Source organism: Sphaeramia orbicularis, chromosome 1, assembly GCF_902148855.1.
Source record: "Sphaeramia orbicularis chromosome 1, fSphaOr1.1, whole genome shotgun sequence".
Lineage (NCBI taxonomy): Eukaryota > Metazoa > Chordata > Actinopteri > Kurtiformes > Apogonidae > Sphaeramia > Sphaeramia orbicularis.
Window position 1 is genome coordinate 15,840,566 of NC_043957.1, and position 288,358 is coordinate 16,128,923.

The 288,358-nt window shown below is 38.6% G+C and overlaps 16 protein-coding genes across 30 annotated transcripts in view; 10 read left to right on the forward strand and 6 right to left on the reverse strand.

Annotated features, from left to right (window-relative positions):
* Nucleotides 1–23,201: 23,201 nt before the first annotated feature.
* map1lc3c (microtubule-associated protein 1 light chain 3 gamma) lies at nucleotides 23,202–28,773 on the reverse strand. Its single transcript, XM_030144085.1, has 4 exons — nucleotides 28,542–28,773; nucleotides 28,392–28,447; nucleotides 28,211–28,317; nucleotides 23,202–23,395 (listed from the first exon to the last, which is right to left on the reverse strand). Exons 1-4 carry the CDS (start codon nucleotides 28,600–28,602, stop codon nucleotides 23,233–23,235), a joined length of 387 nt encoding a protein of 128 aa, XP_029999945.1. The 5' UTR covers nucleotides 28,603–28,773; the 3' UTR covers nucleotides 23,202–23,232.
* A 4,660-nt stretch (nucleotides 28,774–33,433) lies between these two features.
* On the forward strand, nucleotides 33,434–107,194 carry strn (striatin, calmodulin binding protein). 2 transcript variants are annotated; one of them, XM_030160159.1, is made up of 18 exons: nucleotides 33,434–33,795; nucleotides 65,964–66,067; nucleotides 70,059–70,132; nucleotides 74,289–74,373; nucleotides 86,929–87,099; nucleotides 87,189–87,324; nucleotides 89,462–89,621; nucleotides 93,917–94,030; nucleotides 94,668–94,811; nucleotides 94,901–95,037; nucleotides 95,903–96,078; nucleotides 97,547–97,594; nucleotides 98,159–98,280; nucleotides 98,370–98,537; nucleotides 99,481–99,621; nucleotides 99,799–99,900; nucleotides 102,757–102,843; nucleotides 103,528–107,194. In XM_030160159.1, exons 1-18 carry the CDS (start codon nucleotides 33,577–33,579, stop codon nucleotides 103,695–103,697), a joined length of 2,358 nt encoding a protein of 785 aa, XP_030016019.1. In that variant the 5' UTR covers nucleotides 33,434–33,576; the 3' UTR covers nucleotides 103,698–107,194. The 2 variants fall into 2 exon arrangements, with proteins under 2 accessions (XP_030016019.1, XP_030016102.1); XM_030160242.1 differs by lacking the exon at nucleotides 93,917–94,030.
* Nucleotides 107,195–110,225: 3,031 nt separating this feature from the next.
* Nucleotides 110,226–116,397, forward strand: btbd3a (BTB (POZ) domain containing 3a). Of its 2 annotated transcripts, XM_030160370.1 has the most exons (5): nucleotides 110,226–110,348; nucleotides 110,696–110,954; nucleotides 112,410–112,500; nucleotides 112,581–112,699; nucleotides 113,141–114,173. In XM_030160370.1, exons 2-5 carry the CDS (start codon nucleotides 110,800–110,802, stop codon nucleotides 114,171–114,173), a joined length of 1,398 nt encoding a protein of 465 aa, XP_030016230.1. In that variant the 5' UTR covers nucleotides 110,226–110,348; nucleotides 110,696–110,799. The 2 variants fall into 2 exon arrangements, with proteins under 2 accessions (XP_030016230.1, XP_030016315.1); XM_030160455.1 differs by lacking the exon at nucleotides 110,226–110,348 and having other exon boundaries at nucleotides 110,800–110,954; nucleotides 113,141–116,397.
* Nucleotides 116,398–117,282: 885 nt separating this feature from the next.
* On the forward strand, nucleotides 117,283–127,657 carry acaa1 (acetyl-CoA acyltransferase 1). The gene is made up of 12 exons (XM_030149198.1): nucleotides 117,283–117,545; nucleotides 118,830–118,923; nucleotides 122,421–122,478; nucleotides 122,559–122,638; nucleotides 123,259–123,301; nucleotides 123,453–123,551; nucleotides 123,656–123,736; nucleotides 123,830–124,020; nucleotides 124,341–124,520; nucleotides 124,768–124,823; nucleotides 126,116–126,261; nucleotides 127,008–127,657. The coding sequence occupies exons 1-12, from the start codon at nucleotides 117,369–117,371 to the stop codon at nucleotides 127,081–127,083; spliced, it is 1,281 nt and encodes a 426-aa protein (XP_030005058.1). The 5' UTR covers nucleotides 117,283–117,368; the 3' UTR covers nucleotides 127,084–127,657.
* A 1,065-nt stretch (nucleotides 127,658–128,722) lies between these two features.
* On the reverse strand, nucleotides 128,723–142,721 carry esf1 (ESF1 nucleolar pre-rRNA processing protein). Its single transcript, XM_030138766.1, has 14 exons — nucleotides 142,668–142,721; nucleotides 140,850–141,233; nucleotides 140,356–140,690; nucleotides 140,124–140,237; nucleotides 137,232–137,341; nucleotides 136,342–136,494; nucleotides 135,189–135,303; nucleotides 134,931–135,105; nucleotides 134,644–134,823; nucleotides 133,074–133,201; nucleotides 132,812–132,899; nucleotides 130,317–130,399; nucleotides 130,070–130,225; nucleotides 128,723–129,991 (listed from the first exon to the last, which is right to left on the reverse strand). The coding sequence occupies exons 2-14, from the start codon at nucleotides 141,211–141,213 to the stop codon at nucleotides 129,665–129,667; spliced, it is 2,328 nt and encodes a 775-aa protein (XP_029994626.1). The 5' UTR covers nucleotides 141,214–141,233; nucleotides 142,668–142,721; the 3' UTR covers nucleotides 128,723–129,664.
* An 865-nt stretch (nucleotides 142,722–143,586) lies between these two features.
* On the forward strand, nucleotides 143,587–159,778 carry ndufaf5 (NADH:ubiquinone oxidoreductase complex assembly factor 5). Its single transcript, XM_030138803.1, has 11 exons — nucleotides 143,587–143,895; nucleotides 151,482–151,522; nucleotides 151,590–151,653; nucleotides 153,146–153,193; nucleotides 153,289–153,392; nucleotides 153,488–153,527; nucleotides 154,053–154,250; nucleotides 154,752–154,812; nucleotides 154,936–155,019; nucleotides 157,689–157,771; nucleotides 159,593–159,778. The coding sequence occupies exons 1-11, from the start codon at nucleotides 143,665–143,667 to the stop codon at nucleotides 159,677–159,679; spliced, it is 1,041 nt and encodes a 346-aa protein (XP_029994663.1). The 5' UTR covers nucleotides 143,587–143,664; the 3' UTR covers nucleotides 159,680–159,778.
* LOC115422455 (arylamine N-acetyltransferase, pineal gland isozyme NAT-10-like) lies at nucleotides 146,120–147,773 on the reverse strand. The gene has a single exon (XM_030138813.1). It carries the CDS (start codon nucleotides 147,610–147,612, stop codon nucleotides 146,704–146,706), a length of 909 nt encoding a protein of 302 aa, XP_029994673.1. The 5' UTR covers nucleotides 147,613–147,773; the 3' UTR covers nucleotides 146,120–146,703.
* A 1,534-nt stretch (nucleotides 159,779–161,312) lies between the features above and the next one.
* On the forward strand, nucleotides 161,313–165,241 carry LOC115422465 (uncharacterized). The gene is made up of 2 exons (XM_030138822.1): nucleotides 161,313–161,450; nucleotides 163,999–165,241. Exons 1-2 carry the CDS (start codon nucleotides 161,396–161,398, stop codon nucleotides 164,691–164,693), a joined length of 750 nt encoding a protein of 249 aa, XP_029994682.1. The 5' UTR covers nucleotides 161,313–161,395; the 3' UTR covers nucleotides 164,694–165,241.
* Nucleotides 165,242–166,624: 1,383 nt separating this feature from the next.
* Nucleotides 166,625–174,466, forward strand: LOC115422429 (dynein regulatory complex subunit 4-like). 3 transcript variants are annotated; one of them, XR_003935843.1, is made up of 12 exons: nucleotides 166,625–166,756; nucleotides 166,913–167,005; nucleotides 168,358–168,555; nucleotides 170,123–170,329; nucleotides 170,413–170,467; nucleotides 170,543–170,748; nucleotides 171,165–171,332; nucleotides 172,409–172,495; nucleotides 172,572–172,781; nucleotides 172,996–173,061; nucleotides 173,880–174,085; nucleotides 174,268–174,466. XR_003935843.1 is itself a non-coding variant. In XM_030138792.1 (11 exons), the coding sequence occupies exons 2-11, from the start codon at nucleotides 166,971–166,973 to the stop codon at nucleotides 173,991–173,993; spliced, it is 1,398 nt and encodes a 465-aa protein (XP_029994652.1). In that variant the 5' UTR covers nucleotides 166,625–166,756; nucleotides 166,913–166,970; the 3' UTR covers nucleotides 173,994–174,466. The 3 variants fall into 3 exon arrangements, 2 of the variants coding, with proteins under 2 accessions (XP_029994652.1, XP_029994640.1); XM_030138792.1 differs by having other exon boundaries at nucleotides 168,306–168,555; nucleotides 173,880–174,466; XM_030138780.1 differs by having other exon boundaries at nucleotides 173,880–174,466.
* Nucleotides 174,467–176,420: 1,954 nt separating this feature from the next.
* Nucleotides 176,421–214,725, reverse strand: kif16ba (kinesin family member 16Ba). Of its 6 annotated transcripts, XM_030133815.1 has the most exons (29): nucleotides 214,303–214,712; nucleotides 211,630–211,699; nucleotides 211,370–211,483; nucleotides 209,509–209,625; nucleotides 207,195–207,292; nucleotides 206,170–206,279; nucleotides 205,591–205,733; nucleotides 202,767–202,935; nucleotides 202,539–202,670; nucleotides 202,024–202,199; nucleotides 200,975–201,040; nucleotides 199,753–199,812; nucleotides 197,297–197,416; nucleotides 197,156–197,207; nucleotides 196,623–196,760; nucleotides 196,432–196,514; nucleotides 195,591–195,679; nucleotides 194,244–194,276; nucleotides 193,851–193,904; nucleotides 192,544–193,564; nucleotides 191,952–192,274; nucleotides 191,430–191,585; nucleotides 190,342–190,456; nucleotides 188,892–188,939; nucleotides 188,602–188,649; nucleotides 183,601–183,723; nucleotides 183,408–183,497; nucleotides 180,395–180,478; nucleotides 176,421–178,199 (listed from the first exon to the last, which is right to left on the reverse strand). In XM_030133815.1, the coding sequence occupies exons 1-29, from the start codon at nucleotides 214,347–214,349 to the stop codon at nucleotides 178,029–178,031; spliced, it is 4,050 nt and encodes a 1,349-aa protein (XP_029989675.1). In that variant the 5' UTR covers nucleotides 214,350–214,712; the 3' UTR covers nucleotides 176,421–178,028. The 6 variants fall into 6 exon arrangements, with proteins under 6 accessions (XP_029989675.1, XP_029989683.1, XP_029989688.1 ...); XM_030133823.1 differs by lacking the exon at nucleotides 188,892–188,939 and having other exon boundaries at nucleotides 214,303–214,709; XM_030133828.1 differs by lacking the exons at nucleotides 188,892–188,939; nucleotides 194,244–194,276 and having other exon boundaries at nucleotides 214,303–214,709.
* A 1,171-nt stretch (nucleotides 214,726–215,896) lies between these two features.
* Nucleotides 215,897–219,413, forward strand: snrpb2 (small nuclear ribonucleoprotein polypeptide B2). Of its 2 annotated transcripts, none has more exons than XM_030133834.1 (7): nucleotides 215,897–215,937; nucleotides 216,349–216,420; nucleotides 217,030–217,202; nucleotides 217,477–217,617; nucleotides 217,951–217,986; nucleotides 218,818–218,906; nucleotides 218,998–219,413. In XM_030133834.1, the coding sequence occupies exons 2-7, from the start codon at nucleotides 216,357–216,359 to the stop codon at nucleotides 219,155–219,157; spliced, it is 663 nt and encodes a 220-aa protein (XP_029989694.1). In that variant the 5' UTR covers nucleotides 215,897–215,937; nucleotides 216,349–216,356; the 3' UTR covers nucleotides 219,158–219,413. The 2 variants fall into 2 exon arrangements, with proteins under 2 accessions (XP_029989694.1, XP_029989701.1); XM_030133841.1 differs by lacking the exon at nucleotides 215,897–215,937 and adding an exon at nucleotides 215,997–216,019.
* A 6,679-nt stretch (nucleotides 219,414–226,092) lies between these two features.
* prokr1a (prokineticin receptor 1a) lies at nucleotides 226,093–251,894 on the forward strand. The gene is made up of 3 exons (XM_030141940.1): nucleotides 226,093–226,123; nucleotides 232,891–233,349; nucleotides 249,569–251,894. The coding sequence occupies exons 2-3, from the start codon at nucleotides 232,925–232,927 to the stop codon at nucleotides 250,266–250,268; spliced, it is 1,125 nt and encodes a 374-aa protein (XP_029997800.1). The 5' UTR covers nucleotides 226,093–226,123; nucleotides 232,891–232,924; the 3' UTR covers nucleotides 250,269–251,894.
* LOC115424549 (E3 ubiquitin-protein ligase TRIM21-like) lies at nucleotides 239,035–242,126 on the reverse strand. Its single transcript, XM_030141892.1, has 2 exons — nucleotides 241,964–242,126; nucleotides 239,035–241,509 (listed from the first exon to the last, which is right to left on the reverse strand). The coding sequence occupies exons 1-2, from the start codon at nucleotides 242,004–242,006 to the stop codon at nucleotides 239,870–239,872; spliced, it is 1,683 nt and encodes a 560-aa protein (XP_029997752.1). The 5' UTR covers nucleotides 242,007–242,126; the 3' UTR covers nucleotides 239,035–239,869.
* A 2,060-nt stretch (nucleotides 251,895–253,954) lies between the features above and the next one.
* On the reverse strand, nucleotides 253,955–269,699 carry aplf (aprataxin and PNKP like factor). 4 transcript variants are annotated; one of them, XM_030141919.1, is made up of 11 exons: nucleotides 269,575–269,699; nucleotides 269,299–269,412; nucleotides 267,602–267,673; nucleotides 266,054–266,217; nucleotides 265,290–265,455; nucleotides 261,982–262,111; nucleotides 258,704–258,894; nucleotides 258,295–258,518; nucleotides 256,705–256,827; nucleotides 256,571–256,617; nucleotides 253,955–255,102 (listed from the first exon to the last, which is right to left on the reverse strand). In XM_030141919.1, exons 2-11 carry the CDS (start codon nucleotides 269,389–269,391, stop codon nucleotides 254,894–254,896), a joined length of 1,419 nt encoding a protein of 472 aa, XP_029997779.1. In that variant the 5' UTR covers nucleotides 269,392–269,412; nucleotides 269,575–269,699; the 3' UTR covers nucleotides 253,955–254,893. The 4 variants fall into 4 exon arrangements, with proteins under 4 accessions (XP_029997779.1, XP_029997772.1, XP_029997763.1 ...); XM_030141912.1 differs by having other exon boundaries at nucleotides 258,295–258,515; nucleotides 258,704–258,903; XM_030141903.1 differs by having other exon boundaries at nucleotides 258,704–258,903.
* A 6,186-nt stretch (nucleotides 269,700–275,885) lies between these two features.
* Nucleotides 275,886–280,812, forward strand: fbxo48 (F-box protein 48). 2 transcript variants are annotated; one of them, XM_030141949.1, is made up of 3 exons: nucleotides 275,886–275,986; nucleotides 278,142–278,475; nucleotides 280,405–280,812. In XM_030141949.1, exons 2-3 carry the CDS (start codon nucleotides 278,173–278,175, stop codon nucleotides 280,564–280,566), a joined length of 465 nt encoding a protein of 154 aa, XP_029997809.1. In that variant the 5' UTR covers nucleotides 275,886–275,986; nucleotides 278,142–278,172; the 3' UTR covers nucleotides 280,567–280,812. The 2 variants fall into 2 exon arrangements, with proteins under 2 accessions (XP_029997809.1, XP_029997818.1); XM_030141958.1 differs by having other exon boundaries at nucleotides 275,926–275,980.
* Nucleotides 280,813–284,290: 3,478 nt separating this feature from the next.
* Nucleotides 284,291–288,358, forward strand: part of cnrip1a (cannabinoid receptor interacting protein 1a) — a 5,614-nt gene continuing 1,546 nt past the window's right edge. The window contains exons 1-3 of the mRNA XM_030145003.1: nucleotides 284,291–284,613; nucleotides 286,074–286,218; nucleotides 287,633–288,358. The exon at nucleotides 287,633–288,358 is cut by the window's right edge and continues 1,546 nt beyond it. Coding sequence (XP_030000863.1) covers nucleotides 284,306–284,613; nucleotides 286,074–286,218; nucleotides 287,633–287,797 — 618 coding nt within the window. The 5' untranslated portion in view covers nucleotides 284,291–284,305 and the 3' untranslated portion in view covers nucleotides 287,798–288,358. The remainder of the gene's footprint in view (nucleotides 284,614–286,073; nucleotides 286,219–287,632) is intronic.

Consider the following 288,358-nt stretch of genomic DNA (forward strand, 5'->3'; position numbering starts at 1 on the left):
CATCACTTCCTGTTATGGCGGGTAGACATGTTAAGGGAACAGTTAATGTTCAGAAGATGATTGGATCAGTTCCAGCGTAGGAAGTGCTGTGAACACCAGATCAGATCTATAGATCAGCTGTGGCCTGGATTAGACTGGTTTGGCTGTGTTGCTTTTTTCTGGATATCTGCAAACCCATCAATGGAAGGAAACAGTGCTCTGGGACATGTTAAATGTGGAATATTTTCTTCCCAGGAATTTTTTTCACCATATTTGGAAGGAACCATAATGATAAATATTTTATTTGGAAATCTTTACATGTCAATAATCAGGGAGATTTGGTCATTGTAATTACCCCGTACCCTGAAGGAGGCAGGGGTATGTTTTTGCTTTGTTTTTTTTTTGTTTGTTTGTTTGATTGTTAACACTCCAGCAGCAAGACTATGTGTTGAATTCATATCAAATTGGGTTTATAGATTGCCAGTGACCCAGAATAAATGTGGTTGCATTTTGGGAAAAGCAGGTCAAAGTTCAAATTTATTATGAATTTAAAAAAAAAAATTTTTTCTCCCATTTACTTATAATGGGTGACATTTCACATGTCTATAACAACATCGATTTTGTTTCAATTTACTTCAAACTTGGCACATATATAGAGGCAATTGATATGCTGACATCAGAACACGCATAGACACGATGACATCAGCTGGATAAATGCCAAAATAAGCTACAATACATGCGAGGGGCAGGGTTTATAGTGCCTGGCACCACTTGTTCCTACTAGTATCAGAAGAAATTCTACAGCTAAAGTTAAAAGTGCCATTTGTGTTGTGATAGTGCTGTAAACAGTGTTCCGTACTCCTCAGTAATGAAAGGTATCTATTCATTCAAAAAGTGAGTATAAAAACACCCTAGATATGTTTAGAACTACAAATTTTTAACATCACAATTCCAACCCTCCTCTTGTATCCGGGTTAAAGTGATCCAAAAGAGACACTCTGGAGGAGTTACTTAGATTGTTTATTTATTTGGTTAGTTTTCAGCTTCCTTTTCTTAAGTTTGGTTTGGTTTTAAACCTCACCGTCCTATAAAAAGAGCTGTAAACACCAGAACATTTTCAGTCTACAATATGAATCTAAATGGACCAAAAAGAGACAATCGCAAAAACTGTCAATGGCAATGTGAATGATTTCTATTCAGTGCAATGATTTGTTTTAGACAAAGAATGATACATATTTTCACATCAGAGTTTCCAAAAGTCTCCAATAACACCAGAAAAAGACTTGTTGCTAGTCGTTTTTGATATAGAGTCAGTAGAGGGGTCTGAAAAATCACTAAATATACCATCAAAGTGGCTGAGTTGGCAACTATGGCTTTTGCAGCTCAGCAGACAGTTTTTCTGACTATGACAGAGAAAATGATTTCATGTCATTGAGAGGGAAGATGTGTGTGTTTTTGTGCTTGAGTCACTTTTCAAAAGTTGCTGAAAGTTCCCAAACAAATTTTTAAAGTAGCTAAATTTGTTGCTAAGTGGATTTAGACCCTGCGATGAACTGGCGACTTGTCCAGGGTGTACCCCGCCTTCGCCCCTATGTAGCTGGGATAGGCTCCAAGCAACCCCCGTGACCCTAGTGAGGATAAAGCGGGTTCAGAAAATGAAATGAATGAATGGATTTAGACCAAAAAAGTTGCTACAGCAGTCTGAAAAGTCGATAAATCTAGCAACTTAAATGCTAAGTTGGCATCAATGGCTGTATAATAATGGCGTTATGGATATTTAGACACATGACATGACTGGGTTTAAGGAAACGTCATGGTTGGGTGAGTTATAATATGGAAGTGGAACTCCTCGGCTTTCATATTAAAGACTGTTATTGATGTGTCTTAATTGGTTGCAAATCTACGGACATCAAGAGTAGCAGATAAGATTGAGCTATTCGATGAGGTTTAGGGAACATGTAGATATTACATATAATTTATATTCAAAGTCAAAGCCTCCATTGATGCCTTCTGGTCTTTTGTGTATTTTCTTTTTTCTATGTTTTTGTTTCTTAACATTTAGAGACACCATTGACTGTAGATCTGAGCCTGAATTTGGCGTCGGTGATCGTGGATGTGCTGAAGCACCGACTCTTTGACGTCGTCCCATTTCTCCGTCTGTGAACTTGTCAGAATCAGGGCATTCAGGAGTCAGTTTGAAGTCCCACGATGCCCAGTTTCTTTCAGTCTGAACTGATGTGAACAGCAGTTTGTTCCGAGGCATAAAGACGGCGCACGTTCCACAAAGCTTCCTGTCTCGTGTTACCGAGCGGCGGTTCAGACGGCAAACCTGAGCCCGTCGCATTAGCCCCGGTCACCGCTGATGGTCCTGGTCGTCTTCAATGCTCTGTCTGTGTCTGTGGGCGGAGCTGGCCTCTCGCCTGTCCCGCTGCCATTGTCCCACTGCTATTGAAGGGAAGAGCGTAAACCAACACTGGCGTTCCCATTCGGATTCAATATGGCCGAGACCCGACACCATGTGAAGCGAGGGCTCGGCTTCTCTCAGACGGATCCTGTTGCCGAGGCCAGAAAAGCCTCCAGCTCAGCATCACAGAGAGGGAACATTGTCAGCAGGGATAGAGGGAAACAATGTGAACCCACCTGGAGGACTGAAAGAAGAACAACACCACTGCAGTCAATACGACGGAAGTTAACAGCATTGAATTCACTCGACAAATGAACCATCCATCAGGCATTGGTTACATCACCAACATGAACGCAACGGCTCTAACGTCACCGATCGATTGATTTTGGAGAAGTTTGGCTGATTTTTGGAGCCAGAAGCATCCATAGTTTATGATTCGACTCTAGAACTTCATGAGCACTGTGGTCAGGGAGAATGAACCAATATGTACCTTACAAAGAAAAATATTACACACAAAAATAAAAACAATTAAAATAATCAAAAAATAAAACAAAAGGTAGGGAGAGAATGGGGAATTGAGTGCCTTGCTCAAGAGCACATCGGCTGACCATTTCTCTGCTTGTCTTTGGAATTGAACCATGAACCCTCAAGTCAGAAGCCACCTCTCCAACTTCCTTTATCCTTTCTAAGTTGTAGGGAAATTTAGTTTCTGCATTTCACACACACCATACCTTGTATTAGCATTAGTATTAGCATCAGCACGTCAGATTTAGGACTGGTTCCATGTTAGTGGAGGAGAATATTCATTTATTTACTCAAACATAACAATATCTCCAGTTTAATGTGAAAACTGACTCAAATATGGTTCAACTCTCACTGACACCACTGAGATGTGTATTCTGTGTTATCCCTGTAGGTAAATTTGGTCTCTCTACTTTACCCATCCTAATACACACACACACACACAGCACCTAGCATTTGCATTAGCATTACCATTGGCACATTAGGAGCAGTGAGTTGTTCCAGATCTTCATCAAGGAGAATTAACTCATATGATACAAAAATAGAAATAAGAAAAAAATAACTAAAGAGAAAATAAAACAAAAATCAGTGGGATCAACACCCAGTGAAAGGTGACAAAAGATAAAGAGACGAGATCACACTGAAAAACTACTGATAGTGTAGAAAAATCAATTAAATTGTTGTTCTTTCCAGTTTTATACATAACATAGACCTGTAGAAATGCAAACTGTCTTTTAGGGATGCATGGATTGTTCTAGATCCTAAATCAAACCAAAGATTTATAATGAAACTGAAATGTTTAACAGGTTGCAGCAGGTTGGGTTGATGTTTTTGAAGCCAGAAGTGTCCATTTTATTTAATCATAATGTGGAGCTGGAGAAGAGCAAGCTAATGCTAACCTAATGAAAATCATGATGGTGTTTGGTAGCAGCAAAAAACAGAATCCCAGTCTTGTGAAGTATGTTTTTCAATAAAAACTCATCTTTCAATGTGTTAGTCTCACAGACAGTGAGAAAAAAACACAGCTTTGTTAACATATAAAAACAACTGGGGTAAAGGGTAAAGTTTTAAAGACAAAGGGAAGGCACACAAATTTACAGCATGAAACAGGACATGAACCCTGTCATAATAAACCCCTCCCACATCCGCTAATGGTGTCCTAATAAACCCCACCCACATCCATTAACGGTATTATAATAAACTCCATCAAGTCCTTTCAGATCCTAGGTAAATGTTAATACAGACAGTTGTGTTGCTAAGAGTATAACTGTACAAACACAGCTACCTGAGCTAATTAGCAGGCTAGCTGACACGCCATAGAATTCAATATGTAGTAATGCCAACATCAGCTAATGCTACCGTTCCTCTGGTTACTGTAATGAATCTACAGTAAACTCGACAGAATCCTTTAACGGTCGTGTTGGTGTAAGTTTTATACAATAAACCGGAGTCTTAACATCTGATACCAATGCTAATGCTAGCTGTCAATTACAGAGACCATATATGATTTATGAGTAAGTTTTGGTCTCAATATGATCTAAACAGGTGCAGTAGATGAACTATAGACACTGAAGGGGGTTTGATGGAGACTCTTTTTTGCAGCCGGCCCCCCAGTGGAAATTAGAGGAACTGCAGATTTTGACATTTTATGCATCAGCCTCAGTTTCCACCTCCAGAGGATCATTTCTGTCAGGAACATGTACATGAACTACCTCATGTTTTATTCTTCATCAGACTCTGGAGATGTTTGATTAAAACCTTCTGTTCAGTTTCCAGAAACAGAAACATGTCTGATGATGAGGCTCAGTGATCAGGGATGTTTTCATGGTTTTCAGACCTTTATCTCAGACATTCACTGAATCCACTGCTGCTGTGTTGGATTTGTTGATGATAGTTTGCATTTTATTTTCTGCTCATGTCAGAATATTTTTGTCTTGTGAAACCTTCACTCTGTCAGAGTTAAAGCTTCATGTAAATGTTCACATTCAGCTTCTGCTCTGTATTTTAGGTCAGAGTCCAGCCGCGCCTGTGGTTTCTCTGCATTTCCCATCATGCCACGGTCCTGGCTTGTCCTGTGGTTGTTTTGGTCACCGCGCCCTGTGACCACGCCCTCCTGTTACGGCCTGTTTATTAAGTGTGTCAATGCACTTCACTGACACAAATACGTCAAAAGAACAGGACAACAACGCCTACATGTGTCAACTCTAAACACTTGGAGTTTACGTTCATTCACACAGAATATGGACGTAATCTTAAAAAAACAACAGAAAGTAATGACCTTAAAATACACTTTGACTCATGTTTCAACGCTGATAACATGAACCTGAAACACTTGTTGCAGATTTGATTCATTCTTATTTTCTACATCAAACTAATTTGGAGATTTGATTGGACAGAAGATTGAGTTCACAATGAGACCTTTAAAGGGGAACTACACAAGATTAATACCTTAATTAAACAGCTTTAAAGTAATTGTGATGGTTAAATGGTTTGTTACAGGAAGAATGGAAGCACTCTCCATGTCCCCTAGGGCCGAATGTGCCACTTGCAACTTCTCTGCCACCGTCCCTGTAAGAGTCAGTGTAACAGTGTAAGCATGGAAGAAATTTATGTTTTGTTTTAAGAGTTAAAATATTTGATGAAATATTATAATTATGTTATTATCTTCATTTCTGGAAAATATGTTTTGTTTCATGTATAGGAGGCATTATTTGTTATATTGAGGTTAATGTAAAGCATTTTATTTATTTTGGTCTATTTATTGCTGTTATCGCGAGACTTGGTGAGAGTTAGAGAAGATTCAAGTTCCGTTTTAGCCCAGACATGCTAAAGCCTTTGACGAAGCCACATCTGCCTCACCACTGTGGATGGGCCTCCTCGCCCCTGCCTGTCTCATCCAGTGGGATGGACCCCCCATGTGTCCACCCTACTGCATCCTTGTAGACTAGAACTACATCTGCAAATGGACGTCCATCAGTCCTGCTGCATCTATAGCCTGTCCGTCCATGGGAGTGGATCTCTCCTTCACTGTGGTTCTCCCCGAGGTTTCTCCCTTTTCCCACTGGGTTTTGAGTTTTTCCTTGCCGAGAAGGAGGGTCTAAGGACGGGGGATGCCCTGGACACTACTCATTTTCTTGCTGTTCATTTGACTGTTGTTTACTCTAACTGACTCTGTAAAGCCCTTTGAGATAACCTTGTTGTGATATTGGGCTATACAAATAAAGTTGAATTGAATTGAATTGAATCTGCAGTTGCTGCTAAGGGAAGCTAGCTGTATAAGGTATCTTGTAATACTGTGTACATTTGTATCACTGTATATTCGTAATCACGTTTGTTCTAATTAACACATGTTTATTTAGAATGCACAAAACGAAAAGACTGTTTACCTGAAATCTCCGAAGTGACAGGTGGTCACGAGGTAGGATAGCCTTTTGCCATTCACATTTCATGTTGTTTAGGCTTCAGTCAAGTGCCTAAATCCGTTGTATTTTATTCTTTTACTTTTCACGGCATTTGAGAAGCTAAATAAAAGTGCCCATCTTTAAGAAGTCTGTGCTGTGTTGTCATTTTGGAGCCACAGTCCCTGTGGCCTAAATCTTGTCTCTCATGAGAAGCGTCATGGTTTACAGCACTATGACATAAACACACCAACAGCCAGGTACCTCAGGCTAGATATAAACACAAGTCAGCCACGCCTTCATTTCACAGCCATAGCAGAGCTGGGAGAGAAAAGGACGAGGTGGTCGTGGTCAGAGGACGGAGGAAGAAGAAAAGAGTGAGTGACCAAACGAGGAAGAAAACAAGAGTCTGCCTTGGCCCAGCTTTTGCAGAATGACAAGAGCTGAAATAAAAAGAAGCATTTAAAACTGATGCATTTTAAACTGGTATATAAACAGATGGTCTGTTCCCAGTACAAAGATAGAGGGTCCTAATACTTTTGTTACATTAACATTCTGTCTTATTTTGCTTGTTCCTTGTTTTTTGTGTGTTTGTTGATTGTTTTTTTTGTTTGATTGCTGTTGTTGTTTACTTTGTCTTATTGTTTACTTTATTGTGTCTTAATTTGTGTTGCCTTCAAGGATTTATGTATGAATGTATGTTCTTATTTATTTATTTACTTTTCTGGTATGTCAATGTGTGTGTGTGTGTGTGTGTGTGTGTGTGTGTGTGAGGATGACAAGTGAGGTTAATTAGTTACAAAAGATCCAAGGAACTTGATTTTCCACATATTCTGCTGACAGGAAGCTAAAGGATAGACTGTTGTGTGGAGAAGGGGTGGGATTAAATAAGTTATACTTCCTCCCACTCCTTTTCGAATGTGCAAATGAAGTCATGTATATGTATAAGTTTTGTTTTTGTTTTTTTGTTTTCTTCCATGACATCTTACTACCTGTTTCATTTCTAAGAACTAAGTAAGATTACCGTGTCTTGTTGCATATTTGAAATAAACTAAAAAAAAAAAAAAAAAAAAAAAAGCAGACTCAGTGTTGTTGCTGCTGCACTTGTAAGTATCGCCGAGATAAATTCTCTATATTCTATGTATTTCAGTGGATTTGCTCGCTCTTGATGATGCTATTGGTTGTAACAGTGTTTACTTGTTAATGAACTCATTTTATGAGTGATGCCTGGATGGATGCTTGCTAGCTAGCGGAGATGTTAGCATACTCTCTAGCAATCGCGGTTGTTTGTGTCATGTAGGTCTATGTTTTGTTTTGTTTACTAGATTGGCCTTTGCCTGCATCAGGAGTGTGTTTTTATTACTAGCCACAGAATTCTGTCAGTTGAATCTAGTTTTTGTGAGATGTATGTAGTTCATTATATGACCCATGTCTAATTTGTTTCATCTGAATAGTGACTGGCGGAACAACTTTGATGTTCAAGTGCCTCACCTAACATTTGTAACTTTCTTGTATCTCAAAGTCTTGTAAAACATCCCAAAATCTGGTCATTCTGCGACCAGAGCATTTGGTAGTCTCATTTTTGTCAGACTTTTACCCACCTCAGTGGACATCGCTCCCAGGATTGCCTCCTCATTATCGGTTTCATTGAAAACAAATGCACATGGTCATAGGGGGATGGTTAGGTATGTGGGTTTTACAGCAGTAAATATGGACTTCAAAACTGTAGGGGCAGCTCTGAAGAGAAAAACGCTATAAAAACAGCGAAGAAGAACCAAAATGATAAAATCTTATGTAGTTCCTCTTTAACTTCATCTATGTATCTCTACAAGACGGGCTGCGTTCCTATTGGTTATGACAGAGCAAAGATTTCACTGTGATTTGTCTCCACTTTAACTATATTTATGATGTAATCTTGTCTCGCTTTCTTTTATGGTCTTTTATTAGGTGTTGATCATACACATTTTGGTTTATTGTTGTTGTTTTTTTTTTCAATTATTTCTATTATTTCTATTTTTGCCTCTAAATCTTTTATTTAGTTTTATCTTATCTTTTCTGTATGCTTTTCTTTTTTTTTTTTGGGCAGCTGTGGCTCCATACCTGGTGCTGATGAGGATCTGGAGTTGGTCCTCAAGGTGATTCTTTCCGTGTCACCTCACTGTAGCTAATGTGCTAATACTAATGCTATGTGTGCATTACAGGTAAAATGCAGAAACCAAATTTCCCTGCATGCATGACAAATGATACATAATTCAGTGACATTTGAACCATATTTATGTAAATTTTTGCATTAAACTGGAGATATTCTAATTATATAAGCTTGAGTAGGCCTAAATACATTTTCTTCACCACCAATATGGAACCAATGCTAAATACTATAGTGCTAACGCTAATGCTAATACTAGGTGGTGTGTGCATTATGAGTAAAATGTAGAAACCAAATTTCCCTACAGGGATGATGAAGCGAGTAACCTGATGGGACAGAAGGATTGCCAGTTCAATTCTCTGGACAAGCAGAGGAGTTGTTTGTTGATCTGCCCTTGAGCAAGGCACTTAACTACCCCATTTGCGGTGTGTGGTGTGTTCCTGCATGTTCAGCTAGTAATGGGTTAAATATCATCGTGTTGCATGTACAATATCTCTTTTCTTCCTTGTTCATTACTGTTTGTTTAGGTGATAACACACTTTTTCTTCTGATTCTGTCAAAGCACATTATAAACTGTTGATTTTAACCTGTTCCCTCCTCCTCGATAGTGTTAATTTTCTCATATTTACGAAGTTCTCAAGTTTTTTTAATTAATGTGGATAAAATACAATGTGAACTACATCAGGGTAAATTTGTCAGAAAAAGTATCTTTTCCTTCAATATTTTTATGCATGAATATAATGCTGCATTCCAGGCAGGTGTTTGAGCCCGTCAGTCGTGACTTCAAACCAAGACTCACAACTTTGTGGAGTTCCAGGCAAGTCACGCCAAACTGCCTAAGCGCAAGGAATTGTGGTAGATAGATGTAAACAAACCAGCATGGCAGACCATACAGGGCTTATGCTCATATGCTCATTTACAGTCATTTCTGTCCCAGAGGATCTTGCTCTTTGCTTATTTGAGGGAAACAAAAAAGAAAAAATGACACATAAGGCAATTGAAGCTGTTTTAGTTTTTGTGTTAAATTATTTGTACATTTGGAAACATATTTGGTATTAATTTATTCTTGCACTCAATGGACTGAAAACTAGCCAACGCTAGAGCAGCTGCTGATTATACCGAACATTTGTAGATAAAAAACGTTAGAGCAATACCTTGTTTCAAGAAACAATCTGCATAAACACTGCATCCATGGAGGCCACCATTGTTGTTTGACGTCAGAGCTCGGAACTGGGAGTGCGAGTTCACAGGTGGAAAGTCACAGGTTTGACTGCCATTCCAGTGCATTTTCACCTGTAGAAGGTTGGAAAAACATGAGTAACGGGTTGCCTGGAACGCAGCAGAATTACAGATGGAACATACCAGTCATGTGACCAGTCATGTGACCTCGTGACGCCAAACAGGTATGAAGTCCCATTAGCTTTTATCACTATCCAGGTGATTCTTTCACTAGTTATGTTGTGCTCTTCAGGAATACTGTCAAATAAACTTGGAGACTCAGTTGTGAAAAATCGACTCTTTCTAACAAGGCATAACATGAATATACTGACAAAAGTTTATTGTACAAACTTTAATGTATTTAATACAAAATGGTGATTGGATCAACAGTGATTCAGTGGGAGTGACGAGGATAAAAAAGTGTGACAGAAATTAAAGTTATTATTGTTATTATTATTATTATTATTATTATTATTATTATTATTATTATAATTTTGGATGATGTGATGATCAAACATGCATTTCATATGTACAAATATGCACGATCCCATGTGTAAAACATTGGAGGTTCACATGTTTTTGTCCTAATTCATCAGTAAACACAGTCACTAAATCAGACTGTACCAGGGATTCCCAGCCACTTTCAGCTCAGTTTGGCGTCTGTGATGTTTTTTCCGTCACTGCAGGCGAGTAAACATCAACCCAAACCACACACCGTTCTCTTAAAACACCACAGTCTGAACATGCCTGCTTCACTCAGAAACAGCAACAAACACGATCAAACAGTGAGGGATAATTACATTCGAGTCACATACGCGTCCACATATGCCGTGTTCATCCTGTTCACACTCGTCCTTGGCAATGGCGATCACAGCGTCTGAACCCCCCCCAAACTGAACCTGATATTATACTATATTATACTCATGTCAAAAATATCAATAAAAACATTTTAACAATAAATTAAGTTTTTAGTGTCATTGACAGAAGTCAAAATGATGCCTTTTCTTTAATCCAATTACGTGTCCAGTTTTATTCCAGTTATGTTGTTTTGTTCTTGTTATATTATTTTTGTCTTGTTAAATGTTATTGCATTGGTTCATGTTTTAAGCTGTTTTCATTTTGTTACATGCTGTTGCATCTTTTTAATCAATTTCATATTGTCATGTCACATTTTTTTGTTTTTGTAAACGTTTTTTTGTCTTTTTTCGTGTCCTTATTTCTTCTTGTTACAGTTTGATTGTGTTGCAGTGTTTTTGTCTTGTTACATTTTGTTTGTTACATCATTTGTCATGTGATGTTTGTGTTCAGTCATTCATTCATTTTCTGAACCCGCTTTATCCTCACTAGGGTCACGGGGGTCGCTTGGAGCCTATCCCAGCTACATAGGGGCGAAGGCGGGGTACACCCTGGACATTTCGCCAGTTCATCGCAGGGCGATGTTTGTGTTATTTTAAGATAATATAAAATAAGATAAGATAAGGTAAGTTAAAATAAGATAAGATAAAATAAGATTCGATAAGATAAAATGAGATAAATAAAAGATAAGATAAAACAAAATAAGATAAAATAAAATAGGATAAGATAAGATAAGATAAGATAAGATAAGATAAGATAAGATAAGATAAGATAAGATAAGATAAGACTTTATTGATCCCACCATGGGGAAATTACGTACACAGCTGACAGCAGCAAATAAAAAAATTAAGTGCAGGGACGACAGCAAACACAAAATATACACTTGTGAAACATAAAATATAAAGAGAAAAAAGAAATTGCTATCTATATATGTACTTCTAGATTTAAATTTAAATATATACATGTTTACAATGTATTTGCACACGCAGTTTTCATCTTGTTATGTATTGTTGCATCTTTTACATCAGTTTCATTTCATTATGTCATAGTTTTTGTCTTGGTGTGACTTTATTTGTCTTACAGTGTTTTTGTCAGTTTACATCTCATTGTATTGTGTTGTTATAGCTTGATACATTTTTTGTCTCGTTACATCATATTGTGTTGTTTTCATCTGACATTGTGTCATTTCCGTTTCATGTCTTGTGTTTTCATTTTGTTGCATGTTGCATCTTCTACATCAGTTTCATCCTGTTACATTCTTTTGTTTTTGTCTAGTTGTGTTATGATTTTTATGTTGTGTTACAGTGTCTTCATGTTATTACATTGTCTACTTCTTGTTACATCATTTGGCATATTATGCTGTTAATTTACTATTTGTTTCTTGTTACATCACTTTCAAATGCATTATTTCATTTGCATTTCATGTTTTGTTGTGTCTTTACATCTTGTCACGTATTGTGTATTTTACATCAGTTTTGTTTTCATCATGTTACATTGTTTTAGTAATATGTCTTAATCTGTCCTTATTCATCTTGTTGTGGCCAGGTACTTTAATTTTCTCATAATGTTATTTTTGTTTTATTATTGAGAAGCCCATCAGTGACATCTAGTGGTGAAGAGCTGAATTGTGCTAATAGTGTAATGAGCCCTTTATCCATATGACACATTGTTTTCCTGAGCATTTATGAAGTACTTAACTTCTTTATTTAAAATTATTTTAGTTTTTTGTTGCCATTTTTCTACTTATCTTTGTGTTTTCTGTTGAAATTACCTTTTCTGGCCACACTGTCTCATATGTTCTGTTTTTTGTTTTGTTTTTTTCAAAACTGAAAAACTTTTGGCAGTCTGTATTTAAATTTCTTTCTGATGTAACAGGGTCTCATATTGAACCTGAGGTAACAATTGTAATATTTGGCATTACATCACATTCTTTTCATTTTAACCAAAAATCTGAAAATCTGATTGTCTTCACCACTCTTTTAGCTCGTAGACTAATACAACTTAAATGGAAAGATAAACAACCTCCAACATTTAAATCTTGGTTTCTGGATCTTTTACATAATTTAACATTGGAAAAAATTAGATATTCTATAAGAGGATGTGCCGATAAGTTTTTCAGTACCTGGCAACCTGTTCTGAATCCCATACGTAAAAGAGGTAAATCCCTGACTTATCTAGAGTAGTCTTATTAATACGAGTCTGTGACCAATATCTGAGCTCTTTGTTTTTTAATTATTTATTATTATTGTAAATTATCTTTTTTATGGTGCAACAGGGTGGGAATGTTCATGGGCTTGGGTTTAAAAAAAAAAAAAAAAATGACTGTATTATGCTTTTCTGGATGTCTCAATGTGTAATAAAAACACTTTGAACAGAAAATTCCTTTTCAACATTGTGATAGGTCGTAGTTTGTCACTATTCAGGATTTCCTTCCATGGGTACAGCCACAGGAAACAGATAAACTTCCTATTACTGAAAGAAAAAAATGAATGATTATAGGATGGACAACCTCAGAGCCTGATTCTGTGACATAATTGGTCTCCACCTTCAGAAAACGCAGTCTGTAATACATTGTTTTCATCTTGTTGAGTGTTTTGATCAACTCTTCACCCTTCCAAGACGGCACCTCTTTGTGTGTGATGTTCTGAGTATTTCAGCTCTTATTTTTATCTAGTTCCACCCATAAATTTTCATGAGATTGATGTATCCCTGAGGGGTCAAAGTCCACAAAAACTGGCTTGTCTCAGCTTTGTGATGATGCATTTTCCACTAAATCCAAGAGTTCACTTAAGAGAGTTCATTTATTTTAAGAGAGAGGATGATCCTTCAGTTTGGGTTGGAGAATAAAATGAAAATCAACACTTGAAGAATCATAATCTGAAAAGGAAAAGCTGTCATGTAAATTCTTCTTCTTCCTCTTCTTCTCCACATTGCAAAAGATAAATAGCGAAGTTGAGGTGTCCTGGTACTCCAGGGTGAAGACGTTCATTCTTCTTGTTGGTAATTCATCATCAGGAGGTCACAGCCGCACTACTACTACTACTACTACTACTACCACCACCACTACTACTACTACTACTACTACTACTACTACTACTACTACTGCTACTACTACTACCACCACTACTACTACTACTACTACTACTACTACTACTACTACTACCACCACCACTACTACTACTACTACTACCACCACCACTACTACTACTACTACTACTACTACTACTACTGCTACTACTACTACCACCACTACTACTACTACTACTACTACTACTACTACTACTACTACTGCTACTACTACTACCACCACTACTACTACTACTACTACTACTACTACTACTACTACTACTGCTACTACTACTACCACCACTACTACTACTACTACTACTACCACTATACTACTACTACTACTTCTTCTTCTTCTTCTTCTTCTTCTTCTTCTTCTTCTTCTTCTTCTTCTTCTTCTTCTTCTTCTTCTTCTTCTTCTTCTTCTTCTTCTTCTTCTTCTTCTTCTTCTTCTCCTCCTCCTCCTCCTCCTCCTCCTCCTCCTCCTTGACATTGCAATTGATAAATAGTGAGGCCGAGGTGTCCTGTCACTCCAGGGTGAAGACATTCATTCTTCTTGTTGGTAAAACAAACATAGCTGCAGTCGGGGAACTTCAAAGCTCAGCGTGACTTCACCGATAACGACATCAAACAGAGAAAGTCTGTGACGTGCTGCCTCTCCTCTGCGTCCACCATACACCACCCCTGCAGAAATAAACCCCACCCACTGTTCAGCGTGTTGTGCCCGTTAACACATAGATGTGTGTTTCCTGTTTGGCAGGGTGTTTGATTGAATGTTGGCCACGTGTGTACAGACACAGACCATTTGTTTACAGCTCCCACAGAGGGATTAGTCAGGTTGTCACAATGCATGATGGGATTACAGCTGGCATGGCGCTGTTGTTTGCTGAGGAGGTAGCGTCAGAGATGAGGAGAAGCCAGAGAGGACCGGTGAAGAAGGAACATCAGCCCAATACATGGAATTAAAAATGAATGCAGAGTAACTGGAGCCCAGAGGTTTGGCTGAAATACCACTAGAACACCTCTAGAAAACATTTGTAGAACACTTCTATAAACACCTCTGGAATGCCTCCAGAGCACCTTATCAATGGCTCCAGGACACCTCTAGAATGCCTCTAGAGCACCTCCTGAATACCTCCTGAGTGCCTCAGGAACAGCACCTGAGCGTCTCGAGGAACACCTCCAGAACACCTTAGAAATGGTTCCAGAACATCTCTAGAAACATGTCTGGAACACCTCCAGAAGTCCTTATTAATGGCTTCAGAACATGTCTAGAACGCCTCTAGAGCACCTCCAGAATGCCTCCAGACCCTCCGTAGAGCACCTTGTCAGTGCCTCCAGAGCACCTCTAGAATGTGGAGGGTGGAGGTGGGGGCTTAAGTCCAGCTGCAAACACAAACATCAGTAAGACTCTGACCGAGTGACCAGAACTGTCCAGAGCTGAACCACAGGGTCATGGTTGGTCCACCATAGTCTACTTTAACTGCAGACTCAGTACAGAAGAGTCAGAGGTCAGAGGTCACACCATAAATTCCAGATTTGATGTAAAGGCTCCTCGATCCCTCAAATAAATGAACACACACATTTCCTTCTTCTACACTTTGGAGTCTGTTTATGGCTGCGCATGTTATGATGGCAAAGTGACATACATGATTGACAGATGGAATCACCAATCACTGAATTCATCATGTATTTCATGGTTTTAGTTTGTTAAAGTGTAGTGCCACTGGCAACCACTAGTCAATTATTATTTTCCAGGACTGGTTTCCTGTTTTTTGTAGCCTCTAATCCATATTCTGGTCATTCTGTAAATCAACACCATGTTCCTCAGGTTGGGAGGCATCTAAAGGCTGTGATTGACAGTTGTGATGGACTGGTGTGATTAGTGGCTGGCTGTTGCTGACTCAGATCCTCCTACAGGTTTTATTTGTGTCTGAGGAGTCGGTGAGATGGTGTAAAAACGAGTGTGTTTAGAGGTCACTTCTTCTCAGTGTAAACACAAAGGATGCTGGGATGGCAGAGTCCTGCCCTGGAGCCACAGTGTCCCCAGCAGGTCCAATGGAGAACTGCAGGAAGGATCCTTGAAAATCCATGACTCCGACCTTGATTCACATCCACCCTATTCTCCATCCAGCTGAGTCACAGTAGAAGCAAAGTTATGTTTTGAATCTGAAGAATCCACATCTCAGGGTCTCAGATGACAAGGAATCAGGATTTTATTTAAAACCAGTTCAATTTCAGATGTATTTAATGTTATCTGTGATTTTATGGAGAACGTCCTGCTTCAAATGCAGACGATAACATTTCATAAATGTTATAGATTAATGTTTAGTTCTGCTTCTGCTGGTGTTGGGAGTGAAGAGGTTCTGTTTTTGGATTATTTTGGTTCTGGTTTTGCTGGTGTTTTGGTTGAAGTGGTTCTGTTTTCAGTTGATTTTGTTTGCGGTTCTGTTGGCATTCCTCACTGACTTAGCATGGTGGTTTCAGGGTCGGTGTTAATGTGGTGCAGCATTTGCAGCCGGCCTTGGGCTTGTGCTCGGCCAATGGTGGCGGTTAATGACGCCTGATGTTATGCAGTGTAATGGGCCGTCTGCTGTCAGCATCCCTCATTTGGGAAATGGCTCCTGTCAAACTCATCAATTAACAGCACTCTGAAGTTTACACAGGAAGTACAGAGTCATCATCAGAGAGCTTATCTATCTCCAAACACCAAAATTATCAACCACTGAGGTCACCTACCACCAAGGTCACCGACCACTGAGGTAATCAACCACCGAGGTCACCTACCATCAAGGTCACCAACCATGAGGTCACCTACCACCGTCATCAACAACCAAGGTCACCTACCACTGAGGTAATCTACCACCAAGGTCGTCAACCACTGATGTCATCAAACATTAAGGTCACCTGCCGCCAAGGTCATCAACCATTGAGGTCCCTTACCAAAAAGATCACCAAACACCCAGGTCACCTACCACCGAGGTCACCTACAACCAAGGTCATCAACCACTGAGGTCACCTACCATCAATCACCACCAACAGCCAATCAGTCACCAACCACCCAGGTCACTTACCACCAACATCATCAATCACTGGTCACTAACCAGCGAGGTCATCAAAACACAGAAAAACGAAAACATTTTAACATCAAATTCAAATGTCAAAAGTGGTACACACAGAACTTAGCATTGTCTTTAGCAATTAGCATTAGTGCATAGCACAATGTCAGGAACAGAAGTTAGAATGATGCCTTTTTATTAATTACTCATTTAATCCTGTTACGTCTTCCATTTTTACATTGTTTTGTTCTTGATGCATCATTTTTGTCTCTGTACATTTTGTTGAATCGCTTTCATCTTACATTGACTTTGTTTATATTAGCATAAAAAATATGATAACTGGGAGGGTTTTTTTCCACAGATTTAAAGGAACAAAAAAATCTGATTGGCAGGTACACATGCATGAAGACATCAAAGTAATGGATGGTTCTTTCACTGGTTATGTTTAGTTGGTCAGGAATACTGTAAAATAAACTCAGTGAATGTAAAATAAGCAAGAACATATTGAGAGAAGTTTTATTATAGAAACTTGAATCTGTGTAACAGAAAATGATGACTGGATTGATCCAACAGGAATGAAGAGGTTTTAACCCTTGATGAGACTGAGTTTGATTATTTACTCATAATGTCACTGGGAAGATGTCATTAGAACATGTCAATAATGAGACCTTAGAAGTCCAATCAAACCTTCACCGACTTCAGAGATGATTCTACATCAGAGGAAAGGTCTCCTTTAAACATCATTTTATTTCCCTTTTCTATGTTGTCTATGTCTTTACTCTGTAGACAAGGTTTGATGCTGATCTCCACCTCTTGCAGGTTCAAATCCATAGTGGAGGCTGATGTTGGCTCAGTGTTTGGTTGAGTTCGTTCATTTCTGTTGGGTCTTCAGATATGATTTCTGCTCAACATTCGCTGGACGTTGTCACTTTAGTTCATTTCACTGCAGTTAATGGAGCAGAAACTCCCATCAGCCCTGTTAACGACATCTGTAATGAAATCTGGCGGAGGAGGTGTTCATTAGTGTAGGGGCTGATGGGTAAAGGACGCCGTGTGACAAGAAGACAGCGCCCCCTTCAGGAAACACACAACATTTATACTAATGCTAATGAAACCATGTTCATTTTACTGAAGAACGAAGGAATTAAAGAGTGTTATGAGAGTGAGAGGCAGATTAAGGGTCCTCATCACCACTGGAAATTCAACCCGAACACAAAAATAAAACCAGTCATTAACTGGATCTGAGGAGAAGAGTTAATGGTAATAAGATACTGGAACATCCTCAAACTGATGGATTTAACCTGTTTTAACAATTTAATAAACACTGAAGTGTATTTCACTGATGTAAATGACCTGCGTCAGAGATATAACATGTTTAATCTACTATACTTTGATAAAGTTGGGAAATGTTTATAAGATATTTGATAATCAGGGTTTCTGCAGACCTTGCATTCATATAAATAGCAGTCCAACAGGCACCAACATGCACAAAAAATAGACAAAAACTTACACTAAAATGCATTAAAATGCACTAAAATATACAAAAAAGGCATTAAAACACAAAAATATGCTAAAACATATTAAAATATTCTAGAATGCATTAAAATACAAAAAAAAATGCTAAAAGTCACTAAAATATGCCTGGGTACACAAAAACTACAAATAAATATGCAAAACATACTCTAAAAAATACACAAAAATAGACAAAAAATTTGTTAAAAGACACTTAAAGAAGCTAAAATATGCTAAAAGAAATACACTAAAATATACAATTAAGCTAAAATGCACTAAAATATTCTAGAATGCATTAAAATACACAAAAAATGCTAAAAGTCACTAGAATATGCTCAGGTACACAAAAAAGGCACAAAAATATACAAAACATACACAAAAAAATACACAAAAATAGAAAAAAAATATGCTAAAAGATGCTTAAAGATGCTAAAATATGCTAAAAGAAATACACTAAAATATATAAAATATGTTAAAATACACAATAAACACAAAAATTTACTAAATACATGTTTTATTTAAGTATGTGTGGGGGCTGTGGATGGGTGTGGGTACACATGTGAGTGTGTGTGTACAAGTAGGTGTGTGCATGTGGGCGTGCATGTGGGTAGGTGGGTGTATGGGCATGGGTGGAGGTGTTTGTGCGTGTGAGTGTGAGTGTGTGTGAATGGCTGAACATGTGGGATGGGTGGTGTGTGTGTCTGGGTGTCAGTGGGTGTGTGTGCATATGCATGTCTGGGTGAGTGGGGGACTGGAGGGCATGTGGGGTTTGGGCTTGGTGGGATGGTGGGCAGGGATGGGGGAGGTGGGCCTCCGGGCCTCCGGGCCCCTGGGCCCCCAGGCCGCTTGACCATGGCATCAGGGTGCGCACTGGCCCACGGCAGGTGGCTGTCTGGGCCAGCCTGGCCGCCCGGTGTGCTGGGTGGGACCCCTGCCCGGGGGGATGGGTGGCTCCTGGGCTCATGGGGCTTGGGGACCGGCGCCTTGCTTGCACCTAGGTGGCCTGCCCCCGGCGGGGATGTGGTGGCTGGCGTCCCTGGCCCCCTGGGGCCTGTGCTCGGCTGCTGTGGGGCCTCTGGCTAGGGCCTCCCTCGACCATCTTCGGGGCGGGCGCACTGTTGCCTCTCAGGGGGGTGGGCTGGATCCCTTCTCTCTGTGGTGTCTGCCGGTTGGCTGGACCTTGGGGCCCTCTTTGTTGGCCCCTGGTCCTTGGAGGGAGTGCGGTTGCATGTTTGTGTTCTTGTAGTTTTGTTTTTTCTCTCTCTCTTTTGCCCAGTTTACTCAGTTCTGGTTGTAGTTATTGTTACCATTATAATTATCACCATGGTTATGACTGTTTGTATTGTTGATACTTTCTTGTGAGGGTCTTCGCCACCTTCTTCTTTCTTGCTCTCTCCCCTTCACCCCCCCACCCCCCACGTCAGGTCCAGCATCGAAATGTGGTTCAACAAAACTCATAATAAACACAGAAGAATATCAAGGGGAGCTTCATATGCTTTATGAAGTTTCCCTTGGCAAAGCAAATTTTGTCAGCACCAAAAGGCAGCCAGACTACCATTCTGCTGTTAAGATGCTGGACAAGACAAGTTAAAATAAATAAATAAATAAATGTGTTTTTACTGCACCACCAATTTTTTATGTGATCGTTGTCTTGTGTCTCACTTTGTTTTGTCATTGTTGTTGATTTAACTGTGGCAGAAACAATTGCCCCCCAGGGAAAAATAAAGCTCTTGAATCTTGAAAAACACAAAAAATGCACAGGAATATACAAAAAGATATGCTAAAATACATAAAAGCACATTAAAATATGCTAAATACACTGCAAGTTTGATGAAGTTGAAGTCAAAACATTTTTCGCCTTGTGTTTGGTCAAATTTCAATTAATTCATTCAGTGAAGTGAATGTATTCTGTGTTTTGAAGTAAATCTACAACCAACAAATACCCTTTACCTCATTTTTCATTATTCCTGACCCAAACTTGATTTAACTAATATTTTGAGTATTTTTATTCCGTCTTAAAATGTGTTGGGTTTTTTTTTGTTTTTTTTTTTTCAAATAATAACCTTTTCTTTTTTTTCTCTCTCTTAATTAACATATGTAAATGAACATTCATAAAATATCTGTTATGGTATGAATAACACTGCTCTACAGTTTCTTAGAAAACATCTGCTTCAGACATTAAATGTGCTAAATCGTACATACTTTAATAAGATGAATCAGAAAACAAATGACTAAAGTGCTGGTTAGCTCATGTTTTCAATGTATATGATAGTGTGTAGAGTATGTGTTGGTTTATGTACATTTATACAATGGATTTAAAAATGTTCCACCAGAAAGAACCTGAAAAGTGAATGTATTGTCATGTGCAGACAGTGTTTTGAGGTAAATGTGGAAGCTCTGAAAAAAACATTCCTTTTAGAAAAAAACTCATTCTCTCATTTATTCTCAGAAATTGATATTTTGTCCCAAGACTGTATCTTAGAAACAACCAACTAGCACTTTTGACTTAATTCTTCTTTTTTAGTGACTTAAATTTGGTCAAGTTTAACCAGTCTTATTCTGGAAACATTTTACTTGCAGACCAGTGTATTCAGTATATTACTGAAGCTGAAACTAAAAATGTTGATATAAAAAAAAAACCACTTAGAAAAATATCTATGAATCGTCTGTAACTTCAGCTTCAATTCATATGAAACTCGTGTTAAAGAAACTCAAATTAAGAACATTTAGCTGATGTTAAAATCTATTGTTTGTTCTGTATAGATGCTCTTTTCACACACCCCAAAGCCTGTAAGTTTCACATCATTCCACATTTTGTACATTCCTGTGTATTTCAATATATTTATATTTCATTCATTGGGTGTTGCTTTTGATTTTCTAATTATATGTTTTGTATCCACTGTATTAAGACAAATTCCTCATATGTGAAAATGTACTTTTTTGATTCTGTGTTTTTCTGCGTAAAAACATTGACCTAGAACTGATGATCCTGGAGCAAAAATCTTAATTTTAACAGATGTTTGTTCTGTAAATGTAAATAAAAGCATCATGAAGACATTATTTCACTTGTCATTGCACATACTCACAATTTTTCATCATAAAAAGCAGCTCTTTCAGATTGAGTTGATATGAACTGAAAAATATTAACACTTTGAATAATGACTGGAGGAACTTTAACATCTTGACCCACCAATAAAATCCTCCAAAACGTGTGAAACGTTCCAACAAACAATATATGTTAATATCACAGGTAGAATTTACAGATTACTGAGATTCAGTCATTTAAAGCAGATGGAACCACTTCATGTGAATAAAGTTCTGTTGTGATTAAACTAGTTCTGATGGTGTCACTGGTCCAGTTTAGTGGATCTTTGCTTCCACCTGATGGACAGAAGGGGAACTGCACCAGAAGGAAACTTAGATCTGATCTTTAACTCTTCAAGAAATATTTCTGTGGCTACTTCCAAGTTAATTTTTCTCTACATTTATCCATTATCCTTCAGTGATTTATCACCATTTATTATAATATCATTCACTATTTTACATTTTTCAGTGTAAATCATGTATTTTCATGTATTTCATTCACTGATCATGTAGATGGAAAAGCTCAGAGTAAATTAAAAAGTTATAGAAAAGGTGACTTTTCCAGCAAAATATATCATTAACTGAACATAAAAACAAACATCTCCAACCTGATTTTGCTCATGGCACTTATATTTCCTTAATTTTTTTTTTTTAGTTTATTTTTACCTCCGGCAAAGAGGTTATGTTTTTGTTGGCGTTGGTTTGTCTGTCTGTCCGTGTGCAAGATAACTCAAAAAGTTATGGATGGATTTGGATGAAAATTTCAGGACATGTTGATACTAGCACAAGGAACAAATGATTAAATTTTGGTGGTGATCGGGGGGGGGGGGCATTGATCTGCCTTGGCGGAGGTCTGCGCTCTGAGTGCTTTTCTTGTTTTTGATTACTTTGGCTGTTTTGTTCATTTTGTGTTTATTTTCTGTTATTATGTAAATTCTGATCCATTTTTATTGGTTTAGTTTGTGGCTTATTACCTCCGCCAAGGAGGTTATGTTTTTGCCAGCGTTGGTTTGTTTGTCTGTCAGTGTGCAAAATAACTCAAGAAGTTATGGACGGATTTGAATGAAAATTTCAGGACATGTTGATAATGGCACAAGGAACAAATGATTACATTTTGGTGGTGATCGGGGGGGGGGGGGGCACTGATCTGCCTTGGCAGAGGTCTGCACTCTCCAAGTGCTTTTCTAGTTTTTATTTTATCATATTTGATTTGTTATTCATTTTATTGATTACTTACACCATTTTCATTCAGCTTGTTGCTTATTTTACTATTATCTTTTTTAGCAAAAAAAAAAAATTTCTAAACTTTTTATATTACTCTTTACTCATTTTAGATAAAACAAGTATTTCCAACTTGTCATTTCTTTAGGCATTTGTTGACTTATGCCATGTTTCAACATTTTTTGGTAAGTTTTTCCTTTCCAAGTGTTTTGTTCACTTTCATTTCAAGTATTTTGCTCATTTTTTCCAGGATTTCAATTTTATTTTCATTACATGTATAAATGCAACTTTGATATAATCCATTTTTTTGCGCTCCATTTTGAATGAAATGCATTTGATATAATGTAAATCATTGCATTTCACATTGGTGGATACTTTTGGTCACTGGTGGTGGATGTTTTTAGGGCTAAAATCTAAATGATCTGACGTAAACACTCATTTTAAGAGGCTTCTGGTTTCAAACCGTAAATGAAAAGGCATTCAGACAGTTTAGTCTGAAGTCATGTCTTTCCTCCAAAATGAAGCTGGTTTATGTAAATTAGACCAGAAACTCAACATCTCTATTCCATCATCTGATCATAACCCTAACCACACATTTCAACCATGGCCTGATCCAATGGTGATGAAGAAGACATCTGATCAGAGAGTTTTTAATATTAACATAAGATTTATTTGATCCACACAGATTAAAATACATCTTCACACAGTTCATTGTCACATTACAGTATATACAAAGGTGTATTTACAGAGTAAAAGGCGGTGTGTACGTCAGTGTCCGAACATCTCCTGTGAGGCGTAGGTCATGTAGAGGAAGCCGTCCTCGTCCTGGTGGTCTCTGTAGACCTGGTTCATGGTCAGGGACATGCTGGCCAGGCCGCTGTTGTTGATGAGCAGGTAGAAGGCCTGGGTCGGCAGTAACGCCATCCGGTTCCTGGACACAATTGAGAAACACCGGTTAAACCAACAGTTAAAACAAGGCCAGTGAACTCAGTTCAGGTTCAACATTCAGACCAATGTGATCTTGAATGGGCCAGACCAGTAAAATAAGAAGAACGTCTAGAAATCATTTCCCTGTATTTTAATGTGAAAAGAATAAAACTACATTATGAAAATGAGAATAACCTGAGCATCCATCAATGCGAAATTTCTCAAGAAAAGAGCAATTTCAACATTATGTCAACTTAAAACAGTCAGTTTCCACAACCATAGAAATTCAATAACTATTAATAATCAGATAACTAATAATCTGATCTGATGCATTTACATGCACTTCAGAAATACAGTAATTGAAAACCCTGGTTTAGATGTTTCAGTCAAGTTCCTACATATGTAGAGACAGTAGAATCAAACTTGTTTTTGTCTCCAGCCCACATTTAATTACATCACATCTATTTTCTACATTTTGTTTTTCCACATGTGCAGATGTAAAAGAATTACGTAATTAAATCAAATTAACCTGAATACATGCAGGAAAACAGCACTGGGAGAATTCCAAGTGCATTAATCTGATTTCTCTTAATCAGACTACTGCTGTTATCTGGTAAAACATATCAGATTATAGTACTTATATGACCAATAATAATAATAATAATAATAATAATAATAATAATCAGCAAAGGTGTAGTCCAGGGTATACAGTGATATACGGAGTATACCCACTTATTTTTCAGTCAGCATTGGGTAAGTCCACTTCTAAATCCCCCCTAATATGCACCATTCAGTAGTATCTGAGCTAAATTGCTCTTTTTTTCCCCCCTAGGATGGTGAAGCAATGACCCGCTCTACTCTGCCTCCAACTGGCTGGTACTCGCTGCCTTCACTGATTAGATTGGTTAACTTTAGGCATGAGGACTGATGAGCCAATCAGAGGCAGAGTAGGGCGAGTCATTCTGAGGAAAATATTCCCAACTAGCACTGGCCACCTCTGGAACCTGATTGGACACCTCAGGTGCCAGTGCCATCCCAGTTGATTGACAGGTCACTGCCCATTTCGTTGAAAGATGCGCGATTATTGGAAATGCGAATGAGAAAGGTAGAATAAATGTCTTTCAACTGAGTGACACCGAGAGAATCTACTTTCATGGAATACATAATTCTGAGGTAAGTTTTAGGGTAGTTTCAGAACAGTGGCGGCTGCTCGTCTTTCAGACGGGGAAGCTTATTGTTGGCTTACATCAAAAAAAAAAAAAAAAAGTTATTTAAACATACCCTTCGTTCCTTTTTAAGAAAATGGTCAGTGACCTTATCGTACCAAGTAGGCGTCTTTTCCAGGGACTGGACCAGTGTCCTCTCTGCTTAGATTACCTTGGCCCATTGTGTTCCATGTGTAAGACTTCAGCCTTTGTAACTAGAAATGCTCCTTTCACTCCAACCTAGCCGACAGTTTGATTGATTTAACCATATACAAAACGATATTAAACTCGAACAAGAAATGATTAAATTATGTAACTGAAACAAGAAAACACTGAAATTATCTTAAATTGAAACAAGGAAGTACAATGAGTGTGTTTTATTTACAGTGCAAGAAATGAATGAGTAATTTCGTAGTGGTTTCTCTGATTTCACACCAGAATGCGCGGCGGTATTAAACTGAACTGTGTCAGTGAAGGAGTAGATCTGAAAACAGCTGTCAATCAAATGGGATTCAGCCTTTCAACTGATCCTCCAATCAGCACATGGGATTCTGGCGTCCAGCCCAGCCGAGCTCCGCCCACAGCTCCATTCACCCCCAGAGACGCCCAGCGTCCAGGGGCGGGACAACATCGTGGCATTTATCCAATTACCGTCCAGTTTTGAGGCAATGAAAAAAAAGTGTTCCACTCAGTCCCATTGAAGCCCATAGACGCCCGGTGTCTACGGACAAATGCACTGAGCAGAGATGTGTGAGAAAACAGCGCAACGGGAATGTATGAGAAGTGAACAACATCGCGTCCATTGATTTGTGATAAAGCTGATTCTGAACGAACTCATCTGTGAGATGAATGTGTTCTAACACATTTGTAGTCAATAAAATGTCAACACAACCGAACATATTTAACCATTTAATTTTCGTAATTTTAGGGGAAGCTGGGCTTCCCTTGCAGTCTATGAGAAATCGCCACTGTTTCAGAAAGAGTCACAGAGGAGAAGACATTTTGTCCCCAATAGTTAAACTGTGCGAGTAGGCTAATTTTATGAAAAGCTATTGTTATGAAAGGCTAATGTTATCCTTTGTTTTCCTCATGCTGAATACATTTACATTTATGAAGCTGCTTGTGTGACCAGTAATACCTACAAACTGCTCCTGATCAAGTCGTGATAATTTTATAATAGTGAGCAAATACTACTGATGGATTTTTGGGTAAATTAGAGTACTCTTATGTGTCACTGTTTCTAAAACGGCGTTTTTCTGGACTTTAAAAAAAAAAAAAAAAAGCCAAAAATTTAGAGTATACCCACTTCTCCAGGGACCACTACACCACTGATAATCAGATAATGATCAGTGAATTAGTGTGAATGTAAACTGAGTTATTGGATCTACAAGTACACAAAACATTTAGTAACAGGCAGAGAATATTGTTAAAATTGCACTCATTTTTCCAGATTATCTACATTTTTTGTGATATTTGTAATTGTAAACATTTTCATGTAGTTTTATTTCTTCTCCATTTATTCAGCTCAAATCATTCAGATACTATCCCTCTCCGGTTACTACAGGTGTCCCCCAGGGCTCTGTCCTAGGGCTCCTTCTCTTCATCACTGACCTCCTCCCCCTTGGTAACATTTTCTGTAAATTCAACATCCATTTTCAGGTAACATCCAGCTCCATCTTTCCACCTAATTGAACTCATCCCTCACCTCAAACTTCCTCAAATTAAAAAGGACAAAACCAAAACTCGCCTCATTAGAACCAAATCCATGACCCAAAAATTGACAGGTTTTGATTCAACACCATCAGTAACAGAAAGGCACTTCATTAAAACTTATTACTATTGGTTTGACAAATGATAATGGATGGAGGCACTTGTTTTATGTTCACTTTGACAGATTTTACTACAAGGGTCACTTTTGATCTAATAACCTTGAATTTAATCTAAGCTTTTATGAACATCTACATGATCAGTCGATTAAATATAGGAAAATACATGATTTACACTGAATACAAAATGTAGAGGATAATATAGTAAATGGTTAAATGTAGGGAAGAATTCATTTGTAAGTCTTTGTCCAAAATACTTGTGTCTGAGGGTTAAGACAACAAATGTTAGATAATGAGCAGAGGTCAAGTCGTGAAGGTCAAATTTATGGGTCCCAATGCTCTCCTACGTCTTGCATTTGGGGGGGAGGGGGGTGTCTACTGTGCATGCACTATTTATGATGAGAGTCTATGTGGTAAAGGGAGTTAAATCTAAACAAGAATACTGTCTAATAATCATGAAGAGACAACTGTCCATTCAAGCAGCATTTGGGTGTGCATGAAAAAAACCTGGCAGCCACAGAAGGTATGGAGTGTATTATTACACAGTAGGAACTATAGACCTGCATGGACTGAACATTAGATATGTTTGAACACAGTCAGTGATTGAGTCACACAGTTGTCAAACATAGGCCTATACCTCTACTGTATCCTGTTGTTTCTAATTTTAAATTATTTGGAATGCAATGGACTTCAATGCCATAGCTGAGGACAACTTTATTAAAGCCAACTCCTTAACATTAGTGGGTTGAATTATATTCATTCTTCACCCCCCCCCCCCATTTCTTTCTACATCCACCACTGGGTCAGAAAACACGTCTCATGACAGATTTAAGGCCTGAGTAGTGACTCTGTTACACAACAGAATGTGACAAATGACAAACACACACTGTTCAGTGTCTGCAGTGTCATCATGACAAGAATCTGAGAAATGTGGAAGAAGAAACCAGATGTGCAAATCCAGAGAATAGACCGATCCGCAAACAGGAAATAGTCAGGATTCACAGTCAGTTGGACATTTTACTCCACAGTAAACCTCAGAGTAAAAAAATAAAAATAAAAAAATATTATCATAAATACAAGTTTGTCTGAGTTTAAGCCATAACTTTCTCTACTTATTCAAGGATTTTGCTGATTTAGAGACATGTTAAATATGGCATCAGTCAACATCCACCTAAAATATTTATGAACATCCATTTTTGCCATGTTACACCTTCTAAAGCCAAAAATATGGTAAATATTAAAGATATGACACAGAAACCTTTGTGCATCACCCGTTAGTGTCCTTTTTGGTGAAAACATGCCTTTCTACCATTTAAACATAAATAGTTAAATTAACAATTAACAGAAAACCACCACAGAGCAGAAGCTCATGTGAAATAGATGTAAAGTTTAGAATTAAGGTTGTATTCATCTGTTATAGTCAATATTTTATGATAATCTGAAAAAAAAAAAGCATTAGATACACTGTTTTATCTCACTATTTACAAAAATTGTGCAACTCATCTAGGATTTTACACTATAGCCAGGAAATATGAACAAATGATAAAATGACAGTTTCAGATCAGTTTAATTTACTCATTTTTCACTTACATCATTGCTTTCATTCTCTTCATTAGCATAAGTTTCATAAATATAATCAATAAAATATAGTAATGTGTTAAAGTTTAAGGATTTAATCCATTTCTTTCACGTTCAACTCAGGTTTATTATGATTTATTTTATTATTTTTATTTTTATTTTTTTTTTAATCCTTGTGTCCCCCATTAAACCCAGATCCCGGTTCTGTACCTGATGATGGTCACGAACTGGGTCATGGTGAGTTCATGCGGAACCAGGAACTTGGTTTTGTCCAGAGGAGGCAGGAACTTCTCTCTCTCGTACCTTTCGATGATGACCTGGAGAACCGGGTCAGGACGTCAGAACCAGAACCAGAACAAAGCGCACCGGTGCGTCATGACGCACAACCTACCGGGATCTTGTTAGGGAACTTGATCCGGATCCCCGCCACCTCTTGTTTCCTGGTCGCTGCAGAGACAGAGAGAGGGTCAGGGTTTAAAGACGACTTTCCAAGTGTTTTTTTTTTTTTTTCCTGTTTTTTGTGTCTTTTCTGAGTTTTTACCGAAGCTTTTCCTCTGTTTGAAGGGTTTGTTCTGGACCGGTGTTTTGTCGAACGGAGGCATGGTCTGGATCCTGGTCTGGATCCTGGTCTGGGTCTGGGTCTGGGTCTGGGTCTGGGTCTGGGTCTGGGTCTGGGTCTGATCGGGTCCTGGTCCGGTCCGGGTCTGATACAGAGCTGGATCTGGTCCGGTCTAGGTCTGATATGGCTCGGGTCTGGTCTGGAGGAGCCGGTTCACCATGTGGCTCCGGTCCGGGGCTTAAATAGCGGCGGCGGCTGTTGCGCATCAGCTGATTAGCACATGGCGCAGTCAGCCTGATCATCTGCCAGTGGCGGGTCCAGGAAAAAGTGGAAGGGGGGGTGGGGGGTTGCGAGAATGGTGGGGTCCAGGGTCTGAGTCCTAGTGGGAATTCAAGGGGGCAAAGCAAAATTAACATTATAAATATTTCAAATCACATAAAACTCTTTTTTTTTTTTTTAGTATCATACATTAATAAAAAAAGAATATAATTGAACCCACTAATGTGACCTTTTGGAACTAAAGCGAAGATTTGGCTTTAATGAGGTTGTCCTCAGTTATGGCATTGAATTCCATTGGATTCCAAATAATTTAAAATAAGAAACAACAGGATACAGTAGAGGTATAGGCCTATGTTTGACAACTGTGTGTGATTCATTCAGTCACTGGCTGTATTCAAACATAATATTCAGTCCATGCAGGTCTATAGCTCCTGCTGTATAATAATACACTACATACCTTCTGTGGCTGCACTTTGTTTTTCATGCAGACCCAAATCCTGCTTGAATAGATAGTTGTCTCTTCATGATCAGACTTTATTCTTGTTTAGATTTAACTCCCTTTACCGTATAGAGACTATCGTCATAGATGGCGTGTGAGCAGGAGATCCCCCCAACCCCACCCCACCCGCCAATTCAAGACATAGGAGAGCATTGGGACTCATAAATCTGACCTTCACAACTTGACCTCTGCTCATTATCTAACATTAGTAGGTACAGGGGTTGGACAAAATAATGGAAACACCTAACACTGTGGCATCATAGAAGGTGTTTCCATTATTTTGTCCAACCCCTGTAAATCTGCTATTGTCTATGGAATAATCAGGTTAGAGCTGATCTGGATCAGAGTTATCCAGACCACCAAGAAAAACCCAGAAACCTCCAACTTCAGGACCAGAAGATGAAGGATCCACATCTATAGTAAAAAGAAAAAACAACACTATCAAGTTTTATTTGAATGTTTTTTTATGAATCTGTCCTTACCTTTTCTTTTTCTGTTTTTTACTTAGTAAACAGAAACAGCTCTTGCAATGGCGTCCAACCAGGTCATGGACTGGTACCACGCAAATTATAGTAGATTTTGTAATGTATTATATTGGTTTATACTTAGCACATATGTAGTGGATTATATGATTATTATATTGATTGAAATAAACATATATACATATTGTATTTATATAAATTAATAAGTTTGTGTGGTTGTACTGAGTTGGATTTGGGGAAGTTATGAATAAACCTTTGCATCCATTTAAAACACATCCTGGAAAGTATATAAATTTATATATTTATTTATTTGTATATTTTGTGTATTCTACATTAAAAAAAAAAAAAAGGAAAAAAAAAAAGAATTAATTAATTAATTAATTAATTCTGTCATTCATTCATACTTTGCAAAGGGGAAAAGGCACAATGATGAGACAAGAAAAAGAAAAACAATTTTAATAGAAAATGTCAGCAGTCATTCTTAACCCTCGAGCAGGAAATGCTTGAGTTCAATGTATTTTAGTTCAAATTAATATACTATTAGTTCTTACTGATCTTATATAAATCATACATTTTCAAAAGTGTTGTTTATATTTATTTATTTATTTATTTTTTCTGGACCTAACTCATAGACTTGAATCTGATTCGCTTAAATCCTTTTCCACATTTTCCATTGGTTAATATCTCTGTCCTTCAGTCAATGAACCAATAGGATGAGAAAAATTACAGTAGTGGGTGGGGTTAAAAGCAACCTTCAAGGTGAGTGAAGTGAGCATAAAACAGAACAAAAAAGAAAGTTAACATGCATTATTTTCACATTAAAAGCCTCATCAGGTTATTGTTTGGGTTGAGTTTAATGTTATTGACTCTGAAATTCATCATCAGTACTTCTATTACTCCCACTACAACAACTATTACGACTACTAACTAATGCTACTACCACCACCACTACTATTACTACTAGTACTATTACTTTTACTACTACCACCACCACCTCCACTACACAGCTGCTGAACAGCAGCTCAGCTAGAAGGAGGTAGCTGGGGACCTGCAGCCTGACTTTGAGTTTTTAGAATTGTATTTATTTATTTAGTGTTTTTATTTTACAATAGGAGGGTTAGTGCTATTTATTGTTAATTTATTTATTTTTTATTGTTTCTGAGATTGTTATTGTTATTTGGTTATTTATTTATCAATATTGGGCGGAGAGAGAGCCAGGGCACACTGTGTTTCATTGCCATGGTACTTGAACCTGAACACACATGACAAAAACTTGAAACTTGAACTATTGTAACTACTGTAGTTACTAGTCCACTAATACGATTAATACTCCAATTACTTCTATTACTACTACTACTAGTAGTAGTATTTCTATTACTACTACTATTACTACTGGTACATAAAAAAAACAAACATTAGAATTTTATGGAAAAGTTCAGTACTTTTTGTCACTCATTTTGGAAAGTGAAACCCATATATTATATAGACTCATTACACAGAGTGAAATATTTCACACCTTTCTTACTTGAAATTGATGATTATGGCATACAGATAACAAAAAACAAAATTCGGTGTCTTGGAAAATTAGAATATTACATTAGATCAATAAAAAAAGGATGTTTTAAACAGAAATGTCAGTCTTCTGAAAAGTATGTTCATTTCTATGTACTCAATACTTGGTTGGGCCTCCTTTTGCATAAATTACTGCATCAATGCCTCGTGTCATGGAGGTGATCAGCCTGTGGCACTTCTCAGGTGGAATGGAAGCCCAGGTTGGTTTCAGGTCATCTGCATTGTTGGATCTGGTGTCTCATCTTCCTCTTGACAATACCCCATAGATTCTTTATGGGGTTCAAGTCAGGTGAGTTTGCTGGTCCATCAGTCACGGTAACACCATGGTCATTGAACCAGCTTTTGGTAGCTTTGGCAGTGTGGGTAGAGTCCTGCTGGAAAATGAAATCAGCATCTCCATAAAGCTTGTCAGCACAAAGAAGCATGAAGTGTTCTAAAATGTCTTGGTAGATGGCTGCGTTGACTGTGGAATTCAGAAAACACAGTGGACCAACACCAGCAGATGCCATGGCAGACCAAATCAGCACTGACTGTGGAAACTTCACACTGGACTTCAAGCAACATGGATTCTGTGCCTCTCCACTCTTCCTCCAGACTCTGGGACCTTGGTTTCCAAATGACATGTAAAATTTACTTTCATCTGAAAAGAGGACTTTGGACCACTGAGCAACAGTCCAGTTCTTTGTCTCCACAGCCCAGGTAAGAGGCTTCTGCCATTGTCTCTGGTTCATGAGTGACTTGACACGAGGAATGCAACATTTGTGTCTGTGCATAGTGGCTCTTGATGCACTGACTCCAGCCTCAGTCCACTACTTATGAAGCTCCCCCAAATTCTTGAATGGATTTTGTTTGACAGTCCTCTCAAGGCTGCAGTCATCCCTTTGGCTGGGGCACCTTTTCCTACACTTTTTCTTTCCACTGAACTTTCTCTGAATATACTTGGATACAGCACTCTGAACAACCAGCTTCTTTAGCAATGACCTTTTGTGGCTTACACTCCTTGTGATGGGTGTCAGTGACTGTCTTCTGGACATCTGTCCAGTCACCTGTCTTCCTCATGACTGTGTGGCCTACTGCTCCAAACTGAGACCGTTAAAGGCTCAGGAAACCTTCACAGGTGTTTAGAGTTAATTAGCTGATTAGGGTGTGACACCATGACTTTCCAATATTGGACTTTTTCACAATATTCTAATTTTCTTAGACACTAAATTTTGGTATTTCATTATCTCTAAGCCATAATCATCAACATTTCAAGAAATAAAGGTTTGAAATATTTCACTCTATGTGTAATGAGTCTATATAATATATGGGTTTCACTTTCTGAAGTGAGTGACAAAAAATATTGAACTTTTTCATGATATTCAAATTTTTTGAGATGTACCTGTACTACTGCTACTAATAATACTACCACTCCTATTAGTACTACTACTACTACTACTACTACTACTACTACTATTATCTCTACTACTATTACTATCACTATCACTACTACTACTACTACTACTATTACGACTCCTCCTCCTCCTCATACTACTAATACAACTAATACTACTATTGATGCTGCGACTATCACTACTACTAGTATTGTCTCTACTACAACTATTATCTCTACTACTATTACTGTCACTACTACTACTACTACTACTACTACTACTACTACTACTACTACTGATGCTGCTATCACTTCTACTACTATTATCTCTGCTACTATTACTGTCACTACTACTAATACTACTATGACTACTACTACTACTACCACTACTACTACTATTATTTCTACTACTATTACTGTCACTACTACTACTACTAGTACTACTCCTACAACTACTATTACTCCTGATGCTGCTACTATCACTATTACTACTATTATTTCTACTACTATTACTGTCACTACTACGACGACTACTACTACTACTACCACTCATACTAATACTACTACTGATGCTGCTACTACCACTACTACTACTCCAGGAATCTGTCTGTGTCTTTTAATTTGAAAGGCCGGTCCGGAAGCGTCCCCCGCCGTGTCCTCCATCCTCTTTCCGTCCCCGGTCCCTCCCGGTCTGACAGCCGCTCCAGACGGCGCTGAGCCCCGCTCATGGACTAGCTGCGCCCCTGGAGGACATCCTACTGACGCGGCTGAGAGCAGCGGGCCGAGCCAGAGCGACACCGCCGCGGTCCGGCCATGGACGAGCAGGCGGGCCCCGGGGTCTTCTTCAACAGCGGCGGCTCGGGTTTACCGCCGGGCGTCGGGAACGTCAAAGCCCCGCAGACTGGCGACGGGGGAGGAGAGGTGGCCAGGGCGCAGTACAGCATCCCGGGGATTTTACACTTTCTCCAGCATGAGTGGGCCCGGTTCGAGGTGGAGCGGGCCCATTGGGAGGTGGAGCGGGCCGAGCTGCAGGTGAGCCGCTCTCGCGTGTCGGACACGGTTTGGTTTGTTAGCTAACCTCGGTCCCGGACGGGCAGGACCGAACCTCTCATAGAAGTGTAACAGTTTAGTGTTTTATCGCTCAAAGAAAAAGAATTCTACAATTTAAAGTACATGTCACAACGTAACTTACAGCCTAAACATGTGTTGTATAATTCGGCATTAATTTGATTCAGTATTGTAAACATTTATTAACAATAATCGTGGTTTTTATGCGCGTGTCTCCGCTGTGAACTGGAGAACAGTACGGCGCTCCGCGGTGCGAATATGACGCACATTCCTTATGGAATTTTTAAAAATGTCGTAAAACTCGCTTATTCTTGGAAAGATTTGACGCCGAATTAAACATCAGATCAGTTTGATTTCAGAAAAGCTTTTCAGTTCCGTTTCTGTTTTCTAAATGAGCAAATCGAGCTAAAACATCGTAAATTTGGAAGTATTTAACCTATGTTTTGTGAAGTGTTTTGATTTGTGTGACAGGGCTAAGCTAACCAGGTTAGCCTCGGTGGGTTTAGTCTGGTTAGTTGGTTTAGTTGTGAGTCAGTGTTGTGTCAGGTTGTGTATGTGCAGATAAATGTATTAAAAACCAGGCAGATGACGTCGTTTCATTGTCGACGGTCGCATACCTGTGCAGCAGGATTCTAGTTCCATTATCGGACAGCAGGCGAACCGTCGAGACCTGGTGTCGGTTTCGAGTCCAGATCCGGACAGTGGACCATCCTGGAGGTTAAACCCGACTCAGAATTCTGCCCCTTAAAAAGCAGGTGGTACATTGACCCGAACCCCTTCTATTACCGGCGTCAACAGCCGGTCCTGTCCTGTCCGATAATGGACATAGGTCTGTAAATTCCATGTGCGTGATCGAGTGGAGTCACGAAATGTTGGTTTGCAGTGACTTTGGTCCAGTGTCTGTTGGTCAGGATGAAGACAAAGCATGTAGAGACAGTAAACAGAAGATTTGATAGGATGGTCGATATTGATTGTGTTGCAGATTTTCATTTGGAATCAGAAAATCAGAAGAAAGGCATGTTTTGTGCTGGATTAAAGATCACATCACAGTGTTTTCAGTCTCATTCATGATCCATTTATGTGAAATGTTTGTTCTTCTACTGATATTTACACAAACTGAATCAATCTGCAGCAAGACATAATATTACATCAGATCACACAGTTTACACCGCAAATACTTTAACCCCTAAACATCCACGTCTCCTAAAACCATCTATCGATCTAACATATTTAATACCTGTTGATCCACTAATCCTATCAATACATGTAAATAATTGGTGTAAAATACAGTTATTCATCTTTTCATGGTCATCAGGTTTGACCCATTTGGGCATTCAGAGGCTCTGTAGTGAACATGGAAACGGCGTCATCTTCTATATCTTCTATATTCCATTGATTCACCAGTAAAACCCCGGGATTTGATCAATGTCAGTAGATGGAGACACTTGGTTTATGTTCAGCTAATGATATATTTCACTGAAAAAGCAACTTTTTCTTCAGTTTTCTCTGTTCTAATATAATAACCTTTGAATTTATGCTTTGATGAAAATTAACATTATTAATGAATTAAATATAGTGAATATAAAATACATGATTTACTACATTTGACTACATCACTTCTGTTTTCTGCATTTTGTTTTTCTACATGTACAGATGTAAAAGAGTGAAATAAATCAGATTAACAGGTATACATGCACGAAGACATCAGAGTATTTGGGAGAAATCCAGGTGTGTTAACCTGATTTCTCATAATCAGATTAATGCTGTTTTCATGATAGCTAACAATCTCATAACTCCTCCAATCAGACAGTGATTGTATTTTTAGTATATTGTGTGAATAAACCAGTCTTTTCTTCCACTTTGAGAAAATCTGAACCTCCTGTATTCACAAAAGGATAGTATACATCAGGGGTGTCAAACATACGGCCCATGGGCCAAAGCTGGCCCCCTGAGGGTCAAATTCGGCCCATGGGATGAAGACATTAACAATCAAGGATGTTAAAATCATGAAAAAAATTATGATAGTAAAATGCAGTCATAATAACTTATAAATAATGTCAACTCCAAAATTTTCAAATGTGAAATGTCTGAAGAGAAGTGCAATTTTAACACTATTCTGTCTGTAAGTAAATGTTTTGTGTATTTGTAGATCCACTGTGATCTGTACGTTGCAATGCACATGTGTAAATGATAAAAATGTTAAAATTTACTTATTTTTCTGAAAACATTTCAGGTTGTTCAGGTTATTCACATTTTTTGCTGAAAGATAGTTGTAATGGAAACATTTCATACTATAATGTTACTTTTTGCAACACAGAATTAAACGGTACATACATGGACACAAATCCACTGTGGCTCCTAAAGGTTCTACAATATTCAGTTTGTCTTGTCTCTGTGGTGTAAACTGTGTAATATAATTTTATAAATCATCATTCATCATCATTTTCAGTCCCACTCCCTTAACCAAACCAGTCCCACAGTCAGCAGGGACAAATACTGTAAAACTAATACCTCTGAAGTGTGTTTTATCCATGAATCTTCAGCCTCTCAGGGTTCAGTTTTTTTCACTCTAAAACATATAGAAAAGTTTGGAGTTGTCATTATTTTTAGGCTATTATTTTACTGGTCCGATCTGCTGGAGAGCGTATCAGTCTGAATGTGGAACCTAAATTAAAATAGGTTTGACATCCATAGTCTACATGTTCGTTAACTTCATCCACATGTGTTTTTTAATGTTTTACAATAGATCATCAAAACAGATGTGGCGTTGCATCATGGTCCAGGTGTCAACATTTTCCTCCAGTCTTTCCGCTGCTGTGTGCTTTCAGCTCTAATTAAACCGCGGTTTCACACAGATGCATTCACTGCCAGACATTGTTCAGATTCCCTCTGTGTGTCGTCGCTTCGCTGCTGTACGAGCCTTGAACACCACGCCTCTGAAACCACCTGAAACCATCCACTGGAGGAGATCCACCCGAGGACTCCATGTACAAGGGGATAAACATTCAGATCCAGCTGGTTTATTTAATTCACATCTATGGTTTCATCTTATTTATAACCAATTCCAAAAAAGATGGGATGCTGCAGAAAACAAATAAAAACAAAATGCAATGATTTTTAAATCTCATAAACCCATGTTTTATTTACAGTAGAACCTAAAAAACATCAAATATATGAGAAAACTGACCATTTAAAAAAAAAAATCAGGGACTTTCAAATTGGATGGCAGTAAAATCTCTAAAAAAAATTATGTCGAAGGGAAAAAAAAGACTGTAAAAGTAAATGGAACTTAAAACAGAAAGAACAGTTTGAATTTTACAACTAATTAGTTGTAGTTTCTGATCAATATACTTCCTTCTGATTACTTGTGGATTTCAGTGTTGTATATCATCACCTTTCCAAAATAACTGCCTTAGACATTTTCTCAGATTATTCAGGAAACACAAAAAAACTTAAGGAATTTAATGATTTAGGCAAAAAAGTAATTGTTGTTGAGAATGACTTTTGTGTGTGTATATATATATATATATATATATATATATATATATATATATATATATATATATATATATATATATATATAATGGGAGTATTCTTGATGTTTTAATTGTTTTATAAGTTGTTTTTTAGTATAATTTGCATCATGCTGCTGCCTCTTGGCCAGATCATTTTTGGAAATGAGAACTGGTTCTCAATTGACTTACCAGGTTAAATAATGGTTAAATAAAATAAAATGAGGTTAATTATCAACAGGTCAGTGACAGAATTCGAAATAAAATCCTAATTTTAGATGTAAACATACAGAACATATTATCCAAAGATTCTGAGAATGTGGAGAGATTTATTTAATGTAGCATGAACTTCAGAAGCCTGTAGGTTTTCATTTATGAAGCTCAAGAATTAACGAAACAGCATCTGAAAAACTATTGTTTATCCTGTGGAGCTGCACCATGAATCCTGTCACCCTTTAAATTAAACATTAAAAGTCCTACTCAGAGGCTTTTATTGTGAAACATTTTGCAGTTTCCTGTGTGAATATCTCAGGTGAAGGCTGGTTTAGGCCCCATGTGTGCGACATTTCATACGAAAACACAAAAGTATTTCCTTTGCCTTGTTGGTTTAACACAAAAGTTGAGTGAAAATAATCCCTGTTTACACTTAAAATCTGAATAGATTGAAAACACTGTAGTATTCATACCAGACCAGTAGTTGGCCATTAAACGTTGTAGTGACAAATCCCATGTGACCGCTGCACGTTCCTCCACAGACCAGAGGAAGAACAACCAACTGTTATTGTTGTCGTCTGGTTCACACATGGCAACATGAATGAAAGTGTAATGTGACAGTCATTGTATTTGAGAACATTCCACTCTGGACGCTTCATTCAAAAGTGTCCATTTCAGATTGTCTAAAATTTCTGTGTAAATGGGGCCAAAACACAACAAAATCTTTGTGTTTCATCCTAAAACCGTTGTTGTGTAAACATGGTTGTAATGTCTGATACAGTTCACCTTCCTCCTGAACTCAGGTTGAGTCCTTCAGGTCTCATTAAACTTTTCCTCCCAGTCTGAGTCTGGATTTGGTTTGAGATGGATGACTGTTTGGAGAAGAGAATGCACTGTTTGTTGGTTATTGCAACATTTCAGCTGCAGTTTTGGTTGGAGTCAACTTGCTTGGTACCACAAAAAATGCCCAGATTGTTCACTTAAAGGTGCTGGAGACTTTCATGTCGAATTTTTCATCAAATCTGTAAAACCTCAGTCATAGCCTAAGTATCACAAATCTGTAAGTCTTTCAGTGATTACTCACCTGAATCTCTTGCATTACGGTGAACAATTTTGAAGTGCCATCCACCGTAAACAAATCCGTGTGTTTACATTCTGAGGTGGAAGGTAACTAAGAGCATCTTCGGAATTTTTTTGTCGCGACGTGCATTGTGGGAAATGGAGACTCCTACCTGCAGCGGCAGCGCGAGCCTCCATTTCCCACAATGCACATCGCGACAAAAAAATTCCAAAGACGCCCGAGTTACCTTCCGGCTCAGAATATAAACACATGGGTTTGTTTACGGTGGATGGCACTTCGAAATTGTTCACTGTAATGCAAGAGATTCAGGTGAGTAATCACTGAAAGACTTACAGATTCGTAATACTGAGGCCATGACTGAGGTTTTACAGATTTGATGAAAAATTCGTCACGAAAGTCTCCAGCACCTTTAAATATCAAGTCAAACATACAAACTCAAACTGGCGCAAAATATCAAACCTCCAGGACGTTGTCTTGTTGAGATTCTGAGCTGATCACACTCCTTCAGATCATTATGTCCTTCTGATGGAGACAAGTCTGTTCAGCTGATTGTTAATCTGATTGGTGCCATGTAAACACTTCTAATGAAGTTTGGGTAGAAATCACACTTCTGTTACATCAGACATACATCGATGTAACATATTTTTACCTGTAAAGCAGCTAATGACAAAGACAAAAGTCACAAACTAAAGAGGGACGAGAAATGGAAATCAATGTTACAGCAGCATGGAAATAAAAGCAGAAATAACTAGAAGCACTCGGAGAGCGCAGACCTCCGCCAAGGCTGATCAGTGGCCCCCCCCCCCCGTGGGCCCCCCCACGCCAAGGAGGTTATGTTTTTGCCAGGGTTTGTTTGTCTGTCTGTCTGTTTGTCTGTCCGTTAGTGTGCAACATAACTCAAAAAGTTATGGACAGATTTTGATGAAATTTTCTGGTCTGCGCCCCCCCTGGTGGGCCCCCCCACCCCCGATCACCACCAAAATTTAATAATTTCTTCCTTATCCCATTTCCAACAAACCCTGAAAATTTCATCAAAATCTGTCCATAACTTTTTGAGTTATGTTGCACATTAACGGACAGACAAACAAACAAACCCTGGCAAAAACATAACCTCCTTGGCGGAGGTAAACAGAGTTTTTTCACACCTGTCACTGCTTCTTCCTCTACTGTTTCTGGAATGTCAGACAATTATGTCAAAATGATTTACTTCATTAAAATGACAGAATCTGATCAATTTATTCAGGGTCCATTAGGGATGCACCGAGCCAACTTTTTCAGTTCCAATAGCAATGCTGGGGCCTTGTATATCAGTCGATACCCGATAACGATCCAATATCATTGAAATTTTTCCCATCTCTGTAGAGCATCTACCAACATTAGCTTTGTACTACCTCCAGCAGTGGAGGCTCCTTTTGATCTGTTGAGCTGCTGGAATTCCTCATGCTTCTTTGCGTGGTGCTTCTGCAGGTGCATAATTAAATTTGTCGTGTTGTATTTGGCAGTGCTACCACCACCCCTGGCAGCATTCACTTTACAAGCATTACAAACTGCCATCGAGCTAGTTGGTGTAGTAAGGCTGAAGTACCTCCAAATCTGAGAACTCTTAGTTCGCTCCGTGTTGCCTGTCTGTTCTTATGGCATTTGGTGTTCTATAAATATGCATTTTCATCCTTTCGCATGTTATTCTATGCCATTTGATCCCGTGTCAATGAACTCCAAGATCTCCAGTTTACATAACCGTAACCACTAAACCTAACCCTAACCCTAACTGCTAATTGCATGGTATTTGACGGGACATGAAAATACATGCAGAAAGCTTATAATGCGTACAGATAACATGCCAATTAAAAGTGGCGTGTATATTTACATGCTTCATGATATCACTTTGGTATTTGAACTCTACTCAACTCTCGGTATGCATGATGTAGCCCATGTTACAAAAAAATAAAGGGGAAGTATCGGTCTTATGGATCGGTTGCTTTTACAGATCCCCAATCCAGCTAAAATGTTGATATCGGGGCTGATATCGGATCCCATTATCGGATCGGTGCTACCTTAAAGTCCATGTAAACAGTAAAGTTCTGATCCGATTTGTCACCCGTAGGGATGTAAACAATTAATCGACTAACAATTAATTGTTGATAAGAATTTGCTCGATTAAATTATTGATTGTCGGTTAATTGCCCTTTTCCGCCGGTCCGCACCTGTCTGAAGGCTGCCGGTTTGTTGCGACGCTGCGGCTGGGATAGCCGGTCATTGAACTGGATCATGGCGTTGATGAGTTAGAGTGTCTGTATGGACATGGTGGACCAAACACAGACCAGCCTGTCTATTTGTGGGAGCAGTGCACCCCTGAATAAATACACGCACAAATACGAGGTCAGTATCGGAGCATTTTCCCTGGAGGTTGGTGTAGTCTACAGTCAGTGAAAAGTTTCACTTTCACTTCTGCGGGGGCACGGACTGCACCATACCCCCATAGTATTGGAAGTAGGGCGAAAAGTGACGCACACACGTGGTTACCAACCAACACGCACGCATCCCCCGGCCATACTGCGTGCATGCGAGTTCTACCCCCCGCCGATGAAACGCACGCGCGTGCACCCCCACATACACTGGCGAAATGCACGCGTGTGCCCCCCCCCCATTACACACCGCCACATCAACAGATGAATTCCACAGGAAACACTGACTGTATCCAATGGTTCAATAAATCAATCATTAAGGAATATGACACGCTTTTATCATGAAGTGTATAATCAGTATTTAGCTTTTATTCTTATAGACCGTCTTGAAAAAGAAATTCAGGTTCTCAGGAAGATCGCTGCTTATCAATTAATCGTTAATTGATCGATAAGGGCAACCAACTAACGATTAATGAATTAATAATTTGCATCCCTAGTCACCAGAGTGAAAAAAAATCAGCTATTGAAACAAAATATCACCATGAAACAAATGATATGTTTATTTTTTCTATTCCTGCATTAGATCACCATTAGTCCGTGTAATAATTCAGCCTTCTGCGATGATATAATTTTACAGAATGAGTGTGATTGGATTGATGGTGCATCCTGTCATTGATGCTCATTGAAGTTGCACCTTTAATCTTCTAATCGATGCTGTTCTTCTGTTTTTGCATGAGTCTGTTTATATGTGTGACTTTTGGAAGCAGAAGTGTTGTGTTTTAATGCAAACCCTCGGCATCTGCAGATGTCACTGTGTAAATAATGCATCTGGATGATGTTACATGAATCAGAGGGAAAGAAAACTCTGAGCTTCTTATGTAATGTCAGAACTGGACGATCACCAAGACTCCGCCCTCGTCTCTTTGTCCTTCGCCAGCAGATCCAAGTTTCTGTCTCCATTTGTCTGCTCTTTTGATGCTGCATCTTCAATCTTCTTGTCCTGTCCGTCTGTCTGCAGCCGCCGTATAAGGAATGGCATGTACACCTGCTTGTTTTTCAGACCAGTGCCTGTGGCAGCGGCGGCGAATGCCACCCCGGGCCACGCCTTTGTTGAACCAGGACTGCAGCCAACATGAACACACTGAAGCCTCGTTCTGACACGAGCTGAAAACAACCAGGACGAGTTCCAGCGAACTGACACCGGATCACAGGGATGGAGATCATGTTCACAAGTACAGAATGTGACAATGGGCCTGAACCGGATGCTGGGTTTGAACGGAGGTGTCATCAGTTTGTCTAATGGTTGGAGTGGTGTCCATTCAGCTCATACTTCATCACTGTCTCCATCAGGGGTGTAACGGTACAGAAAAAATTCGCTTCCATACGCTTCCGGGACAGTGAAGGAGACCAATTTCATTAAAAAAAACTTTAAATGTAACCGATCTTCACGAAACAATGCCAGCACACCGCTCCTGTTTTGTCAACTTGTCTCTCTCCATTGATATAACTGACAGAGTATTAGAAATGCTCTCAAATCAGAGACCTTAGAGAAGACGGAACTCTGGTTTTGTACCTGTGACGCTGCTCTGAGTTGCCATACTGGTTCACTTTCAGCATGTGGATGGAGCTTGGACCACTTAGATGTCTGTCTAGGTCTAGGATATAAAATATTGTACATGGGTTCTGGTTCAGGCCACCCTGCTCATACTTAAGGTTCATGTGGAAACTTAAGGCGAGTGTTTGCGTTCTTCACATAGGCTACATGTATTTGTTCGGTAAACCTCCATATTGTACTGAAGGTCCTGAACTGAAAAGGGTTGGTACAAACGAGTGTATTGTTTACACCCCTAGTCTCCATCAGTTTCCACGGTTTGACCTGGGCTCTATTAATGACATCATCTTGCTGTGTCTTGTTCCGGTTTAATGGAACCTGTATTTGTGTTGATCCTGTATGGAACTAGTTTTTTAACTTTGGGTGAAAGTGTTGCCACCCTGTGGTGCTTCTGTGTTACTACAGACCATGGTTTAGGTTGTTTGGCAGAGACAATGCCTGTCAGGGAACATCCCATTGAAATATGAGTTCACAAGTAAAGCACATCAAAAACAAAAAATAAGTTAGAAATAAGAATAAAGGAGGTTAAAAAGGAGGTATTAATAGATCATACCAGTGTTGTCCATAATGTACACATCTACAGGGATTTATGTAAAGCAGCGACATGTTTCTGTCATAACAGAATGTAAAATATCTTTAATGTTGTTTAATGGAGGGAGAGTTCATGTGAAATGATGTGGAATGTATTCAAAGCCCACAGTGTAAAAATAGAACAATCAGTTTCACCGAGCACTGAGATCAACCTGGGAATGTTCAGGCGCACTGAAGCTGTAGTTAATGTGATAATAGACTGGAGATGGAAGGAGGTGGTTCATCTAAAAAACCCTCAAACTAAACATCAACACAGTTTTTTTTCTCTGAATTAGAGACAACCATCAATTCATGACTATTGACTAACTGGTTTCATTTTGATGCCTGTGACTCAGATTCAGTGCTTTAGAGATTTATTACTTTGATTTATGTCCTGTCTGAAATAAAATGCATATTTTCTGTCCACACAATGTAAAACCAATTCCAAACGGGTCTGATGTCTGGTCCTGTCCATAATTGTTGTCCAATCTGTGGACACCGTGGATAATATTGGACGTAGCAGATGGACAGGCTTTAATCTGGTGTAAACCCATTCCTATGAGTTTATCTGAATTCTTGCAATTTCATGCAACTTTTTGAGGTGTTTTCCTAAGTTTCATTGACCAGAAAAGCGGCTGTACATCACTAAACTCCTAAGAATGACTTTGGATTCTTGGTTGGTATGTCTTGTCGTTGTTATCGACATCTATTAATGCTTTGTAAACATTAACCTTTGACCACTGTACATCTCGTCTCTTTGACTCTGTGTGTACAAGTATCTTATGGAGAGATTAAATCAGCCTTTGACGAGCTGAGGCTGAGCTGTGTGTTTTGTAGCTGATATTTGTTGTCGTCACTGAATGCCGCTCAAGCTTAATCTTTTCTGTTTCATGTATGATGTTGTTTCCAATGTGGTGAGGGGTCTCTGGGGTCCAGGATGGGGAACCTGGACGCCGTGGTGTCTCTTTAACTCTACACAACTCCATTAAAACCTGTCGGCGTGTGCGACCTCTGACCTCCATCAGTTTGACAGCATTGACAGCTGTGAGTCTGAGTGTGTTGACGGCATTACAAACACATGCAAAAATCCTCTGAACACAATACACAATACACCCACACACTGACACACAAACATGACGAGTATGAGGCAAGCGAGGATTGGCAGGATCTGAGTGTCAGAGAAGTGGAGTTCAGAAGTGTGGAGCGGAGGTGGACTCTGCCCAAACACAAACACACAGTGGATTCCTCTGTGTGGGTTCACGTTTGTTAAATCCAGAACAGGATTCCCGGACTCAGTGGGCAATGTTGGTCCTGTGGAATTAGATCCACTTAACAAGGTGCTTATCAGACACAAGATAATGATGGTAATGATCGTGGATAATAACAGTCGTTCACACCCAGACACTGCGAGTCGAGTAGAAGAGTTTAAAGGAGCCTCGTTATCATTTCTGTTAATTTGGAACAAGTAAAATCGAATGATGGCTCACACAGACAGAGGATTCACAGTGTTCTGAGTTTATCAGAAGCCATGCTGTGGTGATAATGTCTTTATTTTCACAGGTTAGTGGTTCACAAAGTGTTTATTGTCATATTTTATCTGCATGTGAATCTCTCAACAGTGTAAATGTGTATCGTTGAGCTGTAGTTGTCCAGGGTTTTCCTAAATTCTGCGGAACTTATGGACTGTGGTTCCTGTTTGTCATGGAGAGAAATGTAAACTGTCCATTTATTTTCACATAATCTTAGATTATTGTAGCATTTTTCTTGGATGTGTGGCAGAATTATGGGCATGCTTGGGGCTGCTGCATGAAAATCAAATGTTTTTAATTCAAGATGCATAATATAAAATAATTTTGGGCCATTTTTATTACCATATGTGTGCAAAACTAGAGTACAGAAGTCCAACACCAGGGTTCTTTGCGCCTCGTCTGTCTTCAGTGCTTTAAATATTTATGTGCGTACATTGTGTTATTTATTATGTTGTGATGTGTAACTGTGAACAGATCACATCATTAGCAGCGTTTACAGTTAGAGCAGATAAATAAAACATAAATACCCTGGGGGCAGATTAGGCCGATATGGTGGTGTACTCATCTTTTACTCGTTTATTCTTCATCCACAGCCTCAGTGTTTTCTCTGGGGATGACAGGAGGCCATATTCTTCTGTTCATCTCATAAATCACTATCTCTGGACCTCCACCAAATGGTCAATTTACTCCAATCCCTGGGGGGTCGAGGCCTTGCATGGTATCAGCCTCTGTAGGCGGCACTGTTTAAGGCTTAAGACTCCATCATAGTGGGACAGCTTTTCATTCTTTTGGGATGGTACGATGTTGAATGATTCCAAATTTCCAAAGAAATGGATTTGGTGAGCTATTGCACATCCAGTCTGCACATCAGGTCCTGACTTTTTGCAAATGTCAGTCATGTTTGCCAAAGGTCTGTTAACCCTTTCTGACCTGGGATGTTGGAGTTCCACTTTCATATTCCACTAGGGCTGCACGATATTGGAAAAAACTGACATTCTGATTTTTTTTTAACCCTGCAATTAGGGATGTAACAATTACCGGTACAGTGATAAACCGCTGTAAAATTTCTGACGGTTAGTATTACCGTTTAAATTCTAATTATCATGATAACCGTGTTCGATTACTGCACTTTGAAAATCACAGTGATACTGCTCATTTCCTGGAGAAGCAGATCACCCTAACATGTTTTAAAATCCTCATTCTTTCAGCATATTTACATTTGTTCATTAAGCAGTTCAGGAAGATACGATTGTGTTTCACTTTCTGTTTGTGTGTGTACAATAGTGTATATGTGTGACATTGTGAATGATTTGATATGGAAAATGGTCAAACAAACTCCACTATGACCTGTCCAACTACTTTTTTTCCCACTCAAAAAAACACTCAGGAATCGATAGGAGAATTGATAAGGAACTGGACTGGTAAGCAGAATGGACAATGGCATTGATACTGATAAAATCCTATTAATTCCCACCCCTAGTGCAGATATTGCTTTGGATCATAAGGTGCCATCTTTAATGCACATTTGTATGCTTGATATTTACATGTTAATATTTCAATGTTTCTGCAACAGAAAGTACATGGTGTGTGTTGTTTCATTTGTTGTTGTTGTTTTTTTTTTCAAAATATAGCTTGGTTACATTATTTCAGTGTGTGTATAGTACTTTTTGAACATTTTGAACACATTTCAACAATACAGTGATAATAATGATAACCGTGATAATTTTGGTCACAATAACCGTGATATGAAATTTTCATATCGTTACATCCCTACCTGCGATATATATTGCAATATGAAAAACTACTCAGGAGGATATAATAGCTGTGTGGTGCCGATGTAAATGGTCACACCAATTAGTTGTTTTGCCTCTTGTTGTGGCAACTGGTGCAAGGCCCTATCGATACAGAATGTGTTTCAATATCATCCTTGTAGCTAAAATAATTCCAGATAACTGACGTCGCTTTTCTTTTTGGCACCAAGTCTTCATTGATTTTCTCTTGTTCGTTGCTCATTTTTCAATATTGTTACCAGTAACTCACTCCAAACTGATTAAGAATGATTGTGATTGGTGGATTGCTGTGTGCAGTGTGCGTCAGGTACCCTTGAAATTAGATGAGATCACGTTGAATTCATTTGCCTCTTACATTAAAGGACCTGCGATATGACTATTGCGCACACGTACATCGCGATGTCGATGCTCAAACGGTATATTGTGCAGCTCTATACTTCACATTCAACATGTCCCAGGGTGCTGTTTCCTTCCACTGATGGGCTTGTAATAGAGGTGTAATGGTACAGAAAAATTTCGATTTGGTACGTTTTTTGGTTCGATACATTTTCGGCACAGTGAAGGAGATCAGTGAAGGTATGGGGGGGTATGGAGGGGTATGGGGGTGGGGGCACTCTTTGTAACTACCGAAAACTGAAAGTCAAACATAACACGCTGACCGTCTGTCCCACATTCTGTGCCTCTGTTGTCATGTTTACCCCCCCTTATTGGAACCCCAACCTCAGGATAAAGTGTTTTGGGTTTTTTGCAGCAGCGCTGAGAATTCTGCAGCGGCGCCACTGCAAAATAACCTTAAAATACAACACTACAGCTGAATTTTTGTTGTCACATCTTATGTCTTTTGTCGTTTCATTACATCTTTTATGAAAAATCTAAGACCATAAATAATCAACTGGTTTTATCACTTTTCATGTAGGATCAAAAAACAGCCTTTAAACATGGTTGGATATTTATTGTTTTTAGGACCAGACCGACTGAAAGGTAATTATGGAAATTTTCCCTAAAATCAACTGCAAAGCTGTAATTTTTGGCTATGTTTTTTTGTTCTGCACAAAAAAAGGCAACAAACATAACACATTTTTCCCACTAGCACATGGAAAATGACTGATGGTTAATTTCTGATGCTTCATCTGTTTGGTTTATTTTCTTAACGTGAAGTGTGATGAATCTCCAAACCATCGTATGATGCCCTTCAACCTGGTGGCATTATCGAATTATAAGTCATAACTATCAGTGCTGATTAATATAAGAAAACAGCAATCGTATTTTTATACCACATTGAGTCCCTTTTTTGAGAATAAATCTTTTGGTATGGTGTGGTTGTTTTCATTTCTGAGCCACAGGAGATAAAAGTAATTGCTTTTGAGAAAACTTTGGTTTTCTCAGAGATTTCTAAATGGCAGGAGCAAATTACTGTGAAATTAGTTGTGTCATGGTCCATAGTGGATTATCCAGAAGTGGGTCAGAGTGCAGAATGTAATTACAAAAAGCTGGTTTATCATCTGTCCCATCTTAAAAGGATGAAATGCAAAAAGTCTCCTCTCTCGTAGACGTCAGTGTCGGTCTTCACTGTTTGACGAGGGTTTTCCTCTGTCTTTGTTCTCCTCCTCCTCTTCCTCCTCTTCTCTTCCAGGCTTTATGTTGTTCTAATTAAACTTGTAGACTTCAGAGGAGCTCGCATGTCGTCGACGCTCCCCGAGGGGAGGGAAGCGAGTGGGCAAGAGGCTTCGTCACGGTGCTATTCCTGCTCATTCGAAGCCCTTCCCCCTTCGCCCTCTTTTCTCACTGCATCTTGCACTTGTCTTCCTCTGGGCATCGAATCAGAAGACGTTCCTCCTCTTGTCCCCAGTCTCATTTACACCTCCATCCATCTCTTCACCTCTGTTGTAAAACCTCCTCCGTGGGTTTGGGTTGTTCAGATGCCTGCAGAGTGGGAAGCTGACATGTGCCAAGAACAGAAATGAAGAGAAAGGGAGGGATTATGGGAAATGTGAGCTCGTTACTAGAACAAGCTGAGGGCGGTTGTGTTGAGGAGGCTTTGTTTTGTCCTCTTTCCAGTCCGGTGTCCCCCATAGCGGCATGAATTTACATCTCTGTGGTTGAGAGCGGAAGCAGAACCTCCAGAGAAACAAATCTGTCACCCAAACCATCCAAATGCATGCACATGTGGAGCTCATTGAACCAGATTCACATGGATGCACTTACTCTATAGTAGAAACACATTATAATACAGATAGTTGTCAAAACTGGCACAGATTTGACAGATCAGAGCTTCGAACAGTCAAACAAAAACCCTGTGAGTCAGATGCATCCTCTATGTATGCGTCATAATCTCTGAGGTCACACTGATTTTGAACTTTGACCTTTGGCCACCAAAATCTATTCAGTTCATCTGTGAACCATATGTGTCAATCAGGTGTGCAATTACTTTGAGCCTCTGAATATGGACAAACTATGTCTTAAATGGTTGTAATTCTTGCGCAGTTAATGCAGTATTTTTGTTTAAACCCCTTGAATTAAAGCTGAAAGTTCACACCTCATTATTGAGCATTGGCTGTGATGATGACCTTTGACCTCCAAAATCTATTCAATTCAATTTAAGTTTAAAGCAAATTCAGTTAATTTCTGTCCAGATGATGAAGGTGCACAGTGCAAAGCATAGTCAGGTCCATAAGTATATGGATAGTGATCCAGATGTAGTTATTAAGCCTCTTTATGCCACTGTGGATTAGAAATTAAACCTTTAATTTGCTTCATTTGTCGTAGAATACCCAGAAACAGGGCACATCTGGACATAAAGTTGATGGTCAATCAGGTGTCTATTTTTGAGCCTCCGCATAAGGACAAACCCTGTTTCAAATGGTTGTAATTCCTAAACAGTGCAATATTTCATTACTGAGCTGTGACTTATGAGGTCACAGTGATGACCTTTGACCACCAGATTCCACTCAGTTCGTCCTCGAGTCCAAGTGAACATTTGTGCCATTATTTAAAAATGGCAATGGCTACTGCCGCAGTACTGTGGCACAAAATATTCATTTGTCTGTTGCCACAGACCAATCAAATGTTAGCATCTGTACTAGAGCCAGTCAGGGGTACTGTTACATGAACTCATTCACCTCTTGTTTTTTTTTTACTCGTTAGCCCCTTGTTGCCACAGCACTGTGGTGATATGACGTATACTTCAGTGCATTCTTTTGTGCATTTTGCTACCACAGTACTGTGGCAATTGATGGAAGAAACTACAAATTGGTGATAGTATATATCAGGGGTATTCAATTAAAAATCACTGAGGTCCAGTTATTAAAATTTCCTCCAAGTAAAAGGTCCAAACTGAAGTCCAACTTGTGTTTTTGAGCCTTCCCCTATGTCCACATTTTCATATGGTTTCAACAATATTTATTGTCAATTCTCAATGCAGGAAATGTTTAACAGAGTACACAGCTAGCTCTGTTACCGTAAGTAAAAGTAGTCCCAAGCAAATACATTAAGGCCTTTACTTCAGATTAAAGAAAACAGAAACCTCAGAATAGAATAAATAAAAAAGTACAAATAGAGGTGAATAAACTCACTCTCTTCTCTTCTCTTTGTCTCAAACAGGCTAATAACAGATAGGTAAGTGTTTGTCTTCTTCTGACTTCCGCATTTTGTTGGATAGCGACAGAATTCCTTCCACACCTCCACCTACTGTTTCAGCCCTGTAACACCCACTCATACTGGGGTACAGGCTGCGGTACGTGCTTGTGAATGCAACATCTGCAGTAAAGGAGTGACCGTATCCTAGTACAGTATGGACTCAGGTACGCCGTGTGAAAGCGCCCTAAAAAACAACGGTTTTCCACATCAACTTTCCTTGTTTTGGAGTGAGACATGCTGCCATCACTGTCTCTTCCTCTCTGCTCTGGTGTGGATGCAGAGTAAACACAGGGGTTGATTGGCTCATCTAGGTGAAGCTATTGTGGTATTAACTGGAGTAGCAGCACCCGCTGTCTACAGCCGCCACCGTCGGAAAAAATACTCCACGAAAATGATCTATTCTTGTAAATTTATCAGAGATTGGTCACGGGTCTGGGCAGAACCATCACTGGGTCCGGGTTCGGACTGAGGTCCGCCATTTGGTGATGCCTGGTATATATAGTATGGAATAGGAATTACTGTTCGAAATACTCTGTATGTTGTTTGATGGATCTTTGCTCTGGAGGCTGGAGAAGGTGATCGGAGCTACATGTTCGATGTGGTAGTGTGCAGTCTGACTTCAGTTCTGTGTCACAGTTCAGTGCTGTGGTCCTGTGGAATTCTGCACTCTGAATGTCGTCCCAGTGGCTAATTTATATCTATGTCGGATTTACCTACTGTCAGTAGTCACTTCGTTAAAAAATACTGCCTCTTGTTGGACTAAAAAAGAATAAAAGTCCATCAATATTAGATCAAACTACACAAAGGTTCTATCTAAAATGACACATATTGAAATATGCCTTAATTATCTGTTATTTGTCAGGACTTTAACTCAACATGTGAGAAACAGGCCTCTCCATGTGGACATTTTATAGAAATATTTGTTACCTCCACCAGGAGGTATTGTGATCACTTTGCTTTGTGTGTTTGTTTGTTAGCAAGATAACTCAAAAAGTTATGGATGGATTCTCATGAAATTTTCAGGAAATGTTGATACTGGCACAAGGAAGAAATGATTACATTTTGGTGGCAGTAGGGGGTGGAGGGGCGAGGGGGGGGGCCATGGGGGCCCACTGATCTGCCTTGGCGGAGGTGTGTGCTCTCCAAGTGCTTTTCTTGTTTACAAATGAATTTGCTTTATCATGATAAGTATGTGAAATAAATGACCATAAAATAATAATGAATGTCTAAATACTTGCTGGAGTATTAAATGTAGATTAACCTCTCCATTCACACTAGATGACCATCGATCCAGTCACCATTTTGAATTTTGAAAGTGAAAGTTTCTACAATAAAATTTTGTCAACATAGACATGTTATACCTTGGGTGCTGTGGGTATATATGTGTGAAGATCTAATGCAAGGAATAAATTAACCTTTAGTCTTTGGAAACCCAACATGATACCGTGAAATTGTGTAAATGTACATGCCACTTTTAATTTGCGTTAATTGGCATGTTATCTGTACGCATTATAAGCTTTACATATGTATATTCATGCTGCATCAAATACCACACACTTAGGGTTAGGGCTGCTGTTGGGATTAAGGTTAGGGGTTATGGGTATGTGAACTGGAGAGCTTGGCGTAAAATGACCAAAATGGGGATGAATAACACTTGAAAGGACAAAAATGCATATGTATAGTACGCCAAATGCCATAAGAACTAGCGAGACATACAACGCGATTTCATGAGATCAGTCTCTGGTAACCAGGGCTTTTTGGAACAGCATCTAGTGGCTGTTAATGGTAGTGTACTTATATAAACTTTGGAGGGTTAGTTGTTGTTAATATGTTGATTGTTTTTCTTTGAAAAGTTCTACCATTTCTGCTAAATTATCTTTAAATCTCAACATTACCCTCCATAGTTCGCGGTGGTACTGAAGTATATTCTGCATTTGGTCTGTATCTATAAGTTTCCAGGAGACAGACAGAAATACAGACAAAATGAATGCAGAGGATGGATGGCAGTGTGGGTATATGTATGTGGATCTAATGTAGAGAATTAATGAGCAAGAAGTCCTCAAAAACCAGGGCTTTTTGGAGCAGGGACTAGTGGTCATCAGTGGTATTACACTTACATAAGTCCTGGATCCTTGAATTCAACCCATTCCTGTGAGTTGCTCTTAATTCTTGTAATTTTATGCAACTTTTTGATGTATTTTCCTGAGTTTTCATTGATCATAGAAGCTGCCGTACATCACCAAACTCCTTTTGTTCCTTTTTTGTTATTTTTTGTTCCTTTGGAAACTGACAGATTTGTCATTGTTATCAACATTAGCAATGCCTTGTGAACATTAACATTTGACCACTGTACATCTCGTCTCTTTGACTCTTTATCTCCGGTTTATGTCCTAATGTGTAACCTCTCGCTGCTGTCGTATGAACCAACTGGTGCAGTGTTTCTGGAAACAGGGCAACATTGTGGGAGAGGGATTTCCCACTGCTTAAATCTGGAGCAAAGAGAGGATTATTCCTCCTGAAGAGGCGAACGAGAAGGGAAGATAAGCTGCTGAGAGCAAGGAGATGCAGGAGAGGAGGAGGTGATGATAATGAGGATGTTGAGGAGGAGCTTCACAGTTATGGATCTTTGCCTTGAGTGAAGATCTGTCACATCCATGGTATGATGTGGTGGCTGGGGGTTGTGATCACCATGAAGTCTGAATTTAACATCCGTCAAATAGGAATTATATGTAGACCTCTGCAAAAACAGGCGTAAAATCTGCAGAGTGTGATAACGTGGTTTGAGATGGTATCTGTGTCTGGAGTCAGTGATAATATTTACACCGACGTCACTGCTTCCACTGATCAGAGTGAACATTTGGACCATGTCAAGCCCAAAGCCAGTTACATATTTATGTTAGAGTTTGACTGATAATGGGTTTTAAAGGCACAGTTTGGAGCAGGAAAAGAGCTGTGAAAAAACTTAGACCAGGGATGTCAAACATTTGACCCGCAGACCAAAACCGGCCCTCCAAAGAGTCCAATCCAGCCCAAGGGATGAATTTGCAAAATGTAAAAATCACACAGAAGACATTAACCGTTACAAATGTCACTGAGTCTTGACAAGTTGTTTTGATCACAGTTAAACAGATGAATGTTACTAAAGTATTTGTAGATCCACCATGATCTGTAAGTTGTAATGTACATGTATAAAAGATAAAATGAGACATGATGTTGTTAGAATTCACTTATTTTTCTTAAAACAGTTGTAATGGAGACATTTTCATTCATTTCATTCAACTTAAATTATTAAACAGTACATACATGGACACATAAATCCACACTGGCTCCGAAAGGTTCTACAATATTCAGTTTGTCCTGTCTCTTCGTGGTGTAAATTATGTAACATCACCTTAAATACATCATCATTCATTATCATTTTCAGTCCCACTCAGTCCTACGGGCAGCAGGGACAAATACCGTAAAACTAATACCTCTGAAGTGTGTTTTATCTGTGAATCTTCAGCCTCTCAGGGTTCAGACAGAGCTCCAGTTTCTGCTGTTATGTTGTGTTAATGATTAGCGTTGTTCAGCTGAGTCCTCCCTCCCACGCCGCCAATGTGTTACTTGTGTTTTACAGTCAGAGGTGAAGAAACCAACCGAATTTTTTGTGATCTGTAAAAACTGCAGACATTATATGTGTAGTTGTTGATATCTATTATGATACAGCCCTCTGACATGACATATTTACAGCTTTAATCATGGATATTTGGATCTGTAAAAACTGAATCTTCATTATATGGTGGTAGATTCCCTCCAGTAGAACTAAAGATAATGTGGTAAAAGTAGAAGTACTCTGAGTGACTCTTAATGATTAGGTTATATCAGGTTAATTCTGCTGTCAGTGTCATTGACAGAAGTACTGATGAAGGTCTGGAGTTGGTCCCTGAGTGCCTTCAATGGCAGCTCATGGCTCTAATGTGCCAATTCTAATGCTAATGTTAAGTGCTGTGTGTATTATGGGTAAAATGCAGAGATGGAATTTCCCTGCAAGGATAATAAAGACAACTTTGAGCCATAAATATTAGCCAAAACATGTGTCAGCAGAGCATCACTTTGGTCATCGAAGGTAGAAAGAGATTAACAAACATATTTGATAACATAACATGACAAAATGAAGAGTAAAGATGATAAAATACAGTGTAGGGCAATGTAATGTGTTGTGATGTTTCACTAATGTTCATAACATGGTTGTTCTCTGATGCCCAACATCATGACTTTAAAGCACATTTTATGCCAAAAAACAAACACTTTTAGAACAAGAAAAGCACTCGGTGAGTGCAGACCTCCGCCAAGACAGATCTGTCCCCCCCACGATCACCATCAAAATGTAATCATTTCTTCCTTGTGCCAGTATCAACATTTCCTGAAAATTTCATGAAAATCTGTCCATAATTTTTGAGTTATCCTGCTAACAAACAAACAAACATGCAAACAAACACACAAAACAAAGCGATCACAGCACCTCCTGGCAGAGGTAATAATCAGTCAGTGGGTTTACATGACACTTAAAAAGAATGAGTTATTCCATCATTTCAACTAAAACTGGACTTTCAAAGTACATGAAAACATGTTAGCTTGACTGAAATTGAAGTTTTCCTAGTGGGACTAACCCACCCAGATAATGTGATTAAAGTGGATCTATTCCTGCATGTAAACAGACCAGCCAGACTGGAACCGGACAGGGTGTTCTGACCCAAATACTGCATCCGAATTCCAGCATCATGCATCTCATTTGCACAAAAACTAGAGCAGACACAAGGTCTCATGTGTACAGATTTACACTGTTGTCCATTTTGGCTCCAGTTTACCTCTGGGATGATGATTGTAATCAAACTGTTGACTATTGTTGTGTCTGTGGGGCATTAAAAAGCTGAAAGAGTGAATATCGCCACCTATTATAGAAGAAGAGACATGATTTCAACAATAAATAGAGTCCACTCCTGTACATGTAGATTTGGACAACACTGATTAAACTTTTCATCCATTTAATTTGAGTTTATTTAACCAGGAAACGTTTCAGATTTCTTTTTTGTCCATATCTCCCAGCTCATAGGACCTGTGTCCAGGTTTTATGTCCAGTTTATGGCCTAAACCAAACCTTCACTGTGACATACATCCAACCGTTTTGATTAGGGATGTAAACAACTAATCGACTATCAATTAATTGTCAATCAGAATTTGCTCAATTAAATTATTAATTGTCAGTTAATTGCCCTTTTCCACATCCTGTCCGAAGGCTGCCGGTTTGTCTGCGCTGTGACGCTGCGGCTGGAATAGCTGGTCATCGAATCGGATCATGGTGTTGATGAGTTAGAATCGCTTTAGGGACATTAGGGACATGGTCAATCAAAACACAGACCGGCCCGCCTGTTTGTGGGAGTGGTACACCCCCACCTAAATACATGCACAAATGCGGGGTCGATATTGGATCGGAGCGTTTTCCCTGGAGGTTGGTGTAGTCCATGGTCATCTGGACTCTCTGGTCAGTGAGACAGAAGTGGAAAACATCCTCCAGGCTCCTGGTATGTCTGCAGTATGTCCCGCAGTCACCCCAGTGGACATGGGAAAATAGAGAGGGGGGGGGGGGGGGGGCATCTCCGCTGAAATCTCGCTCCATCATGTCAGGTAGTGATGCAAACTCAGAAATGTCCATTTCTTCTAAACTGCTCCTCCTCAGATCCATTTATTTCATTTTATTTCTCTGTTGAATTTCTTTAGTCCTACTCCATAAATGTCATTGCCTGTACTGTATCAAATGGCATAATAAACCAATCATGAAGGAATATGACATGCTTTTTTCATGAAGTGTATAAACAATATTTAGTTTTTATTCTTATAGACCCTATCAAGAGAAATTCAGGCTCTCAGGCAAATTCCAGCTTATCAATTATGCGTTAATCGAACGATAAGATCAACCAACTAATGATTAATGAATTAATCGATAATTTGCATCCCTAGTTATGATGCACTGTTCGACACTATATTAACAGTATGTGTCGTCTTGACAGTGAGTGCTTTCAACCTCCATGTTTCCATCTTGACCTTCCTTCATGAGTAGTCAGAGTTCAGAGGTGAATGTCTTCATCTGATGTTGTTTAATCCGTCTGTCATTTAATCCCTGTTTTCTTAAAGAAAACAGAGACAGACCCTCTAGTCTCATTCTGACTCCAGGAAGACGGCGGCTCAGGAGGAAGAGCTTAAAGCAACAACTATCAGGATTAAATGTTCACTTTCTACAGATTTACATCCCAGTCGTCCAGTTCTAATGAAACCCAGTGAACAGCAGAAAGCAAAGGGGTCGGGTTGAGGTCGACCACTGGGAAACGACTGGAGAAATACTTCAACTTTTCAAGTACAAACATGACATGAGTTCATTATAAAGCACAGGACAGGATCTGCACTGGACCTTTTCCTGGTGGACATTTTATGAATTGCCGTGGATCGTTGGCATTCATCGGTCGGATGTAGAGCAACAACCGCTTCCTAAAAAAGAAGAAGGGCCTTATTGGAGTTTGGAAAAAGTGGGTTACCCAGTTTCATCCTGTATTTAGAGTAAAGACACCTCTGAGCATTGGACAGGTGGCTCTGTTTTGGGGCAGGAGATTAGTCCATCCCAGTGTAAAACCACTCAATTCCAAGCTCAATATTAGTCATTTCTGTCCATTAAAGAAGGGTTTTATAAGGTTGGCTTTCAGTTCAAGTTCCACTCAAACACACTGTCCTTCTCATATATTGATTTTTTTTTTTTTATACTTCCTTTAATTATTCTTGACAGACTGTGAAATTATTGATATTTTTCATCTTCATTTGAGTCAAGATCTTTCTGTGTTTATAACTTTATTGTTAAATCTTAAAACTAAGTTGTGGTTCATTTCAGTCAGTTTTTATGGAGCTGCCTTTTATTGGCCATTGGACAAAGGAGCCTTTAACGCTGTGTTTCTCAAACGTGGGATCTGGACCCAAAATGTTACAGAGCCGGTCGGCAAGAATATTATAATCATGAATGATTGTGTTATTTTTGACATAAAAATCACAATACAACCACCAACAACCCCAAAACAACTTATCAACAGAAAACAACCAAAACAAAAAAGGAAGTTTATCCCATTATACAAGAGATCATCATTGTTTTCCTAATAAAGATTGAAGTTCAGTCAATAAATGTTAACCCTAATAAGGCATGCAGACACAAGATGAAAATGACATAAAAAAAATTCAATAAAACAACCAAAGAGATCACACTGTAAATATAAAGGATATATGGGTTTATTCACACCTGGAAAGTCCTTTGGTTCGCTTATTTGATTCAGATCAAATGCGAACTTTATTTTTTTCATTTGGGTCAGACTGAATTCTCATTTCACTTTCTGCTAGTGGATCAGAATTTGTAAACGGAAACATACATGTGACGAACTGCACTGGCATTGGACAGAAAAGTCATGGGCAGGGTGAATCAGAGATGGTCTGTGTTGATGAAAACAAACATGGTGGTCGTAGTTATCATTTTAAGAATATGTGTTCTATTTTTACAGACACAAATTTATGAAAATAACATTAACTGTCAAGAACAGCTCATTCGGAGCCAGTTTGGTAATATGGGCATCTGACCAGATGTCAGAGAGACATTCAATCTCCTCATTGCTCCACATCTGTCCACAGCTCATGGCTGCTGCTATTAGCTCCGACTACCTGTGGTTTGTTTTAGCTCAAGGCCGGTTATATTCACATAAGAAGTGAACCGGCCCAGAGTCCGTTTGGAAGTGGATCGAGACCACCTCTTTTAGGTGTCCTCGGTCCACTTGTTTGATTCGAATCAGAGTATGCATGTTTGTATTCACACCTAAAAAAAATGTCCAGACTTTCCAAGGGAAACAAACTCTGGTCTGTTTTAAATGGACCAAACGAAGTAGATGTGAATACACCCTAAAACACATTATACATCCTGTGTTTTTCTAATTATCTTTTAAATCTGGTTATGAAATTGTTTCAGGAACTACTGCTCCAGAGGAAACATCCCATATTTGTCAGATTAGATGCTAATGTTTTCATTACTGAGTTTATTTGCATAAAAAAACAAAACAAAAACAAATTGATGAACCAGTGCAAATAGGACTATCAGTACCACCAGAATGTGCCCTTGATAGTGTCCATTCAGTAAAATTAGGCTTTTCAAGTATAATTGCTGACTTTGAGTGATGATAATGGTCAGATAATGCAAATATAGCTCCTGGAATCACCTGGTTTTGATTAATGAGTCTGTGTCTGATGTTTGTTTGTGGATGAGCTGTGGTTTTATGGAGGAGCTGGAGGTTTATGTCTGCTTGTTTTGATGATAATTATGGAACCAATGAGTGCATTCACATAATGGTCAGAAAAACCAAAGTATTGACACAAAGCGCATTAATGTCAGGTTTAACCTCAACGTCTTCTCCACGTATCTGGAGTTCACCAAAAACCAAGAATCAGTAAAAAATTTTGAGTTATTATTTATTTGTTATTCTGATGTCATTTTACTTGAGATCACATTGGTCTGTATGTGGAACCTGAACTAAAAAGATTTTTTACACCATCGATTGTTTATGTCTTCAGCGTAATTTTTGCATTCATAAGTTCATCCCACGGACCAGTTCGGATCCTTTAGTGGCTTGTTTTGACCATTGGGTTGTATGTTTGACATTCTGAATAGTCCTGAACACCAAATGAGGTGACCTTAAGAAGCTTACTGTTGATTTGTTAGATGAAACAATCTGCTACTGATTTTCTACAAAACCTCAAATCTCTACTATCATTGACCCCATTGGAAAAAATGATGAATGGATGAAAAAAAATCAGTCTTGAGGGAAATTAAGTAAAAACTCAGGCATTTTGGAAGCAAATATAACAATAATTTTAAAAATCCAGTACAATGATATTTATCACAAAATAAAACTATATTATGACAGTTGTCATTGTTTTGGAGCCCAGACTCCTGTGAAAAAAAAACACCTGAATTCAGCGTGTCCCAATTAAGGATGCAAATGATCGATTAATTCATTAATCTTTAGTTGGTTGACCTTATCGATGGATTAATAATTAATTGATAAGCAGCGATTTTCCTGAGAACCTGAATTTCTTTTCCAATACAGTCTATAAGAATAAAAGCTAAATATTGTTTATACACTTAATGAAAAAAAGCATAATCATATTCTTTAATGATTGATTTATTGAACCATTGGATATAGTCAGTGTTTCCTGTGGAATTCATCTGTTGATATGGCGCTGTGTAATGGGGGGGTGCACTTGCGTGTGTTTTGTAGGTGTGTGTGTGTGTGTGGGGGGGTGTTTCTCAGCCGCACGCGCGCAGTATGGCCAGGGGATGCATACGTGTTGGTTGGTAACCGCGAGCGTGCGTGCGTCACTTTCTGTCCTACTTATAATACTATGGGGTACGGGGCAATGCAGTCCGTGCCCCCACAGAATTCAGCGTGTCCCAATTAAGGATGCAAATGATCGATTAATTCATTAATCTTTAGTTGGTTGACCTTATCGATGGATTAATAATTAATTGATAAGCAGCGATTTTCCTGAGAACCTGAATTTCTTTTCCAATACAGTCTATAAGAATAAAAGCTAAATATTGTTTATACACTTAATGAAAAAAAGCATAATCATATTCTTTAATGATTGATTTATTGAACCATTGGATATAGTCAGTGTTTCCTGTGGAATTCATCTGTTGATATGGCGCTGTGTAATGGGGGGGTGCACTTGCGTGTGTTTTGTAGGTGTGTGTGTGTGTGTGGGGGGGTGTTTCTCAGCCGCACGCGCGCAGTATGGCCAGGGGATGCATACGTGTTGGTTGGTAACCGCGAGCGTGCGTGCATCACTTTCTGTCCTACTTATAATACTATGGGGTACGGGGCAATGCAGTCCGTGCCCCCACAGAAGTGAAAGTAAAACTTGTCGCTCATTTATCTTTTCCCTACCTCCTGAAGCTTCACAAATGCTTTACATACCTGTGGCCCGAATGAGGAGCCTGGAGGATGTTTTCAACTTCTGTCTCACTGACCGTGGACTAGACCAACCTCCAGGGAAAATGCTCTGATACCGACCCCGCATTTGTGCATGTATTTATGCGGGGGTGCACTGCTCCCACAAACAGATGAGCCAGTCTGTTTTTCGCGCCACCATGTCCATAAAGACTTTCTAACTCATCAACGCCATTCTCCGGTTCCGATGACCAGCTATCCCAGCCACGGCGTCGCAGTGCGGACAAACCAGCAGCCTTCGGACAGGTGTGGACAGGTGGACAAGGGCAATTAACCAACAATTAATAATTTAATCGAGCAAATTCTTATTGACAATTAATCATTAGTCGATTAATGGTTTACATCCCTAGTCCCAATACTTTTGTCCTTATAGTGTACGTGCATTTGTGCAGAGTGTTGTTAGTGTTGTTTGTTGTTGTAGAAACCTGCTAAACATGACTGCATCACATGACTCAGCTCTGAAACCAACCTTTCGAAACCAAAGACAGTGTTGGTCCAGCCGTCTTCGCTGTAAACCATTTTACTGCCTGACATTCAGACATGTCAGTAAAATCTATCATTATGAAAATCGACGCCCCCAGAGCTCTGCAGAAACGCCGTCCCACACAGAATCCTCTGACGCCATGGCAACAGATAAAGGAGCATCACAGATGAAAACTTCACATCTTCAAGTCAGAGTCGGACGGAGGTTTGGAAGGATTGAATAAGAACTTTTTACAAAATACAAACGGATGTTAAAAAATGAATATTTGGTCAGAAAGAAAGATGAAGATCCTACAAGGAAAGGTTCATGCAAAAACACCCCCTGAATTTCACAAAAATTCCTCATTTGTGGCATTTTTTTTCTGTTTTCATTTTTCAGAAGAAATAGTTGATGTGAAATGAAACAGTAAGGGCTTTTCCAAATACATTCTGATGCTGTGAATGTTTAATGGACTGAATTTATTGGTTTCTTTAATAGGGACCATGCACATTTATGAACATCGCTGTATAAAAATACACCCATGTAAATATGCCAGAATTAGTAAAAAATAACTACTTTTCATCTGCGGTCCCATCTGCACGATGATGAAAACATCATGGTGCTCTACTTCTACTCTATTTTATGTCCCATTTAAGAAGGTAAAAAGCAGAGGGATGTGGCGTCTGGTCTAATCGTGTTCATTACATCACTTCATCAATGAGCTGGGGCTTTTCTTTCTACAAACATCTAAATGATGATGAAAACCTTCGTATCAGTCGACGTCGATAATTATGACTGTTATAAAAATGTCTCATCTTTACTTCTACTTCTTCACCGTCTAAAGGCTTCTGGTCCTGAGTGAACATTGTCACAGCGTTAAAAACGATTAGAAGGTAAAATATCTTATTAGCATTAAAATGTACCGGAAAGACAAAATAAATGTACAGTATTGATATTGTTTTTATTGTCTGATGATCTAATCATCATCGTGACGCGAGGCTGCTTTTCTTAAATTGTTTAATATTTGTTCCATGTGAATAAACGAACCCAACCAACCGAGGCACCGGATGTCAGATGGTCCTTGAACGCACCGTCAGCTCTGACCAGTATTACACTGATTTTCCAGATTCGTAAATGGGTTAAGAATGTGTTATTTCTTGTTGAAGTTCTGCATTGTACTGTCGTTTACGTCCAGTCCTCGTCGTCTTTCGGCCTCAGAGCTCGTCTCATCATTTAGAATGAGGTTTCCCATCATCATTTTCTCGGTTAAATGCAGATGCCGTCGCCTCGAGTGTGGATCGACCCAGATCCAACGGGTCGTGAATGAAGGCCTGTGTGTCCTACTTCCTACTCTGCAGCGCCGTGGTGGTTTGCAAACATGCGCTTCAGTCAGTTCATGTGTAAAACGGGCTGAAAGTGACGGTCGTGGACGCCTGCGGTGTCCGACGCCAACCGGGTTATTCCCATCCCAGACCCGGTCGGAGGATTGGTCTGTACATTATTGTCAGTAAATCCAATGCACTGAGCAACACCAGCACATGATCAGCTGCAGCTCAGTGTCAACTCTTCTAGGACAAAAAAAAAAAACTAAAGTGAATCCTGATTTGTGATGCTTCAGATTTCTGCAGATTTTGCCTCAGTCACTGAAGTTTAAAGCTCTGTATAAGTAGGAGGAAGGATTAGAGCAAGAAAACCTTCACTAAACTGTGTTAAGGCATTATAGAAATGTGTGAAATCAAAAAAGATGTGAGTATATTTAACCTCTCCATTCCTACCATTTTATCACCAGTTTCTACATTTAAACTTTTGTCGATATACATGTTACACCAAGGTACAAAGCTTTGATTCTCCACAATTGAGTCTCTAAGTTTATTTTTCAGTATTCCTGAACAACAAAACATAATTAGTGAAAGACTCACCTGGGTAGTGATGGAAGCTAATGGGACTTCCTACTTGTTTGGTGTCATGAGGTCACATGACTGGTCCACTCCATCATTAATTCTATTCAAAAAAACTGTTTCAATTAAATTTAACCCGATGTAGTTCTGGTTGTATTTTATCCACATACTTAAAATGGAACTGTTGTGAAAGTAGAGCTTATTACCTATAAGGTGTAAATCATTTTGGAACTTGGTAAATAGGTGAAAATAAACACAGATTAGGTGAAAGGAACAGGTTTAATGAAGAAAAATAAGTAAAAATGTAAACTCTCCCATTTTAAAGACCACAAGTGGTCATTTGAGTACAGATTTTTGAGTGAGGTGCACTTGAATGCACCATGAAGTCCCTATCAGTGTTGGTGAGATGATTGGATAAGCGTGAGAAAGAAATCGATGGTTTATGTGTTTAAATCGTTCTTCATGAAAACTTCCACTAAAAAGCAACGTGACCTTCAAAGACGATGGAAACCAGTTTGAGGGTGTTTTTAACTGTTTTCCTTGAGCATCATGATCTGCAGACTTTCCACTTTTCCTGTTTTCTGAAGCCTTTGTCAGACTGGAGGTGAATGTTCTCCTTTGAGGACTTCAAGGGTTGGACTGAGAAGGTCCAGACTCTGCTTCTTTTTGCTTTTTTGCATTTTATTTGCATGTTTTGTCATAATCCATCAGTGTAATTTCACGTTGTTGATACATTTCTGAATTAAATGCATTCAATGGTCAGTTGAATTAAAAGCTGTTGTCAGATAGACTCGTGCTGATTTCTGACATTAAATGCGTTTTCAGTGTTGTCGCATTGTGGTTTTACGGATCCACATTATAATGTAGTTACTGTGCATTTCCTGATCGCTGGGACTCAGCTGTTAACCAATCAGATCTGTGACGTCATCCTTGCACCCCCCCCCCAAGGTTCGACCCTCCACTCTGCTTATTCTGACGTCGGTTTGTGTTTGTGTGAAAACCAGGTCAGATGTTATATTTAATTTCAGCTCCAGGATTCGTCTGACTGTGATCGGAGATGCTGTAAACACACTGTAATCAGCATCAGGGCCAGGAAGAGGCATAGTGCATATTTATGCCAAAATCTCACAAAATCAATGAAGATAGAGGTAAAAACTAGTAAAATGTATAATAAACATGAGTCTGTGGAACCTAATGATCCACTTATAATCAGAATAACAGTTTATTCAGATTGAAAACACTTCATGTTCACGAATCAGGAGGTTTGATCTAAACCTATTCTGATATAATAACCTTTTATGTTTTGTTGTTCAGGAAAACTGTAAAATAAACTTAGTGACTCAATTGTGGAGAATCTAATTTTTTTAACAAGGTATCATTTATATTGACAATGATTTTATTGTATAGATTTTAATGTATTTAATACAAAATGGCGACTGGATCTGGTGGGAATGAAAGGGTTAAATCAGTGGTTCCCAACCTTTTTTGGCTCGTGACCCCATTTTGACGTCACAAATTTCTGGCGACCTCAGACACTCAAAACGGAGACATTTTTCTCTTGGAGATGTCTTAGCAGGGCCAGGTGGGCAAAAAAATCTTTCCATAGTCTGTTTGGTCCATTTTCTGACTGTGACTGTGTCCGAGCAGGTTGAAGCTAGTAACGCAGGCAGTCACATGATCAGGCCAAATCAAGATATGCCCTCTCAGATATTATATCCTACATTTTATTTGAACTTGATTTTTATTAGGAAAACTGTGTGGTATTTTAATTATAATGAAATATATATTGAATCATTAAAAAATATTTTTATTAGTACCATAATTTTTATTTTTTATTTTTATCAATTAGTAGAAATTTCAGGTGACCCCATTTGAATTCCAGGTGACCCCACGTGGGGTTACGAACCCAAGGTTGAAAAACTGGGTTAAACACTCAGGTTTCTTGTTGTTCCTATTCCTTAACTACAGTTTTTTTACTAATTCGATGCGATCATCATAACAAATCCCATTCATTCCTACATAAGCAGATTTTCAGATTCTTACAGCCAATTTATTACAGAGGTTTTTGTATAAAAATATTAAATCTCGTCAGTGTTTTGGGTGATTTTTCATTGTTAATTGTTCTCTGGCTCTAACATATCAAAACAAAACTCATCAAAAATCCTCTTCCTTCATGAAAACTAAATGCTATATCTGACTAGAGAAACAAATTCACAATTTATATTTAATGAGTCAAACAGGTTTCATTGTGAACAAAAAAAAATCTCCAAGGAGTAATCTCAATTTTTTTCTAATTTTCAGGAAGAAAAATCTTAATTGAATTCATTCTATAAATAATTCTCTACTTAATAAATCAAATAAGTCATAAATCTCTCCTTGTATGTATTTAAGGATAAACGTGTTAGTTTTTTAAGGTTTTGTGTCTGATTTCCCCTGTGAGCGTCTTCTACTCATCTGTCCATGTGTTTAAACCCATTGACGTTGGTCACATGGTGGCTGTTCCCACGTTCTTCACGTCCGTCCATCGTCTGATTGGACGAGGAGGGGCGGGGGGTTTAAGACGGATCACTCAGAGTCACAAGCCTAAAAGTCAGTCCAGTCTCTGTTTCCCAGGAGGCTTTGGAACCAGGGGTGGCGCCACAAAACCCCCTGACCTGTGGACGGATGGCAGCAATGAATAACCTGAACATTAACATCGGTTAAACACAAAATGAATCAACGGTTTTATTTATTGAACCAGGTTTTCGGTATAAGACAGTTTCACTAAGATTAAGTTTGAGTTTCACAAACAAAATGACTGGACCAAAACTAGGTTGTGAAGCTGTTTTTATTGGGAGTAAAATAATCAGATCTGATGCGTTTACATGCACTTCAGAAATACAGTAATCGATAAACCCAGATTTAGATGTTTTAGTCCATTATTGGATTTCTTTCAGAGTTTATACATAAGTAGTGACAGTAGAATGAAACTTCCTGTTATTGTCTTCAGCTCATGCTTGTCTAGGTCACTTCCATTTTCTACAATTTAATTCTTTTTTCCACATATGGAGATGTTTAAATAAATCAGATTAACAAGTATACATGCATGAAGACAGTAGAGTATTGGGGAGAGCTCCAGGTGTGTTAATCTGTTTTCTCATAATCAGATTACAGATGTTATCTGATAAAACAGATCAGATTATATTGTTTACATGATCACTAATAAACTCCAAAAATCGGATAATGATCAGAGTTTTAGTGTGAATGTAAACAGACTTAGTGTTTCCTGCTGACTGAGCCATAAACTACAGATAAAACACAAATACGTAGGTGTTAACCTGATGTGTGTCGTCCTGTTCTTGTTCTGCTTCCAGGCTCAGATCGCCTTCCTACAGGGGGAAAGACGAGGACAGGAGAACCTGAAGAAAGACCTGGTGAGACGGATCAAGATGCTGGAATATGCCCTCAAACAGGAGAGGTTCGTCCACAAACGCACGGTTTCCATCCAAATCCTCAGTCATTTATTTTCCTTCAACTTTTACGAACATACGTGCACTCTTCTGTCACTATGGAGGCAAAAATATGTTCATGATAATTAAAAAAATAATCAGTTACGTAGCACTGAGGTTAATCTAAAATTGCCCATAGGTGTGAATGAGAGAGTGATTGTTTGTCTCTATATGTCAGCCCTGTGATGAACTGGTGACATGTCCAGGGTGTACCCCGCCTTCACCCATGAGTAACTGGGATAAGCTCCAGCAACCCTAGTGAGGATAAATCAGGTTCAGATAATGAATGAATGAATGAGTTACGTTCTCAACTGTCAAAAATGATTCACATTTTCAGGAGAATAGTCCTCCAACACCACTCTTCTTCTGCAGCTGCCGAGGAAAGCATTGAAATATTGAACTACAACTAGATCATGAGGTGAACTTCATCTGTTTTCACATAAGCCAAGTACTGGACTGAACCAGTACCGAATTGGAGCACTAGTTATCGCACTTTGTTCAGCAGACACTCCCGAGTTGAACATATAAAAACTGAATGACTCCAGTCCACTTGGCGGTGCTATTGAACACAGAAGAAGAAGGAGAAGTGTAATCTTGGGGTTATGTTTGTTGGGGTACAACAAACGCAGTATCATGTCAATTATTACTAATGAATAATGACTTGGAATTAGCGCTGTTAGCTGGATTTATGTCTTTGATCAGTTTGGAGTCTGACATGGTTCCTTATTGTCCCTGCGGTTGTCTGGAAGTTCTCTGACTGAAGGGGGGATATTCCATCGCTCAGTGTCCAGATCATCATTCCTTTTCCATCCTCTATTTGTGTTTTATCACTAGGGCTGGGTAAAAAAAAATAGATTTGATTGATTTTAGATCAATTTCATTTTAATCTTGCACGATCGATTAGTAGTGGATGAGATTGATTTTTCAGAGCAGGACCGCGAGTACCTGACCCGGGTAGCGCTCAGGTGCCATAGGTGCCATCCATAGGTGATACTGTCACCTATGGAGGAGTGTGGAGTTAGAGGAATAGTAAAGCAGCAATGATGCACCGCTACCCCCCCGCCCACTCTTAACCAACAATCACAGAGTGCTGCCCCCCCCCTTATCCTCTCCCCTCCTCCAGTGGCTGTCTTGCACCAAGGGCCCAACATGATCATGTTTCAGGGGGGCAAAATTGGTAGCGGTGCCCCAGGGTGATAGTAATGCGCCTTAACACTAGAAGCACCAGCCAAAACAGAATGAAGATGACAAAGCAGTCCGTTCTGAGCCACTACAGAAGCATGGCAGTTATTTAAGTGTAGATTCTGCTATTTACTGCTGAAATGTAATTTTTATTTCCTTTCTAATATTAGTATTGATACCAGTATTGATGTGTTGCATGGCTGCTGCAGTCAAATAATCGGGTTACAGCTCAAAATTGTACTTTGGTATCACTAAATGAATCTGAATCAATCAATTTATACTGAATCGAATTGATATCAGATTGAATCGAATCATGATTAATTGATTCAGAAGCTTATGAACCAAGATTCAATCGATTATGGAAACTGGCCATGATACCCACCCCTATTTATTACAAAGTCGTCCTCACTACATGAAAGAACAACAACCTCTAAACCACAAGTGTGCCCTGAAAATTACCAGATTTTACAGAGATTTGATGAAGGCATGCATGTTTTTATGTGGCTTTTTCTCAGGGATTAAGTCATTTTAATACTTCTATTACATCTTTTGTCCAACTTTGTTTTGTAAATGCTCTGTTGTATCATCCTAGAACTAACAAAACAACCCAGACATGTGTCACCTGTATTCCAGTATGATGGTGGAGGGTGACCTGGGACAGATCTACATATGTGAGACCACCATATTAATGGAGTTTTAGTTTTATTTGAACTGTTTAAGTACATAAAAAATTCATCCAATATAACCATCACTGCCAACATGGGTCTGTATGTTTTTTTTGTTGTTTTTTTTTACAGTGGCCCCTTTTCCACCAACATTCCTAGGAACTTTTATTTCCTGGCATTTATTTACCTGGAATTCCTATTAATATGTGTGGTTTGTGTTTCCACCTCAAAGTTCAAGAAAATGTATTCAGATCAGTCTTGGTCATTTCCAGTCGTCGACTTGAAGTGCTGTTGAATTTCTTTTGATAGTATTCTGCAAATATGTTGGACTCATTATCCAGAGAGTATTCAGATGGACACAGATTATTACAATGCACCACTAGGGGGAGCGGACTCAAATTCTAGACATTAAACTTGTAGATTTACAAACAAAATATTCAGAATTAATGAGAATAAAGTCATTAAATTTATGAGAAAAACAAAACTCTTCAGTCTATGAGGAAAAATTTAGAAATACCAGAGAGAAGTTAAATTAAAAGACTAAAGTAACAATAAAAACCTGGATTTTGATGATAAAGAGGGAACTCTCTGTTTAAAAAGTATTGATATTCTCTGAAATTAAAGTGAAATATCTGCAGAAAAATGCAGATTCTCTCAAATTAAAGTCATTAAAGTTGAATTTACAACAAAATAAAGACTAAAGTTATCATTTACTCCATGAAAAACTAATTTTGTGAAACTAAATGCCATGTAATTCCAAAAAAAGAGGTAGAAATAGAATAAGAATTAAAGTGGTGTAAAGGATAAATTATAATAGAATATAAAATATATAAATGAAACTTATTTACAGTAAAGGTGATCAAAGGTGAGGAGGTTTGTTCAGATATTAAATCAGTTGTGAACTCTGATGTAGAAATGTGTTCAGGAGCAGAGCAGCTGAATATGACAAACTATCGGATGGGTCTTTCCATTGGTGGGCGGGGCCTAAACCTGAGGCGTGTTTTCCAAACCGAACCGTTAAGGTGTCAGAGTCAACGTGGTGGAAGTCATGGTATTGATTCTTCTTGGTAGTTCTCAGTTCAACTGGACTGGTTTAGCTCTTTTGAAAACATTTCATCTCTCATCCAAGAGACTTCTGCAGTTCAGAACTGAAAGAGAGACGAAACGTTTTCAAAAGAGACAAAATGTTTTCAAAAGAGCTAAACCAGTCCAGCTGGACCGAGAAGGACTACCAAGAAGAACAATGACCTGGGCAAATGAGACACAGACATCATGGTATTGATATGTTAATGGAGGCTCTAAAGTTCCCCCAGCCCACCTGCCTCCAAACGTACCCGTAACCTGCCTCCAGAGCTGCCAATCAAACCCTCACACTTCCGCCAGATTATGCGGCCTGTGACAAATAACTGGTTAAGAGGATGAGCCGCTGTCTGAGGTTGACGATCGGTTTCACAGCGAGTGGCTGATCGCGTTTATCAATCACTAGACGCTTCAATGGCAGCGGGTTTTAAAGGAATGTGTCCGTGAAGGCGGTGGCATGACCTCACAACTGCCACAGGCTCTGATTGGTCAACGGTTTAGGGGTTGAACATCTCTTTAAGCCGTGTTTTTATTTGTTAAAACAGGTTTTCATAAATTCAGCTCCGTCAATGTCTTCAGGACAATAAAATCAATCAGATGAACTCAACCTAAAATGCATACAGCAGTAAAAACATTATATATGATAATAAAACACTGATTTTTGTTCACAGTAACACTTTGAGTATGTTTTGCTGTAAAGGTTTAACTTTTCATACTGTGATTTTACTACTTTTACTAAAATAACTGATGTAAATACTTCTCCTACCACCTTTGTCTCATTCTTTTAATATCAGATGATGCATTTTCTGTTTGCGTTAACTGTTCTTCAGTGGCTGTTTTCGTGAAATTCATGTACATTATTAGTGTTTTAGTTTCTGAGATCAGACTTTTATTTTTATCTTATTACAGGAAGTAATGGAATATAAGTTCATAATATAAATGTTTTATATGCAGTGTGTGAGGTTTTACTGGTTAAATAATATGAATTATTCAGATTTTACAGTAATAGTTGTGTGTCTGTGTTCACTTTCAGAGCCAAATATCACAAACTGAAATATGGCACAGAACTGAACCAGGGAGAAATCAAACCTCCGAGTTATGACTCAGGTAAGACGCTGTTAGAGCCCATAAATCCCATGATTCGTTTCCCGTATATACATGCATCCTGTATACCTCCTTCTCCTGACTCTTTTTTCAGACAGGAAGGAGTTAACAGATCAATGACACACACTGGCATGTTTTCACCACAGTTTCACTATGTTTTTATTAATATTTCAGTTATTTTCTGCCGTAGGAAAGTGTGTTCAAATCTCATCTTTCTGTGACACACTCCATTAATGTCCCATGTGATTGACAGCCGACAGAGTTAGAGCCAATCACAGATCAATACACACATATCCTTTTCTCTTGCTGTATAGAATTGGACCAGTCCTTTGTCCATCAACTTGTGCAACATAATGGGCTGAATCCCTCAACTTTTACCAACCAACAGGCACTCTGGAATCACTAAGACCTGCCCTTTTCCAGTTTTATGCATAGAGGTAGAAACAGGATAGAAATAGACCTGTCCAAAATGAGACATCCCATCTGTGTGATGGACAACAACTGTTTTACTGCACGACATCAAGAAAAAAAAAATCAACATACAGAATGGAAATATTGGAAATATTATGTCCACACATCTGATGAATGTTGATCTTTAATATGAAGTCATTATTCAGCCTCATTTATCTCACATTAGAGACATTTGATGAAAATGGAATAGCAGACAACATTTATGATCAGAAAACAGTATTACAAAATGTCATTTTAGACATGTTTTCTACGCTTACCAATTATTTTATTCATTTATTCCAGTACTTTTGTGAAGCTAAGACTTTGGTAAATGTAAATCAAACATTAACAAATTATTATGAAAATGAGCAAAAAAAATGAGCACAATTATAATGAATGACAATGAACAAAAAATTTACCAAATTATTATGAAAACAAACAAAATAATCCAGAAAATGAATAAACATAAACAAAATAATAAAACAAACAAAATCATCGATAAAATGAACAAAAACATTTGGGAAATAAACAAAAATAAAGAAAATAATCAGGGAAAAATAGAAACTAATTCAGGACAAGGTGCAAATTAGTCTAGAAAATGAACAAAATTTTCAGGAAAATGCATTATTTTGTATTATGTATGATTAAACTTACTTCAACTCCAAAACTCTTTGTCCACATGAGTGAAGGTGTGTTTTCACAACAGATTTGAACATTTTTACAACGGTTGACTACGTTACTTTTGTTTTCTATAATTTCATTGTTTTTCCACATGTTCAGATGGAAAAGAATGAGATAAATCAGATTAACGGGTTTACATGCATAGAGATATCTACAGGGGTTGGACAAAATAATGGAAACACCTTCACCTCAAGATGATAATGCCCCAATCCATGCAGCTAGAATTGTTAAAGAATGGCATGAGGAACATTCTAATGAAGTTGAGCATCTCGTATGGCCGGCACAGTCCCCAGACCTCAACATTATTGAGCATTTATGGTCAGTTTTAGAGATTCAAGTAAGACGTCGATTTCCACCGCCATCGTCTCTAAAAGAGTTGGAGGGTATTCTAACTGAAGAATGGCTTAAAATTCCTTTGGAAACAATTCACAAGTTGTATGAATCAATACCTCAGAGAATTGAGGCTGTAATTGCCGCAAAAGGCGGATCTACACCATATTAAATTATATTTTGTTGATTTTTTAAGGTGTTTCCATTATTTTGTCCAACCCCTGTAAGTACTGAGGAGAAATCCAGGTGTGTTAATCTGATTTGTCATAATCAGATTACTGCTGTTATTTGATAAAACATCAGATTATACTTTTTACATGATCATTAATAATCTGATAACTCCACAAATCAGATAATGATCAGAGTTTTAGTGTGAGTGTAAACAGGCTCAGTAACAGGAAGTTTGATTCTATGGTCACTACATATGTACGTACTGTGAAAGAAATCCAATAACAGGCTGAACTGTCTAAACCAGGGTGTATTTTTATTTATTTATGTATTTATTTATTTATTTATTGGTTTATTTAATAGGACCATGCACATGTATGAACATTGCTGTATAAAAAATACACCCATGTAAATATGCCAGAATTAGTCAAAATAACTACTTTTCATCTGCAGCTGCAGGCAGGTGACAGAAACAAGACATAAAACAGCCAACATTAATACATCACTCATTCGCTATAAATTGAAAAATGTAAAAATACACATAATGATGACATAGACACCATCAAAACGAACAGACAAATAAACAAAAAACAAATAGACATAGGATGATCACGTGGGCATTAGCCTATACATTCACCTCTATACTTACATCCAACTAAACAGACAGTGTATGGGTGATGAAATGTATGTCAGTTAAAAATGAATACATCTGTGGTTTTCTAGGAGCCTCTGTTTTAAGTGAGTTTTAGTTGTATGTTGGACATTCTCTTATTGGGAGGGGCAGGCTATTCCAGAGTTTATCTCCTACTATTGACAGTACGTTTTTGTCCAAAAGTGATGCATCTGAATGGTATCACACAGTTCCCCTGTACAGAGGCCTGTGTACTACCTCAGCTATCAAGTCTTTGAAAGAAGACATGCAGTGGGGGAGGGGCAAGGTTTTGAAGCACTTTATATAAAAAACAAGCATACATAAATTTTTTTTCAATTCTCAAAACTTAGAAGTTTGTTTCTCTAGTATATCACAGTGATGAAATGACAAAGCCTTTTTATCAAAAGATTCTATAGCTTTCTTAAAGAAAGATTCAATGCTTTTAAGTGTAGTCATGCCATTTAGTGACCAGTTTATAAAACAGTACTCAATGTGTGAGAAGATCATAGTGTATAAGAACAGCTTAGCAGCTTTGGTGTCAAGAAATGGTCTAATGTTTCAAATTTTGCTAATTGAATTTAAAAAATTATCAATTTTCTTTTTTTTTTTTTTTTTAACTTATTTTCTATTAAAGTTTTCTTGAACTATTACAGTGGAAAGGTGAAACACATATACATTGCTGAGTATTCAACCTTGCGATGAATCATCATGTCCTTGATCTGTGGTAGTAGAATAAATGGTGGTGGCGTCCTCTTCCTGCCTTCTATAATTTGTCCATTTTTCCCACTTGTTATCAAATTGTGATTCTTGCAGTCTCAGTTTGTGTGTCAGTCCATAACGTAAATCTCTTCCACAGTGCACGCCCACTGGTCCATGGTCGGGGGTGTTAGTTTGTATCACAATCTTGTGATAGACTTTTTACTTGCAGATAACAATATTTTAATTAGGTACTGATTCGCTTTGGGTGCTACCTCACCCGTCAAAAGTCCCAAGTACAGTACCTTACAAGATTTGGGTATTCCATACACTATTAATTTTTTTAAGGTCTGCCATATTTTGTCCCAATACGGTTTTATCTTTTGGCAAGTCCAAAATATATGCATTTGGTCTACATCCATGAGTCCGCATGATCTCCAGCATGGTTACTGGATTGCTATCACTCCCCTCCTGATTTTAGGAGTAATAAAATATCATATCAAATTTTTTCCATTTGAACTCTCTTCACGTCCTGGAGTTAGTGGATGTGCACTGCGTTTCACACATGGTAGATCATTCCTCTTCAGTTATTTCTTCCCCAAGCTCCTTTTCCCATTTCTCTTCGATATAAAGACGAACTATTTCTACATGACATCAAACCTTTGTATAAAGCTGAGATTGTTCTGCATTTCTTCCCCTTGTATGCTTTCTGAAATATCCCTATTATTTCATTTGTTGTGTCAGTTTTTATCTCTTTTTCAAAAAAGAAAGAAAAAGAAATTATCGATTTTCATATTTCTGAGGTACATGTAAATGTATCAGATCTGATTATTACAATTATCTGATAATTAACAGTTATTGGATGTATATGGTCATGTAAACGTGCTCAGAGATTAGTTTTGTCCTTGTGGTTCTTCAGTTCTAAGCTTTGGAACTTGGTAAATCGGAGAACATTAACACTAATTAGGTGGAAGGAACAGGTTAAAAGAGTTGAAATGTGATGTTTGAATCAGATGTTTTAATAACTGCAGGAAATTTTAATACTCATTGACATGAATTACATTGTAGTACACATCCTTCTGTCCAGATGAGTCATGTGGTCACGGCGCCTCCATGTGGTCGATCGGACAGGGGCAATGGGATGTAAAGTATTCTGTAACATGTGTGTCTGTGTTTTATCAGACGAGGGGAACGACACAGAGCTGCCCAGTCCTCCAAACAGCAGCCATCAGCTCAGCTGGAAACAGGGACGCCAGCTGCTCAGACAGTGAGTGAACATGCATGGCAGAACGTACACACATCAGTCAGGACCCCATGTGGTCAGGTGGATGAATACAGATGGGGAAAAGACTAAACAAACACACACATCTATGTGTTCAGCAAAATGCATCAACAGAAACACGTTCATTTACGGTGAAGGTTGTTCAGCATCTTTATCATTATACTGTAATAAAATGAAATCAGTATAAACCCTGAGGACTGACTGTGCTATTCTGCAATATTTTACAACAGATCTGCTTTAGAGTTTAAACATGTTTGTATAATATCTTACATACTTTAATTAGATGAATTGAAACCAAACGACCTAAGTGCTGATTCCATGTGTAGGACAAAGCATGATTTCACATATATATTGTTTATTTGCTCATTTTGATGATTATTTCCTAAATTTTTGGAGTATTTTCATTTATTTTCTTCATTATTCTCTCCTTTTGTTCCTTATTTTATTCACTTTTGCTCATTTTGTTGGTCTCTTCATTTCGTTCATTTTTTGGTTTATTTTCTACTTTATTTTCTTCATTTTTGCTAATTTCAATCATTTTCCCCATTTCAAATTTTTTATTATTATTATTTTCGTAGTTATTCTTTAATTTCTTTTCTGCTTTCTCCTATCAGTCACTTCAGGTGTTTTGGTATAAATACTGTGTTTTACAGAGAATGTTGCAATATGGGTCATTGTTAGCATACCTGCTGCTAGTTTTTTGAGTTTGTCAGATAATTTGTAGTGATTCTGTTGAGTCACTTTAACCTGCAGGAGTTTATGTTGTGTTTTAGTCGAGTTCAGTGCATGTATCAGGTGATGGACACTGATGGGAACTGATGATCTTATTTTAAAGTGTGGTGGTTCATCTGGTCTGTCATTTTACTTTGGGTTTATTGTGATCATCATCAGTGAAGCTGTGACTCTGAGTCCATTTGGTCTTTGGGATGAAGATGAAACCACGTCCATGCAAATGGGTATAAATAATGTGATGCTTAGCTTATTTCAGCTCGACCTCACTTTCACTGAGCTAAACCGTTATTACATATGACATAAAATCACCCACATCATAGATCGGATGATACTTATGTGTGTCGTGGTGTTAGGACATGCAACAAAATAGGTAGCCCTTGAAAATGTCAAATTTAATCTTTAAGTCATGTTGTATTTTGATAAATCGACCACAGAGGTGGTGAGTCTGATCAATTATTTTCTCACCTGATGATTTATTTTAGAATTTAACACTCACAGTTTTAGGTTTTCTCTTCTATTGTTGTGTTGCTCGTGGCTGCAGTCGTTACAACAGTTTACATTGTGTTGCTGTGATGACGTATAATAATAATAATTACATTTATATAGCACTTTTCTTTCAATGGAATCTCAAAGTGCTACAAAGTAAAGAAAGTTCTACATTAAAAAAAAAAAATACTGCATTAAAATAAATTAGTACATTAAAAATAAAATCCTATATGTATGTAGGGCTGTGCCGTTAATTGATTTTAAATCAAAATCGGATTTTTTAATTAGGACGATTTTTAAAAAAGGGATATCGTCAAATCAATTTCATCTCTCTCATGCCTCCGGGCCACGCACCTGGGGCCTACCGTAGGCTCCTCCTCCTATCTGTGAGAGTGGTCTTTCACAGAAGTCCGTGTAGTGACCACAGACGTTAAATCTGTGATGGTCCCGCAGTAGTGATACCAATGTAAGCTGTGGTTTCACGCACGGATCCCCCAATTCAAATATAACTGCATGGGGATCACTCCTCTTACATTGTTTCGCATGGATCCATACCGTACCGTCTTCTTCCGATCCGGGTCCAGGTCACGGGGGCCGCAGCCTCAGCAGAGGAGCCCAGACAACCCTCTCCCCAGACACATCCACCAGCTCCGGGGATATAATCCCTCCAGGGTCCTGGGTTGGTCTGGCACGGATCCCCCAATTTAAATATGATCGCATGGGGATCACTCATATTACATGGTCTACGCACACGTGACTGATGCCTGTCACTGCCTTACATTGGTGTCACTTCTGTGGGCCCATCATGTGATACCATCACAGATTTGAGGGAGGGAGCAATGCCTTGCATTGCAGCCTGCTCACAAAAATGACATGCTGACTTATGTTGTCTTTTATAGTTTTACCCAAAGATCTACATCAAAATCAAAGATCGAGTTTTTTGAGGAAAACATCTAGATTTTATTTTTGGCCAAAATCCTGCAGCCCTACATGTATGTGTTGTCTTATGTTGTGTTGTTGTAGTGAACTGAGCCAAGTCAGTTTCAGCTGATTCCAACAGGATACATAACCTCATAGGCGGAGGTGGAAATGCTAAAATTACTCCCTAAAAATCTACTTGCCTACTTTGGCATGTGTTGAGTCATATTACCCATTGAAGTCCTGATTTAATCTACTTCAGAATCTGTCCTGATGATGACTGAAAATCAGTGATGACCAGTGTTGATGTGACAGATAAACGCAGGCTTTAATGTGGGCTGACGTTTCCATGGCTTTAACACACTGTGGGTTTTATTGTTGCTGCCTCTGTTTTGTCCCCAAAGATGGTGATTCATGCTGATGACTTTTAATAAAATACAGTGTGAGATCACATGGTTTTAGTTTGTGCAGTTGGAGAATGTCATTAAACACTTTTACTGCAGTACCTTAGTGCATATTTGAGGTACTTGTACTTTACTGGTGTGCATCATTACCTGCATTTTCATACTTTTCACTGCATGACATTTGTTCAACAGATTCAGTTGCTCTTCCAGTTCATGTATCTCAAATTGTGAAGTTTATGAAGAACTGAAGGATGAAGTCTTTCCTCTAAGGCTGGGGTTCCCAAAGTGAGGGGTCACAAGATACATTTTTCAGAAGATTCTTGATGTGACCCCTGAGGTGATTAATGACAGATTTATGGCAGTATTGTAACACTCAAAAACAGAGAATAGGAGGTTTACTCTGTGTCTTAAGGAGCACAGGAGGTGCTTTTACTTTCTAAGTGCAGAGTTCAGAACAACCACACAATCACTTCAGCTTGATATTGACATTTTTCAAACTACAGGTTTGAATAATGGTGTCACATTATCCCATAAAGACCCAGTGCTACTGTTATGGCAGTCCCCAAATGATTTTTTCTTTATTTTTAACCTTTCTTTAGGGATTTGTCACCATTTATTCAAGCCAATAAACACTATAAAACAGACACATTAACCTAAATAAATATTAACACAAACCCCCCCTTAAACCCCTGCACATAAAACAGAACACAATGAGTAAAATATCCAGTACCCACAATGCAATGCGGCAAATATGCCACACTATCATTTTCAAGTGACACATGACTTTACGGCACCACAGTGTGCACCAGTGGATTTCTTCTGAGCAGCTCATCAGTATGACAGCAGCAATGTTCAGTCAGACGTTACATGGAGATTACTTTGACCTGTTCTGCTTTTATCTTATAGTTAACTGTTACCTCCGCCAAGGAGGTTATGTTTTTGGCAGGGTTTGTTTGTTTGTTTGCTGGTTAGTTAGCAACATAACTGAAAAAGTTATGGATGGATTTTCAGGAAATTTTCAGAAAATGTTGATACTGGCACAAGGAACAAATGATTAAATTTTGGTGGGGGGTATGATCTGCCTTGGTGGAGGTCTGCACTCTCCAAGTGCTTTTCTAGTTATATATATAATCATATCACAGTTGTCAGGCTCTTTAGTTCTTTTGTGTTGTGCCCATGTTTGGATACGCCATTTAATGCGTACATTTTTTCATGTTTCAGTCACTTTGGGGATAGTGAGGGTCACCAGTCTCTGACACTGTTATTTTGGGGGTTGTGAGTTTAAAAGTTTGGGAACCCCTACTCTAAGGGTTAATTTTCTCATCGTCATCTCTCTTAATCTAGATCAGGGGTGTCAAACATACAGCCTGGGGACCTAAACCAGCCCCACAGGATGAATTTGTGAAATGCATAAATTGTGTCGAAGTGCAGTTGACATTTACAGCTACTTTTCAGTGAAAGTGATTGCTATTCCTAATTTCTAAACTGGGGTTGTATTGTTCTAGTAAGAGTCACAGATTTAATACAAGAAAAGCACTCGGAGAGCACAGACCTCCGCCAAGACAAATCTGCCCCCCCCCCCCCCCCCATCACCACCAAAATTTAATCATTTCTTCCTTGTGCCAGTATCAACATTTCATGAAAATTTCATGAAAATCCATCCATGACTTTTTGAGTTATCTTGCTAACAAACAAACAAACGCGCACAAAGCAAATTGATCACAATACCTCCTGGCGGAGGTAATAACACTGACCCAGAAATAAACAGCAGATGATGAAGACGACAATCCACGGTTTGAGAGGGGGTCCAGATGTAGCATCAAGTTTTCAGTGTAGTCACTCTAGGATCAAAGGGACTGAGGTCGAATGTTTCTTTTATTGAGTTTCACTGCAGCATGATGATGTTCAAGTGGCAACTTTAATCTGTACTCTTGTACAGTATTGAAAACATTTGAAAAACATTTCATAAAGTCATTTCCACTGCGTAAAGTTCATATAACATGAATAAATAACATGATATTGAATCATTTCCACAACGTTGAAATCATTCACACACGCGTTTCTGAAAATTCCAAGTCTTAATCGAATAAACCAACATTTTCATACCTTGCTGTGCTCTCCAAGGAACACTAACATGTACGAAATAATCCATTTGTCATCAAATGAGATTCAGACCAAACAAAGTGACTTGAGGTTTGTGTAAAAATCGAACAAACAAGACAATGTTACAGCAGTTTATGTTGTGTTGCTGTGATAATGTATGTTTTGTCATATCGACTCGCATCGATTTAAAATGATATCGATTACAATTTTTCTGAATCGAAGCTTTGTTTTCGTAATTTTGCTGCTGCTAAACATCGGTTCCACTGTTGTGTTTCACACAGACACTTATTGTGACACAAACAACACAAACATGTAATGTAGCTCAGAAGAGATGAGGATAAAAAGGCAGAAAACATCTATATGTTCACTTTTCTTCACTGGAACCATCACTTACTCCTTTAAACTTTTAAGCTTTTACACAAATATTTAAAATTTGGCTTTGTTTTATGTTAGTTCCATCCTATCCTTAGTTGGATACAGATGTGTTGAAGCCGGCAGTGCACATGTTTGTAGATGTCATTTGACTTGTTTGTTTATATCTATAGATATTTTTCTATATACTTTATACTTTTGTCATTGTTTTTGTTATTCCTATAGAGATATTATCATTATATAGATACTTTTTATACATCCTTTTTACTTACCATATTTTCCGGCCTATAAGCCACACCTGGCTATAAGCCGCACTCACCCCATCTCCAATATTTCACCATCGCTTCATTGATTGATTCATCCCTTCATTAGCCCAGAAAACATAAATTAGCCGCACCATTTTAGAGCTGCGGGTTCACGGTGTGGGGAAAAAAGTAGCAGCTTATAGACCGGAAATTACAGTATATACTTTTTGTTTCAGCTGGTTCTGGAATGAAGTTGTTTATCTTTTTCACATTTCACATTTTGCTATTTTTTTCGCCTGTTCAAATAAATGTGTAATCAAAGAAACAATCGATAGATTAATCCAGTGGTTTCCAACCTGTTTTAGCTCATGACCCCATTTTAACAATCACAAATTTCTGGCAACACCAGACATTTTTCTGCTAAAATTAATTTGTTTTTGATCGTGTAATAGTTTGCTGTACTATGTTGCAAATAAACGTTAATTTTAGATGACATTTAGTCTATATAATTTATATTATTATGGACGGAGGCAGAAAAGCCAGGTTGAGATTACTGCACAAAGTGAGAATTTGATTTTCCTTGGTCAGGATATGTACAGTCAGTCCAGCTTGTATTTACAAGGCTGACAATTAATACTGAACAAACAATAACTCAAACTATGAATTATGAAAGAGCTGCAGCATCTGAAACCGACCACAATGAACATTTGAAAGATAAACAGAACCACAGGGCTTCAGTTTCAGCTTCACAGTTTGTCTTTTATGCATTGTGATTCTCTCTCTCAACTCACCATGTATTTTTTATTAGTAAGTTGTTTTTTTTTTTTATCAATTACTAGAAATCTCAGGTGACCCCATTTGAATTCCACGTGACCCCACGTAGGGTCCCAACCCCAAGGTTGAAAAACACTGGGTTAATCGATTACAAGAATAACCAACAGCTGCAGCTCTTGATGTGTTTTTGTAATGTTCAGATGCTGGAACCCAAACCTAGTCGAGTTCATCTGATACCAACAGGGGACCAGAGGTTTAGAACAGGATACATAACCTTCATCACAGTTTTAAGTTCTTCTTCCATTGTTGTGTTGGGTTCTGTGTAACCCCTGAACTAAAGAAAGTCTTTAAAATCATCAGATCAACAGTAAAACTCTGATGCCTCCAGCCTCTAATCTCAGTATTAAACACGTCCGGTGTTTTCTTAACGTCCTCGTCCACACCGATGCGCGTGGGCGTGTGTCCGCGGCTGTGTGGCGGCGTCCGTTGGCGTCTTTGACAGTGTGCGTCTGTGTGGGACAGTGAATGGAGGATTGTGTGGCGGCGTGGAGGCCTCCTGCGATCGGAGAGGCTGGTACAGACGGAGGGAGGCCGGCGCTCTGTCCATGAACAAACACTGCGTCCTGTCGGGTTAAACTTCGTCGTCTGGTGGAGGTTGAGTCTGGACAAGCCCTGAACCCGCCGCCGCTCAGCTCTCGTAAGTTGCTGTAAGTTAAAGGACGTTTTATCTAATCACCATCTGAGAACAGATATCTGGGATTTTAACAGATGAGTTGCTGTCCTTCATTCCTCACATTCAGCAACTTTTAAGGAGACCTGGTTTTGACTCTAAATCTTGTTGAATCTTGTTGCTGCCACTTCCATGTCTGTGCTGGATTATGGGGACATTATTTCTGTGGTTTCCTGTATATCACAGTGCCTTAGGTTTGTTATAAACCCTGAAACATTCACTCATCACTGTGTTTTTTTACACTCAAGTTGGATGGACAAACTGAAACAATGGTATCTTTTTATTTCTGAATGTATTTTAGGTGTGTTTCCTTCATATTTACTGATCTACATCTGTTGGAATGACTTTAATAATTGTTGTCTCTGGTCCCAAGATCTGTTATCTCTGTGTCTATCTCTAAATCAGAACGGAACTGAGATTGAAATCTGTTCAATGTTCTGGTTCCACTGAAGGGAACAAGGAGATAAAAATGGATAAAAGGGAGCTGGTCTCTTTAAATAAATTTAAAGTCATTTTAACTGAATGGGATGTGGATGATTTACATCTGATTAAATTGGGTTCTGCTTTTAAGGAATATTGTTGATTATATGTTTAGTATCTTTGTAATTATTGGTCATGTTTTACATATATCTATATATCTATCTATATATATCTATATCTATATATATCTATATCTATATCTATATATATTTATATATATATATATATATATATATATATATATATATATATATATATATATATATATGGTTTTAGCACTGAGTTTGATTCTGTGTTTTATGTAAGTTTTTAGAGGATAATTTGAGGATAATTTGAGAGGATAATTTGCTAGAAGAGTTACGGGATTAAGAACCTCTCTGGCCAAGATGGGCAACAACAAATACAAAACACACCTACAAATTTGCACAGTTCACGCAAACATATAACAAATAAAAGAAAAAAAACTAAATTTACAGGCAGATTATGGAAAACAAGTACATCTTGTGAAGTCAACCTAAAGAACTTTCAATTTGTATTTAAAAGCAGTAAATGAAATGAACTCAGCGTTCAGTCTTTGTGCAACATATGCCATGCATAGGAGTAGAGTTGATGAAAGTGCTTTTACCCATTTCAGTAGAGACAAATAGAACAGAAACAGTAAAGATCACCACTTCTGTGTACAAACAACAGTAAATATTGTTATCGTTAAATATCGGTAAATATCATTAGTATAAAAATGCAAATTAGTTTCTGATACATTTAGACCCAGGTCATTGATATAAATAATGAACAAGAGAGGACCTAGTGCAGAACCAGATCAAGACCAGATAAGTAGTCAAGTATGGAAAGAACTCAATTGCAAACTAATAATGTCATATTTTAACACTCCTTTGATCATTTCTCTTTATGTTAAAGAACCCATGGCTGCATTTTGTTGGAGAAAAAGTAGAAAAACAAGTGATTACGCTCATGCTTTTTGGGTTTGAACACATTCTACATGTGACTTTTTCCTTTGATCCTCTGTTATTCTCATTGGGGTCGAAACCTAATGATGTATATAACATGTACCAGAAGTACATCCTACAAATACCTTTACTAATTACAGAAGATTATAACACTTGACTGGAAGGTTTGGTAAAAATGAAAATAAATGGGATTCAAACTAATCTACGAGGCGTCTAAAAAAACCCAAAATACATAACAATAGAGAAAAATGGACAATATTTGACAACTTTTGCCAGGGTATGTAGATTTATGAGCACAACTCTAATCCATTGAATACAATTCAACTTTTAGGGTTCCGTTGGCTTGGTTTTGTCACCAATAGATAAGTACAATCAAACACCTCATGTTGTTTTATAAATACAATCACAGCATTCTCATTTTTTTCACTGAATACTTCTCTAAATCTTCTCCAAACAGTGCTAATTCAGACTCTTCTTAAGACTTCTTCTTAAGCCGAAGGTCCATGTCCTTTGGATTGGTCAGCCATAACATTATCAGCTGTTACTGATGAATATTTACAGGGTTTCTGCAGGTCATTATAAAGCATTAAAAGTCATTAAAGAGATTTTTTTTAATTTTTAAATTAAGGCCTTAAATGGCATTAAAAAGTATTAAATTCGATGTTCAGAGGCATTGAATAATTAAATACACTTGATGGAAAAAGAGCATTGTTATTCACGATTTATTTCGATTATATAAACATTTAATAATTTTGATAGGCAGTATAGTGTGATGATTGACAGGCGGAACCCTTTAATTGGCTATTGTTTATTGCAAATGTCGGAAAAATGGGAAAATGCAAGTTTCAGCAGAAGTGATTGGAGGAAGAACTATTCAGAACCTGGCTGAAGCCTCTCAATGGTAAACCGTCAGACAACTATATATAAAACTGTATCTGCAGTTGGATGTGGGCATTACATTTTATTTAAAGTGGCATTAGAAAGCATTAAATTAGATTTGCCGATACCTGCAGAAACCCTGATTTTGTATTCTTATAATTCAATGGTTTTCTTACAATCATACAGAAATAATCCCGTTTTTAGGCTGAATTACATGACTGATGACACACAAATGCTGTTGGTAATGTGTGTAAACATCAGCAAATAAATAATAATTAGCTTGTGTCACAATCTCCAACCTCGATGCTGGTGTAGATCCATCTGTTTAGAATGACTCCTGTGTAAAAATGAGAAGGTTATTCAGCATCTTTGCTGAATATGAGATGTTCAGTCATATGTACCTCTGTATATATGTATATTCAAACGTCATTCAACCACTGGATTAGATTGAAAACACTCTCAGTTTTGCTTCTTTTGCTTGGTTTATTTTTTATTAGTTTGGATGTGAATTAAAACATGGTGACAGGGTCTAGGGACATAGCATCAGTCTGGTCGGTTTGTAGACTTTAGAGTTTCAGTTTATTCTGGGACTGTTTGACTATGAAGTTAAGGAGGGAAGGTTGTGAATTCAGAACAATCTGAGGTGGTAAAGTAAAGATTGTGTCTGAGTTTGTCCTGATGTCCATGGGTAAAAAAACATCAACTCTGGAGTCCGAAAAGGTCTTTAATCACATTTCTGTACAGTGTAAAATACTGGATGAAAAGTCTTCAGGAACTCAGTCATATGAAGTTTCACAGATTTGATGAAATAAAATTGAAATAGTAACAATGTTGATGACGTCTAAAACTTCAGTGTTCTGCTCTGCTCTCAAAAAGAATCTGCTTCATTAATGGAATCATGGTTTTGTGGATATTAGGAAGATATTGGAAACAGCCACGGGTTTCTGAACTTCATGGACTTTTCAGAACCTGATTTAGTTTTTGTTTAAGCCGATGGTTCAGAGGAATTTGCAGGAAAATCCAACAAATAATCTGATCCAGTCTGGAGGAAACATGACATACACACAAAAACAAGATCCAAGGATTTAAAGAGCTTGTTCATGTCTCTATTTTATCTATATTTAATAGAAAAACAGTCCTTGTATCTTATAATCAGTATTATCTATGTGAAAAAGTAGTGAAATTATTGGTTAATAAGGTAAAATATAGAAATGTTTTCAATAATCTAACATCTCAGGAAATGTGTTGGCAAAAACTAGGAATAAAACATAACAGATGATAGATCTGTAGGACTTTAAACTATTGAGGTTTTGCACAAATGTCACATGATCACGTGGTTTTCTGTTTACGATGCCATATTGGTAGGCAAGCTTTCCTTGGATCGTACAGCGTGTTAAACAATGGACCTGCTAAACTCCTGTGTGCCGTTTATAACTTAGCTTTCACCAATTATAAGTTAGGCATAAAGACCGCTCGGTTCCATTGGTGGCAGCGATGGTTCTGTTCTGCCGACAGCTGTTCATAGTTATTACCACGGTTAGTAGCTTCTCAGTATAGTTAGCCTGCATGCTTGTTGCGCTTGGTGGCGTGGAAAAAAAGAATTGCCATCATGTGGTACGGTGATGAAGACCCCTTTAAACCTACCAGGAGGGCTTCCCCTGGCCTATCACCCTATAGAGAGAGAGTGATTGTGGATCTACCTGCTCCCTTTGCCGGCGATGGCAGCCAGAGTTTCCTCAGCAGGGTGAAGCAGCTGGAAATGGCAGTTGGAGCTACGGCGGGTGACACCGGTGAGTTCAGCAGGGAGCTGGTGACAATACTCCCCACCCGTCTGAGCAAGTCTGCTTTTCTGCTATGGGACAGCCTTCCCCATGCGGTCAAGTCAAATTATGCGGCCGTGAAAGAGAAGATGGGATCGGCTTTTGAACAGAGATAGTTCATGGACCATTTTAGAACTAACATATCAGCTCGTTCATGTATACACTACATGTAGTGACAATAAAGTGAACCATGAACCGTTCACGAGTTCTGGGGGAGAGCCTGGAGGTGTACAGCTGATGTGAGCTAGCTGGTAGCTGGTACTGGTGTTTTTACCTCTGAGTTGCCCGCGCATCACTGTTGTTAGTAAACATTGAAACTCATCTATTGCCGCGTTTCCACTACGTGGAACCAGCTCGACTCGACTCGGTTACCATATACTATTCCTGGAGACCGTTTCCATTACAGGATACTACAGACTTTACAGTACCTGGACGTCATAGTGATGCAGTGCGTTACTTCTGTGTTGTCTGCTCAGAGTTGCTGATAAACTCACTCATTGCGTGTTGTCTCGTCAAGGTCATGCTGAATTTTTACATCGGCCATCAAAGACTGAATCTCCTGACTGAATGGTGTAGTTTTACAGGCTGTTGTCATGTAGATTAACCTACACTACATTTACTGTGAACTTCCGCATCTGTTTTTTGTAAAATGGCAGGTCACAGAGACAACTCTCTGACCAATCAGTGTTCTGCAGTGTTTACACGCTGCGTTTTAGTATCTGTTCCCCAGTCTTGGAACCTCGGCGGAGGTGATACCAAAAAAGTAGTACCGGGTACCAGATTCCAGGTCCTTTTTTGTAATGGAAACGCAAAAAGGCCGAGTTGAGTTGAACCGAGCCGGTACCACGTAGTGGAAACGCGGCATATGGTGCCTTAATCACAAGCAGACATATCCACAAATAACAAAACACGAAAACACGAGTCCAAAGAAATATACGATATAAAGCAACAGTTCTGACTTTCTGGATCCAGATAGCGTGCCTACCAATATGGTGGTGTGAACAACAGTCACATGACCAGTGACGTCAGCTGCAAGTCCTCAGTAGATGAGACACTGATAAATCAATGAATAAATCATTAAAAATTATTTGATTTCAGTCTGTTTGAAGACATTTGTGTGAAATAAAAATGAAGGACATTGATCACTGATGACTGTTGTATCAATATCTTTAATGAAATAAAAAAAGACTTGATTCAGGTAAAACATAAAAACCTAAAGGACAGATTTAATGGATCAGACTAGATGTAAAAAGGCACGGAAGTCCATTAATTATGTCTCGTCCTTCCTGTCTCCTTGTCTCCTCCTGTCTCCCTCCTGTCTCCTTGTCTCCTCCTTTCTCCCTTCTGTCTCCTCCTGTCTCCTTGTCTCCTTGTCTCCTCCTGTCTCCTCCTGTCTCCTTGTCTCCTTGTCTCCTCCTGTCTCCTTCCTGTCTTCCTTGTCTCCTCCTGTCTCCTTCCTTTCTCCTTGTCGCCTACTGTCTCCCTCCTGTCTCCCTCCTGTCTCCTCGTCTCCTTCCTGTCTCCTTCCTTTCTCCTTGTTACCTATTGTCTCCCTCCTGTCTCCTTGTCTCCTCCTGTCTCCTTCATGTCTCCTTGTCTCCTTCCTGTCTCCCGTCCCCCTGTCCGACCCAGGTACCTGCAGGAGGTGGGCTACACTGACACCATTCTGGATGTGAAGTCTCAGAGGGTGAGGGCACTTCTCGGTCTGACCGGAGAGTCTGCAGAGAAAAGTTCAGAGAAAAAGAGCGAACCCATGGTGAACGGCACTGAACCATCATCCCTGAAGGACAGCGGCATGGTCAGGTGAGACGCAGGACACGCCCACACCTGATGTTATTAAAACACACCCACTGTTCTGAAGAAAAGACCATGTGTGTCCTTGGTCTTCACAGTAAACCTGACATGTCCGACTCCGCCACTGTGTTGGAGGCCTTCAAGTTCATTGAGAGCGCCGCGGCGGAGTTCAGTGACGAGGATGAGGACGAGGACAGCGAGGGCCGGGACAAAACCATCCTGGACCTGGCAGCCGTACGGACACACCAGATAAAACACACAATGCCAAAACACACTCAGATTCCTGAAAATGAGGCCTTCAGTTTGGTTTCAGTCAAGGTCAGAAGTGGGTTTTGGAAAAGGTCCAATTAAAGGAATCAAATATTGTTTACAAAACCATTATCTTTAATCTGTGAAACCATGTAATTATACATTATCTGTGTCATAATACTGGAAGGTCTCAGAGCGTCTGTGTATATGTGTGTGTATCTGCACAGCTCTGAGAAACTGAGACATTTTTAACAGGTCAATTTGGTACTACACTTGAGGACTAGTCCCACCTCCACATTAAATATCTTGGCAACTTGATAAGACCAATACTTTTGGAGATATTAGTTATTTTGGAATACAATAGCCTTACAATCACGTTGCTCAGTTGACTAGAAGCGCAGTACCATGCGGCATGAATGAATGTATGAATGAAATGAAGTTAAAAACAGGAACGATGCATTTACTAACTTCAGTTCCTAGTTATCAGTATTAATATGACCTAACATCCTAGTATTCTATATTTTCTCAAATTGTTCATTTTATTTTATGCACCAGTCCAAACCAGAGTTACAAAGTTCTGGACAAAAAGGCTGTTGAATAAAAGATGAAACAGGAAAAAATGCTGCAAAGTAATAGTTCAAACAGGTGTATGTAGGTTATTTCTCCTGTCATTGACTGATTAAGATCTGGAGTTGGTCAATGGCAGCCCTTAATGTGCTAATGCTAATGCCAGGTGCTCTGTGTGTGTATTACGGGTAAAGTGCAGAGACTGAGTTTCCCTATGGGGATATTAAAGCAAGTTAACCTTTAATCTATAATGTGGTAATGCTAATAGCTAGGGACGTAAACAATTAATCGACTATCAATTAATTATCTATAAGAATTTGCTGGATTAAATTATTTATTATCAGTTAATTGCCCTTTTCCACATCCTGTCCGAAGGATGGCGGTTTGTCCGCACTGCGACCCCGCGGCTGGGATAGTTGGTCATCAAACCCGATCATGGCGTTGATGAGTTAGAATTGCTTTAGGGACATGGTGGAGCCAAACACAGACCGACCCGTCTGTTTGTGGGAGCAGTGCACCCCCGCCTAAATACATACAGTATTGGATCGGAGGTTGGTTTAGTTCATGGTCATCTGGACTATCTGGTCAGTGAGACAGAAGTTGAAAACATCCACCACGCTCCTGATCCGGGCCACAGGTATGTCCCGCGGTCACCCCGGAGACCACGGGAAAATAGCGGAGAGAGGAGGGGGTGGACGGCGGCATCTCCGGTGAAATCTTGCTTCATCATGTCAGTGATGTAAACTCAGAAATGCCCATTTCTTCTAAACTGCCCCTCTTCAGATCTATTTATATTATTGAATTTCTCTGCAGAATTTAGTTAGTTATACTCCATAAATGTCATTGTCTGTACTGTATCCAATGGTACAATAAATCAATCATGAAGGAATATGACATGATTTTTTTATGAAGTATATAAACAATATTTAGCTTTTATTCTTATTGACCTTATCAAAAGAGAAATTCAGGTTTTCAGGAAAATCGCCACTCATCAATTAATCGTCAATCGATCGATAAGGTCAACCAACTAATGATTAATGGATTAATCGAAAATTTGCATCCCTACTAATAGCTAATGCTATGTATTAGTTTTATGGGTAAAATGTAGAGACTGAATTTCCCTATGGGATAATAAAGTGAGTTAATATTAATTTAATTGTTAGAGCAGCCACAGAGGAAAACCAAGCTGATGTATCCTTGTGCTTCAGTTCATGTTTTTATTTTAGTTGAATGTGGTTTTTGATGTGGACGTGATGTTCCTATTAGAATTGAACCAGATCTAAGCTCTTTATGTGGAAAAACTACTATAGCACATCAGTCCTGTGGAGAGTTTTCAAGAACTGAAACAGACCAAAAAAATGAAAATAGAAATATACTATAAATAATAAATAGTTTCAGTCAATGAAAATGTTTTTCTGTGCTAGTTTTAGCTTTCATTTACCATAATAATCCTGGGGACATCATGCAAATTGCACCCAATCAGGATCAATTGTGCATCTTTTGGAGTTTGAAACCTTTTCTGTCCCGCCTGAACCCTTCTTTCTGTTTCCTTCAGATGGTGAGGAAGAAGCAGTCATCAACACCATCTTCTACGACCTCTGACCTCAGCGATGACCCTGACACAGAGGAGGCCCTGAAGGGGTTTGACTTCCTGGCCAGTCCAGATGAGCTGGATGGATCAGAGTCAAGAAGCGGTGAGGACGGTGGTGAGTGGGGTGAGTACGTTCAGAAATGTTGACCTCCGCTGGTTGAATCAGTCTGGATCTAAAGAATCAGATGGATTTTCTGTTGTTTATTCACTGAGTTCATCGACAAACAGTATATCAGTATTTGATGTAAAGGTCTACTGTATATCTGTACTGTTTGTAAAGAGTGGATGACACCTCCGTGACGTTACCCATCGGTTTGTGGTTTGACGTTTGACCATTGCTGTGCTTTTTAAGAGACAGAGCTGCTCATATATGGAACAAACTTAAAACTGCAGCTGAACCCCCTGAAAACACCCCTTTACCCTGTCATATCAGTGTCAGCTTAACTTTGGATGGATTTAACATCGCCATCCACAACTATCCTTTGTCCCTAAAGTGGCCCTTCACAGTACTGCAGCTTAAAACTCACCTCCCTGTCATCTGTAAACCTGCTGACAGGACCCATCCAACCACAAACCAGGATGGAAACTAATCTGATGATTATTAGTCTTGATGTTTTATATCATCTATGACACAAAAATAGACTTCAGAGTCTGTAATCCTAGTCCATATCGGCAAAACAAAGGAGAAACACAGAGACCAGAAATGTTTTGGCCAAAACTCAAAAGAACCGGACCCATTTTGGACTCAGATCTAATAAAACATCTATGGAATAAACACACTAAGTTGTGCAACGGAGTATAGTTAGCATGTTAGCAGCAGATATGTAATCCAATAATGCTAACATTAGCTAATGTAGCTAACTTTATAATGACAGATGATCTGACATTGATTTTCTTGGTGGATCATCTCAGTAACAATAGATCTGTTTGTCAGAGAGAAATATATTGTATCCAATAAACAGAAGCTCTGACAGTCTGTCTCAGCAGCTGTCAATTAAGGCCCACAGAGATGTAAATAGACTCATCTGTTAGTCACAACAGCCACGCCCTTCAACATGCAGAACTTTACATCTAAATATAATCTGAATGGGTGAGTTATGTTAAGATTCACCCTCATACAGCCATCACAGAGGAGGAAACCACCATACACTGTATTGCCAAAGGTATTGAGACACCTTACACACATGAACTTTAATACCATCCCGTTCTGAATCCGTAGGGGTAATATGGAGTTGCTCCGTCCTTTGCAGCTATAACAGCTTCATCTCTTTTGTGAAGGTTTTCCATCAAGTTTAGGAGTGTGTTTATGGGAGTTTTTGATCATTCCTTTAGAGGTGAGTTCAGGTACTGATCTTGGATGGTCTGGATCCCAGTGTCTGCTCTAATTCATCCAAAGGTCTTCTGTCAGGTTGAGGTCAGGACCCTGTGTAGGCCAGTCCAGTTCTTCCACAACAAACTCACTCATCCATGTCTTTATTTATGTTGCTTTGTTCACAGGTGTCAGTCGGTCCACAAAGTTGGACCATGAAATTGTCCTAAATGTTTTGTTCTGCTGAAGCATTAAGAATTCCTTTGACTGGAACTAAGGGGCCAAGCCCAACCCCTGAACCCACCACCACCACTACCAAACTGTACACTTGGTTCAATGCAGTCAGACAGGTACTGTTCTCCTGGAACCACCAAACCCAGATGGGATCAGCAGATAAAGGTGTGATTGGTCAGTCCAGAGGACACTGTCTACTGCTCTGGAGTCCAGTGGCGGCTGCTTTATACCGCTGCATCCCATGGTTTGCATTGACTTTGGTGATGAAAGGCTTGGATGCAGCGGCTCAGCCATGAAAACCCATTCCATGAAGCTCTCTGTGACTGTTCTGGAGCTAATCTGAAGGACACATGAAGCTTGGACGTCTGAAGATTTGACTGCCGAAGGTTGTGGACCTCTGCACACTGTAGCCATAGCATGCACTCCCCAGACTCTGGGATTTTACAGGGATGACCACTTTGTGGCTGAGCTGCTGTTGATCCAAATTGCTTCCACTTTCTTATAAAACCTCTAACAGTGGAATCTTTAGTAGTGAGAAAATGTCATGAATGGACTATTTTTCCAGGTGGTTCCTATCATGATACCATGCTGTATTTCACTGAGCTCCTGAGAATCGACCCATTCTTTCACTAATGTTTGTGGAATCCGTCTGCATGTCTAGGTGAATGATTCTATTCACCTGTGGACACCAAAGTGACCAGAACACCTTTATGCAATGATTTGGAGACGTGTCCCAGTAGTTTTGTAATGTAATATAGTTTTTGTACCAGGCTGTAACTGTGTCAGATGTTTTAACACTGGGGTCTGCGTGGGTGGACTGGAGCCTCAGGTGGACATCTGAGGAACTGCAGGTTGTGGCTTCTCCACATTGACTTTACTTTGAGTGTGTCTTCAGTCTGGGAAACTCTAAGTTTACGTTAGTAGATGGGTGATAACTCTGCTGAATTAGACTGAATCTAAGCAGATCACTTAAAGGACAGAGTTTGGTCATCGTCTGTGATGTGAAAAAGGCTTATGTAAAACCAGACTCACAGTCCTCTGTTAAAACTGCTCTTACACAATCTTAGTTCCAGATGGTGACCTGTCTGCCCCCGCACCATACACAAACATCTCTGTCACCGTTGCCTAGCAACAGATGCAGAGTCATCTGACTAAAAGCTTCCCCACGCAGCGTGACTCATCACTTCACAGTCCAGATCGTCGTAGAGGACGAATGAGGACGATCAATCCAAGTTGAATAAGTCGTCATTCCCAACTCGAAATCGGCCAAATCGAGCTCTGCCGTGGAACATATCGTGTCCTCTCCCGTTGAACCCACGCCGCCGCCTCCGCCGTGCAGCGCTTCGTTTTGCTCGGCGTGTTCGCCCCAGGCCTTGAGCTGGAAGAGGAGATGTGGTCTTTGTTGTTGCCAGCATTATCACTGCGTGTTCAGTCATCCCTGCACATTGACTCCCCCTCAATGATTCCTGCATGTTTCTGCTCCCTCAACCAGACCTTTATTTAGCAGCTTTTAGCGCTCCAACCATTTCAGGCATCAGAGCAGGAGGGAAGATGTTTCTAGAACAAACTGGCAGGGATGAGATGGTTTTACTTAGTGAATTCTCTGGAAAAGAGAGTGTAAACATAAACACAGGCCTGCACGTTGACTCGGGTTCATTGATTACTGGTTCATATTGAATCTTTGCTCTTATTCCAGTGTTTTTGAGGCAAAAATGAAGAAAATAACATGTAGATTATTTTCATTATCTATTCTCTTCTTTTTTTTTTTTTTTTTTAAATGTCAGAACATGGTGAAAGTCTTTTTTTTCCCCTTGTCTGAGATGTCACCACCACAACACAAAGACATTCAGTTTAATGACACACAGGATGAAGGAAACCATTAGATACTTTTTGTAGAAGCAGCTTTTTGCATGTTACTTATTTATCATCTCTAGCTTTTCCAAGTTTTTGCACACACATGTGGTACTAAAAATGATTGAAAATGATGTGAATCATCTGTTTCTTATTGAAAAACAAAATGGGGAAACTCAGGGAAAAGGCTGGAACTCCTGAGGCCTGTGGAAACCCTGTCATGTTCCACAAGGAAAGACTTCCAGATTCCATGAACATGCACCTAAATCTGCCACAAATTCAGGAAAAATACCAGAACACTAACATACTTGTGTAAAACCAGTTCGATATGAGTCCGACTCTGCAGTCTGCTGGTTCTGGTTCAGGAAATGAAATCACACATCTGTTAGCATGATCACACAAACAGTACTGCGCTGATTTTCACCAAATGTGGTAAAAGGGGAGGAGTTAAAGGAGTCAGACTCCTCCTACTTTGTAGCCAATCCTTTGCAGGGGCGGAGCATAGCAGTGTTTGTCAGCAGCCTCCAGTGGTTGACATCATCTTCAGCCATGTTTTAAAGCTACTGTGAACAGAACATCTCCAGAATAATGTAATTATTATTATAATTATAAAGTAATTAATTTGTGTAAAGGTTATTTTGTTTGGTAATTAAAGGAGTTTAAAGTTAAGAGCTGATGTCAAACCCTACTAGTAGTCAACCACTATTGTATCTCAGTGCTGGTGTTTGTGTATTTGTCCATGATTTATGGATGAAACTGAAGTCCAGGAAAACACCAGATTTGTCCAATAATAAAATAAACACTTCATTGTGTCAGATTTTCCAGTGGAACCAGCAGGTGGTAGGTTCTGGTTTTAGTTCAGGTAGAACAGGAGAATCCAACACTCACAGGTTTCTACTCCTCCCCCTCCTCCCCCTCCTCCCCCTCCTCCCCCTCCTCCACCTCCTCCTCCTGCCCCTCCCCCACCTCCTCCACCTCCACCACTTCCACCTCCCCTGCCTCCTCCTCCTCCTGTCGGCCTGTAGAGAAGGACGATCAGTCTCCTCTGGGTGAACTGGCCTGGGACGTGGACCAGGGACTCATAGCCCAGCTCAAGGAACAGTACAGGAAGGAACGCAAGGGCAAGAAGGGGGTGAAGAGTAAGTCCTGAACCGAACCGAGCTGATCCGGGCCTGTTCTTCATCTTCTCTTCCTCCATCTTCTTCTTTTGTGTTTGTCATTCTGACTGAGATGGGCTTTCTTCTTCGTCTTCTTCTTCTTCTCATCCTTCTGGTATTATTTGCCTTTTCCTGATCTGAATCCTTCTGTTTCATCCCAACTGCTGTCGTCCTCTGCTCTCATTTGATTTTTTTCTCATTTTTCATTAGTTTTTATTTGTATTGAGTGTTTTCAGTTTGCTCTTTGGGTCTAATTTAGTTTAATGGGTGCAGAAGCTGTTTTAGTCATTCTTTTCACAAATTGACTAGTTTTGTTTGAGATTCGATTTAGGTGTAGTGAAGGTTCAATTTTTTATCTCATTCTGACTCATGTCCGTTGTTGGATCAAGAACAACCTGAAGCTGGTTTCACCTCCACTTCATGTCACATTCACTGTAACTAGGTTTTTCAAAAACCTCTGTTTTACTTTTATTTCTGTTAAATAAATGTTTTCACCACTGCTTCTTTTTGTTTCCAGTGTGGACTCTTCACTTTGCTAATGTCTCTTTCCCGTCTCCGCCTCCTCCTGTCTCCATTATGCTGTCCTTTTACCCATCATCCTCCTCTTCCTCCCCACCAGGACCCAACCGTTCCAAGCTGCAGGACATGCTGGCAAACCTGCGGGACGCTGAGGAGCTTCCGTCCATGCAGCCACCGGTGACACCCCCGTCTCGTCCCGCAGTCCCCAGACTCAATGAGCACGAAGTGGGACGTCCAGACGAGGGTACGTAGCTCCTCCCACAGCGCCACAGACCATTAATGATTCTAAACTGGTAGGTGGTGATAAAACAACTGCGTGTGTCGTCGCTGTAGAGGCCATGACGTTCCTGCCGTCGTCGGGGAAGTCCTTCATTCTTGGACGAGTGGACGAGGCTGTATCCAATGAGCTGGGACTAGGAGAACTGGCCGGACTAACGGTGGCCAACGAGGCTGAGACCATGGCCTATGACGTAAGTCCACGGAAAGACCAGGCAGGAGGAGGAGAATGATGGTCAGGTTTACCATGAATTCTTTACCACTCATCACTGATATGGTCCGTCTGCCTCTTTATCATCTTCGTTTCTGTTTTATTCTTATTTTCTTTTTTGTTTGTCTTTTTTATGTTACTTTTATGTTTTAGTGTGTTTTATGTGTAAAGTTTATCTATGAACCTTCTACTAAAGATACAATAGTGAATTTTCTGCAAATTTTAATTATCTAACACCATAAATACCTTTACTCAGAAGTTATTTGAAGACATAAACCCACAGTCTGTAGCGTTTCCTGACTACAATTCTTTGTGTTTTAGATTTATTTAAGTCCTATATGTACATTATATCAAATATTTATAGAAATGTTGAGGTTAGGAATAATCTGTCTCTTAATGGTCTGTTTTGGTCTATTATCGGTTTTGGTCTGTTATCAATTATCATGTTATATTTACTTTAACATTAATAATCAATGTTCCTTTTGTCACAGAGTTTATATGTTTACGGCTTTTATTGTGAAAGGTAATGAGACTAAGAAGCAGAACTTGCAAATTCAAGTAATTTCTGAGTCAAGTAAAAACAATATTCACCAAAGATTTATGTCTTATTATTACTATTATATATTATTAGTTTTATTGTTCAGAATAAACAGCATATTCAGATAATGTATTTTATATTAAAAGCTCAATATTCCCCAAACAGCATATTAAAACAATCACATTCCTCCTTAAATCCTGGTTACATCATCATCTTCAGACAGAAACAGAATCCAAAGCAATGCCTGTCTTTTAATCTCATAAGTTAAATGCCAGATCAACAGAATTAACGGTCAACGTTTCCGCCTCAGATCACCAACAATAAAGACGCTCTTAGGAAAACCTGGAACCCAAAGTTCACCCTGCGGAGCCACTTCGACTCGGTCCGGAGCCTGGCATTCCACCCGGTAGAGCCTGTCCTGGTCACAGCGTCTGAAGACCACACCCTCAAACTGTGGAACCTGCAGAAGACAGCGCCCGCCAAAAAGTCAGTTTATACAGAAACTGAGCTCAAATGAAATGCCTGGAAACAGGTTTTATTTGACTTTAGGTCCCTTTACTGAAGATTTATTCATTTAATAAGAACAGCAGAAAAAGTGGAATGACAGAACACTTGAAGATCATTGCTTGTTTTCTGTATAAATTCATTGTCACTTCCGTTCGTGCATCATGTAGCGGCTTTGTTTGACTTACACTTACACAATTGTCTGAGTCCATTATCTGATTTGTGGAGTTTTCAAATTATTAGTGCTCATGTAAACAGTATAATCTGATATGTTTTATCAGATAACAGCAGTAATCTGATTATGTGAAATCAGATTAACACACCTGAATTTCTCCCCAGTACTCCGATATCTGCATTCATGTATACCTTTTAATCTGATTTATTTAATCGTTTTACATCTGCACATTTGGAAAAACAATTAAATTATAGAAAGTGGAAGTGACATAGTCAAACATGAGCTGAAGACAACAGGAAGTTTGATTCTACTGTCACTACGTGCATATGTGCACTGTCGTCACGCCCGTCACTACATATGTATGAACTGAGGAAATCCAATAGTGGACTTAAACGTCTAAACCAGGGTTTATAGATTATTGTATTTCTGAAGTGCATGTAAATGCATCAGATCTGATTATTACAATTATGTGAGTACTACCAGTTAATGGATTTTTATGGTCATATAAGCAGACTCAATGGTAAAGCTTGTTTTCAAGTAGCTAAGGGTCAGCTTTTTCAAGATAACGAGAGAATTTATTACGAAAAACAACTGATATGAAACACAAACAGGACAATTAAAGCTGTGATCTGGAGAAAACAGTGTTAACATGACACTGAAACAATGTCCTCATGTCTGCTGAGAAAACATTTAACTTTAACCCCTTCATTTCCACCTTTCCAGTCGCCATGTTGTGCTGCTTTAGATGTGGAGCCAATCTTAAATACATTAAAGCATCTACAGTAAAGCTTTTGTCAGTATATTCATTTAGAAAGATTAAATTGTGATGGAAGCTAATTGGACTTCCTACCTGTTTAATTGTATCCTGATGTTCAGCAGCAGTTCAGGTAGCATTTTATCCACAAACTAAAAAAGGAAATGTTCTGATGTAGTCCCTGTGGTTGTTCAGTTCTAAGCTCTGGAACTTGGAGAATAGGAGAAAATTAGCACTAATTAGGTGGAACAGGTTAACCACAAAGCTAAAGAACCAATAACTGAAAGATCTTAGTCCTGATTAGTGCTACTTAATATAGTGTCAAAAAGCAGTGACTTAAAGGTAATTATTGAATTAAAAAAAATAGATTTTTGTGAAAAATAACATTTCAGAAGTCAGAGAGAACAATGAAAAAAAACAAACCATTAATGCTCAGGATCTAAAGTCCAAATGCACAAGATGTTGCTTATTAAAGGTTGTGTGTGATATAATCCATGGTGGTCTGTGCTTGGTTCTTCCAGATGTGCTGCTTTAGATGTGGAGCCGATCTACACCTTCAGAGCCCACAGGTGAGACCAGTTTACAAACAATAATAATGTACTTTTTCATCTTGTAAATATATTCTCTGTATCTGGAGCCTGATCTAGTGACATTAAGATCTACAAAGCCTTGACATAGTGTTTCTAATGGTCTAAACAAAAAAACTTTTAAATAATAATTAATATTTCTGTGTTCAGGGAAAAAATAACAACCAAAACAAAATAAACAGAAAGTAACATCAATATCTGCCAATAATGTTGTGATCCCTAATGTTCAGTGAAGGAGCTTTTTGTCTTTTTTTGTGAAAGTATCTGAAAGATTTGTTTGATTTATTTGTTTGAATGACGCTGATTTGATTCTTCTTCTTTTGTCAACAACTTTTTCTTCCATGTGTAATGTATCCTAGAGCGCCCCCCTCTGATAACACCACACAGCCTCATTTATTCACTACAAACCAAAAACCTCATTAATTTTTTTATTATTATTTTTTTTTTATAGGATCAGATCTAATAGAACATAGTCTGAACTGATGAACATTCAAATTTATGCACCGCTCTTGAACATATTGTCATTTTCTTTTGCATCCTGTGTAGCGGTGCTGCCCTCTGCGTCACCATGAGCTCATCTGGCGAGCAGTGTTTCAGTGGGGGGGTGGATGGCACCATCCAGAGCTGGAACACCCCCAATCCCAACATCGACCCCTATGACTCCTACGGTACGCTGAACTTTGACCTCTCAGCCCCGCAGTGACATGGTCTGGGTTGTAGTCTTCTTCACCCTCCTGTTCTCTCCGTCCTCCTGCAGAGCCTTCAGTCCTGCGGGGGGCGCTCTGTGGTCACACGGACTCAGTGTGGGGGCTGGTCTACAGCTCTGCCCACCACCGCCTCCTGTCCTGTTCGGCTGATGGGACAGTCCGGCTGTGGAACGCCGCCGACACCTCACCGTCGCTCGCTGTTTTCAATGAGAGAGGAGGTGAGATAAAAAAAAAGAGCAGAGCACAAATGTAGACGTTATAAAGAGCAAATCAGTGTATCTTCAGCCTGTGGAAGACTTTAAGTTCTGATTTTAGCATGTTTTTACAGGCATGTATTTCCTGTTTTTTGTTGTATGTGAAGAAACTAGACTGAAAAATAAGAAAATTACGAAGTTAACGGTGGTCTAAGGCTTTTCTGTAAAAAAAAAAAAAACTACCATGAAGGCGGCAAATGAAATCATAAAAAGGCAGATGAATTGACTTAAATCCTCTATTCGTTAATCGTCAGTTTTTTTCCTTATTTCCTTTGAGGGTATGAATGTGAATAGGCAATTATGTTGTTTGTTGATGCTGTTGTTTACACAGTTTCTATTTTATCATTGTTTATCCTGAAAAAATATTTCTCTGTTGAAAAGTCCAATCAGGGATGGAAGTTCCAAATCAGTTCAATGTTAAATACTCTTTATGCAGAACATCAGAAAAAAATTATTAGACCACCCTTGTTTTCTTCTATCTCTTGCTCATTTTCATGCCTGGTACAACTAAAGGTACATTTGTTTGGACAATTATCATGATAACAACAAAAATAGCTCATAAGAGTTTAATTTAAGAGCTGATATCCATCCATTTTCCATGTTCTCTTGATAATAACCATAACTTCAGTTCTTACATCAATATCTATGGCATTGTGCTGCCAAAAACAGTGCTTTTAGGCATTCCATGTTTTCTTTTCTGTCTGTTTTAGTCACATGATACACACAGGAGTTAGTACATGATTGCATAACCATTGTTTTTGATGACTTTTGATGGTCTAATATTTTTTTCTACAACTGTATATGTCCACTATGTTTAAATGGACCATCCCTGATAAATAAATGAATAAATAAGTCATCCTTGTCCGTCCCAGTGTGGTGTTCTGATTGTTTCCCTGTTTCCTGTCAGAGCTCGGCATTCCGACCTCGGTGGACTTGGTCAGCAGTGAACCGGCCCACATGGTGACGTCTTTCACCACCGGACACATCGGACTCTTCAACATGGAGACACAGCAGCTCGTCCTGAAGCTGGAGTCAGCAGGTCCTCCAGGTCCGCCCCTCAGCCAATCACAGCCCATTTCACAAAGATGGTCTAATTTTAGTCTGAGCCTCAATGTTTAACTGTATTAACCCTCTATCAGAACCAGGTTCAGTGTCTTTCCCACACATTAGAGTCATTTCCCATCATGCCTCTGTCTGTTTCATCCTGTTGTCTCCGCCTCCGCAGATGCTCCCTGTAAGATCAATAAAGTGTTGAGTCACCCCACGCTGCCAATCACCATCACAGCCCAGGAGGACCGCCACATCCAGTTCTTCGACAACAACACAGGTACTGCGGGTCACACGGGTCACACGGGTCAGGTCCATATTTAAAGGAACAGTTTGTGGTTCTATACATGGCAGAAATCACTGTGACTACATTACACCTCCATTACAAACTGGACTACTGTGGGGCATCATGGGAAATGTAGAATTTATAAGAAGATGCATTAGTGGGTTAAGGTTAACTTCTTTTATTATTCTCATAGTTAAATTCCATCTCTAGAGGAAGGATGTCAAACATACATTCCATGGGACAAAGCCGGCCCGGGAAAGGGTCCAGTCCAGCCTGTGGGATGAATAAGGGTCAAAGTCATTTTAGTTCAGGGGCCACACACACACACCAATATCATCTCACCTAGGTCGGACCAGTAAAATACTATTAAAATATACTGTTTTCTCTTTGTCTTAGTGTAAAAAAGTAGAGTTACATGGCAATGTTTACATTTACAAACTATCCTTTAACAAAACATGTGAATTATCTGAACAAATTTGAACAACCTGAAATGTCCAAAGAGAAGTGAGTGCAATTCAACAGTATTCTGCCTCTTACAAAATGTTTTGTGTATTTGTAGATCCACTGTGATCTATAAATTATGTATATTATCTACATGTGTAAATGATAAACTGAGATATAATAGAGTTAAAATTGTTCATGGTATTCACATTTTTTAAGGATAGTTTGTAGATGTAAACATTTTCATAATATAATTTTACTTTTTTCGCTCTTAAACATAGAGAAAAGTTTGGAGTTGTCATCATTTATAGGTTATTATGTTATTTTACTGGTCCAACCCATTTGAGATCATATTGGGCTGAATGTGGAACTAAATTGGCTTTGACATCCTGGATCTAGACCTAATACATGCAGCAGCTAGCATTAGCATTATCATTAGCACATAGGACTCAGTACATTAGTAGCAGTAAGATTGAAGACGCTCTAGATCTCCAGATCTTCATCAACACTGTGGTCAGTAAGAATGAACCTACATGTAACTTTTTTAATCTATAACCAAGAGGAAATTAGTGCAGTAAATTTAACCCAGAACCTTCTATCCCTGAGGTGGAAGTGCTAACTGCTACACCACCTGCTTGGTAACTTTTGTTATGATTTGGTGCTATATAAATAAAATTTGATTTGATTTGGTTTGGATAAAATTTAAAGTGTGATATCTCCAGAACAGTTGGACAAAAAATCAGAAATGTGGCCCAAACATTCACTTCATGATCTGAGGAGAGTTTTATGGACACAGGTCAAAGGTCAGTGTGCCACCTCATTTCTCAAGTGAAGTATCATGAGTTATGTTTTTTGTTAAATTTGGCATAAACCGTCTCTTGGACCTAAAGATGAAATAAGATGCATTTGGTGGCCAAAGGTCAAGGATATTTTGCCCCATAAAACACAATTTTGGTCCTGATTTTCCAAAGGTCAAAGAGCCTCATGAACACATTATGATGCAACAGTTGCTGATGCCTCTGCTTTACTGACCTCTACTGGTTGAAGCTGCAACAACTTGTACTTTTTTTTCCATCAACTCTTATTTCTCTAGAAAGACAAAGCCCTGCCTCTTGAATTTGTTGTCAGTTACACATAAGATGTGTATCAATTGACAAAATAAAGTCATTGTTTGTCATGAAGATGATAAAGTAGCATTTGATGAGTATGAAAGAGCTGCATCTCTGATTTCACTACTACAAAAGACTGTTACATTTTGGCACATTTTGTACTTGTTCTTATAAGTATTAAACGAGGTGAGAAACACTAAGTCTGGATGTTGAAGCTACAGAAACATCTTCAGCGACTCTGAATTCATAATGATGTCACTAATGGATGTGTCATCTCTATAATAATGTGTTTTCACAATCTTATATTTACAGCAAACCACAGTTTTTCATTTGCAAATTTCTGTTTTAAGTTGACCAACACAGTCATTAGAATTGTGTACATTTATTTGACCACTGTGTTTCACCTCTGTAGATTTTCTTCACAATAAAAGCTCTAAAACCAGTACTCAGTCAGTATTACTGAACTGAAGTACAGCTTAGAGGTATTTGTACTTTACCTCCATTTCATCAACATAAATGGTTGTATAAACCGGACAGGATGTTTCCACATTCGTCTGTTGAATCTGCCAACAGCATCTGTGAAATCACACCTGTTTTGCAGTCAATTGGGATCCAGTTTTCAGCTTTTTAAGGTGTGATGCATAAACTGGGAGACTGGCTAGAACATTTTAGGAAAACAGGACACATCTGGCATCCAGTGTCTTGAGAAATGAACTACATCTACAGATTGGACATGTTTTTCATGGTTCATAAAATGATTATTGAATTTTATAGTTAGAAAAACCAAACCCAACAGGTCATTATGACACAGTCTAGATTTCTTAAAACTAAATAAAAGTGGAAAAACTCTCAGCCTGTCCTTGTATCTGTCAGGTAGCTTTAATTAAAACTCTAAAATCTCTGTTTATACCGATGATATTATCATTTATGTTACAACGCTTACTTCACCTCTTCATAATAATTAAAGATTGTGGAGTAGTAAGTGAATGTTCACAGGTGAAATAACAAGAAGACTTTGTTTCTGGGTCTTGTTTAATCATAATGAACTGAATGTAGAAATTGTGTTCCTACTGTTAAAATTATTAGGAGATGAATTGAAATAAATAACCTGTCAATTGTACAAACTAAATTGATTTTCAGTCATTCAAATAATTACATTTTTATGGGGTTAAAACCTTGTACTTAAAGCCGTTACACTATAGTGTCAAACTGTTAGAAGTTTCCTAAAAAAGTAAAAATGTCATTTTGGTTCATTTACCAAAAACAAATGAAAGGTTAATTTTGAGATGTTGTTTTGTAGGTAAACTGATCCACTCGATGGTTGCTCATCTGGACTCAGTTACAAGTCTTGCTGTGGATCCAAACGGACTTTACCTCATGTCCGGCAGTGAGTATTTACCTCCACGTGTCCGACCCCGGTCATCCTCAATTAAATCACTGTTATTGCTCTATTATAGCCCCTTTTCCACCCCAGGACATTTTATCATTTACCTGGATTCTGGAAAAACCTCAGTGCGTTTCCACCAAAACAACTTGGTGAAAAACTGTCCTTCAACCTAAAACTTTTCCTGAAATCAGGGTCTTCTAGAGGGTTGGGGCTGTGTACTGAAGAATGGTGATTGGCGGAACACATTTGCAGAGTTCCGTACTTCCGTTCACCCTCCATGTTTAATCGACTGGTGTCTGCGTGTCTTCAGAACAGATCACATGACTTTTTTTGCGGTGTAATAAAACACGAGGAACAGCAGAACAACGTGAGTGTCCTGTCGCCATTTATGGCCTCATTGTGCTTGTTTGGCCTTAAGTTTCTTTTTACCGCCACCTACTGGACTGGAGGTGTAGTGTCTTTTACCACTCCCCAATACGTCATCAGACTGATCTGAGGACATTTTCTGGAAATGTTTTGGTGGAAACGCAAAGCACACAGATTACCAGGAATTCTTTTATCCAGGTAAATTAAAGTTCCTGGGAATGTTGGTGGAAACTGAGCGTTTGCCAGTTGAATCATTGCTGCTGTTGTCAATAAGTTAATGTCTCGTCTGTTTCCGTCTTCTTCGCCGTTTCCTCTCAGGTCACGACTGCTCGATCCGTCTGTGGAACATGGAGAGTAAAACCTGCATCCAGGAGTTCACCGCCCACCGCAAGAAGTTTGAGGAGTCGATCCACGACGTGGCGTTCCATCCGACTAAGTGCTACATCGGCAGCGCTGGAGCCGACGCCCTCGCCAAAGTCTTTGTATGACCTGAGTCGACTCTGCAGCCGAGTGTCACGCACAGGGGAAACGCTCTGCGAGATGTGGGCAGGACTTAGGAGGAGTCGTACTTTAAGATTTGTCAAATATGAACCCCCTGCCCCCACCACCCCTGACTCCCTGCCCCCTCCCATCATGTGGACTCAGGCTGGCCTGGGTCTGCCGAACAAACACACCTCTGGAAGAGATGATGAACAAAACAAACACCACCTGACGTGAGCTGGAACTTTTTGTTTTTCTTCAGCAGGTAAACTCCTCCCCCCACAGCGTCTGTCTGTCCGTCGCTTCAAGATCCCATTTTAATAACGTGCCTTTTGTCAAATTCTGTAGGAGAATAGATCCAAACGAGCAGCCGTTGGACTCTCTGCTCTGAACTGTAAAATAACAACCTGTCACTCAGTTTTTCTGACTAAATGCTCATGTTTGTGGATGATGGGAGGGGCTTTAAGTGACTTTACGCCTGATGGACAGGACTTGGAGTCCGTACTGGACGTCTTCACCGGTTTGGACTCAGTGACGATGAGGAGGATGAGCCTGTTTGCTGTGTTTCTCTGAGTTTTATTTTCATTTTACTCGCGTAGATTTTTATTCTTAGACCCAGTTGTTCAACAAATCCACGACAATGTCAAACCTGCAGCTTCTCTTCACAGTCAACAATTTTAACGGATCAGACCTTCATCGAGGCAGAGATGGTTCAGAAAAGCATCTCATGTCCAAACTTTACCCTAAATGACTAAAGTGTCCTTTCATTTCTGTGTTTTAGCACCTTTTCCTTCAGTTTGGTTCAAGTGTTTTACAGGAAACATCACAGTTGGACCTCATGCAAATGAAGAGGTTTAATTAACTCTGTTGCATTACAAGACTTGATACAAAAAATTTGAAATCTGTGAAACCTGAAGCTTCATTTGCATATGGTTTTCATAGTGCTTTAGCTGATGCACAAATTGTGACCAGCAGGGGTCAAGCTGGTACCAAGACCACCAACGAACCAACCCTATGTATCCACAGACTGTATCAGTCACTGAATGAAGTATAAAGCTCATTGTTTACACACATCTGTATTATGGCATCAACAAGTTTTCTTTCAAACTAAAACTCATAGGCACTTATTTTAATATTTACTCAAAGTAACACTTTGTTTTATAATCTTCACGCTCTGCATCAGCTGATAATTTACATTATAGCTCTGTTAGCTTAGTTCTGTTTTTAGACTGAAAACAGCCACAGTAAAACCACTAATCACCTCTGTTTTCTGTTCGGTTTGTGTTGTCAGTAGCTGCACTACAGATCTGTTTGGAATTGTCCAAACAAGGCCAGAGCTGTCACATTTTAGTCTGAACTGTAGATCAACAAATGGCAACTTAGCAAAGATAAGAACATCACATAATAACTTTATACCTTCATAAGCCTCATAATCAAACTCACCTGTGTAGAAGAAATGCTGCCATTTCACCATCAAACTCCATTCTTTTCATTTAGAGCTGTATCCAGTGGAGAAAACAAAGGCTTCTATTTTTTCACTTTTTTTCTTTGACTCTGACAGTTGCTTCTTTCTGGTTCTCATCCTTAACTTGGTCTTGACCAGCAGTGACTCCCTCTAGTGGCCACATAAATTCCCCAGCCCGTCACTGGAAATAAATTCACTTCTTATCTGTACAACTCAACACATTGATGTCCATGACTTTATTGTCAGCACTCCGGTCATTTCTGAATATTTTTAAGCAGATTTTATAAAGTTTCATCACATACACATGTCTTTTCATCCCATTTTAATTTCCTCCTCATTCGCGTTGTAGTAAATCTGTCCTTATTAATGCAGTGAATAAACTCCTACATGTTTGTTTCTCTTTCTACTCCGCTCTGATTCTTTTCTTGTATCAAATGAGACGAACTGTGAGCGTTAGTTTCCTTCACCTGAACCAAACCTTCTCTCTTTCGAGTTTTATTTCCTGGTTTCTTCATTTTCCCCCCTTTGAGTTTGACATCTGCTGTCATGTGACACTGCTCATCCAATGAGAAGCCAGGTTTCAACCTGAAAAACAGACTAATGTGAAAAATCCAACATGATCTGAAAAGCTTTGATTCCATTTTTTCTGTCTGTCATTTTGTGGATTTGGGAAAAACCTGCTGCTTTTTCTTGTGTATTTATGATGAAATCCTGACGAGCTGCAGCAACAAAAACCTGCAGTGAAGCTTTTACCGTTAAACCTGTAAGTATTTATTAACAACCATGTTAAAAACAGTGTAACTGAAGCTTCGACTAAAACTGAGAACGGCCAAACATCGGGTTTAGGTTTTAACTGCTGTAATTTCAGTTGACTTTGTTTTTATTTGTTAAAGTAAAGTAGCTTTTTTCAAAGATAAGACGATAAATGAACCAATTATGAGGAGAAAATAAAAGAAAATTAATCATGTTCATTTATTATTGTGAGAAAACCAGTTGTGATCATAAGAAAAGGAGGCTTGGGTACTTGGAGAGAATAAGAGGATTATCATCTCGTTATTGTGACAAAATGAGATGAATCTAAAAAAAAAAAAAAAAAAATGATGGACCTATCATCATGATTCATTAAGTAGAGAAAATGACATAGTGATCCTGTTATTGTAAGAAAATAAGTTTTATTTTCTTGTTTTGGTGAAATAATTGGCATAGAAGAAAAAATCAAGTTTAAACAAGTTTATCATGAAAATGAAACACTGAACCTGTTCTTGAGAAAATAAAGTATGAACCAGGTTTTCTATGTGAATATGATGACATGATCAATGTAACTGTGAGAAAACTTTTTTTTTTTTAATTTTGTAAAGACTATATAATGAACCTGATTTGTAAGAAAATGACATTTTTTGACAAAAACAAAATAATTTATCAGTTGCACCAATGATGACGATCAATTCCATAAAAACCCAATAACTGAACCGGTTCGTTTGTGAACCGTCCCGATCGTCCGTTCTCTGTTTCCGTCTGAACCAGGTTCTGTTCGTCCTTCAGGAGTAGAATAAAACGGTGGATTCGGTTTCTCCTACTTCGTCAGACGTGTACAGGCTTTTCCCGCCAAGGACGTCGTGTTCGATGCGACTCCTGTTTTTTTTCTAACTGACTCTTTGTGTTTGGTGACGGATGTGTACGATACCTGTAGTTTTAGTTTTAATCTCGGTTTTACTTGAAAGGTGATGTTTTTTTCTGCTGGTGTTAGAAAATACCTTTTATTTCTCTGTATTTCTTTTGCTTTTTGCCAAACCTCATCTCTAAGACCGGTTTTATTTTTGCTTTTTGAGCAGAGAAACTGAAAAAGGATGTGTACAGTTTTTAAATATTAAAGCAGATGTATTTATTAACCTGGTGTATTAAGGGGAATTTAGCATCAGATGAACATATGAAACATTATTGGTGTGAAAACCATCATTAAAATAAATGGAGTTTGTGTTTCAATGTGGCTGAGGTGTAAATCAACAGAGTTTTGGGCTGAAATGAAACTTTAAAATCCTGTTCCATTGTGAGTTTGTGGTTTTTATTTCATCAAACCTTTGATTCTCGTCGATCAGGGTCAGATTTTATCACCTTCTCTTCAACTCAGCTGTAAAAGTCTGAAAACATGAATATTTCCTTTGTCCAGAACCTGATGAAAACCTCCAAGTGGATCCAGAAGATGATGAACATTGACCAGTCTTCAAAACTCTGTGTAAAGACATGATACAGACTTTGAGGTTAAAGGGAGATGATGGAATAAACTGTAAAAGTCCAAACAGGTGAATAAAACTGGTGGAAAAGTGGCGAAATGACCATAAATAAGTCAAGACTTGACAAAAAAGTCAAAATATTACAAGGAAAATGTTAGAGAGGAGAGAAAAAAAAATTACTAGCTGATGTTTCAATGAGTCAAAAAACTACAATGTTTAGTTAAGGAATACTGTGTAAAACAAACAGCCACAAAAAGAAATAAAACTCGATTTCGTCGTCAGGATGTCATCAGGTTTTTCTAAAACAAAAGGAAAATAGTAATAAATCAGGATTGAAATAAAATGACAAGGCTTTAGAAAAATAAAATCCACTGAAAATAAGACAAAGCTCAAACACTAAACAGAAAAAAACAAACTAAATATTCACACAAGAACAAAAGCATTATTAATAAACAGTAATAAATTACATAAAAGATTTAAAGGTAAATGTACGAAACAAATATGTAAATGTGAAAATATATCACAATATTTTGACAAAGTTCTAAAACCGCTTTTTTCTTGCAATCGACAGAAAAATCTCATAAAAAAAGATCTGATTTCATTCTTGGGAATTTTCTCAATGTAGATGTCTAATATTTAACAGTAAAGTCCTTATATAATAAAACACAATATTGTGACTTAAATTATTTAAATTGATTTTATTCTGGCGATTTAACTTTATTTCTTTTAACTTCATCCTCAATGTAAATGAGATTAAAGACAAAATATTTTGAGCCATAATATCTTCATTATCAGTCTTGTCTTAAAAACTTTATTCTTGTAATAAAACAACCAACAAACATAGAAATATAAGAATAACGTCATAATGACACAAGAAAAATAACATTTTGAGTCATAATTACTGAGAAAAAAGTTGCTATTAAATGAGAATATATTATTAACATATTATTTTGACCATTTTTCTGAAAATATTGTATATTTGGATTTTGATAATGGGACACCTTCTAATTGGTCTTGGAGTTGCCCTGGTTTATCGCAAAGCTGGAAAGACAGCAGCACACAAAGAGACCCTGCTGCTGTCGATCAAAATTAAGGAGCACTTTGGAGTGGTTAGTAACAACGTGAAGGTATTACAGCAGATGGTGGCACAGTCGGAGGATTGCGTGCGAGACCTGGCTGGAAGAGCTCCGGACTCACACAAAAGTTGGATTACATCGCTGGACAGACTGTGGATGCGCTCCGGCAAATCGTGGGACTGAAGGAAAAGTGGACGAACTGTGCAGGGATCTACCTGCTCTGAAGTGAGGAGTTAAATGCTGAGGCCCATTTATAAAAAACTGAGTTATAACGAAATTAAGTAGAAATCAAATAATTTCCCCCCGTTTAATTTTGTTTCTCCTGGGAGCCGGTAAAGCAGTTGGAGCCACTCTTGTCTAATCTGTTCCTTTGCAGTCAAAACTTCCTTCCAAGGCCAAGACACAGGACTGAAAGAACTGATAAGGACAGAAGTCTGTGTCTCTTATTTTTCATACACAAACAGACTTCTAAGGACTCACCACATACAAGCATTTAACACCCCCCCCCCCCCCCATCTCCATCTGCCTCACAACATTCTTCTTCTCTTCCTGTCCCCCTCCCACAACCGAATCCATTGAAAAAGTTCCATCACGTGACCACGTGTACCGTGTTTATAATGTCTTATGTCTATGTATGTGCTTGCATTATCTTCACTGTAATTCTTTCGAAGGATTTGTGTTGGGCGCATGCGCACGCAGCGACTGGCAATGCTTGCTGCAAAACAAATCTACCCACGGGTTAAATAAAGTCACCTTGAACCTTTTTTTGCCTTAAAAAACACATTTTGTTCTGGTAATATAAAAACTTTTCTCTCAATATACTGTATAATAGCATTTTTATTTTCAATATAGGGCTGTTTAATATTATGGAATTAATTGAAAATAATATTTTGAAGAAAAATAAAACAAATACACAAAAAAGTCTAAATATGATGAAAATAAATGAATATTTTTGGCAGAAAAAAGTTGTCGTGAAAAAAGTTTGGATTATGACAGAGTATTGAGTCTATTTTTACCTTTTTTCTCACAATATTCTGCTTTTTTTTTCTTGATAAAATCTGATTTTTATTCTAGTAATTTTACAACTTTACCCTCATAACATCCTAACATTTATAAGTTGGAATACTTAAAAACCAAATAAGACATTTAAAAACACAAAATAAACTTACATGATATGATGCAGTATGTGGGTAGAAATGGCTCCAAATTTACAAACTATAACATTAAAATTCTCTAACATGCATTAATCAGCTATAAAAACAGAATATTATAATCCATCGATATATCATCTAATATCACTATTATCATATCAGGCATCTTTTCCTTGATGTCAGTGTCTGATTATGTTGTGTTATATTAAAAGATTTTTTCATGAGTGTATTTGTTTTCATCTGTTTTCATTCAAATATAATGTGATAAAGGACTGAAATACTCTAAAATACTAAATGTTTTATAATAATAATAATGAAGATGTATTTGTTAAAAAGAGATAAACAACAAAACTAAATAAACAGGAAGGAACATCAGTATTGACCAACATGTCATTTTAAATATTGGCCTTCACCAGTTATTAGCCATATAACACTTTTATAGGAGACTTTCTGCACTATACACCACATTTATTTATATTTCTGATAATATTTCTCTACTTTTACTCCAGAACCCCTACTGGTGATGAGTTCATGTTACTGCAGTTCCCTGTCCTGCCGGTAGGGGACAGCGACGCAATTCAAACGCACGGATCCAGCTGCAAACACCCGTAGAAGAAGAATCCGCCGAGTTGTTGTAAACAAAGCTCAACCTCTGGATTGTTGTGGTGAAAAAACTGCAACGCGGTTTTTTTGCGGCGAGAAGACATGATTATATCCACATGTGTTTAAGTGTAACGTAAGTGTAAACCGTGTGATTTACTGGATATCTTGTTAGCACCGACACAAACAGAACTCTTAAGGGTTTGTTGCTGAGCTAACCGACTAGCATAAAGATGCTAAAGAGAAGAGAGTTGACACGAAGCGGCTTTAAACTCTTTAAAACATTTATTTCACATTTAACTTGTTTTAATGTTAATTGTGTGAAAATGCTGCGCTGTTTTACTTTTGTTGTGATCACTCTGAGTCTTGTTTGGCGGGATCCTGTGGTTAGCTTGGCCGCTAGCAGGGAGCTAACATCAGATTTGGACCGAACTGGGTCATGGATCCGGGTTTAATTCGTGTGTCCATGTGTTTTCCCGGCAGGTCTCGTCACACTCCACCGGTGGGACTCCCATGAGCCGCGTCCGCAGCTGTTCCGTCGGGCACCGGTGCTGCCATGAGCCGGTCTGCGGTCTGACCGGGCGATAATGGCTGCGGAGCTGTACCCCACCAAGAAGCTGGTTCCGTCCGCCTCCGCCGGCAGCACCGCCTCCATCCAGCAGCAGAACCTGACCAACAACAACACCACCGCCGCACAGCGCTGCTGCAACTGGCAGGGCCTGTTCCCGACCATCCGAGAGAGGTGGGTCCAGTCCGGAGACCTGGGGCGGGGGAGGGTGGTGTGACCGGATCCAGGTCCAGGGTTCTGTACCTTCACCTTGAACTGATGATCAAACCCAGAGGTTATTATTCCACCTGCCTTTACTTCAGAGATTATGGTGATGTCACTTTATCTCCAGGAAGAGCATCATCACCTCTGAGTCTGTCCTTGCCTTCTTCTTTTTCTTCTTCTTCTTGGTTTCAACTCAGTCATCTTTTAAAGAGTTAATTCAGGTCTTTTAGAGTGTGTTGATATGAGGTACTAGTAGGACTGGATATGCAACATAAATATTATCATGGCTCTGAATGCAGACATTGCTAAGTGCTGAGAAATACCTGGAGTTATTTGATATTGCATTTCAGTATCTATTTTCTCGATCCCATCAGTGTTGCCGCAGCAGAACACATATTTTTACATTTTTATAAGATTTTATTTACAGACTGCTACTAACTACTTTGATTGTATGTTTTTAATAACAATTTGTGTTGTAATTTTTTTTAGTAGGTATAACAAACTGTGTCTTTTAGGAGCTGGTACTAATGTCAAGATACTTGCAGAAGAAGTAAGTTCTGAATGGTTTTGATCAAGGCCCAGTCCTCATCCATCTTCACTTTATAACCTACAGAAGTTGGTGTTCAACAAAGAGCCCAAGTTTGGAGAGGCAGCAGAGTCAGGAGTACGACTCAGATGCCAGACAATGTACTGAAGCAAAACATGTTATACACTTAACAAATCTGTGTCAGTTTAACTGACTCACACCTACTAGTTTTATCCAGACTTTCAGACTTTGAAATATGGTTTCAACCAAACTGCTAAACCTCACTCCCCTAGACCACAATGTGGACCAAACACTACAGATGATCCTTAATGCAAACAGAGGAGTAGGTCTCGGTCCAGATCAAACTCAACCACAGCTCTGTTTATATAAAGTGTGAAAACTTGTTTTGGATTTTTGGATCACAAGAGTCCTTGGACTAAAACAGTCATTTATGTGAGAAAACAGGAGCTACTGGTTTACTCTGTGTGTGATGTGGTTCATCCAGCCTGATTCTTTCCATTTTCAGAGCTGAGTTTGATGCTTTATGTGAAATGAGTAATATGTAGATCGAATTTATCTTTGCCATTGTTATATTTGTAGAACTTTAACATCCTGTAGTCCTTGTGACATTACTCTACCTAGAAATGTTTATGTGACTTGAAGAAATCACTGCTGTTTGATATTGTTACAGCCAGTGGATCTTATTTATTCATTCTTTACATCTGTATCCTCAGACTTCTTTCACTTCCTAATAGATGACAAAGCAGGAACGGGGCGAGGATTTCACTGAAACTCTCAGGACATAAAGAACCTTAAGACCTTTGTGCAGGTGAACAGACTAGGACCTTTGAGTTTTGTCATTGTAAGATTAACTGTTTGTATTTTCTGTGTCTTCACAGAAATTCAGTCATGTTTAACAATGAAATGATGGCAGACGTTCACTTTGTCGTGGGACCGCCCGGTGGGACGCAGAGGGTCCCAGGACACAAGGTAGACCCTTGTCTTTACCGCAGTCATGAGTCTTTTCTGTGGATTTGTCAGATGTTTGACATTTGTCTGTTTTTCTTCAGTACGTCCTGGCTGTCGGCAGCTCCGTGTTTCATGCCATGTTCTACGGGGAACTGGCCGAGGACCAGGAGGAGATCCGGATCCCTGACGTGGAACCTCCATCATTCCTCGCCATGTTGAAGTACGTGAGATTTATTCAATATGAATATGAGGACAGCCACATCTGGCTCCTGATGTTCATACTGGATGGAAACTGAACAAATATGTGAATGTGTTTCTGAAATGAAACTCTTTTTCAGACTAAACATTTTATTCCTTTTTCCACCTCAGCTGAGGATGGAAACTTCTGTTTCAGTAATATGAACACATGAAGTTATTTAACACTAGTATGTTTACATTCTAATGTGGCCACTCTGACCAGGCAGCCTTTGTTTCACTTGTCTCTGTGTTAATTTTCTGAAAACACACATCAATGACTGATAAAGTTCATCTCAAAATGTCATAAATCAGCTCACCTCTACTGTCGACTGAGAACAGAAGGAATCGTTAACGCAGACTGACCACGTTCATGGTGAAATGAATAAAACTCTGTGGTTGTTAAAGTATCTCTTCCATATTTCAGGTACATCTACTGTGATGAGATCGATCTCTGTGCTGACACTGTGCTTGCCACCCTCTATGCCGCCAAAAAGTATATCGTGCCTCACTTAGCCCGAGCCTGTGTCAACTTCCTGGAAACAAGTCTGAGTGCGAAGAACGCCTGCGTGCTTCTGTCTCAGAGCTGCCTGTTCGAGGAGCCCGACCTCACGCAGCGCTGCTGGGAGGTGATTGATGCTCAGGCTGAACTGGCTCTGCGATCCGAGGGCTTCTGTGACATCGACACGCAGACTCTGGAGAGCATCCTGCGGAGGGAGACGCTCAACGCCAAGGAAATGGTGGTGTTTGAGGCAGCGCTGAACTGGGCCGAGGCAGAGTGTCAGAGGCAGGATCTGGCCCCGACCATTGAGAACAAGCGTCTGGTTCTGGGGAAGGCCATCTACCTGATCCGCATCCCCACCATGGCACTGGAGGACTTTGCTAACGGAGCGGCGCAGTCTGGCGTGCTGACGCTCAATGAAACCAATGACATATTCCTGTGGTACACCGCTGCCAAGAAGCCCGATCTGCTGTTCTGCACCAAACCACGCAAAGGCTTGTCGCCACAGCGCTGCCACCGCTTCCAGTCCTGTGCCTATCGCAGCAACCAGTGGCGGTACCGCGGCCGCTGCGACAGCATCCAATTCGCTGTGGATAAGCGTGTCTTCATCGCCGGCTTCGGCCTGTACGGCTCCAGCTGCGGATCGGCCGAGTACAGCGCTAAGATCGAACTGAAGCGCCAGGGCGTCCCGATGGCACAGAGGATCATCAAGTACTTCTCCGACGGCTCCAGCAGCACTTTCCCTGTCTTCTTCGACTACCCAGTCCAGATAGAGCCAGACACCTTCTACACGGCAAGTGTGGTCCTGGACGGTAATGAGCTCAGCTACTTTGGCCAGGAGGGCATGACAGAGGTGCAGTGTGGGAAAGTGACCTTCCAGTTCCAGTGCTCGTCAGACAGCACCAACGGGACAGGGGTCCAGGGGGGGCAGATCCCAGAACTCATCTTCTACGCCTGAGGGCAAACACCGCACACACTCCTGATCACTGCCATGAGGACACTTACTCTGAAACTCCACAGGAAGCAGTTGGCGTGGTGGGCGGGGCTCCAGGGTTAAAGCTAAGATTGAAACATGAAGAAGCTAAGTGTGACATTCCTTCATCACGTCGCTTGTTTTTTCTCCAAACCTTCATGGAACCAGTTGTGCTGGTTTCATGGAACCTTGTGTCGCACATGAACCAGACCTCAGTGGACCGGATCAATGACCGTCTGGATTCCGGAGACAAGAAGCCATGTGAATGTCTGTCAACGACACCTGTGCAATCTGTAGAAATGGCCAGAACTGACGTAGTTTACAACCTGTCACTGTTGAAAGGCAGGAAGTGATCAGTCGACTTGTCAATAAAGAGTTGCGCAAGTTAAAAAACAAAGAAAAAATCTCAAAAGACCGGAAAAGGTTCTGTTTAGTTGAGCTCAGATCAAAGATGAGTCCACTGCACATTAACAAATTAAATGTTAAATAAGATTAAAGTTAAAGTTTTAAAAGGCACAGTGAACACAATGTTATACGAGTCCAGAAACCAGAGATGAGTCTCAGTACATTTATAGCAACAGTTTTACACAAACCATCAGTAAAGTTAGACATTAACATCCATCTGTAAACACATTTATCCTCATTTTACATTTTAGTTTAATGAACATAAAACAATAAGCAGGTGATGTGGTTTATGTTTAATGATCAACATGAATTAACAAAAATACCAAGAAACTTCATTATGTTTGAAATTTTTCACTGAAATCAAAGTAGAAGAATGAAGTTATTCCTGATCAAACCAGAACCAGCGCCTTGGTTCTTGTCCCGTTACAGCGACAATGATGTTTCTGATAAATAGTCATTTTAACAAGAGTAAAACGTATTATATGCATAAGAACCGTGAGATGTGTTCATTGTCATCTTGACCTTAAGTCTTTCCCAGTTTGTCATCGAGTCCAGATGAACTTGTGCCAAATCTGAAGGAAACTCCTCGAGGGTTTTTTGATTGAAGTTAAGCCCAGGTTTCAGTGATGGAATTACAGAAGCACCGATGTGAAGTTCTGTTCTGATACTGATGATATTTTGTGTTTGTCATTTAGTTTTTGTTGTTGTTCATCATTGTTTTGAACCAGGTTCTTCTTAACTGTTTAAAGTATTCGAACTTTCTTCGCTTTATGTCTGAATGAGCACAAATTGAACCTCACAGATTAATGAAACAACCTTTAACGTTGGAGCCACTGCATTTATTTTTTATATGTTGTTCATTTCCTGTTCTTCATTGAATTCATGTGTTTCCCTCCTTTAACTCTTTGTTCACCGTCATAAGTCAATAATCAGGTGATCAGATGCTGGATGTTCCTTAGATGTGTCTGTTGGTTTCTGTCTGTTTCATGCCTGATGCAGATTTTTCCTGATGATTTATCAATTTGGTTTAATTAAATTGACAAGAAAACACTTAGAGAATTGATTGATAATGACTGATTTAAAAAAAAAAAAAAAAAAGGGCAGTTCTTACCAAGATCAGTTCATCCAATGCCCTTTAAACAGTCAAATAGTCCATTAATAACATCTCACAAACTGTTTTGATATGTAATGAACTAGTTTAGTTATTTTTCAAAGATAAAATTCAACACTTTCTGATTCTGCTTTTGTGAATTTGAAAAACATCAGTCCTCTTCTATGATGAAACATGTCAGGTCAAACAGGACATCTGAGGACATCCACAAGGTTTTTGCGATGTGATGTTTCACAGACCAAACAGTGAATCGATTGATTTATCACAGCCTATTAGTGTCTCACCTTCAAACCAGATGTTTAATGTTGATGTGAAATGGAGGCGTTGAAGGACTGGATGAAGTGTTCTTTTTCTGTATTTATGGTCTGATCACCTCATTTCAGTTTATCTCCGACATATGGAAGGATTTGAGGTTGAATCTGTTTGTGTTGTGTTGAAACTTGCTGGTGCTTTTATTTCCTTTATGTTTGTTTCGTTTCTTGCATCTGAAACCTGAACATTGTGCATTTTATTTGTCACTGCTTCATGTATGTGTGAAGTGGAGGAAAAGCCCTGTTTATATGATTCTATATTAAGAAAACCATATTTTTGGATGTTTGTTTCCTTGCAGCAGAATGTGAACTGAGTCGGTGACAGTGGCCTTATCAGTGTGATGTTGTGGCAAATTTAGAAATAAAATGTTTATTCAAATGAGTCAGTGTGAATGAATGAAAATGAAACGCACACTGAACAATCTGTTGGACATTAGGATGATTTACTAAACTTTGTGACTTTATCTGCAGTGATTCATCATATTCTATAAGATCATCATGTGTTCTGTGTGAACTTCAGCTTCAGGACGGCATATTTTACAGAGAATCTAAGGATTTAAAAGAGTTCATTTAGATGAAGAAGGAGAATGTGAAACTGAACTCTATTCAGTTTTCTGGGTTTTAGATTAGATTAAACTTCATTGATCCCTTGGGCATAGCCCTCAGGGAATAAAGGTGTTTGTATAAATAAGTACACAGTATGTAGAATGAGAGAAAAAAATAATTCAAAACCTCAAATTATGCCAAGCGTTCATCTATGTAATGAATGAAAGAAAAACAAAGACAAATTTGGACAAAATGATAAATGTAGTTAAACTGTTTAAAGTGTCCTTTATGTTTTAAAGACCTTCATGACTTTATCATGAATTCAACTCTTAAAAAAATCAATACAAATACATAAAGTGAACTAAAAGTCAACAAAATAATGAAATTAACCTCATAAGCAATAAAATTTGTAAATTACATTTTAAAAAACAGAATATAAAAGGACAAAATATTCAATTTAATTAACCACAAAACCAATAAAATTGAAAATAAAGAAAAAAAAAAAAAAAGACAAAAAGACAAAATGAAGAAAAATGAAATATACAAAAAGCAAACTAAAAGACAACGAAATATTCAATTAAATTAATCATTAATATCAATTAAATTAGTATGGTAAAGAAAAACAAATTGACAAAATAATCAACAAAATGAATATTAACTAATATTCCCTTCGCGTTTCTCCGCCTGTTGTTTGTCTTTGTGTATTTTGTCCCTCCGCTCTGCCGTCCTCGCTGTCAGAGTCCAGAGTCCAGACCGGATTCAGTACCAGGTCGTCCTCCGCAGAACCGGTCCTGTTTCTGTCCCGTAATGCACAGGCTACGGATCATTTCGGGCCACCTGTGTCCCCCTGGGTCCTCCACGGACCAGAACCCAGACCCGCGCCTGTCGGACTGCGGCTCGGCTGCGCGCGGAGACCCGGAAGATGTGGTGGTGGTTCACGGTCTGAGGACGGCTGTCGGAAAGGCCAAGAGGGGTTCGTTTAAGGTAGGAGGAGTCTGTGAGTGCCACAGTACCGGTCCGGTTCACGGGTAGGACGGATAAACCGGGTAGATCTGGGACAGAAGTTAAAAGGACCGATTTATGGGTCAGAGGTCACCGAGCCGTTTATGAGGCGTTCACGGACAAGTGTATCTGATTAAGAAACAGTTGAAACTCATTAGATGTTTCTGTTGCATTTAAATGTCCCACAAACAGAGTGATGGATCATGAAGTACTTCTACTGCCGTACTTCAGTACAGATATGTAGAACTTTATTCAATCCCGTCCAGCAAGGCCCTTACTGAGCACCAAGTGTGCCTTTTTCGCACAATTGAGGAATAATGTCAAAATTTTTTTCATACAATTTGTTTTTAATTCTTTTACACTTTTTTTTTTATATTTCATCAACTTGAACCATAAATAAAAATACCAAATACTCAGTGTTGTCACATTTTTTAACCCTTTAAATGCCGTGTTTGTAATGTAAACAAACCTTTTTTTTTGGGATGCAAAAAACACACCAAAAAATATATATTTTTTAATATACTACATAAAAAGTGGATCACATATTTTTGGATTTTTGCAGTCTGGCATATGTCAATGATGAACGCCAACAGTGGTTAATTTGTATGATTATTTTTCCTGTCTGCATGAGTGTTGAATAATGTTAAATGTAGGTCTAAATCAGGTCTAAAAAATGTGAAATGATCTGAAGTGAATCCAGTGGGGAAAAAATGAGCAAAACTGATTCTCAAACAGATGATTAAAAACAATGAAATGGGACAAACTCAGAACTGAAGGATCTGGAGTCAAGTGGATCCATGACATGATCTGGATGCATCGGCCTCACCGGTATTTTAATTATTTTCTGCAGTTCTGGGTAAATCTCTTCGTGTTTTGTCTTCTTCGTTTGTCTAAAAGCTTTAGTTCCTCTTCAGATGAAGATTTAATATAACTGATGATAGAAGCAGCTTTAAAGGTTAAGCCATAGTTTTCTGACCTGTTTCATGTCATATAAACTGCTCACATTTATAGTCTGAGTAAATATTAAAATCTGTCACAGAAAATCAAAGATGAAGAAAAACTCCAAAAGGTTGAAACAGATGAGTGAATCAGAGCAGCGCTTTTCTTTTTCTTCTTCTGCTTCCTATCTTTACTTTGACCTAAACATGGTCGACAGGAAGTGAAATGGATTTTATTTCAACAGTTATTTACTATGAGTGAAAGCTGGTTTCATGTCTCTCGTTTTTACACATTAGTTAGTTTTTTTTTTGTGTTTTTGGTTGTCAGGACACCACACCTGATGAGCTGCTGAGCGCTGTGATGACAGCGGTTCTCAAAGATGTCGGACTAACACCGGACAAACTGGGAGACGTGTGTGTAGGTGAGAAGATGACAATGTCAGGGCCTAAGTTCTGTACATCAGAGATGTAGAGATGGGTTTTACTGTGGATTCAGTTTTTTTAAAGGTCACAGGGTCAATCTGTGCTGCACATTGAACAGATAAAAACAAACAGAAAATGATTATTTAACAGGTTCAAACAGTGAAATGGAATCCAGATCACAGTCTTCAGCTCCAAACATACAGGAAAAACAAACCAGCACGAAACTGTAACAGTCTGAACAAGTGGTGCTAGGCACAACAAACCCCGCCCCTCACACATATTGTAGCTTATTTTGGCATCGATCCAGCTGATCCTGTCTATGCGTGTGCTGATGTCAGCCTATCAGTTGCCTCTATATATGTGCCAAGTTTGAAGTAAATTGAAACAAAATAGATGTTTTTATGGACATTTGAAAATTCAGCAATTATCTGTGAATATTAGAAGAAAAAAAGACTTTAAAAATTCATTAAAAAATTAAACTTTGACCTACTTTTGCCAAAATGTAACCACATCTATTTGGGGACACTGGCATTCTATAAACCCAATTTGGTATAAATTCATCTAATAGTTTTGCTGCTAGAGTGTTAACAAACAAAGAAACCGTACCAAAAACAATATCCCATTGGGGGGCGGGGTAATAAAAACCAACTCAGGAACAGAAGAAGAACAGGTCAGTTTCAATAATGTTACCTCATAAAGACTCAGACTGATCTGATCAGATTGGTGTGTTTTCTGAGGTTGATCATTCATTATAGATGAATTTTCACCGTTGGAGCAAAATCCTGAGTTTTGATGGAGTCGAGGATACGTTATCTGAATCATATAAACTGAACAAACTTAAATCAAAAGACTCAACTTCCGTCTTTTATTCCTTAAAGATGTGTGTAGATTTTCACTGAAGAAAAAGGACCTTCTTCTGCAAAATATATCATTAACTGAACATAAAAACAAATGTCTCCATCCACTGTCATTTTTTAAACTCCATGGGTTTTACTGGTGAATCAGTGTTGTAGAAGATGACTGTTTCCATGGTAACTATGGGGCCTCTGAACATCCAAATGGGTCATATCTGATGACAAGCTGCATTTACACTAATTATTTCCATGTATTGATAGGATTATTGGATCAACAGGTATTAGATATTTTAGATCAGTAGATGGTTTTGGTCTTTGGTTTTAATCAGCAGGTGTAAATACAGCGGTGATCCACTAATCTGAAAAATGTTAGAAAGATGTCTATTTTCAGCTTCATGATGATGCATTTTACAGAGAATGCAAGAGCATTTATAAGAGTTTATTTAGATTTAAGAAGGAAGATTTGAAATTGAATTCTGTTCAGTTTTCTGGCTTTTAGTTTATTCATAAAAAAGAAAAAAGTGGCTTTAAAAAAATCAATGTGTAAAGTTTCTGTAGTTTCACCTACATCTGATTTCACGCTTTTGACTAATTTTGTTTATTTCAATTTAATGTTTATGCAACAGTAGTAAAATGAGATATAACTACTAAAAAAAGAACAAATATTAACAAAATGAAGTTAACATGATCAATGTAATAAACAAAATAAAGACAAAATAAATGCAAATATGGAAAAAAATCAAAGATGTACTTAAAGTCATGAAGGTCCAACAGACTTTAAAGCAGTTAAGTTTAACACATATTCAACCACTATTCTTAACAAAATTAAGGAAAAAATGAACAAAATAATACAGAAGGTGGACTAAAATTGAACAAATAATAATGAAAGTAACCATAAAAAGCCAGAATAACCAACAAAATGAAGAAAAAATGAACAAAAAAATAAATGAAATAACCACATAATAAAATTGATAAAGTAAAGGGGAAAAATGCCACAAATTGCCAAAATAATTAACAAAATTAATGAAAATTAACAATACATAAAGTTAACAAAGGATCAATAAAATAAATTACTCAAAATAATTTAAATTTGAAGAAAATGAACAAAACAATACATATTGTGAACTAAGTCAATAATATAATCAATGAAATTAGCCACAAAATCAATATAATCAGTAAAATGGAGACAAAAAAATCAACAAAAGTAAGGAAAAAACCAAACAAAATAAATGAAATTAACCACATAATGAAATGAGTAAAATAAGGAAAAAAGTCCAAACCAGCCAAGTGAAGGAAAATCAAAAAGAAATAATCAGTCAAATTGACCTTAAAATCTATAAAGTTTGTAAAATATGGAAAAAAAATTTAAATAATCAGTAGTTGTATTTAAAGCATTTTTTTGGTGTGAAAAATTCACCACAAAATGTTTGAAGTTGCTTTTGCTGTTTTTCACTAAAGAGTAATTGGACATAAATGAAACGAAAAAAACTTCTACATATAAATAATGAATGTTTAACTGTTATTGATTGGTTTATATCATGATGAGGAAACAACAAATGCAGAATCTGCATCCATTTTAAAAGAACCTGAAATATCACGAAAAAAACATTTTAATGAAACAGATCTGATGACTCAAGGTTGGAGCCTGAGTGAATAGTTTTCTGGATCATCATTCATTGAGTATTTCACTCCAACAGGGTCGTGACCGTGAGTTCAGGAAACTCTGCCTTTATAGTCGATGAGCGAGAACACGACGACTGTTTCACATCAAACAAACAAAAAACAAAACACTGAATGAAATGGTTTAATATGTTTAACATTTAACCCCGTAAAGCCTGAACCATTAAATCATTGACAGAAAATTCTAGTTCTTTGAAACCAGAGCCTTTATTGGTCCCTCTGAACAACCAAAAACTTTTTTTTTTTTTCAAATATCAGTTTCCATGTATGTGTTTCACTTTTGTACCATATTTGATACATTGGGTCTCAATGTTCAAATATTATTTTTGAACAAACAAGAACATAATATGACACAAACATGTCTAACAAATTGGTGAAGTTCTGCCTCCTTCGTCATTAATGACAATCTTGTAGTGTCACTGGAAAGGCCTCTGGTGAGCGAATTCCTCCCCCCTGGTGGATTATCTGTGTATTGCATGTATCTAATTGTATACATCAGGGTGTTCAAGAAAAAAAAATATCACACTGATCATGTAGAGGGCTTCAAAACTCATGTATCAAATATGATACGTTTGGCGTAATAGGGTTAAGGAAACAAGCTTTTCTGTAAAGAGAAGATCAACGTGAAGATGAAAATGTTGATCAAGTTTCTTCCATTTAACTGATGTTTCACATGGAGATTCAAGTTTCACCTCTTCTTCAGAAACTTGTCAAAAAACACTTAACAAATGGACTTTTCTTGAATTTTTTTCCAGTTAGTTGATGTTCGGATGTAGATTGGTTTGTTTTAGTATTTCTTTATGACTTTATTTACACACATTAAATGAGGCCTTTTTTAAAATATATTTATGCTTGTTTTCTTTACTCGTTCTACTTTTTCTTGTGTTTTGTTGTTTGATCCTCTACTGATATGACAATGAACTGAATCCAGTCTGAGTCTCAGGTATTTGTACTGCATTCAGGGAACGTTCTGCAGCCGGGAGCCGGAGCGCTCATGGCCCGAGTCGCCCACTTCCTCAGGTCAGACTGGTCTTCATCGCCTCTCCTCCTCCTCCCCCTCCCCTCCCCCTTGTGGTCACATGACTCTGTCCTCTGTCCAGTGGGTTTCCAGAGTCCGTCCCCGTCTATACTGTCAACCGTCAGTGTTCGTCTGGTCTTCAGGCTCTGCTCAACATTGCAGGTAAAAAAAAAAAAAACCTAAAAAAAAACTAACATCTACATCTAAAGGGAAATGAGATATGTGACATTCCAGGTCATGTGACATTGGTTGTTGTAGTTTTTATCGCTTTATTGAGGGCATTTTTAACCCTTGAAAGCACAGAGCAGTGTTTCACATCAGGCCAAGTTTCATCTGATCCACATTTGGGGTTTTTCTGTCCTCATGTAATTTTAATAAGTTACAGCCCTTTATTCTAATATCATTTTCATTGTTTTTCAGGATAGTTTTTTTGTATTTCATTACCCAACCATGTAAATGTGTCTAAAAAGTGCAAAAATATCAGTTTAAAAAAACAACAGCAATGAATGAAATAATCTTGTCTCTGGTCATGTTGTATTTGGTTTTTTGTTTTTTAATTTTTGAAAAATTTTTGTTGAGCTGCAGTTGACGGTACTGACCGCCATAACCCACCGGGCCATGTGACCTCAGTGTGAAGAATCAGTGAGCCCTGACCTGATTGGTTATATGTGTTTTTGTCACTGGGGGAAACGTTGGAGGATGTTACCGATGTTTATACTCCAAATGAGGCAGGTTTTTAACAGGACCTTTACCCATAATGCCATGTGTTTGACCTTGTGCAGGTGCCGTCCGGAGTGGATCTATCAACCTTGGCCTCGCCTGTGGGTCAGTCAATGATTTATTGCAGTTTAAATGGTTTTAACTATTTTAATGTTAATTTTACTTTAATGTTTTAACATCTTCTGCTTTTAGCAGAAGTCAAAAGCATCCCTTTCCTCATGAATATTCTTCTTCCTTTTCTTCTTCTTGGTGTTAGTGTTGAGAGCATGTCTCTGCGATCCATCGGGAACCCTGGAGACCTGAGCTCCAGACTGACGGACAACGACAAGGCCAGAGACTGCATCATCCCCATGGGGTCGGTCCACATCTGCAGCATCCACAAACAGCACACAGCAACAGACGAGGACTTTTTCAGGTTCTGCTCTCATGTGAGTCAAATGATGGATGTTTTTCTTGCAGAATCACATCAGAAAATGTCGCAGAGAGATTTGGGATCTCCAGAGAGAAACAGGATGCCTTCGCCGTCAGCTCCCAACAAAAGTATGAAACTGCCTTTAGTTCTTCTGACTCAAACTGTGTTGAAGCCCTTTATGTTTGGACCTGGTCTATAAGGTTCTGGTCTTGATCTTTCAGAGCCGCCCGGGCCCAGGACCTGGGTCTGTTCCACCAAGAGATCGTTCCCGTCACCACAAAGATCACAGAGGATGACGGGAACGAGCGAGTGGTGACTGTCTCAAAGGATGATGGGATCAGAGCAGGAACGACGCTGGAAGGACTGAGCAGACTGAGGCCCGCCTTTAAACCGGATGGGAGCACCACCGCAGGTCAGTCTGGACCTGGACCTGCCCCTTGACATGGACTTGACCCTGAACCTGGATCTGACCCTGGACATGGACCATAGATCTTGACCTGACCCTGGACCTGGATCTGAACATAGAGTTCAACATGGACCAGGACCATGAAGTTAGAGCTCCATCCAAGACCAGTTCAGACCTTCACCTGGATCTAGTCTGGACTGGAGTTTGTTTACATTTGAAACCTTTTGTATTCTGAACATTTATAAACCTGGTCTATAAAACAAGGTCCCCGTCTACATATAAACCAGATCCGATCTATTTATAATCCTGGTCCTGGTGTGTTCCAGGTAACTCCAGCCAGGTGAGTGACGGTGCAGCAGCTGTGCTGATTGGTCGGCGGTCTGCAGTGGATGCCCTGGGTCTGCCGGTCCTGGGGGTTCTGAGGGCCAGTGCGGTGGTGGGGGTCCCTCCAGACGTCATGGGCATCGGCCCGGCTGTCGCTATCCCAGCCGCTCTGGACCAGGCAGGTGAGACCAGAACCAGATCTGGATCTCAGAACCACCACATTTCTACTTCTTCTATTTCTTCTTTTATTTCTGCTTTTCTTCTTTTATTGTTTCCCACTTGAAATGGATTTCATCATGTTTCAGTTGTTTTACTGCCCCCTAGTGGCCAAAATTAAACTAACCAGGTTAAATGTGACATGCCTGTTGAAAAACCATACAACCTTCTGATCAATGCAGTCGTTAAGCTGTAAATCATGTTGTTTTTCAGGACTGACTGTTGATGATGTTGATGTGTTTGAGATCAACGAGGCGTTTGCCAGTCAGGTGAGTTTACACAAACATAAACCTGAATATCCTGCACGAACGTCCATGTTTTGGTAAAAACTGAAATTAGTTACTAAATATCTAAACAATTGCTAAATTATTTTGGATTGATTTGCTGTTGTGTCTAAAAGTCGAACCCATGACAGTTGATTCACATTCACCTGTTAAATCCACCGATACTGTTGGAATATTTCTCTTTTGAGAGAGTTGTTAAATTTCCCAGCTGAAGTGAATGCATCAGTTTGTCTTTCTTGTGTTGCGCAAACCTGCTGCTTCCTTTAATCCTTAACTGTTTAACTCTGCATGATGTCCTAGTTTCTGTTGAAGAGAAAATTTTAATTTTTCTGATAATTTTGTGACTTCTTCAAATATTCCATTATTTTTCTAAATATAAATAATTTATTTATTTTATTGAATTATTATGATCTTCTCTGTGGCTTTGATTTTTGTACAAATCAGTTTTAATTTCAGGAAAAAAAACCCACTGTGTAGCAACAAAGTAATAATGTTTCATGATGTAATAATTCTGCCCATTTTAAATGTAATGAAGCCAATAATGTAATAACTTGCCAATAATGTTTTAAAGTTTTTGAGCCAATAATGTAATAAGTTATTACATTATTGGCCTAGTGTTAAAAACAAAACAAAAAACATTGAAAATGTAGTAACTGCAGCCAATAATTGAATAATACATAATTTTATAGGACTGAGCTTCTTGGAAATAAAAGATGTTTTGGTTGTTTTTTGTGCTGTTTTCTCATCAAAAATGGGTGTAATGGATAGAATACACATCACATTCATTCATCAATACATCCCATCTACCTCACTCCTTAATTATGGCTTTAAGCCAATTGTATTTGTTGTACAAAATGTTTTAGAACATTATTTAATTGTGTTGACATGTAAATTCATAATTTCATGTCTAGATGAATTTTGTATAATTCTTTACTGTGGGACTATGTGATGTGAAAAGGCTTTTATATTGTTTCTTTATACTATTTATACTGTAAATATGTTTTTCTGTTAAAGTCCAACCAGGGATTAGATTTGCACACACACAGAACATCAGGTGTTTTATATGTCTGCTACATTTCATTGCGTTGGCTCTGATAAATAAAATAAAAAATGTGTGGAGGAAGACATTTAGTTATTTGTGTTTAGATAAATAAAAGGAGGACTTTGAATAAATACTGGAGTGACGCTCGGATCGTGAATGTCTGGGTTGTTTTCAGGCTCTGTGTTTCTGGACATGTTGGTGTTTTTCCTGATCTTGTCGTTTCTCCTCCGTCCAGGCCGTGTACTGCGTGGAGAAGCTGGGGATCCCGATGGAGAAGGTGAACCCGAACGGCGGCGCCATCGCCCTAGGTCACCCTCTGGGCTGCACCGGCGCCCGGCAGGTGGTGACGCTGCTCAACGAGCTGCGACGCCGTGGACGCAGGTTCGTCCAGATGCCGTGTTTCATCACACACATGCACAGAGCGCTTGCTCTTAATCCAAATAAAACTATTTTTTTCCCCCCAGACCTTGACTTTATGTACTTCTATACTTGTATGCTTATGTTTTTGGTTGAGATTGTACCTGTTGTGCATCGTAGAAAAGTTCATTTTAATGAATACATAATTTGCAGTAAATTATGCTTTACTGAAATGTTTTCAAAACATGAAAATCACAAAAGTGCTATGGAGAAAATGACTTCCTATCTGCGAGTCAAAGCAGGTGACTGAACAAAACTGGAGGAAATAGACACTATTCACAGACATGGACAGTGCTCACTCGACTGCTTGATTCTTTCTTTTTTTTCTTTCTTCCTTCATTTTGGATATTTTTTTTACATGTTAATAAATATAACTAAATAAAGAATTAAAAAAAAAAAAAATCACAAAAGCGCATGAAAATCACACAAACAAGTTTCACTAGAATCATTCCAGTACCGACTGGTTAGTGAAGTCATCCAATTTTTTAGATCCTTTCCTCATGTATTTCTTATCTTACAAGATTCTGTGCCTTTGAGCATACTCTAAAATTCAACTGAGAGAAACTTTTTTCCATGCCTTAAGACTTTCACACAAAATTCATTTTTTTAAAGTCTGGAAAATACTTTTTAATACTTTCAAGACCTGTGCAAGGGCGCTGATGTAGGTCAGAACCCGTTAACTGAAAATCTGTGTTCGGTTCTGTCTGCAGGGCGTACGGTGTCGTGTCCATGTGCATCGGGACTGGAATGGGCGCTGCTGCTGTGTTTGAGTACCCGGGACCATGAGAGGAACCCGGACCGGAGGGCTGACGCACAACGGAAAACAGAAAGTAACAGGACAAACAAAACCTAAAATCTAAACTCAACCTTTTACAGATAAAAAACCTATGCTGTCACTGAATCTGATTTATATCTTAATCCATTTCATCCCAGTTTTCCTGGAAAATAAGTCGATGAACCATGAGGTTTCACTCCACTGAGTAGATGAGTGTTCTGGTTCTGATCAGGTTGTTGGTAGCAGAAGCTCAATTCAATGTAGTCTAAGGATGTGAAATCTTCTGTAATGTGAGAGGAAGCAGATGCTAAGGTGTTGATGTAGTGGATACTGTGATACGGGTTACCATAGAAACATGATGTGTTCAGATTCCTGTAGGTCTGTAAATTCCAGATTCTTGCAGACTGTGGGTTCTGGTGTTCATTATAGACGGTGACCTTCAGACTATGTTCTGACTGGACCATTCGTCAGTGAAATCAGATTTATTTCCATCTAATTATTAGATGTCTAGAAAAGTGAACTATAGTTTTATTCATCTTTTGGTGTTTTCTTAAGCGTCTCATCTTTATTCTGATGCTGAACTGTTGTAACAGTAAAACAGAACCAGTTTTAACCCTCAAAGACCTAAAGAACAGCTGGTGACCAAAAGCATCGACTAATCTGAACTGTTCAATACCTGATCTACTAATCTTATCAATACATGTAAATAATAAGGCACAAACTCAACAAAATTGAAGAAAAAAAAAAAAATTGGCAATAAAATATAGAAAAATAAAATAAGCAACTAAATAAACAAATAAAATGAACCAAAACCCCTAATCACCACCAAAATGTAATCATTTGTTCCTTGTGCCAGTATCAACATTTCCTGAAATTTTCATCCAAATCCGTCCATAACTTTGAGTTATCTTGCACACAAACAGACAGACAGACAAACCAACACCGGCAAAAACATAACCTCCTTGGCGGAGGTAAAAATAGCGAAGAAAATGAAGAAAATAAGGTTGCATATGCTTGTTTTTATGTTCAGTCAATATTTTACTGCAAGTCACTTTTTCTTCAGTTTTCTCTGTTTTGATATAATAACCTCTGAATTTACTCTGAGCTTTAATGAACATCTACATGCTCAGTGAATTACTTATAGAAAAATACATTATTTACACTGAAAAATTCAAAAACAGGAAAATATAATAATATATGGCAATAACTTGGGGAAAGTCACCATAAAACTAGTTCTGGGTCGTAAAGGGTAAAGTTGGTTTGATCAGGTCTGATTTACTGAGGAAATACTTACAGATTAGTTTAGTTTTTTATGGCTTTACCATAAATGCATACTAATGTAAAGCCGCTGTTTTGAGGTAATAACCTATGTCGGTGTTAAACAGGTGATTCAGTGCCTTTTACTCTGAAATTAATCAGATGTGACTTTTTTAAAGATGAATTCCACTTTATTACAACTTCTCCAACTGCTCATTCATACCATTGTCTCTAAAATTGTAAAACCTTAAATATAATAATCTTTTTCATGGCACATCAGTGTTTCTTTAGTTCTCTCATGAGTATTTTCATCTAGATTAGAAATATCACAGCAGCATTTTCCAAATTCTCAGTTTTCACCTCAAAGACGAGCACATTGTCCTAACGTGGTGGTTTTTTTTGGTTGTTTGTCGTTTAATTCAGAAACTGAGCTGTGGTTGGATTATTAACTGAGGGAGGAGCTTAGTTTTATTCAACACAACAATGGCCATGTTTCCAAAACCCTGAAACAGGCATGTTTGGACTATAGTGTGACCAGAAGGTGGCGCTGATGACTGATAAATGGTAGAAGAATGTTGTTTGTTTTGATTGATTTAATGGATGGAACAGATGGATTATTGGTGATGTAATGATAATTACTGACTGATATGAAAATACTTATTGAAACATTTTTACCCAGATTCATTAAGTAAAGACTGAAAAGTTCACGTTTCTGGTTCCATTGTCTTTTTCTAAAAACATGTAAATTAAAAACTCAGGCGTCGACGCAGGTTTGACTGTAAACGTTTGACTTGTGTGTCATTTATTCATCTGTGTCGAACCTCATAATCTGGAATAATCCAAACTTTTCCTCCTGGATCACTGTTGAATTTTCTTGTGATGCCTTCAATGAACTGATGTAACCTCTACTCTGACCTTTAATTCAACAGCCGCAGTAGATATGGAATAATGTCATGACATGTTCATCTGTAAAAATCTGGAGTTTCATCTTTTAAATCTGATAAATGTGTCTTAATGAAGCTGATTTTTCTACTGAAATAAAACTGATCTGACTCAGCAGGATGTGTTTAATACAAACTTATTCACAAAGATAGAAAACCTCCAGGTGAGTCCGTCTGTCACCCCCTAGCGGCCGGTTTCAGTACAGCTAATAGGCACTGCCCCCTCTGTTCGCCAACAGGAGTTAATTTCATCATCTACTAACAGTTTCCCAAAGCTGGTCTCTGTCTCTTCGGGTAGTTTTCATCATCGTGTCATTGTCTGATCAATCTATTTCCATCAGTCATTGATGATGAGTAAATAATTGACAGCTGTGATGACCAATCGCCATCGAGTCTACACCAACTTCTGCTTCTTCCTCGCCTGAAACTGCTCTGTTTTGCTCTTGATGGACTTAACGAGCAGCGACAGACTTGGATCCATGGGTCTCTTCGCTGAAGTCTCATCCGTTTTGCCTCCGGTTGGTGGTTCCTGTGTGGGCGTGGCCTTCTGAGTGCTGGCGGCGGCAGTTGCTTCCTCCTCCCACTGCTGCTCCCGTCGCCGCTGCTTCTCGGCCAGGATGCTCTGCGTGGCCTTGGTCTGTTTGTAGCTGGGGTGGGAGGGGTCCAGGTTGAAGAGGTGGGATGTGAACATGGCCTGGAACCGTGGGTCGTTGACGTCCACCTGATGGAGGGCGGAGACAGTGCGTGAGTCTGGTACATCTCAGAGTTACATTTCTCTCTTGATTTCTTGTGTCCTTACCTGGAAGTGGTCGTCATCTGGCAGCTGCTCTCCTTTCTTCATCAGCTTCTTCTTCTTCTTCTTGCTCAGGTTCTGCTGCTCCACGATCTTGTCATAGTTGAAGTGTTTGTGTTTGGTGTCGCCAGCATCGTCCTCCATCAGCAGCGCCATCTCCGCCTGCACACGGGACAGTTTGGAGCGTTTTATTAAATCAATTCAGCTGAACCGACCCCAGATCTGAACACTGTGACCTGTTTTTATTACCGACCTTCTGTCTCTCCAGCTCCTCCTCCTCCTCCTCTGTTCGCTCTGCCTCATCCTGCTTCTTCTTCTTTGGTTTCTTCTTCAGATCTGCAGGACCGTCAATAAACACCTTAGAATTAAACTGAAACTATCAAACCATCAACAAATAGAGGCTTTTTCTGTTTTTTAGAAACTAATTTTCCATTTTAAATCTTTGTGGGATCAGTGAAAACCAGGTATGGAGGCTGGTGCACACCGAAAAAGTCTTCAGGGGACAGGTGCATAGGAGCATAAGTGAAGAAGAAGGTATCCTGCACACTGTCCATTCAACTTGTAAAAAACGTTAAAAGCTTTTCAAGTTCTTAACGTTTTTTGCAAGTTGAATGGACAGTGTGCAGGATACCTTCTTTCTTCTCGATGTTAAGTCTTAAAAGGTCTGTCAAATGTCTTTTTATTTCAAACATTTTCTCCTAAATTTTGAAATTCTGAATTCTGCTGATGATGAATCCAAGTTGACTTCAGTGTTCATTTTATCTGAGGTGGTGATGGTGTCCTTGGATGTGAATTGACTTACACAGACAAAATGACAACATAAAACATTAACCATGTGAAGAATGTACAAGATGAAATTTGTTCATCTGATCTGTTCCGATGTTTAAAAACAGATACTTCAGATTCTGCATCTTTGTTCATTTTACAATGACCGACCAAAAAAAAAAAGAAGTCGCACATGCAATATTTGACTGCACCACCTTTGGTTTTGATTCCTGGAGACATTCACTGGCACATCTTTTTTGCCACATAGTGCATATGTAGTGTCACAATAAGGTTCATAATATTTTTTTCCATCTATAGTTGCATTAATTTTTGATTATACATCAAGTCCTCATCACATCCCAAATTTTAGAGTCTGGACTTTATGGAGGCTAATCCATGTGTGAAATAGGGGTGCAACAGTACAGGTAGCCCACGGTTCGGTCCATACCCCGGTTTTTGGGCCACAGTTTTGGTATGTGTTTTGAATGTAAAGAACAGGTTTTTTTCTCCCAAAATTATATTTTTATTTTTTTTGTGAGCAAAAACTGCATTTCACAGTTGGAACAAATTATATCACTGTACTGAATAAAATAACCCTGAACAATAGAATCCTTTCTTATTCCTTGACTATTTGTGTACAGTCGTATAAAACAGACATGTGCACACATAAGACCCAAAGGTTTTTTTTTTGTTTTTGTTTTTTTTAAATAAATAAGCTCCTGCTCTGCATAGGGATGTAAAAGAAAACGGTGGTATAAAAACGCCACGGTTATCTACATACACATTTCCTTGTTATAGTGTGTCACGGCACTGGGCCAGGAACCCGCGGGAACTTAAAATTGAGTTACTGTGAAGACAATGTGTTTAATTGCTGGTCGGGTTGTGGGTCTAATGTATATGGGTACGGGCAGGTGCCGGTTTTGGAAAAGATGTGGATCTGTGCAAGATCCCTTTCCACTGTCTCTCACAGAGGGGCGGGGCTTCCCCACGCAACGTGCTCACATGCATGTCGAGTGAGTGAGAGAGAGAGAGAGAGAGAGAGAGAAATCTATCAAACCGAAATCCCACAGTCCATAAGGGTGGATTGTCTCGTGCAGGGCGGATCGAGTGGTACACCATTTTCCCAAGTACCGTTGCATCCCTAGTGTGTAAATGATGTCTCATTCTTCCTGAACCATTCTGTCACAAACCTGATGATCCTGATCAGTCCTGGCATTGTCCAATCCTTTTGACGTTAAAGACATGAGAGGACACTTACTGCATCAGTTAGAGTTAAATAAACAGCTGGACACAAAAAAAGGAACTGCCTGGATTTAAGTTAGTAAATAGTTCTGATCCTTCCATGGGTAAGTACTGCAGTGGTTAATAATGTTTCATCTGGAACGGGTTATTGAACTCTAACTGATGCGGGAAGTGTCCTCTTATGTGATGAAGACTTGATGCAGCGGTCTGATTCTCCATCATCACTAACCAAAAATGAATGCAACTATGGATGGAAAAAATATTATGAACCCTATTGTGACACCACATAAGCACAATGTGGCAAAAACGATGTGACAGTGAATGTCTCCTGGAATCAAAACCAAAGGTGGTGCAGTCAAATATTGCATGAGCGACTTTCTTTTTTTTTTTTTTTTTGGGCCGGGCAGTGTACCGTACTTTCCGGTCTATAAGCTGCTACTTTTTTCCACACACTGTGAACCCACGGCTCTAAAATGATGTGGCTAATTTATGTTTTCTGGGCTAACGATTGATCTGGCTGATGAAGTAGGAAACAGAGGTGCTGCACGTAAGCTTGGCATCAATGACTCGATAATGAGACGTTGGAGACAGGGTGGGTGCGGCTTATAGTCAGGTGTGGCTTATAGTCCAGAAAGTACGGTATATTATATATTTATTAGTCTTCACCTTTAAGAATCCAAAAGCCTCATGTTCGCACTGATCACGTGACTCATCGATCTGACCAACAGTGGTTTAGATTACCTGAGGCCACGAGCTCCTCAGCGAAGAACGGGTCGTTGAGGTCGACATCTGGAGGAAGTTCGTCGTCGCTGAGCTCTGTCTCGTCAGCCTGATGTGACACAATCAGATTTTGGTTTTTAGGTCACAATTTAACATTAGACAGAACAGAGAAACATTCAGATTTGTCATTATTTCCCTGTTATTTTACTGGTCTGAAGATGGGACCTGAACTAAAATGAGTCTGACGCCCCAGGTTCAAGTCTGTACTCGTTTGTGTCTTCACCTGTTTCCTTCTGTCTTTCTTCTGCTTCCTACGGTCCTTCTTCTTTTGCAGAAACTCCTCCCATGGCGTCATCTTCTCCCTCCCCTCCAGCTTCTTCTTCACCAGCGTCTCTGTCGTCTCCTTCAGTCCTGAACAAATAACATAATAATAATAATTTAAAAAAACCAAAAAAACATGACAAATCTCAACATCTGAAGCTTCATATGATGAGCGTGAGAAACTAAACTGAATCCTGTTGTTTCTGAACAGATTTCATCGCTTTAGACCCCGATTCTAACACAAGTTTCAGATAAAACTGGACGGAGACACAGAGGACCAGCAGAAACTGAACATTCAGTCCCTTCAAAGTGTTTCTTGTATTCATGATACTGTGTCGATGCCTCGTGTCTCCAAATGTGTCCATCCAATACAGGTAAAACTTTGACCCAGGAGCTGACAGCGCCCTCTGGTGGCCCACTGGTCATACTGTCTGTACTGTTATGAACAAACATGAACCTGTTTAATCCCAGATTTGGGGGAGAATTTTCAATTCATGTTGGTTGTTAGAGAAAATGTTGGTTTTATTCCCAACATGTAATTAAAACATGTTTCCCCTCCTCCTGCCACCACTACTACTACCACCACTCAACCTATTACTACTAGTACTCCTATTACTACTACTACCACTCAACCTATTACTACTAGTACTCCTATTACTACTACCAATCAACCTATTACTACTAGTGCTCTTATTACTACTACGACTCAACCTATTACTACTACCACTCCTATTACTACTAGTACTCCTATTACTACCACTCAATCTATTACTACTACCACTCAACCTATTACTACTAGTGTTCCTATTACTACTACCACTCGACCTATTACTACTACCACTCCTATTACTACTACCACTCCTATTACTACTAGTACTTCTATTACTACCACAACCTATTACTACTAGTACTCCTATTACTACTACCACTCAAGCTATTACTACTAGTACTCCGATTACTACTACCGCTCAACCTATTACTACTAGTGCTCCAATTACTACCGCTCAACTGATTACTACTACTACTCCTATTACTACTAGTTCTTCTATTACCACCACTCAACCTATTACTACTAGTACTCTTATTACTACTACCACTTAACCTATTACTACTAGTAGTCTTATTACTACTGCCACTAAATCCATTGTTACCAGCACTCCTATTACCACTAGTACTCCTATTACTACTAGTATTCCAATTACTCCTCCTCCCACTCTTTTCTCCTACTCTACTCTTCCTCCTTTGTGTGTCTCCATATCCTCCTTCCATCTCACTCCATTTCCTTCATCTTCTACGTTCATGTTCTTCTCCACATCCATAAATCTCCTCTTTGCTCTTCCTCTTTTCCTCCTGCCTGGTGCAGAACATCTTCATCATCCTTCTACCAATGTATTCACTATCCAACCTGCTCTGTCCATCCGTGTCCTTCATAAACATGGATGCTCTCACCACCGTCCTCTACATCCTTCCCATAAAAATAAAACTTCTCACCAGCTGTTACAGGGAGTCACAGTGGCATCATGTGGTCCTACCTGGAACCCAGGTGATCTCCATCTCCATGTCCTTGTCCTCCTTCAGCTTCTTCTCTTTGTCCTGAATGCCTTTGAGCAGCTCCCTGTACTTTGAGATTTGCTTCTCACTCTTCTTCTTCTTCGTCTTCTTCTCCTCTTCTTTGGTTTTCCTCTCGTCCACAGGTTCCTCTGCCTGATCAGCTGCAAAAACGACAGCAAAGTTCATGACATTAAAGATTATACTATGACATTAACTTAAAAATAAAGTTAAACTAACGAGATCTAAACCACAAAGAAAACAGTCTCACCTTCTGCTGCATCTTCAACTCCAAACTGAATCCCTTCGTCTTCCTTCTCCTCGTCTTCTTCACTGGACGATGCGAGGTAGGCGTTGAAGTCCATGTCCAGCAGCTCATTTTTGTTGAACTTCCTGTTGAGGGCGCTGACTCGCTCATGGTCCGTCTCATCCCACGTCAGCTGCACCTGATGGACGCAGACATTCAGAGTTTTTATTTAAGATGAAGAAGCAGAGAAACATCTAAATGTGGAGAATGTGCCATTGTTACCTTGGACGTGGACGAGGCGGAAGAGGTGAACAGTTTGGGTGTGTAGGATGTCAGATTGACGTCAGTCGCCACGTCTTTGGGTTCATCATCAAAGGTGACGTCATTGGGAATAAACCTGGGAATAAATCAAATCAATGAATAAAAATGGGATCAATGGCCCTGTAGCTCACTGGCATGTTCAATCAAGAATCAATAAGCCGAAAGTGCGAGGTTGTCAGGTTCTGCTGTTATGTTAGAGTCCTGTAGTCTGGATGCAGGAGATCAATCTCCCAATAGAAGTGGGTGGTACTTCCACTGGAGGAGAACTCAACTAATTCAATGAATCCTATCAGCGATCAATAGTCACTATTTCAATATCTCTAACTATTTCCAGCTTATAAACCATCAAAATATGGCTCATAAGTAAAGGCAAATTTTTTATATTTCAAAAATTCATCAAAAAACAAAATTTCTAAAACTGAACAAACTATATAGACATTGTCCTTAGGAAGCTACATATGAACTTTGAAACAAATCCGACCAGTAATTTCATCAGAGAAGATGTTTGAAGAATTTTATAACTCCTGGCCAATCGGCCGGTGAGATGAAAACTGGATGAAACTGATCAGAATCAACGAGCTGAAAAAATATTTAAGATACAGAAAATAAAACAAAAACCACCGCAACAGCTAAACGAGTTATTTCTTTGAAATGGAAAGACATTCAAGGACCCACAGTGAACCAGTGGATTAAAGAAATGTCTTCTAACCTGGCACTGGCACAGCTGACGTATCTGGCTAAAGGAAAGATTAAAGACACTTTTTTTTGCAATTTATAAAGGACTTGTCTGTATAGACAATTAAGTTGTGTCTGTCAAGTATATTTTGTTGCACTGGGAGTGGGTGGGAGGTGGGGGATGGTAGGGATTGTTTTGATGTGTGGGTGTTGTTGCCTGTTCTTATAAAACCATGAAAACAACAATAAATATATTTATGAAAAAAAAAAAAAAGAACCGCAAGGAAAACATGGATCTGGATCAGAAACTTAATAGTGTGTTTATGGGTTTCTATGTTTTTATGCCTTGACGACGTTCCTTTGGTCCTTTCGTCATCTTCTGTTGTGTTTTGTAGCGATCTGTTATGTTCTGTTACTGGGTTGTGTTCTGTTCTGGTACCGGAGGTCCAGGACGGAGCAGCTGCTCTCGTACTCGTAACCGTCACACTCGTTGTAGATCTTCGCCGCAGTGTCGGACGAGTCGCACTCTACCACGCCATAGAAGTACTTCAACCTCTTGAACTGGTAGTCACGCATCTTCTCTCTGTAGACCCTGTGAGACAATGTACATCCATCACATCATCAGATTCATCACATCAATCATGAGAAGACCATCTGATCCTTCTCTCACAAACATAAATAAATCCATCGTCCTGTTCTGCTGTGAAGAACTGACGAGGGGGAGAATTCTACGCTTCAGAAAGTGAATAATGTGGATCTGACCGAGCAGATCTACAACTAATGACTGTATAAGCAAACTAGACGACAACTGAGTGGATTTGTACAGGTAATAATGTGGAGTGAGTCTAGAGAAGAAAAAAGGTCTGAAATTAAACGCAAATCAAGAGTAAATATAAACAAACACTTCAATAACTATGTAAACAAATCAGGTCAGTGAACAGCAAAATAAAAGTAAAAATCTAACTCAAATTCTGTAATTCATCTACAAAACTCTCCAACTCTTGATGAAAAATACTGAACAGAAATTGAAAAATGAACAAGATTTTGGTGGTAAATCCCTAATGTGTTCAAATCACCTAATTCAATTCAACCGACGACAAAAACCAAAGAGGACCCAAAAAGAACCGAGAGGGAAGAAATTACTTCTTTTTTTGCAGGTGTTATGATGATTACTGAATTAATGCTTTGAGTATTTTAACTGAACCGTGGAAACCATTTGATGCCAGTGAATGAATAAAAAACCTGGACATTGGGTTCAGGATTAGGTTCAGGTTCAGGATTAGGTTTAGGTTCAGGATTAGGTTTAGGTTCATGTGATCTCAGACTCACTTCTCCTCCTCGGTGTCGTCTTCAGAGTCATCGGGCAGAGCTCTCAGTTCCATCGGACCCTGTGTCGCCTCCAACTTCAGCCTCTCCTTCCCGAAATCAGATGGGAAAATCTGCACAACAACACCCAGAATGCACTGCTGCTCATCTCTATCACAGATGTATGCATATATGTAGGAGTCACTGAGCACAAAGCAGAGAAAACTGAAAACAGCTTCAGTCTGTTCAGTCAAACCTTTTACACCAACAGTTACACTTCTTGACTCTATTTCAGGACATTTTTGACCAAAATTAAACTGGTTCAAAAGCTGAAATGGTTCACAAACAGGCTTTCACTGGAACTGAAGTGTGAAAAGGGAGATGCAGAAGAAGAGGTGGAGGTGTTTGGTGGATTTTTATGTCCATGTTCATACAAATATTTGTCTAAACAGATATTTTTTTCTTCAGTTCTAAAAAAATTCTGACCACCTGACCTTCATTTTACTAAACATCTGTCCACATGATAACGTAAAACCGACTCCAAACATGTCCAGTGTCCATAGTTGTTGTTGTCCAACTTGTGGACATGTTTATCTGCATTCGTGTGGACAACGTGGCATCAGCATCGTATGAAGGCCAAATGGTGGCGCTGTTACACTGCTTTATCGTATTACCTATAAACTACATAAACTACTACATTACCTATAATACAGCTGTTTGTTAAAGTGCGATATACGAAGTTATTATTATTAGAAACTGCACTAAAAAGGTCCGATTCAATATGAGTTTTGCTGATATAAAATAAACTGATCTGAGTCACATATGAGTTAAAGATCTGGAAGCTTTAACCTGCAGAACAAACACAGCATTAAGATGTAGCTTCTTAAGCCCGGTTTCCCCTGGTTACCAGGAGCAACCACAGTTCCATCTGTGTTACCACGGTAACGCTACATGGCACTTGCAGAAATGTACATAAATATACACCAACTCAAACAAACACTTAAAAGGTTAAATTTGTAAACCAGTCTAACAGTCTGAGACCAGCGTATGTCAGGAATAATTCAATAAAACAGACCAATGAGAGAAATGTTGCAGCGCTAAGCTAACACTAAGCAGATCCAACAAACTAGGATTATTTATCTAATTCACTGAACAAGACAAAGAAGAGCAAAAATTAAAGGTCACTTTGCTGTTTTCTGATCATAACTTGATTTTATATGAATGAAGGTTCTATTGGCTAATCCACTGTTTTGTTTTGCATTGAATGAAATAACAAATGATTCCGACTAAAACAAATGGACCAGGGTTTAACAGGTACTGAAGGCAGTTGAAACATGTTAAACTGTCGAAGAATAAAATCCTCCTGAATCCACATCACTTCATTTACAGTGGAACACATCTCTGACCTTTCAAAACAAAATCCTGACATCTGAGCACATTAATCTGATTATGAAAACTTTACCTGAAGAAAAACATTAGGGATGCCCCAATCCAACATTTGCATCAGCCCCGATACAGAATTAAAATTTAGATCAGGTAACAGTGACAATAAGCTGATCCGTAGTGGCGTAATATTCCATCCACAGCCGTACAATAACCATTTATTTCAACGGCTCTGATTCGAATAATTCTGTGCCAAGAGTGGTGCGTGTGACGTCATGCAGCAGCAACATGCTCAATACACAGAGCAGCGGTGGAACGAGGGAAAGGCTCACCTGTGTCAAAGTATTTCAGCCTAACTTCACCAACAACATCCACAGCTACTTGTAATATCTGCAAGGCCAACATTCCCAGGGGTGGTGAGTAAGCCTTGAGTTATAATACAACAAACTTAATCAAACACCTCGAGTGATTTCATAGTAAAGAGCCTGTGGAGTTCATCAAACTAAAAAAGCAAAAAGGAGACGGTATGAAACAGCTAATTTTGGCAGACAAAGGAAAAAAACAGTATGAACAGTATGAAAGCAACAAAAACCACCAAAAGGGTACTGGATTTTATCATTATGGATGGGCAACCGCTGTCTGTCATTGGGAACAAGGGCTTCAGGCTCCTAGTAAACCACCTGGAACCACGATACCACATGGTCAAATGAAAATGTTTATCCGAGACGGCTCTATCTGAACTCTACCAGTAAGTGTACAAACACATTAACATTATAAATGAGATAAAAGATGTCAAAATGAGCTTTAGAGTTTATTAGGTAATTCAGCACTGGTATAATTATTTTTTGTATCGGATCAGTATTGGCAGATACTGAAACCCCGGTATCGAAATTAGTATCAGAGGCCAAAAATGCAAATCAGAGCATCCCTAAAAAAACATCAGTCTTCCACTGTTTTTGCTAAATGTATTGAAATATTTTAACACATCCTATTTATTTTTACTGTTATTCAGAAATGAATGTGTGGTACAACTACTTTGTGACGATAATAAAACAGAATTTCATATAATTCAACACAGAATAGAAAATGAGTGTTTCCATGTGGTTATTTCATAAGAATTATTATTGATTTAATTCTATGGAAATGAGTTTAATTGCAATAGTTTCATCATGGCCAAAACTTTTGGTTCCGACACAAATCTTGTTTTTGCCAACTTCAATTATAGTTCTTTTAGATCATTTTTCCATATATTTCTGAGGTTTATTCAAGCACAATTGCAAATATTTTATGAGTTTAAGACTTTTACTGACAAACACATCACATTTATTTCCCACTGATCATAACATGGTTTTATATGAATGAAGCTTTTACTATCGGCTAATCCATAGTTGGACTGGAAACAAATGGGCCAGGGTTTAACAGGTCTTTAACGTCATCCCTGTCCATGTGTGTCATGACTGCATCTAGAAAAGTACTACTATAATGGACTTTGAGGACTGTTCTGGTGGATAAACTCTTTCAGAGCAGCTTTACCTTCACCGACAGCACGGCTCCGCCTTTAGGGACAAAGGAGTTGAACAGAGCCAGCAGGTCTTTGGCCTTCATCCGGTCCCAGTCCATGTTACAGACAGCCAGACGGGTAGACACCTGGGACACACACACAAAACATCAAACACTGTGTTCACCAAACAAAATGTTCACAAACACAGGGTAAACATGATGAATAAGTTGTGTTTCCAGGTCATGTGATGCGATCATCCCCCACCTCATCGCTTCGCGGGGCGTCTTTGCACAGCTCGCCCCAGTCATGTTCGATCTCCTCTTCCTCTCTCCGCAGGATCATGTCCACCTCATCCTCTTCATCGTCCTCATCGGAGCTGGTCTCGATGTTACCCTTCCCTCTGGCAAGATCTGGTCCGCTGTCGCTGTCGTCTGAGTCCAGACCAGACTCTTCTTCCTCGTCTGATCCACTGTCCATGTCACTGCCTTCCTCCTCCTCAGCACTACCTTCCTCTTCATCGTCATCATCACTAATGTCTGTGGCATCTTCTCCCAGGTCTGAGGCGTCATCCTCTTCACTTTGCTGCTCCTCATCTTTATCTGAAAATAAAAGTTACAGTTGAGTGAATTCACTGCTCTGGGTTTAAAGGTCAAAGGTCAAAGCAGGAGGAGACATTAGATTTTAACTGAAGTCTGTAAACGACTGAATAAAAGACCAGCAGATGACAGTGACCTCCAGCTTCAGAACCATCTCCTGACCTTCCTCAATGACTCGGACTCCTCGTTCAGGTTTCTCTCCTTTAGCTCCATCAGTTTTCAACTCCCCTTCCTTTATCTTCTTCTTTTTCTTCTTTGCGTCTGTCTTCTTACTCGTCGCGTCCTCCTCATCCTCTGAGTCAGACAGTTTGTAGAAGCGCTTCAGGTCCTCTGTGGACGTGTGGTTGATGGGACGGCCTCGCTTGTCCACCGTGTACTTGACCTTGAAACGCTCATCATGGAACATGGACTGGAAGCGCTTATCAATCTTGATCTTGCGTTCTCTCTCAGGCATCTCCCAGAACCTGGGGTCCTTCTGCACCCGGGCGAAGCGCTCGTCCACATCCTGCTTCTTTTTGGACGACATGACTGAAGTGAAACAGTCACCTGGTAAAAAAAAAAATAAAAATTGGACAACATGAGGAACAAGCCTGGCTCCTCTACTCTACAATGACAGAATTTAACTGGTCCTCTAACCCTTTTCCCTGAGAATGTGTTAATATTCCTTGCAGATGTAGTTTTAATTTGTTTTACTGCTCCTGAACCCTCTCTTAGCCTCATATTCTGAACAAATACATGATCTTATTCTTTGATCACAGTGACATGTTTCATTTTATAAACATATCTCAATTAAAGTCAGAGACTCATAAAATAATACTAACAAGAAGAGACAAACAGAAGAAAGAAACCATTCATGATCCACTGTGTTGAAATGTTTTCAAAGTTAATCCTCTTTCATCATTTTCTGATTCTCTGTTGCATCTCCAAGACATAGCTGAAATTTACTCTGAACATCCAAGAAACACTTTGGATCAGCTGTTCCTGAGTGTTTAATGTCTCCTTAATTTAACAGAGGTTTTCACTTGAATTATTTCCATGAAAACCCATGTCATGAGATGGGAAAAGTTCTGAGTTCCCAATTAGCATGTGAGGACCCATCAGAGGGTCAGCTGAAGCTTATTTCAATTCTTAAAAATGGGATGAAGAACAGTGTGATTACATTAAAACATTCCTACACATTATTTACAAAAGCCATTACCTCATCACTCGTCATGAAAGAAGGCTTTGGTTCATTTAAACATTTGATTAGATTCTGTTTAACAACATCTGTAAAAGAATTCAAGAATATTTATAGGTTTTCACATTAGATGGATTAGAGTTCTCATGGACATGAGTCATTATTCTTCTAGAAATAATGAACATTATCTGAATTCTTGCGTTAATTCTTATTGTTTTCTTATGATCCTTCACATCATTTAAATGTTTTAATCAGATATTCTACCTCACATCAATGAAATAAAAACTCACTGCTGAACCTATACAATCAAATTTAACAAAGTAAAAGCGGGTTTAATTCTCTGGAAATCTGTTGTTTTTCTTCTGACAAACATTAAACTGAATGACCTGCTGTTTTCACGTGGAATTATATGAATGGAACAAAAAACGCGTAACACTTAACTGTCTTAACTTTCAAGTTGAACCCTGAATCACAAAATCAGACTGACCAACACATATTACTGTAGTGTACGTTGTAACAGTGGAGTAAATTCTACGGTTTTCTTACATTTACAGGACAATCTACGACATGACTCTCGACTTGACTTAACAGATAGATTTGTCGCATAAAGTCATAGTTTGTGTGTTATTTGTTAGGGGTTCTCGCCTGTATTTTGTGCTTTTTCGGTTCACGTGTGATTTAAGACAAAACCCGGAACTAGATCCAATTACAAACCACACTGAGTATACGGACATGGGAAATACACGAACAAATTAACTAATAAATTCATCAAAACATCAATAATCACCGATATTTACACATACCTTTGGGATGTTCTGCTACACGTGTTTTCCCAGCATGCCTCTGTTCCGTGACCTCTTTAGTCCCGCCTCCTTTTTGTTACGGCAGGAGTTGAGGGACAAACGGACGAAAAGCGAAAGAGACCCGTCGTCAATCTGTTAAATATGTTTCAATAAATCAGAGATAATTTATAGATTCGGTTGAACACCAGTGCATCTGTCCTGGTTCACTGTAAATGACATATGAAAGAACAAATAAAAGACTAAACCTGTAAAACATGCTATATTAAACATTTTGTGTATAGAGGATTTCAAGTTATTGCTCATCAGTTAATAAATGTACATCATGATTTGATTTTGACACCTTATTAGCAATTTATAACAAGAAATAATTCCTTTTGGATGTGTATTTTAATATAAATCCCCATATTTTATTTTGGTTATATTTATAGTGTATCTTATGATACATAAAAGTGCTCTGTACAAGTTTTTGTGGGTTGTCAAGTGCTTTCATTAAAATTAAATACATTTTCTTATCTGAATTCCTGTGTTAACTCTTAGAGTCTTCTTATTACACTTCTCATCATTTTTGATTTATTGTGAAGTATTCAACCTCAGATCAATAAAATAAAGAGTCACTGCAGGACATAATCCAATTTACCCAATGTATTTTATTTTGGGAACATATATAGTCCATTTAATTGTAAATAATTTTATTTGTGTAAATTATCAAGTACTTTCAATAAAATAAATGGCCTAGTAATTGCTTATTTTATTTTATTTTATTTTACTTTATTTTATTTATATATTTTTTTTTATTTCAGCTGAAGTGACTTTATCTCTGTTGAACGTGAATCCGGTCCCAGACGTTGATCCAGTTCGGTGGTTTTCTCGTAATCCTGGTCCGGGTTTTCCTTCCTCCTCGACGTCACGCCTCTTCGGGTGTCCGGGACCGGAAGCATCCGGATCCGGGTCAATGTGAGTCTGTTTGTGTGCGTGAAGCAGGACCTGAACCGGCTCCATGATCCTCAGAGTCCTACAGAGGCTGAACCCGGACCCGGCCGCGGTCTGTGGGTCCAGCTGGTGCCGGATCCTGTCGACCTGCAGTAGAGTCCTGCAGCAACGGACCGGGCCGGGGTCCGGGTCGGGCAGGGTCGGTATGAATGTGTTCAACAGGGAGATGAAGAGGAGGCAGAAGGACTGGTCTTCATCTCTGACGGACTGGGGACAGTACGACTACCTGAGGGAGGAGGTGAGACCCGGACCCCGAGTCCAACCTGGGTCCAGGACTCGGAACAGTCCATGTCCTGGATCCAGAATATGTGACGTGAACATCTTTAGGTGACCTTTTAGATTCCCGAAAGCTGTTGGGTCCGAATCTAAAGGTTTTTATTTCATTGTCAGTAGTTAAAGGAAGTTTAGAGGACGGTGGTGAGACCAGGGCTGAAGGACAGAGGGACAGATCAGGGTGGACATTTGGAGAGAGAGAGAAAGAGTCTAGATGGAGATGGTGGGAGGACGCATGGTGAATATATAGAAGGATGATGAAGATGGTCTGTACCAGGGAGGAGGCAAAGAGGAGGTTTATGGATGAGGTGAAGGGGGACATGAAGGTAGAAGATAAAGATGTTTATTGTCATGTAAATAAACAGGGTTCACATTACCAGGAGTTTGCTTCAGAGGTTTGGTGCATACGTAGAACATGGAGTAGGTGAGAAACAAACAGTGAAAAATAAAATAGAATAGAACAAAATAAATAAGTAAGATGAAGGAGACAGAGTCAGATGGGAGGAGGTGATCTGATGTGAAGACATGCAGAGGAAGAGGAGTGGAAGTAGTAATAGTAGTAGTAATAGTAGTAGTAATAGTAGTAGTTGTAGTACTTTAGCCCTTAGATGCATAAAAGTGGGTCAAAAATGACATGGTGTGGTTGTTTTCTTGCAATATCGTTATAACGAAAAGCTATTATTTATCTTATTGAAATTATGCTATTTAAATTTTTGTAACTTATCTCTTATAGATTTTATGAAATTGGAGTTTTTGTATCACTAACCCATGCTTCCATAGGTTGGTGAAAAATGACCTGCATTCATTTACAGTGGAATTTGATCTGAACCTTTTGTTTTATCATACGTTATACACTCATTCATTCAGTCATTCAGTCATTGTACAGCAAGACCAAAGGACTGACTGACTGACTGACTGACTGACTCACTCACTCACTCACTCACAAAATGGATATTGACATTGTTCCAGTGGCGGCACCAGGATTTTAAAAGTGTGTGTGTGTGTGTGTGTGTGTGTGGGGGGGGGCAACTGGAGGACAAAGAAAATGTTGGGGGGGGGGCAGACAAAAAAATGTTGCGCATAGCGCGAAATTAACGCTTTGCGCTTTAGCGGCTGCAAAATACACACACACACACACACACACACACACACACACACACATATATATATGTATATATATATATATATATATATATATATATATATATATATATATATATATATATATATATAATGTATAGCCTATCCTTTACACTTTATATAGTGGGCAATTTTTGGTAAAATCAGGTAATACTTAATGTATTCAAGGTATTTGTTAAAGCAGAAATTTAAATTGAGTGATAAAACAGACCTGAACAGTTAACAAAACTATTTGTAATTAATAGGTGGGTTCAAAACATAAAAAACTAGTCCTTGTGCTACGCGTGCTAATTCTTTGGTTTACATTTCTTATGTAGAAGAAAGATGAATGCAATACAAGCAGAGGAATTAATCCATTCCAGAACTGAAGGCACACATAACATTATGAACCTATAACTATATTATTCATAAGAAACAACCTCTGCATGTTAGACCTACTCTTCAGTCTCTTCTTGAAGAGAATGCAGTTATGCAGTTAAAACGCATTGACAGATTTTTCATATTTCTTCGTTGCCCAAATTTTCCCAAAGATTTTCCCAAATCTGGGTGGGGGGGCAACTGGGGGGCAAAGGTTGTGACTGGGGGGGCATTTGCCCCCCATGCCCCCCCTTGGTGCCACCACTGCATTGTTCTATTGCCATCATATACAATATATTATATACTATGTATAATTTGCTTTTCAAATTTTCAAAATATATATTAAAAAACATTTTCAAATTGGTTAAAAAATGAAAAATAAAAAATATTTCAAAAATAGAATACAAATAATTATTTTTAACATAAGAAAATGAGAAAAATGGTATAAAAACACATAGATTTTTCAACAAGGGTCATTTTGACCCACTTATGGGAGAGTGCAAGGTCCAGACACTCATGTATCTAAGGGTTAATCCCGCATTTCTAGTAGTATTTTATAGTAGTATTAAAGTACTGTATTACAAGTAAATTAGATCATTACCAATGACCTATTATTGGAATCATTGGTTTCATGTATAAATTACATTATGATGTTCCTATATATATGAAATACATGTTGATTTGAAGTTTTTTAATAGTAAAGTATTAGAATTAAAGTGTCAGATCTTCATGTTAAATTACTCTGATGTAATTCTGTCAGGAAAAAAAGCACAATTCACAAAGTACAAAATGAATGTCCTTAATGTCCATGTTTTCACTGACTCTTTCATCGTTAAAACCATGTGTTAAGTTGTCCATGTCTTCATCATTTCTGTCTCGCTATGTTTTGTTTCATCTTTAATGTAGTTTTCATTTGGTCTTTTATGTGGTTTTCATCTCTCTGTGTCATTTAGATCCTGTTGTTTCTTTTAAGTTGTTTTCATCTTTTACATCACTCTTATTTTATTTCATCTTTTTATGTCTTTTTACATCATTTTCTTCTTGTTTGGCTTTTCCATTGTTGTTGTTCAGTCTTTTAGGTCATACTTGTCTTGTTGCGTCCTCCAGGTCTTGTTTCTTTTAAGTTGTCTTCATCTCATCACGTCTCTCACATCCTTCTGGTCTTGTTTTCATCTTCTTACATCTTTGTCGTGTCTCTTCCTTGTCCTCTGGTCTTTCTCGGTCTCTGGTCTCGGTGAGGTCTTCTACTCGTCTCGTTGAACCTGAACTCTGCGTCTCAGAGTTTGTATGTTACTTTATTGTTGACAGGTTTTAGTCTCGTCTCCAGTTTCATATTGAAGTTTTCTCTCAGGATCTCCTCTATGGCGTCATCAGCAATACATCTTATGTCCATCACGTCCACCCCGTCCTCGGGTTTGAAGGTGACGTCACTGTACGTCCAGCCTATCAGGGCTCTGAACCCCGTGGACGTCTGCAATGAGCAGATAGATTTATTGGTGAACAGAGAACTGGGATCCGTCTGGAGAAAGTGGCAAACATCGGAGAAATGATCTGCATTACGCGGCTGCATCGTGAAGCAGTAGATGGGCTTGGTTAGCTCCGTGGACACCAGACCAGATTTAGCAAATTCTGGATCTAGAACCTGTGGCTTCCTGCCGGTCTTCTCCAGGACCCAGACATCTCCTTTGTCCATGAGACGGAACACCCCCGCCGCCTGAGGCTGGTCCTTGTTTGAGACCAGCTCCAGAGGCTCCCGCAGCTGGTACGACACGCCAAAGCTCACATCAGTCACAAACGTCTCGCCGCTGATGACCACCTTGTTGATGAGGTGGGTGTCAAGTTTGCCGAAGTCCCCAAGGTGTCCATCATAGACCCTGCAGCCCAGCATCGTGGTATCGTAGCCCATTTCCCTGAGAACCCACCAGAACAGGAGGTTGTTCTCCATACACCAGCCCCCGCGACCGCACCTCACAATCTTATGGAAAATGACCTGGAGGTCCATGGTGATCTGCTCACCGCAGTGGATGCTGAGGTTCTCAAAGGGAATCGACATCACATGATGTTTGTGGATCTGCACCAGCGTCTCTAGATCTGGTTTTTCGTAGGAGCCGTGGAACCCGATTCTGTTGAAGTACTCGTTCAGATTCATCTCAGCTGCAGAACATGGGACATAAATTAGTTTCATTAGTGTAGTACTTTTACTTATTGATACTTCTCTGGTACTTTACTCGAGTATTTGCATTTTATACAACTTTACCCCCTGTCCTCTACATGTCAGAGACAGATACTGGACTTTTAACTTGACAGCTTTACTCACCACAGTAAAAACAACATTTGCAGTGACTGACTTAACTGGACTAATAAGGTCCAGTTTCTGCTGCATTCACACGAGGTGTCATCACTTTTCCCATGTTTTAACCTTTAACCCAGGAATCTCAAACTTAAATTGGCTTGGGCCACGTCTAGTCCTTAAACAATGACCAAGGGCTGGATCAACTTTAAAAAAGTAAAACAAAATTTCTCTGATTACTCCAACATGTCTCAGTTTTATTTCCAGTGTTCATATTTTTGTGATATTTAAACTACAAATGTAAACAGCAGCTGGCAAACATCACTTTACATTTGTTCTTAACTTTGTACATACACATCAAAAGAATTCAACTTCTATGTAAAGAAAAAAAAAAATGGTTTTAAACATTTTAATACTGAGCATAATTTCAGTTCCAAGTGCAAATCTTTTGTTTCTGTAAGTTAAAGAACAGTGCTTTGTAAACATTTAGATTTAATTTCTTTTTAACTGTAAACTGCAAATATCTCTCCCTGCTTAACTTAAACAGAATAGTTTTACACAACAGTTTATTTCATGTTTTACAAGATCAGAAATTACACAAGTCTGTAAATGCTTTTAATGGATCTGTCAGAGCAAATCTTTTTTTCAGTTTTTTTCAATATACGACATAAAAATTGGATTACTCTTTTTTTTTTTTTTGCCGCCTGACATATGTCAATTATTAACAGCAACACTGGTTACTATGCATTATTATTTTTTATGCCAGGTCAAATGTTCTTAAGTGTGCCAATGCACATTTTTACTCTCTTCGAAGAAGGGTGCTAGTGAAGTAATTTTCCATTGTTTAAAATGTGTTGATTTTAGTGACTGGCTCAAAATTTTAAAAATCATGCAAAAATAAACAACTTTAGAATTCTAACCTAATACAAAGCGTGAAAAATAGTAGGACCTCCTTTTATAACGTAAAGCACAAAGTATGCATAATATGCTCACCCAGATACCGTAAGGTTAATGCAAACAGCCACAGGAAAACCACCAAAAAAATGAGCCACTGCAGCGGTAGGACTGGACACAGCTCACCTACAGGATGAGATCTAAACCATCTGATGTGTCGACTTAGAGAAAGACACAACATTACACAACCCCCAGGTTCAGAGTCCACTGTAGAGTCTGGAAACACAGACCAGAAACACTGGGCAGAGGAAGTGATGTGGAACAAGTGTCCCAGATCAAAGGACCTGAGTCTAAGACCGGACTTTGTTCTGCTGGTCAGAAACTTCTAAATGGTTTTCAAAAAAATCACTAGGAGAAGTCAGCATTCAAGACAAACAAGATTCATTGTCGACAAAAAATCTGAAAGCAATTCGTTGTCAACAAGAGACACCAGAACTACTCTGACTGACTGGGTGCGTCTCCCTCCTTATATTGACCTCAGCCTGCTGTTTTCCACACCCAGTGATATTTTCATTGGATTTACAAAATGACATTTATAGAACATGTATAAAGCATGTCAGTCATGTATCAGATCCAAAGGACACCTAAATCTGTTTTGAATAACACTTGAAGGGTTCACAGAGCTCCTAACCAGGCTTGAACGCTTCTGAATAACTTCACAGGGTGTAATGCTCAATCATCTAACCCACAGGTGTCAAGCATGCAGCCCGGGGGCCAAAACCAGCCCGCAAAAGGTTCCAATCTGGCCCGCAGGATGAATTTGCAAAGTGCAAATTAGGGCATCAAACTCAAAAATAATATCATAATAATCAGTAAATAATGACAATACCAATTCTTTCTCTTTGACCTAGTGCAAAAAACATTAAATTATGAAAATGTTTACATTAACAAACTATCCTTTAAAAGTGCAATTTTAACAATATTCTGCCTGTTATTAAAAAAAATGTGCCTTTGTGGATCGGATCTGTAATGCATATGTATAAATGATAAGTTGAGGCACAATATTGATAAAATTGTATTTATTTTTCTTAACAAATTTCCTTTTTTTTCAGGTTATTCACATTTTTGTTTGGATAGTTTGTAAATGTAAATACTGGCATAATTGAATGTCATTTTTTTCACTAAATCAATTTGGAGTTATCATTATTTATTGGCTATCATGCTATTGTTTTACTGTCCGGCCCACTTCAGATTAAATAGGGCTGAATGTGGCCCCCCGGAAGAAAATGAGTTTGACACCCCTGATCTAACCCTTCAGCACGACTATGTTCAAGCCCCTCCCCAGACATGTCCTTACATAACCTTTTCTTTTTAACACAGTTCTGAACACAGTCAATGTCTGGATCCATTCAAACACAAGGATTAAGACATGAAGACAAACACTGTACTGACGAAAGTATTAGGACGTCTGTCTTTACACACACATTACCCGTAATACCATCCCATTCTAAATCCATAGGTTTAATATGGAGTCGTTCCAGCCTCTGCAGCTCTAAGCTTCAACTATTTTATCGAGGATTTCCACCAGGTCTAGGAGTGTCCTCATGAGATTTTTTAACCATTCTTGTAGAAGTGCATTTGTGAGGTCATGTACTGATATAGATGAAGGTCTGGATCACAGTCTCTACTCTAATTCATCCAAAGGTGTTCAGTCCAGTTCCTCCACAACAAGCCCACTCATCCATGTCTTAATGGACGTTTCTTTGTTCACTGGTGTCAGTCATGTTGGAACAGGAAGGGGTTGTCCCCAAACTGACCACAAAGATGGACCATGAAATTGTCCACTTTGTCTTGTTCTGCTGAAGCATTAAGAGTACCTTGGACTGGAACTAAGGGGCCAAGCCCAACCCCTGACAAATACCCCCACACCAGAACTCACCCTCCACCAAACTGTACACTTGGTTCAGTGTAGTCACTTTAGTGCTGTAGTCCTGGAATCACCAAACCCAGACTGGTCCATTAGATCGGCAGATAAAGGTGTGATTGGTCAGTCCAGAGGACAGTGTCCAATACTCTGGAGTCCAGTGGCGGCTGCTTTACGCCTCTGCATCCCATGGTTTGCATTGTCCTTGGTGATGGAAGGCTTAGATGCAGCTACTCAGCCATGAAATCCATTCCATGAAGCTCTCTGTTCTGTTCTGGAACTAATCTGAAGGACACATAAAATTTGGACGTCTGGAGGTATTGACTGCAGGAAGTTGTGAACTTCTGCAGAGGAAAAGTCAGGACTGGACTTATTTTTTGCTCTTATCATGGTACCACGCTGGAATTCACTGAGCTCCTGAGTCTGCATGTCCAGGGGATTGATTTTATTCACCTGTGATCAGAACATCTTTAGTCAATGATTCGTAGACGTGTCCCAATACTTTTGGCAATGTTGTGTATTTAGTCAGTTATAATGTAATAGAGGTTTATGTTTGTTAATTGAATTCCAGTTCACATAGATAAAAACAAAAGTGGCATGAGGTGACACTTCTTCACAGCAAATAATGGATGATTTAGAAGTTCTGAGTTGATGATGATATTGAAAAAATCATGATATGAAGTGGGAAAAGCTGTGAGTGCTGGTTAAACTGGTGCAGAAAGATACCCCAGGCTCTGATTGTTATTTGTGTTATCTGTACTACTGCATGTCAGATTAAATACTGTCCTTTGTTTCTTGTGTGAGTGACAGTGACCAGACTTTTCTAAAATGTCGTCACTCTCCAAAGAACTTAGTTGGTCTTCGACCTGTTGGTTTTACAATCATTAGACACTTATCCTTCAGAATAAACCCATCTAAAGTTTGTTTTTCTGTTTCCTGTTTGCAGGTTGGTAGTCATGTGGCAGATCGGGTTTATGATGTTGCACGGTGAGTTTTTTCTGAAGGTTATTTTAATTCGCCATCCTGCCAGTTACTAACGTCCTTGTCTTTTCAGGACGTTTCCTCTTGCTTTGGACATCAGCGGTGGTAGAAGTTACATAGCAGAGCATCTAAGTAAGGTACGTCCCTCTCTCCCCATTGGTTGAGTTACTTTAAATGCTAAACTCTGACATGATTTAGTCACGTGACCTCATAACAGAAAGTCTGCCATTTTGAATCGGATTTTTGAATCAGATTTTTGCCGTTTACTTGCCTACATGTTTGATCTAGTCGACTTCAGTTTCACCCAGCATCATCTACAGGCTCTCTATAAGGCATTAACGCTGTTGCCATGGCGATGCCGCTAATTAGCATCTTTACATAGTGAAAATTAATGATGTGCCATAAAAAAGGAAGTAGTTAAAAGGCAGAGGTACTTCACCTGATTTTCAGCAAATTTTACAGCCTTAATTAGAAACTTAAACTGAACAAATCTACATGCTGTTTCCATGGCAACAAAGCCAATTCCAATGCTTTGCTGTTGAACAGGAAGCCATCATTTTATTACTAACTGTTACATACCTGAACTGATCCCATTTACATGTCAATATTGAGTCTGTTACCATGACAACACAAAAAAATTTGGCATAAGGGTCCGATCAAGCAGTAACACACGGACACATTTCTTGTTCAACAGTGTCTGTCATGTAATCAGAGTAACTTATATGCATGTATTAGACATATTTGAGTAGGTATTTAGAAGCACTTTAACATTATGTATGATAAAATTTAGGGAGAAAAAATTTTTAGGTGAAAATGTCAAATTACTACTCGGTAATATGTGGACTTGAAACGGACATCAATTTTTTAAGCTTTATGCAAACATTCAAAACATGCGGTTCTCAACAGAAATTAATATCAAGTAGGACAAAACCATTTAGATATTATGTTCAACTATGCTGAAAATAAATTTTGGAGTAAAATATTGAAAGTCTCTGTTTTATTGACATGAGAATGTGATAACACGTGGACAACTGTTTACCATTGTATGCATCACCCAAAATGTATCAAAAGATCATTACTTTCTGAAAGTTTCACTCAAATATCTGAATTATAAGTAACTTGAAAATTAAAAATTGGTATTTTTATGGTAACACATGGACAGGGCCTTTTAAGCAACACACAAATGTTCAAACTCCTAAATATCAATAATATTCACAAAATAATGAAAATCTAATACTTGAAACTTAACAGTCATCTATATAATCAACAGGCTGAATACATTTTCACATTTTTTAGAAATGATTTTAGTGTCAAATTCGATCTATGGTTATGGTGTAAAAAGTACAATCGATAAAATCGGTTGTAACTTTTTTCTATAGGCGTTATTTTAAAAAGGATGAGAGTTTCATAAAATAGAGATCTTTAGCTAAAAAATGAGCCCACTTGATAAATGATGTGTGCAAATTTACTTTTTCATGTTGATGTTCACTTGTGCTTGAGCCGTGAAACAGGAAGTCGCTCTTCTTCAGATGTATTTTATCTGATCTTCTCTAAACTTTTCATAGCCAGTTAGACGCCTGGCAAACATTGATATCTAACATAGTGTTTGTTTTCCTGTTGGTGTTTCAGGACATCGTGGAGCGTTTGTTCCTCACAGACATTTCTGAGAAATCTCTGGTGAGCGCTAAAACACATCAGTAAAAATGTTCTTGTGGAGTTAAACATGCAGAAGGCTTCAACCTACTACTGTGTTTTCACGGCACTAATTTCAGAAACAGAGAAGACAGAGCGAGATCCCGACAAAATGCATTCTGGCTGACGAGGAGTTTCTGCCTTTTAAAGAAAACACTTTTGATTTGGTTGTGAGCAGCATGAGGTGGGTCACACAGTCCAGAACCATCAGATTAATTTAACACAGGCTGTAGACAAACACAAACGTCTTTACAAATGTCTGGATTTCACCTTTTTCAGTTTGCATTGGATCAACGACCTGCCTGGAGCTCTCAGACAGGTGAGAAGTAACTAGATTAGATTAGATTGAATTTTATTGATCCATCTGGGAAACTAAGATTTCAGTATCAGAACAACATTGAACATACAGAAGAAGAATTAGAAGATAAGAAAGGAAAAGAAAATAACAATAACAAAAACAAAAACTATAAAACAGTATTAAAAACAGGCAATTACACATTAGAAACACAAGTAGTAATAATAATAATTATAATAATAATTGTAGCAATAGATAATAATTATAATAACGGGAATAATAATCATAGTAATCGTATTCATAACAACAATACATAAGCAAGTTATTAACAATAATAATAATAATATAATCTAAACTGCTCCAGCTATTTCTCTTTGACTTTCTAAGGTTAAAAATTTACACATCTGTTTAAGGTGGACTGAATTAAAGGCGTTGTGTGTGAAAGTAGTGATAAAGTAAACTGATTTTATACTGATGTGAATGGGCTGATGGTGTTGAGGACCTGCTTCATCCTCCTCCTCCTCCTCCTCCTCTTCCTCTTCATCTCAGATCCACCAGGTGCTGAAGCCTGATGGGGTGTTCATCGGAGCGATGGCGGGCGGGGAAACGCTGTACGAGCTGCGATGTTCACTCCAGCTCGCCGAGACTGAGAGGGAAGGCGGGTTCTCGCCCCACGTGTCGCCCTACACGGCTGTCACCGACCTGGGCAACCTGCTGGGACAGGCTGGCTTCAGCATGCTGACAGTGGTGAGGAAACACAGGGGGCTTAAATGAGGGGGGGGCAACATCAGCTTCTGCACTGGGACAAAAAATAATGGATAAAAGTAGAAAATCAGATGCTGAACTAGGACAGAGATGCATCAAATGATAAAAATGATGAAAAAATCAGAACAATCAATAATAGTGATAATAATAATAATAATAATAATAATAATAATAATAATAATAGTATTTCATTTTACCAACATGTTGATATTCTTTATTTGATTTTATTTCATCATTCGCTGTGTCTCATTGTTTGTGCCCTTTACACTTTGTCAGTCACTTGTAAAGAAATGATTTTCCATCATTTCTTTCCATCTGAACTGTTTGAATTAGTTTATATCAGTTTTGCACTTACAATTATTCTTGTTTCAGCTGGAAAGTTTAAGTATTCTTTTATTTTAATGCAGACCTGAATATTTATTAATGTATTATACTTTGTCATCTGATAATCAGGACATAAAAACCAATATCCATCTGTTTCAGGACATCGATGAAGTTCAGGTTCATTATCCAGGAATCATGGAGGTCATGAGGGATTTGCAAGGTACAAAATGTCAACATCAAACTTTAAGTCTACCTTTAATCACATCTTTTTTGTGCAGGTCCTGTGGAAAATTCAGACGGTTGACTTCTCTCTTCGGGTTTCTGTCATGGTTTATTTCTGCAGGAATGGGTGAAAGTAACTGTGCCTGGAACCGGAGGTCAATGTTACACAGAGACACTATATTAGCAGCAGCCGCCATTTATAAAGGTAAGAAAAGTCTGATCTGTTCCCTGAAATGAGGCTCGATGTTTTATGCAGTTTAGAAGTGTTCTTTGTAGTACGTGTATGTCAAGTTCTGACCAGCAGGGGGCAGTCTGGTACCAAAACCACCAACAAACCAACTATGTATCCACAGACTGAATCACTCACTGAATAAAATATGAAGCTCATTCACACACATTTGTATTATGGTAGCAACAAGTTTTATTCTTCAAACTAAAACTCATAGGTGCTTAAAATAGTTGCTCAAATTAACACTGTCTTATAATCCTTATGTGCTGCATCAGCTGATAGTTTACATTATAGCTCTGTTTTTGGACACAAAACAGCCACAGTAAAACCACAAATCACCTGCATTTTCTGTTCAGTTTGTGTTGTCAGTAGCAAAACTCAGGGTGCGATTTGTCAAAAAACAGAGGAGGGGTGGGAGTTGTGTGTTTTGGGTTTTTTTTAATCATGAAAAAACAAGCAATCAACAGGCCTAATTCTTTAAGTTAACGGTAGGCCCTATTGCATGTCGAACAGTTGAACATTCATCTTTAATGCAAAATAAAAATACATGAAACATTTAATTTTCTGTGACGGCCACACCTGCGATGTGAGAGATGGTCTAATTCAGTTTCAGGACCATGGAGAAGGGCCAATCACACCAACATGGGAGAGGGTTTATGGCCAATGGTCAACTCAATCAGGCTGTAAAACCTAACATAAAACCGAAGTGATTAATATGCAGTTGAACATGTACATCAGCGCCTACAGACGTACGTCTGTACTAGTGATGAGTGGATCAGCAGGTTACCTGTGGGTCGGGGCAGATCAAAAAAATGCCACTTTTGGACACAGAGAGAGAGACACTGTTCTATAGTCTACAGAGTGAGATAGGTAAGGTATACAATGTATTTATGTGCATGGGGACATTCACGAATTCCGAGACTGCTGACAGTTCGGTTCAGGTGAAAGTTCAGGCTCCCACAGAGTCAGGGGCACTGTGTTCATAGGCTACTGTGAGTGGTACAGACTCTGCGTCTGCTTTGGGTCCGCCTTGAGTACAACTATATGTGTACGAAAAGTCATTCACAACCTGCCTGTTATTTCAATTGTTTTTTAATCATTGACAGGGTTGTCCCCCCCTCCCCCGAGAATGAAATTCATTCAGCAGAAGTAGGGATGTAAAAACCAGAGGGGGGGTTGTCCCCCCCAACATACCACACCCTAGCTAAACTGAAGATTTGTTTGGAGTCATCCAAACAAGATCAGAACTGTCACAGTTTATTCTGAACTGTGTATCAACAAACAGTAACTTAGCAACGATAGTAACATCACATAATAACTTTATACTTTCATAAGCCTCAGAATCAAACTCATCTGTGTAAAAGTAACGCTGACATTTCAGCATCAAACTCCATGCTTGTAATTTAAAGTTGTGTCCAGTGGAGAAAACAAGGGCTTTTGTTTTTACCTCCACCAAGGAGGTTATGTTTTTGTCGGAGTTGGTTTGTCTGTTTGTCTGTCTGTGTGCAAGATAACTCAAAAAGTTATTGACGGATTTGGATGAAAATTTCAGGAAATGTTAATACTGGCACAAGGAACAAATTATTAAATTTTGGTGGTGATCGGGAGTGGGGGGGCCACTGATCTGCCTTGGCGGAGGTCTGCGCTCTCCAAGTCCTTCTAGTTATCACTTCTTTTCTCTGACTCTGACAGTTGTTTCTTACTGGTTCTCATCCTCAGCTTGGCTTTGGTCAACAGAGTGACTCACTACTCCCTCTAGTGGTCACAAATCATCTGACCCATCGCTGGAAAAAAAAATCATTTCATATCTCTACAATCCAATACATTGGCATCCTTGGCAGAACTTCACAGATCCTTATTCTATACACTTTAAGGAATGAGGGTGGTCATTTTTAATATTTGAGAGTAGATATCCCACACATAGACTCTTTAACAGCTGACACTTGTGTTTTCTTGTCATTCCCTCAGCTCTGACTCATGTTAACCTCATTTAATCTGATCTGCTGCCTGTTGTTCATGATGCGTCTGTCCAAACATAGACAATGCCATCACTGTTTTACTTCCTGTTTTTAGTTTTTGTCTTTTACTTGTTCTGTTCCTCAAACACATTGGTGAAAAAACAAAACTTTATTCTGCAAATGTTGAACTGATCTGAATGAGAAACTTTCTTCAGGATCTGTTTTGTTCGAACTTATTTAGTCTAGTTTAAATCAACTAAGTACAAAGTTTTATTCTACAAAACATCATCCCTCCATTTGACTCGAGTTCTGATTGGATTTGGATTTCTTCCAAAATCTTTCCTTTAATCTTTTTTATTTCTGTTTATTCAGAGAAGAGATATAATAGATTTTTGTTGCCGTTAAATGAGTTTTTATGTAGTTTTCATCAGGGAAAATCAATAAAAAATGATAAAAACAAACTGATCAGAAAGATGAAAACTTGATTAAATCTACCATAAAAGACAGAACCACCCTGGGAAGCAGGTATTGGTGGGGTTTTATGTAATTTGTCTATTGGCTAACACAGAGGGGGCGGGGCTTATGAGCTCTACTGTCATCAGCCACCAGGGGGCAACGCACGCACTGAGGCTTCACTTTGTGCTTGTATTAGTCATTAAACTGTCTCTTTGTATGAAAACGTTTCAGAGATGTATGGCGCAGAGGATGGGTCCGTTCCCGCCACCTTCGACATCCTTTACATGATTGGCTGGAAGCCTCATGAGTCACAGGTAAACACGATCACAGCTCTGTGTTAGTGGGGGTTTGGCTAATGGTTACTGTTCACGCAACATTTTACAAGCAACACTTTTATTGTAGGGAAATCTACTTTAACTTGATTTACATCCCAAATATAAATTCCCTCTGAACAAATGACACCACAGGTCATTATCAAATATTTAGCTCTGATAACATGTGAAGAAAAAGGAATGATAAGAGTAGCTTTTGTTTATAATTTTATTTATGGATTTTCATCAGCATAACATGAATGCATCATACAGTATGTACATTTTTGCTGTCCTTCTTAACTTAAGTCCCCACCCCCAATTTAGACATAAACACAAACATGTAAAATAAATAAATAAACCAAAAAAATAAATTATATATATATATATATATATATATATATATAGATATATATATATAGATATATACAGTGTATATATATACAGTGTATATATATATATATATATATACACATATACACATACATATATATATATATATATATATATATATATATATATATATATATATATATATATATATATATATATGTATACACATACATATATATATATATATATATATATATATATATATATATATATATACCAAAAGACATCAGTAATATGAAAGAGTAGCTTCTTATTGGTTTTAATAAAAGTAATGAAGGGATGGAGAAGATTAATCGAAAAGATAGAAACTAACCTGGAAAAAAACAAGCAAGAAAAACTGTTTAAATATTTATTATCAGTATATTATCTATAGACTGTACAGATAAAGACTAAAATAACTTATTTTTGTCAAACTAGTTCCATAAAAATCTGTAAAAAGTGATTTGGTTTTACATTTTATATGTGAATATTTGAAGGCACGTGAACAAATTCAGCACAATGTTCGCTTCTAACACTTTCAATGATACAATCCGTCAGTTTCAACACTTAGATGTTGTGAATCATCATCTGATGCATCATCTGATGTTTTGGTCACTGCAGGTGTGTGTGTTTTTGTGCGACCCCGCCTCTCGCACATATTGTAGTTTATGTTGGCATTGATCCAGCTGATGTCATTTTGTCTATGCATGTGCTGACATCAACATAGACATAGACAGCATAGACAAATTTCACCCATTACAAGTAAATGGGGGGGGGGGACGACGAGATTTTAAAAATTCATAAAAAATTGTAACTTTGATCTCACTGGCAATCTGGATTCAATCAATAGTTTTGTTGCTAAAGTGTTAACAAACAAAGAAATAAACCAAACCAAAAACAAAACCCTTTGCCTCCCCTTCAGGGGGTAGGATAATAAATAGAAGCTGGTTTACCATTTCTGCTTATTAACTCCTCCCACCGTGATCCAGTCTCCATTTTGTATCAAATACATTAAAGTTTCTACAATACAGCTTTTGTTAATATAGACATATTATACCTTGTTAGAAAGCTTAGATTCTCCACAATCGTGTGTCTAAGTTTATTTTACAAGTTAAGATGATGTAGTTTAGGTTGTATTTTATCCACATATTAAATGTTGTGAAACTACACGTTCATACCTTTCCAGTCAGGTGTCATTAGTTAATTTTTTGTCCTGATGGTTCCTCAGTTATAAGCTTTGAAACTTGGAATAAATCAACACAGATTAGATAGAAGGAACAGGTTAATCAGAGAAAATAATAATAAAATCATAGGAATAAAGCCTATTGGTTTTTCACATTGTTAAAATAAAGGTAATTTAACAACACCTTATTTGTTATTTATATTACTGACTGTTGCATTTATCTCTACATATATTTACTGCCTTTTGTATTTTCTTTGTATTTTCTTCCTCAGGCCAAACCAGCGAAGCGAGGTTCAGCCACTGTGTCCTTCGGAGATTTATCAAAGATCAGTCAACCAACCAACACCGACAAAACATAGATGCGTCTGAACGGCTAGAAATAAAATATGTTTTGTAGAATGTGAACACTGTATTATAATATTATTCTTATCAAGTAAAGCTCAGAAATAAACCTGCACTGTGTCCATTGTAATAAATCTACATCCAATGATACCGTACCGTACCATACCGTTTTCATCTGCTTATCCGGGTCTGGGTCGGGGGGGCAGCAGCCTCAGCAAAGAAGCCCACACAGCCATATCTCCAGCCACTTCCACCAGCTCTTCTGGAGGACACCCGAGACGTTCCCAGCCCCACCGAGAGATATAATCCCTCCAGCGTATCCTGGGTTGGCCCCGGGGTCTCCTCCAAGATGGACATGCCCGAAACACCTCCCCAGAGAGGCGTACAGGAGGCATCCTCACTAGATGCCCAAACCACCTCAACTGGCTCCTCTCGACGTGGAGGAGCAGCGGCTCTACTCCACGTCCCTCCCGGATGTCTGAGCTCCTCACCCTGTCTCTAAGGCTGAGCCCGGCCACCCTGCGAAGGAAACTCATTTCAGCTGCTTGTACCCCTGACCTCATTCTTTGAGTCATTACCCAGAGCTTATGACTATAGGTGAGGGTCAGAACATAGATTGACCGTTAAATCAAGAGCTTTGCCTTTTGGCTTAGCTCCCTCTTCACTACAACGGACCGGTTTAGTGTCCGCATCACTGCAGACGCCAACCCGATCCGCCCGTCAACCTCCTGCTCCATCCTACCCTCACTTGTGAACAAGATCCCAAGATACTTAAACTCCTCCAGGAGGACTTCCTCCCTGACCTGGAATGGGCACTCCACCTCTTTCCACCTGAGGACCATGGCTTCAGAGTTGGAGGTACTCATCTTCATCCCAGCTGCTTCACACTCAGCTGCGAACGAACTGCCCCAGCAAGAGCTGGAGGTTGCTGCTCGATGAAGCTAAGAGGACCACATCATCCGCAAAAAACAGACACGAGATCATCCTGCCACCACACTCAACCCCCTCCCCCACCCGGCTGCACCTAGAAATTCTGTCCATAAAAGTTATGAAAAGAACCGATGACAAAGGGCAGCCCTGGCGGAGTCCAACCCTCACCAGGAGCAGGTCCAACTTATTACCTGCTATGCAGACCAGGCTCGCACTCCTTCGGTACAGGGACTGAAGGGCCGCTAACAAGGGGCCATCCACCCCGTATTCCTGGAGCACCCCCCACAGTGTGCCCCTGGGGACACGGTCGTAAGCGTTCTTCAGATTTACAAAACACATGCTGACTGGATGGGCAAACTCCCATGCCCCCTCCAGCACCCTAGCAATACACTAGGGGGATCACACTCCTCAGCCTCCCCGATAAGGTCTACACTAGGTACTGGAGGAGAGGGTATGGTCAGTAGTTGAACCTCAGATTGACGAGAAGCAATGCGGTTTTTGTCCCGGACGTGGAGCCATGGACCAGCTATACCCTTGCTAGGGTGCTGGAGGGGGCACAGAAGTAGGCCCATCCAGTCCAGACCCAAAGATATGATAAGTTAAATATCAACATTGGTTCACTCATTCGCCTACAAGCACAGCGAAGTCATAGCATTTTTCCAACATATTCAGCTGTTTCAGAGTTCTTTAAAGGATGTTTCACTTCCTCCCATGCTGTGGATTAGTCATTAGTTCTACTTGTGTTAAATCCTCACTTAGTTTTCCTGCCGTTTCAAATTAAATGATGTCAACAAACTGCAGAAATGCTGCTTTGGTTTTGGATTCTCATGTCTGGATCCCTCGGTGGCTGTTTATCTGGTAAGAAAATCTCACATGTTCAGAGTTTGGATTATTTTCATTCAGTCTGGTGGCAGATGGTTTCTATGTCAATTTTTTTTTCTCTACTTCCTGATGTTAGAAAAGTACATTAGATGTTTGAGATGAAGATATAATGCCATCTGAAACCTTTCAAATTCGTGAGAATGTAGAAGAAAACAGACATTTCACTGCTTTTTCACATCTAGACCACATTAGACCAGGACCAGAACAACCACCACTCTCCTTAGATGAGTAAAATCTGGACTAGATTACCCAAGAGAAGCAAGTTTCTAATTTTTTAAACATTTAATCTATTTCTACATATTATTATTTTCCTCCACATGTAAACCATGTTAGTCCAGGTTCAGCTGTAAAACCACTTTCCTTAGACTAATCTGGACTACATTAATCTAGAGAAACTGAAAACAAAATGTATAACCACTATAAATCTGGACTAGATTATCCGAAAGGGGCCAAAGATTCCATTAAAATCATATTGTCTGATGAGTAAAGTCTGTTATTCCAGTTTTTAATATATGAAAAAGGAACATTTCACTGTTTCTCCACAAAAACGCCACATAAGACCAGGTCTAGAAATAAAACCAATGTAACTGGTCCAGTCAGATCTGGACTAGATTATCCTAGAGAGACGAACGACTAAAAAAATACAGTGTCTAATTTGTGGAACTAATTCTATGTGCAAAAAAAAAAAAAAAATCCCAATCAGCATTAGCCCAGGTCTACAACTAAAATCTTGATACGTAGACTAGTTAAATCAGGATTAGATTCAGTTCAGACTCAGTTTCTGACTGGTAAAACCTTCAATCTATTGGTGAAAATGCAAAACTAGGAATGTTTTGCTGTTTTTTCCCAACATTTAGATGACAGATCCAGACCTGAAACTGCTGTTCTTAGATTAATAATTAGACAATCCCTAAAACAGTTTGTGATTTGTTGAATTTGTTTTTGACTCTTGTAAATAATCCAGTAAATTATGTCTCCAGAATCAGATTGGAATAACTCCCATCTGAAAATCACAAAACAAGCTTCAGAATCTTATATTGATGATCAGCTTTATTAATGATACTAAGTTTTATTTACCTTCAACTGACAGCTGGGGTTTTCTATTTATTTGATTATCTGTTATGTTTCCTCTTGCATTAGAAATTTCCATTTTATAGCTGGAATTATTAGTGAAAGCTTGATGTGAACAGTTTTTCCAAGTTTTTTTTTTGCTCATAATTAAATGAATTATGATATGAATACAAGGTTTAGCCTATTTGGTTAAAGAGTTCCTTTTCAGATTTCTGGAATTCTTGGCGCAGGGCAATGTGTTGAAGAACGTTGATTGGTGGAACACACTGTCAGTGTTTCATACTTCCATTCACCCTCCATGTTTAATCTAGAGGTGTCTGCAAATGTTTTATTCCATTTCTACCATTTCTGTTTTGACCATTTGGAAAATGGAGCAAAAGAAGAGAAGCTACGAGAAGTGGACCGCACTGCTTGCAATTGTGGGCCCCATGAAAGCTAAACGTTGTGGGCCCTTTATAAAATTCAGTATCTTTTCTATTTGTCGGGGGGGGGTTATGTATGTGGGGTAGGGGCAGCAGTTATGTACGTGGGGGTGCGGTCTATAACTAATGTAACTCATGCTGGCGTGAAGCAAAAGTGAAACTTAACATGCTTTCAACATCCGACTCCCAGCTTCTACGCCTCTACAATACCACAGACCTTACACGGAATTTTCACAACTAACCTGTATCCACTGGACCCCCTCCACTGCTCTATGGGCTCCCCACAAATGCTTGGCCTCATGAATTTGTCACATTTGCCCCCCCCCCCCCCCCCCCTTACAGCACCCCAGGTGACCAGAAACGACCAAGACTGATCTGAAATAAATTTCCCAGAACTTTAGGTGGAAACACAAACCACACACATTACCAGGTATAACTGCTGGTTATTAAATGTGTCCACACTTCATACTGATGTCCTCAGCAAGTTTATTCTTCACAGAAGATAGTGGTACACCATGAAAACTAAATACAAACAGAAAATTAAACAAGATTTTACTTAAACGTCATTCATACACAACACTGTTAACATAAATTAAAAGTCACCGTTACCATGTTCGCCTGGATAACCAACATAAGAGGGACGGGGATGTAATATTCTCTGTTCGGACCCGCCAGATCTGTCCTTTCGTCCCGCGTTGTCCTTCGCTTCCATGTTGAGGGTCACATGACAATATATGAACTTTGACCATGATGAACTTACAAATACGTACAAATATTTATTTGACTTAACAAAACAACTTATGTTACAACAAATCAGATATTTCAATAATGAAATGCAAAATACAATTAACCCCAAAATCTAAAACATAATAATCAGATTAATATGTTGCCATAGCAACTTGACAACTTGAAACTATATCCGTTACACCAAGAATTTATTTACCCAGGTAAATATGTTCCTGGTAATAAAAGTTCCTGGGAATGTTGGTGGAAAAGGGGCTATTGACTGATGCTTGTGTTTACCTTGACAGCGCAACCTGTGGTGGTTGTGAACCTGAATGCTATGGCGATGCTGCCTTGTCCTCACACTAACGGAAATGTGATGTGGACCCGCTACGACACCAATGGAAAATTAGTACCGGTTATTCCGATAAAGAATGAAGCGGAGACCAAAACTGGGCCAAGAGATGAACGCTACAGAGTCCTGTCCAATGGGTCACTGCTTATCCTGAACGTGAAGAGATCTGACTCCAGGATGTACCTGTGTAATTCAAAACGTGTGTATCTGAATGTGACCGAAGGAAACGGTCCAACCAACCCACCCAGAACCCACGATCTAGACCAGGACCCACTGGAGTCTGACAGAAACAGAGATGATGTACAGATCCCACAGAAGTCAGACTCTTGGAAAATACCAGTCGGGGTCATCGTAGGTGTGATGCTGGCGCTTTTGGGCATCGCAGCCTTTAGATTCTGCTCAAGAGGAAGGATGTCTCCACCTAATAAAACCACGGCCGAGGTGGTCTACGAGGAGATTAAAGATGGCGGGACGGGGACGATGATGGAGCCTGATGTGGAAAGTCCATACTCCTGGGTGAACATGGACTCCACTGCCCACGGAGAACATCTGTACAGCGTCGTTAGCAAAACCAAAGACCGTCACAACAACCAGTCTGTTTATTCACTCGCCCAAAATCCACTTCAGCCACTAAATATCAGCCCTTAATGAGACATGCACTAAAAACAGAATGGACATAATGAGGCACATGTTATTTTATGCATCATTATCACAATACTTTACTGTTGTTATTGTTATAATCACGGTGGTTTTTCACTTAATTTAAATCATGAATATTATGATAATAAACAAACATTTCATCAGGATAACCGCTCTGAAAGTTCTCTCCATAGATGTGATGAGAGTTTGCCATGTTTTTACCATAAATAAGTGTCTGGTGGTGGCTGTTTTTATTTGGTGGCTGTGTTTGTTGGTTTGTTGGTAAATAATCAGAACAATAATATGACATGATGTATGAATTCATTGTCCAAATTACAATGAAAAACATGCGAAAGTTGGTAATGATGTACAGACTCAAGAAGACAAAAAGAATGGAAAATAATGGATAAAGTGGAGGTTTTTTCATTTCAGGGCTTATAGTTATGTATTTTGGAAGTTGTTCGGACCATTGTGTTCATTTTACATGCTTTTCTTTCCTAATTTTTTAAAATATAGATAAGTTTTGGCTGTGTTCATACACATGACATGAGGTCTGGCCAAACTGTGTATTTGTATTTTATTATATTATTTCCAGATCCTGCAGTAAGTCTAAAACACACTGTACAAACAAGTGCTACACTCATACTGTTCAGCACAAATTGTGTTTTATTATTTCTGGGTGTCAGTCTCAGCTTTTGCATTGGAACTTAACAATTGGCTCCACTTAATGACATCATTTTGACCATGTTTAGCACATGGATGAAAAAACATGGTGTTACCACTAGATGGCGCTGATCTCCCTCTCCCTTAAGCTTTAATCCTGAGAAGTATGTCTTTGTATGAGGGTGCAGAAATTCAACACAAAAATGTACTTTTTATAATATATTGAAAATAATGAATGTTTTCTATTTTGTTGTTTTTTTTCCCTACATTTGAAAATATGGTGACACCATGAAAAAAAGGCATTTAATGCGTTAAAATCTTGATATCCATAATTAGGTAAGATGAAGGTAAAAAAAAAAAATTGCTCAAATTAAGCAGAATATAATATAAATGAAGTATATTTTCATAGCTACTTATGAAAAGCAATTTTTTTTGTGCTTAGTGGTGTGAGTGTGAGTATTTGAAACTGCACAATCTATATTATAAAAGCCAAGAGGCCTCTGTGTGTGTTTTTTTTGTGTGTGTGTGTGTTTGTATGTGTGTGTGTCCAGGGATTCACACAAAATTCAGAAAGAGCTGACTGCTGCAGTTTGGCATATTTATGTGTTTTTGGTCAAGGAAGACAGTAGCAAAAATGGCAAGTTGATAGGACCAATATTTTTAGTTATATTAGTGATTTTGCAATACAATAGTCTTAAATTCACACTGCTATGGCCAGAACGCTTTGGCGGTGACTGCTGGACAAATGCGGTACAGCATGCACGAATACACAACAGCATAAAAACTATCACATACTTGATGTGATAACTTGATATTTTTCACTGAAAATTCACAAAATACAGAGGATAATATTACATTAAACGGTGATAAATCACTTAAGAAACGTTAAATAGAGAGAAAAATTCTTTTGAGAGCTACCACATAAGTCACACATAAGTCTTTATGGGTTAAAAGTCTATTACCTTTGTTTAGGTGATAAATCATAATCAGAATGAACTGTAGCACTAAGTACGTTTTCACATACACAAAAAAAATTGTCTCGGTGCCTTCACAGGCAACAACAACAATAAACAATAAACATTTAGAATATAGAGAAATCAAAAGAGACACACAAATAAAATATAAATACATCCAAATAAAAATACATAGGAATTTACAAAATGTTCAATAATGTGGAATGTACAGATTTTAAAAAGGGAAATGAGTAATTAACAATGTAAATTAAGCCAATATGTAAATGATTCTCAAACGATATGATGTCAATAAAGTTTTTTAATAATTACAATCATGTGACGTCGTTGCCATGGTAGCGGTCATGTGTACAGTTAGCACTTTGCTGTTAGCATCAGTTAGCCTAAACAGTCAGTGAAGACATTTACCCTGGAGGGTCTGGATCATAAGTGAACATGGTGAGTTCAATTCCGTTTCCTGCCTTTTTCATGTCAATGCTCATGTGTTTAAATGTTAGCATTAGCTTCATTTGGAGCCCGTTAGTGTCCCGTGTCAGACACCGGAGACCACCGGTCCCTGTCTGCGACTAAAATGCCGGTTAACTTTCTCCCCAGCCTCCCAAAAGTAAAACCAAGAAGTCCGGGAAGAAGGCGAAGCAGACCGCCGTGGTAGATGCTCTGTCCACGGAGGAGATGTCCAAAGACCAGGTGAGACTGGGGGACAGGAAGCTAACACTGCTAACAGCCTTTAGCATCAATAACTAAAGCAGCTGCTGCTTCTGGAGTTTGGTCCAACTTTCTCCACATTTCTGTCCTTTCTGGTGTCCAGTATGGACAAATGTGTAGATTTAGGACATGTCCCCTTCTATAGTAAAACACGAAATCGTCCCCCAAGTAAAAACATAATAGAATACGAGGGATTTTACTTTTAATTTGATTATTTTGGACAAAATGTGCAGAACAGATTGAACATGAGCAGAGATCCTGTTGAATCACAGAGGAACCGATGAAGAGCAGAAATACAGATAACCCCGCCTAAAAATATGATACAAATGTTCATATCAGTTTATAGATAATGATCACTATCACTATCAAAGCAGTAGACTATTTCTGTCCTGAGTGACAATCCAGATGTAATTTGTGGTTTTAAGATGGAAAAATATCTCAAAATGAACAAACTAAACATATGAAATATTTTAACATTAGATATGCAAGTAAAATTCTGTAACATTTTCTTTGTGTTTTAACTGAGAATATAAAGTTTAAGCTCAAAAGTATTCCACTGTTACTCCAGTGTATTTCATTGTTCTTTTTTATGACTCAGCTTCATTTCCATCACAACGTGACTCATAAAAAAACACTAAAATTTAGGAAATAAAGTGTCTGGGGATCAGTGTTTCCTAGAGGGTTAAGTTAATGTTTTAATGCAGTGGTTTCCAGCCTTTTTTAGCTCGTGACCCCATTTTAACATCACAAATTTCTGGCGACCCCAGACATTCAAAACTGAGACTTTTTTTTTTTTTTTTTTGCTAAAATTAATCAATTTCAGCTTCAGAGTTTGTCATGTCTTTTATGGATTATGATAGTCTCTCTCAATTCACCATGTATTTTTTATTAGTAAGTTTTTAATTTTTATTTTTTATCAATTACTAGGAATTTCAGGTGGCCCCATTTGAATTCCAGATGACCCCATGTGGGGTCCCGACCCCAAGGTTGAAAAACACTGTTTTAATGTGTCCTACATGGGCTTCAGCAGGTCGATGTAAAACGAACACCTACTGCATCCGGAGTTATTCTACAAAAAAAAAAAAAAAGAAAGATTTCTATTTCCATTTAGTTTGTGATGCAAAGGGCATTTTAATAAAGTTAATCTTACTTTTGGTTCATGTGTTTTTATTTTAATTTTACTTCAATAAACTCTTTGGCATCTATTTTTTTTGTAGTGTTTGTACTGCTCAAAATAAGACTCTTTATTGGACCTGGTTTTGAAAACAGTTTTTCCTTCTAGTTTTCTGGTGTTTTCGGGACAAATAGAAATGATGCTGATGTTTGATCTGCAGCTGGAGGAGCACATCATCCGCCTCCGAGAGGAACTGGACAGGGAGCGCGAAGAGAGGAGCTACTTCCAGCTGGAGAGAGACAAAGTCCAGGCTTTCTGGGAAATCGCCAAGAGGAACCTGGAGGAGACCAAAGCTGAGCTGAGGCACACGAGCAGAGAGAGGGAGGAGGCAGAGGAGCGCCACCGTGTGGAGATCAATGTAAGGCACATGAACAGGCAGCACAGGTTCATGGAGCAATCTACATATAACAGCCTCTATTCAAAGCTCCTGAACCTCATGTCTTCGTTTGTTTTAGTTCTGGTCGCAGACTCAGTAAATTATATTCAGAACCTTTTTTCTGTTATTAGTGAGTGATCTGCACTGATTTGTTCACCGAGGGCTTATCTTTTCTGTTGTTCATTAATTTAGACTGATATTATTATTATGATGATGATGATAACCTTAATTTAATTGAAGATAAAATGACACACTTAATTCCGGAAACAATAAAAATGTAATAAATAGAATTATAAAGAGATTCCAATGAGAAGCAGTGGTGGTGATTTACAAAAAAAATCTTAATATATGTTAAATACCAATTAAAATAGACTCTAAATGAGCTAAAACAAGAACAATTATCTGTAAAATATGGTGGAATTAACCCATAAAGATCCAAACAACCACTGGCGACCAAAACCATCTACTCATCTAAAATGTTTAATAACTTCTGATCCATTAAACCTATTAATCCATGTCAATAATTGGTGTAAAATACAGTTATTTATCTTTTCATGGTCATCAGATATGACCTATTTAGACATTCAGAGGCTCTGTAGCAGGGCCAGATTAACACTTCATTGTACCCTGGGCAACAATATTCAAGGGCCCCATCATCACAACCCCAGGACGTCCCTCTCCTTTTTTAATTTTCGTTTGGCGCTCCCACTTAGCTGCTTCTCCATTTTTGCAATGTTTTGATTTGCGTAGTTCTTGACGTCTCACATCCTGCTCAGTGCACGCATGTTGATTTGCTTCACCGCTGATTCCCTTTTTGGACTGACCAATGAGGAGAGGGTCTCAGCTCATGGTCACAGGCAGCAGGAGCAGGGTTTCTGTGCAGTGCAATGGCTCCAGGCAGCGGACAGTTTCATTTATAAGCAAAAGATAACCAGATATTTTCGTTATGCCCGAGCTACCCAGGGCCCTTCAGAGGTCGCGGGCCCCTGGGCAATTGCCCAGTTGCCCATATGGTTAATCCGGGCTTGCGCCGTAGTTACCGTGGAAACACCGTCATCTTCTACAACATTGATTCGCCAGTAAAACCCATGGAGTTGGATCAATGGCAGTGGATGGAGACACTGGATTTGTGTTCAGTTAATGATAGATTTTGTTGAAAAAGTCACATTTTTCTTCATTTTTCTGTTTTTGATTTTATGACAATTAACTTTAATCTGAGCCTTAATGAACATTTACATGATCAGTGAATGAAATATAGGAAAATACCTAATTTTTATTGAATAAATGCAAAACACATATTATAATAAATGATGATAAATCACTTAAGAAAGGGTAACTACAGAAAAAATGTGCCGCAGAAGTCACACTGGGTCTTTATGAGTTAAAAACTGTGCTGTATCAGTTTCCGCCCAAACTGACACTGGAGACATCTTCCAGAGGCCGACTTTAGGACATTCTGGATTTGTGCAACACCTGGACATTAAAGTCCATGTAAAACTGTGGATCTGGACTTGCAGTCGGACACTGATGGTGTGATTTGTGTGTTCAGGTCTACAAGCAGAAGCTGAAGCATGTCCTGTCTGAGCAACACAACGCCATCACGGCACAGAAGACCGACGGTGTCCTGTCCACATCACTGGTCCAGAAGCAGAACGCCGACTCTGAGCTCCACCTCCTCAAACAGAAGCACGGCCTGCAGGCGGATCTAAAGGACAAGGAGTTTGCCAACGAGGAGGGCACCAAACGGCTCCAGGAGGTGGGTTCGGGTCTAGGTCCTAGTCCAGGTTCATCTGCTTCTGGTTTTATTCAACAGTCATGTCACCTTCTACTTCTCCACAGAAACACCAGCTGGAGTTGGTGAAGCTGATGAACAAGTACGACGCCAAGATCAGAGGTGGGAACCAGAGAGTCCACTTCACAGGTAAATCCGGACTAAAGTGTCCCTAAATCATGTCCTCTGTTGAAACAGAAATCGAGTTCAGACACAACAAGATGATGCTGTTGATGGTCCAAGAGGAGGAGAAGAAGAAGGAGGCTCACATCGCAGAAATCCAGGAGCGGATGACGAACCGCATCGAGACTCTGAAACAGGACCACGAGAGAACGCTGAGAGGCGCTGAGGAGCAGTACTCCAGGATCGAACGGGAGACCGAGAGAGACCACCGGCTGCTGATGGTAAGAGGAATCGGGGGGGGCATTTGTCCCCTTGTGTACGTGGGTTCTCTCTGACTTCCTTCCACCGTCCAAAGAAATGCAGCTTAATGATTAATTGTTTCATCTAAATTGTCCATAGGTGTCAGTGGTTGTTCATCTGTATATGTTGCCCTAAGATGAACTGGCAACATGTCCAGGTTGGACCCCACCTTCACCTGATGGTACCTTAGACTGGCCCCCATGACCCTCTCAAGTATTAAGTGGTTCAGAAAATGAATGAATGAATGAAGTTGTTCTTCTGCTTCCTTTTAGTTGTAAATGTCCTTGTTCACCAAATCCATGTGGACTGTGATCTCTGAAGTTTAGAGATTCTCCCAGTGGCTGAACAGACACATGATGTTCCTGATGTTCCTGACTATCGGCTTCTGGTTTTGCAGGATGAGGTTTCACAATTGAAGGTCCAGTTGGCCCGAATGGACAGAAAACTGACAGATGCTCAGCAAGAGAACAAACGCCTGACGGAGTCCCTGCAGGACGCTGAGCAGAAGCTGCCCGAGCTCCAGAAGAACCTGGACGACTACAAACAGTCAAAGGCCGAGGACGCGGTGCGTTCACTGCACACAGATCACACCAGACAACAGGGTGTTCACTCAGGTTCAGCTCTGTGACAAGGAGTGGAATTTGACTTGAGATGATTATGTTTCTTATACATGAGGAAATGGGGCAGAAAGTAACACTGGTCTACGAGTAAAAAGACCTCCAGAGTAAAAGTAATGAAACTTTACCCATTTTGAGTCACTAATAACAAAAACGTCAGTCCAAATGTTGGTTCGCTGTAGTTTCCAAGATACAGTCTTGGGTCAAAATGTGAAATAGTGAGAATTAATGGTAGAATGGGTTTTACTCCAAACTCCACATTACTATACATTGACTTTACAGGGTCTTTATACGGGAATGTTTAGAAATATATTGGATAAATGGACATAAATTAATACATATGTTTAATAACCCTTTATATATATACTGAAAACATAAGATAACCAGCAGTTCATCTAGAATTACGGAATTACAAAATCAGATGGATCAGATAGAGATGTTTTCTCCTCAGTGAAAACAACCAAACTAAGCAGATCATCACCTTCATAATAATACTCCATCTGAAATCTGATTTTTGTGGTTCGTCTAATGTAAATGTGTTGCCATCAGACTCTGTTCTCGGTTCTGAAGTGACATCACATGCATCACACTGTGTCTAAGGAGGTAAATATAGATCTGTCCGGGTCCCATCTGATCCAGTACAGTCTGATTAGACCTCTGACTTTAGTATTGTTATTTATTTTATTTTATATATATATATATATATATATATATATATATATATATATATATATATATATATATATATATATATATATATATATATATAGTGAATGGCAGAATGGTGACATCTGTTGCTTTTCAGTGACGTAAAAGTCAGATGAAATGCGACATGACCGGACTAGATATGAAAGTGGACTGGGTCTGACTGGTGCTGTTCAGACTATCATAAAAATAAATAAATAAATAAATTTTAAAAAATCACACAAGTCACATATGGTCAAAGTCACATTTAGCCACTTTTACGTGCAGTGTGAACATCAGAGCTGAATCTGACCAATCCGCTGTGACCTTGTGTTGACAGGCAAGCAGAGCGCGGGTGAAGAAGATGGAGCAGGAGATGAGGCATCTGACAGTGGAGCACAACATCCTACTGACAGCATTTGAAAAGGTCAGCCTGCCGCACTGATGTGTGACATCACAGGTCTGAACCCGCCCTGTTGTAACCTCTGCTCGGTGTCCAACAGGTGGAGCTGGAGCGTGACCAGCTGAAGAGGTCGCAGATGCAGGCCATTGTGGACGTCCAGCAGAAGAACAGCCTGAAGGAGATGCTGCTGCAGAGGAAGATGAAGACGCTGACAGAGCATCTGGAGACGAAGGAGGCGCAGCTCTGCGCTGCCATTGCCTCCTCCAACGTCGAGCCAGCGGCTGCCAACAGCGCCGCTAACAGGCTGGAGGTAGGAGTTCAAGTACTGCAGACTCCTCCTTTACAGTAAAAGTATTAGTACACAATAGTACTTTTAATACTGTTGCAGTACAATTACAATCACTCCAACTGAATAGATATAGATACCGTTATGAAAATACTCCATTGTTATGAATACTATGCCATTAAAAGTACTCTGTTACAGTAGAAGTACATGGTGTTTCAGGGTGTGTTTTTTATTGTAGGAAATCCTAGATTCTAAGAACACCCGTGTGATGACTCTGCAGGACGAGCTGATTCAGGACATGAAGGTGAGGTGTTCAGTTTCACCCTTTACATGACCATATAAGTCCAATACCTGTTAATAATCAGAAGATTGTACTAATGAGATCTGATGCGTTTTACATGCACTTCAGAAATACGATAATCAATAAACCCTGGTTTAGACATTTAAATCCATTATTGGATTTCTTTTGGAGTTCGTACATACGTAGTGACGGTAGATTCAAACTACAGTGGAGGAGTGGATTGGCATCATTTATGACATTTTTAAGATGGAAAGAATTACTTTTGCAATAAGACTATAACAAGGTCTGTTTTTGACAAGATGGTAAAGATGGATTAGGTATGTTCCACCAGTTCCACCATCGTTTATCTAAGGCCATGTCTTATGTCCATTTCACCTCTTTTTTCCTTCTTAACCCTTTTGTATTGATGTTTTTTTTTTCTTTTAATTTCTTAATATCACAAATGTGCATCCCAGCATTCCTGTTCTAGGGATTTTAGCTCTTAATTTTGTATTGTATAAACTACATCTTTTGTATTGCTGAGGGAGGACCAATCATCCTTATCTGTAGAGTCATGGGGGGTATCGCTGTGTGATTCTGTTGTAATTTTCAGATGAATGGATGAGAATGGTCAGTTGTTATGTGAATAAATATGTGAACCACAGAAAATCCTTATAAAAAGAGAATTACAAAAAAAACTTTAGATTATGTTGTTTACATGATCACTACTAATCTGAGAACTCCATAAATCAGATAATAATCAGAGTGTTAGTGTGAATGTAAACAGATTCATTGTTGAACCATTTAGAACTGACGTATTTTTGATGCTTTTTGATGTGCAGGCGTACGATGAGCAGCTGCAGACGTGTACAACGAGGCTCAAGGCTCTGGGCGTCCCATCATACGATATCCCCTTCAGACCAGCAGACCAAATCCTGAACAGACCTAAACCCTGACTTGAACCTCCTCCATGTCTCCGATGGTGCTTTAATCTGTAATATCTGAATTCCTGTTACTCTACCGACAGAAACATCCGGTTTAGAATCAGATACGACAGATGTGGAACATGCTCAACTTAAAGCATGTGAAAAATATTCAGATTATTCTGTGTATAAATTGTCCAACTACAGAGTTTTATTTGAGATGCAATAATTCTGTAGATGAATCAGGACATTTAGTCAATTTTTTTCTCACCTTTTCACACATGAATTCTGAAAAGAAAGTCCCGTATTTTTTATAGACTGTTTTCAGTATTTGTCCCATGGTACAAATAATGTCTGAACTCTGTGTAGGTGAACAATCACATGTTCCCATGGTCCTTTGTTGCAGCTCTACAGTGAACATGTGTTTTCTAAATGTATCGTTTGTTTACCAGGTCAACACTTGGAATTTACAGATGAATAAACAGTAATTTTCACCTTTTCAGCAGAATTTGCGTGTTTCTAGATCATCTTTGTGGATCAATGTGGACTCATGTGATTAATTCAGGTATTTTAATTCAGTTTTTCTCGACTCCAGATCTGTTTCACCTTAACACCCCTGTTATACTCTTAAAAAAACCAACCCTCTTACCAAAAACTGCTTTATCTTTTAAAGTAAATTATCCATGTGAAATGATTTATCTATGCCTCAAATCCAGGGCGTTTCTTGCTTTAGGCGAACTAGGCAAATGCTTAGGGCCCACAAGCCACCAGGGGGCCCCAAAGCTACATGCTCAGCCTCATCTGAGGAAAATTCAAATGTCCTGTCTTTATCTGTAGCCATCTCATGTGTTTATTAGATCCCTTATATACTTAAAAAATAAATGTAGGATATAAATAAAATAAACTGCAATGATGAGCTGTGGCAGGTGTTTTGTGACATTATTAGGTCATATTTGTTGAACTGCACTGCCACACGGTTAGTGATGTAGTGGGCTGCCAACGCATATCATGGAAATGATTGACAGCTACCCGCCTACCATTCCCATTAGTGAGAGTATTAAACAAAAACACCATGATATCAAAAAGAAGTTATCTCATCGGCTGTATTTTCTTATTTAAAGATTTTTTCTAAACTGAAAATCTGTTTTATTTATTGGCGTATAGAGGATTGTTGTTTTCCTTGTATTATAGTTTTTTATCAGTTAACTTGCCTGAGTGGCTCAACTGAAGATGTTTAATTTGAACTGTAGCCTGTTTTGCTCATGAGGTGTAATAGATTGTGGCATCTTAGTAGACCATCTAAAGGGTTTAGGTATCTCTTCATCATAGTTTGACAAACTTGGGGTCCCCAAACAGCATCTTGCTTAGGGCCCCCACGAAGCTAGAAATGGCCCTGCTCAGATCCAAAAAAGTATGTCTGAAAAATACATGTCAGTATACCACACTACATGACAAATAAGTATTAAAATGTGAAAGATCTGTTGTGTTTTGATGTGGAGATAAACCAGGACAAAACTTTTTTTCTAAACAGTCTTCATCAAACTGTAATTTGTCAAATATATGCAACTGGATGTTCTTTGCAGAAGTTAAAGACATGTTATGCATCAATCATGAACAGTTCAACAGTAATTACTTGTTTTTCACTAAAATCAGATTAAAAAACTAATGAAGACATAAGGCTGAGGTTTTGTCTGGTGTTCAACTAGGACTAATAACATTATTTTCTGAAAGTTTGAAGCTAATCTGAGGTAATGAGCTGAGAAAATTTTATGAAATCTGCAGATTTGAGGTGGGTTTAACCCAGGGGTATCAAACATACAGCCTGTGGGCCAAAACCGGCCATCAAAGCGTCCTATCTGACCCTGTGGGATAAATTCGTGTAGTGAAAAAATTACACTGAAGATGTTAAACAAGGATGTCAGAATCATTTTAGTTCAGCTTCGACAATATGATCTCAGGTGGGTCAGACCAGTAAAATACTATCATAATAACCTATAAATGACAACCAATTTTTCTTTAGTGTAAAAAAAAAAAAAAAAAGTAAAACTGCATGAAAATGTTTAAATTTACAAAAAATGTGAATAACCTGAACAACCTCAAATGTCTTAAGAAAATTAAATACAATATTAACATGTTGTGCCTGTCACTAAATGTTTTATGTAACATTTTCATCGTATAATTTTACTATTTTCACTCAAAATCATTCAGAAAATATTGGAGTTGACATAATTTACTGGTTATTTTACTGATCCAACTCAGTTGAAATCAAACTGGGTGTGGAACCTGAACTAAAATGAGTTTGACAAACCTGGAGGTAAAGCAGCAGTGACCGTCATCAAATATCTATGAAAATGTTTATTTTTAGGAGTTTTGTCCTGAGATTTTAATAGTGCAGGTAATGAAGCATGTGTTCAGACAGAGACGTGTTCAGACCAATCAGACGCCAGTTCATGATCCAGACAGAGTTGCCAGAGTTCCCTTTAATGACATTCAGCGTCACCGTTTACATCTGATACAACGTCACTGTGTAGAAAACTATGTACATCAACATTTACATCCTATGTACAAGGTTTGGCTTATAAAGCAAATTCAAGTCAAACTCTGCCTCCGTCAGATACAAAGTGTTTCCTGTCTGTAAATGTGGAAGACTTTGAGCTCAAATTAAAAACCATTTCATTTCTATTAATGTTTAAAGCTGCCAGTGTTCACAAAGTGTACGGATCAAATAATGCTTTACAGTCTCACCATTTTCAAGATTATTACACATTTTGGTGTCATTCTAAACAGTCTGGAGATGAACATCCGTGGTCAACAATTTACAGATACATGTGACTGAGTATTATACTTAAAAACAGACTCTTTGGATTGAATATTAGTATTATTATTACTGTTATTATTAGATGTGCAGTTAAAAGCTATGTGTGTTGTTGGCACTCATATGAAATGACAGTGAAAAGCTGCTTCTGGAGATAATTTCCTGCCAAAAACCAACAAAAACAGACTTGACTGGCTCTAAATATCTTCTGATCGTTCAGTAATGTCACCTCTTTAAGGTCAATTCTCAAATGAAACTGTTTTTGTTAAACTATGAGCTGTTTTATCACCAATCATCGCTGATGCATTATTGATCAACTTACTGAAACCAGTGCAGTTCCTCAGATGTCCACTAGAGGCACCAGAGGACAACCAGTCCCCATAGACCCACATGTTCAAATGTCTACCTTTAAAGCAGGATGAGCAGTTGTAATCTCTGTGGGGAATTCAACACTCATGGTGTGTTTATATTGAGTGATAGTTAAAACACTTCAGGGTGGGGCTACCGTGACTGACATTCAGAGCTTCTGTTCATGGAATAAAACATTTTTTGCATCAGCTCCACTGTTTGTCATGAAGTTTACCTCTACTTATGCTTATACTGTAGACGGTAGAAAGACGACACAGGTCACTTATTTCTCTAAAATCATTTTTGGCAAAATAACTTAAGTAAATGTTTCAATGTGGAAATATTACAAATAGCTTCTTTAAAATGAAATCTGCCAAAAAAAAAAAAAAAAGTAACATTTGCTCCTTATAATGTCTGAATAGAAACTAAAAGCGGGGGCCTTATTTGGCAAAAATCTGACTAACAGCTCCACCTGCTGTGGAGGCAAATTATTCTGGGCATTACAGAAAAATTAGCGTCAAGATTGTTTTCTTTTTGTTTTGTTGATGACATTTTTGTTCTTGTCAGACACGCTGTATTTGTTTCTGAAGTTGTAGAAACACTGTCTGTGTGTTGAACATTGTTAACAGGTTTTGTTTGTTTGACAGGAAATAAGCTCTGATCCTTTTCTGCTTTGTTCATTTTCTCAGGTGAAGTTTCTATACATGTAAATATTTCTAACCTACCTCTGTATTGCCTGAATGTGTGCATGCCTTCGTGCCATAAATTAACCCTCTAACAGGATACGTCTCTGGAGGACGGTGGACAAAGTGTGGGTTGTAGCGTTGGACCGAGGCGTCCCAAGGCCCAGAGGGCAAAAGGCACCGAGCAGGTCAAGTTTTGGTTTTATGGTGGTAGCCGCAGGGTCAGCCGGTGCCGTGGCTGCTGTACTCGAATACGCCCTTCTTGAAGAACGGCGAGAAGTCGCAGACTGCATGTTTGGATAGATGGAAACTGTCGCTGTCGTCACCGTTGTCGGTTCTGAGAGGAGAACTGGATAATGACAGCATCACCCGGAATAAGTTCCTCAAATAACGCTGCGAAAACAAGAAAACAGTTTTACAATCTCAGACTTATTTACACAAAGACAGATGACATTTAGATCACGTTCACACTGCAGGTCACTGATGACACACGTTTTTCTTAATGTGGTTGTTCACATTACACCATAAATGTGATGCCATCAGACTCATATGTGAACATGAATCACACCGTTTTTATGAAGTAAATATGGATGATTACAGGTCCCGCCTCCTCCATAGCAGAATGGTGACGCATGTCACATTTCAATGACTTAAAAGTCTGATGAAATGCAACAGGACCATTCACACTGAAGTCACATTGGAAAACATTAGATGTGAATCTGATTCAGGACCAGATATGAAAATGGAACAGGTCTGATTAGAAAAGAAATGGGATTGGCATTTAAAAAATCATCTGTAAACGGTGACAGTTATCAGACTTTTCGGCTGTTGATTCTGTTTCCTAAAGCTGTGACTGTCACCAGTTTTTCATGGTTTTCAGACAAGCATACATTTAAATCATCTCATTCTCAGTTATTGTATTAAAAAAACAAAATGCAAGAGTCTGAGATGTAAATATAAAACCACAGCATCAGAATGTGTTGGACTAATCCTCAGAAAATGGATGAATGTGTAAAACATTCCAAAGACAACGTAGATCATTACAGGTAGAGAAGTGAAGATCCATCTACGTCACTGTTAATTTGTGACTGGATGGTTTTAGAAAAATCGGAGGAAAAAAAGCCCTGTAGGAACTAACAGATATGTCTAAACACAGCTGATCAATGACTTGTTTAATGTCACATAAACACATACCCATGTATCTAGAAAAAGAGATATTTTGTCATGTGTTTTGTCTCTCATCCACATAAAAACTCTGGTTTCACTGATAACCATTATTTCTAAAACTCTGTCCAAAGTGTAGGTTTTGTTAAACTCATTTTTTTTCTTGCGTGTGTTCAGGGTTAAATATCCGAATAATACAGTTTGACAGAGAAAATGCATCACAGTCATGTGACCTTTGTTTATCATAACCCATAATCTAGTAGTACTTTAGTAGCACGTGTATTAATCCATCCATCCATCCATTTTCTTCCGCTTTATCCGGGGCCGGGTCGCGGTGGTAACAGTCTAAGCAGGGATGCCCAGACTTCCCTCTCCCCAGACACCTCCTCCAGCTTTTCTGGGGGGACCCCGAGGCGTTCCCAGGCCAGCCGAGAGACGTAGTCTCTCCAGCGTGTCCTGGGTCTTCCCCGAGGTCTCCTCCCGCCGGGACATGCCCGGAACACCTCCCCAGGGAGGCGTCCAGGAGGCATCCGAAACAGATGCCCGAGGCACCTCAGCTGGCCCCTCTCGACGCGGAGGAGCAGCGGCTCTACTCTGAGCTCCTCCCTGGTGACTGAGCTCCTCATCCTATCCCTAAGCCACCCTGTGGAGGAAACTCATTTCGACCGCTTGTATCCGGGATCTTGTCCTTTCGGTCATGACCCAAAGCTCATGACCATAGGTGAGGGTAGGAACGTAGATTGACCGGTAAATCGAGAGCTTCGCCTCTCGGCTCAGCTCCTTCTTTACCACAACCGACCGGTACAGCGACTGCATCACTGCAGACGCTGCACCGATCCGTCTGTCAATCTCACGCTCAATCTTTCTCTCACTCGTGAACAAGACCCCAAGATACTTGAACTCCTCCACTTGGGGCAAAGACTCCCCACCGACCCGGAGAGGACAGTGTATTAATATTTTATTCAAAGCTTTTGCACAGTCCTACTTTTTCTTAATACTCTGTGTGATATATATAGATTTTCTCTTATACAGTCCCTTTAGCACTAAATGTTTTGCTGCTAAATTGAACTGAGCTGCTAAACTGATTTTCATTGTTCCTGTGACAGTGACAATAAAGATTACTCTATTCTATGATGGCGCTCTATGGCATATTTATGTAGGTTCATGTAGATGGAAACTTTTCTGAAAACGATCTTTTGTGTAGGATATTATTATTAGAGAAATATCTGTTTGTATAAATATCCTGATATGTGGATATGTGGCCTTTGTCAATGAAATGGGAAAAAAAAATCTGAAAAAGCATCCTTCCTTCTACTGGAATAAAAAGAAAAAGGAGTTGATGTCAGTGATGTTTCCTGTGGCGCTGCTTTAACGCCCATGTGCTGTTTTTCTACAGTGAGTTTCTTGTGTGAAAAGTGTCCTGCCTCTAGCTGCGTCCGCCGTTCGGCCACCATCCGCTCATCTCGGTTTCCAAACAGTTTCTTTGGTGGGAATTCCAGAGCAGCAAGCTGGAACAGAAACGAAGATGTTACAAACAGCAGGACACACGAAAAAAACCCAAAAAACGGTGCTTCAACATGTTCAGAAACACAGAAGATTCATCGGCCAATAAGATGACCAACACTGACGGAAGCAGACAATGTTTATCCGTCGTGTTTGATGAGTTTGACTTGACTCAAAGATGCAGTGTTTTCCGTTTTAACCTTTATGTCGTCCTTTTTTTCATGATGTTAACAGCTGTGGTTAAATAAATAAATAAATTAATAAATAAAATACAGAAGCCTTTCTGCACTGCAGTAAATAATAACAATAAATCACTGATGGTTTTCCCTGAACATCCAGCTACAATAGCATCTGACTGTATTTGACTATAAAACTGTGTTCATTAACAGGGACATGAGGTTTTGCGTCAAAAGTTTACATTCATTTATACATTTAGATTACTAGCGGCACTGTACCCGTGGTGCCATTGTATGATAGCATGATAAGTAGAAGTTGTCTGCCACCACTATACATTTGTAAACTACCATTTAATCATGCATTTTGCAGGTAATAATTTGAGCCAACATGTGAGGCATGAAGGGAAGAGCATGTATTTGTTTGGCCTGTCAAGCATGATTAAATTCATACTGCAGTAGTGAACTGCAGCCTTCACATTATAGCATGGTCTGGTGGCAGTAGAAATTTCATGAACAGCAGCATAACCACCAGTGTTGGGCAAATCACTTTGAAAAAGTAATTAATTATAGTTACTAATTACTTTTCCAAAAAAAGTAATGGAATTAGTAATGGAATTAGTCCTTCATAAATGTAACTAGTTACCAGGGAAAGTAATTATTGTGTTACTTTTTTGAAAAATCTTCAAATGTGTAAAAGGAAACAGATTTTTGAGCGTGTTTCACGGCCTGTTTCATAGAGTAGAACAGCAGACAGGTACTTCATACCATAACTGTGGTGAGGCTGGGGTCCACCAGGGCCCGGCTTTTCTACCACATATCTGCATTTATAGGAAGAATATGATCCTCCAGTTAATCCCACATCTCCACTTTTTTCAGTCGCTCCTCCTGGATACAGCAGTAAATGTCTTCAGTCCATTCAGTTGGACTCTCACTGATAACTCCTCCCCTAAGTTAAACGAAGCTGCGTTCACGTGAATGGGGTAGTGCTGGGCAATATAACGATATATATCGTGGGGACGATAGAAAAGTGTCTATCGTGCCACATTTCTCTTCTATTGTTTCTAACCTAATTTTATCAATTATTACAGCAAATATATCATTAAATAGCCTGCGACGATTGTATTAGTGTTGTCTTGTCACCATGCATATTCTAAATTTATATAAGTGAAAATAAAGATGAATAAAAAAGAGATTTTTCGCAAAGAAACTCCGTCTTGTGGTTTTGCGACATGACGCTGCTTTACGTTCTTTGATTCTCACATGGGTTTGCGACATGCTTTACATTACCTAACTCATGAGTGCTGAACAATGGAAGCGCAACAGGTTGAAGTTTCATGCCCAGAGTTGCAACAGACAGAGACAGCTACGCAGGCAGCCCAAGAAGAAGCACTTTTACCGAAAAGAGGGGGTACGTCTGTGATTTGGTTACATTTTGGGTTCAAAAGGTCCGACACGGAGCAGAAGACGGCCATATGCAAACTATGCTACAAGACTATTCCTGTGCCCGATGCCAACACAACAAACCTCTTCTATCACCTAAAGACGGTCCACGAAAAAGAATACATAAGAATCCAAAAAATCTGAGCTAAACCAAGTTGTCAAACAGCAGGGGCAAGTTGCGAAAAGAAAAACTATAGCCAGCCGAAGATAAAGCAGTCTTTCGCACAAGGCACGCTGTATGAGAAAACGTCCCAGCGCCATAAACAAATCACATGTGCCATCTCACGTCACATTTGTAAAGGCATGGCTCCCGTGTATGTAGTTGAGAAGGACAGTGTTCAAGACCTCGTCAAAGGTACGTTATGCCCAGTCGTAAGCACAGCTGTTTTCATTTGATTCATTTATATTGCTGCACTAAAAATGTATGTTTCTCATTTGTGACAGTTCAGTTAAATGTCACTTCAAATTAAAGTTGGAGAAAAGTAAGCAATGAAATTTTTGTCAAACTTTTCAGAGAATAACTGAAAACATACTGTATTGTGGCATATCGTGATATATATCGTTATCGTGATATAAAATAATCCATATCGTGATATATGATTTTTTCTATATCGCCCAGCACTAGAATGGGGTGTGCTGGGACAACTCAAACTTCGAGATGTCATTAGTCGTTCAGGTGAAGGCAGCGTGGACAATTCAGACTCATGGACACACAAATGAAGCATGAAGGCAGTGTGGGTAATTTGAATGTAAGAACAGCTCATAAACAAACGGCTCACAATGAATTGGTTGTTGTTGTTCACTTAAAAGAGCCGTTCAAAAGACTCGACTTGTCCGTGAACGTCACATCTCTTGTGCCTGGCTGAGTGAGCCAAGACGGCTGGGCAAGCCAGGACGGATAAAATCGTCCAGCATACCTCACAACAGTAGAATATGGACATAAAATTGTGCCAGAGCTGGGTCCCGGTCTGTGGTTAGCTGCGACCTGGTCTGTGGTGAGCTGGGACCCAGGTAAAATCGCCCAGCATACCTCACAAGATTTGAATACGGACATAAAGTTGTGCGTAGTAGATAGTCAGGTAATGTTTCTGTTTATTTGGCAAGTTTGGCAGCGAACGCGCTGGACGGACAAAGGCGCGCAGAACGTCCACTATAGCAGGATTATCATTATTACTAATACATAATAAAAAAATTACTAATACATAAATAAAAACACCTGAATATATTGGAAGTATGTTCTGCACGGCTGTAAACACCTCAGACTGATGGAGTTCATGATAATAACTACTACTACAGTCTTATCGGATCTCCTTCTCACCTCTGGGTATTTCAACTTGAGGCTCTTGTGCATTTCCCGGAAGCGGCTGTAACGTCTGAACACCGTCCACGACTCGTCCATCACAGTGATCTGAAGGAGGCCAGAGGGACAAATGAGATGGAAACGGATTTAAAAAAGGAAAACATAAAAAAAAAAAACCCTCCAAAACAGAGGATAACAGACGCAGACTCACCTTCACCTCAAACTCAAAGTGCTCGTCCTTTCCTTGTCCACGGAGGACGTAACGAGGAATGCTAACTTTAACGGGATCCTGGACGCCGGTGGAGCTTGACACAAGAGGACGAGATACCAAGTGCTGCAAGATGAGTCATCAGGAAAAAAAAAAAAAATAGGAGGAGAAGAAGGAGGAGGAGGAATTGGCTCAGAAAATAGATGGCAATTAAAGTCATGAGTTACTTCAGAAGAACTGAAATGAAAACCAATATCAAGATTCATACAAAACTAATCTTTATTAATGTGTTCACAGAATTTTATTATTAAATTAACAACATCTTTTACATTCATAACTATTATTACAAATATTCCCATTTTCTTTTCCACTAAATGTTTAACTCGTGTTATAATTATTTCACTAAAGGGATAATACTATCAGGATCAGACATTCCATTAGCTTCAGTCAACTGTTTTTACATTATAACCCTAAAAATTACACAAGCAGGGGAAATTACAAGTAAACATGCTTTGTTTCATCGACTCATTCACATAATTACATTAAAAACATATTTAAAACGGATTTAAAAGTACATATACACGTCTTCATTTTTGGGGATTATTGTACTCGTTTAAGAGCAAAACCTGACACAATAACTCCTATGAAAACCATCTATGGAGCTAAATTTCATCCTAAACCAAATGCTCCTAATTTTTTAAGAAACACAGTCTGGTTTGTAGTCGAACAAATGCACAGCAAATTGCCGATGCAACAGTTCAGAGACATTTAGAGAATTCAAAAGTAGTTTATAGGATGCTCATTTGTGAACAAAACATCATGATGTTTAATGCATTTTATATTTTAGAAACATTTATTTCAAACCAAAGTTGTGTTTCTTTGTGCAGAACATTTGTAAAACATGTTTAGTTTTGTTTGGTTTTGGAGGAAATTCACTCCATAAATGTCAGGACATTTTTGAGCACAGATGAGTATGAAGACTCGTTAAATGTACGACTATTCTTTGTAACTCAGACACACAGGTGATTGATCACAGTCACTGCGTCTGAAGTACATCCGAAACATAACTTCCAGGAATCACATTGGCGTCTGTCCTCGGCCAGCAGTTCTGCCCCGGTGGAAAACCGCCGCTGCTGCTCCATGTTTTCATTGGTTTGTGGTTTTTGAGCTGTGAACATAACGTCGACCACCAGGCAGCCATCGACCTGCTTCACGAACAAACATTTGATGTCTGAGCGTCTGCGGAGTTTGAGTCCCTGAAACTGGGGGTGGGCAGGGACTAGGGTGGAGCCCCGAGGCACTGGATGGAACACCCCGTCCTCCTGGAGAAGAGCTATGTGAGTGTCTGTTAGCAGGAAGTGGAAGATGGCATCCTGACGCACACGAGTTGAGTTCTGGAGCTTCACACTGGTGTAGAGCAGAGGAACAATATCAGCCAAAGAAGGTTTGCCTGGACCTTCCATGTTCCCGTGGACGATGTACAACAGGTCTGCGAGGACCCGATTAAATCTGGAGGTGACGTGAACACCGCTGTCCAGCACAAGGTCAGCGACACTCAACCCCCAGTCCAACGAGAGGGTCATGAGGTCACCAGAGAGTAAAGGGTGACAATTTGAGAAGTTTCCAGGAGAACATGCTTTCAGTAAAGCCTTGCTGAACTCCTGGGTTAGCTCAGCGCTATGGGTGAACACCGCTAAGACCAAGTCTTCAGCGTGGCCCAATAGCCGGACATGCTGCCCTGCCAAACCAATCTGGACTGTCTTGACCTCCATGAGACCAAAATGGTGACAAATAACTAAAGTGTCATGTCTTTCACTTGACACCAATGCTATAATCTTTTCTGACAAAACCAAGCATTCAGGTTTGGGGATTGGCTGTTTGCTGTGGGCTGTTTTCAGCCAGAAGATGCCAAGAAGTTTGCCGAGTTGCATTTGAGGAGCCAGAGATTCGATCCTTTCTAGCATCTGCTGAGTTGAAAGTGACAGTAACTGGGACAAAGCCGCCGGCAGATGCACCAACTTCTGCTGAAACACTTGAGGACTTGTGCTTTTGACAGAGGACACTGAGCCCTCGGGCCATCCTGAGACACCAGGGATCTCAGATTTCCCACAAATCTGATGTGGAACAAGAGCGCACTTCCTTTGAAGATTCACCAAACTTACTTTGTTTTCTGGAAGGATGCAAGTCTCCGGTTTTGGCGTTAGCCGCAATTGAGAAATCAGAGGGAACTCTTTCGACATCATGGTTACATACTGAGAAAGAACAACCTTCATTTCACCTACTTGGACATTACGAATAATGTCCCGTGTACCCTGTAACCTTCTACCAGCATCTCTGTAAGCGTCGGACAGCTTCCCAGCAAAGTAGCCCAAAATGTAGCTTCGGTTGGACTCCACTTTCCCAGTTTCCACATCTGTCCCTTGTTTTTCTGGACTATTTTTAGAGATGTTTAACTTTGGGCTTTCATTTGAAGGTCCAGGCTCCACAATTACATTAGGGATGAATGTTTGCTGTTGGATACTGTCCTTCAACTCTTCCTCATTAACGTTCATCTTCTTATTATCATGATCAGGAGCAGAAATGCTTCTTCTTTCATCAGTTAGATTCTTATTGTCATCAAAACTGTTCAACAAGCCAGTCTTTTCATTTCTGGCCTCACAATGATCAACTTCACCATAGTTTTGGTCACAATGGTTGGCATTCACTTCTCTTTCCCATTTAGTTTCATCACTGTCTTTGTGAGGCGCTCCATCTTCTTTAGCACTGGATTTGTCAATAATCTTTACAAGACCAGTTTGGGATTCTGCTGACATGATTTCTTGGACATTAGGAGGAGATTTAGCCTCAACGTTCGGGGTTTCCAGGAAGCTCAGCCAGGACTCACAGGCTCTCTGTGTGCAACAAGGGGGGAGTCCATGACTACAACATCAAGAAGATGTGAAGGTTCTTTTAATCATCGTGAAGTCCTTAATCCACCCAAAGGACAATTACACTTCCTCCGTCACCAGGTGCACAGGTGATTTCAATTAAAAGTGTAAAGAAATCGGACATGCAAATTAAAAAGACAGGTGAACAAACAACACTCATCCTCCAATCAAAACAAATAATACGCGATTATAAATCTCACATTTTTCGGCTGTAAAAACTATCTGCAAATACTTCTCTACTCCTGTTTATTCCACATTGCTGTTTGCTTCCACCTTTAGTTAAGAATGAGCTGCTTTTTCTGGATTTTTCCCATAAAAAATGAAGAGATGAATCCACATAGAGCACTGCAGTGAATCTTGAAGCTTTTTTGTGACTCCAGAAATTATGTCTAAATGAAACTCTTTAGTTGTAGGTGTCAATCCAGTAAACTATTCCAGTTTGTAGAAGACATGAAATGGATGACTTTAAATCACACTCTGGGCCACATTAAGCCAAATTTGATCAGAAGTGGGCCCGACCAGTGAAATAATAACATAATAATATATAAATGATGTCACCTCCAAACTTTTCTCTATATTTTAGAGTGAACAAAGTAAAATTATGGGATGAAAATATTGAAATCTACCAACTATCCTTTAAAACAACGTAAATAACATGAACAAACTGAAATTTCTTCAGAAAACTAAGTGCAATTTTAACAATATTCTGTCTCAGTTTATCATTTATACATGTAAATTACAACTTACAAATCACAGTGGATCAACAAATACACAAAACATTTAATAACAGGCAGAATATTGGTAAACTTGCACTTCAGACATTTCAAAATGTTCATATTTGTTCAGGTAATTCGCATTTTTGTGAAATGATAGTTTGTTTTAGTGTAAATACAGTAAAATGACTTCCATGAATTTGGAGTTTTGAGTATTTATAGGTTATTCTGATAGTATTTTACTGATCTGACCCATTTGAGATTAAATTGGTCTGTATTTGGAACCTGAACTAAAATGATTAATATCTTCAGTGTAATTTTTGAGACCTCTGTTCTAATCATTATCTGATTCCTGCAGTTATCAGATTATTAGTGGTCTCATTATTCGTGAGCTAATGCTAAATGTTAGCTTATGGATGGAGCGTTTATTAGGCCTGCATGTATTCTGTGCTTTCTTTTCTTGCTATTTCTATCTTTTATGATTTTATTTTCCTCTGGATGTTATTTATTCATCTAGCTGCGTGCTGAAATGTTGAACTTGGCCTCCTAAAATCACCTTATTTTACAGTATTAGAAGTATTTTGTACTGATGAAGGGATTGGCTTTTTATTCTTCTTTGCTGAGGTTTTATTTGTGGTCATCACTGGCTCTTTGTTATTCAACAGCATTTTTGCTCACACAGACCCACTATTGTGGGTCGTTAAACATCACGGAGGATAATTTTGGTCGAAACATTTTGCAAAATTCTGGGCAAATGACAGAGGTTCCTGCGGTGGAAAAGGGGGCCGATATCAGAGCCTGGGCTCTTTAGAGCAGTATCTAGTGGCGGTCAGTGGTATTACACCATAAAAGACTACACTACTCTTTGCAACACCAGGGCTTTACTTTTGATGACTTTATTCATCTATTTTCACCAATCACAAAATGTTTTTTATTTGTAAAACTGATCTTGCTCAACAATACGTGTTTTAAATTGTTAATCACTACTAATCATCATTGCAGCTCTCTATAACATTCAGTGTTGTAAAAAAAAAAAAAAGAAAATGAAACACTGGAGACAAAACATCTCATCTTAGTGACTGAAATCATGGAACAAAATGCATCTGGGTTTTTTTTAAATTTGACAACTCTGAATATTAAAAAAGGGAAACTCATTCATCAGTTCTGTTAAAATTGTATTTAATCACTGAAGTTAATCCAGGGATCATATTCACATGCAATTCCATGATGTAATTGACCTTCATCGTGCATCTGAACAATATGAGTATTCCCACAACAACACAGAGACACGATCACGATAAAACTGCTTAATTATTACACATTTTTAATGATTTTTTCTAAAATGAATAAAATCCCAGTCTTACCTCATATTTAAGCCTCCGTGGGTTTAGGTTTTGCAGCTTTTCATCATCCTGAAAAAGAAAAATTCAATTAAAAAATCATCTGTTTAACACATTCATCCAAAATATATTGAAAAATTAAAGGGTAAAGAGACAAGTGGGAAAAGAATCAGGATGAATGATACAAACCAGATGCAGTGAAATTAAAAGAAGTACAAAACAAACTGATCTGGACTGCGATTGAGTGGATTCATAACTGGGGAGTCATGCACATCATCGAAGTAGGGACAGTTTGATTCTGATCCTGTTCTTACCTCTTCTGTTAATCTAACAGAGCTAGAGTCGCTAACCTCCTCGTCCTCCTGCAGATCGAAGAGCTAAATATCAGAAAAGTCACACAACCTGCTGCTTTTATTCATTTATTATTCATTAAAAAAGAGAAAGTCCATCAGAGATGGCTGGTACTGAAATCTGACACTTATACAAATAATTACAATGACTGATATTATCTTCTGGAACTTTATGCCCCCTCTGTATCAGTCTAATAATGGTTGAATTATGTACATGCACTTTATGAAGAGTTGAAATACTTAAAGTAGGGCTGTCAAAATTAACACATTAACACGGATTAATCCATCATCATAAATAATCTGATAAAAAATGTTAATGCAATTGACCCATCTGCAACGCAGAATGACTCTGAATGTCTCTGCCAACGCATTTGGGGCAGTTGGTCCAAGTAGAGTTAGCATCACGTAAATGGGCAGTTGATCCGGTAGAAACAGGCAACAGAACCAACCAATAAAGATGAAAGACGCTAAACAGCAGGTTGGCCCTCTGGATGGAAATATGAGGACAAAAAAACCCAAGATGGAACAGTTGGTTCAAGTTATTTTGTTGAAACTGTTGAAGGTGTTTAATAAACACATTAAGCGCATATATATTCCCTTCTTTCTTGAGTCTGTATCCTCATGCAAAATGAAATGGGATTAATGTAGATTAAAAATTAATGATATTTAATCGTGATTAATCAAAAATAATCCACAGCAACCCTGTGATTAATCTGATAAAAAAAATTTATTGTTTGACAGCACTAATTTAAAGTGAATCTATGGGTTAAAGTTACTTTCAAAGTTTTCGTGTGTGTACATAGAATTCAAAATGTGTGCATGTTAGTCTATAGTTGTGCAGAAATAAAAAGTCTGCAAACTCTTGTTTAAGTCAAATCATGCATAGATTATGTATATGTGTGTATATTTTCCCTTTGAGAATAACTCATGTGTGAATGACTCATGAAGTTACAACTTTACTAAAGTATTAATTAATCATTATGAATCTGACAACAGTGACATTATTGTCAAAACTACATCACAAGGTCACACACATTATTTATCGATTGGAAGAAAACAATGTTTCTACAAATTCCACATGAGTGAAAGTTGGTGGATATGAGGGATACGGAGCAAAATAAAGTATGTTAATTATACCAAAAAGTTTTGATATCATTTTCCTACTCCTGTACTTTATTCTAGTTCCCTCATTATTTCATCCATCAGCTCGTACTCCGTTACCGCTGAATATTTCATGTGGTTGGGGTCTAACCCAAACCAGAGTTTCAATAAACTAAAACAGCAAAAACCAGATGTACAAACAGTGATGGGGGTAACACAAGGTGCCGACTGATGTTTTAATGAAAACTGACAGTGTTAAGGTCGGTTTTGTGTGCGTTGGCGGTTCATTAATGCAGCTTGTGAACAGACTGACCTTGAGCGATTCAAAGGAAACAGACAGATCCATACTGCTGCTCCTGCTGCTGCCATTGAGGAGGTTGAGCTTCTGCAGGCGTCGCTGGACTTCCTCTTCGATGTACGCGTTTATCCTGTTAATACAAAGACCACGGAGATGTTTAGAAGTTAAAACACCATTCATTTTATCCAGTCTCTCAGTTTAATTTAATGTTTTATCCTCATTTTTATGAACTGAATGATTTTAGTTGAGTTTTTATTTGACTTTTTTCAGGTTTTGTGAGGAAAGTCTCCATTTAAAGAATATGAAATTGAAGCATAAATTCATCAACTATTACAAATTTACCCATTGTTTATTAAAGATCATATACTGAACAAAGACATTTTATCATTTTTCATCATGAACAATTGACGTTGGTGAATCAAAAGCATTTCACACATATTCTCACATGGAATCAGAGCAAATCGAAGGAAAAGATGAGTCCTTCTATGTTAAAGCTGCATAAATGTGTGTGATTTTTGTGGATAATGTTTCCATTTCAGTTGACTTAATTGGCATTGTGTGTATTTTTCTTCCAACAAACAAACTAAAACTAAATACAAAATACAGTCATGATACATTTAGAAGATGCTGAGTCCATCTCCACACTATCACCAGATACTGTTTTCATTTCTTCAACCTAAATCCCCTTAAACCCCATTTAACCTCATCTTCCCTGGCATCTGTGCTCTGAGTTGTGTATCTAATTTTAGATGTAGACAGAATTCCATCGAAGTAAGATAGATCACTAATAAGTTTTTCCTGTAAAAGCGGAGGAGTTCCACTTCCATATTCCACATTTGACCTGTCCCAGAGTGCCGTTTCCTTCCACTGATGGTTTGCAGATATCCAGCAAGAAGTCAAAATGTCACTACAGCATGTAAAAATAAAAAGATACACTGTGGGGGACTGGTTCTACAGTCGTAAGGGGTTAAAATCTGCAGCCTTTTACAGATTGATTCTGATAAATTTCCACATCTATTTCAGGTGAGCGTTGTGTTGCATTGACCATTAACAGTAGAATAAGTGTCAGTTTTCAGCTCCGATTTGTGGTTTTGGTGGGTTACCTGTCGTCGGATAGCGGCAGCAGTGTGTTCAGACTCTGGATGTGGCTGACAGGAGAGCTGCAGTGACCTGGCTTCTCATCACTGTTGACAGAGTGAGTCCAGTTGTCTTCGCCTTCGCTGATCCTCTGACGCAGCTTCTGGATCTCACGCTCCACTCTGGACAAAACGAGAGAATAAATCAACCACAGATTCACTCTACGATGAGCTTTGTCAGGTCACTGATATGAACAGTGAAGTATAACGACGAACTGAGAAAAGGCACCAATAATAGGTTTAAGCACATTTTTCTAGTCTGTAATTTTGATGTTATGTCATCATGGTCTAAGGAAATAGGATAACTTTATTTTCCACAGATAAACCCAGAAATCATATAATGATCAGAGTATTAGTGTGAATGTAAACAGATAAGACACTGAAATACAGGGATTGTATTGTTGTCATTGAGCCAAACAGTTAAACAACCATAGGGCAGATGTTGTCAATTGATTAACCACGTTAATTAACCCAATACCTCATGCCTACCTCTGCTGCTCCACCTCGGTCCCGGTCCTCTGGTTCCTGGAAGCTGAGCTCTTGGCCCTCTGCTCCTCGCCATCAGGCTCCATGGAGGCGCTGCGTCTCAGGGCTGAGTGCCTCCTCTCCAGCCGGGCCACCGCCTGCTCCATGGCCTCCCTCTGCTGCTTGTCCTTGGACTCCAGGATCTCCTTCTCCTTCCTCCGCACCTTCTCCTCCTGTCGGGCCACGTTGGCGGTGAACTCATAGGTCTCCTGCAGCTGCTGGAGCTGCTGAGCGCTGAGCCAGTGGAGGTTCAGCTTCTCCTCCTTGTCCTCCAGCTCCTTCTCCACCTGTTGACACATAGATCTGATTCAACCCACAAACATCACAGGGACCTGGTCCTGGTTTCACCTTCAGATCAGAGTCACCTGCATTTATCTGTCACTTTTGTGTCGTGGTACTATTTTGTGGTATTTTATTGTATGTTTTCCTAGTACTTTGTGATATTTTGTTGCATTTCCTTGTATTTTTTTGGTATTTTGTGGAATTATTTGGGAGTATTTTGGCAGTATTCCCTGCTGCCCTCCTCATTCTGCCTGTGCTGTGTACACATCCTGACCTGGTACAGGGTGTTGTCCAGTCCTGGTGGACCGTCACAGTTCCCGTTGCTCCTCTCCAGGACCTCCACCGCCCTCTGCTTCTCCTCGGCCAGCGCTGGGAGGAGTGTGTCGGACAGACTGTTAAGCTGGCGCTCCTTCACCTGCAGCCGGTGCTCAGCCTGTCGGAGCAGCTGCTCCTCCTGAATGACCGCTGTGGCGTCCTGCGCTCCCTTCTCCTGCGCCTCCTTTAGCTGCTGCTGGCGTTCTTTGAGGCTGTGGGTGAGAAGCAGCAGTGTCGCCTGCTCAGAGGCCACCTCCTTCTCCAGACGCTCCCTCTGTTGGTGGAGTCCCTCCTCCAACTGGTCCAGCTCTTTCACCTGGGCCTCCTTGAAGTCAGTGTAGCGGGCCTGGGCAGACCTGGCATCCTCGCCTGCTCCCTCACCGTCAGGCCTCTCTCCAGCTTCTTTGGCACGCAAGAGGTCTTCCCTGATTTCGGCCAGCACCCGGCGCTCCTCCTCCAGCCGACGGCTGTCCTCCCGGGTCAGCAAGGTGGTGGCGGTCTCGTGTTTCTCCCTCAGCTGCTCCTCCAGCCTCCCCACCAGGCTCAGCTGCTCCCGCTCCTGTTCCTCCAGCCGTCGCCGCTCCGTCTCCAGCCGAACTTTCTGCTCCTCCCGCTCCCTCTTCAGCCTCTCCAGTTCCCTGAAAATCTCTGTCTTCTCCATGGCCTCTTGCTTCCGTCGCTGCTCCTCCCCCTCCCCCCCTGCTCCTCCTTCCTGCTGCTGTCTCCAACTCTGCCGCTCCTGCAGGTCCAGCCCCTGGATCTCACAGCGCCGCTCCTCCTCGAAGCGCTCCTTCTCGGCCAGGAAGTCCCTCAGGCGGCTCTCGATGTCCTGGCTGCGGTGGCGGAGGCTCTCCTCCTGCCGTAAGATACGCTGCTGCACCTCCTCAGACTCTTTGCGCTGACTCTCCACCTCCTGCTGGAGGCGCTCCAGCTCTGCCTTCTCACTTTGCTGCTTCGCCTCCATTTCTTTAATGAGCCTCCTACAACGACAACATGCAGGGCACACCATGTATGATTGTAGATCCAACGACCAAATGGCCTTATGGGAGAATCATCTCTGCTGAGGTTCCACAGATGTTTAAAAACTCTAAACTCTTATCTTATATCTCATGAGCATTGGGTATAAAATCAGAAAAAACACAATAAAACCAGAGTAAAAAGCAGCTGCTTATAATCACATCCAGAGCATCACCAAAGCTTCCCCATCAACAACAGAGTCTTATTAGGTTCAAGTTTTTACATTTCTTTCCAAATGACTCCTTGTACCTTTTCAGCTCCAGTTTCTCTAGCTCCTCTCGCTGTTGTCTTTCGAATTCCAACCTGAAAACACAAAAACTCCATCAGCTTCTTTTATTCTGATCAGAAGTAGACACACACCACAAGGGATTCAACACCACGACCAGTAAACTAACAGCAACGACAATCAACAAAGAAACTGACACTAGATGGCAGGCAATGGAGAAAAAAAAGGAAAAAGCAACACGTCTTTTTCTAAGGTGAAAACGGAGACAGAAGCTGCAGGGTGAGATGCAAACAAAAGAAATGACTCAATCAATCAAAAGTAGACAATGAATGTTGAGTCTTAAACCGGACAAGTCAACACGTCTTTCTGGTGTGAGAAACGGGACAGTGAGACAGGAAGTGGTCGGCTGGTTCTACCTGAGGAAGACGGGGCCCTTCTCAGTGAAGAGACTGTCGACAGGACAGGGGGGGACACAGTTAATACCAGATCAAATTCACTGCTATCGACACGTTTACACTGCAATGCTTTAGACCGGTTATTGTTCAGATTTCCCCGAGGAAACACAAACTGATGACGTCAGAGATGCTTTCTCAAGTGGACATGTCAGTTTATTTGTGGTGGAGATGACTCTACATTTATGGTTTTAAGTAAAATGTTTAAAAAACCCTGGTTGTGCTTTGTGATTTTACTTTGACTTCTGCAGAGACACACTCAGGTCCACAAGTATTTGGACATATAGTGTAATTCTGCCTCTGTACACCACCACAGGTAAAGAAATGGGATGTTCTTCACCTGATCTCAACCCAAGTTCAGAGCAGTGTTTCAGTTCCTCAATATGAAACTGAGGGGCACAAAGACCCACAAAAACCAGCACCTAAAGGCATCTGTAGTAGAGACATGGAAAAGAATCTCCAGGAGGAAACCCTGTGTTTGGTGACATCCATGAGTTCTGGCTTCAGACAAAGGTTTAAAAACAATCCTTATATTTATAATGATCTAAAATTGTCCAATAACTTTTGAGCCTCTGAAAATGGAGGGATTATGGTTAAAACAGTTGTAAATCTGAAATGCTTAGTGCAATATTTTAGATTAACCCCTTGAATTAAAGATGAAAGTTCACACTCTAATCATATCTGGATTAATAGTGTCACTGTCCAAATACTTATGGGCCTGACTATGTTTAAGAACTTGGATCCCTTTGGACATATTTCTTTCTACCTAGCTTGTGACATATCCTATGTCAAAGGTGTCGCCATCTGGACTTTAATGTTTTGTTTCACTGAAAGGTCTCAGGTGACATCTACAGCCGCTCTCAACTCTTTTATTGCTGTGTTTTTCTGTTATTTACTTCATGTTTGGTATATTTCGCCATAATTAAGTGATAATGTACTACTAGTCTGTGGACCGTGAAGTGTGGGTAGGACCATATATACATAGACTTCTTCCTCCTGCCTTTCAGACATGACTGTTGTTACTGTCCATACTATGTTTGTTTTGTTGTTGCTGCATGTCTGAAATAAATAGTAAACAGTAACCTCTGAAGAGTTTTGGGACTATTTTCTGCAGCGGATTGATCCACATGTGTTTTCACTGGTGATCTTTGTCTATGTGATACTGTATGTGGAGCTAAAAGATGGTAAATACGCCGATCAGGTTTAATCACATGACGCTCTGATCTAATGGCGAAGAAGAGTCAGAGTCCTGATGGTTCGATGCAGAGCTGATCACATGCACATCCGGGTATTTAAGGATTTTCAACTCACCCTGGGTTGTAGAGCATGATGGTGGAGAGGTTTTCACACGATTTGGACAGATCGGTCATGGAGAGGCTGAAGGTGGAGAGGAGCCCACTCTGGAAGGAGGGTAAAAGGTCAAAGGTCAGATATCAGAATGCAGGGTCAGTTTAACCACGCGGTATTGCCATGATTTGCGTTTTTTAAGTCGTATTTATACTGTTCAGTCAAGTCAATTTCCAATCCAAACATATAAAACAACCAAAACAGCCTATAACAAAAAATAGAACATTCAGAAAAATAGACAATATTGTAATGTGACTCATCCCATTTTGTTCTGATTCGGTTTTAATGGATGGATTTTAAAAATAAAAAAACAACCACCTGTTTCTTGTTTTTTAAAACTGTAATGACCAAAATATGTATTCATCAAACTACATGTGTATTATTTTATTTATGCTGCATTTTTTACCTCAGACCTGTTTGTTTTAGTAGGTGGAGGAATATCTATTCTAGAGTAATTTTCAATATAATCCCACATATTCTTATAAAACACCCATAATACTATGCAATCAATATAATGTAATACAATGAAGTCATGATGCAACGTCATGAAGTGAAAAAGCAGAGTATAGTAGAATACAGAGTCTGTATGTTACTGTAAAAAAAAAAAAAAGACAGTGCTGTTCATGAACTGTACTCAGATTTTGTTGTTCATCAATGAAACGCTTGAGCGAGATAAAGTTCAGATTTAGACAATAGAAGCAGACACAACACTACGATGAAAAAACTGAACAAAAACCCAAGAGGAGGCATCTTGTTTTAACTGTACCGGATCACCGGTTCAGAGTCTGGCCTCTCCACAGCTCACCTTCCGTTTCTCCCTCAGCTTGGCTGCCTCCTTCGGATGGTTGAAACGGAACATGTTGGTCCGGCCAAGCAGAATCACAGCACCTGGAGGAGAAATGACAGACGTGAACAACACACCGCAGCCCTCCATTTCCTCTGCATGTTTATAGTAACCGAAGCATCAGCAGGATCCGGTCCAGTGTTGGGCCTCACCCTGGTTCAGCTGCGAAGGCTCCGTCACCTGGACCCCATTAACTGAACACTGGGCTCCACCGAGTGGCACCAGGGTCACAGTTCCGTTCTGGTTCTCAAACATACAGTGTTCGCTCTCTAGGTCCAAACCATGCAGAACTGCAGACGACAGGAAATGGGGAATGTGGGAAAAAAAAACAAAAAAACAGCACAATGAGAGTCATTTACAGAGTAAATTAAAAACAAGAGAAGAACAAACACAAGAGAGAAACTGAACATGATGAATGTTAAACAGTTTGATTGGTTGTTTTGACTGAATGAACAGTTCTTTTTTTTGCTTATGTTAAGACCTGCTGTGCGTTCCATTATCCAGAGGGCTGGTGTGGAACCATCACATCACAAAATAAATTAAACATGCATATGTTTTAATGTGGACCTGAAACTAAATGCATTCAGTTGGAAACAGTACAGAGGGACATATTTTTCGTTTTTAACACTCCTTGCTAATGCTGGTACAGAGCTGTGTTGTGTGCAGATGGATGTCAGAGACTCACTGATGTCCTGCTCCGTGGACGCGTCCTCTCGGCCCACGTATGTCCGTCCCTCCTGAGGTGATGGACCAAGAACACACACAAAGTTTACACATAATCAACACAACCCTCTCTATGACCTCAGCTGAGGAGGCTGAGTCTGACCTTCAGGTGGTAGAGGATGATGCCGGTGCTCAGGAGGTCGTCGTCAATGCCGATGAGGTGAGGCAGCTCCGAGTCCAGCACCACACCTATGCCCTCTTTCCTAAGAGCAAGAGTCTCCTCCTACATACACACGCACGCACGCACGCACGCACGCACGCACGCACGCACGCACGCACGCACGCACGCACGCACGCACGCACGCACGCACACACACACACACACACACACACACACACACACACACACACACACACAGAGATTTTAATCAGCTTGCTTTTATCACTGCAACAAGATAAATAATTCAACAAAATGATCAGAAAGGGACTCGCAGTAGTCTGGAGGATGTTTGGAGTCGATCATCTGTCTGGTTTTATCAGTGCTCTTTGTCTCAGGATTGGATATTTTAACTGTAATTTACAAAGCAGCAGCTCATGGAGATCCATTAAAGTACACGTTAAGCCTCAAATGTCCTAAATATAAACCAATAAATCACATTATCATTGTTAGTGCAATAAACACATTGAAAAAGATGCTATAAATGTGTTTAAACATCACATTCAATGGGCGAGTCGGCTTGAGGTGTTAGCTCTGGGTTTGTTTCCTCATCAAACATCATAAAGCAATTGTTTGCGTATAAACCAGTGGTTCCCAACCTTTTTTCGCTTGTGACCCCATTTTAACACCAAATTTCTGGCGACCCCAGACATTCAAACGAAAAATTTTTTCTCTTGGACATGTCTTAGTGGGGCCAGGCAGGTGAAGAAATCTTTCCATTCTCTGTTTGGTTCAGTTTTCTGAATGCGACTGTGTCTGGGCAGGCTGAAGCGTAGTAACACATGCAGTACATGATTTGTACTGATTAACTAATAACACTTTGTGGATGCAAATATGCATACATCTATCTATCTATATAGAACTGTTTATTTTATGTTACAGACATATATATTGCTCATTTTATTTCCTTTATAAATAACTTATGCTTTCTGGCATTTACACTGATTAGTCATGACATTCTCACACAGGTAAAGTGGTATCAATATTGGTTATCTCATTCCAATGGGACCTGTCAGTGGGTGGGATATAAACTATATTGCCAAACGTATTGGGACACTTCTCCTAATCAATGAATAAAGGTGTTCTGGTCACTTCCATGTCCACAGGTCAATGTAATCAATCACCAACACATGCAGACTGATTCTACAAACATTAGTGGAAGAATGGGTCGACTGTCTGGAGCTCAGTGAATTACATTGAGGTATTGTGATAAGACACCATATTGGGACATAAGTCCATTCATGACATTTCCTCGCTACTACATATTTCACTGTTAATGGTTTTATAAGAAAATGGAAGAAATTTGGAACAGCAGATGTAATTTTATGTGGACGAAGTGCTCATCCAAGTAAAATTACAGACTGGGGTTAGTACATGCTGAGGCCACAGTGTGTCAACTTATCCACATCTATAGATGTCCAAACTCCCTGTGTTCTTCACATTTGCTCCAGAACAGAACAGAGAGCTTCATGGAATGGGTTTTCATTTCATTTTTTGGTTGGTGAGGAACTAGACTGGTCTACACAGAGTCCTGACCTCAACCTGATGGAACACCTTTGGATGATTTAGAGTGGATAGTGGGATCCAGACCTTCATCCAACATCAGTACCTGAACTCACTGATGTACTTCTAGAGGAATGGTTAAAAATTCCCATAAACATATCCCTAAACCTGGTGGAAAGCCTTCCCAGAAGAGTTGAAGCTGTTGTAGCTGCAAAGGGTGGAACAACTCCATATTAAACCTATGGATTAACAGCATATGGATGGAATGGCATTAAAGTTTGTGTAAAGACAGATGTTTACTTTTGGCAATTCTCTATTTATGCATTCAATTATTTGTTTTACATGTAATTTAAGTTTTACCTTTTTTCTATTTATGTTAAAAACTAAATAAAAGCATTGTTGAAAAAACTACAATTAAATTAAACTGACTGTAAATTTAACACAGAACATGAGAAGCATACAGAGCTTTGGACATAATTCTTAGTTCAACCATACAGATTTAATATCATCTTCCAATATGATCTTCTGATTTACTGTCTGTTTTTGCTTCTAGATTGATTTTCAAAATTAGAGGATGTTAATTTATCCATTTCTCACTAAACAGAGCTCATTTCTTTCTTAAATCCACAAAATGAACAATGAAGTGTAATTTGTCATTTTCATCGTACTCAGTCTTTCTCTTCTGCTGCTGTTTTATTCTCTATAGTAATTTTTCCTCCACTGACTGAACATGGTGGTCTAATATTTCATAACCCGCTGCCATGGTGAATCCTCATCTCTTTGCTCCGAGGGAACGTATTCACATCTGACTGGACTAAATATCACCTACTCCGTCTTCTGTGACCTGTGACCTGAAACTCCAGGTCTGTTAAAGCTGCTTCCTGAAACACTGACGCTACCTTCAGGATGTTCTGAGTCTCATTCCATTTGTTGGTCCATTCTTTCGTCAGCTCCAGAACCTGCAGAAAAATAAATCAGCATCAAGAGAAAACAAAGCTGAAATAGTGCATGTCACAATTAGTTTACTTGGTGTATTTTTATTTAACATCAACATATAGAGTGTCCTGATAACACACTCTTTCTTCTGCAGATTCTCTTGTTATCAGACATCATCTCAGTCTGGTTCTTCATGTCACATTAACCCATAAAGACCTGGTGCTCCTTCTGTGGCAGTTCCAACAAGATTTCTTTTCTTTAAATGTAATCTATTTGAAGTAATCTACAACCCTTTATTATATATTATCCTCTGTGTTTTGCATTGCTTCAGTAAAAATCATGCATTTTTCTATATCTAATTCTCTGGTCATGTGGATGTTCATAAAAGCTCACATTAAAGTTGAGGGATATTATATCAGAAACAGAGAAAACTGAAGAAAAGGGTGACTTTTTCAGCAAAATATATCATTAACTGAAGATAAACCAAGTGCCCATCCACTGTCATTTATTAAACTCCATGGGTTTTACCGGTGAATCAATGTTGTAGATGACGGTATTTCCACAGTAACTACAGAGCCTCTGAACTTACAAATGGGTCATATTTGATGACCATGAAAAGATGACAAACTGTATTTTACACCAATTATTACCCACCCCCCAAAGGGGAGGCAAGGGGTATTGTTTTTGGTTCAGTTTGTTTGTTTGTTAACACTTTAGCAGTAAAACTATTAGTTGAATTCATACCAAATTTGATTTATAGATTGCCAGTGACCCAGAACAGATCTCATTACATTTTGGGAAAAGTAGGTCAAAGTTAAAATTTTTTATGAATTTTTAAAATCTTTTTTCCCCCCATTTACTTGTAATGGGCGAAATTTCACATCTGTAGCAGCGAAACTGTTGGTTGAATTCATACCAAATTTAATTTATAGATTGCCAGTGACTCAGAATGGATCTCATTACATTTTGGGAACATCATCCATTTACTTATAATGGGCGAAATAAGTGCAAAGGGCAGGGTTTGTTGTGCCTGGCACCACTTGTTTACATGTATTGATAGGATTAATGGATCAACAGGTATTAAACAGTTTAGATTAGAAGATACTTCTGGTTGTCAGTGGATGTTTGGGTCTTTATGGGTTAAGAACAGATTCTACAAACATCAGTGTGAAACATCACACTCACTCTGGCTTCGTTTTGGTGCAGTTTCTCCTCCATGCTGAGAGCAGTGGGTGAGTCCAGAAGAGCGATCTGACAACAAACCAACACAGTCATGAGGTCAGACAGTGATGTTCTTACAAAACACTGATATGAGATCTGCCCTAAAACTTGAGCTCTTCGATACTTTAATTATCATCATCAAATCCTCTGTAGAGACGAACAGCAGTGGGTTTCACGTTTTGTCTTATGGAACAAGTCTAGAAAGAATTGTCACATTTTACCATCACCTGAGGCTGCAGTCATTTTATTGTTAAAGTTGGAAAAACACTGATTTCATACTTAGATGTCCAGTGTCCTGTAATTAATAAATGTGACTCTTTCAATAATTTAGGTGTTCAATGAGATAAATCTCCTACAATAACACAGTGCTTGAGGGAGGGGTGTCATACTCCTTTTAGTTCAGGTTCTCATACAAGCCAATATGATCTAAAGTGGGTCAGACTATTAAAATAATAACATAATAATCTATAAAAAAAACCCTACAATTAATGTCAACTCCAAATGCTTCTCTCAGTTTTAGAGAGAAAAGTAAAATTATCAAAATGTTTACATCTACATACTATCCTTTAAAAATGTGAATATTAGCAACAACCTGAAATTATTTAAGAAAAATAAGTGCAATTTTAACACTGCTATGCTTCAGTTTATCACTTAGACATGTACATTACAACTTACAGATCACAGTGGATCTACAAATACACACAACACTTATTATCAGGAAGAATATTACTTGAAACTGCACTTATTTTTCTTAAGACATTTCAGGTTGTTCATGTTATTCCCTTTTTTGTTAAAGGATAGTTTCTAAATGTAAACATTTTCATGTATATTTACTTTTAGTTGTCATTTATTTATAGGTTATGGTAGTATTGTACTGGTCTGATCCACGTCAGATCCTTAATTGTTAATATCTTAAGGGTAATTTTTGCAATTCGCAAATTCATTCCAATTGGAGCCCTTTGGTGGCTGATTTTGGCCCGTGGACCGTATATTTGTTTAAGGTGTTGTGTTACCTGGTTTCCCTGAACCAGCAGAGCTTTGAGCCGAGCGATTTCAGCCCGTAGTTCTCTGATCAGCCTGACATTGGCGTCCTCGTTGATGGTGGGTTTGTTGATGATGTTCTTTGCTCGGTTGGCATATCTCAGAGTGCTGAGCGTCTCACCATAGTTAACATCGGCAGGTGAAATGGCTGCAACGAGACATGAGACAACAATAGTTCAGGTCATAAGCCATTTATGTAACGGTACATATACTGCTCTAGATGAAGTGCAGCTCAGAAGAACCAGTGATGGATGAGTTAAAACCTCCTACCATAACAGAAATGGACCCAATAAAACACTGTAGAGGAAGTCTAAACTAGATGCAACCCCCACCACCCTGACATGAACTACAGGCAGATTCATCACAGATGTGTGAGTCGACATCAGTTAGAGACCATAAGAGGAGATGGTGAAATGCACCCTGGGAGCTGTAGTTGACTTCTCCATCAGTGTCCACAGACACCCTCGACTCTGTTACTACTACTCACTGGCGATCATGATGGTCTTGGAGTTTCCGCCCAGACTGTCCTTCAGGAGCCACGTCAACACCGAGTCTCTGTAGGGGACGAACACCGACTTCTTCTTCAGGTTGGTGTTGACGCCGTCCTGGGTCATGTCGGCTGGAAACCAACACAAGGCAAATAAATGAGACGGTGAAACTCAGATTTAGGTTTCCTGAGCTCAAATAAAGCCATGAATCACTGTGTTTATCTCACCCAGAGCGGAGATGACATTGCCGAGGGTGACCAGCGACTTGTTAATGTTTCCTCCCTCTTTCAGTCGTACACCAGTGGCTCCGGTGGCATCGGCTCGCTCGCTGCCAGCCAGATCCACCAAGTGGATTTTACTGACCGTCTCACTGGGCATCTCTGCATCAAACTTAGCCTGAAGCCAAAACATTTACGCATCACAAGTTTAATGTAACTTCTGTTTTCATTACATCCTTTATTTAACCAGGTAACATCATCAATACAATACCTGGTTAAATAATAAAAGCTCAAAAGCGAGGCCAGTGAAATTGTTGATATGTATTTCTTTCTCAAGGTTTTGTAACAGACTTAAATTCCTCCAAAGTTATGACAGTTTCAGGTCCTTCTGGAAATTATTCAATGACAAAGAAGCAGTGATTGAAAAGCTGATCCATCAAACTCTGCTATAATTCTAGGAACAATTGGTTAAAGTTTTGAGTTTGCAGACCATGTTAATGAATAAATATAAAACCCACCCAACGTGAGAGTCTGTAGATGTAAAACAGAAATACATTATGGACAGTACCCATCTGCCCATACAGATGCTGATCATAAAGAGCAGAAAAGGTCCAAACATTGCAGTATTCAGGCGTTTCCTTCCCAGAAGATGAGGAGTTCTTAAATAACAAACCAAGTTTACGTTGCAGGTTGTAATTACATATACAATTTAAGCAGAAACAGGCAAAGGTTTTAGTTAAGGTGAGTGTGTAAATGATAAACTGAGGCACAGTACTGTTAAAATTGCATTCATTCATTCATTCATTCATTTATTTATTTATTTATAACACAGGATGATTTGTAGATGTAAACAGTTTCATAATGTAATATTACTTTTTTCACTCTAAAACACAGAGAAAAGTTTGGGGTTGTCATTATTTATAGGTCATTATGTTATTTATTTATTATACTGGTCCAAACCGGTTGAATTCATATTGGGCTGAATATGATTCTAAAATGAGTTCAAATTTCCCTCGGGATTAATAAAGTATCTATCTATCTATGGTTTAATGTTTCCTTTTAAAGATAGCTCTTTATGCTATAACAAAATCTGTGTTCACACTGTACTATGCTATTAATGTTCCAGTATTGATTTTTTTTTTTTGTTTTAACAATTATGTACTGTTCTTCCAGAGTTAAAAAGGCCTACATAACAATTCTACTCTCAAATATTAAAAAATTACCTGAATTTGGACAATTCCAAACAGATCTTTAGTGCAGCTATTGACAACACAAACCGTACAGAAAACAGAAGTGATTTGTGGTTTTACTGTGGCTGTTTTCTGTCTAAAAACAGAGCTGAGCAAACAGAGCTAAAACGTAAACAATCAGCTGATGCAGCACGAGAAGATTATAAGACACAGTGTTATTATGTTAAAATAAGCATCTATGATTTTTAGCTTGAAGAAAAAAATTCAGTGATACCATAATACAGATGTGTGTCAATGAGCTTTATACTTTATTCACTGACTGATACAGTCTGTGGATACATAGCATTGATTCATTGGTGGTTTTGGTGTTAAAGGAGTGATATTTTGCTTTTTTAAATGGAATTATGCATTTTAAAACATTTCCCTATGGTCTACATAAACTGTAAATGCTATACTTGGGTCTGAATTCTTCATTAATTCATGTCCATAGGTCCATCTTCAGTTCTATTTCTGAGTAATGACAGCAGAAAGGTCGTTTTGAGCACTGGCCCTTTAAATGCAAATGAGCCACTTCACACCCCACCCCCTCCAGGTTGTTGGCTGTGTGCTCTGTCCCGTTCAGCCACTTGTGTTCATCAATGCAACCAATTGAACATTTTAGGTTATCGGCTCGAAGTTTGGACATATTTTCAGTATGGACTACAAATGCTGCTTCTGACAAACAGTTATGTCGTACTCGGAGAAATGTTCATCAGAAGTCTTGACCTTATATGTGCAAATATCATGACATAACTAGTTATAAAACATAACAAATTAAGAAAGAATTGAAACAGGTTGTAGAAATCCACTCGATTTTTGCCGGAATGAATATAAAGATAGCTGTGCAGCACCTGGAGGGTTCAAATTCAAACTTTATGAACTATTAAGGTCCAAATACACAAATAAAAGTACCAAAGACTAATAAAAGTGGATTTAGCAAAATACGACCCCTTTAAGTGTGTTCTGGTACCAGACTGACCCCTGCTGGTCAGAATTAGATTATCAATACGACAGAATCACTTAAACTGTCAACCAAAGCATAAAGACAGGAACAGTGGTTCACTGAAATCAAGGTTTCTCAGCATTTCAGGATAGAACTAAACCTAAATTGATTCATATAGATGCTACATTTATGTTTATGGTACATTAGTGTTATGTTTTTTTAATTTGAGAATGGTTTCTTGTTGATTGGAGATGAATAGGGATACAGGCATTTTGCTGGAGATATGAATGACAAACTATGGACTCTGAACTGTGTTTTTTGTTTTTTTTTAAAGATTTTCTCACCATTGTTCACACCTTCTACAAGTAATTGGTATGATTACTTGTACTCACAGCACCTATAAATGCTAACAAGTAACAACAGTTTAGGTAAAAAAAAATACATCTACTCAAAATTTAACTAACTCCAGTAAAAGCTGGGTCTGATATAATGGAGTCAAAATGAACCAATAAAGGCCTGGTACCTCCTGCAGCTGAGAGAACTAAAACCCTGGACACTATTTGAGGAGATCTGGCATAAACAGTGGAGTGTCAGCAGATCAAACCACAACCACCACCTGACAAACGCTGTGTTTACAGCGTCAACATAACCTGACTCTGACCTGGGTGAAGTTGATGGTGAAGATGGCGTGTGAGCGGCTGCTGACGTCGTTCATGCCAGTGCTGGCCGTGGTGCGGTTGATGTTTCCGGCCTCCATCAGCTCTTCCACGTCACTGTAGTTCTGCACCAGGTGTTTGGACAGATCTGAAGACGGGACATACGAACATTATTTTCAAGATAAAGCTTTGTATTCTGTCAATTTATCCGTTTCATATTTTACAGTGAAAACGGTGATGGAAACCCATCCTTTCTTGCAAAAACTAAACAGAGAAAACCTTTGGAGAGTATCCTATCTGCTGTAGCTCTGGGCTTCACCTTGATCCAGACACGTGACAAATACTGTATCTACATGGGATCTACTGGTTCTAATTAAATCTGTAGGTTTTGACTGTTAATCGTTGCAAAATTGTTTATGAAGGAAAAGCATTGCTCTGTCATCAGTCCACATCTTTTTATAGCTCAGTTAAAACCTCCAAAATGGATGTTTGTGCATCACACATCCACATCTGAATTTGAAAGAGGTGATAAATCTATAGAACACCTTCATTTTACCCCACATAGGACACATAGGAGCAATTACCTTCGACGTAGGGCCCGTCTTTGGGATGCTCTCGGACTCTCAGGTTGTAGGTCTGAGTGGATTTCCTTCTCAGCAGGTCCCTCACTCTCTCGTTGTAGATTTCCAAATAACTGGAGGAAGAAAATAAAGGAAACATGAATTTCCTCTGAATTTTTGCATTTTTCGGTAAATCATATATTTTCCTATATTTAATTCACTGATCATGTAGAGTAATTTCAAAGGTTATTATATCAAAACAGAGAAAACCAAAATTTCTCCTTAAATGACGATAAAAACAAGCATCTACAACCACTGTCATTTATCAAACTACATGGGTTTTGCTGGTGAATCAATGATGACAAAGATTTCAATGTCAATTACAATATCATTCTCACTCTCCACATATAAGGACAATGTAAGTCAATATAAGAGACGTATTATTATAATTGTGTTAATAAGACTGTAAGTGTTAATAGGTGCATCATAACCACAGTTATTGTTACAGGTTTCTTATACCAGATTGACCCATTATACGACCTTAAAATATAAAAATTTTCTACACCTAACTTTTCATCACCAGCTATCACCATATAATCCTCTGAATTTAGCATTTTTCAGTGACAAACAAATATTTTCATTGGGTCATATCTGATGACCATGAAAAGATGACAAACTGCATTTTACAGCAATTATTTATATGTATTGTTAAGATTTGTCTAAAGGGTTAACACATGCTCCCTGCTCTGGTGACATGCCAAGTTTGTTGACATTTTTCATAAAAATATGGGTTTTCACATAGTTTTCTCCTGTTACTCTAACCATATCTGTGCACAAACATGTGGAAATTAGATAAGAAATCTCAAACAAAACTTATCCCTGGGACCAAATGCAACCATTGAATGTATCAGTTAGTTGTGATGCTCTCCACACTGACATTTATTTGACAAAGGTGTTGCCCAGGATAGTCTTGGCGCCTTATGAAATAACTGTGGATTATTGACAAAAGGTGTGTAAAGTGAGTATTAAAAGGCGGAGTCTAGATTCACCTGACTTCAGTCCGAAAGGAAGCTGCGTCCCATCGAGTCGTGTCACTGATTCGACTGAACAAACCTTCACAGATCCTCGGGATCAGACCGGCATCTCCCTGAAACAACAAAACCAGCACAGATCAAGACTCTTGGGTACCATACTAATATGGTAAACCAAATATATATGTAGAATAGCACTTTATCAGATACATCAAGAACATCACAACCATCACTTTGGTCATTTGTTTTCAATTCATCTTATTAAAGTATGTAAGATTTAGGGGTGCAACAGTACAGGTAGCCCACGGTTCAATCTGTACCTCAGTTCTTGGGCCACAGTTTCTCCAAAAATTTTATTTTTATTTTGTTTGTCAGAAAAAACTGAATTTTACAGTTGGAACAAATTATATCATTGTACTGAACAAAATAACCCTTTCTTATTCCTTGTTTACTTGTATACAGATGTATAAAACAGACACATGCACATATAAGGCCCAAAGGGAGCTTTTTTTTAAATAAATAAATTCTTGTTCTGCATAGGGATGTAAAAGAAAACAGTAGTAAAAAAAGAAAAGCCATGTTATCTACCGTATGCATTTCCTTATAATAGTGTGTCACGGTATTGTATGGGTGTCAGAGTCCTGCACCGGGTCGGTACTGTGGAGACAATGTGTTTAATCACAAGTCAGGTTGGGTTGCAGGTCTAATGTACGCGGGTAAGGGCGGGTAAGGGTTTGCTCTGATGTGTGTTGAGTGTAAAGCTGTCTGCTGTCTCTCACTGAGGGGCGAGGCTTCCCTGCACTGTGTGCTCACACACTCAGTGGCCTGTAAAGCAGTATATAAAGCGCCAATGCAAAATCAACTGCAAAACTGAAATCCCACAGTCCATAATGGTGGATTGTCCCGTGCAGGGTGGACCGAACAGTACATGGTTTTCCCGAGTACCGTTGCATCCCTAGTAAGATTTAACACCTTTAATCTGAGGCAGATCATTCATTAAAAAAAAAAAAAAAGAGACCGGTGTATAAGGACAAACTAAAGCAGATACAAACATGAGCAGAAATTCAGTTTGATTTGATGCTCCTCTACATAGTTTTTACCTCAGATTTCTTTAAATACAGCATCATGCTCGATAGGAAAACCAACACCTAATGGCTTTTAGGTTTTTAATTTTCTAAATCCTTACACCGCTGCTTCTGTCTTGACTTTTATTCATTTATTTTACTCTAAATGCACGTGAAGGATGCCACATTAACCATCACTTTAACTTAAAATAATTCATTAACAGTTTTAGTGGATTCACTGCTGTTACTTTCCACTGCAACATCAGTGATTTCTCATGAAAAACCCTGAATATTTGCTGTTGTTATTACCACTGAAACCCCAGAGCCTTAAAAACAGAAGTCGAGCCTGTTCAGACTTATTGACAGTTTAGCTGATAGTTGGCATTTAGGCAGATTAGACAGCACCTCATGTTGCTTCAGGTGTCTTCTGACGTTTGACCCTTCAGACTTGTGTATTATCTCAAGGTAGTGCAAAGAGTGGTGTCATAATGCAAATGAGACGGTTTTTATCTCTTGTCAAGTGTTCAATACATCTACAACCTAATTAACATTTTATTGTTCTGTTTTTATTTTATTTTCTAAAGTGCTTGGCTGTTAGGTTAAGGGTAAAGAAAATGAGAAATTAAATAAATTGTTTGATTTCTTTCTTTTTTTTTATATACTTTTTGCAAATGATGAATTGCAGCAGTAAGTGATGCAGATATTGTATTGAGGCTGATTTCACAGGTCTGTTCAGTTCTGTAAACGCAAAAGCATTTTGTTAAAGAGGCAGAAAATAAGAGATTGTTGCTCTTTATCCTCCTTTTCGTACTATTGTACTTTTTTTTTTGCACTTTTTAAGATATTTATTTAATATTGAGCAAGACTGAGTTGGGCCTTGTGATTTCGGTCCTGGTGTTCATGAAGCTTGCAGATCATCTCTGATTCATTTTCTTGAAAACCTGAACATGACAAACCAATACTTAATATTTTTTGCCCTTTCAATAAAAAGCAAAACATGTAGAAAATGTCCCTGTTGTCTAGAGTTAAAAGAGCTAAATTTTTGTTGAATCATGAGTAAACATTTTACACAACAGTCATGAGCATACGTTTGTCATAACCTACAGTGCTGACATGTTTTTCTGGACAGAACTCTGAACTCTAAGGTCATGTGAACGCCTGGAGTCTTCAGTAATGACTCGTCTGCAGGGAAATCTATGTCTTTCAGAGCTTATCACACTGATAAAACTCATCCTGGAACTGGACTGTGGATGTGAAATGTGTCTCACTGGATTTCCCATCATGGTGTAGGACTTCCCCGAGCCGGTCTGACCGTAGGCGAACACGCAGGCGTTGTAGCCCTCGAACGCTGCCTTCAGCACGTCGGAGCCCAGGTCTCTGAAAACCTGAAATAAAACCAGCTATTATTCCTCTGAACTGGTGCATGAGGTTACACAGCACATCAAGCAGTGCTCATTTTCTACAGTTGAATTGATGAATGTCGATTTGGGTGTTGTTTTTACACTCCTGCGGTATTAAATAGGTCTGTGGGTGGAGCTAATTCCACAGCCTCAGTCATAGGAATGATTTCAAGGTGATGCTCAGTAAACAGTATTTCATTCCAACCCACAGTAACTTAACTTTACCGTCATGCAGAGTTAATAAGCTTTGCTTTCTTGATAGAGTTAACTCTTTCAGTGCCATGGGCCGATTAAATCGGCTTTACGAATACGACCTTTGAAGTGCTGCGGGCCGATCAGATCGGCTTTGGAGAACACGCCGGATGTTACCGAGCGGTTTCCTGCAGGATTCTTCAAATATTATAAAAACGATGCGAAATACTGAAAAATTCTGTGGCACTTTTAAGGCTTTTAAGGCTTATTAGCCCCTTAACTGTCTGGCACCGAAAGAGTTAAATTCTCTGTATGAGCAGCACCACCTTTCATGATGTAGGAAAGTGTTAAAGTAGACAAGAAAATCCTCATGTTATCCTTAATGTCCTTTTGGGTCCCAGAGATGAACAGAAAGAGCAGTAAACAGTTAAATATTAACACCCACTGTGTTACTTTTAACACTTCAGGAGCGGTTCCCATATAAACACCAGGTTGATTTGAACTTTGAGGGTGTTAAAATTGTATGTGCAGTGTACAAAATGCTTTCAGTATGGGAGAGAAGGCATGGGGGGATCCTCCACCCCCTGAACCTACATCCAAAAAAGCACCATCTGCAGAAAACAAAACAAGCTGGAAAAGGGTCTGTAATTAGGAAAACACTTAAAAATACTAACACAAAAAAAGCCATGTTTAGGTCCCGTTTAAGATTTGTGTGAAACTCTGGGTTTAAAAGAAGGTTTATCTGGATTATCTGTCTCATAGCCTGTATGGACTGAATTATCTCAGTGAGGAGTGATGAAACGTGTCAGTCAACGTTGAGTTTATTTGGCCCCTGAATCCATAACTAAACATAGAAAACACAGTTGATCCACTGATGACACGATAACAAATCCACATGGAGCCTCTGAACACAAATAGTTGGAAATAAATCAAATATAGAATAAAATAAAGCTTTTCCCAATTTAATCTCTTTAAATATCATCACAAACATCACGTTTTTTCTGAGCCAAAAGAAAAGGTTGAGGTTTACTTTATTATAATGTTGATGCATTACATTAAAAACCATTTGAAAAAGTAAACATATCTTATTAATACCCCCACCTGGTCGCACAACACTTTGCCCCTCCTGCTCACTGATACCCTGCCTACTCAGGGATTAATTCTGAGTCTTAACTTTCAATCTTTTCAAAGATTTGTAAAAATAAAATGCAAAAACTGGTAGAAAGACATATGTAAAGATAATGTTTGTAAAATTATAAAAGAATGCATATTTGACTATTTAAGTGCTTATTGTTTGAATTGTGTTCCATTTTCTGACAAATGGTTTTATTGAGCTTTTAGCTGATGTTCTCCTGGTTAGGTGGATGTATAGAATGTGGATATTGGTACCAGCATTGTGTAACCATGGCAACACAGACAGAACTGTGGTGGACCACAGAGCCACAGGCTTAAGAGTTAATAAATATTCCTTAAAGTAAAAATACACAAGATTAACTTCAGAACATTAACTCTAAAATGAAGTGTGATGTTCACTGACCTTTTCCTGAGACACAAAGCTGGAACTCTTACAGTCTGTCGAGTCGTAGGAGAAGTCGTATGTGAACGTCTTTATCCGCTCTCTCACTGAATCACCAGAAACGCCATCAGGTATCTTTGGACAGAAAACACAGAATATCATTCAACGTTTAGATGAAGCTTCTAAGCATTTTGTGTTTCTTTAAGATAAGCCAAGGACAATTTAACAACAAATTATATTTATTTATTTATTTATTTATTTATTAATTTATTATATCTTACCTTCATGTTGGTGATGCTGGTTTTGGTCCCTTCCATCTTGATGATACATTTTGCGGTCAAATCTTTCTCCCTGAAAATTAATTTTAGGTATAAGAATTTAAAAATCCTGCGTCATTTGACAACTTGTTCAAAGTGAGCTAAGTCAAACATTTAGGTGTGTCTAGGATCCATTATTTATTTATTTATTTTAGATCCCACCAACACATATTTATCTCCAACATCCAAGCCTTTTTCAATATTAAAGTAACATGTTGTGCTTTACAGCTTTACCACAACTAAACTGATCTGATCGATTAAATGATAAAAAAAAAAAAAATTAGGTGCTCAGATCAAGTTAATGGTTTACTGATTTCAGTTGTTTTGGAGTAAAAATTACTTGATCTGCTTCTCAAATGTACAGATTTTCCTTTAAACAGTAAAACATGTTTATGATTAAGACTAATAAACTGAGACTTTTTCACCATTTTACCTTTCATACACCAAAAAATAATCAACAGACACAATCTTACTATAATTTCACTTTAACTGAATGTTTTTATGAGCAGTTTGAGGTTGTTAAATTTAAAGCCACACAAAAAATTCATAACATCCCAGTGTCTGGTAATTAATCATGTATTTTACCAAAACATACACTACCGGTCAAAAGTTGTAGAGCACCCCAATTTTTTCAGTTTTGTATTGAAATTCAAGCACTTCAAGTCCAATGAACAGCTTGAAATGGTACAAAGGTAAGCGGTGAACTGCCAAAGGTAAAAAAAAAAAAAGGTTAAACAAAAATGAAAAATAATGTACATTTCAGAATTATACAAAAAGGCCTTTTTCAGCGATCAAGAAATGGGTTAACAACTTAAAGCAGTTCTGCAGCAATGGAGGTTGATCAAGCCTCAAAAGTCGGTGCTACCAATTCCTACAGGTGTCCCAGCGTTTCTTAATTTCTAACAACCCCCTCTGTCTGCATAAAAGTAGTGTTGGAACACACTTTGGTAGCATACCGTTGTGAACATTATTTGAACAGTATTGTACTGCAGAAAGTAGTGTTACTATAAAAAGGGTGAGGAAAAGGCAATTAACGACAGAAGAGAGACAGACCATCATAACACTTAAAAATGTGGTCTTCCCTACAGAGAAATTGCCAAGAAAGTCAAGGTGTCAGTAAGTCCAGTTTCCTTCACCATCAAAAGGCACTCAGAAACTGGGGGAAATGCTGACAGGAAGAGGTCTGGCAGACCCAAAGCCACAACAGAATGAGAAGACAAGTTTCAGAGAGTCAACAGCTTGCGTGATAGGCGACTTACAGGACAACAGCTTCAAGCACAGCTCAGTAGTGGTCGTAGTAAGCAAGTCTCAATTTCAACTGAGAAGAGAAGACTTCCAGTTGCAGGTTTGATGGGTCAAGTTGCAGCAAGAAAGCCATTGCTGAGACTTCAGAATAAGAAAAAGAGGCTTGCCTGGGCCATGAAACACTGCCAGTGGACTACTGAAGACTGGAAGAAGGTGTTATGGACTAAACATACTCAGAGGGCGAAATGTATTTTCAAATACTTTTAAATGAAAAAAATCAAATACTACTGCATCATGGATGGACAAAAAATGTACATGTATTTTCTGCACGTATTACAAAGTTCTCAAAAGTGAAGTTCCTATGACATTTTCATCCTGAAATTTATTCAGTGTATACCATAAACCTTCTATTTTATGACCAAATAATTGATTAGAGGAAAAAAATATTTTTATCATACCTAAATAGCAAGAGTTTTGAAAAATGGCAGCGTCACAGATGAACAACAGAAGTAAATATCAAATAATCATTTTTTTTATTTCAGTGATCAATATCATACACTTTTTTTTTTTTTTGCAATATTTACAACATACAAATAATATTAACATTATATTCAACTGCATTTTGCATTGATATATGCATTTATTAATTTTAAACACTGTGTGTTTAGAATATGACATAAATAATATAAAAGTCAAATATCAATGTATTTGGAATAAATGTAGTTTATTTAAGAGAGTTTATAAAATGAACCCAGAATGACAGCAGAAAACTTTGTCACTTTCCAAGCATTCACTCATAAAACTCCTCGATTTTTTTTCACGTTTCAAAATACATTTTTTCTGAAAATATAAGTAATTACCTACACAAAAATATTAGTTTGGTGTAGATTATTGTAATTTAATTTTTTTGACCAGATGTTAACTATCCATTGACTTCGCCCTATATATAGTGACCAACTCAGAAATTGATGATGACTATCGAATTATCAGACAAATCTGGAGCTATTAGCCTTTCCATGGGATCTGTCAGTAATTTAACACTAAGCAAAGTCTGTATAGTTGCAGTGTCTGTGTTTAGTGGAAGTTCATCTGGTCTTACTCCATGGTATAAATATACTGTCACCTTCTTTTACTATAACCACCTGCTGTTGCTGGAAAAACCAACACTAGGACCAGAGGCTCTGATACTAAGATATATTTAGAAAACAGTCAGTCTGTTTTAGTCACTGTCTAAATCTCTGAAGTTGAGAGAAATGTGTTAACCCACGCAGACCAGCTAACCTCTGAGCTAGTTGTCTCAATTAGCATCACAACATAGTGACAGTCTTGCATCACACCTGCAGAAACACGACTGTGAAGAGTAATACTGAGGTTCTTAGCGCCACAACTTACCGTCTGTTCATGGGTCTGACCCGGACAGCCACCCGAACCGATGCCATGGTACATCCCGGTCCGGTTAGTTTCCCAGCTAGCTTCAGTACGAGCGCCGCCGCTTTAACACAGCTAATTAGCTAACCGGCTAACTAGCTAGCATGTGGACAACTTTGAACCACGGGCGGATAAAAGAGGACAAAAGTCACACAGATAACCGACCGACCTACTGATTCTGGGCAAAGTGTACTAACTAGGCAGATAGTTTGTCGGGGGAAGGGTCACCTCCGTGGGTATGCGTTATCGGTGTCCCGGTGTGGACCGGCTCAGATTCATGGTCAGTGTTAAAGAGCCGTTAGCATGTTAGCTCCATTTAACAAACTAACGGAGAGTCAGCTGATAACAACAAACATCTGTACAGAAGCCAGGAGGGAACAAAAGACTGGATGCGCATGTCAATATGAGTACTAACGCACACTATGAAAATACAACACCTAATAATAATGAAAATACGTACAAAGATACACTGAGAAAATACTTATGTACTAGAAAACATACAAACGTACACTGTGAAAATACCTATTTACAAAAAAAATGTACTGACATACAGTAGAAAATGTTTGCTGTCTGTGTTTTCTATGATAAATGTTGTTACTAGAGTCAAAAATATCAGTAGATACCAAGACTTATTGATAGTAGTGGTGATAATTTAATACTGCAATAAATATCATTATTGTCCCATACTTTCCTTGTGCTGTTTTGTCTAATTTTCCCTGTGCCTATTCTGAAATACTTTTGTATGCTTTATTATTTTTAATGAAAGGAACAGCTTAAAATAAATTACAACTACAACTAGAAGTATCATTCAGATTTATTTACCTCTCACATATTATTTAATAATTAAAAAAACAAAAACAAAACACAATCAGAAGGAAATCTGAAATGATTAATGAAATCAGTGACTTTAAAATTAGTTAAATATTTTACTGACATTTTAAAAAATCTGATTAAATTAAATTAAATAGTTTGACTTAAATTTTGTTCTTACTAAGTAAATAAATAGATGTAAACACTGTCTTATTTTTTGCACTATGTGGGAAATTAATCAATATCTATTCATGTTGTAAAACTACTTTGGGAAGAAAAATGCCAAAATACAAAATCATTAAGACAAGCTTTATTACAGACTCATGGTCCTCAGCAAACAGATAAATACAAACACAATAAAAAAAAATTACATTAAATGACTGAAAAAGAACTGGATGTTTAAGTTTTTAAAATGGTTTTAAAAGCGTTTCTTGATGTAGGAGGAAGACGTACTTTATCCTTTAGTTTTATAACCAGCAAAACTGTCAAACAACTATCGAGTAAAAAAATAAATAAATAAATAAAAACAATATTTATCTCCGGGACATAGTGAAGTAGATAAAACTTTTTTTGAAAATCAAATAGTATAATTACATAAAATAAAAGCATTGAGTACAAATAGCAGAAGAACTGGTTTCACAAAATGTCAGTTGAACTGATTTTACGAAATAAAACCTGCAATTCCCCTCCTGGCCAATAGAGGCGGTAGAACCATTAAAGCAGCAGCAGCCGGCGGCGGGTTAGTGAATGAACTTCCTGTGATACGTGAGAGACGTGTGTGGACAGGAGGTGAGCGTTGTTTTTAAAGATTTATTTCGTGTTAAACTCTAACATCGACACTTTATCCAGACTCAAGGGGCCCGTAATAGATGCCAGTTTATTTACGTTTACGTTAAAGATGTCTGAATCAGACCGATGTTGTAAAAACAGACAGCAGTGGCCGGTGTATTAGCTAACGGATGCTATGCTAACGTTATGAATGAAGACTCTTCGGATGGAAAGTTGATTTGAATCAGTTGTTTTGCTCTTGTTACCCACGTATGGGAGTATTTCTCTTGCATTTGTGTGATACTATAGTGTGTATTCAGTCTTTGTAAATATGTTTCAAGCTCTATGTATACAGATAGCGGCAGTTACAGTTGAATACTTGGCCTCAATATGCATGAAAAGATGTAAACCGGCTTGATTTTGTGATTTCAGACTCCACCATGGATATCCGACCAAACCACACCATTTATATCAACAACATTAATGACAAAATCAAAAAAGAAGGTAAGACTACTAGTATGGATATGACATCCGTTATGATATCAAAGTACGTCATTTTACATATCGTGATGTAAAAATTAACTATAAACCCACAGTTTAAAACTGACATTTGGAAATAATTGGTTCTTGCCAGATATTGACAAGGGTGTTGCAGAAAAAAATGCATAAACAGTCAAGGTACGCTTTGTTTATGTAGTTATTTGAGTTAAAACATTACATAAATTTGGATCTGTCTTATCGTAACACTGTCCTTGGAACACAGTTCACTAGTTTTAACTACAATTAGAATTAAATTTCGATATAAAAACGGAAATTAAATTCAGTTTGTTCTTGCATTTAAATGTTAAAAATGCTTAGAAAGGAAGTTCTTCAGTTCTTGTCCCAATATAACTGACTCAGACACATATGTCCAGGCGTATGTGGATACTCTGTTGTTGATCCTTTATTTTTATAATTTGTTTGGTGCTGGTTTTTCTAGTTTCATTAAGACACTCTGACTTCTCCAGTGTATAATGACAACAGTGTCTCAAGTGTATCAGACCGGTACTAGCATAACTGATGAGTGGGACTAAATGTATATAAAAGTGTTTTGTTTTTTTTTTTGTCCTGCAGAGCTGAAGCGCTCGCTGTATGCGCTCTTCTCTCAGTTTGGTCAGATTGTTGACATCGTGGCCATGAAAACCATGCCAATGAGGGGTCAGGCCTTCGTCGTCTTCAAAGAGCTCACTGCCGCCACCAATGCACTGAGACAACTGCAGGGATTCCCCTTCTACAACAAACCCATGGTTGGTTCAGTGTAAAGACACTGGGTTATTCATTATCTAAGGAGATTTACTTTGTTCCCCCTCTTTAACTTGACATCACAGCTTTCAAAAACTAAATAAGACATCCTATTTTTCTCTGAGACATAGTGGATTTAAATGATAAAACTGTAAAACAATATGTAATAGCATAAATGCATAAAATCAAAGTGTTATGTACTAATTAACAAAACCTAAATAAGAATTCATAGCTGAAGTAGTTATGTTGTCCTTCAGCTGATTAACTGTTGCTTTTTAGCGGATACAGTACGCTAAGACCGACTCAGAGGTCATTGCCAAGGTGAAGGGCACATATGGTGACAAGGAGAAGAAGAAGGAGAAGAAAAAGAAGGCCCAGGAGTCTGCAGCGGCAGCAAATCTAGCAAAGAAACCTGCAGTGGTGAGTGATGCTCCTATCATCATGTTGGAACTGATTCTAAAAGAACCAGGGATTTATTATTATATTTATTATTACATTTTATTTATTATTATATTTTATTATTATTATATTTACATTTATTTATTTATTTAATTTAACAAATCCCTGAATATATCAGGAATTTGGTTAGGCAGGGTACCAATGAGCAGGAGGGACAAAGTGTTATGTGACTGTGTGGGGGTATTAGTAAGCTCTGCTTACTTTTTCACTTGTTTTGAACTTTTATTATTGTCAAGTTAAAGTTTTGGTGTGAATTCTTGTCTTTAAAGTCATACTTGTGTTTGTTGTTTCCAGGGAGCAGCTGCTCCTGTTCACACACCTGCAGTACAGGTAAGACTGGAACTTTATCTGCACTTTTGAGTTGATCTTTGAGATAATTCCTGTTAAATAGAGCACCATGTACTAATACTACATATTACAGCATAAGTAATATGTGATGAACCAAGCCTGGACACTAAAACGATATGTACCAGTCACAGATGCGTCAGACATGTGGCAGTAAGAAAGGGATTTCAACAGTTTGACTTATTTGCACTAAATATGAACCACCATGAAGAACATAGTGTAGACACAAACTCCAAGTGTGTTCCAGGGCTAAAAGCCTTATAGCTCAATAGCCTAATTAGAAATGGCAACATACAACACGATGAAGACATTAAGTATCCTACTATGATGCACGTTCTGTGTCCGTCCGGTGTCCTGTCCGTGTCTGATGGATGTTGCAGCACGGGAGGGTGTTTGCGCACAATGCCGCTGTTGCTCCACAGGAGGGCGTTTTAGCCACAGGTACAATGCTGCTAGTAATATTAATGTAGATACTTTTATAATGTAATTCACTGTCAGTCTTTTTTTCAGATTAATGCAACCTGGTCAAAAAAAATTCCATACTCTAATATTTCATTGGACCGTCTCTGGCTTTGATTTCAGCACACATTCACTGTGGCATTGTTTCAATAAGGTTATGCAATATCATAACATTTATTAGCCATTTTATGGACTCATAGCGTTGCTGAACCCATACCTGACCAACTGAAGCAACCTCAGATTATTATACTTGTTTTACCACAGCTGCTTCAAAGTCTGATAATAACCACCTCTTTTCACTTCAGTCTTTGTTTCAGTTGATATTTATTGTTAATCAGGGTCTGTTGTCATTTCCAGGTGCCTGATAATCCACCAAACTACATCCTGTTCCTCAGTAACCTTCCTGAGGAGACCAATGAGATGATGCTATCGATGCTGTTCAACCAGTGAGTCCACGCCTGCCTTTTCTTTTAATGCTGAACACAACAGGAGGTCATGGTCTCTGTGTGACGGTGGTTTTGGTTTGGTTCTCTGCAGGTTTCCTGGGTTCAAAGAGGTGCGACTCGTCCCAGGGAAACACGACATCGCCTTTGTGGAGTTCGAGAGTGACACGCAGGCGGGTGTGGCTAAAGATGCCCTGCAGGGCTTCAGGATCACAGCGACCTGTGCCATGAAGATCACGTACGCCAAGAAGTAGAGCCAGGCCCCAGGCGGACACAGAGACTCTAATGGACCTGGGCTTCAGCTCCTGGGTTTCCATTGTCATTCACTGCTTCTTATTGTTTGTTTGTTTGGTTTTTTTTATCTTTTGTATTCTAGTTGAATTCTTGGCCCTGGTTCATGGGTCCACATCTTGTTTTGTAACATAATAAAATAAGAAATTGACAAGTGTCTCCTCAGGTACAAGTTTTCCTCCTCACACTTTAAATCTCAAACCCAGACTTCAATAATGCGAAAAACTACTCAGATCAGTCCTCCATTTAAAGCCTCATTAGGCTCAGTTGGTCCTCACTCCAGTGTCTCTTGAACTAAACAAAGATGGGCAACGCAATACATTTTCAAGCTGCTCAGGAAACATGAATTGGAGATCCACCAAAGACGAACTGATGAACACTGGCAATAAAAACCCTAAAAACAAAACCGCTCTATTTTATTTGAAATAAAGCAGTGTGGTTAGCAATGCTGCCTCACAACTGGAAGGTTTTATGTTTCCCAGTCATGGAGTACCTCCAGTTTCCCCCATAATTAAAGACGAGGTAAATTCTCTTCTTTGTGTCCTTGACCATGATACTGATAATCTAGTCAGTCCGTGACTGCCTTCAATGAACCCATTTACATGCACACTAATACTCTGATCATTATCTGATTCCTGAAGTTCTCAGATTATTAGTGATCATGCAAATGGCATAATCTGATATGATTTCTCAGATAACAGCAGTAATCTGATTACGAGAATTGAATTAACACACCTGGATTTCTCCTCAATACTCCAATGTCTTTCTGCATGTGCACAGGTTAATCAGATTTATTTCCTTCTTTTACATCTGAGCATGTGTAAACAGCTCAGTAAGCCTGTTTGCATGACCATAAAAATTTGATAACTGGGAGTAATCAGGTAATTGTAATAATCAGATCTGATGTGTTTACATGAAAAAAATGTGATAATTGAAAACCCTGGTTTAGACACTCCAGTCAATTATTGGATTTCTTTCAGAGTTTGTACATACATAGTGATGGTAGCCTCAAACTTCCTGTTATTGTCTTCTGCTCACATTTGACTGTTACTTCCATTTTCTATGATTTTAATTGTTTTACACGTGCAGATATAAAAGAATTAAATAAATGCGATTAATAGGTATACATGCAGGAAGGCATCAGAGTATTGGGGAGAAATTCAGGTGTGTAAATTCGATTTCTCATAATTAGATAATGCTGTTTATATGATCACTAGAATAATCTGACAACTCCATAAATTGGATAATGATTGAAGTTATTAGTATTAGTGTGCATGTAAACAGGCTCATTATGTATGTAGTCCGAAAGATAAAGAGTCTAATAATGAACTGGAGAGTGGAAACCAGGGTTTTAGATTATTGCATTTCTTAAGTACATGTAAACGTGTAAGATCTGATTATTACAACTGTCTGATTACGAACATCAGATTTTTATGGTGTTTGTAAACAGGCTTAATGGCAGCTCACCCTTCCTACTGCGCTAATACTAATGCTAGGTGTGGTGTGTGTGATGAATTACTCAGGACTGAATTTCCTTACAGGGATGAAAAAAGTGACTCAAAAATATTGATTGATTGATCATTGTTGTCTGACAAAACCACACTTAGGTTCAGGGGAAAACTGACTTTTTTTGCTGAAAAGGTTTGAGTGTTTTTTAATGTGACCATCATTAACTGGGAAAATGTGGTGTGTTTCTCCACAAAGTGAAACCAAAAGGAAAGAGAAACAAAAGAGGTGCAGCTCCTGTGTGGACCTGAAGCCTTCCATTGATCCATGAGGTTAAACGGTCTGATTCTAAACGATTGGTTTCGGTTGTTATTCTGGATAAAAGACCAGCACAGTCAAATTAAAGTCATAAATCATGTCTCTTGTCATCCACATCAACAGCTGTTCATCACCAATAATCAATACTTCAACATCATGTTGAGATAAACTGGTTCTTTCAATAGTGTGAGTCTTAGCAGTAAAGCTTCTCCTTTTTCACAATTACAACGTCCTGAAGCACAGATCGAGAAACTGCTCACAATGAGACCTGACCACCAGGGGAATTCACAACATTAATAATAGTTAACGGGAGGGAAAAGCCTATAGTTCCCATCCCCAGATTGAAATGTCACCAAAACACAACATGTTTCCACAGATGTAGATGTGTGGATGAGGGTTTAGAGTAAATTTTAGGGTTAAAATTAGTATTAGAGACATTGAGATGAAAGGAAAAGGCAAAAACTGAACGATTAAGATGAAAGAAAGACAGAAAAGAAACAAATTTCAAGACCAGATTTAATCTGATATATATATATATATATATATATATATATATATATATATATATGTATATATGTATATGTATATATGTATATATATATATATATATATATATATATATATATATATATATATATATATATATATATATATATATATATATATTCAGAAATAAAACTCACAGCTGAGACAGACATTAACAAAAAAGACATTGGACTGAGGATGTTTTTCTGTCACTACTGGAGTGCATGTGTACGTATCAAAGAAAACTTACTCAACAGTATGTTTTGATGTAACTGGCTCAGTGGTAAGGAAACTGGTGAGACCAAATGGCTCGTCTGGCCTTATCTTCCTGTATCAAGGAGTTCTGACAGGGCTTAACAGCTCAAGTGTCCCAGTGGTGCAAATGTTGTCAGAGCACATGATGATTACGCTATCACACAGTGACTGACAGAATGGATTTGTGCAGGTGCATCTGTTCCAAAAGAGGTTGTCAGTGATTTTTCTCTGGCCATTCTGAGAGCTCTGGTCAAGGCTTTTACCCCCCTTCCTGATTTGAAGACCTATATCAATGGGGTTCAAGCCAAGGGAACAACGCACATCTATGAGAAAAATCAAAGTTTCTCTTATCCTATTCTGTATTTGGGAAAAGGACAAATGTGGGAGCAGATGTTTTTCCAATTGATTGAATTGGGTTCAGCTTTGAGATGCTTTTAAGGAACATTGTTGTTATACTTTTAGTACCTTTTAAAGTAATGGTGATGTTTTATATGTGTGTTCTTGTCAGTTTTGAGTTTGTTTTTAGTACTGACTTTCATTGTGTTTATGTATATTAGTGTGGATCTATGGCTGTGATTTCCATTTTGTGTAACTTCTGCTGCTGTTGCTGCTGTCTTGGCCATGACACTCTTGAAAAAGAGATTTTTAATCTCAGTGAGCTTTATTTTCCTGGTTAAAAAGGTTATAATAATAATAATAATAATAATAATAATAATAATAATAATAATAATAATAATAATAATAATAATAATAATGCACTAATTTTTTGGCTTATTACTGCACTCAAAAAAGCAACATGGGTGTCTGTTTTAACAACACAAGTATGACATGTGGGTTCTATTATATTAATTCATGTTTAGTGGTTAAACATTATAAAAATCATGTAGTTTTAACATGACATAAAAAAATCCTTAAAACTACAAGATTGCTTTATGTCAACACGACCTAATGGGTTTAGGCAGGAATCCCATCTGCAATACCTCCTCTGAGTAGAAGGTGGCAATCATTTGATCTAGCCCTTACCCTACCCTTGCCCTAACCCTAAGTCTTGGGTTTATGTACATCATTTAGTCTAACTCGGATCTAACCATAACTTTAATCCTAAACCTAGGATTAAAGCACCAATGTGATCTAGATCTGTTAGAGAATAATCAAGCCAAATACTTAATCGGGATTCCCACACCAGAATGACCAAGGCCAGGATCGATTTTAAAGTGCTTTTATTGGTTTTTAAAACTCTTAATGGCCTTAGCCCTATTTATTTATCTGATTTGCTTTTAATGTATGAGCCCTCTCGGACCCTCAGGTCCTCAGGTAGTAATCTAACTGTTCCTAGAGTCCACACTAAAACTCATGGTGAGGCCTCATTCAGCTTTTATGGCCCCAAAGTATGGAACAGCCTACCTGAAGACCTGAGGTCCGCTGCAAGTGTTCATATTTTTAAAAGTAAACTCAAAACTTATCTTTTTAGTCTAGCTTTTAATTAAACTTTTACTGTAAACTTTTCTTTACTTTGTTGCTTTGATGCTTTGATGTGAAGCACTTTGTGCTACATGTACCATGTATGAAAAGTGCTATAGAAATAAAGTTTGATTGACTGATTGATTGATTGATTGATTGATTGATTGATTGATTGATTGATACTGTGGGACAGGGGGTCTGCCTGCCAGCCTTTTCTCCTGACACCATACACAGACCCCCAGGAAGCACAGCAGGCCTAAAGTCATGCCCATGCCAGGACAAGGGCCAGGATCCAAATAACCTTTGACCTCCTGAAGGAACACTTTCACTGTCTTCACCACTTAAGGGTCTGCCTTTGAGGTCATGTGACATCATTGTGGCCTGTGCTGTCCTCCTGAGGAAGGAGAGGGAATGTATTATGTTATGCATGGATTCGTCCTGCAACACATTCCTTTACTCACTCTTTAGCTTTTCAAACTTTGTATCTGCACAAATGTTTGAAATGTCTGAACAAACACAACTACACTGAACTGATGTGATGATTACAAAATCATCTAAAACCATAATTTATGTAAAAATATTGAAATTAATGATCACAAATGTTTATATACTGACAGTGGGTCTAGTTAATGTGATTCCATTGTGTAGTGGGCAGTGGAATAACTATTGGTTTTGAGATTCAATAAATGAGATTCAATAAATCCTGAACTTAGCCTGGTCTGGAGCAGGCTAGCTCCACAGAATAAATCTCCATGGTAACTTATATCACAACATATCCTGCTTTCCCCTATCCTGCTTTTGTGCAGCCAGATCATGGATAAATTGAGCCAGGATAACCAACATATCCCAGCTTAATCCCTTATCCTAGTTTTGTGCAATAGGCCCCTGATGGTCGTTATCAGACTTCTGCAGAGCTTGATGACAGGCTTATCATTTGAATCAGGTGTGTTGGAAGAGGGATACATCTAAAACATGGAGGATAGTGGCTCTCGAGGATGAGGGTTGAGAACCAGGGCTATAGATGGATACAGACATCATTTGTCTTACTTTCAATATATAGGACCACTTTAAAAGCATACTTTCAGTCTGTGCCTCTCTCTCCCAGAGCTGATCCTTGTCTTCTGGTCACTAGCCTGTTACCATATAGTTACTGTGTTAACAACCTTACATAGGCCTTTAATAGTATCCACACAACACATAGTAGCCTTTGTTCCTTTGTAATAATATATGCCACACTAGTTTCATAGAGTAACAGGCCAGATAACTTTGGTTTTGAGTTAGCTGGTCAGGTACAAATTCCCGGGCTGCTTTTTTGCCCCAGTCCGCCCCTGTGTCTGGGTGAATGATTTTATTCACCTGTGGAAGTGACCAGAAAGCCTTTATTCAATGATTTGGAGAGGTGTCCCAATACTTTTGGTAATATAGTATTTAACCCTTAAAGACCCAAACAATCACTGATGACCAAAACCATCTATTGATCTATAATGGTTAATCCCTGCTGATTCTCTAATCCTATCAACACATGTAAATAATTGGTGTAAAATACAGTTATTCATCTTTTCATGGTCATCAGATATGACTCATTTGGATGTTCACAGGCTCCGTGGTTACCGTGGAAACACTTGTTTTTTACAACATTGATTCACCAGTAAAACCCATTGAGTTGGATCAACGACAGTGGATGGACACTTGGTTTATGTTCAGTTAATGATATATTTTGCTGAAAAAAATCACTGTTTTCTTCAGTTTTCTCTGTTTTTGATATAATAACCCTTAAGTTTGGGGTGGTTCCCTGTAATAGCGCCTCCTCTCTGTTGTTTTATGGTCCCCCCGTGCTCAGCCTGTTTCTTTCCTTTATTCCTTTATCTATTTCTTTTTGTTTTATTATTTATGGGTAGTAACATTAGTCACATGGGTGGCGGTGTGTGTGTGGGTGCGTGCATGTGTGTGGTGGTGGGGTGCACTGATTTAAATGTAAAGCACTGTGCTACATTTCATTGTATGAAAAAGTGCTATATTAATATAGATAGATAGATAGATAGATAGATAGATAGATAGATAGATAGATAGATAGATAGATAGATAGATAGATAGATAGATGGGCGACACGGTGGTGCAGTGGTTAGCCTCACAGCAAGAAGGTCCTGGGTTCGATTCCAACACCAGTCGACGAAGGTGGGACCTTTCTGCGTGGAGTTTGCATGTTCTCCCCGTGTCTGCGTGGGTTCTCTCCGGGTACTCCAGCTTCATCCCTTCATCCCAAAGACATGCACTGATAGGTTAATTGGTTAATCTAAATTGCCCATTGGTGTGAATGTCAGAGTGACTGTTTGTCTCTATATGTCAGCCCTATGATGAACTGGCGACTTGTCCAGGGTGTACCCTGCCTTCGCCCTTAAGTAGCTGCGATAGGCTCCAAGCGACCCCCGTGACCCTAGTGAGGATAAAGCGGGTTCAGAAAATGAATTAATGAATGATTGATTGATTGATTGATTGATTGATTGAAATTTACTCTGAATTTTTATGAACATCTTCATGATCAGTGAATTAAATACAGAAAATCCCTGAATTTCTCTTAAAAATTGCAAAATACAGAAGATAATATTATAAGAAATGGTGATCAATCACTTTAGAAATTTTAAAAATAAAGAAAAAATAATTTGAGAACTGGCACAAAAGTAGCGCTGGGTCTTTATGGGTTAAATGACTTTACATTATGTTCCCGGTGAATAAACTGGGACTTGATGGTGGACGAACTCAGGTGGACGACTCTCTCTCTCTCTCTCTCTCTCTCTCTCTCTCTCTCTCTCTCTCTCTCTCTCTCTCTCTCTCTCTCTGTGCGTGCGCACGTCATGAACGCGCCTGGCACCGTTACATCCTATCATTCGGTGATCTGGATTCTCATGGACCAGCAGCAGCTTCAGGTACGTCTTCAGGTCTCTGTCTTTGATTCAGATGTGTCTGACTTCACAATTTTCTTCATTTTAGGACACGACAAACATCATAAAAACACACAATCAGTTCTACCAAACGGAGTGAACCGTCGGTTTTTATATTTTACGCACAAAATGTCTCATGGATATTTGTCTCTACAAACTTTGTGCAGCTTCAAAACCAGATTTACTGTTTCATTAACACCCTCTAATGTTTCATTTCACCTGCTGTTTTTCACTTCGGACACTGAACGTTTTCTATTCAGCTCAGATCCATCAGTTTATTCTCACTCTATTTCGTAAATTCTTTAGTCACACATTAGTCACATTAATTCTAACTTAACACACTTCACTCATACACAATAGTATTATGGCGAAAAATCTGATATTTCAATAAAGAATGAAGTAGTATAAATATATAGTAATGATTTGAAAAACAGGTGATTAAAAAACTGATGATGAGAAAAATGTTCCCAGAGAAGATACCATTATGACTTTAATCTCAGCATATAGCAAATAATTGTTGAAATAGTACAATAAACTTCTTTTAAATGTTTTTTTTCTCATTATAGGCTATTATGATTTAATATAATATTTTGACTTTTCCAGGAACGTCACATTGGTTGATTTCCACCCACTCCCAAAATAAAAGCTGCGCACAAAATGTACACATTTTAACAGAATGTTTCAGAAAATCAGTAACATTTGTCCGTGTTTCTATGCAGTATTCTAATGTGAATATTTGCCTTGTTGTCATGAGTTAAGTTTGTACCAGTTTGATGTCATTTTTCATCCAGTAATTTCTGACCTGAACTGATAAATGTAAAAACCTGAGTGTGGTTTTAGTCTCTGAATTGAACATGTGGTCTGGACCAGACTGCTTCAAGTTTCTGCTGATCTTCATATTTTTCCCTTTGAAGATGTCATTTATGTTTGATTCACCAATTAATTTTTATGTTACAAACTTCTTTTTGGACCATGCTTGACCTTTTATCAGAACATCGACTACACTGCAATCTTTTCAATCATTTAAAAACTTCTTGGATGTTTGGAAGTTTTTATAATGTTCTGCAACAACGTAATCAGAAACAGTTGGATGTAAAAAACAAACAAATAAACAAAAAAAACAACTATGACTATGGTTCAAGGACTAAAGAAAGGCAAAAAAGATTTATGTATGTATGTATGTACTTATTTATTTATTTACTTTTCTGGTATGTCAGTATGGGTGTGTATGTATGTGTATGTGAGGATGATAAGTGAGGTTAATTGCTCACAAAAGATCCAAGGGACTTGATTTTTCATATATTCTGCTGGTAGGAAGCTAAAGGATAGACTGTTGTGTGGAGAAGGGGTGGGATTAAATAAGTTATACTTCCTCCCACTCCTTTTCGATTGTGCAAATGAGGTCATGTATATGCATATGCTTTTTTTTTTCCATGACTTCTTTCTACGTTTTATTTCTAAGGACTAAGTAAGATGACTTTGTCTTGTTGCATATTTGAAATAAACTAAACAAAAACCAAAAAAGAAACAGAAACAAGCAGATAAAAACCCTTGCTGTTTAATGCCTCTCCATATCTGTCTCAGCCTGTTGACATACTTGACTGTTCTGGTTCAAAGACTTGCTGTGATGGACTGAATCCGCCTCCAGTGTTAAGTGACTCGTCCACATCGGAGTAAAAAGCAGGCCACTGAAATTGTCAAAGAAGCTGATATATGGTGCTTTATTGAGATATTTCCTTTTTAGGTTCATATCAAATCAACACGTACAAAGCATCTGATGCTGTGAAACCTTCACTCTCTGGTTTTTCAAACGTCGCCGCTGACATGTGACATTCCCCAACGCAAAGGCAAATCTCACAAGTAGACTACACTAAAGCTGGAGTCAGGCTTACCTTGACAACTGTGCACCTCATAACCATCAGATCCAGTTTCTGGAGTCATACTGGGCTGCTTATAGGTCAAACCCTGGACCTGGTGTAGACCAGTCCATTTTAGGGTCAGGATAGTCCTAAAGGATCAGCAGCTGGAGTCGGTGCGTCTGGAGAATCTGGACAAGGAGAAGAGTTATTGGATTTAGGGCTGATAAGATATTTTCTAGACGCTCAGTATCAGATGGAGTCCAGTCTAGTGGTTAATATCAGATTCTTCAACTGGAAATACAGTAAGGGACAACAATAACATGAATCTCACTGGATAAAAATTGCTGGAATTTTTACAGTTTGATGTTAATTCAGTTGAGCTAATAGGACTTGGTATTACAATCCCTGATTGATCAGCACTTGGTGACAAGCGGGGTAGGGGTAAAAGCTTCACTGGGGTCTTCAGGTGGGCACCCTGCTTCATTGATGTTTCGTTGATAGGCCCACAATGGCAGTTTGGATCGATGGTGACTACTTACCTGGCTTGATGGCAGTTTGGGTCGATGGCGCTGTAAAGAGAAAAAAAAAAAAAAAGAAGGTATGCCGGCGGTTTGACAGACAGGTTTGACAATGATGCATGCATAGATCTGTTGAGCAAATAGGACTTGGCATTACAATCCTTGATTGAATGGCACTTGATGATGAGTGGGGTAGGGGTAAAAGCTTCACTGGGGTCTTCAGGTGGGCACCCTGCTTCATTGATGTTTCGTTGATAGGCCCACAACATCTCCACAGGGCTCAATGGCGACACCAATCATCCCTGGTGTGCCCCCCTCGACTTTTACCCCCGGTGGTCACTTTGCAGCCCAGATGGGGTCCTTCCTCTTTATCCATAGCCAGCAGTTATATATAGGTATTTACTACTGTGATTAATTACTAGATTAATTGTCCTGAAGATGCCCCTGTCCTTTGTACTGATGAAGATCTGGAGTCGGTCCCTCAGCACCTTCAATGACAGCTCACTGCTACTAATGTGCAAAGTGACTGATTGATTGATATCTTTATTTCGATCATGTAAATGACAATTTAAAACAGAAGTGCACATAAATGATAACCAAGAGAATGAGAACAAAACAAGACAGTAACTTAAAACTGTAATGTCTTAAGCCTCAAAATTTACATGAGCGAAAAGGAGTAGGGAGAAGTATAAACTTATGTAGTCCTACTACAAAGCTTTCCATACTTACTGAAAACAACACTGTCCCAAATTTATCAGCAACTTTGAAACATGTACATTTAGTCACTCATCCACATTACAACACATTCACCATACCCTGCAAAATTGATATCCAAATAACAAGCAAACACCTTGTGGAGTTTATTACCTCCGCCAAGGAGGTTATGTTTTTGCCAGGGTTTGTTTGTTTGTCTGTTTGTTTGTTTGTTTGTCTGTCCGTTAGTGTGCAACATAACTCAAAAAGTTATGGACAGATTTGGATGAAATTTTCAGGGTTTGTTGGAAATGGGATAAGGAAGAAATGATTAAATTTTGGTGGTGATCGGGGGTGGGGGGGCCCACGGGGGGGGGGGGGGGGGCACTGATCGTTAGTGTGCAACATAACTCAAAAAGTTATGGACAGATTTGGATGAAATTTTCGGGGTTTGTTGGAAATGGGATAAGGAAGAAATGATTAAATTTTGGTGGTGATCGGGGGTGGGGGTGGGGGGGCACTGATCAGCCTTGGCGGAGGTCTGCGCTCTCCGAGTGCTTCTAGTTTATCTATGTGTTAATCAAGTGCTAATGCTAATGCTAAGTCATGTGTGTAGTATGGGTAAAATGCAGAGACTGTATTTATGTACTTTTCACCTTAAACTGGAGATATTCTGAAGTTTGAATAAATAAAAGTTTGAGTAAATAAACAAATATTCTTCTCCACTGATATGGAACCAGTGCTAACTCATAATGTGCTAATGCTAATTCTAGGTACTGTGTATGTATTAGGATGAGAAAAATGCAGAGAAACATTTTCCCTATGGGGTTCATAAATAATACACGATTCATGCTAAATCCAAATATGCTAATACTAATCGTAGGTAGTGTGTGTATTGTAGGTAAAATGCAGAGATGGAATTTCCCTACAGGGATTGTAAATTGAGTCAACCTTTAAGCTTAATCTTCCACACATGCAGTGTCAATAGGTAATAGACAGGATATATGAAATCTTCTTCTTTTTCTTGCTTCAAAACTATTATTATATTGGCCTTTAAAAAACCTTCTTGAAGTCATCCTCCAGTTCTTTTGCAACTCTTCATATGGAGTCTTTTGATCATCAATAGTGGAAAAAAACAATGTGTTTGAGTGCCACCAACTTGTGTATATATTAAAGTAATGTAGAAGTTCCTGAAATTTTTCATCTAAAATAGGGGTGTCCAATCCTGGTCCTCAAGGCCCGGTATCCTGCATGTTTTAGATGTATCCCTCTTCCAACACACTTGATTCAAATGATAAGCCTATCATCAAGCCCTGCAGAAGCCTGATAACGGCCGTCAGGGGTGCTGGAAGAGGGAAACATGTAAAACATGCAGGATACCAGCCCTCGAGGACGAGGATTGGACACCCCTGGTCTAAAAAAAATTGATGACAAACCTGTTGTCATCCCAGTTTCCACACAGATTTGCAGAGTGTAATGCATTGTTTATCACCATCACAGTTTGCATCGAACACTGAGGTCAAAGTCCAACATTTAGTTTATGACTGTATACTGTCCACAGTAAGATTTCTACTCATGTTCCAAACTCTCTGCTTATCCAAACATATCACATATATCCCTGAGTTGGCTTGATTGTAGGAATATTGGAGCCAACTGGTAAAGAATTTGGTGGTTTTAAAAGCTTGTAATTCATTTTAAAAATAAAAAAACAGTGTTAAAGAAAAAAAGTCCTTGTGGTCCTCCTGAATCCTCATCACCTGGTACAAATGTTTAATAGATTAAATGTATTCCAACCTCAGAGAAACGACTGGGAAAAGTGTTTCCATGTCTGTGTTAGTATTGTAGGATTTGAGCTCAGTCTTGGCTTCCAGACCACTTCTTAAAAGTTCACTCTTATGGAAGGTGAAGATAAGTTACCTACAGAAATATGACACACTTTATCCTTCCTGCTCAGGTGGAGGGATACTTTCCCTCCCACTTGTGTACATTGGAAGACATTATGTCCATCTTAAGACTGGAGAAAATTAGATACTCACTTCAGCAATCAAATGGGAAATTCCAGAAAGTGTGGGGTCCCTTCCTAAAAGCATTCCAGACCCTGTAAATGCTTGACATTTAGGTGCAGTTTAACAACACTGCACACTTCGTACTTACTCCTAGTGCAGGTTTCTGACGTGATAGTGATCCTTTTAGTATGTCTAGTGCACTGGCAAGGACTGAGGAGGGATTATTTTATGTACAGTCTGTTGTTTGTTCAGTTTTGTTTTGTTTTGTTTTGTTTTGCTATGGTGCTAGCTGTGATTGATATACACCCATGCTTACTTCAGATTTTTGTAAGGACCATTCAGCACTGCACCTATATTATACTGAGAAAACTTCAATAAAAAGACCCTGACCAAAAAAAGTTCAATCTTGACTCAGTCTCAGCTGCATTTACACTTGATACACTTTGTCTAGGCCCCATATGTCACTGATCTCGCTAAACTACCCATAAATTGTCTGATCTACTGTGATTTGAACCAAACAGAGTAATGCTATGTTCACACTGCAGGTAAAAGTGGCACAAATCCCACTTTTTTGCTCATATGTGACTCATATCTGTTTTTTATGACACTGTGAACAGCATAAATCAGACCCAGGTCACTTTTATATCAGATGTGTGTGTGTGTGTTCAGTCTGAACAGTCATGCTGCATTTCATCTGTCTTTTACGTCAATGAAATGCGACAGACATCACAATTCTGCATTGGAGGAGGCAGAACCCAGCAAGAGCCATATTTACTTAATTAAAAACGGTGTGATGCATGTGACGTCACTTCAGGATCATAGGCTGTTCACATATGAGGCTGATGGCATGGCATTTATATTTTAATGTGAACAACCATGGAAAAAATCTAATTTGAGCAGACAGAATTAAGCTTTAAAAGAGTGATATTTTGCTTTTTTTAAATTGAATTATGCATTTTAAAACATTTCCCTGTGGTCTACATAAACTGTAAATGCTATGCTTGGGTCTGAATTCTTCATTAATTCAACTCCACAGGTCCATCTTCAACCCTGTTTCTGAGTAATGACACCAGAAAGGTTGTTTTGAGCGCTGGCCCTTTAAATGCACATGACCCCACCCACTTCCAGGTTGTTGACTGTGTGCTTTCTGCCCCATTCAGCCACTTGTGTTCATTAATACAACCAACAATTGAACATTTTAGGTAATTGGCTCAAAGTTTGGACCTATTTTCAGTATGGACTACGACCACTGCTCCTGACAAACAATTACTCAGAGAAATGTTCGTTGGAAGTCTTGACCTTATATGTGCAAATGTCGTGACATAACTAGTTATAAAACATAACAAATTAAGAAGGAATTGAAACAGGTTGTAGAAATCCACTCGATTTTTGCCAAAATGAATATAAAGATAGTTTTGCAGCACCTGGGGGGTTCAAATTCAAACTGTATGAACTATTAGGGTCCAAATACACAAATAAATGAACCAAAGACTAATAAAAGTGAGTTTAGCAAAATATGACCCCTTTAAGACTTGCAGTGTGACCATAGCATCAGCTCTGATTTATCGATACACTGGCTCCCTGGAGATGTTCAGTGTGATGTAAGAAAATAAACTGGTTTGGTCACATCATATTGTACAACTTGTAAGCGTCATCTGTCTTCCTTCGCTTTCCAGAGTCTTCCATCTGAGCATGCCGTCCTGATCCAGAATGAGTGCCCTAACCAACAGCTCAGCTCACACCGACTACTTCCTGGGCGTTGATGACCTGGACTACGAGATCCCTCCCAATGAAATCCCAGACACCACACAGGGCCAGGCGTTCTTCGTGGCCACCATTGTCATTGCCGTGGTCCTGGTGGGCATCATGCTGGTGTGCGGGGTGGGAAACTGCCTGTTCATCGCCAGCCTTGCCCGCTACAAACAGCTGCGTAACCTGACCAACCTGCTGATCGCTAACCTGGCCGTGTCAGATGTGCTGGTGGCGGTGGTGTGCTGTCCCTTCCTGCTGGACTACTATGTGGTGAAGCAGCTGTCGTGGGATCACGGCCTGTTGCTCTGTGCCGCCATCAACTACCTGCGAACCGTCTCCCTCTACGTGTCCACCAACGCTCTGCTGGCCATCGCTGTGGACAGGTGTGTGAGTTTCACTTTTTTCATCAGCTCTTCATTTTATTTATTATTTTGTCAATTTTAAAATTTTGTTTTGTCTGAACCATGAATGAAAGGCAACTGAGCAAAGATAATAGCACCATATAGTTTAATTTCTTCAATACTTGTTAATTTTGCTTTTTTTTTTTTTTTTTAATTATTTTGTTAATTTTCAAAAATATGTGGTTTAATTATTTTTTAAATGATTACTGTTCAATTTATTATTATTTTATTATATTGTTCACTTTTCGTAAATCTCAATTTATTTTGTACATTCTTCTGTCCAGTCATTACTTTGTTCATTTTTCTTGGTTCTGTTAATTTATTCTATTTCACATTTTATTCATTTTAAAAATTCTGTTACTTATTCTTTTAATCTTCTTATTATTTTCTTATTATTATTGTGTTCACTTTTTGTTCACTATTTTGTTAACTTTTTGTAAATTTTTGTTTATTTTCTTCATTTTTTGTTCATTTCACTTATTATTTTGTCCATTTTTTCTTTCACTGTGGATCAACAAATGGCAACTTAGTTAATAACATTACATAATAACTTTATACCTTCATAACTTTATACCTTCATAAGCCACTTGAATCCACCCCAACTAACTTTGCACCTATATCAGAAATACAAGAAAACAAAAAAGGTGTATGTGCATCATTTAGAGATGATATAGTTACCCATAAGCTCTCATTTGGGGTGTTTTCATTTTTACCTCCGCCAAGGAGGTTATGTTTTTGCCAGGGTTTGTTTGTTTGTTTGTTTGTTTGTCTGTCTGTTTGTCTGTCCGTTAGTGTGCAACATAACTCAAAAAGTTATGGACAGATTTTGATGAAATTTTCAGGGTTTGTTGGAAATGGGATAAGGAAGAAATGATTAAATTTTGGTGGTGATCGGGGGTGGGGGGGCCCATTTCCAACAAACCCTGAAAATTTCATCAAAATCTGTCCATAACTTTTTGAGTTATGTTGCACACTAACGGACAGACAAACAGACAGACAAACAAACAAACAAACAAACAAACAAACAAACAAACAAACAAACAAACAAACAAACAAACCCTGGCAAAAACATAACCTCCTTGGCGTGGGGGGGGCCCACAGGGGGGGCCACTGATCAGCCTTGGTGGAGGTCTGCGCTCTCCTTGTGCTTCTAGTTTGAGTATGTATCTGTCAAAATGGAGCTAAATTTGATCTCCTTCCATACTCTATGTAATCATATACAGGCCTCCCCAACAGTGTAAAATTTTTATTGATGATTTTACTGAGATGCTTTCAGTTGTGTGCACAGAGTTTGACTGCATCATCATTACAGGTGATCTGAATGTACATGTGGATAATGTGTGTGACAAAAATGCAAAAGAACTCTGTGCTGTCCTTGAAACTTTTGGTTTAATTCAGCATATGAGTGAGTCCACCCACAGCAGAGGGCAGACTCTGGACCTGCTCATTACTAAGGCGGGTAAATATTTCAAGTATCAATGTGGTCAATTTTGCTTTATCTGATCATTTCTGTGTCTTCTTTGAACTGTCAGTAATTCCCAAACCAGCGGCTGGACCTGCAGTTGTTCAGAGGAGACACATTAATGACAGCACAGGCATGCTGTTTATGGAGATGATTAGGTTTGAAAATGCCTCATGTTCTAATGCTGACGATCTGATGAACTCATATTCTTCTTGTGTTCTACATGTTCTGGACACCATTGCTCCTGTTAAGGTTAAAATGGTTAGAAATAGGCAGAAGGTGCCATGGAGAAATGATGACTCGGTCAGGGCACAGAAGAAGGAGTGCTGGAGGGCCGAACGGAAATGGTGCAAGTCTAAGCTTCAGGTTCGTTATGAGATTTACAAAGAACAGTTGTGTGTGTTCAACCAGATTTTGCGTAGAACAAGGGAGAGGTATTTTTCAGAAATTATTGCAAAGTGCAGTAACAACTCTCGTGTCCTGTTTGCAACAGTAAATAGGTTAACAAACCCTCCTGCTCCATTGCCTTCAGGTCCATCCTGAGACCCCTCTTGTTCAATCTTTACATGTTGCCCCTGGGCCAGTTAATATACAGTAATAACATGTCCTACCATAACTATGCAGAGGACACTCAGATTTACATCTCGCTGACAGCAGGTGAACATGGGCCTGTGGACTCACTCTGTGGCTGCCTCCAACAGATCACTGTGTAGATGCAAAACAACTTTCTCCAGCTAAATTCAGACCAGACTGAAGTCATTGTCTTTGGCCCGCAAAAACCCAGAGAAAGTAGTAATCTGAAATCTGTTACTCAAAAAGCTAAACATCAGGTTAGAAATCTGGGGGTAATAATGGACTCAGACCTAAACTTTAACAGCCACATTAAATCAATGACATCATCAGCCTTTTACCATCTCAAAAACATTGCCAGAATCAAAGGTTTACAGTCTAAATTAGACTTACAGAGACTTATCCATGCATTCATCTGTAGCAGGTTAGACTACTGTAACGACCTTCTCACTGGACTCTCTAAACGAGCTGTAAGACAGCTGCAGTACATCCAGAATGCTGCTGCTCGAGTCCTGACTAGAACCAGGAAGTACGACCATATTAGTCCTTTGCTCAGATCTCTGCACTGGCTTCCTGTGGCTCAGAGAATAGACTTTAAACAGCCCTGCTCGTTTATAAGTCTGTCCATGGTCTGGCACCAAAGTACATCTGTGACATGTTGGTCCCATATGAACCATCTCAGACCCTGAGAACCTCAGGGACTGGTCTTTTGCTGGTGCCCAGAGTCAGGACTAAACAGGGTGAAGCTGCATTTCAGTTCTATGCAGTTAAACTCTGGAACAGTCTTCCTGATGACATGAGACAGGCCTCTACTGTGACAATGTTTAAGTCCAGGCTGAAAACAACTCTGTTCAACTCTGCATAGAACAACTGAGAGGGTTCTATCTGCACTCTTCTCTTTTACTTTGTTTTAATTGATTATTATTTATGTTTCATTGATTATGTTTTAATTGTAATTGTGTGTTTTTAACCTATCTCTTTTCCATTTTAATAAAGCACTGTGAATTGCCCGGTGTATGAACTGTGCTATATAAATAAATCTGCCTTGCCTAGATGCCACTAGATACTGAAAAGGCTAGCTGCCATTAACTTACACTGAACTTGTCCATAGAAAAACGGATAGTAATTTTATCACACTCTTTTTGACTGTAGTGAGCAGATCTGGATGATGGATCTGGACCATCTTAGATCATATGATCAACTTTTCAGAGACATCATACACATTGTGTCATTAAAACCTACATTACAGAGCTGTTAAACTTTCCTCCTCAGCTAACATTCAGGGTAACTATTCTCTTTATCAGTGTAATTATGGTATTTAAGAGAGTGTTCCATTAACTAATGGGTTTGTAGCATTAATGTTATTAGCACAGGTCACTAGGGTAATAATAATAATAATAATAATAATAATAATAATAATAATAATAATAATAATAATAATACATTTTATTGATAAGAGCCTAAATGAAGCAACTATAATAGGTTCATTTCAGTCTGTTTATGGTGATACATCTGCATTATTCTGCACTAAAATGTTCTGCTTTAGTCCACATTAACCTGCAGTTTGTATAACATGTAATTTTTCTGCTAATGAAATAATAATGAAGAATTACTACTGCCTCTGAATTCTGATGTGCAGTGAGTGTGATTTACACTGATGTTTTAAGGTTTTGTTGAAGAGAAAAAATGTTTGATTCATTAAATAATATAATACAACTGTGTGTGAACTGTGTGCCCACCTCTTTCATGGCTCTGTAACACCTCTGGAAGTAGTAACTGGTGGTGTAGTGGTCCCTGGAGAAGTGGGTATACTCTAAATTTTTGCCTTTTCTTTGTTTTTTTCCATAGTAGTCCAGTAGTCTGTTTTAGGAAGAGTGACATGTAAGACTACTCTATTTAGTTTACCCAAAAATCTCTCAGTAGTATTTGCTCACCATTATAAAATTATCATGACTTGATCAGGAGCAGTTTGTAGGTATTATTGGTCACACAAGCAGCTGCATGAATGTAAATGTATTCAACATGAGGCAAACATAGGATAATGTTAGCCTTTCATAACATTAGCCTACACACAGTTTAATTAATGGTGACAAAATCTCTTCTCTAAATGTGCAGTCATATGTCAAGTAGTTTAACAGTGAGTCATTCTGAAACCACCTTAAAACTTACCTCAGAATTATATATTCCATGAAAGTAGGTTCTCTCAATACGTCTCACTCACTTGAAAGACGTTTATTCTGCCTTTCTCATTCACATTTCCAATAATCGTGCCTCTTTCAATGAGATGTGCAGTGACCTGTCAATCAACTGGGGTGGCACTGACACCAGGACTGTCCAATCAGGTTCCAGAGGTGGCCAGCGCTAGTTAGCAATATTTTCCTCGGCATGACCCACCCTACTCTACCTCTGATTGGTTCATCAGTCCTCATGCTTAAAGTTAAACAATATAATCAGTGAAGGCAGTGAGTACTAGCCAATTAGAAGCAGAGTAGGGCAGGTCATGGCTTCATCATCTGAGGGGAAAATTGAGCAATTTGGCTCAGATACTACTGAAAGGTGCACATCAGGGGGATTTAGAAGTAGGTATATACAATGCTGACAGAAAAATGAGTAGGTATACTCCATATACCACCATATACTCTGGACTGCACCTCTGGCTATGGCTAGCTAGCTTATGCACGGGGTATTTCTGACACGCAAGTTATACACTGTGCTGTGTCACTGCCCCTTTGATTCCGGAATGCAGGTCTGCTCTGTTAAAGTCCAGCCTGTCTCATCTCTGTTACTCCTTTGGCTTGGCTGTGGAAGTCAGTCAATGCTGGCAAAAAAGTGGGATCACCATCTACCTTTTTTCCAGGATCTCTGTAAAAGTGGATTATCACTGTATTATGTTTTACACATAATCTAAAATACCAACAATCACTGATGAACTAATTGATACTGAAGCAGAGTTCAGCTCAAGGCATTTAGGTCGTCATTTCACTGATGGTACTGGCTGATAATTATCTATTGCGTGACATTAAATGTTTCATAATGTATGACTGAATTTGTGGTCATTCAAAGAGAATGTGATGAAGGGCCAGTTCAGTTTGCATATACACAGTCTTGTCCATAAGTATTTGGACAGTGACACATATTGTGTAATGTTTCCTTTGTTCACCAACAGTGGATCTGAAATGAATCAATTGGATGTGATCGAAATGTGGACTTTCAGCTTTAATTTCAAGGGGTTTAACTAAAATATTCAAGAGTTACAGCTTCATAAGACTCTTACCAGTCATTAACTGCCTCCATCATAATCCTTTATTAGTTGTGCACCAGGGGAATTTGCAGTGTTACAGCAGCAAAGAGCAAGAACAATATTAACACTATAAAGATGGAAAGAAATGGAGGTCAGAGCAGAAAAAAATAAAATAACTTTTCACACACAAAAGAACTAATGAACAAAACACTTGAACATTTTACAAAAAAATACATTCTCAAATACATGAATCTGTTCATTATGTTAAGTCAAATCTACAGGCACTTAAAGGTAGGGTAGGAGATGTTTTCCTGGTGCATTTTTTACTATATTGCTTAAAATCCCTTCACACCCCAATTGCAACCAATTGATTAAATGCTCTAACACGAAAAAAAAAAAAAAAAAAAAGTAGTCACCTGTGGAACGGACAGGACTGAAAAAACACCATCCAATCATTTTAACCGGCCCATTGAAATGATTGAATGGTGATATGTCTATCAAACTCAACTGTTATTTGTCCCTCCCCCATGTGCGTGTACCCTCTTTGTGCACAAATCATGTGTTCTCAGAGGCTTGGAGCACTTATACAAGAAATGAAGACAAAGCCAGAGCTTGGCTATATTAGATATATTAGGATCTAAAGTTCTTTTGCAAACTGTTTTGTCACTAACTAAGTCAGATAGATATGAATTGGGGCTGTTCTGCCAACAAAAATAATAGTGAAATGAACAGATTACAGCGTTCAAAACAAACTTTAGTGGGCTGTTAGCCTAACATCAGTCGTACTACAATCAGCTGTTCTTACTAGCTTGAGATTACTTTGAACATGTATCAAAACAACAAGTGAAAAGTCCAACGTCTGATCTAATATACTGATGAGACCTGCAGACCTGAATTCAGAGGTACGCACGGATCCATGGAGGGATCGATGCTGTGCAGTGCTTGTGAACCCTTGGGAACAAGCATTGCGTGTTCCTGTTCTCTGGAAGCGTGACTTCGGGGGGAAGTCTGAAGAAAGGGGTTTGGACTTTTGAATTGTGTATTTTCAAAATGTAGCTTGCTCAAACTGTTTTTCCAGGATCTCCTAACCTACCTTTAATTACAGAGATTCTGACCAGTAATGATCATTAGTAATTTATCATCACTGTTGTTGACAGAAGCAAGACACTGAACATACAATGTGATTACTTTTTTTGTTAGAATAATGATTTAATAATATGCAACATGACTCAGTGACTGACAGGAATGATGATCAGAGGAGCAGAGTTTTTACCTCCATCATTAATGCATGGACTGAAGAATGGGAGGAGTTTATCATTGAAGCAGCAGCCAATGAAGGAGTAGATGAGACCTGAAGAATCCACGTCATAAAAGGAGACCAGACCCTCCTCATAATCCACAAACACCCCCACCTTCTGAGGACCAGACAGTAAGGAGAGGCTGACAGGAGCAGCATCGAGAGCTTTGTACTCATTTTCATTTCTCAACCAGATGGTCCAGTATCCATCCTCAGGGCTCACTGAGATTTGCACTTTTCTGTTGATGGACTCTCTGACCACTCCTAAAGTCCATTTAGTCTTTCCTTTGACCTGAACCTCGAAGTAAAACCTGCCTGAAGAGAAACTCTGCTTTCCCAAAACGCATGGATTAACTGAAAATCTTTGTGGTTTGTCTGGGAGGTTCTTCCTTTCATCAACATGATGCACTCGTTTCTTATCATTAGACAGTTTCAGTTTAGGATGTGCTGTGTCTGGATCCAGACTCACATCCACCTCGTACTGTTGGACTCTCTTCAGATCAGTATGAACCACCTTTTTCTTCATGTCTTCTCTGAGTTTGTCCTCCAGCTGAGACACAGCTCTCACCACAGTCCCCTCATATGATGGTGGACGAACGCTGACCTTTTTCCAGGTCTTCATGGATGGAGCAGCGTTTACAGATTTGAATCTTTGGACAAAGTAGAGGTGGTCTTCAGAACCTGAGAGCTGCTTCAGCTCAGTGCTTCTCTTCTTCAGCTCAGAGATTTCTTGTTCCAGCTCTTTGATGAAGTCTTCAGCCTGTTTCTCTGTGGTTCTCTGCTTTTGTTGGATCTCCTCAATGAGCTTGTTCAGACTTCTCTGAACAGACTTCATTAGAGCAGTGAAGACCTCAACACCTTCTGCTATTTGTCTGTCTGCAGCTTTCTTACTGAGGCCCACTGAGTGTTGGATCTCCTGGATCTTCAGTTGTCTCTCCTGGATCATCTGCTGAATTTCAGACTCTGTCTTCTTCAGCTTTGTCTTCTGTTCTTTCTGTTCTTCTTTCAGAGGAATAAACTCATGATTCTTGTGGTCTAAAACAGGACAGAGCAGACAGATACATGTGTGGTCTGTTTTACAGAACAGCTCCAGAGGTTTATCATGTTTCATACACATCCTGTCTTCCAGGTTCTCCACAGGGTGGATCAGCTGATGTCTTTTCAGTCCTGAAACTGTCAGATGAGGTTCCAGATGAGTCTGACAGTAGGAGGTCAGACACACCAGGCAGGACTTGAGGGCCTTCAGTTTGGTTTCAGTGCAGATGTCACAGGGGACTTCTCCTGGTTTGGCAGCTTGTTGATCTGAGCTGTAGATGTTTGATTCATGTTGAGCTTCACGTCTGAACTGAGACGCCATCTCTGAAAGCAGAGTATTAACCAGGAGCTCAGGTCTGGGGTAAAATTCTTTTTTACACAGGGGGCAGTGGTAGTTTTTACTATCATCCCAGTGTTCAGTGATGCAGGAGTTGCAGAAGTTGTGTCCACATGATGTGGTGACTGGATCGGTGAACACATCCAGACAGATGGAACACAGGAACTGATCAGATCGGACACGACTGGCAGCAGCCATATCTATGGACCAAAAGAAAAAAAAAAATCACTGAAACATTTTAAACTACAAAACCAGTATTTTATCATAATGTGATTACTTATAAGGAGACTCATAAAACTCATTTGGGGTCTTTAGAACAGTGTGACTGGTCATTCACATGACTCTACAGCAGTGTTAAAAATCCATGGCATCAGTCCAATACTTTTACTTTGAAATCCTGGAAGTACATTGAAGGGTAACTAGAAAATGTTAGTGGTAACAAAACCAGGAAGAGACGTACAGCGAGAGTCCAGATCCATATATACGACACGGGCTATAATAATGTAGAATATATTAACATACTATTGATTTATTGATGTAGTTCAGAGTGAAATTAACCATTTCAGGAGAGTTGGTGTGAAATGAAAAGTTGTATTTGTGTGGTCGGTGTTGAAGTGTGGTGTTGAAGCTGTGACTCAGCTCAGTTGTACTCACCGCTGTTTGTCAGAAACTCTTCAGTTTCTGAAACTTTAAACATGGATGATGGAAGTCGATTTAAGCTTTGTTCGATGGACACGGGACACGTCTGCAGCTCAGCTCACACCGACGAACTTTGATTTCTGGAATGTGATCGTCATTCTTTTAAATGTTGCTCCACCTCTGATGCTTTAACCATAAATTACTGGTTTAACAGGTTGTTTTAGATAAAAGGCAGTGCCACACCTTCCAGGAGAATGTTGAAGGTAAGTCCTTCCAAACTAATGTTCAGAGGCTTTAAAGTGAAAAAAATGGTCTTAGTTTAAATGAGATTTAAGAGAGAATTTCAACATTGAAATTTATTTCAAATGTGAAGAAGAATAAAAGAAAAAAATATTTAACTGTCATAGTAATAGTTATCATTAGTTCCTATCAGCATTGGTGCTCCCTAGGGATATGTCCTCTACCCACTGCTCTTCCCCCTGTATACTAATGACTGCACCTCCACATTCCCCTTTGTGAAGCTCCTGAAGCTTTCAGACAACACCACCATCATCTGTCTCATCCAGGACGTCAATTTGCAAAATGCAGGATGGCAGGGGAATGTACCGCCTTTCTTGGCTCTGATTGGCTACTTCATCTGTCAGTTAACTCACATACAGGGCAGGCTGCCAGCTGCCACTCAAACTGTCAGGCACCAGTAAATGCATCACTCATCGCTGAGCAGAGGTTATTATTATTATTATTATTATTATTATTATTAATAGTTATTATTATTATTATTATTATTATTATTATTATTATTATTATTATTACTATTACTATTATTATTATTATTATTAATAATAATAATAATAATAATAATAATAATAATAATAATAACATTCTATAACTGGTTCTTGTTTTATTCTAATATACATTCATACACTAAGAGGCAGTCAACTAACATTCACAGTCAATTCTCACATACAGCACTGAGTCAATTTAATATCAAATTCAGAGTCCCCATATTATGGAATACCAAACCCTCCATGATCCAAAACAGCACCTTAATCTCATTATTCAAATCCAGACTCAAATTGTTTCTGCTAAAGAAATAATTTTACATTTCATACCACTATACTGTTCATTTTAAACATTTTTTATGATCGTGAAACTGAAATCCTATATGAGTCTTGATTGTTTGTTTTCATAATAATAAAATATTGTGTATTTATTCTGTATACTTGTGATTTTTAAAACCTACATTTGAAGCCAAAGACAAATTTCCACATCTGAGGACAGTGAAGGGATTATTATATTATTATTATTATTATTATGCTTTGCTTATGGCCGGCTCATTGAGACTGAAACATAAAGAAGCATATGGACAACAAGGTTTTAAGTTTTAAATCTAATATCTGATCTTAAGGGACATGAACAATACAAATTAACAGTCTTTCTGTGTTACAAACACATGGACATAGAGGTGCACGGACAACAGACAACAGGAGAAGAGTCTTTCTAGCCAATAAGAGGCAAGAAAGGCAGTAACTTACCCTACCATCCTACATTCCACAAATTCGCATCCGGGACTGCAGGTCTATTGACAGCAGGTGGTGCAGTTAGAACAACCTGGAGCTGAATACACTCAAGACAGTTCAGATGATAGTGGACTTTAGGAGACACTCCCTCTTTCTGTCCCCCTTCACAGCAATGTGCCCACAGTGGAGAGCTTCAGATTCCTGGCTGCAACCATCTCTCAGGATCTGAAGTTGGAGCAAAACATCAGCTCCATCCACAAGAAGGTCCAGCAGCGGATGTACTTCCCACTGCTCTTGAGAAAACATGGACTGGCACAGAACCTATCTGCACTTCTACACTGCAGTTGTTGAGTCTGTCCTGTGCATGTCCATCACTGGTCCCATCTGGTCTGTGCCTCAGAGCCCCCAGACCAGGACCAACAGACACCGGACCAACTTCTTCCCCACTGTGGTCACTTAAATGAACAGTTAACTCTCTCCCTTGATATTCAAAATTATTCCCAATATTCCTATATTTATTTTACTGATATGATAAGATATGGTAAGTTTAGATACAATATGATATAATACGATACGATACAATACGATAAGATTTTATTGATTCCACAGTGGGGAAACTGCATTGTTTGCAGCAGCAAAAAATACAGAAAACATTTAAGACTAAACCAGTAAATATAGAAGAGTATCAGCAATTTAAATAACTTTTTTTGTACATACATACATACATACATATTATTTACACATTTATGGTTTAATTGCACATGATGAGTGAAAAATGTATATGATATGGAGGTATTTACTGTAACCTATTGTATAGTTTGATGACTGTGGGAAGGTCTGACCTGCGATATTGCTCTTTCTTGCGCTAGGGGTGTAGGAGACTAGTACTGGAGGAGCTGCTCAAGGCCTCCACAGTGTGTTGCAGGGGTTGGGAGGGGTTGTCTATGATGGATGTCAGCTTGGCCAACATCCGGAGAAGAGCCCTGCACACTCCAAAGGACCTCAGTCCCCTCAGCAGGCGGAGGTGACTCTGGCCCTTCTTGAATAGGGCATCTGTATTGTCCATCCATTCGTTATTATTGAAGTGAACACCCAGGTACATAATAGAAGCCACGATCTCGATGTCCAAGCCCCTGATATTCACTGGTGTGTGTTGTGGGGGAGACCTGGGGAAGTCTAGCACAATTGTTTTGTCTTGCTGGTGTTCAGGAGCAGGTGGTTTTCCTCACACCAGTCCACAAAATCCTTGATGACCCCCCTGTATTCCAGCTCACAGCCGACAATGGTGGTGTCATGACAGACCCTCTGCAGTTACAATGTGTGGAGTCTGCCTGAACTCCGAGGTGTTTAAGGTGAAGAGGAATGGTGAGACCAGCCCCTGGGGGCCCTCGTGCTGCAGACTACCACACCTGACACACAGTTTTGAAGTGTCACGTACTGTGGTCTGTCAGTGAGGTAGCTGATGGTCCGAGGGGCCAGATGTTGGTCCTCGCCTCCCTCCTCCATCTTCGCCCACAGCAGTGACGGCTGGATGGTGTTGAAAGCTCTGGAGACGTCAAAGAACACGACTCTCACATGAATCTCACAGTGCTCCAGGAGGACTGCAGGTGAGAAGGGTCCAGCGCAGCAGGTAGATGACGGTGTCATCCACCCTGATGCCCTGACGGTAGGCAAACTGCAAAGGGTCCAATGCAGACCTCACCTTGAAGTGGATGTGGCTGAAGACAGTCCTTTCCATGATCTCCATATAGATTTTCATAAAAGCTCAGAGTGATTTCAAAGGTTACTATATCAGAACACAGAAAACTGTAGAAAAAGAGGTGTCTCCATCCACTGTCATTGATGCAACTCCATGGGTTTTATTGGTGAATCAATGTTGTAGAAGATGACAGTGTTTCCATGTTCACTGTGGAGCCTCTGAACGTCCAAGTGGGTCATACCTGATGACCATGAAATGATGACAAACTGCATTTTACCTCAATTATTGACATGTATTGATAGGATTAGTGGATCAATAGGTATTAAACATTTTAGATCAGTAGATGCTGTTAGCCACTGATGGCTGTTTAGGCCTTTTAGGGTTAAGTAGTGGATCCTTTGCTAAAAAAAAACATGTTACACTTTGACTTCCCAGAGGATGTGTCTTTTACTCACTGTCTGTACAGGCTCCATTTTATGAAATTAAATTTATAATTTTTTGAAAGAACGTGTCAGTTAAAGCATTAGTCCTGTGGTTCACAGGCTTTTTCAGCTTGAAACTCAAGAGATAAGTCCGTTGTCTCTCAAGTCGTCATATTCTGCTGCTTGGTTAAGAGGGTAAAGAATTTGATGTGACCACAGAAAACACAATCTAATAATCAAAGCTAGACGTAATTGATGAATCTACAATCTACAAAATTCATCAATATACAAACATACAATATTACTTAAGTACACAGTCATGCCCAAAGAAGAATATGTATCCTGTGGTCATGGAGAAGATGTACCTCTGTTCCAGAAACTACTGGAGTACATCAAGCAAAAACAACACCCCGCCCCCCACAAAAAAATACAAAAAAAACAATGAAAGTACAGCACTGGGTTAAAAAATTGTCCAACACATTATTAAAACCTGGAAGGACCGTGGTGAACAATCATCTACTAGAAAGAAGTCAGAGCATTTCCACACAAAATGAAGAAGAAAACTGAAGGAATTGGGCTAAACTGTGAATTCTTAAGAAAAACCAGTGATCAGAGACAATGCAGATTGGACTGTGCTTCAACAGAAAAAGGTCATTTGGTCTGATGAGTTCAGATTGACCCTGTTCCAGAGTGATGGACACATCTAAATTAAAAAAAACTAGACTAAACTATAATGAAACCAAATTAAGAGATGATGTAAAAAGACTAGAAGTTGGTAAAACCAGTATAAAGGACAATAAACTAAACTAAAAGGTGGTTTAAACAGACTAAAATTAGGTAAAAAGTCTACAAGATGGTAAAAGCAAACTATTTCATGGATAAACTAGATTTAAACATGGCTAAAGTATAGTAAAACCAAATGAAGAGATGTTTTCAAAAGAATATAAGTTGCTAAAACCATTATAAAAGAGTGTGAGCATTCAGACATAGAAGAAGGAATTTAGAGAACAGGTTAGTTTAACACACAATCATGTTGTGAATACGTGAAAGTGCAGAAGAGGCCAAAATATTCACAGCTTTCAGAAGGATCAGGAGAATCCAGATCTTAGGTTCACCCTGATGATGCTTTAGTTGAAGCTTTACTAAACTATGTGCTGTAGTTAGTCTACGATTCACGACTTAATGCAGGGGTGTCAAACTCATTTTAGTTCAGGGGCCACATACAGCCCAATATGATCTCAAGTGGGCTGAACCAGTGAAATAATGACAGTAAAAAAAGGTAAATTACATCATGACAATGTTTGCATCTACAAAGTTTCCTTAAAAATCTGAATAACATGAACAACCTGAAATGTCTTAAGAAAAATAGGTGCAATTTTAACAATATTATACCTCAGTTTATCATTTACACATGTGCATTACACCTTACATTACAATTACAAATACGATATATGAATATGAAATATGATTTTGACACCATTGATTGTTAATATCTTCAGTGTAATTTTTGCATTTCACAAATTCATCCCACGGGCCAGATTGGACCCTTTGGTGGGCCACATGTTTGATACCTGTGACTTAATGCAACACAATACATAAATAAAGTGCCTTAACATAAATCCATCTATCCATCCATCCATCCTCTGAACCTGCTTTATCATCACTAGGCTCGCAGGGGTCATTTGGAGCCTATCCCAGCTACTTATGGGTGAAGGCGGGGTACACCCTGGACATGTCACCAGTTCATCACAGGGCTGACATAGAGACAAACAGTCACTCTCACATTTATACCTATGGGCAATTTAGATCAGTGCATGTCTTTAGATGGTGGGAGGAAGCTGGAGTACCCAGAGAGCGCCCACGCAGACACGAGAACATGCAAACTCCACACAGAAAGGTCTCACCCCAATAATATAAATCCTCCACACGCTAATTTATCAGATGTAGGATCAGCGTAACTCTCAACACTTCTCTGAACCTTCTCAGTTTTTTCTACTGAAAAGTTTTTGTAATTATCACCAGCCTAGAGTTTGCTTGTTAATTTTCCTCTGAAGTGTGGAATTAGTCCAGACTCTCATTATAGGCTATAATGTCTCATACCTGTAGGCCTTTATTTCAGGTACAATGCAGTGGTTGGATTTTTTTCCTTCCTATTGTTGCTCAAACGAAAGGTATCAATTATTGTCACGAGGATGAGAAAGTCTAGTCTAATAATGGTACAAATTAATGTGCAGCCTTAACCCTAAAGGCTACTTTCAGGGTCATTTCACTGTTTTATTCTGAGCTCTTTATCATTATTAGGGCCGTCCATTCATACTCTGTATTCTGTTCCTCAGAACAGTCCCTGCTATCTATGTGTCAAACATTTCTATATCAGTCTTAAACCTTTACGACCTAGAACTATTTATGTGGCAATTTCTATCATAAATTTTCATCTACCTTTAACCTTCTCCAACAGATTGTAGCAGTTGGCAGGATTGCAGTAGAGTTTAGTTAGAAGTCGTATTCTTTTGGATATTATAATTATTATAATTGTATATATTATAATATTATCCTTTGCATTCTGCATTTTTCAGTGTAAATTATGTATTTTTCCATATTTAATTCACTGACCATGTAGATGTTCATAAAAATGGAGAGTAAATTTAAAGGTTGTAATATCAAAACAGAGAAAACTGAAGAAAACCTGACTTTAATCAAAATATATCATTAACTGAAAAAAACAAAACAAAAAACAAGTGTCTCCATTATGGTATCAAGATGAGGCCAGATAATATTGTACACGTACGTGAAGTATTGTAAGCACGAGTGAAGTTTTGTAAACAAACAATATATATTTTGTATTAAAATTCACCTAAAAACATATTTTGCTCCTACAAACCCGTTTTTTGCTTTTACAAAATGCTTTCTGCGTTTACAAAACTTTTCTGTGGTTATAAAACATTGTGGCCTCTTTTTGGCATGGGGCCGTTGTTAGATGAGAGGTGCATTCAGACAGGAAGCAATATTAGTGAATGCAAAGTTTGACCCGAAGGCCGCAGACTGGAAATGACCACGAGGCAAGCCCCGCACCCGATGGCTCGACGTCATTGCGGGTGACCTCCAACAACATGGAGTTACCATGGAGGACGCAGAGCAGCTGGAACAAGACCGCCAGCGATGGAAAAAAACTGGTTCACCTGGTTGGCTCAACGCACCGGGACGCGACACCCACCCAGTTGCAGGAGCCCTAACTAACTAACTAACTAAAGCTTTGTAAACGCAGAAAGCATTTTGTAAAAGCAAAAAATGGGTTTGTAGGAGCAAAACATGTTTTGTAGGTGAATTTTTAAAATGAAATATATATTTTTCGTTTACGAAACTTCACTTGCTCTTACAATACTTCACGTATGTGAACAGTGTTATCTGGCCTCATCTTGATGCCATACTCCATTCACTGTCACTGATCCAACTTCATGGGTTTTACTGGTGAATCAATGTTGTAGAAGATGACAGTGTTTCCACGGTAACTACGGAGCCTCTGAATTTCCAAGTGGATCATACCTGATGACCATTAAAAGATGACAAACAGCATTTTACACATTATTTACATGTATTGATAGGATTAATGGATCAATAGATGTTAAATATTTTAGATCAGTAGATGCTTTTGGTTACAAGTGACAGTTTTTTTTTTATTGTAGAGGGTTAATATTACAGGAGATTATGAGTTACCTGAATTATGTTGTAAAGCTGGCCGTCCACTAATCTTTACATCAATAATTCCCAAACATTTTCAGCTCAAGACCTAAATGGTGGGACCCAAATCTAAAAAAAAATACTCCATGAATTGTCATTTTAACTGACTCTTTCACTGTCAACACACTGTTTCTGAAAGTATGTCTTCATCTTTATCTCTATATGACACTGAGCCTTGAAGATCTAACATGTCTCATGGACTTTAACAATGTTTCTGGTTTCTGACTCTTTGTGTCTTCAGGTTCATGGCCATCCTCCACCCTCTGAAGCCTCGTATGAAGCACCAGACGGCATACTGTGTGATCCTGACTGTCTGGATCGTGCCTGTCTTCATCTCCATCCCTGCTGCCTACATGGCTTCAGAGACCACATATCCCCATGTTGAAGGTCACTCCCATAAGACCTTCTGCGCCCAGATCTGGCCAGTGGACCAGCAGGTTTATTACCGCTCCTACTTCCTCATCATCTTTGCGTTGGAATTTGTGTTTCCTGTTACTGTCATGGCTGTCTGCTACATCCGGATCTCCAGGGAGCTGTGGTTTAAGGACGTTCCAGGTTTCCAAACAGAGCAAATTCGGAAAAGGCTTCACAGGCGACGCAGGACTGTGGTGGTACTGATTCTGGTGCTAGTCGCATATGTTCTTTGCTGGGCACCGTACTACGGCTTTGCCCTGTTCAGAGACTTCTACCCCACCCTGATTTCAAGGGACAGGAACTCTCTGGTGGCCTTCTACATCATTGAGTGTATTGCCATGAGCAATGGGGTCATTAACACCCTCTGTTTCGTTAGCGTACGAAACAACACCAAGCGGCTGAAGAAGGATGGCAAGTTCCCACTGAAACTGGTGACGTTTGTGGCGGCCAAGTCCACAGATGAAGGGGAGGCACGAACTTCCTCCCTCCGAGTGACGGAAGACATGGAAGGAGGTCGACTGAGGTAGAAAACAGCCAACACCGTCTCTCAGAAATTATGATCATTAGTTACTACTATCATTAGTATCATTAGTAAATATGTTTGTATAAATCCTATGTCACCTGCACATTTTGTTACTACAAAATAATTGATTTTTCACAATTAAAATAATATCAAATTGGCAAATGTTGATTCAGAATACAAAGATTTGTTCCACCAAATAAATAACAATGTCTACTTTTCATGGTTCAGTTTAGATGCTGAGCGACTGGGTTGCAACGAGATACCAGGAGGATCTGGTTTAATACAAAGAAAAGTGCATTTATTATTTAAGCTCAACCAGTTTCATTCTTTTTGGCTTAAACCTTATCCCATACAGGTGTAAATGCATTGCTGTTTTTATATAAAACCATAATCTTTTCTTAACCATAATCAATGCAGTTCAATTGATTAAACCTATAAACCTGAAGGTCCTGGATTTTGGAAACAAATCCATCCATGTGGAAAAGCAGAAAAACTGCTGATCCATCACTGACAAACATTGTTTCCTTGAAACAAAATTACGACTCTGATTTCATTTGTGGTCGAACATAATGTGGGCGGCATTGGGTTTATAACCAAACAGGACTGGATTCGTTGTGTATGAATGTATTTCCTGAGAGATGGATGAAGTTGGAAAGGCTGTTGCTTTTAAAGCAGCAACATAAAACAAATTCCAATCAGAAGGTGGAGCTCCAGGATCTGGTTTTCATCAAAATTGCCAACAAAACAGAGGTAATGGTCTCTTGGACCATTTCAGGGGTTGGAAAGACGTAAAACTGTGCACGAGACTGGAAAAACTCAACATTTGTTCACAACTCATGGAGTGAAAAATTTGAGTCCCATGATGCATTGGTGACAAAACAATTTAATTCTGATCAGATACTTCAGTTTCAACACAACCATGTATGATCCTGTTTACACTATGGACTTCAATGTCTAAAAATCCACTAAGTTGCTGGTTCAGGATTATTTATATTTTAATGATGATTCAATAAATGTATTTATGTTTTGCATTTTGTTTTACAAGTTAGCTATTTATTGTATAAGTTTGATAATATCAAAACTTAATCTATATTTAATCTTTATTTCTTATTATCCTATAATTTATCTTTAAAATCGCAAAAATAATTATAACAGTTACAAAAACTGTATCTTCCTAGCTGTGTTCAGTAGGGAAAACAATGGCTTCTATTTTTATCACTTCTTTTCTTTAGCCACTTTTACACACAGATCCTGGAAAAAAGGCGAGATAGTGATCCCACCTTTTTTCCACCATTGACCGATTTTCACAGCCAAGCTCAAGGAGTGACAGAGGTGAGACAGGCTGGACTTTTACACAGCGGACCTGCGTTCCAGATTCAAAGAAGTGGTGACGCAGCGCAGGTATAGTGCACATATGGAAACACTGGCATGGATTCTGCAGCACTCGCAGAACGTGGCATCCCTGGCACAAACCTGGGCAGCTGCTGCCGAATCCATATCAGTGCCTCCATATGTGCCCGCTGTCTCGCAGGCGTGGGGGTCACTGTCATCAAAACATCACACCTTGGTTGTGGAACGAGGGGTGTTCCTTTTACATAACATTCCGGAATCATGATTCCGCCTTTATCATGTCTCTGCTACTACCTCCAGAGGCATTACAGAGCTGCTATAAAGGTGGGACCAAATGATCCCACCAGATCCTTTGCACAGACGTCGTTCCAGAATAAAGGCAAAATATTTATGTAACAGAAGTGCTGTGTAAAAGGGGCTTATGACTCTGAAAGTTGATTCTTTCTGGGTCTCATTCTCAACTTGTCCTTGGCCAGCAGAGTGACTCACTACTCTCTCTAGTGGTCACATAAATCCCCCAGTCCGTCGCTGGAAATAAATTCATTTCATAACAATATCTGAAAGTAGAGATGCTATAGACCCTTTAAATGTAGAATAGAATGTTGAACTACATGACAGATATCAGATCAGAACCTCATCTGAAAAAGTCCAATGGTGTGTAATTAGTTTTCTGTGACTCTATGATAATTTGTATATTTGTTTTGAAATAAAATGCTCTGTACCTTATAACTTACTGACATTCTATTTCTGACATTAATTGAGCAGCTATTTAATGTTATTTTGTCTCTAAATCTTATAAAAAGACTCAGTATTGTTGGTTGGTTTAGTGGTACTTGTCATTTCTGTTGATAGAGTGTTTCTTTTCTAATTTATTTTTGGTCACTATCCGCACAACACAATAACCAATCAAATCAATCAATCATAGACGCTCACTGGAAACAGAAATATGTTAAAGTCCAGATACAAAGAAGTTCTACTGTGTTTCTGATTTTGATATGGACCCATATAAACAGAAGGCTCTGGTCGGAGTCTGCAGTAGTTAGTGATTCACAGATTTATTCAGGTTTTAGGAGTATTCTGGACAGCTCAACCAGAATCTCAGGGTTTTTGTTGCATTTTTTGGCCCAAACCAAACTTCTCTGAGGCTGAAGACGCGACTCATGACTTGGACTTGACATTGCCTATCAGTGGGTTTCATCACCGTCCAATACGTCCAGAGTAAAATCTGAATATTTCATGCATGTAAATGTTTCAGATTTCCTAATTAAGTGTTTGATTAATTTGTTTAGTCAGCCCTTTTCCACAGGACTGACAGGAAGTCGTCAAATGCTGAGGCTCCTGGGCAGTGTTGGCCAAATTACTTTTAAAAAGTAATTATAGTTACTCGTTACTTTCCTAAAAAAGTAATTAGTAGCAGAATTGCTCCTTCATAAATGTAACTAGTTACCAGAGAAAGTAATTATTGCGTTACTTTTTTGAAAAACCTTCAAATATGTAAAAGAAAATGGATTTTGGAGCGTGTTTCACGGGCCACTTGCATAGAGTAGAACAGCATAGACAGTTCTTCGTTTAACTTAATATTTTTTGGAGTGTGAACAAAATTAAAGACATCCCTGAAATAATAAAGCAGTGTCATCCTTTGTGGGTTCTACGGCCTCTCCTGCTTATCCTTTGGCAAAGTTAATTGAGTTAAGGAAGAGAAGTGATCAAACTTTTGGGACTTGAGGTGACTTCTCTGATAATATTAGTCCTGTCTTACAGAATACTCTTTCAGATGGAACTGATGTTCGCACTAAAAAGAGCTTCTGTACCATGACTTTGGTAAGGCTGGGGTCCACCAGGGCCTGGCTTTTCCACCACATAAGGGGATCTGCATTTATAGGAAGAAGATACTTCTCCAGTTAAAAAGAGGATTTTCAAAGACGTTCAACTAAACTGAATTTAAACCAACAAACGAATACCAAAACATTTAAAAAGAGACAATTTCTTTTACATTTTTATATTTTTCAACTCCTCTCTTGCTCATTCAAGGACAAAATAAATGGATTTCACTCTGTTTACGACTATATGGATGTGTTAGTTCAAGTGCTGATATTGGATGTCCGTCTTTTTCTGGTGTGTGTGGCCTTGAGCGTCCTGAGCTATATGAATGCCGTCATCCATCAAGTGGTTGGAGGTTCAATAATTAGCTCCGTCTCAAACATCCATCACACATCGAATTACTGCAACTAGACTGTTTACAACAAAAAAGTTACTATCAATTAATTTTTTGGAAACATTTGACACTGCTCCAAAACCCTGGGAAAATATTCAATAAGTGTAAAGTTGGAATATCATGAGTTGGAAATGTTTTAGCCTCTGACATGAAATAAAGACAGGAAAGTTTTCATTTTGAGAAGTTGTATTTGAGTCCAACAGACATAAAAAACTATTAGTGCACTGGGTATAGGACCTCCAAGGCCCCACAGTCCTGTTCATCCAATTCTTCTCACATTAGTGTTAGAAAAAGTGGAGAAAAACATCTCCAGGCTCTGGGTTCATCTCTGAAAATTAATGTAGTTTTTGCATAATTAATTTCAAGAATGAAACCAAACAACAGATATATGGTGGAAATGACAAGAATTCAGCTCCTCACAACATCTGGATTCATCTATAAGAAAATCTAAAAAGATTATTTATAAAACATATTTCAGCTAAGAAGAAGAACAACTTTGCGATGACCCCATGTCAACAAGAAGTGTCACCTTGGAAACGCGTCTTCAACTGAGGCCAACATCGTGGAAAAATAAAAGCGACGCCATAGGTCGTGGACGGGTATGGAGGGAAAACAAACGTGGAAGTCGTTCTAACACCTGAATGTTCAATGTTTTTCTCTTACTCTGAAAAGGACGAAATTCCACAGAAAAATACACAGAATTTTTTGTTTTTTGTTAAAAACATCAGTTCAACTTAAATGGCTCTTGATGTTCTGTCAAAAACTAGAGCTTTTCTTGGTTTCCTAAAGATGAAGCCTGTCGCCCACTTTGAAGACAAGGCTCATGATAAGGTTTTTGGTTTTGCTGATTCACTGCTGCTGTTAGTCTGTACAGTGGGTTTAAATGCAGTAAATGTATAGAAATCTGTTCCTTTGTAGTGTTTTTGTTCCATATCCAGGTGTGATTCACTGTTGAAAACCTGATCAGATGTTCATTTAATGTCAGCATTTCCTTTGCTAATGCGTCTCTACATGTTACAAAGCTGCCTACCACTGGAAAAAACCACCAAGATGAGAAGCAGCATCTACTTCCTCCTCTTCAGAAAGACCTTAGCTTCCTTCTGCAGCCGTTTGATTTCCTCCTTCCCGCTGTCATCCGAATCTGGGGGCATGTAATCCGAGTCGTCGCCCAGGTCCTCGCTGTCGTCATTAATGAAGCTATCATCGTCCTCACCATCATCATCTTCATCGTCATCAGCTTGGGGCTTTTGGGCGACGGTGCGTGATGTTCGAGCTGTCAGGATGAAGATAAAATACTGTGAACTGTTGTTTCTTTAAATGTATGAGTAAAATGTTCTGAAGCGGTATTTTTAGCTTTAATTTACAACAAATGTAAGTGGGATTTTGATTTTAATGGAAGTTTTTAAATGTTGGAATGAAGCTGGGACTGTTTGGTTTCACTTTGAGATACACGTCTCTTCATGCTTTAATTTTCATTCGTCAATTATTTTTATGATTTATCATTTTATTTATGTATTATTATTTATCAGCTGAGTCGTACTGAAAAAGTAAATATAATAACCTCTGTTAACTTAATTTTTAAACAAGTGAAAGAAGTTAAAGTCAGACAAAGCAGATAAAGTAAGCACATATGAACGGAAATTGTATTATTGTAAAAGCTTAACTGATGCAGTGAGGAGCTTCTCATTTTGTAAATAACCATGTCAAAAGAAAAGATGCAACTCTGTTTCAGAAATGATTGGAGTACATCAAGCAGAGAAAACAACTAATAAGATGAAAACATTAAAAGTGGGTTAAAAACGGTTTCAATGTAATATTAAAACCTGGTAGGATCTTAAATGATGCCACCTGGATATCTTTAATTGTGAAAGTCGGAGTATTTCTACCCAATGTGAAGAAAACTGAATGAATTTGAACTAAACAGCTGTGAAACGTTAAGAAAAACCAGAGTAGAGAAGATAAAGACTGGACTAAGTTTCAATGAAAAAAGGACGTGGTCTGATCAGTCCAGACTGACCCAGATCCAGAGCTAAACTAAAATGTGAACAAAAAATAAATGAAAAGAAAATGAAGCCTAATGGCTAAACTAGTAAAATCAAACAGATGTTTTAACTGACTAAAAGTTGGAAAAAACAGTACAAAATGTGGTTAAGACTGTCTGAAAATGGTTAAAATCAGAGTGGGAAGAGAGACAGATGAGGGATTACCCATCATGCCTAGTGCCTACAGTGTTGTGATGTGAGTGGCTTTAGTTTGTCAGGTCTAGGTTCAACGTTCTGTGTCCACAGAATGACTTAGAATCAGCTGATGTGGTAGAGCAGACGTTACACAGTGTCTGACTCTCCATCCTCAATACAAGAGCTAAAATTAATGCAACTGTGGATGAAAATAAATAATGTGACGTTACATATGTTGACACGGCAAAACCTAATGGAGGTCCAACAAAATACTAGTGTGCAACTTTTTCCCATCAAATATCTACCCTTTAATAAAAGCGGTGTAATATTCATAAATGTTCATGAATTATTAGTCTAATAATGAGGCCATTTTAATATTTGAATAGCATTGTACCATGGACCTCAGTTAATAGCTTTTCCTACGCTTTTAAGAGATCGGGGTCATGTGACTTCATGAATAAATGTGATATTTTAATGTGTTCAGTTCGTTCAGTGCAGACACATTTGTTTAAACTGTCACGTTAGATATTGAAGACTGATTATGCAGGAAATCTGTCAACTCACCTGGTCTCTTTGTGTGTTTGAATTCTTTCTTGTGAAGAGGGTTTTTCCTGTGAATGAGACAGAGAATATTTGCAGGTCAGTCTCCTGGTTGGTTGGATTATGTGAGTTTTGTATAAAAATCTGTGACCTCTGACCTGTAGCAGTCGGTGCCGTAGGGGCACTCAGGTCGGTCTGCCTCCTCCTCCTCATCCTCCTCCTCCTCTTTGTAGTCTGGGTCTCCTGGGTGACTGCACTCCTGGAAGTGGATTGGGTTTTTCCTGGAGGACAGAGGTTTTCATCAGCCCCTTTTCCACCACAGAAACTTTAACTTTACCCAGAATTTTGAAAAACTCCAGCACATTTTTAACAAAAACTTCACACGTATATGATGATTCTACAAAAACATGAGTTCTCTGAGTAAAACACTACATTTTCTTATCAGCCGCATTTCCACCACAGGAACTTTAACTTTACTCTGCATTTTGAAAAACCTTGGTGCTTTCCCACTTAAATTACCTGGTAAAAAAATAAACTTTCCCTCTGTCCCAAACTTTCAATGAAAAAAATTCCTAGTAGGGGGGCAGGACTTTTCAGATTGCGGGAATTCTTGACGGGCAGGGCTGTGTGCTAAAGAACACTGATTGGTGGAGCATGCAGTGTTCTCCATGTTTAATCCAGTGGCGTCTGCAAACTGGTTTATTCCATTTCTACATGATTCATTTCATTTGAGTTTTGATCATTTGTTAAATGGAGCAAAAGAAGAGAACTGGATTTTGACCAACATTCATCTTCGACAAGGTCATTGTAATAATCTGTCTGTCCATCTGAATACACTGGATAATAAACCTGGACCTCCAATAACAGATGTTCAGAATATGATCAAAAGAAATTCTGCAGGACTTTGAGTTGGTGATTGGAAACGACAGAGTCTGACCTGAATAAATTTCTCTGAAATTTTGAGTGTGAAATGCCAAAATCAGAGATTACCAGGAACTCTTTAATCAGGTTGTTAGAAAATATAATATTAGACTATTAGACTATATTCTGTTAACACCAGGTGTCTAGAGCACGAGCCATGGATGGGTTATGATGACATATTCTGTAAGAATGTCCAGACATATCCACTCAGGATATGTCTACCATTTCTTTGCTATCTGCTTGTTTTCCATCCAGTTTGGGACCAGAGCAGCCTGCTGCTCTTGGGGAGATCAGTCCATAGTGTAGGCGGGAGAAGAGTACAAACGCAGTCACTGAACCCATGCATCACTGTGTTTTGGATACCAAAGCCAATGGTGAACTGGATCATCGTCATCATGTTTGGACACTTGGACCAATGATTGTAATATCCATATTCTTCCATAAGAACTTAGACTTCCTGGTGTTAGTCAGTCAACTGCTGCATCTCGCTGTATGTACTTGACTCCTTGCAAGTAAAATCTTCTGATTCCAGAATCCAGTGACTCCGTCTTTTGTCTCAGTGTGCATCACAGAATTTTTCTATCACAGGTAAAAAAATTCCTAGAAAAAAAGTTGCTGGGAATGTTGGTGGAAAAGGGACTATTCCTGTGCATTTAGATGGTTCTGTGCCAATTACATTGACCAAACAGTTAACGTGATGAAGCGAAGTGTGCTGCTGTTGACGTTTGTTTGTGTTTGTTCTAAGACTGAAGAAACTGAAGAAACTGATTTTCTGAACACTCTAGTTTTTACATTTCTTTGCCCTTCGTTCTTTTTCTACTCCGTACCTGTAGCAGTCTTTCCCATACGGACAAGGCAGTCGTTTCGATGATGCTGTACCGGACACTGAGCTGCTGTTAGACCCGACAGGTTTTACCCTCTGACTCGTCTCTCCTGTGTTTTCTGGTTTCTTTTCCACGTTTGTGGCGTTTCTGTTGGCCGTCAACGTCCGTCCTCTGTCCTCTTCCTCCTCCTCCTCCACAGGGAGATCATCCCTCTCCTCTTTACACTCCTCAGTAAAAAAAAAAAATGACAAGAATTGTTTCAGTTTGATTCACCTGATTTTCCCCCCATCAGATCTGAATTCACGTGCATCAAAACGTTAAATGTGGTTCTGGTACTTTCTGTGAAGAAGAAGAAACTTCATTTGATTAGAATGAACTAATTTTAGGGATTTACGATGTGCTAACACTCAACTGTTGTAGCCTGAACCTCCTCATCGCTCACTTTCCTCCTCCTCTTCTTAGGCCTCTTCTCCTCTTCCTCCTTCTCCTCCTCATGAACCCCCACCCCCTTTGGTAATGTCGCTAGAGGAGGTGTGGTCTGTTTGGCTGCAGGTCGTTGAGTGGCAGCTGATGAAGATACAGGTCCTTTACTTCTCTTCACAGCTGATTTTACAAAACAAACACAACAGATCACATTGACTGAGGTTACAAAACAGCAATAATGAGTCAATTATAGTTATTTTAAATAAAGCTTGTTAGATTATACTGAGTTAATTTGTTATTTTGAGATAATACAGCTTGCTCTCGAGTAAAAATAGATAATTTCTTTATCTCAAAAAGAAAAAGCTAGTTTTGTTGCGATAAGAGGCCAATATTTAAATTTTTACCATATTGAAGCTTGTTTTCATGTGGCTGATTATTTTGTCATCACTTACCTTCAGATAACAGCTCAGTGACAGTCAGTTAATCATAGGAAATCAGAAAACACTGGCTAATTATTCCATTATCTTGAGATAATACAGCTGGTTTTCTTGCAATAATGGGTGAATTATCTTAAACTCTTATGTGCTAAACTTTTTTATTATATCAGACATTATATTAAATCTGTGTTTTACTGGAGCTGTTTTGATTCGGTTGCCAATTGTCTGAGAAAATCATACGACAATAATATAATATGTGAATTCATTTTCCAAATTTTAACATGAGAAAAGTGTTTCTGGAAGTGATTATAAGCCAAAGTGAAATACAGAGAAGAAAGAGTAAAAGACAAAACAAGACAAAAACAATGTGCAAGATGGAAAAAACACAAGGACGTAACAAAACAAAGCAGGAAAAAAAACCCAAAATGTGATGTGACAGACACAAAAATGTGACTGTGTTCTGCAGTGGAAGAGTCAGTAAAAATGTAGATCTGTGGTGATTCATGAAGTATTTTTCGAAGCTTGGATCCAGAAGAGACGCCACATTTGACTTTTGTGTCTTGAGCTGAAAAAGTTTAGGATTCATCAACTTCAGTCAATGGTGAGAATATAAAACCTGTTTGTGATACTCAGATCAGTGACTTCACACACTGAAATCCGTCTCAATCATAAGGATCACATACATTTTTTCCACAATTACCTCCTAACCTCCAAACTCTTATCTCCTCATCTTTGGTTATAGAAGATTAATAAAGCTGTAATGACAAGAAAACAATCTTCATTATCTCAAAATTCTGATATAAACAACTCATCTTCATGGGGGAAAAAAGCTAGGGACTGTCACCTTCCACCAAGGCCTCGCCCTGGAGACACTGAAGGTTAAGCTTGGAATTTACAGGATGACCACAAGTGGGAGTAGTGAGTCACTCTGAGGAAAACTAACACGATGGGGCCTTAGACCGAAGCATCAGAGAGTGACCAGATGGGTTGAGAACCAATACGACAGAACTTTTAGAGTCAAAAGCCACTTTTACACAGATACCCCAAAAAAGGTGAGAAGGAGTAACAGAGGTGAGACAGCCTGGACTTTTACACAGTGGACCTGCGTTCCGGAATAAACAGGGAGGTGACACTGCGCATAGTGGTGAGGCTAACCTCTCGACAGTCTTTCACCGTTCCTCAAATGTTAGCATAAATAGAGTTCTCTGCCCTAAGTGACAGCTCACAGATCTGTGCGTCTCCCCAGTTTGACATCTTTCTGGTCGTGTTGATATGTTAATTTACTGTACACAGCCCATGCTCATTTTTAAATCCCCAGGCGCGGGGGTCACACATGCGATACGTCATCAAAACGACACCTTGACTACGGAACGAGAGGTGTTCCTATTACATAGCATTCCGGAATTGTAATTCCACTTTTATCATGGCTTTTTTACTACCTCCAGAGCTGTGACAGAGGTGGGACCAAGTGATCCCACCATTTTGTTTACACAGATGTCGTTCCAGAATAAAGGTAAAATATTCCTGTACAAAAATGCTGTGTAAAAGGAGCTGAAGAAAAGAGGTGATAAAGATAAAAGCTGCTGTTTTCACCACTGGACACAGCTCTAACTGAAAAGAATGGAGTTTGATACTGATATGACGGTTTTTCTTCTACATGTGTGAGTTTGATTATGAGGCTTATGAAGGTATGAAGTTATTACGTGATATTAGCGTTGCAAAATTGCCATTTGTTGATCCATGGTTCAGATAACACAAAATGAAAAAATAGACAAAGTAAACTGAACATAATAATAAAATGAACAGAAACAGAAAAAGAGCTGGAAGAGGTGTCTGGGGAGAGGGAAGTCTGGGCATCCCTGCTTAGACTGTTACCCCCGCGACCCGGCCCCGGATAAGCGGTGGATAATGAATGAATGAATGAAACAGAAAAAGGAACAGAGTTTAAAAGATGATCAAAATTTTTAAAAAGAACAAATAAATAAACAAAATTAAGAAAAATTAATAAAGTCATGAATAAAATAAAATAAACAAAAAAATAAACAAACTAATAAATGAAATGGACAGAAAAATGTACAAAATAAATTTAAATTTACAAAAAGCAAAGAAAATAATACTTGAACAGAATAAACAACACAATTTTTAAAAATTAACAATAATTTTAAAAACAGCAAAAAATTTTAAAAAGTGAACAAATATGAAGTAATGAACAAACTAAACTATGTGTTGGTCAGACTGAACTATGACGGTTTTGACCGTGTTTGTTCGATAATAAACAGATCTTTAGTGCAACTACTGACAACACAAACTGTACAGGAAGCAGAGGTGATATGTGGTTTTACTGTGGCTGTTATGTGTCCAAAAACAGAGGTAAGCTAACAGAGCTATAATGTAAACTATAAGCTGTATTAAACACTAATGATAGTTTCTTACAACTAATTTATCAGCTAATTTAAAGGAAAAAGGTCCATATTTGTGTGAAAACCAAAGCGGTGTTTTGCTGTTTTTCAATAATAGTAATAATATCAAAAAGGCAGCTAGCATTTGACTGGACTTTTTTCTGATTTACAACTTTAAAAAATACAAGATCCTGCTTTCAGTTTTTTAACTATGTTGCAAATATTTTGTTGTTTTAAAGATAAACTACGGGTCTGATATTATCAAAGAGACAATAAATTTAATAGTGACATGTTGAGATGAAAAAAATAAATCCCTGTTTTTCCAGTTTTTTGGTGTGTGTGGGAAGCGGGAATCCATTAGCATGATTTATGCTGCTTTATTTTCCTGTGTCTCTGTGGTTCAATACAGACATTAAAGGATGTCGCAGTACCTTTTGAACTTGAGGACCGACCGTTTGAAGTCGCTGCCATCATCCACCCAGGTAAAATTCTTTTCCTGTAAACTGTTGGCGGAGTAACGCCAGTCTGAGCCTCCTCATCCTTCAAGAAAACAGAAGCTGCCTGAAAAAAACAACCAAAACCAGGACCATGTTCAACTTCATCAGATCAGTTGTTTTATTATAGCTATAATTGGTTTATTATAGCAACACAATTATCAATTAAATTGACAGTTCAGAGTCTATTAAACTGCATTTTTTTTTTGCTTCTTCCCATCTGATAGTAGACTTATTTATTATTGATATGTTCTTAAAGCTCTTGTTTTTGTTATTTTTATCTTCTTCTGTTTCCTGCTGGTTTTCTGAGGACTAGCCTGAGGCCTCCATCTTCACCACAGAGAGTTTTAGGCTGTTTCTCAATATCAAGTTCGCAGAGTACAGTCTTATGAACTCGGCGAGTATGGTCTTGGTAAGAACGGCCCCAGAGACCAGACTTCCTACGAACACAAGTCTCTCTGTAGTTGAATGGCTGGTACTTGTGAACTTTCCTCCCTGTCTCTGCTGTATTTCCACCATCGCCTCCCTAATTATTTCCCTCAAATCACCACAATGTCACTCGTTTTGATTTCAATACATTTGTACTATTTACATATCATTAATATTTTTATACATTTTGTATATTTTTCAAAACTGGAATAAATTTCGTTGGATCCCATATTTTGATAATAAAAATGTATTTCTTGCTATTCTACCTCTCGCTCATGTTCCAACATTATATCACATCATCTAGTGATGGTCATCTTACTCAATTAAATATGTTGGAATTAAGTTGTTGCAGAAGCCACTGTAGATTTTGAGAGTAACACGGAGTGCATCTTGGGATATTTGCCAGTCAAGTCTACATGAGTCACCAACCAGTGCATCCTTGGTTTAAGCTAGCAGACAAGAACAACATGTGGGTATTCCCTGTGTTCTTGGCTTGTACAAAATTTCAAATACAACAGTACTTGGGCCCTGACTGATGACGTTTCACGAGAATGGAAGAACAGACAAGAACGCGTATTGAGAAATGGTCTTAGTCCAGATGATAGTTTAAAAACTGGAAACAGTTTTGTTTTACTAAAGCACAGAAACATGCCTTCTTCCAACCATCAGCAACTTCTGGACTTTAAATAAAATTACACTTGTTTTTAGTGGACACAAAATAGAAGATTATATTCTAACAAATAAATATCAGTTTTAATGGTTTGAAGATTATTAAAAATAGGGAACGGCTAGCGAGCCGATGGCAGACAATAGTAGCTAACATCAGGGAATGGTAGCTAACAGGAAGTAACAGTGGCTAACAGCAGCTAACAGTAGAAAACAGGTTGTAACAATGACTAACTGCAGCTAACAGTAGCAAACTGCAGCTAACAACAGCTAACAGTTGATAACAGGTAGTAACAGTGACTAACAGCAGCTAACGACAGCTAACAGTTGATAACAGGTAGTAACAGTGACTAACAGCAGCTAACGACAGCTAACAGTTGATAACAGGTAGTAACAGTGACTAACAGCAGCTAACGACAGCTAACAGTTGATAACAGGTAGTCACAGTGACTAACAGCAGCTAACGACAGCTAACAGTTGATAACAGGTAGTCACAGTGACTAACAGCAGCTAACGACAGCTAACAGTTGATAACAGGTAGTAACAGTGACTAACAGCAGCTAACGACAGCTAACAGTTGATAACAGGTAGTAACAGTGACTAACAGCAGCTAACGACAGCTAACAGTTGATAACAGGTAGTCACAGTGACTAACAGCAGCTAATAACAGCTAACAGTTGATAACAGGTAGTAACAGTGACTAACAGCAGCTAACGACAGCTAACAGTTGATAACAGGTAGTCACAGTGACTAACAGCAGCTAATAACAGCTAACAGTTGATAACAGGTAGTAACAGTGACTAACTCCAGCTAATAACAGCTAACAGTTGATAACAGGTAGTAACAGTGACTAACAGCAGCTACTAACAGCTAACAGTTGACAACAGGTAGTAACAGTGACTAACAGCAGCTAACGACAGCTAACAGCAGCTAACAACAGCTAACAGTTGATAACAGGTAGTAACAGTGACCGACAGCAGCTACGAACAGCTAACAGTTGATAACAGGTAATCACAGTGACTGACAGCAGCTAACAGTTAATAACAGGTACAGGGGTTGGACAAAATAATGGAAACACCTTCACCTCAAGATGATAATGCCCCAATCCATACAGCTAGAATTGTTAAAGAATGGCATGAGGAACATTCTAATGAAGTTGAGCATCTCGTATGGCCAGCACAGTCCCCAGACCTCAACATTATTGAGCATTTATGGTCAGTTTTAGAGATTCAAGTAAGACGTCGATTTCCACCGCCATCGTCTCTAAAAGAGTTGGAGGGTATTCTAACTGAAGAATGGCTTAAAATTCCTTTGGAAACAATTCACAAGTTGTATGAATCAATACCTCGGAAAATTGAGGCTGTAATTGCCGCAAAAGGCGGACCTACACCATATTAAATTATATTTTGTTGATTTTTTAAGGTGTTTCCATTATTTTGTCCAACCCCTGTAGTAACCGTGGCTAACAGCAGCTAACAGTAGCTAACAGCTGATAACAGTTTGCTTCATGCCTCTTTAAACTCAACAGTGTATTGTTTTAAAGCCAGATGTGGGTTTTTGTGTGAGAATGAAGCATTAATGAACCTGGTCTTACATGTCAATTACATGTCAATACTGTTGACATATCACGAATTTAGTTCTGTTTTGGCAATAACACCATTTATTATAATTTTCAATACTGGTCATTGTTAGTCATTTCACTGTATATTTGTATTATATCACCTTAATCTGTGCCATAATTTTATGCCTAAAACAAAAACAGTAATGTAATTTCTCTTTCTATGTTCTTGATGCTTTGGCATGTGTATTATTCAACTATTATTAAGGTTTTATACTGAGGTACTAAGGTTTTATATAAAAAAAACCCCATCAAATGAACAGAAAGAGATATTATAATGGAATGGAATTCTCACTAACATTTTGGTCTAAAAATGTTACACTCCCACTTGTGATAATACTTGACTCTTGCTCCTCCATGGTGCATTGACAGTGAGTTGAAGAAAAGCATCCACACAATGAGTGTAAAGTAACTTAACCCTTTTATTCTAATAAAACCTTGGATATTCTTGGGACTGACGCATCTGTTGCCATCACTCAAGTGTTAAGAAAAAGCTGTTTCTCTGCCAGTAAAAATGACATTGTCAACAAACCTGGTGTAGAGGTCTGTTGGCTTCATCTGATAGAGCTGCCTGTGTGGTGCCCTCGTGGGGCAGAGTCTGTCCACATTTCAAGCCAACAGGAGAAGGCGCTGGCTCCACATCTGGACTGGGAGGAATTGGTGATTTATTTTCTTCTTCTTCAAACATCTGACTGTTTCTTAGGAGAGGTGAGAAAAAAATATCTGTTAAAATAAATGTAAATAGCCTACTTTCAATGATAATACTTTTATTGTGGATTTATCTTGACTATATTTAACTTTAGGCAACACAGGCAACAAAGTCAAAAATTGCTTCAGAACTTCATTAAAACAGCAACATCCGTTTGAAAACAGCTGCAGGTAAACCCATCAGCTGTTCTAGTTTAGTTTCTTGGACACTAACATTATGCAGAAAGAGCCTTTAATGCTACCGCTCTGACGACAGCTCCAATTAGAGGATAAATTTTACATGAGAAGCTCTGAGCAGTGCTCAAGTGTCCTTTTCAGTCTGTTTGATCTAAACTTCAAACACAGGAGCTGCATCAGGACAATGTCCTACAACTCAAAGATAAAAGATCAGCAGAGCCCAAAGGCCACACATCAGTGTTCATCCCATGCAGCCTGGTGTGCACAGATAAAAGATAAGAGTTTAATGAAGTAGACAAGAGCCCCCTCTTCCACCTCACCTTTGTTATTCTCAGGCAGTGAACCAGACTCATTTCTTGATTTTTATGTGGAGGATGAACATGTAAAGCATTGTTCGGTCGGATTAAGTACCTGGGAGTGGCTTCTTCTCCACCCACCGCCACCACTCTGTAGATGAACTGACCCGGCAGCAGAGAGAACAGGTCTCCATCGCCCAGAGGGAACCAGGTGTCTTTCTGCAGAGGTCGAGGGTCGTCGCTCAGGGAGGACTGGACAAAGCATGGATTCAGATGGGTCTGAAGATTGGAAAAGGACAGTGTAATCTGGATCGCTAAAGACAGGATGGGTTAATGTCTGCACAAACACTTTCTTTTATATATGCTCTCAGGCCCATAAGTATCTGGACAGTGTCACCAGTGTTGCAGTGTTTCCTCTGTTTATCAATGCAGTCGATCTGAAATGAATTAATCAGATGTGACTGAAATGTTGACTTTTGCTAAAATATTACAAATGTCTAGGAAATACAACTGTTTTAAATGTAGCCCCTCCATTTTCAGAGGCTCAAAAATAATTAATGAACAAATTAAGTTCATTATGAGCCTTTTCTTGTTTGCGCTTCCTCCTGGAGATGCTTTTTCAGGCCTTTACTAGACACCTTCAGTTGCTGCTTGTTTCTGGATCTTTTTGCCCTCAGTTCAGGCTTCAGGAAAGGAACTGAGAAGCTGCTCTACTGAGTTGAGAACAGCTTCAGATTTTTCCCTCAGACTGTATATAATTACTGAACAGAGGACATGTGACGTCTCCCATTGGTTTATACACTGTTGTTTTGGAGCTTGAAGTGTGTGGCAACATTTAACCATTGCTGTGTTGGTGTTTTGGAGCCAGAAGTGACAATACTTGGACAAAAGGGGTGGAACTGCTGAAGCATGAGGGATCACTGGTGAGCTACTGCTAAGGGCTAGACTCTAACTATTAAACACTAAACTTCATCAAGCACTGGATAATTAAGTCATTGTATGTCTTGTTAGTGGAACCTGTTAACTATAACTACAGTGGAGCTGTCTGTCAGAAAAAAATTTACTTTAATAAATAAACAGAAGTTATCAGAGTCTGACTCAGCAACTTTAACATACTAAAGCACTGCACTTATTTTGGAGCCAAGGTCCTGGACCTTTGACTTTTTCTGGAAGCTATGCTAAGTTTTTTTTGTTTGTTTGTTTTGTTTTTTATCCATTTCTGAGTTGTTAAATCAACATAAATGCCATCTGTCCTTCAAAATAAGTGCACATGCTCGGACTGTGCAGAAATGCTTAATTTCATTAAATCTGTTTATGCTGCTGATCAATGAAAAGAATGACAAGAATGTAGAAGGAGTTTGTTATTCATCACATCTCACACTCAATCTAAAAAAAAAAGAATGAACTTGAATGCACATGATATTTTAATGAAAAAACACTAAATGGAAAAGGTTCATATTTCTTACCCCTGGATCTTACTCATTCTCTTTAAAACAGTTATTTTTCTCTAATGTTATTTTCATTTTTAAGTGGAAACAGGACAACACATTTCAGGACAAAAACAAAAACCTGTAATTGTGTGGGCTCTAAATATGATTAATTTCCACATTTTCTGGCTCCATGTGATGTTAAATCTTTGTTGGAGCAGAGTTGTTAAACATACTGGTTTGAGACGCAGCTGTCCGTTCAGGTTCTCCAGGAGGCCGTGGTGTCTAGAAACTCTCTTATCGCTGACCTGAGAAAAGCAGAACATGTTCAGACATTGTCAAATGAAGTGAAGTGTGCTGCTTCTGTGTGACCAGTGCACCTTCCAGTGGATCAGTCAAGTCACTGCAACACAACACAAACCTTTTATTTTGAAGGAGACTTTCATCAGCAGAAATCCAGTTGTTAAAGGAGCAACGTGTAGTATTTTTACTTAAAAATACCCCAAAAATGAACAAAAGTATAATTAGAGTTCAGAATAAAGGGTTGTGACTTTAAGTTATAGATGTCTATGTATTGTATAACAGACAATCACTGTGAAAGTTCATGACTAATAGAGGAAGTAGTGAGGCACTCTGCCAGTCTCTCATGGTGAGGAAAACTAACACCATGGGTCCTTTGACCAGAGCATCAGAAAATGACCAGATGGGATGAGATACACTAAGAAACAACTTTTAGAAAAGAAGTAATAAAAAATAGAAGCTGTTGTTTTCTCCACTGAACACAATTTTAAATGAAAAGAATGAAGTTTGATACTCAAATCACAGTGTTTCTTCTACACAGGTGAGTTTGATTCTGAGACTAATGAAGGTATACAGTTATTATGTGATGTCATTATCTTCACTAAGTTGCCATTTGTTGATCAACGGTTCAGACTAAACTGTGACAGTTCTGAGCTTTTTTTGTTTAGATCTTCAGTGCAGCTATTGACATCACAAACAGTACAGAAAATGGAGGTGATTTATGGTTTTACTGTGTCTGTTTTGTGTCTAAAATCAGCTACGCTAATAGAGCCATAATGTAAATTATCAGCTGATGCAGCACATGAAGATTGTAAGACACAATGTTATTTTGAGCAACTGTCAAAATAAGCATCTCGGAGTTTTAATTTGAAGAATAAAACTCGATGATACCATAATACAGATGTGTGGAAACAATGGCCTTTATACTTTATTCAGTGACTGATACAGTCTTTGGATACATACTGTTGATTTGTTGGTGGTTTTTATAGTTGTGGTCGTGTTCTGGTTCACAACTTTTCCCTGATGTTTGTAGTATGGAACATCAACAACTACACAGAACCACTTTAACTAGAGCTACTTATGGCAATTTGTTCCAAAACCTTAGAAACTTTTATGACCAAGCTCAGATATTACTGACCGCCACACATTTGGAGATCCATGGTTTTCACTGGACTGTACAGGGGTCTGATGGTTGTTAGAACAGAATAATATGAACCGCATCTGAGTGATAAATATGAAACGAGAACCAGTATCTGTAGTGTGGCATAGAGACATGACCTTAAACTATAAACTGACCAGCTGTCCACTACTGGGATAATCAGCACATATTGACTGAATATTGATTGACTGGTTTGGGGATTTTTTTCCCCCAGACAAACAAAGAAAAACACTATTCCTTAATTCCAGCCTTTTACATATGAATATGGACTGATTTATTTATTTTCCTATTACATTTGACTGAACCAAACACATCATGTTGGGCATTTTCAATTACATTTGCAACGTTTCCTAACATTTTATAGACAAACCAATTCATTGATTAACTAAGAACATAATACAGTAAAAATAGTAGTTATTTGGAGTCCTAACTTCCTCCATTCATGAGCCTGCAGCTCCAGTATAGAGGACTCACCCCTAATAAGGGACCACGGCCCAGCACAGTGTCCCCCAGCGGCAGGTGGATCGGTTCCCCACCGTCCACCGGGACCAGGTCGAATCTAGACATGAGGATGGGCTCCTGGATCCTCTGGTGGAAAACAACACAAACATATTTCCTGTTCACTCTTAGTCATTCTGTGAGAGGTGGAGGCTTGTTATGGAAACTCTTTAATGTTCTGCAGTTTTCATCGGGTCGTCTGGTTCTAAGAGATCCGTAAAGCCGTAAACGTTAATCTTCACGTCTTCCTACCTTTTAGGACAACCCGTTCAGTCGGTCTGTGATTTAGAAACTCCACAATGCAGTTAAAAACACTAAATATTCAGGACAGACGCCACCAAACATACCCCTGCCTTCTGCTACCCATGGCTGCAGGATTCAAAACTTCCGGGACACAGGACGCATGCGCAAACTCCGCCCAGTAAAGGAAACGATTGAATTTTTTAATTAATTCTTTAAATTTAAGATGTGTGAAAACTTAATGTCATTTATGCATTCGTCCAATCTCCTCTTCAATCAGCAAAGATTTAATATTTGATAACAATGTAGGATTAAAACTGACAACTCTGCTTTGGTTCATAATCTTGTTCAATAAAAATAAAAGTAGCATCAAGTAAAAACAGCAAGTGACAGAAATATGTTATTTGAGGTGACATTCTTGCCAAAAAACCTATATAAATATATTTTTTCTTGGGGGGGCGCAGCTGGTGCTGTCTTGGCCACGACATATACATTTAAAACGCACGATAAAACCATCAACAAAGGAAAACACCTGAAGCAAGTTAACAAAACAACCAAACTAGAAATTTATACTATTATATGAAAGAAATACCTTTATACAATTTTAATGTTATTTACACATCTGAAAAGGAGTGGGAAGAAGTAAACACTTATTTTATCCACTCATTTATTCCAACACATCGCACAAACTATATCTTTATTCATACAGCACATAAATGTGACGACCCCTGTGGTCAGGGAAGTAGCTCCAGTTAAGTTGGAGTTCCAGTCCGTTATTGGTGACACCTGGACCTAGTGTCACCAGCCTAAAAAGCTGTGCCTGCTTTTATCACACTTTCTCTCTCCTTCCCTGCAGACGTGCCAGCCCGGTGATGTGCCTGTTAATTTAATGCATTCCAACACTTTCACACACATACACCTCACTTTCAGACCCACAACATGCACCATATACTGATGTACTAATACGAACACCCCATACTTTTTGTCTTGGTTATTCTTATCATTTAATCATTTGTTTATAATAAATCACTTTTGTTAACTTTACACACTTTACACGGTGTACGTCCAGTCTTGTCATGGCTGTGAGAGCCAGGCTGTGACGTAAATATGTCTATATCAATCAATATAATATATATATATATATATATATATATATATATATATATATAATACATCATAATCCATTACATGTATGCTAAATATAAACCTATGTAAATGCAACACACAAGTGGCTATAATTCAAAGTTATATACAATTTTCCTGATCATTTATTCTATATATGATTATCTCAATCATGTTATTTACATAACCCACAACAACATTAGCTTATATAAATACAATATATAAAATGTATAATATATATAATATATACATGTATTCCACTACATATTAGCCAACCCATCTATACTAGACTCCATCCACCTTAATGTTAGTCCCTGTGCTTATTGTTTGTAGAAAAAGGCATCCTATTATAAATAAAACAACTATGAATACTACATATAAATTAAATATATAATCCTCTACAGTGTACATGTGTTTGAATACAATAAAATGCAAATGTATACATTTTAGACATTAAAGGGGTCATATTTTGGCAAACCCACTTTTATTAGTCTTTGGTACATTTATTTGTGTATTTGGACCCTATTAGTTCAAAATGTTTGAATTTGAACGCTCCAGGTGCTGCAAAGCTATCTTTATATTCTTTTTGACCAAAATTCAGTGGATTTCTACAACCTGTTTTAATTCCTGCTTAATTTGTTATGTCTACAACTAATTACATCACAATATTTGCACATATAAGGTCAAGACTTCCGACGAATGTTTCTCAGAATACACCATAATTGTTTTTCAGCAGTAGCAGTTGTAGTCCATGCTGAAAATATATCCAAACTTCGAGCCGATTACCAGTTGTTGGTTGAACAGGACAGAGCAGCACAGCCAACAACCTGGAGGGGTGGGGCGTGAAGTGGCTCGTGCATTTAAAGAGCCAGTGCTCAAAATGACCTTTCTGGTGTCACAAATGGAGTTGAAAATGGACCTGCGGAGTTGAATTAATGAAGAATTCAGACCCAAGCATAGCATTTACAGTTTATGTAGACCACAGGGACATGTTTTAAAATGCATAATTCCATTAAAAAAAGGAAAATATCACTCCTTTAAAAGGTATTACATAATACATAGTTAAATGACATAGGAATAGGATCAGTGAACAGAGCTTTGGGAGACTATAAGCCATTTCTTTGCATAGAACTTGAACGAAGGGTTTGATGAAGACTCCCTCATTCTTTCTGCGAAAGAATACCACTGATGGGGTGTGGCTTTCATATAACAGTGATTCTGTCTACATGACCATAAAAATCTGATAACTGGGAGTAATCAGACAATTGTAATCATAATAACTGTTAATCCCTGGTTTAGATGCTCCAGTCCAGTATCAGATTTCTTTCAGTGTACCTGTTAGCTTCCTGTTATTGTCTTCACTCACTTTTGACCACATAACTTCCGTTTTCGATGATTCTAATTGTTTTTACACATGTGCATATGAGTCTATACTGTTTGTATAATCTGATAACTCCAGAAATCAGATAATGATCAGATTATTAGTGTGCATGTAAACTGGTTCAGTGTGTTTCTTTGACTCCTTCTTTTGTTTCTCTGCTCACATCCAGGTGGTGTCAGGTTGGTGGGACAGCCAAGCTGCTGTGCTGGTGCTTTGGAGATCCAACACCAGGGACAGTGGAGACCAGTATTAAACCATGATAAAGACTGGGACCTGAAGTCTGGATCTGCTGTGTGTCAAGATTTGGACTGTGGATCAGCTGTTTCAGTGAAGAAAAGAAATTATTCTTCATCCAGATTTTATGTGGTTGGTCTCAGGTGCTTGTGTAAAGCTGATATCTGGACTGATGGACTGTATAGGACGAGATGATTCCTACGAATATTCATTTGGTGTGGACGTGGTCTGTTCAGGTACAAATGAACACAAACTGTGTCTTAAACCTAATTCTCAGTGACCAGATGGGTCTGATTCTGACACATTCTGACATTTAAAGTTAAATCTAATGAATCTTTTCATTTCCTTCATCAGTTGATTATTTTGTCTCAGTTCAATGTTTTATCTGTAAAATTTTGACCTTTGTAACATCCAGATTCCAAGTGAATATCTTCATTTTGACCATGAGGCTAAAAACACAAACATATTTCACTGAGACTCTAAAACCACCATGTTTGTCAGCGTTAACCCATAAATCCTTTTTTGATGGCAGCTGTCGTCTGAATGAGGATGATGTATTAAATGACTGTTTTCGATCATGTGTGGTAGTTGATCCAATCATGTCCCTGTGTGTGGACAGATCTGCTGCCTCAGCCAATCATCTCCCTGTCTGCGTCCACTGATGGGGTCTATCAGGTCTACCAGCAGGGGTTTCGGCTGCTCATGGGCTCCGACTTCACCATCACATGCTCTATCCAACCACAGTACCCAGGAGGCTCCTTCCAGCTGATCTCTGACTCCAAGACGCCACTGAACCGCACCCTGCCAGCTGTCAATCACTCAGCCCACTTCCTGTTGTCTGCCACAGGCCACACCCTCCGAAGGGACTACACATGTGTTTATCATGTGGACGTTTACAACCAGACCTTCACCTCTCAGAGCCGAGCCCTGTATCTGAGTGTTGGAGGTAACGCCATGAGAATCACTCAAACCTGGAGTCAGTTTGATGCTTTCATACCATTTCATTGTAACGTGTAAATTTTACTTCCTGTCAACAGTATGTCTACATAAAATCATCATTAGTTTTACTAGTGATGAAATAAAAGGTTCAAATTACTTCATATTAATTAAATACAAGGTTTACAAGGACAATTCATACATGTGGTAATTCAAGGTGCATTACAAAAATAAAAGACAAGCTATAAATACATAGACAAGAAATAATAAATAATAATAAAATAGCTGAAATTAAAAGAGAGGAGTGGGCTATATAGCAGGTGGAACAAATTTAGTGTCAGAACCTGAAATCATTCTAAGGACATACAACAAACCAGTTCACTGCCATGGTGCTCTGTCCCTGGACAAACAGTGTAGATTTGTAAAATGAACGAATATTTTACTGGGATCAAATGAAAATGTGCAACATTTCTGTTTTCTTATTGTGCTGAGAATATGTGCAATTTAAAACAGGCTCATTACAGCCCCCGATACAGTTGAAATATGCATCTTTGCTGCCAAAAATGTGTGTTCTAAAAAAAAAAACTAAAAAAACCCCCCAAAAAATTACTTTAGTGTTGTAGTAGATAAAATATTACCTCCGCCAAGGAATGGTGGAGGTTATGTTTTCATTGGGGTTTGTCTGTTAGCAAGATAACTTAAAAAGTTATGGATGGATTTGGATGACATTTTCAGTAACTGTTGATACTGGCACAAGGAACAAATTATAAAATTTTTGTGGTGGGGGGGGGGTTGGGTGGGGGGGGGGGGGGCTGATCTGCCTTGGTGGAAGTCTGCACTCTCCGAGTGCTTTTCTAGTTTTATAAAATTTTTCACATGCACATTTATACATTATACAATTCAGTCAGTATTTGTCCTTTTACCACAGCAAGGGGTCAGTATTTGTACTTTTACCACAGCGAGGGGTTAGTATTTGTACTTTTACCACAGCGAGGAGCAGGTATTTGTACTTTTAACACAGCAAGGGGTCAGTATTTGTACTTTTACCACGGCGAGGAGCCAGTATTTGTACTTTTACCATAGCGAGGGGTTAGTATTTGTACTTTTACCACAGCGAGGGGTCAGTATTTGTACTTTTACCACAGCGAGGGGTCAGTATTTGTACTTTTACCACAGCGAGGGGTCAGTATTTGAACTTTTACCACAATGAGGGGTCAGTATTTGTACTTTTACCACAGCGACGGGTTAGTATTTGTACTTTTACCACAGCGACGGGTTAGTATTTGTACTTTTACCACGGTAAGGAGCCAGTATTTGTACTTTTACCACAGCGAGGGGTTAGTATTTGTACTTTTACCACAGCGAGGCATTAGTACTTCTACTTTTACTTTTTACTCTGACGCTAAAAGATGATTTAGTTTAGTTAATCCTCACACTGTACTGATGTTGACAATAATGTGTTTTCTTTGCATTTTCTAATTACACATAAACTCCTGGAAAGTATAAAAAAAAATACTTTAATAAACAGTTTAATTTTTGCAATTTTCTCTGCAATGAGAGTATTTAATTTGTTAATGTGCAGCACATTCTCTGTGTGTTTCTCATTGTTGGATGTGGTTTTGTTTCGTCTCCTCTTCGTTTCACTGACCTCATGTCCATTTACACAAAGTGACCTAATTTCTGCTGAATGTTTGACCCGTTTGACCAGGTCTCCTTCTTTTATATCAGTAGAAATAGTGGTAACCTGGTGTGCACCATCACTTTATCCACATCGCAAACAAACAGGGTGAAAATCTGTGACTGTCTGCCAGCTCATAACCAAGTCTTAAGCAGGTCCTAACCAGGTTTTAATTCCATCCCAACCAGGTCATAACCAGATCTTAACCAGATCCCAACCAAGTCTTATCCAGGTCCCAACAAGGTTTTAACCAGGTCTGAAGCAGGTGCCACCATGTCATGAACAGGTCATAACCATGTCTTAACTAGGTCCAAACTAGGTCATAACCAGGTCTTAACCAGATCCCAACGAAATCCTACCAGGTCTTAACCATGTCCCAACGAGGTCCTGCCAGGTCCTAATCAGGCCTTAAACAGGTCCCAAAGAGCCAGAAGTGGGACATGATACCAACACTGAAATATATATTGAGTTTATAAAACAGAAAATAAAATACAAAAAAAATGATATCACAGAAATACACCAAAAACACAAATATGTTTTAACAAACTTAAATTGAAAAAAAGGAACAAAATATGTAAAAAAAAAAAAAAAAAAAAAAAAAAAAAAAAAAAAAAGGAAAAAGAAGAGAAAACAAACAAATATTCTTCAAAATTAGTAAAAAAAAAAAAAAAAAAAAAAAATAATAATAATCAAATAATCTATAAAATGAGATCGAATGTCATAGACAAAAAGTGCAGGACGTGATGTGCACCGTTTTGGTTTGACATGACAATCATCTGGGCTGATGATCCTCTTAACTGCTTGTTGTTATGTGTTTTGGATGTTTTATCCTTTTTATTAATTGATTTTTATGTGTACTCTTTTGCTCTTGAAATTATCCTTCATCTTTATAATATGTGTATGTATCAAACATCTGGTGATAAAGAATCTCATGTGAATGTGAGAACGCTTTTGTTTGTACCTTGCGCCGCTTGTACGCATGCGCCGTGAATTGAAAACACGCTGACGTCATATTCATTACCAGCCGTTTGTAGACATTTAAAGGGTCAGCTGTCAACACGGAGACGGTAACGGTAAGACATTGAATTTCAACACATTTCGACACATTTTAACACACACTTTACCGTCACTTTCAAACCATTACAACGGAACGGGACTGAACCCTGACCTTTAATGTGAAAAACCGAGCTGTGCCGTGCCGTGTTTACGGTTACTAGCTAACAGCTAACCGAGCAGCTGCTGCTAACGGGGCAGTGGCTGAACTGGGGACATCAACATGAAAACCTGCTTTTGTCCCAGAAATACAAGTTAAAATGGGAGTTTTCGTCCTTCAGACACCGAAACTAACACCGCTACTAATGTCCATATGGATTCTTCAACTGTCACTCAGGACCAAAAATCAACCTTTAAACGGACAAAAAATATAATGACTTGACATTTAAATAGCAAAAGAAAATATGGAAACATCCAAAAATTTAGGCCAAACCAAACCCAGACGACACTGAGGTGAAGGTAAGGTTAAGGTAAAACAGTCAAAATCGTACATACTTTAATTAGATGAAAACAAATGACTCAAGTGCTGATGTTTCAATATATATGATAAAGTTAATCCGCATATATACTGGTTAATGTTTATATCCAATAGATTTATAAATGTTCCAGTATAAAGAACCTTTAAAGTGAATGTATAATAATGTGCAGACAGTGTTTTGAAGTAGACCTGGTAGCTCTGACACAAATATTCTTGTTGAGAAAAACTATTTCTCTCATTAATTCTCACTAATTCACATTTTAACCCAAGACTATCTGTGAAACTATCGTCAGCCAGCATTTGGACTGAACTTATATTTGTTAGAGACTCAAACTTGGTAAAATTTCTCTGCTTTTATTTTGGTTGTTTGTTTTTTTTTCTTGTAGACCAGTGATATCATTGTCTCCTGTAGTTTCCCCCCAACGTAGCGTGATTTGTCACTTACCCTCTTTGAGAAACACATCAAAATACAAATAGATTCATTAATATAAAAGAAAGACATCAGGCTTTCACATTGAACAGCGTGCAAAATTGGAACATTACTCATTGTTAAACACAAATCGTGATTAAAATGAAGATACGCTCTCTGAATCAGTAATGATCCCATCAGTGTAATGTTATGACTTATAAAAGCTGAAGCAAGAATCAGTAAAATGTAACTGATCCCAGAGGAAAATGCACCTTAATGATGATTTATCAATATAATTGAACTGCTATCTTATTCACTAGGTTGGGCTGTAACTGGACTCATCATGACTTTTGAGAAGTTGATTTTCATGTCATAGTGAATTTTAACATATGAAATGTTATTTCTACTGATCGATACATACAGTTATTGATCAGCTTAATGGATTAAAAACTGAACAACTTAAAGATAAAAATAAGAAAGTTCAGAGCAGTCATTTACTGCAGACTGATGATGAGTGAATGACTGAATGCTTACATTTCATAAAAATTCAGTCTTAATTGTATTTGTCTTAAAGGAGTGATATTTTGCTTTTTACCCTCGGCCACACTGGCTGCAGGGTACTGTCATCAGTTGGTTGTCTGTCTGTCCATCTGTCCAAAAAATTTGGCATGCACTGATAAGTCAGGCGAGGGTTTTTAAGTGCACGCACGTTATGTTTTTAAATGGAATTATGCATTTTAAAACATTTCCTTGTGGTCTACATAAACTGTAAATGCTATGCTTGGGTCTGAATTCTTCATTAATTCAACTCCACAGGTCCCTCTTCAACCCTATTTGTGAGTAATGACACCAGAAAGGTCATTTTGAGCGCTAGCCCTTTAAATGCAAATGAGCCACTTCACGCCCCACCCCCTCCAGGCTGTTGGCTGTGCACTCTGTCCTATTCAGCCAACAGCTGACCATTTTAGGTAATCGGCTCCAAGTTTGGACATATTTTCAATTTGGACTACAACAGCTGCTGCTGACAAACAATTATGGTGTATTCAGAGAAATGTTTGTTTGAAGTCTTGACCTTATATGTGCAAATGTTGTGACGTAACTAGTTATAGACGTAGCAAATTAGGCAGGAATTAAAAGGCTTTGCAGCACCTGGAGGGTTCAAATTCAAACTTTATGAACTGTTAGGGTCCAAATACACAAATAAATGTACCAAAGACTAATACAAGTGGGTTTAGCAAAATATGACCCCTTTAATTATGTGACGTAAAGTATCCATGTTGTTTTCCAGGCTTCCACATACTGTTGGACTCAGAGCGATTATGCAGCATGACGCGTTGAGGACATCGCCCGTGTTCTTCCTCTGTGAAGGAAAATGCATCCTGTCGTCCTCCACCGACAACCGCACCCCTCAGAATTTTGCCGAAACGCTTCCAACAGAAATGAGCGTGAGGATCTTCGGCGAGCTGGACACAGAGAGTCTGTGCAGTGCGTCGCGGACCTGCAAACTGTGGCATGACATCATTGAGGAGAGTGATCAGCTGTGGAGGAGGCAGTGTCTGCTGGTCAGAGGGGTGTGTCAGCGGGAGGTGGACCGTGACCGCAGGGATGGCCTCTCCTGGAAGGTACTGCCCCCAGAACATGATAGCAATCAGCTGTGAAGGAGGCAGTGTTAAAATCATGTCTCCTTTACTTTGATTGGTGGCGATATTCACTCTTTCAGCTTGTTAACCTACACCGTCACAGACACAACAATAGTGAACAAGAAAAGCACTCAGAGAGCACAGACCTCTGCCAAGACAGATCTGCCCCCCCCGCCCCCCGTTCGCCACCTATATGTAATCATTTCTTCCTTGTGCCAGTATCAACATTTCCTGAAAATTTCGTGAAAATCCTGTCATAACTTTTTGAGTTATCTTGCTAACAAACAAACATGCAAACAAACAAACACGCACGCAAACACACAAAGCAAAGTGATCACAATACTTCCTGGCGGAGGTAATGAGTTACCAGAGCCCTATAAAGAGACTTACGACACACTTTGATGTCATCGCTCTGGTGATCACATAGTTCATGTAACCTGAATTGTTCCAAACAAACCAAGCACTGTCATGTTATTCAGTGGGTGAAACAGCAGTGAGCATGGTAAATCTCAAAATTACCCACACACAACCACTGTGTCACTACTGTATGTATTGTTGTGTGTGTTATACTGTTGAGTAGTGTGGTTGACCACTGACAGGACTGCATTTATTTCTTTGAAAACTTGTATTTTTGGGGAAAAGATTCATGTTAGCTTGGGTAGGCTACTAATGTGAGTGGTGCTAACTTTACCAGTTCATTCATTCTCCAACTGTACAGTACTCATAAGGAGATGGACAATTTACCATTTTTTAGTTTTACTATTATAGGCCTGAGGTACAAGCAGTAAACAGTGGTTAGCTGTAAACACTGTGTGTCTGTCAAGCTCTGCTCTGATAACACACACAATACGACATTAACCAGCAGACAGCATAGCAGCTAACTTAGCATGTTAGTGTTAGCATGGATGCTAAACTCTTTAAAAACTTAACATTAGCAAACTCAAACTCAACAGAATTCTTATAGGATGAGTTGGATCTTACAAACGCTGAATGACAGAAGTTTTACTTCCTTTAACTCATGAATAATAACTTTAATGAACTTTTATTGGCAGAGCTCACCTCTACAGCAACTCTCCTCCTAATTAGCACATTACCTCAGCTGACAAACTTAACCAAACACCACCAGGTTTAACAAAACAACTAAAATAAAACTCACCGATAACAACATTTGTACTAACGTTACCTTATCTGAAAAACTCAATAATTTGTGGTTATAGTGATTAAATCTCAACAGCTGGCCAAGTCAAGCGAGCTAACTATAGGGCTACAGCTGAAAATTGAACATAACAGTTGTTTAAGATATAAATTTATAGAAATGCTAACACATACCAAAGAAAACAGAATTTACGACATAAATGTCCGCTAATACAGGAAATATACTCGATGATTTCAAAGAAGATGATACCTCATTAACTTAGCGCTGGAATTGCTAGATCAGCTGCAATAGAAATTGTGTTCTGCCAGTGTTACATTCAGTGTAGGAATTACTGGCCCCTCCAGAACCTGGAAGTAGGTCCATATTTTGTCTCCCATTTTTTACAATGGGAGTCTATGGAAGTGTTGTGACTGTTTATACTGAAGGCTCTGTGAGTTACTAAGTCATCAACCAAGTCACAGTGAAATGAACGAATGTCACTCCCACAGCACTAGTTACTGTTTAGATTTCACTCCTTTGTAGAAATAAAAGAAATCCCATTTCCAGTTATGTCTTTGTAAAGCAAAGGCATAAACTGTTACATCTCCTTCTTCTGCACTGAGATGGAACATTTAACCATATGGAGAAGACAGAAAAAAGGGTAGTTTTAGTCCCAGGTTCAGCTCAGAGAAAAATCCTACATTTATTAATGACAGATGGGAGTTTACAGAGAGTCGATGATGAGCTGAGGTTTGTACCCTGTGTTTCTGCTGCAGGTGACCTTGGTGAGGAACTACACTCGCAGCTGTCTGAAGAGGGATTGGCTGAGAGGACGATACAGCAACGTGGCGTCAGCCAATGAGCTGAGTGGCAGGAGGATGACGCCGCTGGATGCCGAGACATGGGGCGAGATCCTGCAGGCGGAGCTGGACCGATGAACATGTTTTAGACTTGTATTCACAGCACATCGAGCACTTCATGCAACTGACTTTTAACTTGTTAATATATATTTTATACTTTAATAATACTTTACTTTAAATACAATCTCCTGTACATATCTTATTAAAAAAAGTGTAAGTAAAACAAGATCATGGAAAAGAAAGAAAAGAGCTGGAATCAACAACAACTGAATTTGTGATGTAAATATAACTCAGATGCATTAAATGCGACTTTTCTAAAGCTCATTATGTTCGACTTGTTGATGACATACATGAAGACTTTTCAGTTCTAAGGATGTAAGTTGTGACAACTTTACACTCACGTTTTCATCATACAGGGCCTTGTGCAAAAAAAAAAAAAAAAAACCCACATATGAAAAAATTTGCTCCTTTTGTTTGTTTATATCCTACAGATTCTCTTTAGATTTGTGGAATTCATCAATGTTTTCTTATTTTTGCTTTTACTCCAGGTAAGAAAAAATTGCATGAGTTGTCGAGTACATTTTATCAAGATAAAAGAATCACAGCCCAGGAAGGAACACAGAAACACATTATACAATCTGATTCAGATCATTTTATGTTTTAGAGGAATTTCTGTGATTGAGTATTACATTTATGGTTGAAAAACATCTTGTACGTCAATAGAGCGAATTGGAGCATCTGTCTTGACACCTTCATTCATCTTTATTCATCAGGGTCACAGAATTAAGGTGTTCTCTGTCCAGGGGTTAAGTTATCAGAGTTGGTTTTTTTTTCCACAACTTGTACCAATTTATATGATGTCCAACCTGGAGATTAATAATCAGTGTCAGGAACACATACATGTTCTCAAAGTCTGAAGTCTCTACATGTCCATATCACATTTTCCATAAGTTTTTGAGGTCTGTTCATTAAAAAATAAGTAAATAAAAATGCATACTTATTCAGAACTAGATGATAAATGATGTGAGAACATGCTCAGGATTTTAGAGAAATCCTATTAATCTTCAGGTGTTTTATAATTTATACCCTGTTGAGGCATTCAGGTCAACAATGTCTGCTTCCAAAAAATTCTATAAGAACTTTACTGATTAATATTTTTTCTACTTTTTGTGTGTAACCCCCCACCCCCAACTTCAGCTTTGCTCAAAACTAACAAACATACACTCATTGACACCATTTAAATATAAGCTTGATTAGTTGAAGTTACTGTTATTTATGAAAAATACACAAAAATTAAATATTTTCCATATAATAAATGCTGGAGTGCTGTTGGATCTTTTTTTTTTTTTTTAAATCAACCTTGGATATAACCAAGATTAGCCAAAATATTAAGTTGGTTTATTAGTTCCTGTGTAGTATCAGATTTCTTATTATGGACAAATGTCCCATTAACCCCCCCCCCCCCCTTATTTATTTATTTTTTTTTTTAAATCTCAAAGCTATTACAAAATATAATCTTGGATTCTCTAAATTTACGGATTCATTTTTGGCAAAAAGTTACATTTGTCATCTTTACTGTCCACTAAAATAGTTATTTTAGTGGTTGATTTTTTTTTTTTTTTTTTTTTTACAATAGATTTTTCTGTCAGTGTTCTGATGATTAATTTGAAAATTTGCAATTTTAATTCTAAACTTTGTCAAGACAGAGACTTTGTAACAAAAAATGTTCCACATGCACAAACAAGTGATGCCAGATGAAGAGGAAAAAACTGCTCAAATGAGCAAAAATGTCTTTAATGACATTTGATGGTTAATGAGTTCAAGGTGAAGGTTGAGTTCACTGGACTATTACTGTTCAGTCGATCACCCTGTTTAAAGGATAATAATACACCACAAAGAAGAACATCACTTGTAACTTATGTTTTTTTTTTCTTTTAAAAAGTCAGAGCCCACATTTCTACATAAATATTTTCATGAAGAAGCTGTTTTTCGTCTTTGTTGCCGTTGACTGATCAGCCTCAACATCATTGTCAAACATCATTAAGTTTGAGGCTGTTTTCCACAAATATTAAGATGAAAAGAAACAAACTTAGCAGAGGTTTTATTTCTAAAGGCAATTGCACCTCAGAAAACATCATTAACATTAGTGGGACTAAAAATACATTACTAAGCACAGTTTAATATGATAATACACAAAGGAAGTAAATGTACTAGAGTAAAAAGTAAAATATACGATATAAAGCTAATACATGTGTGCAACAGTAGATTTACTGTATATACCAGGAGTGTTAAGCTCATTTTAGTTCAGGTTCCACATTCATCTATTTACAGTAGTGTATCCATTCATATGTATGTGTATGTATTCATATGTGGTCATAGAGCAGCTGAAAACTGACTTGGAACCTGCACCCCACCAAAAATAATTTCACCAGCCACCACTGGCCCAATATGATCTCAAGTGGGTCAGACCACTAAAATAATAACATGATAACCTTTAAATAATAATGACAACTACAAACTTTTCTTTATGTTCTATAGTAAGTTATAACTTTATTGATCCCACTGTGGGGAAATTGCAGTGTTTACAGCAGCAAAAGCACAGAAGTGCCTAAGACAGGCAGAACATTTAAGAGTGAAAGGAAATATAAAAGAGTATCTGCTATTTAAATTACATTTTCTGTACATACATATTATTTGCACTTTTACAGTATAATTGCACACAGGGCCGAATTTAGAGCTTGGTGAGGCCCTAAACCATATAAAGCCCTGAGGCCCCTCACCCCTTTTAAATTACACCAGCTGGTCTCAGAAAACTTTAAAACATGTATGCCTTTTAATTATATGAAACATCGAAAAAAAAAAAAATTGCCTTTTAATTTTTAGTAGTACTATTTAATAACAAAGATTGCCTTGTAAAATCACATTGTAAATTCTTTTTTGATTTTGCAAAAGCAAAATCATTGATAACATCATCAAAAGATATGCTACGCAACTTATCACTTTCTTTGCACATGATGCTAAAAGCAGACCATTTTTCTTGAGACATAGTTGCTCTCAGTTCGTTTTTTATTCTCTTTAGCTGTGAAAATTATCTTTCTCCTGAACAATTTGTTGCCAGTAGACATAGAAATTGTTGTAATATTGTTTCCACTTTAGGGAAAACTAAATAAATCTTATCATGAAAAATAATTTGATACAGATCTTTGTGTTGAATTTGTTCTCTTCCAGGATAATTCTGTTTGACATAATCATGGAAGTGCCTCTGTTCACCTGTGAGCTTAAAACATATTTACATACACTATAATTCCATAAATCATTGATAAGCGAATTACACAAGAGACATTGATACTAAAAAATAGACATCACCTATAATTCACCTATCTAGTCAACACACACAGATGATTAATTTGCAAAATTTTAATTTCAAGACAACACATTAAGTAAAAAAAAAAATAAAATAAAATAAAAAAAAAAAAAAAAAAAAAAAAAATATATATATATATATATATATATATATATATATATATATATATATATATATATATATATATATATATATATGTACAGACAGAATTTTTTTTGAGGCCCCTGCAGATCATGAGGCCCTAAACTGTAGTTTATTTAACTTGTATCTAAATCTGGCACTGATTGTACATGACTGAGAAACTGATATGATACTGATATTTACAGTGGATAAAATAAAATTACATAATGAAGATATTTACATCTACAAACCTTTAAAAATTGTGGGGAAAACCCGAATATGAACAACCTGAATTTTCTTCTTCACTATTTTCACTCTTATTTTGAACACGGCATGTCTACTTCCGGTTTTAATTTGAAAACCGGAAGTAGACTGCGGTTCTCCTCAGCATCCCGTGTCCGGTCCTCCCTCAGCATCTCCGCTCCCTCCTGCCTCCGACAGCCCCCCCCCAGAGCCCGGACAATGGACGACGTGCCCCCCATCATCGACATCTCCATCTCCCTGCGGATCCAGCCCAATGACGGGCCCGTGTTCTTCAAGGTGGACGGGACCCGGTTCGGCCAGAGCCGGACCATCAAGCTGCTGACGGGATCCAAGTACAAGATCGAGGTGGTGGTGAAGCCTGGAACCGTCGAGGCCACGTAAGGAGAAATCACCCAGAAATCTGTGTTTATTTGCTCCAACGCGTGTTTTATCACCGACAAAATGACCTTTAACCTCATTTAATCCAAATGCATCGATAATCACAAAGGCTGCACTGAGTTATTTTACACAATGAAGGTGGAACTGGGTGATAATGCAGTAAAAGTCGTGCAGGTCGCGTCTCCGTGGCCTTTTTCCTGCGGCTCCATCCGATCTGCATCTAAATAAATCATATCTGGATCAGGTTCCATTACCACGGCCAACAGGGGGCGCTATCTGTCAACACATGCGCAGACAGTTCAGCAGACTGAAGTTAAACACAGTAGAACAGGGTGGTGGTTAGTGGGGGGGTGGTTCGGACAGGGCGGGGTCCAACTCATCGTGCATCTAAGTCATAAAAGATACAACAAATGACTCAAGCTTTTTTTTTGTTTTTTTTTTTCTTAATTTTGATATGGTGTTGTAAAGTCAACATATGTGATGTGATCAAAATGAATAGAATAAGTTGTTATTCAATAAGGTGACAAACATGGAGCATTGCCCTGTGTTTTAGCTGAGAACATCAGTTACATATTTACAATTTTATTACATTTATCAGAAATGCTAAACTCAATCTGACAGGATAAATGTGTTGAATGCCAAAAGTACACTGAAGATATGAACATTCAAGGATGTCAAACGAATTTTAGTTTAGGTTCCACATACAGTCAAATAATAGAATAATAATCTATAAATAATGAAGACTCCAAGTTTTCTCTTTAGTTTAATGTGAAAAATATACAAACTATTTACATTCACAAACTATCCTTCCCAGTAAAATTTCAACAATATTATTTAATATTATTATTAATATTTTAGATTATTATTCTTTTTTATGTATGACGTCATGTTATTTTGTTATAATATTTTATTACTTAAATCTGTTACTGCATTTCTGCTAATGCAAAGCTGTATTTTTATGCTGAAATAATGAAGCAAAAGGCAACAGTTTTGCAGTTATGAAGCTGTGTTAAATTGTAAGTGTGTAATATAGCTGCATGTATCTACAGCAATTTTTGTACTGGTCAATGATTGTTTAGTCTTGGAGAGTAAATAAATGAAATTTTACATAGTTTTATAAAATGAGTTGGAAACACATTGGTAAAGTTTCACTACTTTTCTGGAGATATTGACTGGTCTTATATAAAAGCAAATCTATAAACGTGTTTCAAAGTGAAGTCGGTCTCAGATTCATCTCTTGACAGTAAAACCACGCTCACCATCAGACTTTGGGTAACGGGTTTATCCTAAAATCAGTTCTAAACAAAACAGGATCCAGTGAAACCAGGACTGTGTCAATGCTGTTCCTAAAACCAATAAAAACCTGAGCTGCACTGATTCATGACAGTCGCCAAAGCCTGTATGGTTCTCTCCTCAATCTAATCGATGTTCTTCCTCCTCCTCCTTTTCTTCATCACAGCAACATGAATATCGGTGGGATCATCTTCCCTCTGGAGCAGCAGTCCAAGGACGACGACTCGGTAGTCTACCATGGCAAGTACGACACTGAAGGCGTCCCACACACCAAGAGTGGAGACCGGCAGCCCGTCCAAGTCAGTATAGAGGTAGGAGGACTCACCAAGACCAGAACAGGATTCCCAAAGCACCTCATTTGTGAAGAATATCTGAAAATACACTTTAGACTTACAAGCTTGTGGACAGAAGGTCTGCAGGAATTATGATGAAAACTACAACTCCCAGACTGCATTTTATTCACAAGCATCCAATCAGTGTGAAAGCTGAAGATTATGATGCAGAGAAAACTAAATACACCATCTGTATTTTTATTCTTCACAGTATATTTGGTCATTTTCTGGAAAATAATTAAAGGAATTGCATGATTCATTTAACTCTCAATGAAATGCTTTCTTGAATGTCTCTTGCAGAGGACTGTGAACCAATCAGAGCAGAGTTGGCGTTTTTTGGGGGGGGGGTCTATTTAGCTTTCTCTTTTTAAAACAGAAATATTTTGGTAGAAACAACAGTGTGTCTGTTTACATGACCATAAAAATCAGATAATAATCAGATCTGATTTGTTTACATGCATCTCAGAAATACAATAATTGATAAACCTTGGTTTTATGTTTCGTTTTTTGGATTTCTTTCAGAGTTTGTATGTACATAGTTACAACAGAATCAAAGTTCCTGCTATTGTCTTCTATGTCACTTCTGTTTTCTATCATTTACTTTTTTGTCTACATGCGCAGATGTGAGAAAAAAAAATAAAAAATCAGATTAACAGGTATACATGCATGAAGACATCAAAGTATTGGAGACAAATCCAGGTGTGTTAATCTGATTTCTCATAATCAGATTACTGCTGTTGTCTGACAAAAACAGATCAGATTAGACTTTTTACATGATCACTAATAATCTAATAACACCAGAAATCGGAAACTGATCAGAGTGATTAGTGTGAATGTAAATGTGCTCTGTGTCATCAGTGTACATCTGTAGACCTTCATCTGAAAATTAATTCATTTTATTTTTATTTTACCTTTATTTAACCAGGAAGTCCCAAGGAGATTAGGAATCTCTTTTGCAAGGGAGACTTGGCCAAGGTAGCAGCCATACAAAGTCCAAACAACACGTTTGTTCATGTAAACCTATGAATGATGGGGCCTAAGACGTCCCCTGAGGGATCCCATTTTTAAATGAATGAAACAAATTTATGATCAGTAATAATCTGAGAACCCCACAAATCAGATAATGATCAGAGTTCTAGTGTGCATGTAAATGGGGTCAGCGCAGTATTTAGAATTCTCTGACTGGTTCATTCCACATGGTAACAGCTGCTGATTAGTCAGAGGTAAAGCGTAAATGGTGGAAATTGCAGGTGAGAACATAATGTTAACCCATGAGAGTCCTGTGTTTTTAACATTAAGGTTATTAAAAAGAAGAACTGAAATGTGAACACAGAATAGAACAGAATACAGAATTCCTTTTTGTTGATAACCTTCCTCTGAACTTCTTGCCTAGTTTAACAAGGCTGGGACGTTCGAGACGGTCTGGCAGGCGAAATACTACAACTACTACAAGAGGGAGCATTGCCAGTTCGGAAACAAATTCAGCAGCATCGAGTACGAGTGCAAACCTAACGAGACGCGGACCCTCATGTGGATCAACAAGGAGGCGTTCAATTGAGCCATGGATACTGAGCTGAGGATGTTATGGACTACCATCAGACAACAGCATCTGTTTAAAAGGACAGCCTCATCCTAAAGGCACATGTCACGTCAGCAACCTGGTATTTGTATTGTTGTTGGGAAAACATCTGTTTGTTCTGGGGTTTGTTTTAAAGCTGCACTCGGCACCACTGCTTCACAACAGAGAACAGTTATGCAGATATAAACTACACACAGCACCAACATGTTGGTGAACGTGGCCAAAGAGGTTTATAATCCAAAAAAACCACCTCGAGTCAGGAAACCTCATGTTTGTATCTGTATTTTTATTCAGGCAGTTGCTTCGTGTCCACATGGAATAACCTTTAGCAATCATATCTTAATTTAATTGTAACTTTAATGATGCTAAAGTGCAGAGTGTGGCTTTAAAGCAGGGATGGATACTCCAAAAGGAACAATCATACATTTTGAGAATTATGCTTGCTTCCGTATGTATACAACATTTGAGGAAAAGAGATATAATTTGATCCCTGTGTCCAGTACAGAGAGTCCGGGATGTGTTGAGATTAGCATGGACTGG

Coding starts and splice junctions, on each gene's coding strand:
- map1lc3c (XM_030144085.1), bottom strand. CDS start 28,602: ATGCCTCCGTTCGACAAAACACCGGTCCAGAACAAACCCTTCAAACAG. Junction 28,318..28,391: donor AGTTCCCTAACAAGATCCCG/GTAGGTTGTGCG, acceptor CCGGTTCTCCAG/GTCATCATCGAAAGGTACGA. Junction 23,396..28,210: donor CAGTTCGTGACCATCATCAG/GTACAGAACCGG, acceptor AATTGTGTCCAG/GAACCGGATGGCGTTACTGC.
- strn (XM_030160159.1), top strand. CDS start 33,577: ATGGACGAGCAGGCGGGCCCCGGGGTCTTCTTCAACAGCGGCGGCTCG. Junction 70,133..74,288: donor ACCTCCGAGTTATGACTCAG/GTAAGACGCTGT, acceptor GTGTTTTATCAG/ACGAGGGGAACGACACAGAG. Junction 87,100..87,188: donor AAGGACAGCGGCATGGTCAG/GTGAGACGCAGG, acceptor TGGTCTTCACAG/TAAACCTGACATGTCCGACT.
- btbd3a (XM_030160370.1), top strand. CDS start 110,800: ATGGCTGCGGAGCTGTACCCCACCAAGAAGCTGGTTCCGTCCGCCTCC. Junction 112,501..112,580: donor AGAGGGTCCCAGGACACAAG/GTAGACCCTTGT, acceptor GTTTTTCTTCAG/TACGTCCTGGCTGTCGGCAG. Junction 112,700..113,140: donor TCATTCCTCGCCATGTTGAA/GTACGTGAGATT, acceptor TCCATATTTCAG/GTACATCTACTGTGATGAGA.
- acaa1 (XM_030149198.1), top strand. CDS start 117,369: ATGCACAGGCTACGGATCATTTCGGGCCACCTGTGTCCCCCTGGGTCC. Junction 117,546..118,829: donor CCAAGAGGGGTTCGTTTAAG/GTAGGAGGAGTC, acceptor TTTGGTTGTCAG/GACACCACACCTGATGAGCT. Junction 123,737..123,829: donor GCCGTCAGCTCCCAACAAAA/GTATGAAACTGC, acceptor TTGATCTTTCAG/AGCCGCCCGGGCCCAGGACC.
- esf1 (XM_030138766.1), bottom strand. CDS start 141,213: ATGTCGTCCAAAAAGAAGCAGGATGTGGACGAGCGCTTCGCCCGGGTG. Junction 140,238..140,355: donor ACGCCCCGCGAAGCGATGAG/GTGGGGGATGAT, acceptor TGTGTGTCCCAG/GTGTCTACCCGTCTGGCTGT. Junction 137,342..140,123: donor GAGCCGTGCTGTCGGTGAAG/GTAAAGCTGCTC, acceptor GTTGTTGTGCAG/ATTTTCCCATCTGATTTCGG.
- ndufaf5 (XM_030138803.1), top strand. CDS start 143,665: ATGATCCTCAGAGTCCTACAGAGGCTGAACCCGGACCCGGCCGCGGTC. Junction 143,896..151,481: donor ACGACTACCTGAGGGAGGAG/GTGAGACCCGGA, acceptor TCCTGTTTGCAG/GTTGGTAGTCATGTGGCAGA. Junction 154,813..154,935: donor GGTCATGAGGGATTTGCAAG/GTACAAAATGTC, acceptor TTATTTCTGCAG/GAATGGGTGAAAGTAACTGT.
- LOC115422455 (XM_030138813.1), bottom strand. CDS start 147,612: ATGAAACTAATTTATGTCCCATGTTCTGCAGCTGAGATGAATCTGAAC.
- LOC115422465 (XM_030138822.1), top strand. CDS start 161,396: ATGCTGCTTTGGTTTTGGATTCTCATGTCTGGATCCCTCGGTGGCTGT. Junction 161,451..163,998: donor CCTCGGTGGCTGTTTATCTG/GTAAGAAAATCT, acceptor TTACCTTGACAG/CGCAACCTGTGGTGGTTGTG.
- LOC115422429 (XM_030138780.1), top strand. Junction 167,006..168,357: donor AGGAGATGTCCAAAGACCAG/GTGAGACTGGGG, acceptor TTTGATCTGCAG/CTGGAGGAGCACATCATCCG. Junction 168,556..170,122: donor GCCACCGTGTGGAGATCAAT/GTAAGGCACATG, acceptor TTGTGTGTTCAG/GTCTACAAGCAGAAGCTGAA.
- kif16ba (XM_030133791.1), bottom strand. CDS start 214,349: ATGGCATCGGTTCGGGTGGCTGTCCGGGTCAGACCCATGAACAGACG. Junction 196,761..197,155: donor GTCCACGGAGCAGGACATCA/GTGAGTCTCTGA, acceptor TGTCGTCTGCAG/TTCTGCATGGTTTGGACCTA. Junction 190,457..191,429: donor CTGCCGCTATCCGACGACAG/GTAACCCACCAA, acceptor TTGTATTAACAG/GATAAACGCGTACATCGAAG.
- snrpb2 (XM_030133834.1), top strand. CDS start 216,357: ATGGATATCCGACCAAACCACACCATTTATATCAACAACATTAATGAC. Junction 217,203..217,476: donor CCTTCTACAACAAACCCATG/GTTGGTTCAGTG, acceptor GTTGCTTTTTAG/CGGATACAGTACGCTAAGAC. Junction 218,907..218,997: donor CTATCGATGCTGTTCAACCA/GTGAGTCCACGC, acceptor GGTTCTCTGCAG/GTTTCCTGGGTTCAAAGAGG.
- prokr1a (XM_030141940.1), top strand. CDS start 232,925: ATGAGTGCCCTAACCAACAGCTCAGCTCACACCGACTACTTCCTGGGC. Junction 233,350..249,568: donor CTGGCCATCGCTGTGGACAG/GTGTGTGAGTTT, acceptor TTGTGTCTTCAG/GTTCATGGCCATCCTCCACC.
- LOC115424549 (XM_030141892.1), bottom strand. CDS start 242,006: ATGTTTAAAGTTTCAGAAACTGAAGAGTTTCTGACAAACAGCG. Junction 241,510..241,963: donor AGAGTTTCTGACAAACAGCG/GTGAGTACAACT, acceptor TTTGGTCCATAG/ATATGGCTGCTGCCAGTCGT.
- aplf (XM_030141903.1), bottom strand. CDS start 269,391: ATGTCTAGATTCGACCTGGTCCCGGTGGACGGTGGGGAACCGATCCAC. Junction 258,904..261,981: donor TCGGTCCTCAAGTTCAAAAG/GTACTGCGACAT, acceptor GTGTTTGTTTTG/TAAAATCAGCTGTGAAGAGA. Junction 258,519..258,703: donor AGGAGGTTCAGGCTACAACA/GTTGAGTGTTAG, acceptor TTTTTTACTGAG/GAGTGTAAAGAGGAGAGGGA.
- fbxo48 (XM_030141949.1), top strand. CDS start 278,173: ATGCAGCATGACGCGTTGAGGACATCGCCCGTGTTCTTCCTCTGTGAA. Junction 278,476..280,404: donor GGGATGGCCTCTCCTGGAAG/GTACTGCCCCCA, acceptor TTTCTGCTGCAG/GTGACCTTGGTGAGGAACTA.